Source organism: Pinus tabuliformis, chromosome 7 (genome assembly GCF_031772625.1).
Source record: "Pinus tabuliformis cultivar Carrire ecotype Pingquan chromosome 7, CPIR1, whole genome shotgun sequence".
Lineage (NCBI taxonomy): Eukaryota > Viridiplantae > Streptophyta > Pinopsida > Pinales > Pinaceae > Pinus > Pinus tabuliformis.
The window spans coordinates 257,820,631-258,068,786 of NC_142293.1; the positions used below are offsets into that span (position 1 = coordinate 257,820,631).

The window sequence follows — 248,156 nt, forward strand, 5'->3', positions numbered from 1 at the left end:
TTTGATGACAGAGGCATCATTCTGATTCAAGTTGGATATTTTTTGTGTTCCTAGAGTTGTTGGAGCAACAACACTTGAGAGAAGTGTTAAATGCAAAACATTCCAAAGGTTCAGGATCAGGTTCGAGTTGAATGCCTTTCTTGTTGAGAGGGAGTGTTGAAAATAGCAACAAGAAATGCTAAAAATAGAAATGCTAAAAATAACATTGCTATAAATAACATTTCAGGATATACTCCAACTCTGCTGGAAATAGAGAAAAATAGAAATGCTAAAAATATCATTTCAGGATATATTCCAATTTTTATTTGTCCTTGAATCAAAATTGAGAATTAAAATTAGAATTTAGTCTCACTAGCTGTTTTAAAAATAATTAATTAATTCATCTTGAGTTAATTAGTTGGAGAAAATAAAACATGAAGTCTTTGTGAAGAAATGCAATAGTTATCCCTTTGATTGAGGAAGTTATCCCTTAATTAAGGATATAAGGATGAGTTGTATTTGAGTTGTAATTAGTTAGCTCAATTAACTAAGTTAAGTCCAATTAAACTAGTTCCAAATAGTTGGAGGAACTAATTGTGAGTTCAGTCAGTTAATGCGTGCATGCATGCAACTAGTGTTCTCCAGATAACTGAATATTATCTCATAAATAGCTCATGCATGTCAGTTTAGAGAAAGAACCAATTGAGATTAAAGGAAGGGACAATGTACTATCAGTTGGAGGAATTTTCCTATAAAGGAAACTCATCCATGCAGAAGGAATTATCTCCTTCAGGATTGCGCAGTTACTTCAGAGGTTAGTGTTGTGTGTGAGGTGAGAATCACACAGGTTGTAGCTGGAGGACCCAAGAGCAATTGCGCAAGGAAATAGGAGGCTTGGAGGACTGAAGGAAGGCACATGTGTTGTCTATTCTATCTATGAGCAGTAGTGAGGGATTGTACTGAGAACTGGATAGCTTGAGAGCTAAAGCTTTTTGTAATCCTAAGATATTTTCAGTTGTATGATAATACAGATAGCAGGGTTTTTGGTTGAGGCTTTCCCCTGAGTATTCTTCTGTGTTTCATGTGTATGATTTCTTCTTCTCTGTTATATGTGTTCCGATTAATCTTGCTCAAATTGATTAAGCTTCCACAAGGTTTGATAGTAGAAGTAGATCAAGTATTTTTCTTTAGTTACATTGCATTATCAAGTGATCTACAGTGAGAATTTCCACATGGTATCAGAGGTAGCTGATCCATAGAGAAATTTCTACAAGTGCAAGATATTTTTCATGCGGAAGAAGGATGAGACATTCTTCAGATTCATAGAATTCAAAGCACTGGTTGAGAAAGAAACGGGAAAGAAGGTGAAGGCTCTCAGGAGTGATAATGGAGGTGAGTACGTGTCGAATGAATTTAAAAATTTATGTGCAAAAGAAGGCATTTTACGAGAGTTGACAACACCCCACAACCCACAGTAGAATGGAGTGGCTGAGAGGAAGAATTGTAGCATTGTGGGAGCAGCAAGGGTGATGTTGCATGACCAAAGCTTACCTCTACACTTGTGGGTTGAAGCATGCAACACGACTGTCTATTTGCAGAACAATATTCCTCATCAGATTCTTTACATGATTACATTGGAGGAGGATTTCTCGGGGAGGAATTCGGATGTGTTTCACTTCGAGATTTTTGGAGCCTTTGTTTACTGCCATGTCTCCAAAGAATCGAGGAAGAAGCTAGACTCGATAGCAGAATTGGGGTATTTTTGGGTTACACAGAAACTCCCCACAACTACCGTGTGTACTTTCCATCCCTCAGAATAATAGTTGTACGAAGGGATGTAAAATTTGATGAAGACAAAGCCATGAGGTGATCTCTTGAGAGGGAGCTTCAGATCCCACCAAAAGAAGAGATTTTAGCTCCAAAGGAGGAACCTCAAGAAGTTGTGGAGTAGCCACAAATTGAGGAGCAGGAAGTGGAGACAACCACTCAAGCAGAACCATCCAAAGAAGGCAGGGAAAGAACCAGGGACGCTATGATACTTTTGCAAGATGTGAGGGATAATGTGGGTGCTCCTTCAAATCAACGCAGATAGAGAAGGTCACCAAATTGGTACACTAGCTACATGGCTCTAATGACTGAGCTAGTAGATACTGAGCCATCCTCTTTCGAGGATGCATTAGAGAAACCTGTATGGGTTGATGCAATGTTTGAGGATTACAAATCCATTGTAAACAACAGTTTTTGGGAAGCAGTCCCAAGACCAGAAAACAAATTAGTTGTGGGTTCGAGATGGATCTTCAAAATGAATCATGCATCAAATGGAAGCATAGAAAAGTATAAGGCTAGATTTGTGGCCAAGGGGTACTCTCATGTTGAGGGGATTGACTATGAGGATACTTTGCTCATGTAGCCAAGTACTCATCCATCAGATCAATCCTTGCTCTAGCTACACAGATGAGGTGGAAGATCCACCAGATGGATGTTAAAACAACATTCCTTAATGGAGTTATTGAGGAGGAGATGTTATATCGAGTAATCAGAATGCTTTGAGACTTTTGATCAAGAGTCTCATGTTTTCAGACTCAAGTGAGCGTTGTATGATCTCAAGCATGAAACTCGTGCTTAGTACACCAAGAATTATAGCTATCTCACTAGTTTGGGCTTCACCAAAAGTGAAGCGGATGCAAAACTCTATCTTATTTTGGTAGAAGGTAAATTGTTGATTATTGACTTATATGTTGATAACTTTATTTTTATTGGTGATGAGAAACTAATCAGATCTTGCAATGAGGACCTTGAAAGAGAGTTTGAAATGAAGGACATGGGTCTCATGCACTACTTTCTTAGATTCGAAGTATGGCAAGGTGATGGGGAATTATTTGTCTCTCAAGGAAATTATGCCAATGAGATACTTCAGAGATTCTGCATGGACAAATGCAAACCCATGGAGACACCTATAACGACCAGTTGGAGGAAAGAGGATGCAACTTCAGGTGAGGAAGTGGATGCTACTGTTTACCGGAAGTTGGTGGGTTCACTCATGTATATTGTGAACACATGACCAGATATGTGTTATGAAGTCAACTAGCTAATCCAAGTTATGGTTAGGCTAACCAAATTATTTTGGAGGGTAGCTAAGAATGTTCTACAGTACCTTAGAGGCACTACTCTGTTTGGACTATGGTAAAGACAGATAGAGGGAGAGAAGTTGTGTGGCTTCACAAATACATATTGGGTGGGGAGTCCATCAGACTGAAAGAGTACATCAGGCAGAATTTTCAGTGTTGGTTCTGCGTCGGTTTCTTGGTACAACAGGAAGCAAATATCTGCGGCACTCAGCTCGATAGAAGAAGAATACATGGTTGCAAGTCAAGCAGCATGTGAGGCGATCTTGATGAGGAAGATACTTGTTGGATTGTTGGGTCAGATGATGGATCCAACTGTTATCTACTGTGATAATAATATTTTCATAAATCTCTCTGAAAATCCTATTGTCACGATCGATCCAAGCATATAGATATTTGGTATCACCGTTTACGGGATTTTCTGCAAAGGCGGATAATGTTGTTGCAGTACATTCTGACAAAGGAAGAAGATATTTACATTTTGACAAAGGCCTTGTCAAGAGGGAAGTTTGAGTTCCACAGGTGTAGGATAGGGGTGGTTGATAATCCCTTTCTTGCTGAGAGGGAGTGTTGAAAATGCAATAAGAAAATCTCAGTTTGACTTTTCCTTGGTCAAACTAGAGAAAATTCAAATTTCTATTTCAACAGAAATCTTGGAGGTAGTTATCTAAGGTGACATGGAACTTGTCACTCGGTTAACTCAGTTAATTCAAGTTGGAGAATCTTGAGTTCAATTCAGAATGATTGATTTCTAATTTGTAGCAATCTATTTTAGTTAAATTGAGTTACTGACAGTTAAACTAGTTCTAACTGTTAGAAGAACTAGTGGAGGTCAAGTTGTGGAAGTGGAACTTCAACCACACTCAGTGATCAACCAGTTAATTGATCAATCAACCCAAAATAATGGTTTCATGAAGAGAATTCAAGTTACCCAGTTGATATGGAGATTCCAAGGCAGTGTACTACCAATTGTAGACTATTCTTATATGTACAGGTGGTGCATGCAGTCAGAGGAAGGACCTAGAGGAATTGTGCAACCCAATTGAGGGAATTTCCTAAATAATAGGGGCTAATTTCCTCAAGGAACAACGCAAGGAAATAGGAGTTGGGAGGGATTGAATTGGCTAAGTGTTGGCCAGATTCAGTCAATCAGGTAGAGGGATAGACTATACACTTGCCAGGTGTGCTCAAGCTTGAGTAAGCATGTGTATTTCATCTGTATTCTTTGATTAATGAAATATATATAGGAAGGGGTTTTGAGCAGTTGTTTTCCCGTAGATAAATATTTGTGCATGTGTGATGTTTCCTTTCGCATGTCTATTATTTATGTTCTAGATGGTGAATTAACTTTCGCAGATCAGTAGAGTAGCTTCAAGTCTTGTGATTTAGTAAATTTCATGAGCATTTTCGAATCTACACATTAATTACTAGAAGGTATGCAGGGTGCGTTAGGGCTAAAAACATGGTTTTTTAGCTTATTGACCCAAAAAATTTGACTTTTTGGACAGGTGATGCTTAGGGATTTGCAAAGGGCTAGTGACAAAGTGTTTAAGGATGTTGATTGATCTAATTTTCAGGCCTTTTGAGCAGATGTGGCAAAATTACATGTAACACTTCTCTCTACAACTTGCATTCAAGACTAGCTTCAAAAGAATTGAGATGAAGGATTCACCTAAACTAGGCATCTAATTAAACTTAACCAAGATCTTTCATCACACATTATATTTAGGTCTTGCACTTCATTTAGGATAGAATTTGTATTTTGCAACAACTTTTCATTTGGTAACTTGGTGCATTAATATTTATTGTGCAAGTAATTAATCTTGAACTCGCTAGTCTCCCACTTATATCTCAAGGAATCTAATCTAATTGTGCTTAATAATTATTCTTTCCACTTAGTTTTAACCCAAGTTTCTAGGTAATTCAATTGCATCTCCTAAATTTGCTAGTTCCCGATAAGTTTCTCATCATCTCATCCATAGGGACTACCCCCCTAAGTCTGCACTTAGGAGATAACTTAAATGGAGAGGGAAAGGATCAAAGTGACAACCCCTGCCCTGAGAATTGTTGAATAAAGGTGTACAATTTGAGCGACAACATTTTATGGCGTTGTTTTTGGGGACAAATCTTGTGGTCCTCGGTTTTCACAACATCTTTTCACTCCATCAATCAACACATTTTCTGGCATTTGATCATCACCTTTTTCTTAATCATCACCATCACATCATTTTCTAGCACCTATGTGTTTGGATTAGTTTTTTGTTTGTGTGGAGACTCCACTTATTCATCCTTTCACAATAGAGTATACTAGAAGAAATTAAGGGAGTTTGGTTAATCCCAATCTGGATCCTTAAAAGGCCCTTAAATCTCGATTAAACAAACTCCATTCTAGTAAACATCTTGTTTTTCTCAAACAAGAAGCCCTCCCTGATATCCATTTTCTCTTCCCTGACCCCATCGAGAAAGAAATTGTGGACTTGTTCACTCCTTGTAACTTCATTAATGTGCAAGGTCATCCTCATGATATTATCAAGAATGGTTTGAACAAAATGCCCTATTTTCAGGGCAACAATGCAATTAATGTTCAACCTCATCTCAGGGCCTTTTCAACTTTCTTGGTTAAACATACTAGCATACCTGCTTACAATCATGAAGATGTCAAGATAAAGCTATTTTTTTTTTATCTCTATAGAGGAAGATGCACTAGAATGGTTCTTAAACAAGCCTAATAATTCTTTTGACTCTCTATAAGCCATCATCAATGCCTTCAAAGATAAATACAGGGGCAAGAGTGAAGGAAAATATTTACTCAAAGCCATCAATGATATCAAGAAAAGGGAAAATGAGATTATGGATGAATTTAATAAGAAATTTAATGGTGTGGTTACAGGGATGCATCAAGATTATAAGCCCAATGATAAATATTTGTTGGAATACTATCTAGAAGCATTAGCATTGACACTTCTTATGAGTTGAGATGCACTAAGCTAATTGATTTAAAGATTGCTCAGACATTAGCTAAATAGTTGAAAAAGGATAAGAAAGCATCTTGGAAATCTGAGATTCCTGGATTTGAGAGAGGTTCAACTAAGTCTCGTGAGCCTAAAGGAAAAGAGGTCAAATAATTTGACCATGATACCATCAAGGAGTTAACTCCGTTGATTAAAGATATGAAGATTGAAAAATTAAAGAAATGAATAGTATGCAAGCTAGGTTGATTCATAATAATGCATGGCTAAAGAAGACTCCTCCAAATGAGTAGAGACTGCCAAATTCGCTGGAATCTGCAAACATTGTTGATCAACCTTTTTCATTCTACATACCATGTGAAAGTTTTCACAAAGAGATCTCTTGTGCTTTTGCCAGAAGAATCTTGGATGAAGGAACTAGTGAGAAAATTAATGTGATCAATCAAAATTCCCACTTGCTTGATGAAGATGTAGAGCATGAAATGTAAATGATTCCTTCATCATTCACCTTCAATAATTTCAATGATGAAAAAGATCCAATTACATAATTATATGGAGAAAAGTTGATTCAAGGGAAAATCCTAGAGATTGCAAGAAGTAAGGAAAAAATTGCTTCTAAAACTTATCAGTCAGGTCTAAATACTGATTTTGTCACATGGATAAATAATGCAAAGATTTATGTTCATGTCCTTGAGCTTTTAAAGATTCCATATCGAAGAGCATCATTTCTAAAAGCTATAGGCATATCTCAACGGGATAAGATTGATGCCCACCATAAGGATAAACAAATCAAATTAAAGGACCTAAATTGTTATATGATGAATGAAGATCGTCAACTTTTCTTCTTAACTTTGATGGTTAACAATCATTTGTTGCTCAATTGTATGTTGGATTACAAGGCTTCAACTAATGCCAGGGCTAAGAAAGCCATGGACCAATTTAATTTAAGAATATCAAGGTTGTATCATTATAAATGCTCGATGGATTCAGAAAATATTAAGGTGCTTGGTGTGAATAAAGACATAAGTATGCTTATTAGCATTTCCATACAGGATAATTAGCATGGGCATTGTTGTCATAGATGTGCCTGATGTATGGGGAATGCTTTTGTCTCGAAAGTTTGTAGTGGATCTTGAAGGGTGCATTCAATTGGACTTATCCTATGCTACTATTCCTGTAGTTGAGGTCAGTTATAGTTAGAGTTTACAAGGAAGTCGAAAGAAGACATCATGTTGAAGATCCAAGGAAGCCTAACAATGCAGAGGTGGAGGGACACCCTACAAAATATAATGTGATATTGACTTATTTATTTGAACTTGTGCAAGAACAAGACCAAGGTTTCACGTCATTACATCTTATGCGAAAGGAAAGGAAAATATTTGATTGGTCTACACAATGCAGCATTATAAATCTTCAACATCCTAAAAGGGTCAAGTTCCAACAGTGTACATAAGAAAAGCAAGCAATGGATCCACTAGTGAGAAAATATATTCTTTGAATTAGACTTCATGGATGATATCTGATGCTTTTGGGCGTCCTTTGTATAGTATCTCTAACCCTACTCTCTCAAACAAGTTTTATTTCTATAATTAGGGTAGTTTTCAATTCATCATTTACATTTCATGTTTTTAGATTTCATTATTAGAATAGGATTTATATTCCAATATATATATATATATATATATATATATATATATATATATATATATATATATATCTATTATGATGTTCATAATGATTTTGATGTGTATTAGAATGGATATCTACTTGATGTTTCTTTGTTTTCTTGGATAAATGATTCTAGATTCTCACATTCTTTCAGTGAAGCAACATGTCCTCAAGTAGAGCCAGATGGTGACCATTAAATGTCAACAGTTCCAGAAGACATAGTACAAAGTAGTGGAATAAATTTTGTGTGTCATTATCATGATTGTAATCCCAAATTATGCTTTTGTGTTGTAAAAATTATTCTAGTATGATTATTAAGCAATATAACAACATCTAGGTAAGCCTATGATTATTCTCAAAGGGCTTCACTCTAGGGAGTTCTATAACCTCACCAAATTATTTGTCTTTGTAAACATGAATAATTAGTAAAGCTTTTCTCCTAGATATACCCCAAATCTAGTGTGGAACTCATTGACAAGGGATTAGATGAGTCGTAGTGTTATCGAGTCTATGTATTTTTATCATACTACATCATTTGTCTTGAGTCGCGGAATTTGGTTGACTTTTAAGAAGTCCATTTATATTGTAAAATTCACCTTCGAAGGGTTGAATTATTGTAATATCTTGATGTAAAAGTTTGTTTAGGAATATTTTTGGTGAATGGTTCCTCATAATTAGAACACCATTACCAAAATATTTTTTAGATACACTTAGAGGGTGGAAAAGTATTCAATACCCTCTTGAGTGTATTAATTAAATTTTTGGAAATAAAAATAAAATTAGCGAGAAATTATCAAAAAAATAAAATGAAGGAAAAATTAATTACCTTGCAAGTGGAAAAATTATCCAAAAAATTATTAAGGCTATTTCCAAAGGAAAATATTCAAGTAAAAAATAAAAGCCTCATTTCCATGGCACGATGGACGATTCAAGAAATTCGTTGGGCCAGAGAAGACAATTTTCTCGGCAAATCGAATTTTTTGGGCTAAGAAGTGAATTATTTTGCATAAGTAACGATAATTCTATTTTGAAGGTTATCTAGTGGTCCAAAAGTAAAGGTTTGACCACTCCAACATAGTGAACAAGGAATATTGAATTATTTTGGAGATTTGTGCCAACTAATCAAGGGTTCGAATTTTTTAGATGAAGATCATGCCATGGATCGAGCTAATAGTTGTTATTTTCCACTTTGAGGGGTTGATCCCTCTCATTTTCTATATAATGAAGCTTTCAAGCTCCATATTTCAACGGAACTTGATCATATGTACTAAGCTAAGCTTTGCTAGATATTTTTCTACATTAATAGAAGTCTTTGTGGTTTCAATTCAAGGTTTCTCTCTCTTGATGGTTCATGGTATGTGTTGAATAATTTTAATTCTCTAATTGTGTTTATCATTGAAAATTATTGTTTCATAGCTAGTGTTTGGATTATCTATTATCACAGGTATCTTGCTTTAGGTATTGGGCTAGAGTAAACACATTGAAGTTGGTAGATCTAGTAGGTTTCTCTAGATCTCTAGTCTATTTGTGTGAATCAATCTCCTTTGAAACTAATAATCTATCCTTCGAGTGTGTAGAGATCTTCAGGTGATTCATCCCTTGGGAAAGTCCTAATTTTATGGACTTTGATGTGACCACAACTTATTTGGACTCTAATCTTATCTAACAATTTATTGTGCAGGGTTATGCCTCGTACATTAAGTAAAAATTATTCTTATCAATTATTTTCAAATTTTACTTGGGCTATAAAATATTTATTTGTTGATTTGAGCTTGGATTTAATTGTAAATAGTGTGAATAATTTGTAAATATTTCCCTAGTAACCCTTCTAATTATTTTCTATTTTGTATATAATTATTTGGTGTTTTGGGGTTTTATTTTTCAAATTTCTTCTATATCTCGTGGATGGCTATATCTATTTGAGTTGTAGGTGCCATTAGCTCAAGGATTTAAAGACAAATCTAAAGCTAGAAGCTTAAGACCCTCACCTAGCCTAGACAACCAGGGTTTGTGCCTAGATTCACCCGAGGAGGAGTCATCAAACCCAACGAAGGAGAGTGTTCAACATTTGAGGGTTTATCTGAGATCGAAAGACCTTGATCTACAAGACCCATCTCTTAAAATTCCAATGCCCAGCCTATAAGAGGGAGTCGTTATCCCTAGAGTACCTTTCCACTGTTGCAACTGGGGTTTCTCACTAGAAGGCTTGGTAAGCAAATTTTCGTGGATAAAACAATATTTTTGTGTCTCATACTCATCCATTTGCTTCATCAAGGGTGGACGCAGGCCTAGGAGGCCTTTTTCACCTAGTCGCTAGGGTTTTGGGGCCTTTTTTTGTTGTCGTAGCAATTTCTAGGGCCTTTAGCCTTAGCCGTAGTCCCTAATAGACCTCTTGGATTAAGCCAGAGGCTTATTTGGGCTTGAATTTCATATTTCAATTGATTTTGGAACTAACAGTTTATGGTTGCAAGACTAAAGTGATTTTTGGCAAGGATTTGGAGTGGTTTCTCATTGTATTTTGTAACTTATCCATGAAATTTTGAGTTTATTGGCTAATTATTGGTTTTTGCAGTGTCAATATCAAACTTTGAGGCAGTTTTGTGGGCCAAATCAACCCTCTAGTCCTAGCCGCATTCATGTTAAGGTCTGGTCTGTTGGTTTTCAAGATATCTTTGTGCTTGCAGGTGTTTGAGAATCCCTCATTTTGTTTTGAAGCCAAATCACTCACCTGTGTTGCCTCAACTAGCCAAACTTGTCATTGGAATTGTTAGATGATCCAAAAATACATAAACTATAGTTTAATTATTTAGAATATAATATTCAATTCTCTAGAATATTTAATTAGATATTGGAGACATTTTGGAATAGTTGACATCTAAAAAGGTGGTGTTTCTTAGGAACTAATTTAGGAAAATAGTTAAGAATGTTGTTATGAGAGCATTAATGTAAATGGACACTTGTAAATGAAATTAGTAATCCATGAAAAAATTAGTTTTGGACTAACTTATTTAAATCTTGTTTCTCTTTTCACGCAAGAGTGTTGAGTGATTGTGTATAAACTCTTACAGATTTTATGTAATTTTATTTCCCTTATTAATAAAATCTAAGTGTCTGAGGACACTTTTGTTATTATTGTGGTATCAGAACTAACAATGATGCATACTATGTGAAGATGAGATTCCATCTCTGCAGGTTTTTTGAAAGCTCCACCAAGCAGTTAAATGGTATGCGAATCGTTCAGCCTTTCATAAATGAAAAGAAAAATGATTCTTATTGTTGATTTCAGATTTTGAGTCTGGAAATAAATAAAAAAAATCAAAAATTTATTATTTTTTAAAATTTGTGGCTTCTGAAAGGGCATATGCAAAGGCATTATGAATTCGAGCAACTGAAAGAAAATTGAGTCCTTCGTCGTTTACAAATGAGCAATAATCCAGGTTCAAGTACTCCAAACCCTTGAAATTCGACAAAGCTTTCATATCATTAACCCCCTCACACTTCACCGAGGTTAACTATTGAAGGGAAGTCGTGTTGTTGGCTATAACTGCTAAGCTTCTATTATCAACACCAGTGAAACTCAGATCCAGACGCCGCAAATTCAAACAAAGAGCAATAGCAAAGAACGTCCTTAAAGAAGGCCTCAATGATTCAGATTTATCTTCTCTAACGGTTGGTTCGATTGGATCAATGATTCAAGTGTTGGCTCTCTTCCCCACGTCCCATGCAGACTGCCAAAAAGGAGAGGTAGCAGTGATTATTAGCTCATGTATTCATAAAATGTAGCATGGAAAAGGTGGACTCCGCTGATAGGATTGGAGTTATTATAGTTGAGAACAACTTTGTCTCCATCTGGATCAAAGACCCGTAGAGAAAACCAGCATTGTGTACGGACCAAACCAACGTTTTCATGAGAGTGAAAGCGTGGCAGGCCATTGATGACAACCTGCGTGAAAGATAAATTTTTCGTGAACATTGTGTGTGAAAGATAAATATTGCGTGAAATTTTTTTTGTTGTGTTGATTTCATGAATTCCTTTTCAATGGGAGTTTAAAAATATTGAAAGGTAACGTTTATTGGAGAGGGAAGATATTTTTTTTTAATTTGTATTTTTTGGAGAGATAAGAAGTGTTGGATTTTTTTTTTTTTAATTTTGTAATTTCAATGGAGTGATAAATTGAATTTTGGGGAATATTTTGTAATTTGGAGTAATAGGGTGTGAGTTTTGTGACTTTGGAGTGATAAGGAGTCACTATGTAATTTGTAATTTTTGGAGTAGTTATTTTTGTAAAATTTTGTAATATTTGGAGTAATAATGTGTAAAATTTTGTAATAAGGTGTATTTTTTATTTTTGGGGTGATAAATTGTAACTCGAAGTAATGTATTTATTTTGAAGGGGGTGTTTGAAAAGATAACTAACTACAGTCATATAAGTCAATTTGCAAGAGCATTGTAAAAAGTCAATTTTTTAAAGTTTTATTGTAAAATTCTAGAGAAGTTGACTAGAGCCAAATGAAAAGCTAAGTCACTTTTCTCCTCTAACGACTATATGAGAGTGAAGGCCAAGCCCCGATAGATCATTTTTTGTGTGTGTTTTGTGCATGGTGTGTTGTCCATCTTCTTTTTGTGGTGTGTGATCCATGTTGGTGCATACATTTACTTTTACAATGTCCAAGCTGGTAAATTTATTTTTTTGAATCTGACAAACTTGAAGGCAGAAAGAATTAGAAGACATGGAAAAGGCAAATAGAAAGAACTTTGATTTACAATGAACTTTGGTGAGATGTATGTGATGGCGATGTTAAACCAAATAAACCTACAGATGCAGCTTTACTAGCTAAATGGGAAATCAAAAATGCCAAAGCATTAGCATTAATCAAATCTTCAGTTAATGATGAAATGTATGTTCACATTGAAAATGCTTCTGATGCATGGTCTGCCTTGAGAACATTTAAATATTTATTTGATACACAACCTGAATCTAAGAAATTTTATCTTCAATTGAAGTTTCTCCAACAGAAATTGATAGAAGGGGGAGATGTACTTGAATACATTTCCAAACTTAAGAACATTAAGCAGGAAATAGTAAATGTTGGATTTCAACCAATGGATGATAGTTTCATGACTACTATTTTGATTGTTGGTTTTCCTTATTCATATACACATTTCTCGGAAAAATTACAGGGAACTAGAAAGATAGAGAAGTTAAAATTTGATGCACTAAGTGAAATGCTAGCTCAACATGACAAAACTTTTGGAAAGAAGAAACAGGTTGGAGAAGATATCTTCTTTACATAATCTAGCACTAGTAAATCTTCAACTGATAGTTCTGGAGGTAGAGGAAGAGGGCACATCAATCAAAATCAAGGAGCACATAGAGGACAAGGTTGTGGTAGAAGTCAAGGCAAAGGGAACAACTTTAGTAGAGGCAACAGTTCTGGTAGAGGCAACATTCAAGGTAGAGGAAACAGTCAAGGTAGAGGCAACAATCAAGGAAGAGGACAAAGTCAAGGCAAAGGACAAAATCAAGGTAGAGGAAAAAATAGAGGCAGAGGACAAAGTCAAGGCAGAGGTAAAGATTTCAATCAAATTGTTTGTAGAAGGTGTAACAAAGTTGGTCATTATGCTAAAGATTGTCGAACTTCTATTGAAAAAATTCCAAAGTTTCAACAACACATGGCACAATTTGCTAATGATCAAGAAGATGATGGCTCAGAATATGTCTTCACTACACTTCAAAGTTCAGAATCAATAGCATTACAGGTCTCCACATATCTTAAAAGTGATTATGAAGATGCTTGGATTTTAGATACAGGGGAAACACAACATATGACTTTTTGACGTGACTTCTTTTGGACTTTTCAACAGTGCCAACTCAATTCAATATTTCTTGTAGATGATACAAGACAGAATCCTTGTGGAAAAGGTGTAGTAAAAGTTTCTCTTCTTGGGATTGGAGAAAAACTAATTTCAAATGTCTGGTATGTACCAACTTTCAAGAAAAAAAAATTGTCATTAGTCATGATTCAACAAGAAGAACATCAAGTTGTTATGGAGGATGGATTAGTAAAAATCAACTCCATCAAACAAAATATGAAGACAGTCATGATAGGATATGAAGATGGAAAACTTCTAAGGATGAAAGGAACAGTCATTCCATGAAATTATGATTTAGAGGGAGTAACAAGTACAAATGTTTCACCAATAAGGTTGTGGCATGTTAGATATAGGAATTTAAAATTTGAAAGTCTCTCTCAACTTCAAAAGTAGGGAATGGCTAAAGGACTTCCAACTTTTAAGAAAGAAAATGCAAAATGTGAAGCTTGCATTTATAGAAAACAAAGTCGAGAGACTTTTCCAACAAGTTCATGGTGTACAAATAGGTGTTTGTAATTAGTTCATAATGACATTTGTGGACCTCTACAAAATTCTCTAGGAGGTTCTAGATACTTTTTACTCTTCATTGATGATTTTAGTAGAATGAATTGGGTTTTTTTTTGAAGAAAAAGTCAAAAGCATTCGAAAAGCTTAATAATTTTCGGCAACTTGTTGAGAATGAAGTCAAAGAGAATATGGGCACTCTCTGGACAGACAATGGACGGGAATTCACTTCCAATGAATTCCAAACTTATTGCAGGGACAATGGTATCAAAAGACAACTTACAAATGTCTACACTCCATAGCAAAATGGAGTATCAAAGAGAATGAATCATACCTTGTTAGGGATGACAAGATCCATGCTAACTTTCCAAAATTGAAGTCCTTTATATTGGGCAGAAGAAATACATACAACAGTCTACTTAAGAAACATGTCTCCTACTTCTTCTTTGGATGGAATTACACCATATGAAGCATGGTTTGGTTTCAAACCTCGAGTCATGCATCTTAGAGTTTTCGGGTCAGCGTGTTATTCCTTAGTTCCAAAAGAAAAATGAACTAAGCTTGATTCACAAAGTTTGAAGTGTACATTGATTGGGTATTCTAATGAAAACAAGGGATATCGTCTTCTGTCCAATGGAAAGTTTATTGTCAGTAGGGATGTTATATTTGATGAAACAGAAAGAAAGAGTGCCACAAAGATAGAAATTCTTCTACAGAAATTGGAAACTAAGGGAGATAAAAAGAAAAGAAAAATGCAAAATCAACCAAGTACACAACATTGGTATGAAATTGAATTGCCTTCATCAGAAAATGGTTCATCCAGCTCATCTACTTCATCTACACCATCTGGATCTTTTGGAAGTTCATCTGAATCTCCTAGCAGTAGCTCATCTGACAGTGACTCTCCACCCCTTGAATCTTCAGATGATCGAAGAACATATGTTTATATCAATCCACTTTATAATGATGGTGATTACACCAACGTTTCAAATCCCAAATGGGATCCATCATCAGGGTAAAGAGAAAGATGATAAAAGAAGAGCTAGATGGAGGAAATAAATACTCATGAGGGATGAATATTAAAGGCAAAGCACAGGTCAGCCAGAAAGATTTATAATGAAACCTAATTTTAATTTTAATTTTTATAAATTAATATTATTTATTTAATATCTTTAAAACAAAATCTTAAACTAAAATCTAAATTAATATTAATATCTAAAAAACTAATATATATATTAATATTAATATCAAAAAAAACTTTATATAACCTAAAATCTATATTGATATTAATATCTAAAAACTAATATATATATTAATATTAATATCATAAATCTTAATATATAACATTAATATTTATATAACCTAATGACTATATAACTTAATATTTATATAACCTAAAGTCTATACAACTTAATATATATATTAGTATTAATATCAATAAAGCCTAATACCTATATCAATATCTAAAAACTAATATATATATTAATATCATAAATCTTTATATAACCTAAAATCTATATAAATTTAATATCTAAAAACTAATATATATATTAATATTAATATCATAAATCCTAATATCTATATAACATTAATATTTATATAACTTAATGACTATATAACTTAAAATTTTTATAAAACTTGATCACTATATAACTTAATATTTATATAACCTAAAATCTATATAACTTAATATATGAAATAGTAATAATATCAATAAAACCTAATATCTATATCAATATCTAAATAAATTAATATTAATATAACCTAAATTCTATATTAATTCAATATTAAAATCTAGACTATATTAGAACATACATTAATGTCTAAATTATATTAAAATCCAAGCTTGTAGTTATATTAATAATTAGAGCTTTAATTAGAAATTATAAAGAAGATGTGTGGAATTAATTTGAATAACAATCAGTGTATGAATGGAATTTTGCATCAGGAAAGATGCAAACTATTCCTAGGAGTGGACACTAAAGGACACTTATTTGAATTATGATATGAGGCAAGGAAGTACCTTCATCCATTGAAAGAATCTTAAGGATAATTACAAGGGGATGCAAGGCTAGAGGAGGAATCAGATGGACATCCTCGAGAAAATCATCAGTCGAACATGCACAGTAAGGGAAACCATGAAAGTGTGGAAATAAGCCATACTACAACAATTAAAGTAATTTGAAATAATGGGTAAGCATTCCTTTAGGGTTAAGTTGTACTTGTAATGATATGAATCAGTGCACATGAGTTATGAATTCCCAAGAAGCATTTGGTTAATGTCGATAGCTTTTGGTGAAAATAAGATTTGATAAAATATTAGAAATATCTATGAGCTATCCTGATGGACAACGATCAGATAGGTGAGTAGTACACTCGCCAATAAAATATAATAATGGTGGATTATGCAATGAAAATGTCGACTTGTGACATTGTGAAGCCCATGAGAATTAAATATAGACCATTGGGGAGGTTATGAGTGTGAATTTGAAAAGGAGATGGCACGTTAAGTCACAGTAACTCAAGTGGGATTATGAATTTAACCTTGTTTATTAAGGAGATCAATGAATAATCCTTCAACCTAGTCAAGGGCCTAAATTAAGTTTTAAAATGTTGGTAACTAAGGCACATAAAGCACTTGAAGAAGGAGATGTGCTGAGTGATTGTGAGATCAATGAATGGATCACTTTTGTGCTATGTTGGCATTGTGTGGACATGTTTTTCCATGTTAACAGACCTTGACTCAAACTTGAAGTGTGGAATCCTAAATCATGTACATAAAGGAGAGAGTGATAATGGAACTATCAAACTTGAGTTAATATGAATTATTAGCATGAAAAATATGAGTGGCATAAGTTTTCTAAAATAGTTGCAACATGATATAGAATAAATTTCACAATTCATTAATGTTTTATTTCAATTTTCTCAGCATGTAGTTGAACATAATTAAAAAATTCATGATGTGATGGTTTTGAAATAGATTCAGTAACTATTGTAAATGAGATATAGAAAGAATGTTATGTCAGAGAAACTAACACATTGTAGTTGAGCATGACAATGTAGATTGTAGATAGAATGCCTTAGGTATGGCATGGAATGTAAGAATTTGATGAAGGATGAAATGTTATCACCTGCAAAGATCCCAACATTATGAAAAGATTATCCTGATTGTGAGACTTGGCTTCTACATGAAGCAAGTTCGGAAAATAATTTTTTTGGTTGAAAAAATTCATAGTAAAACTCATGGGCATTGTATGTATGTGATATAGGTTAGATGATGTATCTATCTAGGGAGGATAGATGATGATTGTAAAATATAATGGCATAGTGAAAGACTTGGATGTATTCCATGTAATTCCTCCTTACAGGGATATGGTAAATTCCGTTGTTGGAATAGTTAAAGGTTGAAAATAAGAGAGCAAAATAACAAGGCCATTGAAGTGATATTGGACCCCAGGACAAGAGAATCTCAATTAGGTAGATCGCTCGAGGAAGGGGATTGCCTAGACACTAAAATGGGAGAAAGTTGACAAAATTCCTTGGTTGTAAGACTATAATGGTCTCTTCAATATCCCTACATGGGAAAACCTTGCTCGGGTATATCACCCAAGGAAGTGGATTTCATGGACACCAAAATGGTGAGTTTCTGTCAAGAATGAGAGACTTGTCACACCCTCATTGGATCGAAACTACAAATGGATATGCCCGATGCAAGCAGAGAGTTGAAATTGTTACTTGTGGAAGATCAGTGAAGTGAATAACAACCATACATATAATTATTGTGGTTATTAAAATATTTTATCAAAATTTGTGAAATTCAGGAAATGGCTTATGCTTAGAAAAAAATATTAATATAGTTGTTTGTTGATAGGTGTTGTAGGAATGTCAAAGGTATGAAATTGACCAAACCATGAAAAAATGCCATTGTTGAAGCGATGGAAAGGAAAAAAAAAATGAATGACACATATGAAGAAGCATGTTGGTGTAGCTAAAAGGCAGTCATCCATAGACTATTTCAATGAACAAAAAGCACTTGAAATAGTGAAATGTTGTTGAATATCATACTTGAAAGGGGTATGAACACCAAGGATTGTGTTCCTTTAAGGGCGAGGGAATTGTAATACTCCTAGCATTTAACCTCATCGACATTTTAATTGTCATAAATTATGTCATTGATCCTAGTATGGGAATGTAAATGTAAATGGGAAAAATACATGGAATAATTATGATTATAATTTAAATACCAAATAATAAAATGGTGAAGCCTTGATGCAATAAGGACCATGAGAAATCATGAGGAGGAGGGGAGCCAACAAAGGGTAATTGGATGATTAATAGTTTCCAATGGATTATTGGTTGAGCCAAATGTTCATAAGGATTAAGATTTTCAACCTTTCCCAAGAAAATATCTAATGGGAAGGTGCAGAAATAATTGCCAGCAACTATGAGAAGAATGGGCAGTAATACCATAACTATTCGTGGATATGGAAAGTGTACCACTAAACAACATGGGTCTACCTAACAAAAATACCATCAAGGAAGAAATACAAGGAAGTTGACCAGTGAAGGACAAAGAAAAAAGAGGAGGGGGAAATAGGGAGTCACTCATGCACAAGGACAAATAAGAGTCATTGGAGAGATGATGTCTGTGTGAACTATTGATTTGTGGTAGCATCAGATGTGCTCCAGGCCTCAAAATTTGCAGGAATGATTAGACACATGAATTCTCCAATACGCAAAAAAAAATTTGGGAAATTCCACCCAGAGACATTTTTATTAAAATACTTAATTATTTTTAATGGGACCCTAATTCTAAACTTAGGAAATTAAAATAATTAATGGGTATTAGTTTAAATTGTGGGTGAAACTTCTAGAAGAAGGTGAAGATCAAGTCAAATGATCCTAGCCATTGATTGACGTAGAGCCTGCATAGGAAACTTGATGATGTGTTAAATTTTCCAACTAGGGCCAAACTGCATGTGGGTCACCTTATTTATGGCAGTTGATATTTTTCTTGGATTCCTCTCATCGAGAGGTGTAGGATTGATCTAGTTATCATCCGATTATGACAAGTATTTATGGAGATATGAATTTAATTGTAATTACTTGACAAATTGTCAAGGTCATCCGTTGACTGTAAATGAAAAAAAGCGATCAATGGCTCACTTGGACCCACACATCTCATATAAATTCAAGATAGGTGGAGGCATTATTCCATCATATCATATCATCTCATCTTATCTTCTTCTCTCTCACTCTTTTTACTTGATTGGGTTAACAAGGAGCAGCTCTCGCGTGGGAGAAGAAGGACGCAACAAGGAAGCAAGGAAGACGCAGCAAGGAGGAGGACGTAGGTCTATTCTGCGTTGACTTTCATTGATCTGGGTGCAGCAAGCAAGGGATGACTACATTGACCAGCAAGGGAGGCATTTTGTCTACAACCTAGTTTGGGGAGTCTTCTTCAAGCAAGCTGTAATCCTGATCTGCCATCTGAGGACCTGATTTGACCAACAACGTGACCAGCGCTGACTAGTTAGGGAAAACCGCAGGGTTGCCCATACTTTTACCTTTTTTTACCATTTCTTTTGGGTTGTTTTGGGCTGCCCTTCATTGATTTTCAAGGCTGAGTTAACCAAGGTTGACGCATGGTCATTTGTGGACCATTTGATCTACTTTACAAGTGTTGGTTATGGTTTCTATTACTGTTGTCATAAAATTACAGATATGTACAATTATACTATTTCTCTCTTTGTTGAACTATTGAAGATTAAAGAAGAATTGATCAAAGGGTTCCCCACATTGGGGTTTGTCCCTGGCTAGCCTCCACATCTAGTGTCTCTTGTCTTGGCTTTTTTTTGTCAATCTATTAATGTTCTATCTGCATTTTACTACATGTTAATGTGATTGCTAATCAGTGGCTAATAAGAAGAAATTGAAGTAAACTGCACTAAGCATAGAACATACCATAAATTAACATGGTATTAGAGCTGATGTGAAGACAAAGCCCAAGCAAGAGCAAGAGAAAGAGCAATCATTGAAGGTTGTTGAAGCAATCTTAAAGACTCCATGGGGTCCTCATCGCACTTCCCCATTGAAGACAAGCTTCATGAGAAGTCTGACTATCACGGATGGAAGATGTCTCTCAATCTGACATTGGAAGAGCAGGAAGTGTTGGACCATGTGAGAGGCAGAATCATTGAGCCTCCATCAAATGCATCAGTTGCTGCTAGGAACAAGTGGACCAGGGGAGAAGTCAAAGAAAATAAGATCATTCGAGACTCTATTGACAAGCGCCTAGTGGCCTATGTTTCTGAGCCAGCCACCTCCAAGCAAATCTACAACAGATTGGTAAGCTTCTTTAAATTTAATGATGCAAATCAAGTTTTGTTCCTCAAGTATAAGTTGAACGAAATCAAGAAGGGCAAAGATGAGAGTATGCAAGCCTACTTCTTAAGGATCACCGAGATCAAGAATGATCTCGTATCAATTGGGGAAGTCATTCCTGACAAGGCACTGACCATCACAAATCTTAGAGGGCTCCCATCTGAATGGTATGTATTCAGAACCACTCTTCTCAACAATAATGTAATTCCAAGATTTGAGGAATTGATGGAGAGATGCATTCAAGAAGATACAAGGATGGAAGAGCAGGAAATGCTTGCATTTAGAGGCAATCATGCTGCTTTCTCCTCCCATGCTAAAAGGAGAAATAATTCCGAGGCCAAATCTAAGGGAAAGGTCAGACCGAAAGGTGGAAGGAAAGGAAGATGTTTCATTTGCAACAAAATTGGCCACTATGCGAGGGAATGTCCTGATAGAAAAGACACGTCTCATGACGATGGTCAAAATAACTCCAAGGGAAATTCCAACAATAATCAAAGGAAGGGCAAGTTCAATGGAAAAGCAAAGAGGAATGTCGGAAATCAAGGAAGTGGCCAACCCTCCAAGAAGGCAAGAAACTCTAGGTATGAATCTAATGTTGTTAACAATAAGCAAGATGGATATTATCTGATATCGTCCCTCTCTACTACTTCTCCTCCAGACTTGTTGGGCAATTAGCTTATTGATAGTGGTGCCTCAAGAAACTTCAATGGTTACAAAGAATCTCTCTCTAATCTGATAAAGAAGGAGACCAACCTGGAAATTATTCTTGGAGACAACTCCAAATATCCCATGAAAGGCATAGGGAATGTCTCTCTTCAATTGAATCAGGTCAATACAATTCCTTTGCAATAAGTCCTATATGTACCTGATCTCAAAAAGAACCTGGTGTCCATTTTGGTAATGGAAAAAAAAGGCTACAAGGTGGCCTTCATCGATGGCAAGGTACATGTATGGAAAAAGAATTTTAAAGATTCTTTCACTCTTGGGTTTTGGGTGGACTCTCTATATCAAGTCGGAGGAAGTCCGTTGGGTTTCATGTCTTGTGACACATCTCTTCAGTCCGAACTATGGCACCAAAGGTTTAACCACCTTCATTATAAAGCTCTACCCGATGTGAGACAAATGGTGATAGGGATGCCCGAATTTAAAGTAGAGAAAGAAGGTGTATGTTTTGGATGTGCCGAAGGAAAGCTCAAAAGGGGACCATTCCCCTCAACCTATAGCAAGACCTCCAATATATTACAATTGGTTCACTCAAACATATCTGGTATGATGCCTATGAACTCCTTGGGAGGATATTTATATTACCTCACCTTTACAGATGATTATTCTCGCAAGACTTGGATATACTTCTTGAAAAATAAGGATGAAGTGTTATCTTGGTTCCATCACTTTAAAGTCCTGATCGAGAATAAAACTGAGAAGAAGATCAAGATCTTAAGGACTGATAATGGGACTGAGTATGAATCCAATGAGTTCCATGACTTTTATAAGTAAGCTGGCATTAAGAGGGAGACCACAACACCATATACTCCTGAGTAGAATGGTGTGGTGGAAAGGAAGAATCGTAAGATTATGGAAGTTGTTCGTTCCATGCTCCATGATCAAAGGCTTCCGAAGTTTCTATGGTTAAAGCTGCAAATCTACTGTATATGTTCAAAACAGATGCCTTCATCAAGCATTGGATTCCAAGAATCCTGAAGAGATGTTCACTGGTAAGAAACCTGATGTATCTCATTTTAGAATTTTTCGAAGTCCTATTTATTTTCATGTGCCAAAAGAGAAACGAAATAAATTGGGTGCATCTAGAAAGAAGGGAATCTTCGTGGGATATAGAAAAAATACTAAGGGCTATAAAATCTATGTGGCTGGTCAAAGGGAAGTTGATATTAGCCATGATGTCACCTTTGACGAAGATATGCCTCTTAGCAAAGTTGACAATCTTCCTATACTACAGAAATATGGAGAAGTTGACACCAGCAAACTGGAGGAAAAGAAAGATGAAACGATGCCCGAAGTGGAAGAACCCATGGACCCTATTGATCCCCTTCTGCAAGAGCCTTCCTCTTCTAGGAAGAGGCCCTCATGGCTTAGGGGGTCACTTGATGATGCTGAAGGACACATTGCACCCAAAGGGACTTTTCGGGAAAGCAAGAAGCCAGCCAAGTATCATGGATACTTGATCATTATGAGCATGATCATTCAAAATGAGCCCTCATCATTCGTCAAAGCTCTGAAGCATCAAGTATGGAAGGATTCTATGACTGAGGAATATGAATCCATCATGAAGAATGATGTCTGGGATGTGGTCCCCAGACCCCAAGACAAAACGGTTGTCACTTCAAAATGGATTTACAAGATAAAGCATGGAGCTGATGGAAGTGTTGAAAAGTATAAGGCTCGTTTTTTTTCTTGTGGCTTCTATCAAAAGGAAGGTATAGACTATGACGAGATATTTCCACCTGTTTCCCAATATACCACCATCTGCTTGATCATAGCCCTTGCTGCCTCACAAGGATGGAACCTACATCAGATGGACATCAAGACCGCACTCTTGCATGGTTCAATCAAAGAGGAAGTCTATGTGGAACAACCTGAAGGATTTGAGATTCATGATCGAGAATCTCACGTATTCAAGTTGAGGAAATCCTCTATGGGCTGAAGCAAGAACCCCGAGCTTGGTATGAGAGAATTGATAGCTACTTGATGAAGTTGGGATTCACTAGGAGAGAAGCCGACCCTAACCTTTACTTTAAGGTTGAAGATGATAAACCTCTCATACTATTGATGTATGTTGACGACCTCTTTCTGACAGGTGCAGACCCTCTCATTCAAAAATGTAAGAGGGAGTTGGCTTCCAAGTTTGAGATGAAGGACCTAGGACTGATGCACTATTTCCTAGGACTGGAAGTCTGGCAAAAGCCAGGGGAGATTTTCCTATCTCAAGGAAAATATGTTGTGAAGATATTGGAGAGATTTAGTATGGTGGACTACAAGCCTATAACTACCTCGATGGAGCTTGACTTTAAGAAATTAAGCAGTAGCGCTGCCGGAGCTATTTTTCAAAATGCTACTAAGTATCATCAACTCATCGTAGCATTGATGTTCTTGGTGAACTCCCATCCAAATATATGTTTTACAGTCAACATGTTGAGTCAACATATGGTTGAGCCTCACCACACACATTGGATTGGTGCAAAGAATATTTTGAGATACCTTCGTGGCACAATCACTCATGGGTTAAGATACACTGTCGGATATCTGAGACTACATGGATATATCGATGTTCATTGGGCAGGCAGTGTGGTGGACTGAAAGAGCACTTTCAGGTGCTGTTTCTCTTTGGGATCTACCTCAATATCCTGGATGAGCAGGAAGTAGAAGTCGGTGGCTTTGAGCACCGTTGAGGCAGAGTACATTGCTGCGAGTATGGCCTCCTGTGAGGCTTTCTGGTTGGGGAAGCTCTTCAGTGAGTTGTTTGGATTAACATTGGATACTACCGTGATCCTGTGTGACAACCAGAGCGGGATTCGTTTATCAGAGAATCCTGTATTTCATGATCACTCCAAGTATATCGATATCAGGTACCACTATATCTGGGATATGGTGCAGCGGGGAGCAATAAGGCTCCAACATATTGGTACATATGAGCAAGTCGTAAACATTCTGACGAAGCCCCTGGGAAAGGTCAAATTCTTGGCTTTCCAAGAAAAACTTGGATTCGTTCAGAGACCCTCTTATGAGGGTCCTGCATGATGGATGCACTAAGCTTTGGGAGCTCTGGGGGGCGTGGGGTACTTCTTAGAGTGACATGCGACCATAGGGTGACTCACCTTCCCCTAGTGGTGCGCTATGTACAGGGTGAAAGGTTTAGCCTTCCCCTGTGATACCCCATGGCGACTTAGGGATGGGATGATTGGTTCTCCTGTCGAGGCATCCTACCCATGCAATCTGGGACTCATGGAAAGTACCTCTCATCTGATCAATGAGTAGGGAAAAGGGGTTAGGGACCATAGTAGTACTATCGATGGACGCATCATTGTATCTACCTTACTCCCTATGCTAAGATGACCTCCACTAATCTGGGATCAATGAAACTAATCTGGGATCAGTCAGAGTGGTTTGGCACACTCTATGGGACTAACTTCGGGTCAGTGGAGGATGGTATGATACATCCTCGATCATTTCTTCTTCTTCATAGTTCAGCGGAGCATAGCAGATCTGAGCAGTGCAGGGTAGTGCATTTGATGGCAAAGATAGTACTAACGGTCAGATGGATTAGCAGATGGATTTCTCCCTAGTTGAGAGTGTAAGGACCAACCCTGTATAAAAAAAAATTAAAAAATTAAAAAATTAAAAAAATTAAATTAAATTAAAAAATTAAAAATTAAATACTAAAAATACAACCATAAGAAAATAGCGTTGGGAACTCAAAAATCATTAAGCATTGTATAAAACTTTCCTAAATTTCACTTTATTGAACATATCATCTAATTTACATGTTATTAGCTAAAACCATAATGAATGCATACAAAAGAATACTATAACAACATAGGTATTGTTCACCGGGAGACGAGATTCAAACTTCGCTTGCCGCTATTTGTCCTCTTTCATTGTTGGTCGCCTCCAAGTGTGAATGTCAACATGCTTAATCTCAATGCAATGACCCACCGGTTGACCTCCCAACCTATTCCTTGGGTACTCCCCTTCCCCGCGGACCCCCGAGCTGCAATGGGGTTGTACAATGAAGGAATGTAATTAGCTAGTAGAGGAGAGCACTCCTTGGCTCAAGAGTCCCCTCTCTAAAGTCCTCTACCTCATCAAACTCACTATAGCTCGTAGTCACTACTCTGGCATAGCCTCCTCCATCTAACAATAGGGTAAAAAATGTCCTTTCTCCCATGGCTTTCTCCTTCTTTTATAAGAGTCCTCATAGGTGACACTTGGCATTTCATGCATAATTAATTACTTTTTGTAATTCAATATTTTGATTATTCACCCACCCATGTGTCACTCTTTCATCAAGGGTCTCCAAAATTATTTACTTTATTTAAAACTAATATTTTTCCTCACTTCAACAAGATTCTTATTTCTTCTCCTAGTTGTATCTTGATCCCCCTTTTTACTCCTTAATTTGTGTTCATTACTAAAGTAAATTGAGAAGTCAAGATTTGATCCCCTATATACTCCCTAATTTAACTCAAGTTATCTATACCCATGTGTCACTCTCCCATCAAGGGTCTCCAAAATTATTTACTTAAATTTTTATTTAAAACTAATATTTTTCCTCACCTCAACAAGATTCCTATTTCTTCTCCAAGTTGTCTCTTGATCCCCCTTTTTACTCCTCAATTTGTGTTCATTACTAAATTCAATTGATAAGTCAAGATTTTATCCCCTATCTACTCCTTAATTTAACTCCTCAAGTTATCTCTTAGATGGATATTCTTATGTTGGTTGTTGCCACATGGATGTTTTCTAAATTTCTCTAAAATTTAATTTATTAATCTTATTTTAATTCACCACCCTCTTCTCTTGATTAGGTTTAACTATTTTAGGATTAATATTTATTCTGATATTTATGTCCCTCTTTCTCCTTTTTACCTAATTAAACTACATTATCTACCTAATATTTTCCAACATGGGAAAGGTAGAGTTTCTAAGGTAAAATATTTTATTTCTTCCTATGATCCTCTTAACCCAAGTTTTATTTTTGATTTAATTACCTTGGTTTCTAACAAAATTTACCCTTGATGTAAATTTTACCTGGTTTTCATATCTTGATTATATTTATTAATTAATTAATTTTTTTATTTTTTTATGATTCCAAGGGTGCCAAGTTTGGTCGTGCCCTTCAAGAACTTCCCTTGAAGTTCCAAGGGTGCCACGCCTAACAGTTTATTTTTGACGCCAAGGGTGCCAAGTTGGTCATGCCCTTCAATAAATTCCTTTGAAGTTCCAAGGGTGCCACACCACTTGCCCTTCAAGCATTCAGTGGTTACGAGGGGAAAGTATAGGTGCAACGACAGAGACCATTATCATCTCTTATGTTGCCTTCTATAGTGAGACTAATGGTGTCGGGGATCAAGGAATCCGCCTTGATGCGCACCCCCGGTAAAATCCTCATGCGCGACCCAACTTTGGGACCTACCCTCATGACATCGTGATCTTCAAGGCAAAGGTGTTTCAACCTTTCAGCCCAAGTCATGGCGAGAGTGCTAGTGGGTGAGATCAAGGACACTGTCCCACCCCTCCCATGCAGTTTCGTCCAATTGTACAACCCCATCACCCATATGTGAGTCATTCGGCCAAGCAACTAATTTGTGCCTGCAACCACTAAAATATCATCAGAATATAGATAAACATATATAATAGGTTTTTCAAAATTGGCTTAGAATTTCAAAGACAAAATATAAATTTTCATCAAACCAGGTGTTGTCAACTCGTCATATGTGAGTGCCTCTAGTGATTTCCTACCATACTCAATAATCATCAGTAACAAGGTTTCTCGGTGTTAGTCATTATCATAATAGCATCATCAACATCACCTAGTCATTCACATCATTGTTCATTGGGAACCAGAACTAATGCAAGTAGGTAACATAGGAGACACATCCATCATGGTTATCATCATCATAACATCAATGGAAACATACATATTCATCAAAGTTATCAACATCATAACATCAATAGAAACATACCTATCCATCAAAGCTATCATCATCATGATATCAATAGAGAACATGCATAACCATTAATTCTACAATCATCATAATACCAATCGAGAACATGCATAACCATTAATGCTACAATCATAATAATACCAACAGATAACATACATAACCATTAATGTTATATTCATCATAATGTCAATGGAGAACATACATAAACATCACAACCACTAATAATAGAGTCATGTGCCCAGATCCTCAACCTGAGGTCCTCAAAGAATAATGTGTGTGTCCTAGGGCTAAATAAATGTTAATGTCATATCATTGTCAGTCAACTAGAGTGGGGCCCTACATACACCCCCTCTTAATAATAGACTTCGTCTCGAAGTCCTTGGAATAGGTAAGGAAAACGGTGACGCATCTCCTCAAAGTCCTCCTAAGTAGCTGAACTGGGATGATAATTGTCCCGTTGGACCTTAACTTGGTCCAATAACCATCATCTAAGCTGCAAAGTTCGTTGGTCCAGTATGCGAACTGGTTTGGCCATTACTGTTCCCTCATTCGAAACCTGCAAATGACCAAAGTCAATAACATGCGAAGGATTTGAAATATAATGACGCAAAAAGACATATGAAACACATCATGCATACATGCTAAAGATGGAGGTAAGGCAAGCCTATATGCCACTAGCCCTTTCCTTTTTAAGATTTCAAAAGGTCCCACAACCCGTGGATACAATTTTTCGCTCTTTCCAAATCTTATAGAGCTTTGTTTGGAGCCTTACTCTCAGGAAGACCCTATCTCCCAATTCATAACTTCGGTCTACCCGATGAGCATCAGCATAGCTCTTTTGTCGATCTTGTGCTTCTTTTAGCCTCCTCCTCATCATAGTCATTTGTTCTTCCATCTCTTGCACCACTTCTGTTCCTATTAATACTTGGTCTTCTAGTCGGTCCCAATTGAGAGGTGTTCTACAAGGTCTTCCGTATAAGAACTCAAATGGCGCCATCTTGATGGAACTTTGATAACTATTATTGTAAGAAAAATCCATGAGGGGTAAAAACTCCTCTCATCTCTTTTGTTGGTCCATCACATACATCCAAAGCATGTCTTCGAGGATTTGATTAGTCTTCTCTATCTGCCCATCTATCTCAGGGTGATAAGCAGTGCTAGAGTTCAACTAGGTTCCCAAAGCTACTTGGAAACTGGTCCAAAACCTTCCTATAAACATTGCTCCCTTATCATATATGATCTTCCTAGGCGCTCCATGCAATCTCATAATCTCATCAATAAAAACTCTGGCTATTTCTGGTGCCTTATATGTAGTCTTAACTAGTATGAAATGGGCGCTCTTGGTCAACATGTCCACCACTAAAAATATGGATTCATGTCTTCTTGAGGTCATTGGTAGTCCCACGATGAATTCCATTGGTATAACTTCCTATTTTGATTTTGGTATCTCATGGGGTTGCAATAATCCTGCTGGATGACTATGTTCAGCTTTTACTCATTAACACTTTAAGCATCTTGCTACCAAGTTTATGATGTCCTTCTTCATCCCTTACCAAAAGAAAAGTGGTTTTGGGTCCACACTCATCTTCTTAACACTAGGGTGTGCCATGTATACTGCGCAATGTGCTTCATTCAAGATTAATTGTTGTATATCTTCATTCGGTGATACATATATCCTTCCCCAAAATCGTATTAGTCCATCGTTATCCAGGGAGTATTCTTCATATTTTGGGACCCTCATTTCATCCTCCCTCAAACTTTTGGTAATCCTTGATACCATGTGTCTTTAAATTGTAAATCAAGAAGTTTCTCCCTCAAATTTGTCTTTAAGAGGATGACTGTGTGTCATCTCTTCATGATGAAACCTGGGGCAATTTCACCTTCAGAATACACAGGCAACACCTAGAAAGATGACTGCCAACACTTGAAACCAAATCTTTAAATAAAACAAATCCGCATAGGTGATTCTTCGTATTTTCTCATGCATCTTTTATCTGGAGTCATACTTGAAGCTTATGCATCCATTTTTTGACCTCGCGTTCCTTCTCTCGGTCCTCGCCTGCAGTGATAACCAACATCAATCATACTTATACAATTATGATAAAATGCTTAAAAAACACAAATCTTGCCTTCATGAAGCACTTATAACATCAAAAGGAACAATCGTGAAAGAATCGCCCCTTGGTTTTTAACCCATGCATTGATTAAGTCCCGCAAGCAAAAATCCAATTTACATTGAAAATCATTGCATAACACCGAACTGGATGGTATTTCGGAAAGGGTCTGAGTGGTAATCGGTATTGCGAGGAAGGCCCCCGATTCCATTCTTCAAGTGACACATAGTAGCCGGGGAGAAAGAGGATACCGCTTTTCGGGCGGGTATTCCTTGAGCTACTCGTTCACCCGAAATATGCATGGACCGTTGGATCCACGAAGGGTAGATCAACGGTGGAGGGACTTGACACAAGAAAACACAGAAAACCCCATGGCCAAATTGTATAGCCGGACTTCAAAAATTATATACCGGAACCTATACCCTATCGGGTCCGCCATGTGGGGTTTTCCATTAAAAATCGCAACCACAATGTTTTATCAAATACACAGGAATATACGTGAAAACCCGCAGCTGGGCCGTACAACCGGACTTCAAAAATTATATACCAGAGCCTATAATCATCAGCGGATCCGTGGTATAACACTCTCCTTTGAAAATCGGGTCTGGAACGTTTTATCGAAAATACAAAGGAATACATGGGAAAACCTGTGGTCGGGCCGTATAGCCGAACTTCAAAATTTATGCACCCGAATTGATAGTTTTCAGCGAGTCCGGAATATCATAGCACACCTTATATAAAGCTCTTGGGTTCCGCCGATTGCGATATACGATTGGGGCTCTGGACTCGATAATATATATATACTGCCCTTAGTAGTCATGGCGAGTCCGCAATGTAAGCCTTCCCTTTGAAAAACCCCGACTTCAATGTTTTTCGATAAATACAAGAATATACAGGAAAACCTGTGTCTGGCCATTAGGCCGAACTTGAAATGTTATATGCCCAGATCTATAATCATCGGGGCGTCCCGGTGATAGCGATGTGCCTTATATATAGGCCCTGGACCTCGCCGATTACAATATGCGATGGGGCTTCCGGACCTGATAATATATATTTTGCAGTTAATAAATCCATCGAGTCTGGTAAACAATGGCACACTATATATATAAGCTTTGGACCCGACTATAGCGATATGTGATATAGCTCCGAACCCGATATATATGAAATATGATTAATAATGCCATCGGGTCCGGAGTATAGTGGTGCGCCTTTTATATAAGCCTCGGACCCACCGATAGCGATGTGCGATATGGCTCCAGACCCGAAATATATAAATTTGGGTTGATAATGCCGTCGGGTCCGGAAGAGAGCAGTGCGTAGTGTTGATTGCGATAGGCCAAAAAGGGGTGATTTATGCATATTTGTGAAGCGTTTCCATTGTAAAGGGTTATAATGGGAATAAGGTGCGATAGAAGGTTTTGAGGGTTGGAAAGGTCCCGATGGAGGAAATGAATGGACGGTTAGGAAGGGCTAGAGATGAATCATGCGACAGATATTCAAAGAGGGGGCTCAACCATTAGGAATTGAAGATTTGACTCGACAACGAGTTAAAGTCTTTGGGACAAAACAAATCATTCGGAGAGGTGAAAGATCACCTTTAGGGGACCCATTCAAAATTTCTACCAAGGCAGGTTTTGATAGGGTGGTGGTTGTGGCCACAACAGACTCTTGGACTACCCTCATGATCATTCAACTTACATGACTTTTCAACTTCATGTCTGCGTCCATTGGAATTTCACTTTACATTACATTTCGTTACAACAGATATGGCCCATAGTGGTGATGTGGCCTTGACAACTCATGACACAACTTCAAATGACATTGTTGACATGGAATGGATGGTTGTGGTGGCAATGTCAAGTTGTTGTACTACTAAGTGATGGATGTACTCTCAGGTGTGCTTTGTCTTCTCCTCCGCATGGCATGATGTTGTGGGGTCTTCAATGTCCTTAGTCTTGCAAGATGGTTACATGTATGTGTTCCTTTCACTTATTGTTTGATGGGCTTCTTTTGTTCATCCAGCTTCAAGTAAGTCTTCTATCATGTGTACTCCTTCATCCCTTTCGTCGTCTTCACCATGATCTATTAGAGTACATGTTCCTGCACTTCACTCATGATGGGACAACATCAAATCCAAAACCTCCTAGTCTATCATGTTGCATTGTTTTCCATGGTCTAGGCCCAAGACAGATGATAAGATGGGAAGAGGGCCCAGTAAATTTGCATTGCGTAGTTCCAAGTGACCAGGAGGGAGACTAGTCACTGAGACTACGTAGAGCGTATCTCAGTCTTGGATGAGGAACTCTGGAACACAATCTTCACTGTCGGGGAAAACTACGTAGAGGCCATTAGGAGGCAGGATTACACAGTTGAGGACACCAGTGGCAACTGCAAGATGGGACCCTGAGGGGAACCTATGTGCAGTTTCCTGAGGGAAGACAAGGCAGGATAGCAGAGGGACCATAGGACAGTTATGCGCAGTTTTTGACAACAGTGAGTCTTGGATGAGGGAGGTCACTGGGAGGTCACCTCTTCATAGTTTCTAGGAACAGTGTAGGCTTAGGTCTCTGTGCAATGCGGGGTTCCGGTAAACAGGAAGGAGGTTTGATAACTGATCCTGCAAAGTGCGCAGTTCAGGTCGGGCTTTGAGGCAGTTTATGCATAATTCTGGGAAGGAAGACAAGCTACTCACCACTGGGATTGTAGTGCAATTGACCCGGAGGACAGCCTTAAGAATTATGTAGCTCCAAGTAGCAGAGCAGCACCACTGAGGGCTGAGACTATGCAGTGCAGCTTAGTCGAGTTCCAGTGAGGTGGATTTATTTCGTCGAGAGATTTTTAAGAAAATAGCTAAGTGTGAGAGGCAATTAAACTTTTGATGACTCGACATTGTGATCACACACTTAGCATAATTCGACAACATGACAACATTGACCACCGGGAAAACATAACAAAGCATGACCCTTAGTGGGACTTTCTAGAGATGAAAGTGACGAGTGCGACACTTGGGATAGACCTTTGGATGACCATGACGACACTTGCACGAAAATTCTTACAACTTTGCGTGTGAGTTTGATCGATGTTCACATAGCTAGGACAACCCAAACATGCAAATAAAAACCTTCGAAATCACCAAAACAAGGCTGCAACCATGATAAATCAATCAACATGCCGAAAGACGACAGTTGGTTAAACAAGAAAAAAAATGAAAAGACTCCAAAGGAGCTAAAGGAATGAACTTGAGTGTTTGCAAACATCAAAGGAAAAACTAAGGAAGGTTCCAAAATTTGAGTGCAAGCCAAAATTTTGGAGGGTGTTGCAGCCGCTACAACACTTAGCCACACACTGGTTGAATACCATCTTCTCTATATTGGTTCGTTTTTTAGTGCAAGGCCTTGGTCCTTCGGGGAGTATTGATTCATCGTGCAAATTACTTCGGCTTAATCACTTACCCCCATGGACATACATGGTTTTCCTTGTACCAACTTAGTTGAACACAACATAAGATTCATCCAAACCCACAGTGTTTCAAATCGGGAAGGGTAGTTGCTCAATATCCAGCAAGTAAGCCTGGACAGTACCCTGGTGGAGTCACGTAGGAACACAAGCATTGCTCCACTGCCAGAGAGCCTGGTAGTACCCCAATGGAGTTGTTTGTTTCACCTCTCTACATAGGAATCCTTTCTCTTATTTCGCCTTTGTTATTTTTTTAAAGAGAATTGTGCATAGGCACTTATTTATTTTTAGGGTGGAAGAGGGATCCTGACTTATTGAGAGCAGGAGAAGTTGTTCCTTCAGAGAAGCATGTAAATACATCTGATTCAAGTTTTCTCATTTAGATTTTCCCCTTATCCACTTCTACGTGTTAGATAAGATTGAACACACCAAAGAAGAAAATTGAGTGTGGGCATGAGGTTTCCCAGTTTGGACACAGGTTCATGGTTTGACCAAAACTCTCCTTAAAGATGGATCGTATTTTCCATCAAGACTTCGCTGGTCAAAAGTTACAACCAAACACAAGGAAGACGGACACAGGACTTAGAAAAACACTATAGTGTCACAAGAATCTTTGAATCTCATCCACATACACATTCAAAAGCCAGAACACAGTGAGGTACAACACTTATTTACAAAAGCAAAAAAAAAAATAGATAGCAAAGCAAGGAAAACAAAACAACAAATGAAAACGACACAACAAGCATTGAAAAGACTATGTACATAGCGCGGGGCACAGCCACAGATCTCATTGAAAATAACATTTTAAGTCTTGGACATTGACAGGGAGAGTGTCAATCTTCCCATCAAGTGATTGAATACGACATATGTGATGCCCAAGCTTCTCGTGGACTTTGAATGGACCAATCCATAGGGATTGAAACTTTGTGTGGTTGCCTTTTTTCCTTGTGGGGTTTGTCCGACTTTAAGACTAAGTCACCCACACTGAAGATATTACTCCCTACAGACTTTCTGTCAAACCATCTCTTGATACGGTTCTAGTGGAGTGTACTTTTTTCGTAGGAAAGTAGATGTTTGGTGGGAGTATGGCTTCCTTTCCATATACCAGGAAGTAGGGGAGGTATTCAGAGAAGGCTTAGGTGTGACTCGGTCAGCCCATAAAGCATTCACCATAGTAGAGTATTAGTTTCATTGTTCAGAGTAAATGGTATTTTTGATGATGTAGATGAGGTTCTTGTTTGTAGACTCAGCAAGACCATTTCCCTATGAGTAGTAATAAGCAAAATGCTTCAAAACAATACCATTTTGCATTGTCAAAAAAAAGTGATGTGGGAACACCAAACCCAGAGATGATGTTTTATTGTAGGACGTTGATGACTTCCTAATCATTCACTTGTTTCAACGAAACTTCTTCTATCCACCGTGTGAAGTAATCTGTGGCGATCAAAATACAGCGGTGTTGCTTTGATGAATGTGGAAAAATCTCCCCAATGATATCCAAGCCCTACTGTTGGAATGGTTCTTCCACTGCAACAAGTTGTAGCGCGGTTGCTGACCTTCAGTTTCTGTTGGCGCATCTCTAACAAACCAAACACTTGCGGGCATATTTATGTGCATCGTTGAATAATGTAGTCCAATAGAAATCACCGCACATGACCTTGTGCATTGTTGGTTTACCCGCGAAGTATCCCGCAGCTGGTCCGTCATGGATATCACGTAAAACCTTTTCTAAATCTTGTGCCTCCAAGAACCTGAGCAAGATATCATTATGGTGCTTTCTGTAAATCACTCCATCTACCAACTGATAAGACAGAGCTTTGATTCAAAGTGCCCTCCTCTACTGCGTAGAAAAATGAGAGGGCACAGTGCCATGCTCCAAGTACTAGTGCACTTTTGTGTACCAATTGGTTTCGTGTGAAGTGGGAGGGGCTCACTCGACATTATACATGTCTATTTCTTTCTCCCAGACTACGAGCTCTTATTCTTCCTCTTGTGCATTCATTTCTTCCATTTCTAGTCTACAAATATCGTGACCCTTTATGGTGTGAACTGGGTTGATGTCAAGATCATACTTTTGCAGTCCTATCATCCAATTCGCCCTCCTTTCACCCAGCTCTTGTTGAACAAGCAGTGATCTGACTGTTGGGTTTGGCACAAAGATAATGCAATGGTTTTTCAATAGGTAGGCTCTGAAATGCTTCACCACCTTGTAAACTGCATATGCTTATTTTTTCACGGCGAGATAGTTGAGTTCGGGTCCTTGCAGGATGGCACTCATGAAGGATATGGGTCGCTCATTTTTCAACTCATCCTTCTGAGTGAGCACCACAACAAGTTAAGTGTCAAAAGAAAAAGTATAGAGAAAGAAATATTTGTTGAAGTTTGGGTTGTACAATGAAAGGTACCTCTGCTTTCACACATGCTAGGCATTTCTCCACAACAATCGCCTCTTCACAATTTTCTGTCAGTGTTGATTTCGCAATACTGGTGGGAAATGCAGACGTGTAGTATTCAACAGTGATGGAGTCATGATGTTTGGTGTCTATTGAGAAATTGTTCATAACATGGTTAAACCTTTAATTAAAACCTTTGACTTTTTCTTTCTGCTCCATCTTGACACTACCCAACTCCTTTAGCAACATGGCAGGGATTTTGTCTTCAGCAAACTTCTCAAGGAAAATTCTCTTGAACACCCCCCAGTTCTGGATGGAATTTGGTGGAATTTTGTTGTACCATACAACTGCTCTTCCAGCCAAGGTACATGGGAACATTCTTCATGCAACACCAGCATGACATAGCTTGATTGTCTGCAGATGTAGGTAGAACATGTCTAAGTGGTCTTCTGCCTTCACCGTCTTGTCAGGGTCATATTTCATTAAGAGCTTCTTCGCATGTCTCGGCATCTTGTACAGGACACCCAGGAGTGCCAATGGTTTCTGAGTCATGCATTCCAGATTTTGCTCTGCCATGTTGTCCTCTTCTTTGTCCTCCTCCTCTTCTTCTAAATCTAATGGTTCTTCCTTTGTTTCCTTCCCCTCTGCCTCCTGCATTGAAACTCGAGCCCAAGAGTAAGAGGTTAACTTCTTCTTCCTTTCGAAAGATTGGAGGTTCCTCTTCTTTTTCCATAGCTTATGCCAGCTCTTCAAGAGTGGTGAAGATCACTTCTTCCACATATGAAACTACCACTCCTATGGGGGTATTCTTTTGCTTCCTCTGAGAATACGGAAGAGCGCACACTCCCAAAATTAGTCCAACAGCTTTAGAAAATTGACGAGTGATAGCATGGACAACTCAGATATGCTGATACAGGATTTCACATTCGGGTCTGGGAGATGAGAAATGACCAACTTTAGAGTTATGTGTAGCAGAGAGGGAGTGAGTGTTACTGCCTTGCCCAGATGATGGAGGAGTGGGGTCGATGGGACAATCAGCCATAAACTATTGGAAACCCTCACTTCTAGTGCCAAAAATGTTGACAGTGTTGGACCCACCAACATTCAGGGGATCTCCCCGGTATGAAGTCCCAACTAGACCTCACACCATTTGGTGTAGGAGTCCCATCTGATACGATGGCCTGGTTGCCATTCTCTTAGAGATTTTCCTTAGCTCTTGTTTTTCATCACATGAGAGTGTTATGCTTGTATCTTCAAGAAGCAAGGTGAGTATGCCTAGTGAGTGCGTGAAGTAACTTATGTCTAGGTTCTCTTACTACAAAGGGGGAGAGTAAAGTAAGCCTCTAACTGAGAGGTAGTAGTACCACCCAAGAAGAGACACACGCGAAGCAAAATGGTTTTTCCGGCATCCAGCGGAGTAGTCCACAGCAGATGCAGTAGTCGTTAAAACCGAAGTGCAAGGGAAAACATGTACACCATCCAACAGAGTAGTCCACACAGATGTGACGGTCGTTATAACCAGTAAACAAGACAAGTTTGTCTAATGTCCTACAAAGTAGTCCACAAGGACGAGACAACAATGATAAGCAATGCAGCACATTCTCAACAATGTAAGTACTAAAACAATCACAATAGTTCACCTATCTTAGTACAAGTTAAGAAACACATGCATTGCAGATGTTTAAAGAGTAGTCTTACAAACATCTACAAAACATGTGTGAAAACGTGTTGGCCTTAACAGGCTTCTGAATTAAGCAAAAGTTCCATGACACATCTGTACACCATACATCACTATGTTAATTTTTTCAACTAGGGTCAAATTCCACATTGGATAACTCAGCTGATCAAGATAATATGTCCATTAAATTCCTCTTTTCGAGAGGACCGAAATCAACATAAATATCACCTAATTTAGTTAAACAAAAGTTAAGATTTTAATTATTTTATTCATGCATACATTATGGAATGGGTTGGCCCTAACCACATGAGTAACTTCTTGGGTCAATCTTAACCCCAACTTAACCCTCAGGAAAACCTATAAAAGGAAGCGACCTCAAGTTCATTTGATCACATCATCATCATCTTTCTATTCTTCTATTTTGTTTTGGCTCACATAGGTTCATCGGCAGAAGTTTGCATTGGGTCCAAAATTACAAGCGAAAGGTTCGCTCTGGGTTAGGGTTTTCTGGATCTCGGTCGCTAGCATAGATCTGAAGTTTTTCATCCTTAATCGCAGGCTCAGAGTAGGCCAGAGAGTGAGTTTGGCTCTTTGGTCGCTCAGAGATAGTTCAGTGAGATAGACTCTAGGTTCAGAGGAAGATCAAAAGGATCTGGTCCCTAGTTGCTCGCATCAGGTAGACCTGAGAGTGACCCTATCATCACAGTCGCTTGCACAGCTCATCCAAGGTGTGACTTTGGATGGTCACTTGCACAACTTGATAAGGGAGTGACTTTGGGTCTTTGTAGTTCGATGCCAAAGTACCAGGCATAGAGAACTCCTAAGTGTGACTTTGCAGTTATAGTCACTCTCACACTGTATTCGTGAGAGCGACCCAAAAGCTTCAGTCGCTCGCAGACAGTGTAGATGAGAGCGACCCAGTTCAGATCTAAGGTTTTGACATCTTGACATCAACTGGCTTCAGTGATATGGTAGATCTGGGTTTCTCTGTTGTTATAACAGATATGTAGATTTGTAGATCTGGTTCATTGTTATCCGCTGCAAATCATATGTATTGAGCTCATTGTACTCTCTGCTGAAATATTTTTATGATGATCTACTAAAGAAGAAGATTTGAAAGGGTTTCCCCCTAGTGGGGTTTTTCCCTGGTCTTGGACCAATCTGTTGTCTCTTATGGTTGTGTTGTTGTCTTCTCTATCACTGCATATATTGTTCTTTCTTCAGTTACATTTATGATTGATTATACTACTAACAAATTGGATGCATTGTTAATGAAAAGATAAATTGGGCTAAAGTAACTGATACATCATAGAACAATCAAAAAATTTAACACACTAGTCCCAGTAGTGGGACATTGGAGCCAATCCTCGCTCTGCAAGGAACAAACTGAAAACTCTCAAGGCTATGTGGGAGGATCCAAGGTGAAAAGTCCTTGCTCATACAATGGGAGGGGTATATATATATCCAAGGGTGATGCTTGACCCTTGTGACTCTTGGACTACCCTCATGACTGTTCAACTTCCTATGACTCTTCAACCTTATGTGTGCATCCATTGGAATTTCACTTTGCATTACATTCAGTTACAACAAATATGGGCCATAGTGGTGATGTGGCCTTGACAACTCATGACACAACTTGACATGGCACTGCTAACATGCACTGGTTGGTTGTGGTGGCAATGTCAAGTTGTTGTGCTACTAAGTGATGGATGTAATCTCGTTGTGCTTTGTCTTCTTCTCTGCATGGCTTGATGCTACGGGGTCTACAATGGTCTTAGTCTCACAAGATGGTTACATGCATGTGTTCCTTTCGCTTGTTGTTTGATAGGCTTCTTTCATCCGTCCAGCTACAAGTAAGTCTTCTAGCATGTGCACTCCTTCTTCATCTCGTTTGATGTCTTCCCCATGATCTATTAGAGTACCTATTCCTTCAATTTTTGTTTTCCATGGTCCAGGCTTGGGACAGATGATATGCTGGGAAGGGGGTCGAGTAACTGCGCACTGCGCAGTTCCAAGTGACAGGGAGGGAGACTGGTCATTGAGATTGCGCAGAGTGTAGCTCAGGCTTGGATGAGGAACTCCAAGGCACAACCTTCATTGTCAGGGAAAACTACATAGAGGCCATTAGGAGGAAAGATTGCACAGTTGAGGAAACCAGTGGCAATTGCAAGGTGGGACCCTAAGCAGCACCTCTCTGCAATTTCTTGAGGGAAGACAAGGCAGGACAACAGAGGGACCAGACGACAGTTCTATGCAGTTTTTGAGAGCAGTGAGTCCCGGCTGAGGAAGGTCACCTTTGCATAGTTTCTAGGAACAGTGCAGGTGCAGTTCTTTATGCAATGCAGGGTTCCGACAGGTAGGAAAGAGGCTTGATAACTAATCTTGCGAAGTGTGCAGTTCAGGTTGGGCTTTGAGGCAGTTTCTATGTAGTTCTAAGAAGGAAGACAGGTTGCTCACCGTTGGGATCATGCAATGCAACTGACTCGGAGAACAACCTTAATCACTTCGCAGTTCTAGGCAGCAGAGAAGCACCACCAATGGTTGAGATTGCGCAGTGCAGCTAAGTTGAGCTCCGGTGAGGTGGAGTTGTTCCGTCAAGAGATTTTCAGGAAAATGGCTAAGTGTGAAAGGCAATGGAACTTGTGATGACTCAACGTTGTGATCACACACTTAGCATACTTCAACAACATGACAACACTGACCACCAAGAGAACATAACAAAGCATGACCCTCCGTGGGATTGTCTAGAGCTGAACGCGACAAGTGTGACACTTGGGATAGACCTTTGGACGACCGTGACGACACTTGCATGACAGTGCTTACAACTTTGTGTGTGAGTGTGATCGATGTTCACATAGCTAGGACAACCCAAACACGTAAAGACAAACCTTCAAAATCACTAGAAGAAGATCGAAAGCATGACAAATCAATCAACATGACGAATGTTGACAGTTGGTTAAGCAAGCAAAAGAGTGAAAAGACTCTAAAAGAGCTTAAGGAATGAGCTTGAGTGTTTGCAACCATCAAAGGAAAAACCAAGGAAGGCTTCGAAATTTGAGTGCAAGCCAAAATTTTGGAGGGTGTTGCAGCCGCTACAACACCTTCAAATATTTAATCAAGCCATAAACTTGGATAGACTTTGAATCGAAACCACACACATTTCTTAAGGTCTTGTAATTTGCAACTCTAATCGGTTCATGGCCTCATAATTAGTCAAGGATGATTATCACCTCACTCCCAAAAGTCTAGTTAGCCATGGAGTGCACTAACTTTGTTAAGTTCAGTAACTACCTCAGAGGCTATCCATGTTGTAAACTAACCAACTTTAATCACCCATGGTGTCAAGTGTGTTTCCTCTCTCAACAATGACATGGCCTTGATATGCCATTGTAACTTATCATCAAATTGGCACAACGTGTTGATTGTCACTAGTGGTCTAGCATAGAAATAAGATGAGATAAAATAAGTATATTAATGTGAAATAAATTATCAAAAAGTGCTCCAATAGAACTAAAAAATTACATTACTTAAAAAGTACAATGAGGGAGTGAAAAAGAATCTCCCATAGAAGAAATAAAGAAAGAAACATTACTAAGGTCTCTACAAGAGCATGCAAAGTAAAATACAGTGCAACACAATAAGGTAGGGTAAGGAATAAGATACATGGTGTACATTAAGAACCACCAACCCATAATGAGTGATGCAAAAATAGATTTAAAGGAGATGTCAAAGTGTTTCGACACTAGTAGAAAAATATGATGAGAAGGGTTAAGGAACCATCTCTTCATCGAGATCATCAATAACAAAGAAATCATCAATTCCACATGCAATGATGTACTCTAATATGTCCAGTGATGGGTTAGCCGTATGACCTTTTGGGGTGGGGGGGGGCGACAAAGAGTGAGGGAGATCCATTCTCCTAACATCCAAGGGAAAGGAGAAGAAGATATGAATGGATCACTAGTCGCCTTGGACATAGGGCATCTCACCCGAAGAAAAATTGATTCTAGTATGGATCTAAGGTTATCTAGATCTATAATTATATTTCCCATTGGTATGTCTAGAGGGTTGATATTGCACACCATTGTGAAATTTTCAAATCCGAAATCATATTGTAGCAACTGGAAATTATTTTTCTAATTGTTAATTAATTTAACAATTTATCTGCTATGACAAATACCAAATAATTCACACTGGAACCTTCACAAATATAACTACAAAAAATAATAGCGTTGGAAACTGAGAAATGCTAGCACACAAAAAAAAATTGACAGGGTTATTTTTGAACAAATGTCCCCATAAAAACGCAACTTGGGAAAATCGGTGCAGCAACTGAGGGTTTTATTATTATTCAGCAGTGAAATTCTGAGTACAATTTGGATTCCTGAAGACTGGCAATCCACAGAAAGAAAATCTAGCCAAAATTATCTAAGGGAAATTCCCCTCCTCCACAAGCAACCCCCACACAACTTTGCCTCAAAAAACTTGTCCTCCTGGACCTTCTGCACAGGCTTATGCGCAATGCTTGCACAAACCCTTAGACGTGTAGACTAGAACTACCTCTAATCAAGTCATTATGCCTGTCTCTATTGAGGAAAATGATTGTCTAATCTTCTAGAAGACTTTCCAGACCTCTAGAAGTTGAATCGATTTTTCCCACGACCAAATTGAATTGCCCTCTGAAGTTGATTGCATAGTCCTCTGCACTACCTTATTGGGAATAACTCAGCCTCTTGTTGTTGCCTCTCCGGATTAGAAAAATTTCATATAGATCATTGTCTATGCCCCTCTCTTTCTTTGCTTCCCTATTGAAGCTCGAACTCTTCTATCACTACTGGCTTTCTGGAAAATCAAACTCTCCAAGGAAATCAAACTCTTTGTAGTTCTCACAAGTGTATCCTCCATCTACCCATCAACTTATTCTTATAATATTCTGTTGGACCTCCAACAACCAAGATTAAAACTTAATCAAGGGTCAATATCACATTAGAGTCGATATGTGTGAGTTTCTAGATGATTCTTACCTTATCTCAATTAATATTGATTAATTAACCATATTTCCTAAGTTTAGACTTGGGAAATATTAAAAAATGGGCTAATAATATAATTGAGACACTTCTGGGTGGAATTTCCATAATTGAGTTCTGGGTTATGGAGATCTCGTGTGTTTTAGCCTCTCTACAAATTTTCAAGACTAGAACACCTCTGATGCTACAAAAAGTAACACCATGAGGTCCCTGAGGTCTAGAGAAACAACTCCTAAAGGGCCTAAAGGAGGTTGATTTGGAGCTAGAAAGTTGAGGTTTCACATAACCAATCATCAAATTATCTACAAGTGGATGATGGGTATCCATTCATGTCTCATTGCCTTGATTCATCAGGACAACCTATAAATAGGAGGTGATATGTATAGGATTTGGTGTAGACAACAAATGGAGAGTCATGGATCAATGCTCAACGTCAAGGAACCACCTACCTCACAAAAAAGACAATGGAACCACCCTTTGATCTCATAATATAAGAGATCTAGAGAGTGAGCTCGATGCAAAAATAATGTCAACATTTTAGAGCAGCATTGGCCTTATATAAATAAGGTGACCTGAGTGAGTGCTTAAACATAGATGATCTTGCATGGGTGCATTAAATTTAGCATTGTCACAAGTCACTCTTGCACTAACATAAAGAGTGAACATTACTATGTTGGTGCAACCTTCAATAGTTACATCACCAATTTATTTGTATATAGTGTTCTCACTTATCACACTAAAAATACAAACAGACATTATATAATTATACATACATGAGCCTTCACCATTAAGCATATTAAATTTAAACACTCAAATTACATTGATGTTTCAAATATTCTTTACCTTTTCCAAAATAATTACATCAATTATAAAATATAACACAAAATATGTAACAATTAATTAATTTTTTAATAAACTAACTTGTAAAGTGAAACTAAATTTGCTAAAAATCAATACATGCGAATTACATTTATTTTTCACATATGAAATTTTTGTATTCAACTATTTGAGACATGAAAATTTATATATATAGATATAGATATATATTACACTTTGAAAAAGGTCATTTCTTTTCATGTCAATAATGTTGTTTGTTGCTAAATAGGGTTAGACTATATTGCTTTGTATGTTTCTAAACAATTGGAAAAATAAAAGTAAAAGGTTCTATTATTACTCTAGAAAGGTCATTTATTTTTCATAGTAAGTAAAACTTCATTATTTGGTAAAATACAGTTAAATTGTAACATTATTTCATGTTTCCAAAACACATTTGTTTTCCCTTTCTAAATACAAAATTCTAATAATTTGGGTTTTAACGTAATAGATTTGTTTCATATGTAACCATAGACTTATGATACTCTATAATAAAATTTTATATATAATTAAAAAATGGTAAGAGTATAATAACATGTTTAAAACGATTAAATATCTCTCTAAACAATAAGGATGTTTTCTTTCAACCCTAATATAGCATTTCACAATGGAGTCCAATAGAGTGTAGGATCTCAAAGAGCTCAATACATATTATTTCTTTGTGCTCAATACATATTGTTTCTTTGTGGTTCAAACTTAATGTTTGGCTTAAAGAATTTTTCATGGTATTATGGTACATGAGTTTATTTATGCACATTTTTTTTATTTTATTGTGTTGTGTTTACAACTTAGCAATACATACACTCAAACATATACCAAGTGAAAAAAACCAAAAAATTATATTCAAAAAACTCTCGAAGGGGAAATTATCTTCAATCAATTCATTCCCATGTGTGTTTCTGTTGTAGAATAGTTTGTTTTATATTAAATAGGTGACCATAAAAAATATCTCATACTTACAATAATCACCTCAACCATCTCCATCAACATCTTAACTCATTCCATGAAATCTTCATCCCTTCCTTTTTAATTTCTTCTCATTCTTAGTTTTGCATGTAGACATTTAAGCTTGGTCTATTATATTACATTAATAATGCAACCACATATTTTAGACATTTCATTCACAAGTATGATTTATTCCCTTAGACTAACCTTTATTGAATACTTGTGATTTCAATAGCCAATCATCATCCTCTTCAACTAGTATTTTAAACTAGTCGAATACTCTTCTTTATCTTCAACCTTGTACATCATCTATCCTCTACAATCGTCATCTTTAGTATTCCTCATTTTGCATCTTCAATCTTTTTAAGTTTTCATCTTGCACCCACAAAATATAAACATTGTATTGTTAAAGTACATATAAAACAAGTCACTATGCACTGGAATATAAAGGTTTTCATCCATTGCCTCTACCAATTCTCTAGGAAACCTTTTCTAATACATGATTCATCAAAAATTCTTGAATCACAAACCTTTTCACTCCCCCTACATCATCAATCAATCACCATCAAGTGTTTTTTTGGCTCGCCCATAATAACTACATCCTAGGTTCCTATAGATTGCCCTCAACCATTACATTTCTCAAGTGTTTTCAATGTGCCACAAACCTTCATTTGTCATGACAAGTGTTTTTAGTTCACCACAAACCATTAACAATCAATATGTGGGAGTATACTTTTCTTGTCACAACATACATTCATCATCACTTGTCACATATACAGACAATTTCAAATACATTTTCATTTGAGGTTAAAATTCTTAGTGAATTCATTTTATATGGTGTTATCAAGAAATACCATCAACAATTTTAGGGATTTTATCTTCTATGAATTTAGTTGTTGTTTCATCTCAATTATTAAACACATTATTATTTTCACTATGTATTTACCTTACATTCGTTCTTCTTTTGCTTATTTTGTTGCTTCATGTTTCTTGCATTGTCACTTGTCACTACATCTATTTTTCATGCCCAAGTTTTTGTTCCCATTCTCATGTCATCTTCTTTTCGTTTTTTTCAAAATTCTCTATTAGATTGTGCCCCTATATAATCACAAAGTCTGAGACCATGAGTTGTTATCCTTATCTTGATGAGGTGTCATCATGATCCACTGATGAGTTGTCAGTTAGATCTAGAACATCTAGAAGGTCATATTGATGTATTATAAATTCACATGTTGAGATCAATACAATATAGTGAATGGGCTTGAGGCCTTTTCCACCAATTCACTTGTTTTTTCTCACCCTTGCCAATTCTGAATGTTCTTTATGTTTTTTGTCATATTGTTTCACTTCTCTCATGTTCTTCTATCAACCTCTTGATTCAGTTCAATAGGGGCAAGACTTCTTTTGCTTCATTCTATCACCCTTGTCATCTACTCCAATAATACATAAAGTTAACTAATTCCTACACTAAAATTCTTAGATGTCTCCATCCAACAAAACACCTATAACACTATATTCGCAAACTCAATTGACACATTAAAGTCATAAATTTACATTATTTGAACTCAACCTAACCTTTAACTTCAACAATTTCAATGACTTTAACTCTCTTGACTTTGCATTGACTTTAATGAACTTTCAATTTGAATTTTATTGAATTCTATTTTGAAGAATGAGATAAAGTAAATCATAGCATAAACTTTACATGACTCTCTTTGCCACTAACAAGTGGACCTGCACACCTTATATCAACACTAACTTGAGTGTAAATATTCAAATAATAAATTTCCCTTTCATTGTTTACAAATAGTAATCATTCCTTCTAAAGGATCCATTTATTGATCACCCACAAAAATCACAAAGGATTAAAAGAAAAAAAAAATACAAATAATATCACTTGTTGAGAAATCTAGGGGCAACAAGTTAGGTGATTTCTCTTACTTTGATAAACTATTTGTGATGTATTTTGACTTATCTTTATTAGTTTCTTCTTCAACTTGATTATTATTGTGTTATTATCATTAAACAACTACCAAACAATAAAACAAGGGAACAAAAGACATAGGCGGTCAGCCAGGGTCAAAACCTCTCCAGTTGAGAGGAAAACCCACAAGAATTCTTCTCTTCTTATATAACTTCAATTGACGAATTCCAAGACCTATGACCCTTAACCAAGTCCCTCCAACACCAAGTCAAATCTTTCCTTCTTGGCGAGTTTTCCTTCCAGCAATTCCTCAACAATTTTTGCAATTTCAACATCTATCAAATTCTTTTGCAACTTCAACCCCCTGCAGAATCTTCTACAACTTTGACCCCCCAGCAGAATCTTTTGCAACTTTGACCCTAGTAGATTCTTCTATAGAAGCCCTAGCCTTGGCATGTGTGGAGATTATGATAGTTTCTTACTCCTTCCTCTTCGCTTGTGTTGATTCTCTCTCCTAGATAACTCGGCTTGCAAGGTGTATTTCTTGATGCCCTAACTTGACTTTTGCAACTCGACATTTACTGCTACAGTAGGTGCCCTAATTCCTTCACGAGTAATAGCCCAAAGCAAATCAATAAATCTCGCTTTTCTTTCCTTCTCTTCATCCTTCCTTTCTTTGCACCTCTTTCTCTTTCTTGATTGAACTTGTGAGAAGTGAGTGAGTGTCTTAAGCGAGGTCGAAGTCTCCCTTATATATAGGTATCCCACTAGGTCAAATTGCTCCTTTTAGGTCGACTTGTCCATTTGAGAAGGTTGACTTGATATTTGCATCATGACAAAGTCTTGGCGGGTCTTTTGACTATATTTTGACTCAAATAAATTTTCTTTACAATATGTAATATGCCCAAATGGGTCTTTCATACACGACAATTACTCATTTGACTTGTAGACTCAATGACAAGCATTAGAAGCACTCAATAGGTAATTGAACTAAAAATAAATTTCCCTTGAGCATGCAACCCATGCCTCGAGAATAACAATAATAAATTTATTTTTCTCTTTAAGTCAAATACATAAAAGCATGACTACATGTTCCATTATGAAGACCAAACCTAGTTACATATTTCAACCCTCTTAACTAGGGAGGTATTCAAAATCCATACAAGGTACTTGGACATTCTCAATCTAAAAAATTCTCATAAGAAGAGTTAGATTGGTAAGCCATATATTTTCATCATACCAACTAGCATTGTCACATAGCAAGGTCTTGACTAACAACTCTATCTCTCCACAAGATTAGAGAACAATGTTGGCGAGACCAGTGACTGATAGACACCATCATCATTGTCTCTCAAGGCACATACACCACCTGCGCTTTCACAAGGTATGTTCTTCCAGGACAATTCTTATCTTGGATTCCTAGTCTTCAAAGAATATTGATCATTTTCGAATAGTCTTATCTTGGATGCCCTACCACATATTCAAAGAGTATTGGATGCCATATGATTACCCAATCCTCCATTATTTCTTCTCAATATGAAGACAAGAATGATGTGTCTATCTCTCCCTCTTAACTAGGGAATATTTACCCATTCCTATGAAGGAATGTACCCATTCCCATAAAAGGAATGTACCCAAGCTACCTCTTATCCAGGGACATTTCCAAGCTCCCTCTTAATCAAAGACTTGTTACCAACAACAACTCTTAACATATCTGGTGGAGATCATGGTACTGTTAGTTTCTTGTAGGACTCCTTTCGATGTCATGAAGTACATTATCTTCATTATGGAATCTTCATCTTGTGTAGGGCATCATCCATCCATCACTTTCCTTCACAGACCATATCAGTCATGTCATCCCTCTCTTCATTGGAAAGTGATCTTCTAGTCCACATTTGGCTTTTCTTTATATAGCTACCTCCTCCAAGTCATGTTTTCTTTTAGGATCTCCCATCCAACCACATGAGTGCTAGTTGTAGCTGACATCTACAACCCTGTTTTTGGTAGCCCCATATCAACCCATCCAGATGTTGTTCAAAAATAAAAAAAATAAACATCAAATCAAAGTTACCTTTTGTGATGACCTTTCATCATGACATCTTGCTTGCTTGCAACATCAACATCCTACACATTCATAAACACATCTCCAAGACTTCATATGTCAAGGGTCTCCTTTCTTTACAAACCTTATCATGGTCTTTTTCTCTATAGAGATGTCATGATCAATTCGTTTAGTCATCGAATGTTGACTTCCTTTTTCTTATGTGATTGTAGTTGCATCTTTCATTATCTCTTCTTTATTTCTTCACATATTACTTCCCGAAACTTTCTATCCATAGTTCCTTCATCATTGTCAACTACCTCTTATTCCATATGAGTACATATTATGTTGATTTCATCTTGTCAATATGTGAACCATGCTTTCATTCATCTTTCCAAAGAAAGAGATCTTTTCTTTGATCATGCTCGTGAGGTGGATCATTTACCCATGTTATTTGCAACTATATGATGACATGACTTAATCTATCAAATATATAATACTTCTTTTCTCCTTTTGTTCATCTTTACTTTCTTCGGTAGCTTCCTTTCCTTGATTGAATTACTTCAACCATCTTGACATGTTGCACTCCTTTGTCACCATATCATTATCCTTCTAAACAATGGATTCCACATAAGGTGAAATGATTAGTGAGACACTTACTTCTTCTAAGAGAGGTGAACCTTCTAATGAAGGTTCCAATAGAGGATCTTGATTATCCTCATCCTGCAAATTCTCCTTCCTAATGATGATGATGCATGATAAGCTCTATGCTAGATGACTTTCTTCTACCGATAAGTACTACTTATGCTTTAAATGAGGTTACTAAGAGCTACTTCCTTTCTATGATGATTGCTACAACCATGTAGACTTCTATTTCAGCTATCCTTTCAATGATGTTATGAGTTCTTGTTTCAATTGTATGATACCATCTCCTATTATGATGCATACTATCATAATTCCTGTTATCACTCAAGGAAAACCCTGGCTGTAGGGAAAAAATCTAAGGTAACTTCAAACCTCTTTTAGGTTGAAGTTGGCCCTTCAACTTGGAGAAGGGTCTCTCTATAAAAACACAACTACCCTATGGTCACTGTACTAGAAGGTTTTGTGAATTGAGTTCAGGTGGCCAAATTTAGGTCTAGGGAAATTAATTGGGTGATATTCAAAACCATTGGGCATGGAGTCCAGCTATTAAACAAATGAGATAACAACTCCAATGAGCCGGTTGTACAAAGCATGAAAGTCACAAGTCCTTTGACTGTTTAGGAGATTTGGAAGAAATAGGATTGAAGGAAAACAAATTTTATAGATGACTTAGAATAACAAATATTAATGATTGATAATTTTAAGAAAGGAGAGCATCAAATAAATCCAATCTCATAAACCAACATTCTCATACATTGAAGAAGACAATTATATAACAAAGAAAAACTGATAGGGAGAAGTAACACATGAATTTCCTACTAACTGCTCATTAAACACTGTGAATACATTCAATATTGCTCAAATATATTTAGACTACAAGTGTTTTTCCAATAAAATCCAACCTCGTTTCAATATTCATAAATTGTTTATATAGTGCTTACATAACAGTTTTCAAAATAATAGTCATCACATAATTACAGAAACTGAGATATTTTAAATATCTTTCAAGTTCATGTATGCAAAAGATAAACTTAAAAATATTATGTCTTTCCTAGAATAACTATAGGAAAATATGCTTGTATTTAGGCAAAAAGAAATATTTGGTCAATTGCCTCCCTTGAAAGTAGAACAGGTCCCTAAATTGTAGTTTAGCATCTCTACTAGCATAACAGGTCCCTCTACAACAATCCATCAAAATTGCTCCTTTGTTTTTCTCGTTCTTCTTCAATTCTGCTGGAAAATATTTAGCCTTCAAATATGGAAATTGGTTCATTAATGTTGATCCTTTGCCTTGGAATCTGGAGTGGTTGAAGTTGTTTTCACAAAACCTGTTAGCTTCCCTTTCAAACTACCAACTCCTTTGTTCCTGCACTCAATCTCGCAGCATCCGACCCATATGTCTTTAACTCTTTGTACTATCTTATCGGAAAAATTCCACAACGTTCCAATGCTTTGATACTTCTCAGTCCCTTGGCGCTTAGCTCCTTTGGAATTTTCTTTCTGATATGACTGGGCCGGTGGCCATCGGCTTAATGCCATATCGAAGCCCCCTTTGTATCGTAACTTCTGCGAGTTTCTGATTTCATCTTGGTTCCTTTTGCTTATCCCTCCCTGCATTTCTCATCATAGGACTGAGAGTTGTGACCTATCGCTTAGCTTTTAAGGTGCTAGGGTGTTTTGCTCCTGTCGGGGGCCATTTTCCTTTGTTAAGTGCTTAGCGCCCTTAGTTCTTTAATTTCTTCTTGATCATGTGCCATCCCAATATCGAAGCCCCCTCTAACATCCTCAACCTCCGATATGCCATCCTCTAATATGATGTCATCACTCCACATGGCACCTCATGAGTGGTGACACGTGTCACCCAGATTTGTCCCCTTAGGCCCCTCAAAATGCCAAAATTTTCTACCCCATGTCCTATCATCCCGCCACATCATGCTGACGCCATATGCCACTCTAGCTTTATCGGAACCAATCATATGCTGCCATGTGTCTTAATTGGAGCCAACCATATGTTGCCATGTGTCCTACTAGAGGAGAGAGAAAATGGCACATCCACCTTTAGTTTTGTGATGAAATACTTTGTTAACCTTTATCGGAGTTCCTTGACGGTTTTTAACACTATCGGCACATTATGCATATCACAACTTTTTAAAGGTTGTCACCTTAAGAAGTTTTGATTCTTTGATTCACCGACCTTCCGATGTGTCAATGCTCTGATATGTAGGACCTCTAATATGTGATGCTCTGATATGTTGGACCTCTGATATGCGATCGTCGATATCTCTAGAACTCCGATATGCGATCACTGATATCCCTGGATCTCCGATATGCGATCGTCGATATACTGGACTCCGATATGCGATCATCTTTATCTTTGTCCTTCATAAGGCTTCAATCCTTGAAACTTCAACAGACCATATCTTTTGATCCAGGAGTCCATTTTTGGACTTCCACATATCATTGGAAAGCTTGTTAAGAGCACTTTCCAAAGGAGAGGGTTTGATGTAGGCTTTGAATCCTTCTATTGCTTGGAAGATGACTACAAAATTTTCTATTTATTTACTCGGATTTCCAAAAAATGTTAGCAGCCCTGCTATCAAGAAATTTTCCTTGTTTACTACAATTTAAATTTTGACACCACAACCATCAACATTTTATAAAAAAAAATAAAAAACTAAGTTTATTGTGATAACACTTCATGTGCTTTCTATTATGATAGTTATCTTACACAAATTGAAAAGAACTTGGTGGAGGAGATTATCTCAATCATAGTAGAGATCTTTCACTTCATCCTCCTTTGATTTCTTCTTTTCAACTTCTTCCACTTCTTTAGTGACATGGGCTTCATCCCTTCCTCTTTTTTTATTATCCTTATTGATTTTAGGAAAATTTCTCTTGTAGTGCCCATATTCATGACAATCATAGCATTGGATTTTTGACATATTGATCTTCTTCTTTTTCCGAAATTTTCTTTTTCTCTTCGCCATGGCAGAAAACGCTTGAACTTGTTCGCTTGGTCCCACATCATTCTTTGTTTTTAACTTGGTCTCTTCAATCTTACACAATGACCAAAGTTCATTGAAAGGGGAGGCTTCCTTCTTTCCATAGATGCTTCATACAAATTTGCCCCATTCATCAAGTAGTGCATTGAGAACCACAGTGGTCATTTCTTTATCAAACATTATTTCTCCCAACTCTTGCAATTGATCTCTTATTTCTGACACTCTCATGAGATATGTTCATCAGTAAACTGTCGTGGATATTCCACTGGATAGTTCGACACAACAGATCTGATAATATTATATTAAAAATCTAAGATTCTACACTATTACAGTTTTAATAAACTTTGAGATTTGTAGATTTAACTATAATTAGTGCATGCATGTGAATGGAAATTATGCAGAAAAATAGAGAACGGCAATATAAGCTTACACACACATAAGACACAAAATATGCTCTCGGAAACCCTTTTGGGAGAAAACCCAATTGGAAGGTCAGGTCGCTTTGCTTTCTTTATCTGTCTAGAAAATAAGGTTGTGGGTAAAAAGAAGTAATACTTGTGGCCCATGGGCTGCTACAGTGCATAGATCCTCTTTTTGTTCTCTACCTCCTATCTCTCTTGGCTATCTTTGCTCAACTATGGAACAAAATGTTCTCGAAAGAATGGAATGTCTCTTCCTCATACTGGCCCAGTTATAACACAACCTGATAGCCTACTAGTGGTTAAGTTTGACTACATCAACTCTTAACTAGAGTTACAATATAGACTCTTCTAGAGTCTTTTACTTCACAAACACGTGGCTAGACCCTTTTCCATGAATAATGGGGGTTGGTGTGGCATCCTCCCGAATTATAAGTGTCAAAACAGGAAGGTCAACTTCTGAGTGGCATAACTTTTGCATATGAACTCTAATTGACGTGCTTCTTGCTATGTTGGAAAGATCTCTGTGTGTAGAAAAGCATGAAAATTTGTGGGACAAAATCAGAAAATTTTTACCCCCAAAAAATGTTGTTTGATGCCTCAAAATGCTCTCGGAAGGTTTTAGACTCTGTTTTGCCAAACTGGATACCACCGGTAAAAACAGTCTAGTGAGCTAATTCCTCTACTTTTTCCACTTTGAATGCATCGAGATGGATGGAAAATAATATAATGATCCAATCCGGATCACACCTCCCCATTTTTGGAGGCTTTTGGTCCCCAAAAGCTTGTACTGAATGAGGTGAGGAAATTTTCCTCCACCTTCTCTCTTGTGTACCATTTAGCTTTGCCTGGAAGTTGTCCCTTCAACCCAATCTACCAAACATCATGCTACTCGTGTCTTGTAGTTTTGGACCTCTTCTGAAAAATTGTATCTTCTGTCAACTCTGCTTAAGCATCTGGTGTCAAATCCTCCACAGAAGGTAGGACATGTTCCCCTTCCTGATCTAGCATAGAAGGCTCATAACATTTCAAATTATCCACATTCACAACTGAGTAAATGTGCATATATAGTGGTAAACTGAGTTGATAGGCATTATCACCCACCTATTCCAGTATCTCAAAGGAATCTTACCTCAAAGCCTTGATTTTCTTACCAAGCCGCTGCAGTCTCTCCTTGTTAAACTATAACCATACTCTATCTCCCACCTTGAATGATTTGTTTGTTTTGTCTTGATCATGCATGGCCTTATACTTCTGCAGTGTTTCTTGTATCGGTAGATGGCTTTGTATGATCTTCTATATAGAAATTTCAGCCCTAAAAGAATCTCATGTAAGATCTTCCCTCACTCCTCCTTGCTACCCATATGCAATGTCCAATGTGAAGGCGACAAAGATCCAAAACAAATTTCAAATGGGGACTTTCCTATATAAGTGTGGGTTGCTTTATTGTAAGAATGTTGCATATAAACCATATTTTCATCCCAGGTCTCTGGATGCTTCTGGTTGTAACCCCTTAGAAGCTGCACCAAAGTCTTGTTGACTACTTTTGTCAGCCCATTTGTCTGTGGATGGAATGTTGTAGATCTCTTCAACTTGTGTCCATCTTCTCCCACAATGTAGTCCAAAATTCACTGAGAAACCTTGTATCCCTATTTGAAATGATGCTCCTTGGTATCCCAAAGTGCACCCAAACTTGTCCAAAGAACAAGTTTGTTGCTTCTTTCCCGCTCATGGTCTTTTTATAAGGCATCAAAACGCACATCTTGATGAACATGTCAACTACCATGAATAGGTAGTCATGTCCTTTCTTGGTTGTCGGTAAACCTCCCACAAAGAACATGGAAATGGTTTCCCAAGGACGAGTAGGTATAGGTAAGGGATGATATAGACCATGTTTCCTATTGCTAGGCTTGTTGGTACAACAAAGCATGCATCCTCTTATGAACCTAGCTATTTTCTCTTGCATTGTGGGCCAATACACATAGCTCTGTAAGTTAGCCAGGGTCTTCCCTACACCAAATTGCTCTACAACCTTATAGGTGTGAGCCTCTCTAATCGGCTACAATTGCTCACCTTTAGGAACACACAGCTTATCCATCCTATAGAGTAACCCATCCTAGATATGGTAGTCAACGATGTTGTCGTCATCGTGCGCGACTCTGACTCTGCAACTACTGATACACCTCCTTGAAGTCCTCATCCTCTGAATATGCTTCCCTGTATTCTTCATGGGTGAATGGCTCCATGTGCATAAGAGTCCCCAAAGTTGTAATTTTTGATGTGGGTGGCCTTGAAAGCATGTCGGCCAACTTCTTTGTTTTGCCCTTCTTATACTTGATCACAAAATGAAATTGTTGTAAAAACCCCATCCACTTGTAATGCTTGGTCTGGTGTAGCTTACTCTGGGCCTGCAAGTATAGTAACAGGAGGTCATCTATGTGGATTATTGTCTCATGTCCCATCAGATAGTGCTTCCACTTCTTCATATTTTCACCATGGCATAGAGCTCGTTGTCATACGTAGAGTAGTTAAGAACTACCCCGGGAAATACTTCAAAATGGTAGCATACAGGCCTTCCTCCTGCTGAAAAATGTGTAACTAGGTTCGATATTCATAAGTATGAAATGTATTATTGTATATTATAAAATGAAAAGAAATTATTATTGGAGCATGGGTTTCATGCTCAAGTTATTTTATTTTATAGGTCAAGCACGCATTGAGTGCTTCTAGGGTTTTCCCTAGGTTTAGAAGTCATTGTCATATACTGAAGACCCCATGGGCACATTGTATCTTGTAAAGAAAAATTGCTTGTGTCTTTAAAGTGTCGAAATGCCCTCCAAGATCAAGTCGGCCTAGAAGCTATCAAGTGGGCCTACATGAAGAGTCATGTACACCCTTGAAGAAGCCTATATATAGAGAGGAACTTGTCCTCCATTAGACACACTCACTCACATATCTTTCTATGCGAAGAAGAGGACAAGGAGAGGTCGAAGAAGAAATTGAAGGAATTCGAAGTGCTTGGGCTAGCTCTCTCTCCCACAAGCAAGTCGAAGTTAAGGTTTCTGTGTTGGGGTTATCTTTGGTTTGATCTTGGAGGAAAGAGAGAAATGAAGTCAGGCGAAGGTCACGTAGGGTATCTTACTAGCCCTAAGTCTCAAGGAAAGTAAAGCAAAGGGGAAAGAAGGCCATACGAAGAAGATCGAAGTCTTCTTGAGGAGGACGAGCAGTTGCAGCAGTTGTCGGGAGATAGAATTTTGGACCTGAAGTAGGAGGTCGAAAATCTTGCAATAGGAGGTCGAGTTGATCTTGATCTTGGAGGGTATTTGTCTAAGTCACTAGGTCATGGTATTTGTCAACTGAAGGATCTATAAGAAGAGAAGAGATTTAAGGGATTTCCCCTCAAGAGGAGGGGTTTTGGCCCTGGCTTGCAGCCTATATACTGTGTCATTGTTCTTATTGTTTTGGTAGTTGTTTGATGTATCTCACACTATAATAATAAGGAACAAATATAATAAGGTAATTGGTAACACAAACAGTTATCAAGTTATAGAGAATTAACATATTCACTACCCTATTGAATTCTCAACATGGTATCAGAACTAAGGTTATCTAAGGGAATCATGAGGATCTCCTCTATAGTGAAGAAGTTCATCAAGAAGATCGCAAGCCATCTCAATAAAGGTATCAAGGAAGCATGGAGTTTCTTATCTGCTTCAAGGAAGGTATCAATCAAAGAAAAAGACGAAAGTCTCTTCTTGACTCTCTCTGGCACATTCCAAGATGAAGACATTTGGGTAACTAATAGTGGTGCATCAAGGTACATGACTGGCCATTCCAATCGATTGAAGGCCTTATCAAAAGGAAAATTCACTTATTGAGTGGAACTTGGAGATAACAAGAGATATCATGTGAAAGGAATTGGATCAACCTCCATAAAGCTAGAAGATGGAAGCAACATTCACCTCAACAACATTCTATTTGTTCTAGGTTTTCACAAGAACTTAGTTTCCATTTCATGTGTAGAAGATAAGGGTGACAGAGTAGCCTTCATTGATGGAAAGGTCGTTGTATGGAGTAAAGACTCAAGTATAGATCAAGCTAAAGTCATTGGTATTTGAGAAGGACGACTCCACAAGCTGATATCCCATGTGGCCCAAGCCCTAGTTCACATTGAAATTAGCCCATGTGAACTTTGGCATAGAATATTTGTTCATCTACATTTCAAAATCCTTCCGAATCTAAGTTCCATAGTATATTGAATTCCTAATTTGAAGGATGATCATGAAGGAGTTTGTAAGGGATGTGCATTGGGTAAGAATACCAGGAGACCATTTGGATGTAGTGCTTCACGGTCAAAAGAAATCTTGGATCTCATTCAATCCGATGTATGTGGCCCTATGACTCCTAAATCACTTGGAGGTCATTTATATTATGTCACATTTATACATGATCATTCAATAAAAACCTGGGTTTACTTAATGAAAACCAAGGACGAAGTTGAAGTAGAAAACCTTACAGAAAGGAAAATGAAGATACTAAGATCTGATAATGGAGGATAATATACATCCAAAGAGATTATAGCATTATGTAAGGAGTTTGGGATTAAGAGGGAGTTGATAGTCCCATATAATCCCGATCAAAATGGAGTTGTAGAACAGAATAATAGATCCATTGAAGAAAGTGTAAAAGAAATCTTACACGATAAGGATCTACCTAAGTTTTTGTGGGAAGAAGTCACAAAGACAGTTGTCTACATTCAGAATCGAAGTCCCCACACATCTTTAGACAAAAAAACTCTGGAAGAAGTGTTCACTGGAAAGAAACCAACTGTAGATCATCTGCGGATCTTTGGGTGTCCTGTATATATCCACATACCAAAAGACAAAAGAAAGAAGTTGGATCCTTCAGGCATGAAGGGAACATTTGTTGGGTACAGCAACTCATCGAAAGCTTATAGGATCTACATGAAAGATGGACATCATATAGAAGTCAGTCGTGATGTCTTATTTGATTAAAGCATAACATTCAAGAAATCAAAGGAACTTTCCATAGACTCTAATGATGAAGAAATTTTGGTATTTGAGGAGGAAGTTGACAAGGGGGAAGAAGAATCACACCATGAAGAAGAAGGTCCTAGTGAGCCTGTTCAACCTGTGGTCATCCCTAAAACAAGAAAAAGACCTAACTAGTTAAAATCTACTCTACTTGATGCAGAAAGTCATGAGGCGGCGAAAGGATCATTTAGAGAAAGCAAGAAACCCAAAAGATATTTTATGTATGTTGCATACATGAAAAAAATGATAGAAGAAGAACCATCCACTTTTGAAGAGGTTGTAAATAATTAGGAATGGAAAGATGCCATGAATGAAGAGTATCAATCTATAATGAAAAATGGAGTATGGGAGATCGTACCTAGGCCCGAAGACAAATATGTGGTTACTTCCAAATGGATCTATAAGATCAAACATGCAACAGATGGAAGTATAGATAAATATAAGGAAAGATTTGTGACTAGGGGTTTCTCTCAACTTGAAGGCATCGACTATGAAGAGACATTTGCTCCATCAACAAGATATACAACAATTCGATCATTAGTCTCTCTGGTAGCATCGATGGGATGGAACATCCACCAAATGGATGTCAAGACTACATTTCTAAATGGCACAATAGATGAATAAGTCTATATACATCAACCCTTGGGATTCAAAGTTAAAGATAAGAAAGCATATGTTTGCATATTGTGTAGAAATTTTCATTTCCCACCCCAGTTTTCAGTTTCTCCTTATTTCTCCCATATAGTTAAATGTCCTTTCCCATAACCATACATTTAACAAGCTGGAAAAAATAATTTGCTGAAAACACAAATTCTGAAAATTTTACAGAATGTTGGAAATTGCAGAAATAAAAATAAGCAGCAATAAACAACCATTAAAACACATTTAAACACTGAGATTTTTGGTCAATGTCACCCTGAAAAAACCCCCTACAACTCTTGGGGAAAACCAGTTTGAGAGCTCTTCTTTATTTCTGGAAAATGTCTTTTTATAGTAAGAGAAATATTCAGCAAAAATCAGCAAGCAAACTTTTACAACTTATCTCAGCCTTGCTGAAGCTCCGCTTGCTGAAACTCCGCCCTGCTGAAACTCCATTGTACAGACTTGCTGAAACTCCGCCCTGCTGAAACTCCGCTGCTGAAACTCCACTCTGCTGAAACTCCGCTGCTGAAACTCCGCTCCGCTGAAACTCCGCTGCTGAAACTTCGCAGCTCACTATCCAGAAATCTCCCTTGCTCTCTTGCTCTCCTTCTCTCAATCTGCTCATGAAAGAATGAATGACCTTTTCCTCCTTTTCCTCCTTTAATCTAACCCCAAGTGACTTTTGGGTGATCCCTAAATCCAATGGCTGAAATAGATTGAGATCTAAGGCTGAGATTAAATGCTTATTTAAATCTCACTTTTTATTTTTTAATTCACCCCACTTTAATAAAGACCCACTTAGTCATTTATTTCCAAAGTCACTTTTCCTTTCTAATTTTTCATTGACTTTATAAAAGTCACTTTAAAATTAGACTTAGTAACTTTATCACTTAAAGTCACTTTTAAATTAGATTTAACTTTATAAAATTATAAAGTCACTTTAGGAGAAAAATTAAATTCTTTTGGACACTTTTCCCTAGGCCAAAGATCAAAGCCTAAGGAAACCACCTATCCCGCGGTACCAAATTTCAACACTCCCTCTTACCGAGGAAGGTGTTCATCACCACACCCATCTTGTCTCTGAAGTAGACATGCTTGCCCCATGGTAAGGCTTTGGTAAGAATATCTGCAACCTGCTCATCAGTGGAAATATACTCAAGCTTCACAGCTCCCTTCTGAACATAGTCTCTGATGAAATGATATATGATACCGATATGCTTTGACCTGTCATGGAATACTGGATTCTCCGTGAGTTTAATGCAACTCTGATTATCACAGTAAATCATTGAAGGTCTCAACGGCTGACCAAATAAGTCAAACAACATCTTGCGAAGTCAGATAGCCTCACAACTAGCTAGACTGGCTGCCATATACTCTGCTTCCGCTGAACTCAGTGCTACTGACTGCTGCTTCCGGCTGAACCATGACACTACTGCTGAACTCAACCCAAAACAACACCCTGAAGTGCTCTTCCTATCAGAAGCACAACCTGCCCAATCAGAATTAGTGTATCCTGCCAATCTCACTCCATCTCCCTGCCTGTAGTCCAGACCATAATCCACTGTCCCCTGCAAGTACCGCAAATTGTGTGTTGCAGCCACCCAGTGAACCTTCCTAGGCTCACACATAAACTGAATCATCGTGTTGACTGCAAAACAGATATCTGGTCTAGTGTTGACCAAATACATCAAGGAACCAATCAGTTGCCTGTACAATGTGGGATCCACCAACTCGGAATCTGAAGCATGAAGCTTCTTCCAGTTGGTGATCATCGGTGTCGACATGGGTCTACAATCCTCCATGTGGAATCTGCTAAGGATGTCCACAATATACTTCCCCTACCCCAGGAAGAAATGTCCCTCCTCCTGCCACACCTCCAAGCCCAAAAAGTAATGCATCAATCCGATGTCCTTCATCTCAAACTTCGTCGCAAGATCTCTCTTGCAGTGCTCTATGAGTCTCTCTGCACCTGTAATGACCAAGTCATCCACATACAGCACCAGAATGAGAAGCTCCTCACCAATCACAATAAAGTAAAGGTTCGGATCTGCCTCACTCTTTGTGAAACCCATCCCCTGCAAATATGTATCTATCCTAGAGTACCAAGCTCTGGGAGCTTGCTTCAGGCCATAAAGGGCCTTCTTCAGTCTGCACACATGGGACTCCTTCCATGCACCTCAAAGCCTTGTGGCTGCTCAATGTACACCTCCTCCTGTATGAAGCCATTGAGAAATGCAGTCTTCACATCCATCTGGTGGATCTTCCAACCCATCTCTACTGCTATCGATATAATAGAGCGGATCGAAGTATATCAAGCCACGGGAGCAAAGGTCTCCTCATAATCAACTCCCTCTACCTGGGAGAACCCTCTAGCCACAAACCTTGCTTTGAATTTCTCAATGCTGCCATCTGCAGCATGCTTTACCTTGTAAAGCCATCTGGATTTTCCCTCAAGCCTCGGCACCACCTCCCAAACATCATTCTTCATGATAGAAGAATACTCCTCCTGCATGGCCTCTCTCCAGACCTGCTGGCTAGCTGCCTCCTCATAGCTAGAAGGCTCAGAGTCAAGGATGCTGGTAACCATCGCCATATAGCTACAAAACCTCTCAGGTGGTCTACTCTCTCTGACCGGCCTCTTCGGCTCAGCAACAGATGAGGCATCTCTCAAGGTGTCCTGAAGCCACTTAGGCTTCCTCTTCCCTGAGCGCACTTCTCCCACCAGAGAATGAAACTCCTCCTCCTCATCATCATCAAGAGCCTGAACTCCTGACTGTCTGTCTCTTGTCCTCCTGCCTGCACTTGAACCTGTAGAAGCTGAGGTACCATGTGAACTGTCCATCAGTGGACTCCCTAGTGAACTGCTCTGTGAACTGCTCTGAGCACCACCCCTCTGGCTCAGTGAGCCACTGCTCACTGACAGACCTAACATCCTCATAGATGTACCTCCTGATCCTCCTGATCCCTGCCCACTAGATCCCTACGACTGACTCAACTGCTGCTGAGGGTCTGGCTGATCCAGATACTCTAACTCCCGTGACCTCCTAAAGGCCCTGTCCTCCTCGAACTTCACATCCCGTCTGACAACAACTCTCCTCTGTGCAGGAATGTAAATCCGAAAGGCCTTTGAGGTCTCACTGTAGCCCACAAAGATACCCTTCTCTGTGGTGGGCTCTAGTTTGGTCCTCTTCTCCTTGGGTATATAGGAGTATGTAATGCATCCAAAGATATGAAGATGACCAATATCAGGCTTCTTCCCAGAGAAAGCCTCCTCCGGAGTCATGTGCCCCAAGGCACGATGTGGACTCCTGTTCTGCAAGTAAACAGCTGTGTTGCGGGCCTCTGCCCACAAGAACAATGGCAACCCTTGATCATGTAACATGGCTTTGGCAGCCCCTATGATGGATCTGTTCTTCCTCTCTGCAACCCTGTTCTGCTGGGGGTTGTAAGGAACAGTGAACTCCCTCCTAATGCCTGCCTCCGCACAATAGTCAACAAACTCTTCAAGGGTGTACTCTCCTCCATTGTCCTACCTCAGGGACTTGATCTTTCGACCTGTCTGTGTCTCCACAAGAGCTCTGAACTCCTGAAACCGCTTGAAGACCTCACTCTTGGTCTTCAAAAAACAAATCCAGGTCCTCCTGGAGTGATCATCAATGAATAAAACATAGTACTCATATCCACTCAAGGAAACATGAGACATCTGACCGCTCACATCAGAATGAATCAAATCAAGTATCCCAGTCGCTCTGTTGTCACTGCTGGGAAAAGGGGATTTGGCAAACTTGCGCATCGCACAACCTCTGCAAGTATCAAAGTGATCAGTACTGAAATCTGGCACGCCTGTAGTGATCTCTCGCAATGTCCTCAAGGCTCCATGATACATATGTCCCATCCGGTGGTGCCAAATCTCACACAGCTCAGAACTGCTAGCTCTGCTGTCGGTACTAATGCTCAATGCCAAAAGGGGTTGGAATGCAAACTTGTACACCTTTGCATGGCGTACACCTATCACTCTAGCTGAATCAGGAGTGCCCCTGGGATACATCAACACCTGTCCTCCCCTGAACAGTACCTCATATCCTCTGTCCTCCAAAGCTGAGACGGATATGAGGTTCTTCCTCATCCCTGGCACATAAAGAACATCTGACACTTTCAAGGGAGGTTTGGACTCCCTCTGAAATGTCAGTGTCCCCACCCCGACTGCTCTAACAACTCTGTCATCACGGAGTACTACCTCTATATCAGTGCACTCTCTGAAAGCTCTGAGAAGTACTCACGGACTCCTGTCATGTGACGTGAAGCCCCACTGTCCACATACCAGATACCTGAAGATACTCCGCTAATCGAGGGAAAAGCATGCTCCCTCTGAACCTGTGTGACAGGTGATCCTGCACTAGAGGACTCACACATAATGAACGCAAACTCCCGGTCAAAACGACCTGCAAAGTCCTCAATCTCTGCTGAAGCTGCCACGTCCTGGTTCTTCCCCTTCTTCTTCTTCTTCTCCGGACACACAACTGCATAGTGTCCCATCTTTTGACAATTCCAACACTTCACCTTGGAATAGTCCTTCTGTGTGTTCCCCTGTTTATCTTTACCTTTGCCTTTGCCCCCACCACTGCTTGTGGAAGCCTGCTTCTTCCCTTTGCCTTTCTTGCCTCCTGCCACTAGTGCTACATCCTCATCCTGCTCAACTGGCTTGGCTGCCCCAAGATGACCTTTCATGATCTCTGTTTGAATGCAATCATCCCAAAACCTCTCCCATGTGGGAAGGGTCTCACGTGCACAAACCTCATCAGCAAAGTTCAACCATGAACGGGGGAGGCCATTCACTGCAATCTGCACCAACTCAGTGGGTGGAATGGCCTCTCCAATCGCTGCCAACTCATCTCTCACATTAGTAATCTTTGTGAGATATCCAGCTGCACTATCATTACCCATCTTAATGTTCTTCAGCTTCTCCTTCAGGACCATCTTCCAGTTCTCATTGGTACTCTGGTAGAGATTGGACAACGCTGTCCACATCTCATGGGCATTGCTTTTTCCTCTCACATGAGGAATGCAATGGTCTTTGATTCTGTCTAGAATCAGCCTCTTACCCTTGTTGTTCTTTTTGTTACAAGCTGTCAACTGAGTAGCATCAGTAGGCACAACAACAGGGTTCTGTGTGGTATGCACCATGATATCCCAGACTTCTGTCTCCTCAAAGATACTCTGCATTCTCTCCTTCCAAACGCTGTAATTTGTATGCCCATCCAGCCTATCCTCCACCCTCAATCCCAATGACATCCTGTTGTCCTAAAACTGAAAAATAACACTACTGTAGTAAAGATAAAACTGTTGTTTATAAAAAAAATCAGCTTGCTGGAATTTTCTGAGTGAAAAATTAGCAGTTGTAATTTTTCCTTTTGCTGTCCCAAACTGTCCTTCAGCACTCAAGCTCTAATACCATGTAGAAATTTCTCATTTCCCACCCCGGTTTTCAGTTTCTCCTTATTTCTCCCATATAGTTAAATGCCCTTTCCCATAACCATACATTTAACAAGCTGGAAAAAATAAATTTGCTGAAAACACAAATTCTGGAAATTTTACAAAATGCTGGAAATTGCAGAAATAAAAATTAGCAGCAATAAACAACCATTAAAACACATTTAAACACTAAGATTTTTGGTCATTGTGACCCTGGAAAAACCCCCTACAAATCTTGGGGAAAACCAGTTTGAGAGCTCTTCTTTATTTCTGGAAAATGTCTTTTTACAGTAAGAGAAATATTCAGCAAAAATCAGCAAGCAAACTTTTACAACTTATCTCAGCCTTGCTGAAACTCAGCGTTGTTGAAACTCCGCCTTGCTGAAACTCCGCCCTGCTGAAACTCCGCTGTACAGACTTGCTGAAACTCCGCCCTGCTGAAACTCTGCTCTACTGAAACTCTGCTGCTGAAACTCCGCTGCTGAAACTCAGGTCTGCTGAAATTCCGCTGCTGAAACTCCGCTCCGCTGAAACTCTGCTGCTGAAACTCCGCTGCTGAAACTCCGCAGCTCACTATCTAGAAATCTCCCTTGCTCTCTTGCTCTCCTTCTCTCAATCTGCTCATGAAAGAATGAATGACATTTTCCTCCTTTAATCTAACCCCAAGTGACTTTTGGGTGATCCAAGTGACTTTTGGGTGATCCGTAAATCCAATGGCTGAAATAGATTGAGATCTAAGGTTGAGATTAAATGCTCATTTAAATCTCACTTTTTATTTTTTAATTCACCCCACTTTAATAAAGACCCACTTAGTCATTTATTTCCAAAGTCACTTTTCCTTTCTAATTTTTCAATGACTTTATAAAAATCACTTTAAAATTAGACTTAGTAACTTTATCACTTAAAGTCACTTTTAAATTAGATTTAACTTTATAAAATTATAAAGTCACTTTAGGATAAAAATTAAATTCTTTTGGACACTTTTCCCTAGGCCAAAGATCAAAGCCTAAGGGAACCACCTGTCCTTCGGTACCAAATTTCAATAGATTGAAGAATGCATTATATGGCCTCAAGTAAGCACCAAGGGCATGGTATGCTAGAATGGATGTATACCTACAAAGAATAGGCTTCGCAATAAAATTTGTTTATCTGAATCTCTATATTAAAGTTGTAGATGGAGACCCTGTAATCATTCTTTTGTATGTAGATGATCTTCTCTTGACAGGTGTAGAAGGTTGAATTGAAGAATATAAGAAGCAACTAGCAGCAGAATTTGACATGAAGGATCTAGGGTTGATGCATTACTATTTGGGACTAGAAGTCTGGCAAGGACCTGATGAAGTTTATTTGGGTCAAGGAAAGTACGTGATCAAGATGTTGAAGAGGTTTGACATGATGGATTGCAAACCTATGACCACTCTGATGATCACAAACTTGAAAAGACTAAGGAGCTCCGAATCTAGCCATGTGGATCCTTCCAAGTATAGGCAACTTATTGGCTCATTGATGTACTTAGTGAATACTCGACCAGACATATGCTTTGCAGTAAATGTTCTTTGTCAATTCCAAGTAGAGTCGAAGCATGATCATTGGGTAGAAGCAAAACATATTCCGAGATATCTATGAGGAACCATCCACTATTATCTAAAGTATGATAGAAGGAATGATGTCCAATTGATTGGATATACAGATTATGACTGGGGAGGTAGTGAGCAATATGGAAGGAGCACTACGAGAGGATGTTTCAATTTAGGATCCTCCATGGTCTCATGGTTGAGCAGAAAGCAAGACACAGCTGCTTTGTGTAGTGTTGAGGTTGAATATGTTGCAGCCTATGAAGTAACCAGAGAAGTTGTATGGTTGAGGAAGCTACTATCTGACCTGTTTGAAGGACTTATGAACCCTACAGTGATACTTTGTGATAACACTAGTTGTATACATTTGTCTAAAGATCCAGTGTTTTGTTGAAAGACAAGGCATATAAACAACAAGTATCACTATATTCAAGAGCTTGTGCAAAATGGTGTTTTGCAGCTACAGTATATCTCCACTAATGAGCAGGAGTTGACATATTGACAAAGTCACTTTCGAACAAGAAGCTTGTGTACTTGAGAGACAAGCTTGGTTTGGTTGATGTATCCTCCCTAATTGAGAGGGAGGGATAGACACTACATTCTTGTATTCACTTGGGAAGAAAGAATGGAGGATTGGGTAACCATCTGGCATTCGATACTCTTTGAGAATTTGGTAGGGCATTCATGACAAGGGTAGTAGTGGACCAATATTCATTGAGGACTAGCTATCCAAGATAATAATAGTCCAAAGAAGGTCATACTACATGAACACCTCAATGGAGTATGTGCCTTGAGAGTGATTATGGTGTCTATAAACCATTGGCCTTGTCAGCAATGTGTTATGGTCTTGTGGAGAGATAGAGTTGTTAGTCAAGGCATTGCTATGTGACAGTGTTGGTTAAATATGATGCTAGACAGATGGGTTACCAATCCAACTCTTTTTATGAGATCTCTTCATATTGAGAATGACCATGTACCTCTTATGAATACCTTTCGAGTTAAGAGGGAGTGTTGAAAAATGTGTAACAAAGTTTGGTCTTCATAAGTATGAAATGTATTCTTGTATATTATAAAATGAAAAGAAATTATTATTGGAACATGGGTTTCATGCTCAAGTTCTTTTATTTTATGGGTCAAGCACCCATTGAGTGCTTCTAGGGTTTGTCCTAGGTTTATGAGTCATTGTCATATATTGAAGACACCATGGGCACATTGTATCTTGTGAAGAAAATTTTTCTTTTGTCTTTAAAGTGTCAAAATGCCCTCCAAAATCAAGTGGGCCTAGAAGCTATCAAGTGGGCCTACATGAAGAGCCACGTCCACCCTTGAAGAAGCCTATATAGAGAGAGGAACTCGTCCTCCATTAGACACACTCACTCACATCTCTTTCTATGTGAAGAAGAGGACAAGGAGAGGTCGAAGAAAAAGGACAAAGAAAAAATTGAAGGAAGTCGAAGTGCTTAGGCTAGTTCTCTCTCTCCCATGAGTAAGTCGAAGTTAAGGTTTCTACACTGGGGTTGTCTTTGATTTGATCTTGGAGGAAAGAGAGAAAAGAAGTCAAGCAAAGGTCACTTAGGGTATCTCACTAGCCCTAAGTCTCAAGGAAAGGCAAGCGAAGGGGAAAGAAGGCCATATGAAGAAGATTGAAGTCTTCTTGAGGAGCAGCAGCAGTTGCAGAAGTTGTTGGGAGATAGAATTTTCGATCTAAAGTAGGAGGTCGAAGATCTTGTAGTAGGAGATCGATTTATCTTGATCTTGGAGGGTATTTGTCTGAGTCACTAGTTCATGGTATTCGTCAATTGAAGGATCTATAAGAAGAGGAGATTTAAGGGTTTTCCCCTCAAAGAGGAGGGGTTTTGGCCCTAACTTGCAACCTATATATTGTGTCATTATTCTTATTGTTTTGGTAGTTTTTCGATGTATCTCACACTATAATAATAAGGAACAAAGCTAACAAGGTAATAAGTAACACAAACAATTATCAAGTTAAAGAGAATTAACATATTCATTGCCCTATTGAATTTTCAACACCTTCATCCATCAAGAGAACTCCCATACCATACCCAATCGCATTTGTCTCCACTTCAAAGGGTCTCTGCGAGTTTGGTAATGCCAGAATTGGTGCTTGAATAATCTTCTTCTTTAACTCCTCGAAAGCCCTCTGCTGACCTTTTCCCCACTTGGAAACTCTTTCCACTCGCTGTTATGGTGTGGAGCGATGTTTCTACTACTGAAAATGAGGCTATGAATATCCTCGGGTACCATGCTACCCCAATGAAACTCCTGACCTCATAAACTTTAGTAGGCATCGGCCATTTCATGATGGTCTCCATCTTGGAAGAATCTATCTTCAACTCTCGTCCATTGATCACATACCCCAGATACACCAAGGATTGTTGCGCAAACTCGCACTTCTTGAGATTTGCTAACAGCTTGGGTTGCTTCAATGTTTCCAACACCTGCGTCAAATTAAAATATGCTCCTCCCAGGTAGCACTATATACCAATATATCATCCAAATAGACAATAAAAAATGAATCTATGAAAGGGTGCAGTACATCATTCATTAATCTCATAAATGTAGCTGATGCATTACATAGGCCAAATGGCATGACTAACCACTCATACAAACCTTCTCTAGTTTTGAAGGTGGTCTTCTAGGTATCTTCTTCTTTGACTCGAAACTGGTGATATCCAGACTTCAAGTCCAGCATGGTGAAGTATTTTTCTTGTTGCAACTGATCCAACAAATCATCTAACTTGGACAGGGGATATTTGTTCTTGAGCATGATTTTGTTCAAAGCCTTTTAATCTATACACATCCGCCAAATCCCATCCTTTTTCGGCACAATAATGATCGGTGACCCACATGGTGATATACTCAGTCGAATGACACCATGTTCCAGCGGCTGCTACAACTGTTTCTTCACCTTGCTTCTATAATAGACTGCTTGTACATCCCAATATTCGATAATGGGGATTCTAGAAATAGCTAAATCTCGTGCTCCACTTCTCTCTTAGGTGGTAATCCTTTAGGTTCTTGGAACACATCCTTGCATGCTTGTAACAACTCCTCCAATTGTTGTTTTTGTTTCTTAATACACCCCCCCAGGGATGTCTTGCCTCTTATTGACTCCTCTTCGGACTGACTTTCTCTTAAAAAGAATAAAACATACTTCTTGTTGAAACTGATCAATTTCTTGGCTTGGTGGGCACTTACCAGTGAAATTTCGGACTTTCCTTTCTGTGTGTTGATGGTGAATGATTTTCCATCATTGATGAGCCGATATTGGTTGGCTCTCCTCATGAATATTGCATCACACATGTACATGTATGGACTCCCAAACGCGACTCCACATACATAAAGGGGAACCACATCTAGATCTACTTCATCAATAAAATCAGCACTAATAGCAAATCTAATTTTGCATTGTCTAGTTACCTTTAGCTCTGCATCCTTATTTACCCATCCCAGTGGATATGGGTTTGGATGATCACAAACTTCCAGCCCCAACTTCTTGACCAGCTCTGCTGCAATGAGATTCGCCTACGATCCTGAGTCAAACAAAGCACCAATCTTTGTCATCTTGACATGTATCTTTATATGAAAGAGTTTGGTCATTTATTTTTCTTCTTGCTGCTAAAGGCTACCCAGATTCACCTCCTTCTGCATTGATGTGCAAAGGATCTTCTAATCCATGTTTGCGCTGCTTTCAACTTGGTTGCTCGAATATGTGGCCATGAGATTCTTCTTCTTATTATATTTCTTCTTGTTCTTCAGGTTTAGCTCTAGATACAACTTCCAACACATCTCCTTTATATGGCCATCAATGTTGCAGTGGTTGCTAAGATATTTGCACTAGTGTGTTGTGGTTGTCATCTTTTTATCCTTTCCCCCTTTTTGCTTCTTATTTCCCTTTTAGAAGCATCATGTTTCTCATTGTGCTTTGATCCACTTGATTGCACTCTCTCCAGGCCTATGTTCTGCAGGGATTGTGCCTCTACACAAGCCTCATCCACTGATTTGGGCTTGAATAGCATCACCTTGCTCATGTGGATGGCGTTGCAGACCCCCCAAATACTTGAGGATTACATCTGGGTTCTTTGGAGAGATATGCAATATTATATCCATTTTTCTAAATTTCGTGGTGTACTCTTGCACGCTTTGGCCCGACTTTTGCCTGAAGTAATGCCACTGAATCCACTGATCCTCCATGTACACAATGGGATAAAAATGTGACTTAATGAGGGATTTGAAATCCTCCCACTTAGTCACTAGATGTTCTCCCTCCAACCTCAAGGTTTTCATGTGGCTTTCCCACCAAGTCAGTCCATGGCCCTCTAATTTCAATCGTGCAGATGAAATCTGTTGTCCTTCCTCAATCCGATGGACGCTGAAATAAATTCCAGTTGCTACAACCATTGATTCAGCTTCAAAGTGTTGATATCTTTGTGGTACGACTTGATATCAATTTTTGCTTCCATTTTAAACAGGGATTGATTCACGGCACTTTAACTAGGTTGATCTTTTTCAAGTTCCTTTTTCCACTGGTTCTTCGTTTCTCCCTGATCTTCTGATCCCCATTCTGATTTGTCCTCTACATTCGAACCCCCATCTTCTCCAAATATCCCCAGCTTGTTATTCAAGGCCTCCATGAGGAGGTTTACATTATGGTTGATATCTATGACTTGTTCCAACTGCATAAACCTCACCTCTACTGCGTCATGAGGTTCGTTTACAAATTTGTTGACTATGATTAGGGTTTTACTATTTTCGGCCCAACCGATCTAGATCCATGCTATCTCCACAAAATACCCAAAGAAACCCGCTCTGATACCAAATAATCTGTAAACTATCATGGATATTCCACTGGACAGTTCGTCACAATGATCTGATAATATTATATTAAAATTTTGAGATTCTACACTATTATAGTTTTATTAAACTTTAAGATATGTAGATTTAACTATAATTAGTGCATGAATGCGAAAGGAAATTATGCAAAAAAATAGAGAACGACAAAATAAGCTCACACACACACATAAGACACCAAATATGCTCTGGGAAACCCTTTCGGGAGAAAACCCAGCTGGAAGGTGAAGATGCTTTGCTCTCTTTCTCTGTCTAGAAAATAAGGTTGTAGGTACAAAGAAGTAATGTGTGGGCCCGTGGGATGCTATAGTGCATATATCCTCTCTGTGTGCCATACCTCCTATATTTCTTGGCTATTTTTGTTCCGCTATGGAACAAAATTCTCTCGAAAGAATGGAATGTCTCTTTGTCCTAGTCGTTTGATTATAACACAGCCTAATAGCCTACTAGTGGTTAATTTTGACTATATCAACTCTTAACTAAAGTTACAATATAGACTATTCTAATTTATTTTACATCACAAACATGTGGCTAGCCCATTTTCCATGAATAATGGGGGTTGACGTGGCATCCTCTCAAATTATAGGTGTCAAAACAGGAAGGTCAACTTCTGAGTGGCATAACTTTTGCATACAAACTCTGATTGACATGATTCTTGCGTCGTTGGAAAGATCTGTGTGTAGAACAACATGAAAAGATGTGGGACCAAAGTGGCAAAGTTTTACCCCCAAAAAACGCTTTTTGATGCTTCAAACGCTCTCGGAAGGTTTCAAACCTTGTTTTGCCAAACTGGGTCCCGCCGGTAAAAATATGAACTGATTCCTCCACTTTTTCCACTCTAAAGGCATTGATATGGATGACAAACAATATAACGATCCAATCTGGATCATATGTGGCTATCCCTTCTTCTTTTGATATTTTCATCTTATATAGCTCAGTTCTCAAAGATATGACTTCTCCAGCGATGCTTACGGAGAACAATTCTACTAATTTCTCATAGATTTATTTTGATGTTTCCAACTTTGATACATAAGGTATGAGGGGATCCTTGATGGATTCTATAAGAATCCTTTGAGTCCTTACCTCCCCTTTCATATACTTTGTTAAAGCTTGAGCTTCTTCCTTTAAAGGTTTAGTGATTGAGCCCTTAACATGTCCAATGACTTCATTTTCTACGAGGATCAAATTTGTCCTCTTCTTCCATGCAAGAAAGTTTGATGCCCCAACCAATTTGTTGCTTTCCTTGCAAAATGAAGTCATTTTGATAGATTCAGATATATATATATATATATATATATATCAAGTGAAGAAGATACTCCTTGATGATGAAATCTTCAACTTGATGCCTTTCTTGATGATTTTGATAATAGAAGATGTCTTCAAAAGTGATCCTTGACTCAAGAAGAGGGAGATCACCTTGATTCTTTTGATGACAATGACAATGCTTTCTCCTTGCTTCCTTGGATGATGGAGTGGGATGTAGTGGCTTTTCAGGGTGCTTGAAAGTAGAGTCTTCCTTTAATTGAGTGTATGCCGGATCCATGAGGTCTTCTTTTCCTTGTTCAATATGTAAGCTTCCCAAGAATGCTTCAACTGAAGAGCCCTTTTTTGATGCTCCTTAGTTACTGTTGTAGCTCCTAGAGACAGCCTCAGATTGCTAACAAGACTAGTGCCTGGGCACATCTAGATTTGGAGTGTCTCAAATGATTCTCAGTAAAAGGGAGACCTCATATAGTTTCTATATATATATATATATATATATAGAGAGAGAGAGAGAGAGAGAGAGAGAGAGAGAGAGAATGGGTTGGTTCACTCATCTAAAGGGGTAAGACATGGATTTCGAGTATTTCTTCACATGTACAAATCGCAAAATATATGCATGAAACAGTGGAGGCCGAGTGGTTCAAGGACTTACAGTTTAATAAGCTTTTGTAGAGCAAATGAGAGAGGATAAGGAGAAAGAGTAACTCATCACATAGAGCTTAAAGAATCAAGAATTATACACTTAACACACAGAACTTGAGGCATTAAGAATTTCTATATTTATTTGAGTTACAGGTAGATGTAATGGATAAGAGAGAGATTGAATGCTATGATTCATGTAGCGCAGATTTAAATATATAATTTCAATAATCCATACAGGCACGTGCATTAACAATGTCGATACAAATGAATCTGTGAGAAACTTATAGGCACATGCATTAACATATTGATGCAAATGAATCTATGAGGAAGCTTCAAATATTTCTAGCATCTTTGATTGCATGAATTCAGATAAGAAACATGAACATAATGGGTTTTAACAAAGGGATAACATACTGTAATTCTTGAAGGGGGAATCACTGCCATTTCTTCATATTCTGAAAGATTTGTATTACAAAGTTATACAGTCTGAAAATAACATGTAGTGTTTTCTTTAGAATTTCTAAACCCTTGTTAAGTGTTGTTCCCCCTATTTATTTGGAGAGGGGGGGTGTTGAACATTCATTACATCTTAAATATCTTCGACCAAGTCTCAGCTGTTAGATTGACTAGCTGTCTCGGTTGGGGATGGCTCTGTGGCCCAAAAAAACATTACAGAATCAATTGCCTCATTGAAGGGAGGCACATTACGAGACAACAAACAAGTCAAAATCAAATGAACATGATAAGAAGATATCTTTGCGCCCATCCCTGTGATCGTTGTTGCTTCAGGTTGGATTGTGCTCAAGGCCTGGCCTCCTATGTTACTCAGCTGACTCCCCTCACTTCAATATTTACTGCAGTGGGTGCCATCAGTTTCATGCAGCAATACTGAAGCAAGAGACCAAAGGGCGGTACTTCGTCTTCCCTCTGTTTGGGACGCCATCCCTGATAATTAAATCTTCCCTAGCTACTAAGTCCCTTTTCACTCCTGTCAGCGCCAACCCTGATTTCGTGTCACAATGGGCCTTTCTAGATCAGCCCATGTCGGTTTGAATACACCACATGTTTTCTTAAAAGCCACAATTGTCGACCCATCACGCCTTTAAAGCTCTGCCAAATACTATTGGCGCCCTGATATGCCTGATAATGCACTCATGATGTTAATATGGAGGACTTTCCTATGCTAGGCCTTCTCGCTATAACCTCACAAAACAGGCATGTTCTGATCCCCCTTTGCCCCTTATGATTCAACCCCTTTTCCTTCATGTGACCGGGAGCTATGACCAGGTGCTTAGTCCTTGGGCATTAGGGTCATTGAGCTCACTCCCGGGGGCCTTTTTCCTTTATTACCTGAAATCCCACATACCGAAAATTTACGATGTTTTCCCTTTATATTTCCTCTTGACCCTTGCGATCGTTGATCTGCAGGATCTGGCCCACCTGGGGTCTCGCAATCACAATATGGGAGAAATGGACCCCTTCACCTTTTTCATAGCACAGGCTGACTGTCCGGACGCGAAATCCTCATAAGGTATAACACATAATATATCACATCCGGGAGGGTCTTCGCATACCGCAATCGCACGCTGGGAGAGATAGACCCCTTCACCTTTTTTCATAGCACAAGTTCACTGTCCGGACCGAAAGTCTTCATAAGGTATAACAAATGAAATATCGCATCTGGGAGGATCCCCGCATATCGCAATCGCAAGCCTAGAGGGACTACAGTCGAGGAGGGCCTTGAATTGTGTGATCGCCAATATGCGAATTGTGATGGGTGATGCCATCGCTGCCACGTGTCACCCTATGAGTGGTGACACATGTCACCCGAAAATGCACTCATAGGACCCCTGAAAATGTTGAATTTGCATGTCACATGTCCTCCGTACTGCCACGTCAGGGTGACGTCAGCAGCCATGTCGATTCAAAAGGACCAATGATATTCCACCACGTGGCCCCTTGGATGAGAGAGAAAAAGGCTCGCCTGTCCCTGTTTTTGCGTTAATTCCTTTTTAAATAGATTCGACCCCTCCCAATGTTTTAACACTAAAGCCCAAATTCTTGACGATTTTGCGCTATCAGCCTATCTCGCCCCCGCAATTCCTTACAAATGGTCCTTTGAGCCCATCGATTGTCGATTTGTCGATATTGCGGGACTGTGGATTGCGGGATGCAGGACTTGCCCACCACCGATCATCGATCTACGAGAAGTCTGAAATGCAGGACCAACCATATTCTGCGATGTGCCCCTCCCTGAAGGAGAGAGAAAGGGGTTGCTTGCCCTAGGTTTTTCCTTGCTTTTCTTTGTTAACCTTTTTCTTGGCCCTTTCGACATTTTACACTATTATCGCAAAATCGCGATATTGCAAGGTTTTTAGAGTGGTATCCTCGTTGATCTGTCGATTACTATGAACTCTCGGGGCCCGCCGATCACCGAGAAGCCTAGTCCCGCCGATATTCCCGATAAGTCGATGGACAAGTCCCACCGATATATGATTTACGATATTGGTGATCAGCCAATCGCAACTTTTGATATCTTCCTCTTTGGCACTGCTTCAGTAAGCCCCGATTTGCGATTTGCGATGAGCCCAAACCTTAGCCATTTCTCATTTGTTTTGTGGCTTTGAAAGGGGTATCTTTAATCTGCTCTAACTTCTGATCCAAGAGTTCATTTTCAGCCTTCCATATACTGTTGGAAAGCTCATTCTGAGTACTATGCAATGGGGAGGGTCCGATCAGGCTTTGAGCGCTTTTGTGGCCTAGAAGATGGCTTCAAACTTCACTTCTCTTTGGCAAATTTAATCAACTCAAAACTCATAATGCAGTGAGTGACGACAGTTACTTTCTTCAAGATGATGAGAGGGTTAGTCCTTATTAATGATTAATGCTCTTGATGCTTCTCAGATGATCTTATTGTGCTTCGACCCTTGAGTAACTTTCTTTAAGCTTCATTTCATTGATGTACTCACCTTAGCTCTGATACCATGTTGAGATATCTTGGGGCAGCAAATTAGGTGATTTCTCTTACGTTGATAACTGCTTCTGATGTCTTTTGACTTATCTTGATTAGTTTCTTCTTCAACTTGATTATTATTGTGTTTTTATCATCAAGCAACTACCAAATAATAAAACAAGAGGACACAAGATATAGGCGATCAACGAAGGCCAAAACCTCTCTAATTGAGAGGAAAACCCACAAGAATTATTTGCTTCTTATAGAATTTCAATTGACGAATTCCAAGACCTATGACCCTTGACCAAGACCCTCCAAGACCAAGTCAAATATTTCCTTCTTGACAAGCTTTCCTTCCAACAATTCCTCAACAACTTCTACAATTTCAACCTCCAACAAATTCTTTTGCAACTTCGACCCCCAACTGAATCTTCTGCAACTTTGACCCCCCAGCGGAATCTTTTGCGACTTCGACCTCTAGTAGATTCTTCTACAGAAACCCTAGCGTTGGCACGTGTGGAGATCATAATAGTTTCTTCCTCCTTTCCTCTTCGCTTTAGTTGATTCTCTCTCCTAGAGAACTCGGCTTGCAAGGAGTACTTCTTGATGCCCTAACTTGACTTCTGCAACTCGGCCTTTACTACTACAATAGGTGCCCTAATTCCTTCGCAAGTGTGGAGAGTAATAGCCCAAAACAAATCCAGAAATCTCAATTTTCTTTCTTCTCTTTGTCCTTCCTTTCTTCGCACTTCTCTCTTTCTCGATTGCACTTGTTTAAGTGAGGTCGAAGTCTCCCTTATATATAGGTCTCCAATTAGGTTGAATTGCTCCTTTTAGGCCGACTTGTCCACTTGAGAATGCCAACTTGATCTTTGCATCATGACTAGGTCTTGGAGGGTCTTTTGACTTTATTTTGAATCAAATAAATTTTCTTTACAATATGTAATATGCCCAAATGGGTCTTTCATACATGACAATGACTCATTTGACTTGTAGACTCAATGGCAAGCCCTAGAAGCACTCAATGGGTACTTAACCTAAAAATAAATTTCCCTTGAGTATGAAATCCATGCATCAAGAATAACAATAATAAATTTATTTATTTGTTTACGTCAAATACATAAAAACATGTTTGCATATGTCATTATGAAGACCAAACCTAGTTACATAATGCAATATCACTCATGTTTGTCACTATTTCATAAGATAGTGAAAAATAAGGTTTCAAAATGCCTCCATTTGAATGTTCTGCCTCTTTTTATATCGCGGACACTTGTGCTTTTAGGCCTTTAACTACTAGCCTACCAACTTTCCTACTTGGATTGCTTGAATACCTTTTATTGCATAGATGATTTCATTGATTTCAAGTGCTCTAGATTCTCCAATCTGCTAAAAATTTGTTTACATTTATGAGCAGGTTCCATTTACCATTAACTTTAGAAAAACATTTGACCCACTCATTAGGGAAATTTTGAAATCTAAAATGGGTCTCCTAAAGAAAATAACAAAATAATAGTTAAAATAATAAAAATTATGAATTCTAAATGAAAAGAAAGAAAGAAAAAGAATTGATTGTACTCTCAACTTATCTCCTTATAAGTTTACTTAAATGTCAAGCATAGACACTTGTTGAATGATTCTTGATTAAAATGTCGAGAAACACATTTATTTCATGTATTTTTATTTTTTTCTGTGTGGTCCTACTCAAAAATATGTGGAGTGGGCACTCATTGGATGTAGAATTAAATTATGCATCCAATGGGTGCCTACACTTGACATTTGAGTCCTAGAAACCAAAAAAAAAAAAAAATCAGTAGTTTTTCTTCTTTTCCCTCAAAATATCTACCTCTTGTAATGACATTATCATCTTGAATCTTATTGGTTCTTTTAAAGTTGATTTTGTCAATGCATTTTGTTGTTTCGAGGCTCATTTTTTACCTCAAAATTCTCATAATGTGTATTTTTTCTTCCGGTCACACACTCAATTTCAAAACATCAAATTCTCTTAATGTGTATTTGTCCTTCCTTTTAGACTCAATTTCAAAACATCCAACAAAATTTGGCACATTCCTGGTCTTGGCCAGGTCTTTGCAGGCGGTGAAATTATAGGAATTTCAGCTACAGAATCAGATTTCCAACAATATATAGAGAATAAACCACAACACATTAAACCTGCACCAATGCCAATAGAAGTTTTGTAAACAATACTGTTATTTCCAAATGCTTGTATTACAAGAAAGACCACAGCATTGAAGCTTGTTTCTCTTATTAGAAGTTATATATATATATATATACACACTTACTTTTGGTTGGGGATTAGAATCCAACCGTCCTAGAAGTTGGACAGCAACCACCACGCTTAACACATTAAACCTGCACCAATGTCAATAGAAGTTTTGTAAACAATACTGTTATTTCCAAATGCTTGTATTACAAGAAAGACCACAGCATTTAAGCATGTTTCTCTTATTAGAAGTTATATAGATATATATACTTTTGGTTGGGGATTAGAATCCAACCGTCCTAGAAGTTGGACAGCAACCACCACGCTTATTTGGCTTCCTGTAATGACATTGTGGCTCATGTTCTGCGGTGATCTTCTAGCCTTTATAACATTGGATTGATAAAGTTCGGTGTAGCTCTGAGAGCAGGATCAAGTTAAAAAAGGATGAAGAACTTTCAAATCATGTGTGGAAAGCTTCGGAAGCTTTACCTTGAAAAGGAGACTGCTAGTAAGCAGGTACCGCAGGTTTGGATGGGACTGAAGCAAGGAATAGAAGAGCCATTCCACTATATCGTTACAGAAGTCTGAGTTCTCAATGTGGTGTAGTGAATCCACACCCCCAAGACCCCCACATGTTCAGATGAAGCTCTTCTGATTCCCGTAACTGTATCCTCACCTCCCCAACACCAGTTGTGAACTTCCTCTTCCTTATCATTCGATTGGGATCTTAGTCAACTCTAAAACATTGCATTGTTGGTCATCAACTCTTCCCGAAACATTGTCGTTTTCCACAACCTCACAACCTTGCACTTGCAGCCTCGATCAGCTGCACAACCTTACATTGTAGACTTCATCTGCACAACAACTTTATGTTCTGGTATTTCTTGGCACTGCAATTTGACGTTGCGACCTTTGGCAATACAGCAATACTTCCATGGGTCCTTGTGATCATTCAATCAGACTTCCTCCTCAACCCAAATCAGACAAAGTGGGTGAACTTTTAATAAGATTTGTCTCATTTTAATATATATGAATGTGTTCAGTGAGTGAAAAAAATAAGAATTATGTGTTGCAAAGCCTGTTCCAGTTCAAGGGCAATATAATTTCCCAATTAGATGCAGTAGAACACTTGCAAAAAAGCAAGAAGAATTATCACTCAAAATGCCAAACAACGTCATACTTTGGCAAAAAAATAGTAAAATACTCTAAATCGTAAGCTTCGTTGCAATATGCAAGAAACAAGACCAATATTTACGATTTTTCATCTGGCATTCCAGATAATTCAAATAGATGAAAATTAAGATATGGAAAAAATAAAACAATATGACATGTAAATTGCATGTAATATAACAAGTAGTAGTATCTCTCACTCAATAGTTATAAACAAATTTCCAACCATGCCTGTGCCCAACTAGAGGACAGATCACAGGAGGACACCAGATACATTAGCAAGGGCCTTCTTGGCAACCTTAATTTTATTAATAATTAATGAAGTAGTCTCGGTAGGGCCAATCTGAGAACCTGTGAGATCATTTTTGGTTAAATGTTGATGGATAAATAGTTCTAGCCCATTTCGTAAGTTCTCCAGCTCAGGAGGACTAGCAATACGTGTAAAAATGTTCCAAATATCATTATCTGAATGCTGAGTGAATAAGGTTTCAAATAGTATACGAAAGTGCATCATAACTTTGGAGGTCAATACTGCAGAATCAGAGAAATCCACTGCTTTCAGGGCAGCAAGAGATAGGGAAAATGACCCAATCAAATCAGCAAGGAACCGGGCAAGATTGGCCAATCTCCGCATTTCCATTGAATCAAGTTGCTTGAAATGGTCCCATAAGCAATACTACAAGAAAGACAATTGAAAAAATCAATCTCTTCCAAAGACAAACCACAAAATATGTACATCTAAGTAGGGTGCCATTTTAAACCACGGATTTGTAATTTTGTACCAATAAATTTACGTAGGCCAACCAAGCAACTTGAGCACAGATGCACATTAGAATACGGTAATTTCACACACAGTGGACATACCTGCAATGTGAACTTATGGTTCTTGTCATGGTGACAAAGCTTAGCTGCAAGAAGAGAATAGTATTTATTAAAGACCTTCTCTTGCAAGCAGCATTCCACAAGGACTCGCACAATTTCTCTATCCTGCAGCCATCTCAGCATACCAATAAAGTATTTTATTCAATAGTAAGTTCGATATAAAAAATACATTTATTCAAACATGCATTCTTACCTGAGCTCTGAAATAGAGGAAAATTTAAGTATAACAGTAAATTACAGTGTACCTATATGGAAGAGGCAAATATTCTATAATTAGCAATATATGCAAATATGTGATACTAACCTGTTTGCCAGGTAAATTCAATCTAAGAATCTTCTCAAAGGCATCAAGGTAATCTTCACCACTCATAATAATACAAAAAATTGACCGGCGAGCTTCTGTGTTCATCCTTTGTGCAGATGCTAGATGAAGCATTTTTTGTGCTTCTGCGACTTCTGCATCAATCACATCAGCAATCTCAGCAGTACTGTCTTTGACAATTGTCTCTATATCTCCAGAATGCCACCACTGCCCTTTTTTGTTAGGATCTAATAGTTTGTCCCATTTTATTCCACGAAGTTGAACCTCCTCCACTCTAAGCTGCAGTTGTTACAGTAATATTTCAGTCCAACATAACCATAACGCCATCTCTATGAAAACAATAGTATCAAACAGTTTCAGATCTAGTATGATCATGCATGCACTCCTACAGGGTAAAACACACCAATGAAGAAAACAGAATAAAGTGGCTGGAGCATAGAAGCTCAGTAATTGATATATATATATATATATATATATATATATATACACTTGAATGATGATTACAAGGGTGGAAGGCCCTGGCTTAAATACAGCCCAGGAGGCATTACATGAGGGGGCATGATCTTTGATCGTGCCATGCCCCTTAGTTAAGAAATTAAGTCTAATAAATTTATACAATAAATTATTACATAACATTGCCTTCCTCTCGAAAGAATGTTTTTTTCTCAAAGCATAGGTAACAAAAGATGTTGCTGACAGAATGTTTCAGTCTCCCAAGAAGCTTTTTCTTCTGGTAGCTTCTTCCGCTTAATTAGGTACTCTTTGATTACTCATGATCGCAACTTCTTTTCCCTGACGGTGATGACTCCTGGTTCTAAAATGATCTTCCCTCCGTCATCTAATGCCGAAAGTGTTGTCTATGCTGCTTAGTGTTTGTCAAGTGCCTTTTTAAGGCAAGATACATGGAAGACATTGTGAACACGATTTTTATCAGAAACGCTTAAATTGTATGCTACTTGGCTGATCTTTTTGTTAATCTGGTACGGTCCATAGAACTTTGGTGTCAATTTGTTTTTTCTCTTCTCTTTTAAGGACAATTGTTGTAAGGTTTAATTTTAACAAATACCCATTCTCCAACTTCAAATTCTCTTTTTGTTATGTTTGTTGGAAACACTGAGAGGGGGGTGAATCAGTGTTTCTTTTCAATTGTTATTTTTACCAATTAAGATCACTTATAATTAGAACACAAAATGAACAATGATAGAATAAATGACTTTATTAATTAGAAATAATGAGTACTCCAATCCTCTTCTTTACAATAAATCAGGTACAATATAGTGTAGGGCTCCAACCCTATATGAAGACACCAATCTTCAATCCACTAAGCTCCAACCTGTACTTCGCCAAGCACCAACTTGGACTTTACAAGGCTCGAACCTCTAGGGCTCCAACCCTATCTTCCCCAAGGCTCCAACTTTGTCTTTATGACGCACCAATCTCCAGGGCTCCAACCCTATCACTGGTATAGGCTCCAACATGATCTTCTTGAGGACTCCTATCCTCTAGGGCTCCAACCCATGGCTTCAATTCTTCAAGATAAATTCAATGGTACTTCAAGGCTCCCAATCTCTTCTGCAATAAGCCCTAACAATATCTTCACCACACTGCCTCAATCAATCTCCAAAGCACTTAGCTCATCAATGACAACTTTGTCTTCTCATAGGGTGTCACCACTGCTCTTCATGTTACTTAAACAAACTTCTTCAGGGTCACATCATGAGGGCCTTCAACAATGCATCATGATCTCCAAGGATCTCCACGAATCTTCAATATGTTGCTTTACAAAGTTCTCCAATGCTCTAGTTATTTAGCTTGCATTAAAGAACTGCCAACCTCAATAGATTTGCCCTCCAAACTTCAAGGGATCTTCAACAATGCTTTGGTAATGCTTCTCTTCAAGATGTATATAGCCCAAACTGTCCTCAAAGGCTGCTCCAAGTACTACTCAAAAAATATTCCCAAGGCAGCTCCAAATGTCTCCAAGAATCAGCTTCTACAGATCCTCAATAGTGCCTCCAAATGTCTACAATGAGCTGCTCCAAGATATTATGTTCTTCAAGATTCCCTTTAGTTTGTTCCAAGATTGCTCCTATAACCTAGGCTTCAAAACTGCTTTCAAAGTGTTGCTCCAATGCCTAGTCCAAGATCAATCTTCAAATTACACTTCAAGGAGGTCTTATGTCTTAGGTCTGAGCTATCTCCAAAACCCGAGGGTATAAGTTTGAGTGATTGTCCATGGAACTGTTCTTGATATATACCACTGGACTGCAATCCTTCTTCAGATCCAAGAATGTGAGTGACTATTCTCACACCTATCCGAGCTCCAATATGAGATTGCCCACTTCTTGTTATTAATCTGAGCCTCAAAAAAGGGTGACTGACCGAGCCCTAACGTTATCACAGTTTCCACAGATTGGAGCTTCACAACAGGTTCCGAGGTAGAGAAAGATTCGAGCTCCTCAAACTGACTTATATGTCCACTGTCCAAGGATGAATGCAATCATAGGTCAACTCCGAGCTTTACAAACAGTAATCCAAAGTCAGAGTTCTAAATCATAAGTTCGAGTCCTCCAGGTCTGTGCTTCTATAGACACTGTCCAAGCCCTGAAACTATCACTCAGATCGAGATATGTGACTACTATTCACTCATTTTACAATATGGTTCGAGCTATTATATAGGTCCAAAGATTATTGTTGAGGTTATGACTGTTATATAGTCTGAGATGTAGTCTCTTGCAAACGAGTTCCAAGAAGACTGTCCCACAAGTTAGCCTTTCACTGTCAAATATCCCAAGCTCCTTCCACAAGTAGACTGTCTACACCTGTCACTGGTCTGAGGTCTATACTCCTTCTCCAAGTGACTGTTCCAAGCTTGACCACTCAACAATCCGAGTTTTTAATGCACAGAACTGATCTTGTATTCCATAGGTCCGAAGTGTTACTGTTTTACTGGTCCGAGCCCTAAACAGAAGATTAACCATAGATTAATGAGCTTCTTCACACAGGTCCGATATGTTTTGACTATCCTTAATCCGAGCTTGAAAGATTGCCTAAGCATTAATCACTGGTCCAAGGTATATAGAACTGTTCTCACTGATCTGAGGTGTGTAACTCCAGGTCCCAGCTCCAAAAGGATACCTTAACAAAAAATTGTGCAAACAGTGATGTTCCTTGATCTCCTCAGCTTCCTTCCTTTTTCTATGTTGCTTCTTTGTATTCTTCACCGAAGTGATGGTTGAAATGAGGTGTTGGGACGTCAATATATAATGGATTAGAGTTATAATGAATAGACACGTCAGTTTCCCAAGGAACATGAACCTACACAAGTCGGCTTACCAAAAATTATGATTTTTCTATCTTATAAATTCAATTTCTCCCAGCCTATGAGGAGTTAGAGGGTAAGGACTCGTTGGAAAGGGGAAAATGTCCTCTACAAGCCTATGCCAATTCCACCTTTAAATGAGATCATTTTTCCATCCAAAAAATTATATTTTGTGAACTGTCATTAATATTTTATCCATGGAAGCCTTTAGGATTTTATCATTTGGACAATGTTAGGGCTTCTTCTTCATAGACTTAGGCCTTCAACCTCAATAGGATTAGGGCATCTTCAATAAGGCATTTAGGGTATGCAAGGACATCTAGATTAGGGTTCCTTTGGCTTCTTCATTAAATAAGGAACAAGGGCTACATGATGTACATTAGGCCTTCAACAAGAGCAATAACATGCAGGGTGTCTTAGGATGTATATGAGATATATAGCTAGGGTTTCATGAGCAAAGGACTTCTTCATCCATCATTAGATCATGCATCAACAATTCAACTATGATGTCATAATGACAACATTGCTAGGGGTTTGTCATTATATTTCAATCTTCATGCTTAGGGTATCATGGACATATGCACATAGGAATTTCTCCTAGGGTTTGCATGAGGTTAGGGCAACATCACAAAGGGTTAGGACATTTTCCATTTTCAACAATGCCATAGTGACATCAATGACAACCTTGACCAACAGTCTCCTCCTTTGTCATTGATGGCAATATTCTCGCCCTTTCAAAATTTTCTCCCCCCTTTGACATCAATGGTAAATGGGGTGCCTAAGTACCCCCCCTATCAAGCTGCTTCTTGACATGCTGCTCCATCGTATTTTATTCATCAATGATAATTCTCCATGATAGATATGTTGCTCCCCCTGTCATGGTCCTCCTTTTTGTTATGTTTCTCTTCTTTAATGAACTTGTTCCTCCTAAGCCTTTGCATGCATTCATGGAAATGGATGAGGTAGTTGATACACCAACTCCCCATGCCTGCATAAACTCCTCTAGCTCTTCTTTTTACTCAAGACAATTGCCTTGTGATCAAGTGGAAGACATCTTCAACAATGGATGTGTAGTGAACACACAATATTATGATTCTCTTCAATGGAATTACTCCTAAGAGATGATTTATCAAGAGATGATTGTCCACGTGTGACTTATCAAGAGTTTCATCAGGCTCTTCACGGATAGCTTCTACAAGAATGGTCAAGAATTACAAGCTCCCCCTAACAGTATGCATGGTCTCCTTTTTGGCAGAATTTTATCATCAAAAACTTGGAATATCATATATGCCAAAGATGTACTCATTAGATCAATAACATGAGTTGATGTCTTGAGTGTTCAAGAGGCTTTCTGATCCAATTTGCTTTCTTCTCCATACTTGTGTAGCTTTCTTTTCTTGCTTGGTAGTCATGTTTTTAGCTTGTTTAGGGACCCAAGTCAAGTTACAATCACGATCCATATGTCCAATGTTATGATATTTGAGGCATTCCCTTTTGTACATAGATGAAGAGACATGATTTCTTCTTGCAAAGTTGCTTCTAGGAGACTGATGGGGACCATTATATTTGTCCTTGTGGTATGCCCTACAATCCTTTGCCATGTGCCCAAAATTTGTACAAGAATAGCAATAGCCAAAAAAATATACTTTGGTACCTAGAGGATGGAGATTGCCTTGATGTACTTCTAAAGTCATTTTGCCTTGGGATCCTTTGATCAAATTTATTGCCTCTTGCATTCTTGACACCATCTACATATCTTCTTGGAGTAGGGTTTCTTCCAACGTCATCTTGACTCTTCTCCTTGCTTTTGTTGGAACTGGGGGCATCAATATTTCTTCCAAGCTTCTCCAGATCCTTGTTGCTGAAGCATTAGGGTTTGCATAATTTCTATTTGAGGGTTCTCCTACATAACCAAGACCTGATTTATCAAGAGGGGATCTTTGATCACTTAGGATGTCATCTAGGGTTTGAGAGCTCTTAAGACTATTGTTCAGATGATCAACTTTTTTCTTTAGGAGATCAATTTCTTCTTTCATTTTCTTTCATTCTTCATCCTTCTTTGCTAGACTGATCTCCATTTCTTCCTTCATCCTTGTTGCTTCACATGTTTTGGCCTTGGGAGACGATATCTGATTTTGGTTTGAAGATTTCTTCATCCTTTTCTTCTAGTTGGCATGTCATGGTATTTATTTCCTTTTCTACTTCATCAACTTGTCCTTCAAGAAGGATGAAAGCTTCCATCACCCTTTCAACTCCTTGTGCTTGTTTCTTTGCTTCTTCTAGTTGAGATTTAAGGGAGGAGACCTCTTCCTTGTATTGACCAATTTTCACTTCAAGTTTGTTCAAGTCCTTGTGACTTTGTTCAAGATGGCTTGATAAAGTGTCTTCCCTTTTCTTTGCTTTATCCAATTGATTTGTCATGGATATGACTTCTTCATGATGCCTTTTGTTGTTTTGATGGAATTCCTCCTTAAGCTTGGTGAGCTCCTCATCTCTTTTGTGTACTTAAAGCTTGAATAGGTCAACTTCCGTCCTTGTCTTGTCAAGGTCATGATCATCATCTTGTGATTTCTTTTTGAGCTCCTCATTTTCCTTTTTCAAACTGATTATCTCTTTTAGGGCAGCTACAAGTTTTGCATTGAGATTTTCTTCATTTTCTTCATCTAGGTCCTTGGTCTTAATGTCTTCATTCTTGCTTTCAGCTTCCTTTATGGGTTCTAGATTTCCTTCTGGCTTTTCATCATCTTCTTGATTACAGGGCATGGTCAAATGCTCCTCTTGAGTGAAGATCTTGAAGTTTGTCCCACATATCTTTTGTTGAAGAACATTGTTCCACTTTAGTCTTTATAGGCTAGCAGCCCACTTTAGATTGCCTTCATCGCTCTTGCATTGTATTCTTCCTTGGATTCTTCTTCCGTCGTGCTTTCAGTAAATCATTAATTCCCAAACTTCAAAGCCTTGAACCATTAAAAAAAATCTTCATTCTTGCCTTCCATATATCAAAGTTTCCATTGAACAATGGAGCTTTCCCAATTTGATTAACTTTTGTTTTGACGGTTGAAGAAAAGACATCTTTAGAAGGATTGGAGGCTTTCTTCCTTGGCTTTTCCATTTGTGTTCTAAGGATCTACCTTCAAGCTGTTAGGCTTTGAGTGAAGGTACTAGCTCTGATTCCAATTGTTGGAAATAATTAGAGGGGGTGAATCGGTATTTCTTCTCAATTATTATTTTTACCGTTTAAGATCACTTATAATTAGAGCACAAAATGAACAATGATAGAATAAATGATTTTATTAATTAGAAATAACGAGGACTCCAATCCTCTTCTTTACAATAAATCAGGTACAATATAATGTAGGTCTCCAACCCTATACGAAGACACCAATCTTCAATCCACCAAGCTCCAACTTGTACTTCGCCAAGCATCGACTTCGACTTCACGAGGCTCCAACCTCTAGGGCTCCAACCCTATCTTCCCCAAGGCTCCAATCTTGTCTTTATGAGGCACCAACCTCTAGGTCTCCAACCTGGTCTTCTTGAGGGCTCCAACCCATGGCTTCAATTCTTCAAGATAAGTACAATGGTACTTCAAGGCTCCCAATCTCTTATGCAATAAGCCCTGACAATATGTTCACCTTCAACACTGCCCTCAATCGATCTCCAAAGCACTTAGCTCATCAATGGCAACTTTGTCTTCTCAGAAGGTGTCATCACTACTCTTCATGTTACATAAACAAACTCCTTCAAGGTCACATCATGAGGGCCTTCAACAATTCATCATGATCTCCAAGGATTTCTACGAATATTCAATATGCTGCTTCACAAAGTTCTCCAATGCTCCAGTTATCTAGCCTGCATTAAAGAACTGCCAACCTCAATAGATCTGCCCTCCAAACTTCAAGGGATCTTCAACAATGCTTTGGTAATGCTTCTCTTCAAGATGTATATAGCCCAAACTGTCCTCAAAGGCTGCTCCAAATACTACTCAAAATATATTCCCAAGGCAGCTCCAGATGTCTCCAAGAATCAGCTTCTACAGATCCTCAATAGTGCTTCCAGATGTTTACAGTGTAATGCTCCAAGATATTATCCAAGGTGTTCTTCAAGATTCCCTTTAGTTTGTTCCAAGACTGCTCCTATAACCTAGGCTTCAAAACGGCTTTCAAAGTGTTGCTCCAATGCCTAGTCCAAGATCAATCTTCAAAAAACACTTCAAGGAGGTCTTATGCCTTAGGTCTGAGCTATCTCCAAAAGCTCGAGGGTATAAGTTTGAGTGACTGTCCATGGAACTGTTCTTGAGATATACCACTAGATTGCAATCCTTCTTCAGATCCAAGAATGTGAGTGACTATTCTCACACCTATCCGAGCTCCAATATGAGACTGTCCACTTGTTATTAATCCAAGCCTCAAAAAAGGGTGACTAACCGAGCCCTAACGCTATCACAGTTTCCACAGATTGGAGCTTCACAACAGGTGTAATCTGAGGTAGAGAGAGATCCGAGCTCCTCAAACTGAGATATTTGTCCACTGTCCAAGGATGAATGCAGTCATCGGTCAAGTCCGAGCTTTACAAACAGTAATCCAAAGTCTGAGTTCTAAATCATAAGTTCGAGTCCTCCAGGTCTATGCTTCTATAGACATTGTCCAAGCCCTGAAACTGTCACTCAAATCGAGATATGTGACTACAGTTCACTCATTTTATAATATGGTCTGAGCTATTATACATGTCCGAAGATTATTGCCGAGGTTATGACTGTTATATAGTCTGAGATGTAGTCTCTTGCAAATGAGTTCCAGGCAGACTGTCCCACAGGTTAGCCTTTCACTGTCAACTATCCCGAGCTCCTTCCGCAAGTAGACTGTCTACACCTGTCACTGGTCCGAGGTCTATACTCCTTCTCCAGGTGACTGTTCCGAGCTTGACCACTCAACAATCCGAGTTTTTAATGCACAGAACTGATCTTGTATTCCATAGGTCCAAAGTGTTACTGTTTTACTGGTCCGAGCCCTAAACAGAAGATTAACCACAGATTATTGAGCTTCTTCAGACAGGTCCAATCTGTTTCGACTATCCTTGATCTGAGCTTGAAAGATTGCCTGAGCATTAATCATAGGTCCAAGGTATATAGGATTGTTCTCACTGATTTGAGGTGTGTAACTCCAGGTCCCAGCTCCAAAAGGGTACCTTAACAGAAAATTGCCCAAACAGTGATGTTCCTTGATCTCCTCAGCTTCCTTCCTTTTTTCTGTGTTGCTTATTTGTATTCTTCACCAAAATGATGGGACGTCAATATATATTGGATTAGAGTCATAATGAATAGACACGTCAGCTGCCCAAGGAACATGAGCCTACACAAGTCAGCTTTCCAAAAATTATGATTTTTCTATCTTATAAATTCAATTTCTCCCAGCCGATGAGGCATTAGAGGGTAAGGGCTCGTTGGAAAGGGGAAAATGTCCTCTACAAACCTATGCCAATTCCACCTTTAAATGAGGTCATTTTTCCATCCATAAAATTATATTTTGTGAATTGTCATTATTATTTTATCCATGGCAGCCTTTAGGATTTTACCATTTGGACAATGTTAGGGCTTCTTCTTCATAGACTTAGGCCTTCAACCTAAATAGGATTAGGGCATCTTCAATAAGGCATTTAAGGTATGCAAGGGCATCTAGATTAGGGTTCCTTTGGCTTCTTCACTAAATAAGGAACAAGGGCTACATGATGTACATTAGGCCTTCAACAAGAGCAATAACATGCAGGGTGTCTTAGGATGTATATGAGATATATAGCTAGGGTTTCACAAGCAAAGGGCTTCTTCATCCATTATTAGATCATGCATCAACAATTCAACTATGATGTCATAATGACAACATTGGTAGGGGTTTGTCATTATATTTTGTTAATTTTAGGTATGTTCTATGCTGATAACAAATTTACTTCAATTTTCCATATTAGCTCAATATCAATTCTAGATTAGCAATCACATTTAGCACGATAGTAAAATGTAGATAGAACATAAACATAAATCGCAGAAGACAAGCCAAGACAAGAGGACACAAGATGTGGCGCTAGCCAGGGACAAACCCCAATGTGGGGAAACCCTTGATCAATTCTTCTTATATGTTCTTCGAGAGAGAGATAGTACATATACATCAGAAGTCAATCTTTTGACTTATCTAAAGAAGAGTAGAGATCTTCTCGAAGAAGATAGCATATGAGGTAGCTAAGCTGAGTTGAAGGCATACTGCTTCCACTGATCCAAGGTGACTCCATCACCATGTTGCACCTCACTGTGCTACACCCAATCATCATGTTGGACCTCATTACCATGTTGCGCCCATCATAATGCAGCACCTTATCATCATGCTGCACCTCCCTGTGTTGCATCATCAAGTTGCACCTTACTGTGCCCATCATGATGCATCTCATTGCAGCATTCATTATCACAGTGCTGCACTTTGATACACTTGTGCTGCACACAGCATGATACCCTATACTTCATCAATATGCCCATCATCATGCTGCACCTTATCATGCACTACATTAGTTCACTGTTAGGATCTCCATTTGCTGCATTGGATAGCATGCTAACAGTAGATAGGGCAGCCTTCATCATGGACTAGTTAGGCCATCAAGACAGTCCTACCAACCCTCACACCTATGCAGCAACATCAAACTGATCCATGCTGCTCCAACCTTGTTTGTTATGACTGTTTGTGACTGTCTGGTTAGGGAATATTGTTGTAGCTTTAGACTTCAACAGTCTCCCAAGAAGCCCTTGAAAGACTGCGTCATACTTTAGGATAGCCCTTCCTTTGCTACGTTGTTGCCTTTGGGGATATGACAGTCCTTTGTTGCCCTACGCAAGCCCAGCTGTGGTGCTATGGCCTGCAGCCTAGCACAACAGCAACTTGTGGCTTTCGGTGACATGTCCAAAACAACAGCATTTAGCATTCCTACTACAGCTCTCCTCCTCTACTTACAGCCCACACAAACACATAGATAACCCACCTTAAAACTGCCCCACAGACCTGCATTATCCTCTGTTGAAACTCGACCCTCAAGCCAGCTCTTCGGCCATCTAACAACAGCTCAAATATCCTTCAATGAGCCCTAAAATAATCCCCAAACTGCCTCATTGTCTATGCCTCTTTGCTGTGTCTAAGGGTTGTCCTCCATGAAAGAGTAGAGTATTAAGAACCCTTACATAACAGCATATAGGATGAGGGCATTCCTTCCATGACTGCGTTTTAGGTGGCATCTCCATAACTGCGTTTTAGGGCATCATCTCCAAGATTGCGTTTTGCTAGGGAATCCTCTCCATAGCTGTGTTTTAGGGCATCATCTCCATGACTGTGTTTTGCTAGAGCATCCTCTCCATAGCTTCTTTTTAGGGCATCATCTCCATGATTGTGTTCTTCTATGGCATCCTCTCAATGGGGCTACATAGTCTCTTAGAATCTCTTCCCTTCCACTAAAACCCAAAACAATGGAGAAAAGATATCACAAGAGGGGAGTGCTAAATGACTTTCAAGGCACCTTTATTTAAACTAAAACGTGGAGGACAAGTGGGGGTTATTTGGTTGTTGGCCAACCTTGACGAATTGTTCCATGACACAAATAAATTCATATCTCCAAGAATACTTATCGGAATCGGATGATCTTTATAGATCAATCCTACACCTCTCAATGAGAGGAATCCAAGAAAAATATCAGCTACCATAAATAAGATGACCCACATGGAATTTGGCCCTAGTTGCCAATTTTAACACTCCCTCTCAACTAGGAAGAACTCCATCCGCTGATCCATCTACCAGACTGTGCTATCTCTGCCATCAGTGCCCTGCATTGCTCTGCTTTGCTGAACCATGAAGAAGAAGAATTGATCGAGAATGTCTCATACCATTCTCTATTGACCCGACGTCAATCCCATATGAAGAGAGTGTCTCATACCACTCTCATTGATCCAAAATTAGTTCCAAATAAAGAGTGTATCATACCACTCTTATTGATCCAAAATCAATTCCAAAAGAGAGTGAGTTATATCACTCTTACTGACACTAAGTCAGTTCCAAAAATGAGTGTCTTAAACCACTCATACTGACCCGAAGTCAGTTTCATTGATCTCAGATCAATATCAGCCTAGCATAGGGAGTACGGTATAACACGATGCATCCATCAATACTACTATGGTCCCTATCCTCATTTCCCTACTCATTGTCCAGATGAGAGGTACTTCCCATGAGTCCCAAACTGCATGGGTAGGATGTCTCAGCAGGAGAAGGATGAACCACTCACCCTATACACAACAAATCACTAGGGGAAGGTTGAACCACTCACCGTATGATTGTGTCTATATGCTTGGATCGATCATAGAATACGAGATTCCTCAACAATCGAATCCCCCTTTCATTTTCACAGAAGATTATGGTGGTATCAGCATGTGTCCAAACAACTCACTGAAGAGCTTCCTCAACCAGGCAGCTTCACACGAGGTCATACTCATAGCTATGTATTCGGTCTCAGTGGTGCTCAAACCAACCGACTTCTACTTCCTACTCATTCAGGATATCAAAGCAGAACCCAAAGAGAACCAGCACCCATAAGTGCTCTTGCAATCCTCCACACTGCCTACCTAATCAGCATCAGAATAATCATGCAGCTTCACATTTCCGACAGTGTATCTCAATCCATGAAATATTATGCCCTGAAGATATCTCAAATGGTCTAGTGAGGCTCAACCATATATGAGCTCAACATGCTAACTGCAAAACATATATCCAAACAGAAGTTCACCAAGAACATCAATGCTAGTATGAGTTTATGAATCTCACATGCATTTCCCAAATCAAGTCTAGCATCACTACTGCATAACTTCTTAAAGTTAGGCTTCATCAAGGTAGTCATGGGCTTACAGTTCGCCATCCGAAATCAAACTCCTTCTTACTATTGTAAATGAGAGGGTCTGCACCTGTTAGAAGGAGGTCTTCCTCATAAGGTGCCAGTATGATAGGTCTATCATCCACAACCTTCAAGCAATGGTTTGGATCGGCTTCACTCCTAGTGAATCTCAGCTTCATCAGACAACTATCAATCCTCTCATATCAAGTCCGAGATGTTAGCTCTAAATCATAGAGAGCTTTCTTCAACCTGCATACATGAGATTCCTGATCATGAATCTCAAACTCCTCGGGTTGTTCCAAACCTGTGGACTTGCTACATGAGGGGAATGGTCCCCTTGTAAGATTTTCTTTCGGTACATCTCAAACATGTACCTTCATGATTTTCTTGAATTCAGGCATCCCTGTCACCATCTAACTCACATCTAGGAGGACCCCATAATAAGCAGACCTTTAGTGTTATAGAAGAGATGTGTCAACTGAAATGGTCTCCAATGGACTTCCTGCAACTTGATACAAATTTCCAACCCTGAACTCAAAAGCATGTAAGCAAATTCCATTTTCAAACACGTACCTTTCCATCGATGAATGCCACCTTGAAACCTTTGACTTCCATTACTGAAATGGACACTAGGTTCTTCTTGAGATTAGGTAAATATGTCATAAAGAACTTCTTGTAAATGAATCGTATTACCCTCATTCAATTGAGGGGTAACATTCCCTTCACCCTTTCCGGGATAGGTGGCATTGACTCCAAGTATAATCCCCACGATTGTTTCCATCTCTACCAAAATTAGAAAGAGCTTCCTTCTATCCGATGAAGTGCCTTGAAGCACTACTATCAATAAGCCAGATTCCCAAATAGGGAGAGGGCCAATATAAGATAACACTTGTTTATCAAAAACAATATTTGATTCTTCATACCTGGGGTTCCTTGCTTTCTTTGAAGAGTCGACCATTTCCTTGATGACCTACATTCCTTTTTTCCTTGCCATTGTACCTGTCATTCCTTCAATCACTGAAGATGCCCCTGGAATGATTGTTATCATCATCAAGTGATGTGTCCCTACCATTCGGACACTCCTTCGCATAATGGTTGAACTTATTGCAAGCAAGGCATCTGCCTTTCCTTCCACCCTTAGATTCGGACTTCCCATGGAAGTGATCTTTAGGTAGGCCATCAGATGCTTCCACTGCGCCACTCAAATAATATTCTCTTCTTCGATTTCACCCTTGGTGAATTTGATGAAGAACCCATTGAGCCTTTTTGTCCTTTCCAACTGTCTTCAGTGGTTGCTCTTTCACTCTTGCTTGGGCTTTGTCTTTACCTCAGTTCTGATACCATGTTAATTTTAGGTATGTTCTATGCTGATAGCAAATTTACTTCATTTTTCCATATTAGCTCAATATCAATTCGAAATTAGCAATCACATTTAGCATGATAGTAAAACGCAGATAGAACATAAACATAAATCGCAGAAGACAAGCCAAGACAAGAGGAAACAAGATGTGGCGCCAGCGAGGGACAAACCCCAATGTGGGGAAACCCTTGATCAATTCTTCTTATATGTTCTTCAATAGTTCAGCAAAGAGAGAGATAGTACATATACATCAGAAGTCAACCTTTTGACTTATCTAAATAAGAGCAGAGATCTTCTCTAAGAAGATAGCATATGAGGTAGCTGAGCTGAGTTGAAGGCATAATGCTTCCACTGATCCAAGGTGACTCCATCACCATGCTGCACCTCACTGTCCTACACCCAATCATCATGTTGGACCTCATTACCATGTTGCACCCATCATACTGTAGCACCTTATCATCATGTTACACCTCAATGTGTTGCATCATCAAGTTGTACCTTACTATGCCCATCATGCCGCATCTCATTGCAGCATTCATTATCACAGAGCTACACTTTGATACACTTGTGTTGCACATATCATGCTACCCTACACTTCATAAATATGCCCATCATCATGCAACAACATTCAACATCATGCTTCACCTTATCATGCACTACATTAGTTCACTGTTAGGATCTCTATTTGCTGCATTGGATAGCATTCTAACAGTAGATAGGGCAGCCTTCATCATGGATTGGTTAGGCCATCAAGACAGTCCTACCAACCCTCACACCTACGCAGCAACATCAAACTAATCCATGTTGCTCCAACCTTGTTTGTTATGACTGTTTGTGACTGTCTGGTTAGGGCATATTGTTGTAGCCTTAGACTTCTCCAACAGACTCCCAAAAAGCCCTTGAAAGACTGCGGCATACTTTAGGATAGCCCCTCCTTTGCTACGTTGTTGCCTTTGGGCATATGACAGTCCTTTGCTTCCCTACGCAAGCCCAGTTGTGGTGCTATGGCCTGCGGCCTAGCACAACAGCAACTTGTGGCTTTCGGTGACATGTCCAAAACAACAACGTCTAGCATTCCTACTACAGCTCTCCTCCTGTACCTACGGCCCACACAAACACATAGATAGCCCACCTTAAAACTGCCCCACAGACATGCATTATCCTCTGTTGAAACTCGGCCCTCAAGCCAACTCTCCCTCTATCTAACAACAGCTCGGATATCCTTCAATGAGCCCTAAAACAGTGCCCAAACTGCCTCGTTGTCTTTGCCTCTTTGCTGTGTCTAAGGGTTGTCCTCCATGACAGTGTAGAGTATTAGGAACCCTTCCATAACAGTGTATAGGAATAGGGCATTCCTTCCATGACTGCGTTTTAGGTGGCATCTTCATGACTGCGTTTTAGGGTATCATCTCCAAGACTGTGTTTTGCTAGGGAATCCTCTCCATAGCTGTGTTTTAGGGCATCATCTCCATGACTGTGTTTTGCTAGGGCATCCTCCCCATAGCTGCGTTTTAGGGCATCATCTCCATGATTGTGTTTTTCTAGGGCATCCTCTCCATAGGGCTGGCGTAGTCTCTGAGGATCTCTTCCCTTCCACTAAAACCCAAAACAATGGAGAGAAGATATCACAAGAGGTGAGTGCTAAATGACTTTCAAGGCACCTCTATTTATACTAAGATGTGGAGGGCAAATGGGGGTTATTTGGTTGTTGGCCGACCTTGATGAATTGTCCCATAACATAAATAAATTCATATCTCCATGAATACTTATCGGAATCGAATGATCTTTAGATCAATCCTACACCTCTCGATGAGAGGAATCCAAGAAAAACATCAACTGCCATAAATAAAGATGACCCACATGTAGTTTGGCCCAATTTGCCAATTTTAACATATTTCAATCTTCATGCTTAGGGTATCATGGACATATGCACATAGGAATTTCCCCTAGGGTTTGCATGAGGTTAGGGAAACATCAAAAAGGGGCTAAGACATTTGCCATTTTCAACAATGCCAATATTAACATCAATGACAACCCTGACCAACAAATGGAAGCCACTCGTTCCATGCTTCATGATCTAGGTCTACCGAAGTTCTTATGGGGATAAGCTGCAAATATTGTTGTATATGTTCAAAACAGGTGTCCACATCAAGCATTAAATTTCAAGACACACAAAGAAGCTTTCACTGGTAAGAAACTTGATGTTTCTCATTTTATAATATTTGGTTGTCCCATGTATTTTCATATGCCTAAAGAGAAGAGAAACAAGTTGGGAGCATGCGGGAAGAAAGGAACATTTGTGGACTACAGTGAAAACTCAAAGGCATATAGAATCTATGTGCCTATTCAACGAGATGTGGAAGTAAGCCATGATGTTACATTCAATGAAGACACTGGTCTTGGGAAAGTCAAAGATCTCCCCATTTCAAGAAAAGAGAATGATGATACTATAGGAAAATAGGATGAACCTTTGTCCGATGAACCTATGCCCAATGTTGAAGGTTTGATGGATCCCATTGATCCACCTACTAGTGATCCCTCTACCTCAAGGGAAAGACCGTTGTGGCTCAAAGACACTCTCAAAGATGCTAAAAAGCATATTTCTCCTAGAGGGATATTTCGTGAAAGTAAGAAGCCCACCAGGTATCAAGGGTACCTTGCTGCTATGAGTACTATTGTTCAATTTGAGTCTTTTACGTTTGAAGAAGCCGTGAAACACCAAGTATGGAAGGATGTGATGAATGAAGTGTACGAATCCATCATGAAGAATGATGTTTGGGATGTGGTTCCTAGACCCAAGGACAAGTCTATGGTCACTTCTAAATGGATTTACAAAATCAAACATTAAGCTGATGGGAGTGCTCGTGGCTTCTCTCAAAAGGAAGGAGTGGACTATGATGAGATATTTGCATCAGTGGCACGATACACCACTATCTGTTCGATTATAGCTCTTGTTGCCTCCCAAGGATGGAGCCTACACCAAATGGATGTTAAGACTGCTTTATTGCATGGCTCGCTTAAGGAGAAAGTCTACTTGGAACAACCTGAGGGGTTCGAAGTACAGGATCGAAGGACACATGTATGCAGATTGAAGAAAGCCCTCTATGGGTTGAAGCAAGCCCCTAGGGCTTGGTATGAGAGGATTGATAACTATCTTATGAAGTTGGGATTTACAAGGAGTGAAGCTGACCCTAACCTATATTTCAAGGTTGAAAATGACAGGCCTCTCATTCTGGTCCTTTATGTGGATGATCTCTTTCTGATAGGTGTAGACCCTCTCATTTATCAAGGCAAGAGGGAGTTGGCTTCCGAGTTCAAGATGAAGGAAATAGGACTGATGCATTACTTCCTAGGCCAAGAGGTCTGGCAAAAGCCAGATGAGAATTTCCTTTCTCAAGGAAAATACATTGTGAAGTTGCTCGAGAGATGTGGGTTTGTGTCTACTCCAATGGAACTCAACTTCAAGAAGCTATGTGGAAGTGTTGTTGGGCCCAAATTGGCAAATCCTTCCGAATATAGACAACTTGTGGGGGCCCTGATGTTCTTGGTAAACTCTCGTCCTGACATATGCTTCATCGTGAACACGTTGAGTCAATTTATGCTCAAGCCTCATCACATACATTGGATTGTTGCTAAGAATCTCTTGAGATATCTCTGAGGCACAATCTATTATGGACTAAGATACACTACTGGGAATTTGAGGCTGCATGGATATACAGAGGTTGACTGGGCCGACAGTGTTGGGGATCGTAAGAGAACATCTAGATGTTGCTTCTCATTAGGGTTTGCTTCAATTTCTTGGATGAGCAGGAAGAAGAAATTGGTTTCACTAAGCACTGTCAAGGCCGAATACATTGTAGCTAGTATGGCTTGTTGTGAAGTTGTTTGGTTGAGGAAGCTCTTTAGTGAGCTATTTGAGCACGTGTTGGATACCACTGTGATCTTCTGCGACAACCAGAGTGGGATTTGCCTTTCAAAGAATCTCGTGTTCCACGACCGCACCAAGCACATTGATATCAGGTACCACTTTATCTGGGATATGGTACAACAAGGAGCAATAAGGATCCAACACATCAAGACTGATGAGCAGGTCGCATATATCCTCACGAACCCTTTGGGGAAGGTCAATTTCTTAGCCTTCCGAGAGAGACTTGGAGTCGTGGAAAAACCCAACCATGAGGGTCATGCTTGAGTTGGACACTAAGCTCTTGGAGCTCCTGGGGGATTTGGGTACTTCTTGGAGCTATGAGCGACCATAGGATGAGTGGTTCACCTTACCTTATGTGGTGCGTTGTGTATGGGGTGAGTGGTTCACCTTCCCCTGTGATACCCCATGATGACGTGTGTAAGGTGAGTGGTTCACCTTCCCCTACGATTGACATATGCATAGGATGACTGGTTCACCTTCTCCTATGGCATATGAGCAGGATGAGTGGTTCACCTTCTCCTATTGATGCCCCAACATACATCCTACCCATGTAGTCTAGGACTCATGGGAAGTACCTCTCATCTGGCCAATGAGTTGGGACACGTGGATAGGGACCATAGCACTACCGATGTACCCACCTTGTGTTGTCGTGCTCCCTATGTCTAGGATGTATGGTGCTCAACAACTTGATCTAGGGTTAATTGAGGTTCTACCTCTAGACTGACTTCTATCAGTGGAGAGTGGTAAGGTCTTGTGACTCACTCTCGATTGATTCTTCTTTATTATTACTTCATGGTTCAGCAAATTAGAGATGAGCTAACAGAGATGGTACATGACGATAGGATGCCATGATAATCGATGATGAATTGGCAGGTGGAATTCTCCCTAGTTGACAGAGCGTGTTAAAATTGGCAACTAGGGCCAAATTCCACCTTGGGGCAACTCATTTGATGGAGATGATGATTGCATTAGATTCCTCTTTTCAAGAGGTCCAAGATTGATATAAAGATCATCGCATTCAAACAAGCAGAAGTGTGATTTTGAATTTATGCCCTCACATGTGCAAATTGTTCAAGTCGACCTCTTCATCATGTAGACTCAAGAAGCCCAATGGATGTGTCTCTTCACCCACAACAAATTGTATAAATACAAGAGGCCTCACACTTCATTTGGCACATTCGTCACTCACACATTCTTCTCTTTCTTCATCAAATTTGTTCGTACAGCTATTGGGCAACCTCTATCTCTCTCACTTGTGGCAAGGACGGATTTTCTGAGTAGAATTGCAAGCCGAAATTTCAGACTTCAAGGACAGGTTTGACCAATGTTGACCAAGGGGTTGTTGACTGAGTTTGACTATGTTTTGAGGGTCAAAGGTTTGATTTCTCTAGGCCGCATTGTTGCGCACAAAAACCGAGAAATTTTGGGTTGTTTGACCTGTGTTGACTTCAGGGTTGATTGATGTTTCACTGCAGAAAAATTACAGCAGTTTTCTCTCTCCTTTGACTGAGTTTGACCGGCTGTTTTAGGTTGAATTTGACCTGATCAGGCCGAGTTTGACCAAGGAAGACCGAGCTGCTTTAAGGAAGATTTGTTGTTGTTTTGACCAACATTGACTTTCTGGTTAGGGCTGAAGTTTGACTGCAGTTGACTGCAGAAATTTACAAGGTTGTTTTGACTTTGTATTGGGCAAGTCAATTTGACTTTTGTACTCTCTCTCTCTGCTGAACTTTTGATTTAATAATAAGAAGAATTGATCAAAGGGTTTTCCCCACATTGGGGTTTTTCCCTGGCATCTGCCAAATCTAGTGTCCTCTTGTCTTGGCTTGTGTTTTGCATTTTGTTTCATGTTCTATCTACCTTTACTATCAATGTGATTATTGTGATTTGTTAATTTTAGGTATGTTCTATGCTTAGAGAAATTTATTTTTTTCACAGTAAGCTCAATATCTTCTCCAGATTAGCAATCACATCAGCATTAAAGTAAGCTGCAAATAGAACATAAACATAAATTCCAGAAGACAAGCCAAGACAAGAGTACACAAGATGTGGCGCTAGCCAAGGACAAACCCCAATGTAGGGAAACCCTTGATCAATTCTTCTTATATGTTCTTCAATAGTTCAGCAGGCAGAGAGAGAGAGAAAGAGATAGTACGTTTACAACAGAAGTCAACACTTTGACTTATCTAGATAAGAGCATAGATCATCCCTAAGAAGATGATACATGAGATCAGTTGAAGACATGCGACTTCAAATGATTCTCGAAGGTGACTTCTTCACCTATCGTTGTGTTGCATTTCGTCATCATGTTGAACCTCACCGCGTTGCACCATGTTGCACCCATCATCACTATGTTGCATCTCATCATGCTTCATTAATCATGACTGTACATGTTGACCACTGGAGTGGCACCTGATGATTATATGAAGACACCATGCCCAAGGATGATCCAGAGGACACTTGTACCATCAGATATCGTCAATCAACAGAGTTTTTTGACTCTACTTCTATCTTCTCATCATCTTTCTTATACCCAGATTCCACACCCTACGGGGAATTGTAATAAGTGATACTAGTAATGATGAGTTTTGAGTCTATAACAGGCCTAGGATGTTGGGACTCGATCAGCAAATGAGTACACCTTGGAGTGTTTTTTTTATCTGGTTAATTATCCCTTCTTTTTCAGAGGCGGATAATTTTCTAGGTTTTTTCACTCACGTTTTACCCCAAAGTCGGGGTGACGGTTTGAAGGTTATCCCCTGGCACATCTTAGTGTCTAAAGTCAATGCATATTACCATACTAGATCACACAAAAAATTTCGTGGAATATGGTTAGGTCTAGGTAGTCATTTTTTAATTCTTTAGATTTACCGCAGGTCAAAAATTGCAAATAAAATTGCATTTAGATTGTAATTAGTCTAGAGAAGTTGTATGGGGTATGAGTAATCAAAATTACACCTCACCCTCAACTTTCTACTATGACACACTTTGAGGGGTTAATAATGTGTTTTGGACCCTCAAAACCCACTTTTCCTAAGTTTAGTGGAAAATCTGGCAATTAATTAAGCCAGAAATTAAATAAATGGAGAAAAATAAATATCCACACATGCTAAATGTTGTGGAAATGAAGTGGAAAATTATAGGAGAGTTAAAGTGAAGTCCCAAGGTGATGTGGACTCCTAAAATCAAGGAAAAGACGTGCTCAAATAAAATCGAATTTCTGGCATTAAATGAAAAAACTGCTTGGAAATTCGAATTTGTGAAGTTATTGCACGTTTGGGAGGATTTGGGAGAATATTTGGTGGAGATTTTTGTGGGAAATTGTCCCCACATGGGTTACCACCCATATACACTTGTCATTCCACCATAAAATTCAAATTTGGCACATAAGGAAAAAAAAAAATCTCTAGAGTTTCTTATCATTGTTTATTGCTAAATCTATATGGAACTAATTCTTGATTGAAGTTTTGTAGAGGGAACTTCTTGTTGAGATTACAGAATCAAGCGTGAGGAGAAGTCTTTGGAGAAACCAACCCACTCTTGATACATTCTTAAAAGGGCTCTCATTTGTTCTTTGAACCTTCATAATCTTATCTTACAAAGTGGTTTTGCAGGGATTTCGACACATAGCTTGTACACAAGTCGAGAACTTCTAAATTTAAATCTCTTTTAAAAAAAATTGTACTTCATTTCTTTCATTTGCTATCTAAGAGCTTGAAGATGGCTAAGCAAAGACGAGAGTTTACTTTCACTCTTTAGCTTAGCCTTTTGTAAATTATAATTGTACATATACATTTTATCTTGCTAATTTTTCCACTAATACTTAACTCATTTTGCAGCCATTGTTTGGATTGTTTGCTAACTCTTGTGTGGCAGATTTTGAAGAGCAACTTCCCGCAACATCTAACAAGTGTTTGCAGGACCTTTGGCAAGTGTTGGTGGTTCGATTTCCAAGGATGTCGTGAGCCCTTTTGAGGCTTATTTTGGCCAAGTCAAGTTCACTAGAGGTCTGCCCATTTTTCTCTTTAAGCCATGGGCATTTGGCGAAAACTCACACCTTGTTTCCCTTGCATATGTTTTGTGAGATCTTGTCACTACTTTCTTAAGAAAGGAGGTCTAGTGTCCAAGTTTCAAGCAATTATTGTGAGGACTCTCCTTCAAGTATAGTTGAGAACTTTGAAGGGACCTCTTCTCTTTGTAATATTAATAAAAGATCTAACTTGCTTGTGGGAGCTTGGGATTTCTCCATGGTATCCTATCTCCCCATTTAGAGGGAGGCTTCTCTTGGGTGGATTGACATTTGCATGGTTTAAGCTTTCATACTTCATTCACTTACATGCATGCATTAATTGGGAATCAACACAACCTCACTATCACATTTCATTAAATTAAAGTTTGTTACAATTTCGTTTGAGCTTTGCATTTTCTTTCTCATTGTTGCTTGGAGCTACAAGCTTAAACTTTACTTTAGGCAATTCATCATTTACACGCAAGCATTTTATATTCGTAACAAACTTTGATTCGTTTCCACTTACATTGGTAAATTGTTTCATAAGCACTTGAATACATGCTTCAATTTTATGCTACATTGTTATCTTGAATATTGGAGCAATTTATTGTCATTGTCTATTTGAAACAAATTTTACTTTCAAGCAAATTACTTGTATCATTTTAATTCATTGATGAAAAACATGCAACACTTGTAAGCTAATTTTATTCTTCAAATTGAAGTTATAATTGCAACTTATGTTGAACACTATTTCATTTTCAAGCATTGCAAATCAATCTCGTTGAAGCATTTGCATGTATCATTATTTTAATTTGGGTAATTAACACAATTCGCATTTCATCTAGGCATTTTAGTGTAGGAAGGCCCCAAGCCTCATTAAAATTTTACCTCCAACATAAGTTGGTTGAAGTAAATATCTTAGGGATCCTCTACTCTTCTATTGACTCCTCACTGTGAGATCCATATCATTGGGCAAGGGTGAGGTCTGAGGATTGAAGAGTTAAATTGTAATATTGTTGTAGAGCTAATTAATAAAATTAACCAATAGCACTTTCCATTACATTTACTTTACTTGTCTCTTGATGGTTTGAGTTTTCATATGGAAATTCTATTCCAAAAACAAGTATTGTAATCATTTCAAACAAGTGTTTTGTTTTCATGTTTCAAGTCTAATTGCATATTGATTTCTTGGTTTAGCACTTCCTTTCTTTTACATTTCCAAGTTAATTACTAATTTTTGGGTTTTGGCAAGATATGTTTCACATGTTTTGATTTATAAAGTTGATTATTTCAAAAGCATTTTGTATCTTACATATCTTGTGCTAACAATTCTTATTTACATTTCAAGGTTACTTTGTTTTCTCTTTTGAGAGCATTGCATTTTACTTTGAGCAAATATATCTTTAAATTGTTGAGAAAATTCCTTATAAGGCACTGGTTTTATGGTTTTTAATCATATTAATGATTGGCATTGTTATTTCAAGTTGCTCACTTCATATTTGCCCATAAATCCTTAAAAGTAATCCATTTTCACTATAACACTCTCCTAGAAACTCACATATTTTAACTTAACTTTTCATTAGGGACCACCCCCCTTAGCTAACATAGGAGATAGCTCAAACGGAGAGAGTCGGGATTAGTGTGACAGCCCCTTCTCTGAGTTACCTATCAGCAACCACACCTTGTGGGGTTGAAGGTTTTTCTCACTAACTTGTAGGTAGGTGTAGGAGGCAGGGTCAACATCTTTGGCACCGTTGCTGGGGACAAGTCTTCTTGTACCTGAGAAAAATCGACTAACCTTTTGGTTTTAGCATTTTGAACTTTAGATTTAGATTCTTGCTCAAGTGGCGACTCCACTCAATCCAAAGCTTGCAAGAGTCTCTACTAAGAAAAATTCAAGTGGTCTAGTTAGCCCCTCTGTTGATCCTGAAAGGGTTTTTAGAGAGAGGTTGAATAGACTTTCTCGTAGTGGAGCTCTTGCTAGTCTTGGGCAAGAGGCTATTTATAACATTCATTTGCTTTTTCAAGAACAAGTAGAGCCTAGCATCATGAATGATCTTTTTGCTCCTTGTGACTTCACTAACATAAATGACTATCCTCACAATATCCCTGACAAGGCTATTGAAAAGTTGCCTTCCTTTCAAGGTTACAATGCCATTAGTCCTACATCACATGTGAAAAACTTTAATGTTTGTATCTTTAAATGGTGTACACTGCTAATTATGAGGATGTGAAAATGAGGCTTTTTGTTTTATCTTTAGAAGAGGATGCTCTTGATTGGCTCACTGAGAAACCTGCTAACTCATATAACTCTTTACAAGCCATTTTGACTGCATTTTTAGATATGTTTGGAGAGAAGAAGGAAAATAGGCATTTGATCAATGCCATTAGCAACATGAAGTAAAATGAGAATGAGACTATGGAGGAGTTTAACAAGAGATTCAATGAATTAGTAAAAAGCATGCCTGCTACTGTTAAACCTCCTGATGAATTTCTTTTATGCTCATATCTAGATGCTTTTGGAGTTGACACTGCCTATGAGTTGAGGAGGAAGGAGCCTATGAATCTAAATGTAGCTCAATTTGAAGCCTTGAAGATAGAAAGTGCTAGAAAGCAGTCAGCAAAATCTGAAATTCCTAGTTTCAATAGAGGGCCATCAAAATCAAATGATTACAAAGGCAATGCCAAGGAAGAGATTACACATGATCCTATTAAAGAATTAATTCAATTCATCAAGAGCATGGAAGTAAATCACATCAAAAAAATGCAAACCATGCAAAATAGGTTGGTGACCATGGAGAAATCACAAGTGCAAAGATTCCAAACTAGGCCAAATGATAGATGCCAAAATAATAGAGGCCCTCAACAGGAGCATAGGCCTCCAAATCCATTGGAATCCACCAACATGGTAGATCAGATTCCCCCTTTTTGTAGGTCATGTAATGAGTTCCATGAAGAAGCCACATGCCCATATGTGAAGAGAATCATGGAAAGTGACATGTTAGGAGGGACAAGCAGTCAAATCAATATGTTCTCCATGGAAGATCAAATATACACCTTTGAGAGAAATCAAGAGATTGACCATAGGCCTAATAATCTTGGGGTTTACAATATGATTGCAGATTTTGACGAGGTCACTAAGATTTTTGGGGAAAAACCTACATCTGGACAGATTCTTGCTATGGCAAAACACAAAGGGATGACTTATCAGAGAAGGGATATCCAAGACCAGAATAATCACAGAAATTTTTCTCCTCCTACTTTAGAATTGAATTTTGACTTAGGAAATTGGTTGAATAATGCAAAGGTTTCTATTCCAGTGACAGAACTTTAAAGATACCATCTCAAAGGGCCAAGTTACTAAGTTCCATTGAAGTTACTCAAAGGGAAGAAAAACCTAGTGACAAACTAGAAGATGAAGAAATTGTATTGAAAAGTATGAACCGTTATGTGGGGCATGAAGATCATCTACCATTTTATGTTTCTTTGATAGTGAATGATAGTCTTTTACACAACTGCATGCTTGATTCATGGGCTTCATCAAATGTCATGACCAAGAAAGTCATGGAGCACCTGAATTTAAGGGTTTCTAGGCCCTATCACAACCTATGTTCAAAGGATTCTAAAAGAATTGAAGTGTGTGGGATAATTAAAGATTTAAAGGTTTTCCTAGCTGCATACATAGATAGAATAATGACTATGGATATTGTTGTGATAGATGTTCCAGATTCATGGGGAATGCTCCTATCAAGAAAATGGGCATCAGATCTAGGTGGCAGCCTTCAAATGGACTTATCATATGCCACCATCCCCATGCCTGATAATACCTTTGTCAGACTTGATCAAGAGTTAGAGAAAAGATATCATGTTGAAGATCCAAGGAAACCCAACAATGAGATTATCGATAGATCATGCCAGACAGGGAGTGATGAAATGTTGACAAATTTCCTTCCCCCCTTAACAGAACAGATTCAAAATGAAGAAATTACGCATAGCTCAAAAAGAATGGATACTTCAAATTTTCCATCAGAGAATTTTCAAGACAAAGCAGTAGGAATGGAAATAAATGCATCATCATCACCATCGCAACTAACCAAGAAGAAAAGAAAAAAGTGAAAAAAGAAAAAAGATATAAAAATTGAACCACCAATTTTGAGCAGGATCAAGTCTCAACACATCAATAATCGGAAAAGGAAAAGGAGGAGGTTTGGTATATCTGATTGTTGGACACCTAATCCTAATGGGTTAGCGTGGAAGTTGAATGGACAAAGCAGTCCAAGAGACCTTGGGATCTGAATCCCAAGAGTCACAATATGTACTATAAATGTAAATCAGTTGTTAATAAAAATTGTACTGAATGATTTATCTCTCCATCTGTCTCGCTGTCCATGTGAGTTTAACATGGTATCAGAGCCATGATGAGTGGCCTGTTTTCCCTGAGCAACTGGCCTGAGTTGCCTTGAATAGTGCTGGCCTAGTCTTCATTACCTGTAACGCTCCATTAATTGTGCCTGCCTGTTCTTCTGAATATAGAGCGTCATTACACCTGCGCCTCTACTGTCTGACAATTCTCTGTGTTTTTTCAGTAACTGTTCTGACGCCTCTGTCATCAACGCCTCTATCCTCTGCGTTTTTTCAGTGAATTGGTATGCGTTTTCTGTATTCTCCCATGCAAAAATGCTTCTGCCATTATTCTGTCCTCAAACGCCTCTCTCGTTCATGCTGCCTCTGCCTCTGATTTCTGAAATATATTATCTATTGAATGCAAGGTCTTGCCCCTTTCCTCTAAATTCGAAGTAGACGCATCAGTGGATTTCTAATCTATATTTTCTATCGATTGCAAGGGCTCGTTATCTTGATTTTAATAGGCGGCTTAACAGTAGACCAGCGTTCAGACAGTATGGTTTCATAAAATTCAGATTTTATCAGAACTTGAGAATGAAGACAAAGAGGATTCCGTTCGTACTCTGTCCCGTCTGAAGCGATTAACTTCAACTCTACGTCTGCGGTGCTCTGGTCCCCGAATTGCAACAGGTTTTTGGCCTTTGCTATTCCAAATGTTACACTGTTTTGACCATTGTTTTGGATGGATAACATGCGCACTACTTCATTTTATTGTGTTGTGTTGAATGCGTGGGAATTGGAGCTGCGCAAGATGTACTTTATTTTGGGCAGTTGGCAGGTGTGACCCCAATATCAACCATCGTTCGAAAGTTGCATGACCAGCGTCTCCAGTTCCGGTGCGTTGTATTGAATGCATATCTATTGAATTGGTTATGCGGTGAATGTTGTGTGACCACTCTATTATCTGTGTACATTAGTCAAAGGAATCCAAAACATTTGAAACGGTGAATAAAATTGAATGTTGTAACGGTGAAGTTGATGTATGCGTTGAACTCTTTCCAAAAAATAAAAAACAGTTCAACACGTGTATCGAGGTCAGGTGCTTCATAAATCTGGCAATCTGCCGTGCACCTTCAAGATCATCAAAAATGGCAGTTGTACTGTAACTAAAAGAGAAAGAGAAGGCAGTCTTCGCACCTGATAGCTCGTATTGTTGCCGCAGGAACGCCTGTCGCCTATCTGACTGGTCATATGGTGGTTACCGCCTTTTTTTGTAGGTATTTGCAAATGTAATAGACTGTGGGTGTGGGTGTCGTGTCTTCCAACTGTATTCGAAGGATTTTGTTGGAAAGGTTAGGTATAACCTCGGCTCTAGTAAGTTAGATTTCTTGGAAATCATAAACATAGTCTGCAGCTTGTCTGCACTATTGTAAAGATTAGTGAGGCAATCAAGTCTCTTTGTTTGTTTCAACACTGAAAGCAATTTGAGAATAGAACCAGTTGGTAACGTGAGAACGCTGAAGAGAATATCGACAAAACGGTTGCGGCTCTTGCAATTTACCTGACCGCGTTATGTTTTTTCTATTGTCCTATGTCCAATGCACTAATTTTGACTGAATTTGAAGGTATCCTCACAGCTAGTTTTGCAAAGAGTTCGGTGAAACAGTACCGAAATTTAATGTTGAGACAACTTGCTATTCGAAACCTAAAGCTAATTCTTGGACCATTTCGTGCCCGAATGAGTTTGGAGTTTCATGCAGGGCCATTGCGGTTTGTTTTATCCATTTTGTGCCGAAGGATGCAATGATTCATCTCAACGTGGAGAGATCTCCGAGTCTGCGCCTTCTATCTTGCTGTTTCTGCCACTTTTCTGCATGGCCTGTTATTTTGCTATTGCAGTAGTCATTGTGGGTAGTGAAATGCTGTTTTAAGTATTGAATTTTAGTTTCATCAGAGTTCCTTCTGTTATTCTTTTTTGGATCAGAAAAAGGATTGCTGATGTTTGGCTGATCATCCGTATTTCTAAGCTAAATTGTGGAGTTTATGGGTTTTGGTCTATAAGTGCCAGGAGATCCACTGGACAAGTCTGTTGTTTTGCGACCATTAGAGCCTGCACCTGTTCAGCATCTTGCACGTGAGTTCATGGTGAAAACCAGGCGCAGAAAGGGTATGAGTGAGGATGTGAGTATCAACAAATTTTTCGATGATCCTATGTTACTTGAGATGGCAAGGCAAGACGCCGATTTCCAGCAGATCTTGTAGGTTACTCTGCTGCAGAACTTGGGCAGAGTCTCTGTATTGGTAAACACATCCACTATAGATCATCCATAATACTGATAAACTGCTGCTTTGATCATCTGTGATAAGTTTGCATGCGCAGCTCGGAGCATTGAAAGGAGACTTAACGAAACCAGCCATAGAAACGCCATTTCCAGAGAAAACAATAAAAACCGCACTCCCATAATAGACATATGGTAAATCCTTTTTGAAGCCATCACTCATATGGATTAAGTTCCCTTAAAGACGGTGGTAGTCTATTAAAGTTTGTTGAAATGTTTTGAATGGTGGCATATAATGCTCATATAATGAGATTTTTGGATGGTGGTAAAAGAAAAAAAAAAAAAAAAAAAAAAAATCCATGTTCTATCTTAATGAAAAATTATCAATTCATTTTATGGACAGAATAGCATGTGGGGTTTTTGATATTTGAACTAATTTGGAGATTGGAGATTATTGAGAGCTTCTTTGTCTTAGCATTGTATTAGAGTTTGGAGTGCGTTGAGATCTTCATTTTTTGAGGATGGCTCTAATTGGTGCAATATTAGAGTCATTGGACAATCTAATACTTTCTACTATGGATAATACAATCAAAATCAGCAAGGATTTTCTCACTGATATTCACAGTTGTTTACAAAATGCACAAGAGAAGATAGAATTTTTGCAGCTCGAAACTCAGCTACAGCAGGAAGAATTACAACAGTGGAGTCACCATTCTGAACCTGTTTTTGTTCAGAACATTGAGACAACCACCCATCAGCAGCATGTTAATAATGTTACCGTTCATTCAAACAAAGCAGCAATTGTACATGCAGATGCAGAAACTCAGTCTGCACTTCCCAAGCCCATCATCAGACCTTGGGAACAGCTTGTCCACAACAAGCACAGAACTGGTCTTGGATATGACAAGGACTTGTCCTTTCATATTCCAGACTACGCAAAGCCCATTCAGTTTCAGAGTGCTGGATTCATTGATGATAGTTCACCTGCTCCTCATGACAGCTCACCTCCAGCTGTTCCAGACTCTGCCCCTCTTCTACAGCAACAACAACAACAACAACAACAAAAACAACAGATCGTGAAATGCCAACACTGTGATCGAGTTGGCCATCTGAAAGATCACTGTTTTGATCTTCATCCATGTGAGCACTGTCATAAAACCAGCCATTCTTCACACAGATGCTTCAGAAACAAACGTCCTGCAAGAACAAAGATTCATCTTGGATGGATCGCTTCTTGGCAATGGGCATCAAAAGCCAAGAAGATATTCCAAACACATGTCAAAACTTGTTCCAGAGTATTGAACAGTCTTGCAGTTGAGTTTTCTCCATCTTCTCACCTTGTATCTGACAGGGGGGGAAATGATGGTCATCTACAAGCTTCAAAGTCACATCAAGCGAGCCTGAGCTACAACCTGCCACACCAGTTTCAGAGTTGCAGCCAGAGACAAAGATGCCCGTGAACACAGATTGAGAACACTTCCTCTAGCAGAAGACTCCAGCTTCTTGCCAGTTTTGGAAGAGTTCCAGAGTTGTTGGTCATCCTTAAACCATCACAGATTGAGAACACTTCCTCTAGCAGAAGACATCAGCTTCTTGCCAGTTTTGGAAGAGTTCCAGGAATTGCATTAAGCATTCCAGAGTTGTTGGTTATCCTTAAACCATCACAGGTTGAGACTTCCCTTTTCAGGTTGAAGTTTTACCTTTTATGCGGGGTGAGACCTCCCTTTTATGGTTGAAGGTTTCCCTCTTTAAAACAATAGGATCACTTCCTCTAGCAGAAAACTTCAGTTTCTTGCCAGTTTTGGAAGAGTTCCGGGAACTGCACTAAGCGTTCCAGTGTTGGTGGTCATCCTTAAACCACTGCCCTTTATACCAACATTTCATAGAGCACAATCAGCCTAGTGCTGCCATGCATTCTTTGCACATTTTGTATTACAGCTCTTTTCTTGGACTCATACATAACCCTTCGGATTAAGGAGGGGAATGTTGGACACCTAATCCTAATGGGTTAGCGTGGAAGTTGAATGGACAAAGCAGTCCAAGAGACCTTGGGATCTGAATCCCAAGAGTCACAATATGTACTATAAATGTAAATCAGTTGTTAATAAAAATTGTACTGAATGATTTATCTCTCCATCTGTCTCGCTGTCCATGTGAGTTTAACACTGATGGCCACAAACATGTTAATATTGGGGCAAGTCATAGTCCCAAGATAGTCAGAATTGGGGCAGTTCTGGCTTTTTCCCAGCAGTTCCGGCTTTTCCCGGCAGTTCCGACTTCTGCCCTCTGCGTCAACTTTCCTGGCTATTCCGACAGTTCTGGTTGTTCCCGGCAGTTCCGACTATTCCCAACAATTCCGACAACTCCGGCAATTCCGTCTATTCCCGGCAGTTCCGACAGTTTGCGACAATTCCTACAGTTCCAGCTATTCCCGGCAGTTTCGGCTTTTCCCGGCAATTCCGGCTATTCCCGGCAGTTTCGGAAGTTCCGACAATTCTGGCTATTCCCAGCAGTTCTAGCTTCTGCCCTCTAGATTAGGGCAACGTTATCCCTTAGGATCTCTCCTCCTACTAAAACCCAAAAAAGTAGAGAGGAAGAGATCCCAAGTATGTTGAAATGACTTGAAGGCCACCTCTATTTATACTAAAACGTTGAGCACAAGTGGGGTTTATTTGGTTGTTGGCCGACCTTAACGAATTGTCCCATAACACAAATAAATTCATATCTCCATGAATACTTATCGGAATCAGATGATCTTTAGATCAATCCTACACCTCTCAATGAAAGAGATCCAAGAAAAATATCAACTTCCATTAATAAGATGACCCACATGGAGTTTGGCCCTAGTTGCCAATTTTAACACTCCCTCTCAACTAGGGAGAACTCCACCCACTGATCCATATGTCCGACTGTACTATCTTTGCCATCAGTGCTCTGCATTGCTTTGCTCTGCTCTGCTCTGCTGAACCATGAAGAAGAAGAATTGATCGAGAATGTCTCATACCATTCTCTACTGAACCAAAGTCAATTTCATCTGAAGAGACTGTCACATCACTCTTACTGACCCGAAGTTAGTTTTATTGATCCCAGATCAATATCACAAGAGAGTGTCTCAAACCACTCATACTGATCCCAGATCAATGGAGATCATCCTAGCATAGGGAGTATGGTAGATACAATGATGCGTCCATCGATAGTACTACTATGGTCCCTAACCCCATTTCCCTGCTCATTTGATCAGATGAGAGGTACTTCCCATGAGTCCCAAAGTGCATGGGTAGGATGCCTCGACGGGAGAACTAATCATCCTGTCCACAAGAAAATGAATCATCCTGCCCCACAGTCACCACGGAAGAACTAATCATCCCGGCCCACAAGAGAACTAATCATCCTGTTTCACAGTTGCCATGGGGTATCACACGGGAAGGTTGAACCTATCATCCTGTACATAGTTATTAGCGCACCACCAGGGGAGAGTGAGTCGCCCTGTGATCGTATGTTGCTCCAGTGAGTACCCCAAGCCCCCCAAAGCTCCCAGAGCTCAATGCATGCAACATGCAGAACCCTTATAAGAAGGTCTCTCAACGTCTCCAAGTCGTTCAGGAAAGTCACAGATTTGACTTTTCCCCGGGGCTTTGACAAAATGTCTGCGACCTGTACATCAGTCTCAATGCGATGGAGCCTCCTCACTCATCGACTTACCAAATCCCAGATAAGGCAGTATCTGATGTCTATCTGCTGGAGCAATCATTGAATACGGGATTCTTCAATAATCGAATCTCCCCTCTGGTTGTCACAGAGAATCACAGTGGTATTCATCATGTGTACACATAGCTCACTTAAGAGCTTCTGGAACCATGCAGCTTCACACGAGATCATACTCGTAGCTATGTATTCGGTCTCGGCGGTGCTTATAGCAACTGACTTTTGCTTCCTGCTCATCCATGATATCAAAGAAAAATCCAAAGAGAACCAGCACTGAGAAGTGCTCTAGTGATACTCCACACTGCCTACCCAGTCAGCATTCGAATAATCATGCAGTTTCATATTTCCGGGAGCGTATCTCAATCCATGAGAGATTGTGCCCCGAAGATATCTCAAAAGATTCTTGGCACCAATCCAGTGAGGCTCAACCAAATATGAGCTCACCATGCTCACTGCAAAACATATGCCCGGACGGAAGTTCACCAAGAACATCAATGCGAATGAGTTTATGAAACTCAGAGGCATTTCCCAAATCTGGTCCGACATCACTACCATATAACTTCTGAAAGTTAAGATCCTCGAGGTAGTCACAGGCTTGCAGTTTATCATTCCACATCCGGAATCCAACTCCCTCTTACTTCTGCAAATGAGAGGGTCTGCACCTGTCAGAAATAGGTCGTCCTCATAAGGTGCTGGTATGAGAGGTCTATCATCCACAACCTTCGGGTAATGGTTTGGATCAGTTTCACTCCTAGTGAATCTCAACTTCATCAGACAGCTATCAATCCTCTCATACTACGCCCGGCGTGTTTTGCTTCAAGCCATAGAGGGCTTTCTTCCCCCTGTATACATGAGATTCCCGATCATGAATCTCAAACTCCTCAGGTTGTTCCAAACCTGTGGACCTGCTACATGAGGAGAATGGTCCCCTTATAAGATTTTCCTTCGGTACATCTTAGACAGGTACCTTCATGCTCTTCTTGAATTTAGGCATCCCTATCACCATCTGACTCACATCAGGTAGGTCCCCATAGGTAGACCTCCGGTGTTATAGATGTGATATGTCAATTGACATGATCCCCAATGGACAATCCTGCAACTTGATACAAATTGCCAACCCTGAACCCATGAGAAAAAGCATCTTTGAAAATTCTATTTTTTTAACACGTACCTTTCCATCGATGAATGCCACCCTGAAACCTTTGACTTCCATTTTCGAGATGGACAGCAGGTTCTTGCGATTAGGTACATAAAAGAGATCCTTGTAAATGAATAGAGTTACCCTCATTCAATTGAAGGGTAACATTCCCTACACCCTTTTCGGGATAGGTGGCATCAACTCCAAGTATAATCCCATGGTTGTTTCCATCTCTACCAAATTCGAGAGAGAACCCTTCTATCCAATGAGGTGCCTTGAAGCACTACGATCAATAAGCTAGATTCCGAAAGAATCTGAAAGAGAGGGCCAATACAAGATAACGCTTCTTTATCTTATAAAAAACAACATTTGATTCTGCATACCTGGGGTTCCTTGCTTTCTCTGAAGAGTCGGTCGTTTCCTTAATGACCTGCATTACCTGTCATTCCTCTGATCATTGAAGATGTCCCTGGAATGATTGTTATCATCATCAAGTGATGTGTCCCTACCTCAAACACTCCTTCACATAATGGCGGAACTTATTACAACCAAGGCATCTACCTTTCCTTCCACCCTTAGATCCGGGCTTCCCATTGAAGTGATCTTTAGGTAGGCCATCAAAAACTTTTGTTGCGCCATTCTAATAATATTCTCTACTTCGACTTCACCCTTGGTGAATTTGAAGAAGGATGAGGAATCCATTGATCATTTTGTCCTTTCCCAACTGTCTTCGGTGATTGCTCTTTCACTCTTGCTTGGGCATTGTCTTCACCTCAGCTCTGATACCATGTTAATTTTAGGTATGTTCTATGCTTAGAGAAATTTATTTCAATTTTCACAGTAAGCTCAATATCTTTTCCAAATTAGCAATCACATCAGCATTAAAGTAAACTGCAGATAGAACATAAACATAAATTCTAGAAGACAAGCCAAGACAAGAGGACACAAGATGTGGCGCTAGCCAAGGACAAACCCCAATGTGGGGAAACCCTTGATCAATTCTTCTTATATGTTCTTCAATAGTTTAGCAGAGAGAGAGAGAGATAGTACGTTTACAATAGAAGTCAACACTTTGACTTATCTAGATAAGAGCATAGATCATCTCTAAGAAGATGATACATGAGATCAGTTGAAGACATGCAGCTTCAAATGATTCTCCAAGGTGACTCCTTCACCTATAGTTGTGTTGCATTTCGTCATCATGTTGCACCTCACCACGCTGCACCCATCATCACTATGTTGCATCTAATCATGCTTCATTAATCATGACTATACCCATCATTGTACTGCATTATGTGCCATTGCTACACCATGTTGCCATACTGACCTATATGTTGGTTGCATCTTGCTTGCTTGTTGTCCCTAGCTTGCTTGTTGTCCCTAGCATGCTTGTGGTCCTTTGCATGCTTGCTGTTGCATGCTAGTTGTCCCTTGCATGTTAACTGTAACATTGCATGCTTGGTGTATTTGCTGCTAAGTACCATACAACTGTCCCAATGTTAGTTAGTTGTCCCTTGCATGCTTCTCTCCTTCGGAGACAGATGCTCTGGCTGTTCCGGCAGTTTCGGCAATTTCAGCTGTTACCGGCAGTTCCAGCAATTCCGGCAATTTCGGCTATTCCCAGCAGTTCCGACAGTTCCACCTTCTGCCCTTTGTGTCAGCTTTCCCAGTTGTTCCGACAATTCCGACTGTTCACAGCAATTCCGGCTATTTCCAACAGTTCCAACAGTTCTGGCAATTCCGTCTATTCCCGGCAGTTCGCAACAGTTCCAGTAGTTCTGGCAATTCCAGCTATTCCCGGTAGTTTCTGCTTTTCCCAGCAGTTTTGGCAGTTCCGGCAATTCTGAAAATTCCAGCTATTCCCAGAAATTCTGACAATTTCGGCTATTTCTGGCAGTTCTGACTTCTGCCCTCTAGATTAGGGCAGCGTTATCCCTTAGGATCTCTCCTCCTACTAAAACCCAAAGACAAGTAGAGAGGAAGAGATCCCAAGTGTGTTGATATGACTTGAAGGCCACCTCTATTTATACTAAAACGTTGAGCACAAGTGGGGTTTATTTGGTTGTTGGAAGACCTTGACGAATTGTCCCATAACACAAATAAATTCATATCTCCATGAATACTTATCGGAATCGGATGATCTTTAGATCAATCCTACACCTCTCAATGACAGGGATCCAAGAAAAATATCAGCTTCCATTAATAAGATGACCCACATGGAGTTTGGCCCTAGTTGCCAATTTTAACGTGATTGCTATTGGAAATTGTTATTGGGCTACTAAGGAACATTGAAGTAAATTGTGCTAAGCATAGAACATATCATTGTTAACTAGAAATTAATAGTGAGGCCTCAAGTGCCTTCATTAGCCCCTTTATTTCCTTGAACTGCTTGTTTACATGCCAGATAACCAGTTAAATGTGCATCATTTTTCTTCTCTGCCTCGAAACTCTATAATGTTGACAAAGTGGTTCTTAGGGCACACTTCCGCATGCTTAAGATCATGATATACCTGCGGGAGAAAATTTCGAACCCATACACATGCACAAAAGGGCCATTCTTTTTCTTTGCACCGAAGAGACCAGTTATTGCAATTATTTTCCAATTATTGCATTTGAAAAAAACTCTTGTAGCAAAATTGGTTATGTTGTGGACGCAATTTTTACTTCGAAAGTTCGAAGTATATGAGAGAGAGAACCACAAGATATGGTAGCAATGTTTATTTCCAAGTATATGAAACAGAGAACTAGCAATTCTTAAAGAAATGATCCAATCTCAAAGTTACAATGGCTTCTCATTTAGGCAACAACAATCTCTTAATGACATTTTTAGCTTCAATGTTCAAATATAACTTACCACTCAATCTGCCTGTCAAAAAATCGATGGAGATGGCAGTTAAAACGATTTTCTTCTTAATGACATTACTTTGTGATATTTCCATTATTAGTATTCGATTTCTTAATTATCTTTTCTTATCATCAAGATTAATGCCAAGCAACAAAAAGAAAGAACACAAGATATAGGCACGTTGCCAGGGCAAAACCCCCCTCGAGGGGAAAACCCAGTCACAAATTCTTCCTTCAGTGGATTCAAGATGAGATGACCAAGACCATTACATCTTATACATGAGACTACCTCCATCCATCAAGTCAACCTCACCTCCAAGCTTACATCAAATTCTTATCACTGTGTTTGCATCAAGACTTCATCACTGAACTTCTTTGCTGTGACAATCCCGAGTTTTTCTTCACTGTAACAATATAGAATTTCCTCACTGTGATATGTACGAATTCTGTGGTCACTGTAATACGAGTTCATCTGTACTCCACATGCTTGTGATACCTTCTTACAGCAACAGCACCAAAAATACTCTTCTGAGATGGCACCAAAATACATTTACCAAAACTGTGATAGCACCGAAGTTGGTTTTCTGTGATAGCAGCGAAATTTGTCTAGCAATCAACCCAAGCTCCTTTCACTGTAATAACACCAAAACAGTTTGAACTTCTTCACTGTGATTGCACCAAAATTACTTCTATGTGATCACCGAAATTTATCTCTAAAATTGTGAGTTCTGAGTTAGTGTAATGCGAAGATCCCAAGCTGGTATATATAGTGGTTGCCCCATGTAAATAGGCCAACATATGTTCATAAAGAGTTGTGTCTTTGTTATAGGCCGACATGAGTTCTTCTTATGACAGTTTCTTTTAGGCCGACTTAAAGGAGTCATTGAGGATGCTGACTTGATGATGGAGGAGTCTTTAACCAATAAAAATTGACTTTGCCAAATACCCTAAAGCCTACAATGGAGGCTTGACCTACAATTGACCCAAGCATGAAACCCATGCTTTAATAAGTCAATTCAATTTAATAATAAAATTCTTTTCACTTTCTTTTGACAAATAAATTACATTTTGACTTCAAGTACAATAATGAGGACCGAACCTAGTTACATTTTCCAACACTGCCAACTGGTCCTACTCATCCAAAGCCACTACCACCTCCAGAACAATCTACCTACATTCTAGGTTGCACGAAACGGGGAAACGGGTACGAGTTTCCGAAACAGGAAGCGATACGAAACGCGACCTCCCCAAATTTTGGAAACGGGGAAATGCGAATATATATATATATATATATTAGGACATTTAAGAAATATGTGCAATCATAAAGCATATATGATACATTCTAATTTATTACATTATGATAAAATTGTCAATTGTCAATGCATAAACTATAAGTCTCTAAATTTACATCACATTTACTCATGAATGATCACATAATGAAAATAGAAATATCCAAAATCAACCACGAGAAATTTCTAATTTCTTGTCTCGTGCTTGATTGGGAGTCTCCTCCTACATAGTCGAACGACCTTAGTGCTCTTGATTAAATACAAGTTTCATACCCTAGTACCCTACATGCTCTTCATTATTGGGAGTCTCCCCTGCATAGAGGGCTTGGTTCTCTTGATTAAATACAAGTTCCATACCCTAGTACATGATAAAATCCAATGGAAACATTGCAATCCCCCCAATCCTGAAATCCTGAAAAATAGATAAGTCTGTTGGATTTTGAGTGAGATCTAAAATTCTACTTTCTCCATATGAAATCCAATGAGGGCGAAACCACTCTCAAACATCCTGAGTCATTTCATGGTAATGTTAAAAATTTAAGTAAAAGGATAAAAATGAAAAATAAAAGAGAATATCACTTTTACTTTAAGAATTTAACATTACCATGAACTGCATATCAACACTAGGGCAAAAGTTCACTTTTATAACTTTAGACAGGCATCTAGAAGCAACTAGAAGTCACTAGGATAACCTAAAAATAAATTAGAAAACAAATTAAAAAAAACACAAGTAAAAAGTTGAAACGTGAATCGTACGGCTCTGAAACGCGTTTCAGGCCGTACTGGCCACGTTTTAGTTTCCTAAAACGTGGCAGTACGGCCTGAAACACATTTCAGGGCCGTACCATACGCGTTTCAGCGTTTCGTACCCGTTTCCGTACGGAAACGCCCCCTTGACCTACGTTTCCTGCAACATAGCCTACATTCCTTTCCTTACATTTGGGCAACCACCATCTCCAGCAATTTGAAATTGCTTGCCCTGAACAGAGTTTTCAACCACAGCTTTCCTCATGGTCCTTCTCCACTGCCCCAATGTTGGATGAGCAGTGTGTAATGGAGCCCTCAAAAAACCTACACCTCTTATCTCCCTTACCTTTCCTCATGGCAAGCCTACAACCTACAAGAGATTCCAAATAGACACCCAAAAGAAATCAAAACAATCTCATTCCGTAAAGCCCTGCTAGTACCTACTCGTCCTCTTATGATTCTCCATCGTGAATCAACTCAAGCTTGTGGCACTAAAGCAATCCAATGGTGCCCACGCCATTACTAATATGGGTTGGTCCCTCATCTTCCACCATTCCAATAATGTAACTTATCCCTTCATTTCCCTCCATCCCAATCTCTGACATTTTTAGCTTCTAATAGTTCAATGATGAATCCATTATAACACTTCTGACATTTTAGCTTTTAATGGTTCAATAATGAATCCATTGTGCATTGTTCCAATTGTAGAAAATTCCAGCCCTAAGTGATTCTTTCCCTTATGATCTCAATTAAACAAATCAATTATTGAATTTAATTAATGTAGAAATTAATTTCAGACCATAGCATCAATCATACAATAGCTGGAAAAGTAGATAGTGGAAGCATAAAATAGTTTTTCAGATACACAGGTAATTTCTCTTTCAGAATCAGCTTATAATTCCTTATTCAAAGCTTACAACAAAACCTCCAGAGTCTACCAAACTATCAGCTGCACAATTAATCAAACTCACCTTAGAAACAAATCTGCACAAAAAGAAAGAAGAAACAACCTACAAGGAAGACTGTATAGCCTGCTATATGGTCTATTGAACTACATACTGCTATACGGATCTGTACAATTATACAGATTGCTATTGTATGGCCTCCTCCTTCCCTCTGATCTGGCTCATCTCCTGCTTCTCAGCTTTGCTCAAATGGCTGCTATCCCTATCCAACAAAAAAATTGTGCTTCAACATTCTATCTTGACATCTCTTTATATTTTTAGTTGAAACCCTAATCTCTCAGTGAGTTACTTTTCACATTATATCGAACCACCTCGAGCACATTCACAGTAAACCTGCGTGGAAGTTCCTGACCGAGGTAAATTTCTCAACACCAATAAAACCGTATTCCTTCTTTTCTTGAACACAATCACACCAAAATTGCATATCCAACAGCTCTTGTCCATATTGGGATTCAAACTTATTGATGCCTCATTGGATTTATCGATACATTCTTTCTACAAAGGCAATGATCACTACATTGAGAATTAATATCAACACAACAATGTGTTGCCAGTAGACATTTTTTCCACAAGTAGTCTGTGTAAAATGGATCTTAACATGTCAATTAAGGCTCTTACACCATTTTCCAAAAAACATGGGCATTCATCACTACATTGAGAATTAATATCTAAGTTGCTTGAAACAGATACGGAAACGAATACGGATACCGGGTTTGAAACGAATGGAACGAACAAAGTTTGTTCTTTAGTTTAATTACTCCAAAAGACTTGGAATATAAAGATCTCCATTGAGATACATGAATATATATTAGAACGTATGAATAAGAATGATGATTCAAATGAAAGTGAGGGGCCTGCTTATATACTAGGCAGTGCCTTTTCATGGAAGGTCATGTCCCATTTAGACATGCCTCTTCAGTACTAATTACTAATTAACTAATCATTATTACAATTATCCTCATTATTCATATTTATATTATTTGTACATATTTTATTCATAACATTGCCTTCCTCCTCAAAAAAACTGTCTTCAAAGCTTGTTGATGCAAAAAGCTTGGTCTCTTTTTCGGTTTCGAACGTTTTCTCATCTCGAAACTGTCATCTTCGTCGATACAAGTTGATATGATCTTCTAAGTGACGAACAAAACGATCGAATTGAGAAGGGATCAAACCATCCTAGATTAATCTTCTGTGGAATATTCTGATCACTAGAATTTTGTAACAAATTGTCATTATAGGACTGGATTAAGGTTACATCAATATTCTTTGGAACACCAGTTTGTTGTTTATGTTCTGAACGGTCCTGATACTTAGCTTGGTTGAGTTGTCCACTCTCATGATTCAGATGTCGATAGGGAACTTTTTTGGATTGACTTTCCCTTATTAGGTGTGTGGAAATTTTTTGATTTTCTTGTTGTGAGGATGTTGTTGAGTTGGTTACGAAACCTTCCCTTGGGATGTTCATCGTCTGAACTGCAGTATCTAAGTGTGTATTTTCTTCAAGTTGTTTCTCTTCTTCTTGAGTTGTGACATTCATTAGATTGGTATCTACTCCCTTATCTTCAACCTGGAATGTTACGACTGGAGACTTTGATACTTCTTGAGCAAGTTGTTCTAACTTGTCTGTTAATGACTTTTTGTCCTTTTTAAGCTTCTTGATTTGTGTTAATAATTTTTCACTATGGTCTTTCAGTTGAGAAACTTCTTCATTTTTGTCAGTAGTGATCTTATCAACTTCTCTTTGCTTATTATGTAGTACTTTTTTACCTTATTGAAAAATTATTTTTGAAATATCTTTTATGTCTTCTAGTATTATTGAATTCAACTTCACCGTAAGATCTTGTAGCATTATTTTTTTCTTTTTGTAAGAAAATGTCAAAACTTCTTTTTCGTATTCAGGATGAAGGAACCTATGGTTTCCATCCATGGTGATCCCAGAATAATGTCACTTGGGTCATTCCACAGTGATTGAACAGAGAACTACGATATAGATGTATAATCGCCAATGTTTAACTATAAATCTGTTATTTTGTATTGTTTTTTTTAAACAGTCTAATTTTTCGATTATATTTGACTCTGGAACTACTAATTGGTTTGCAATTTTAGGCATTATATAATTTTTATCTTCAGCAGGTGAGATAGCAATAGTGACATCTTTTCCTGTGAGAGTTCCTTTAATTTTAAATAGTACTTTAGCATAACCGGGTAAGGTTTCTGGAAATCTTCCTTCCTTCAGTTTTGTCTTGGAATCCATGTTGTATTCGTTAATAAATTTGTCAAATGACACTTGTATATATATATATATATTCCAAATAATAATACTTTTTTTCCTTTTTTGGATATATGTATATATAATTATTTTTATTTATACCCTTTTTTGTTTTATTAAGTTCCAAGTATACTTGTTATACTTTATAGGGTCTTTTTTTTATATAACCTTTTCCTCCCTTTTTTATCATATTTTCCTTTTCCTTATATTTATTTATTTAAATTGATTATATCATTATAACTGTATATAATTAATAATTATAAAACTTATAATTATAAATTATATAATATAATTATAACTATATAATTTAATAATTGCGACCCTTACAACTATGTAATTATATGACTATATAGAGAATTATATAATTGAAAGGAATTATATAATCGAAAGGCACAAATAGGTTGGAGGTCAATGATGGAAGACGTTGATTCCTAAAAGGAACGCAATGGTTGGCAGATCACAATGCGACCAGCAATCAAAGAAATGTCGGTTGGTCAAAGGGTCAAGGTTTTTAATTCAAAAATTTGTAACTGCGTCCAAATTTTCTGGAATTTCAGTGGATGAAACTGTACAGACGGAGATGGTTGTGGGTACCAATGGCAGTTTAAGTGGATATTGCAGTCAATGACTTATAATGATCATACTAATTTCACAACCAATTTAATTATATTTCTTCTGACTCGGTAATCGTATGACCGTCAATACGCACTCACAGTTTAAAGGAATATGAGATTGTTTTCAAAGTCACGTCATACTTAATCAAATTACATATTTTTCTAATGAATTTGACAGCACTAACACAGAGGCAACATAGTGAATTTGACTTTGTAAATAGAATGTTGCATGGTATCTTGGTCTAGACTCTAAAGGAGTCATGACATAGAAATATTGTTTAGCATCACCAAATATAATGTAAATTTAATCATTGTAAACAACAGCATCTACACATTATAAATTGGATTGTATTCCAGTAGCTACAATAGGAGATGCTTTGAAATTCATAGAAAGAAGTAAGCTGGATTTATTTATTCACAACCTAAGATCATATGACAAAGAAACAAGATGCCACAATTTAAGTAATTAAGTATTGTGAAGTATGATACTAGTAAAGAAATGCAGAGAAATTTAGCGTAATGCAAAGAAACTGCTTCCACCAGCCAACTTTGTAGGTAACAACTTTCCTTCTTGATTTCATAGATATCTTATGAGTTTCATTCCAAATTCCAGGTTTCCATCCTTTAGATCTTGCATTGTTGAAAACTTGTTGGCAAATACCTCTATCATGTCATGAATCTTTTTTCAAGATAAATGTTCACTTTCAGATGAGTTGTAATCAATGGATATAAGGTCTGCAAAGAATTCAGCTGGATTTACATCATCTGGACAAAAAAACCTGGAATATATTCTTGCAATAAAGTGCCTGGAACATCGGAAACCTAGAAACCCAGAAACTTGGAAATGTATCCATATTTTCTAGAAATGTACCCATATTTTCTGGAAATAGATCAATTTTTCTTGAAACTCTTTTCAAACATTTCCAATCTCAGGTTAGCCGTTTCCGAAAAAGTGAAACGTGGCGGAAACATTTCCTTCTTGTTTCCAAGCCGTTCGTACGTGTTTTCATATCTGAAACACCAAACAGCATTTCTGGGAGTTGGGGGCAGCATTTCCGGTATCCTACATTAATATCAACACAACAATGTGTCACCAGGACACATTTTGTCCACAAGGGGCAATTTGTGTAAAATGGATCTTAAGATGTCATTTAAGGCTTTTGCACCTTTTCCACAAAATATTTTATTGCCCCCTTCAAAGGATTGTGCAAATATTGGGCTGCTTGTTGAGGCCTCTATTATATTTTGTAATGGCTTTTTACTTGCTATATTGGATTTTGTATTAAAGTGTATTCAAGTCACATTCAAACACATTTTATCCAGCTCCTCCCTGACTCCAATGTATCCAAACCTGATTTGCTTCAGCATTCCCTTCCCCAGTTTTAGGTCTATGCTTGTAATAAACAGACCACGGAAGAGAGGCTAGTGTATCCTTTTCACTGGTCTGAGCATGAGTATATAATCACCAAATTATTTAACTTGTGTGTGTTGAGATGAGTGTTGAAAAAATCAGCAAGGATCCAGAAAATATATTTTCGGGAACATCAATGAAAAAATCGGCACAAATCAGTAAACTAAGGCACATATTAAAAAATACAAAATATATTCATTTTTTCAAAAATGGAAAAAATTGGAAAAAATCAGGAAAAATCGAAAAAGAATCGCCAAGGAAAAAATCTTGATTTTTACCCAGCGATTTTTCAGCAGCTGGAAAAAATCGTGATGTTGCTGATTTTTTGCAATTTTTCACTGACATTTGCAACACATTGATATTGAACAGAATGGTCTGTTGCAGATATGCTCTCTCATGTCGATAATATCCCAAAGTCATTTAAGACATGTTCAAAAATTCATCTGTACATGTTAGAAGTGGTGAATATGTTGTATTCCTAGGAAATTTTGCAAACTGAATTTACTATTCCTCAGACAACCTTGCTCTATACTTGCATACTAACAAAGAAGCCATGAACTTCACATTCCAAGATGATCTTGATTCCAAAGAATGATTAAATACATACAAGATTGCACACAAAACATCTTTTTGCTGAGAACAGACAAAACAAAACCAGAAAGCAAAACTGAAAAAACATGTTGGGGTTGATAATAGGGGAAAATTCAGTATAAAATATAACGAGCCAGAACATAATGAAACATGTATTTTAATATCTAAAACTAGTACCGACACTAAATAAAAAAGTGACTCACATGAGCACATCGTATGACAGTAATAAACTAGTCATGAGTAACTTTCTTTGTGCCATAAAATACTTCGGCCATATGGATTCTAACACTGCAAAATATTAAAATTAAAGCACTGAAAAGCAAATGTTGGGTCCTCTATCTAAATGAAAAGCACCTTTTGTAGCCATTTCCTTAGGCGATTGTGAGGTGTAGACTCCTCTTTTGGCCTCTTCTTGTTATTTTTTATCTCACAGATAGTTTCTAGCATAAACTCCATCTGCCAAAAATGCAAAACAAAAACTTAGGGTTAGTTAATTTCACTTGCTGAAACAACCATACAGTGTTACTATGTAACTCAGCACCATACCCTCTTTCCACTATTTTTTGGCTTTCCATCTTGTGTCCCTGCAGGTGAAGTTTTCAATTTCTGCACCTGCTGTTGAACACCAACAACAAAATCTTTCATAGCAGCTGGATCATCACGCCTTAAGCCCATGCCACAACCTGCTCAAATCACCCAAAAATGTTAGTGTCCTATTTGACAACTGTCAAATGATTTCAGAAATCATAACATTGCGCCTGTGTGTGTATACACACACAAAAGAGATGTAAAAGAGAAAACATCAGGCAAAAAACTGCATACATTGTAAGATTGTCAATATTGTAGAAACATCCAATTCTTCCAAGCGTTGACTTAACCGAGTAAGAAGGTCATAAATTAAGTCACTGCAAACAACCCAGCAAAGCCACAGATAGTCATCAGCATTGTTAGGATAACTAAATAATAATGTCTATAGATATCTAAAAAGCATAAAGGATGAGATCATTTCCTTTCCAGGGAGATGTAAAGCATAGAATACATGGCGTCTACAGGGAGATTTAAGGAAGCTACAGTTTACAATTACAGGATCAGAATGGTTGTTTAACCAAAAGAATCCATAGGTTCTCAATAATAAATCCATTTAATGGGACATTCCAAGCTGAAATGGACTTATTAGCCCCTGCAACCATATTTGCAATTGGATCAACAGTGACTAAGGTACAATCCCATCATTGCAATTGGGTCAACACTGACCAACATAAAATCCCATAATTGCAATTGGGCCAACAGCGACCAACGTAAAATCCACTTTCGCTAAGGAAATGGATAAAAACACCAAAAATCATCTGTTAGGAGTCAGGACCATGGAGCTACTAATATCAATGACTGTCAAAAAAGAATAAATTAGATGTCACAAGATTAAAGCTAAAGATAAGACAGAGAAGAGTACTATATGGAATTTCAACAAAGGGATATGCCATTTTGGAAACATACCATATAACATCACATAGGTGACAACCGAAAGCTGAAGATGGTCCATGAGGCATTGTTGCCTCAAAATCTAGCAGGTCTTGTGAAGGGAGCTCACAAGACAAGAACTAGACCAAGGGGCAACAATATGAGATGTGGCCCACTGTCACCACATCAGCTACCTCCTACTCTTTAGTGGACTTTCACCACAAGGGAGGCTTCCCTATATTAGGTCACCTAAAGGATAGATCTAGTCCATGGGGAAAGGTGAGAAAATACTTTAAGGAGGGATACCCTTCTTAGGAACCAGGCTCAGCTAGCACAATTAGGGCAATGTGCACCCTCCAAAAGGCCTAGATAAGGCACAACGCGACCTAGGGTTATAGAATAAGCAAGGTTAACAAGCTTATCTAGGATTACAAGGCCAAGATAAGGCTTACAATAAATGTACACATTCAATTTATGACACAAGAAGCCTTGAACAAGCCTCAAGTTGATGCATAGGGCAAACTAGGGCTTTTCTAGGGCACAATTTACCTAGGCAAAAGGACGTCAACCCTAAAATGAAGAAATTAGCCATGGGAAGAGGTTGATTTTGAGGAAAATACCTTACAACCAAGTGTTGAATCCCTTCACAAGGCCATGCTCTCTACCTTAGTCGAAATGTATGCCTTAACCCTCGCTAGTGGGTTTCCTTGAGAGGTCAAAATTAAGGTTTGGGGTAGAAAAGAGTGAGTTTATAAAAGTTTTTGGAGTGATCAACAATATGATCAAAGCCAGTGCCTTGACCTTGGGTGATAAAGTCTATGGGATTTCTAACTTGTTAGAAAATCAGAAAGGCGGAAGATTTTCTTATATTGATAATTACTTATGATGTTATTATGTTCTTATTAACTTTTTTTATGTTATTTCATTATCTTCTTCTCATCAAGCAATTATCGAAGCAAAAACATGAAGATCATGGACACTAGATGTAGGCACTCAGCCAAGGCTAAAACCCATATATAGGGGAAAACCCAATCAAAGAACTCTTCCTTCAGTAATTCAAAATGAGATGGACCAAGACCTTAGACAAATAGACCTTCCTCCTCCACCAAGTCAGCCTTCCCAAATGATTCAGCAACCTCCAATAGTCTCTTCTTGTCGAGTAGTTCCAACCCCACAACAATCCAGAAATTCGACTTCCTAGCTTCAGAACCTTGACCCCAGTAGTAGAATTTCGGCACAGCAACAAAATAGAAATTTCGACCCTTCCGACAGCTTCACACGTGAGAGAGAGAGAGAGAGAGAGAATTTCGAGACCTCCTTCTTCTTCGCTAGCCCTTTCCTCTTATTTCCTTGAAATTTGCACTTTTTCTAGCCCCAAAAATTGCAGATCGAACTTGATGAGTGAGTGACAAATGAGGTCGATTTGTTGCCTTTATATAGGAGTTTATGCCCCTCAGTTTAGGTCGACTTATCCAATTTAAGGCCGACTTGGTGGAGGAAGCCCAAAAGACCTAATTTACGTAAATAAAAATTTAATTCTTGACAATAAATCCCAAGAAGGGTTCTTTACATTATGACATGGACAAGGATACTTGACATAAACCCTGGAAGCCTTCAATGGAGGCTTTGACCTAAAAACAATTGACCCAAGAATGAAATCCATGCTTTAATTGTTGCTTTCTGGTAGCAACGGATGTGCTCTAAGTCTCAAATTTTGCAGAGAGGCTTAGACACATGCAGTCTCCAATACCCAAAAATCGTTTTGGGAAATTCCACTCAGAGACAGTTTTATTAAAATAATTCATTATTTTTAATGGGACCCTAAGTCTAAACTTAGGAAATTAAAATAATTAATGGGTATTAATCTAAACTGTGGGTGAAACTTCTAGAAGAAGGCGGAGATCAAGTCAATATGATCCTAACCATTGATTAGGATCTAATTTGGGTCGTTAATTGATCAACGAGAGGATTATAAGAGGAGGCTTGATGGACACTTGGGGAACACACCAGAGGCAGATAGCCAGTTGCCCGAGTAAGATCGATTTTCTCACTGTTCGAAGTTCAGCAAGAGAAAATTGAATCAGAGGTAGAGTTGCAGGTGGAAAAGAGAGTAAGGGTAATAAGCATCAGATAGGAGTGCAAGGGAAGAAGACGCAGAGCAGAGGGAGGACAGCGCAAAAGTTGTGACGCATGGAGAGACAGCGCAAGGACAGTATGACGTTGGGATTGCGTGGGGCATTTTTGACGTTGGGACATAGTGAGATGCAAAGGAAAGAGGAGCACTTCTCCTGGATCAAAAACTTGTCAGGAAACGTCTGTAAATTTTCTCACAGAGAATCCTATTCTATTCTATTGGTTGTAACTTGTACATGAGATTTTTGCTGAAGAATAATAAAGAAACCCTCATCTGCTGCACCAGTTTTCCCACATTGGGTTTTTCCAGGGACGATTGTCCAAAAATAATTGTGTCATTGTGATTGTATTTGTGCCAGTATTTTTCTTTGCATTTACTTTCCGTAGTATTTTAATTGTGAAGGTTGCAGTAGAATTTATTTCGATATTTGTTGTAAGAACACTGTGAATAACTTATTTCTGAGTTAATAAGTAGAAGAAATAATATTAATCACTGCAGTTGGATTTCTATTTAAAAATTTTCACATGGTATCGGAGTTGAGGTAAAGTAAGAAGAAAAGAGTCGAAAGACCCGGCGTTGAAGGAATAAAGGAATTCAAAACTCATGCTGGGGCGGTAATTTGAATCCCCGGGGGGTTTGCATAGTTCAAGCCAAGAGGACTAGATTTTCGTCGTCAAGCTCTCTCTGAGTGAATCAACAGACAGGTAAGATTTCCGGATCGAAATCTGTCAACGGCAGAAGGAACAGCATAGCAGAAGATTCAGCGAAGAGGGGTTTCTCAGGTGGGACGTAGTTTTTCCTGCAGCAGTTGTTGGGGCAAGGTAGCTTCAGAAATCGGTTGAAAATAGCAAAGATGGATACTCAAAGTGTCTCAAAATTGTCTACCAGATTAGAATAAGAATTTGCATGCCTAGCAAATTCAGCGTCAAAAAATGTTTGGTACATTGATAGCGGGGCTTTAGCGCATATGACAAGAGTACGAGAACATTTCTCGAGCTATCAAGAAGAACAAATGGACTTCCTCATTACTATGGGAAACAGAACGAAATGTACTCCAGTAGGGAGAGTCACCATAGCATTTCAGACGGAAGCAAGGCCCAGCATCTCAGCCACCAATGTTCTGCATGTGCCAGGATTAGGAATGAATTTGATTTCAATGTCCCCGTTACAAGACAAGGGATACGATGTCTACTTCATAGGAAAGAAAGTATACGTCAAGCATCCAAGCTGGAAGAAGAAGAGACAAATTGGGACTCGAAGCAACAAATTGTATAGGTTGCAGCTTGAGTCTCCAATGGCACTGATAGGCAACAACTATAATGGTGAAAAGGAACAAAATGAATTATGGCACAAGCGAATGGGACACTTACACCATGGAGCACTGAGGATGCTCAGAGAGACTGTTACAGGAGTACCAGCCCTTAGTAGTGAGCATGATGACTTATGCTAAGGATGCGTGCTAGGGAAGTACGCTAAAGCAACTTTTTCCAGAAGTAACAATAGAACAGAATGTGTATTGGGATTGATACACTCAAATACCTGTGGTCTAATGTCCACAAGAGCTCTTAGTGGTGGCAAATACTTTGTCACTTTTATTTATGATCACTCTAGAAAAACCTGGATCTATTTCTTAAAGACCAAGGATGAGATATTTGATCGATTCAGAGAGTTTAAGGCTCTCATTGAAAATATGACAGGGAAAAAGATAAAGATATTGCGTTCAAATAATGGTGGAGAATATACAGACAGAGACTTCACAGGTTTCTGCGCAAACGAGGGCATCAAAAGAGAGTGGACAGCTCCATATAATCCGAAGCAGAATGGAGTAGCAAAGTGGAAAAATGGAACTATCGTTGGGGCAGCCAAAGCTATGTTGTATGATCAGTATCTACCTAACTTTTTATGGGAAGAAACTTGCAACACAACGGTGTATATCCAAAATAGAACTCCTCATAGAGCACTGGGGAAGAAAACACCCGAAGGAGTCTTCACAGGATATTCAGTCATCTCAGGATATTCAGAAGCGTGGCATATTGTCACATTCCAGACGAGAAGCGCAGCAAACTAGATCAAACTGCAAAAAAGAGGTATCTCGTAAGATATAGCGAAACCTCAAAGGCATACAAAATCTACACTCCTAGCAATGAGAAGATTGTAGTGAGACAGGATGCAAATTTCATGGAGGATAGAGCCTTCAGGAAATCTCAAGAGATGCCAGCAAAAGGTCAATCAGTAGAGGTTCCACTAGTCCATGAACAACAGGGGGCAAGCAAGGAGGATGTGAAAATTCCTTAACCAGAATCCCTACCGCAGCAACTGATGATATTACTCCTATTTGTTAAATTTATTTAAACAAATTACTTGCAATTTCCTACGGCAAGTATTATAATACATACACTGCAACCTTCATTTAATTAAATATTATGCGGAAACAAGAGACTGAGCAAGAAAGAAAATACAACGCAATAGACACCATTATTTTTGGACAAATGTCCCTGGAAAAACCCAATGCGGGAAAACCGGTGTAGCATCTCTAAGGGTTTATTATTATTAAGCAGTAGTTTCTGAATACAACTCAGAAGGCCCTCTTGGCAATCCAATTACAGAGAAATACAATTGGCAGAGAAGAATTGTGAGATTACTCACTCTACCTGAAAAATCTCGGCTATTCCGGCTTCTAAATGAACTGTCCCTGACTACAACTATGTTGCCCCTCCGCAGTAACTGTGTGGGCTTGCATGGAGCTCTCTGAGGCTCTACGTCAGCTCAACTGGGAAACATCTTGCCTTCTGGAGCAGTTTCCAGCCCTCATGGCTCAGAAATGTCAGCTCCTCTGCAAAACTCAGACTTCTACGTGGGTGACTGAGTTGCCTCTACGTGAGCCCTTCTGACTCAGCGTCAAGCTTTGCGTGGGCCCTTTGGCTCAGCGTCAACCCCTCTAGTGTCTCGCTGCCTCTCTCTGTTATGTATCCTAGGCTCTGAAGAAGATACTCCAACCCAACTATACTTGCCCCTCAACTGCAAGAAATCTACTCGATCAGAATTTCCTCTTGAGAACTTCTCACTTCAGAAATTCGATCTCTTGATATCTTGGTGTGTTTTCCAAATGACCCTCAAGCCCCTTCTTATATTTTCATGTTGGACAACCAATGGCCTAGATTAACTCCTGATCAAAGGCTCAAATCTTTTTGACTTGATATTTGTCTTTTTCTAGAAGTTACACCCACAGTTTGATTAATACCCATTAACATTTTAATTTTCCTAAGTTTAGAATTAAGACCTCCATTAAAAATATAAATTATTTTAATAAAATCATCTTTGGGTGGAATTTCCCAAAACGGTTTCTGGGTTCTTTGGAATACATGTGTCTAAGCCTTCCTGCAAATTTTGAGGCCTAGAGTACATTCGACGCTACCCCAAATCAACACTCCCTCTTAGCGAGGAATGTGCTCTAGCAATATAATGTTGTTGCATACTACTCTGACTCTGAAGCACCGTCCTCTGCGTCGTTGATGTCTAACATGTTGTCCACCAATTACTGCATTCTTGCTGCAACTGTACTGTTGTCTTTGACACCACCACTGCCAATGCTATATCTGTACTACAACTCCCTCTCAAATGTTGCATCCGTTATGCTGCTAGCACTGCCAATGCTAACACTACATTCGTACTGCAACTCAGTTGCTAATAGAAGCAACTGAAAAGCATCCAAAATTACTGAACTAACAGTGTTCAATATGATACCACGCGAACGTTGGAGCCTGACTGTTGCTAGTCTCAACACTGACCCTCTGAATCTACTGCACTGTTGTTGACCTTTGCTCTGTGCCATCTGCACTGCTGCCAACTCTGCTCCACGTTGTTTAGTCTCTGGCGCTCCTAGCCACTGCAACTGTCTCCCCGACACTCTTCGGCACCATCCGACACTAGTCCATCCTGCTACTCCTGATCTGGGCTCCCGTAGCAAGGTGTTGATCCGAGAGGTCGACTCCTCAAGGATCTTGCCCATCTATAGCTCTTTCGAACTATAGCTCCAAATCAACCCACCTCCCTCCTCGAGATGTGGTTGCCATCTCTACCAAATAGAAATGTCGAATAGCCTCCTCTCTCCTCTGTGCAGCACTGGACTGGCCTATGCACTCCCTTCTAGAGCTAGTAAAATTGTTGCCCCTTGTTGTTGCTTAGCTCTAGAGAATTTGAATGCCCTGGTTAGGAATTCTCTAAGGAATAAATTCCCTCAACCGTGCTTCTCCTCTCTTCTGACGATCTTCTGCCCAACGAACTGCCTGCAGAAAAATCTGCGTCCCACCAGCGCTCCTCACGCTAAGACTTCAGCGCTGCTCCCTCTACCCCACCAAGAAATCGAACTGGGAGTCCTTCTCTCCATCAACTCACTCGGAGATAGACTGCCTCGAAATTTCAGCCCTCTGGCTAAGAACTGCGCAAACACTCTAGGGTTTCGAACCACTGCCTCCTACAACTTTTCGATTTCCCACTTCTGCACAGCGTTGGGTTCTCTGGCACTGCTCTTCTTGCTCCACCTGCAGCTCTGATACCACGTGAAAATTCCTTAACCGGAATCCCTACTGTAGCAACTAATGATATTACTCCTATTTGTTAAGTTCCTTTAAACAAATTACTTGCAATTTCCTACGGCAAGTATCATAATGCATACACTGTAGCCTTCACTTAATTAAATATTATGCAGAGACAAGAGATTGAGCAAGAAAGAAAATACAACACAATAGACACCGTTGTTTTTGGACAAATGTCCCCGGAAAAACCCAATGCAGGAAAACCGGTGCAGCAGCTCTGAGGGTTTATTATTATTAAGCAGTAGTTTCTGAATACACCGCTGGAGGCCCTCACGGCAATCCAGATACAGAGAAATACAAATGGCAGAGAAGAATTGTGAGATTACCTCACTCTACCCAACAAATCTCGGCTATTCCGGCAACTGAATCAACTGTCCTCGGCTACAACTACGCTGCACCTGCGCAGTAACTGCGGGGGCTTGCGTGGAGCTCTCTAAGGCTCTACATCAGTTCAACTAGGACACGTCTTGCCTTTTGGACCAGTTTTTAACCCTCCCGGCTCAAAAATATCAGCTCCTCTGCAAAACTCAGAGTTCTACGTGGGTGACTGAGCTGCCTCTACATGAGCCCTTCTAGCTCAACGTCAAGCTCTGCGTGGGCCCTTCTGGCTCAGCGTCAACCCCTCTGGTGTCTCTTTGCCTCTCTCTAATGCATATCCTGGGCTTTGAGGAAGATACTCCAACCCAACTATCCCTGCCCCTCAACTGCAAGAAATCTACTCGATCAGAATTTCCTCTTGAGAACTTCTCACTTTAGAAATTCGATCTCTTGATATCTCGGTGTGTTTTCCAAATGACCCTCAAGCCCCTTCTTATATCTTCCTCTTGGACAACCAATGGCCTAGATTAACTCATGATCAAAGGCTCAAATTGTTTTGACTTGATCTCTATCTTTTTCTAGAAGTTACACCCACAATTTGATTAATACCTATTAATATTTTAATTTTCCTAAGTTTAGACTTAGGAACTCCATTAAAAATATTAATTATTTTAATAAAATCTTCTCTGGGTGGAATTTCCCAAAACGGTTTTTGAGTTCTTTGGAATGCATGTGCCTAAGACTTCCTACAAACTTTGAGGCCTAGAGCACATCTGATGCTACCCCAAATCAATAGAGGACAGGCAAGAGGTCAAACACATGGATCGAGTATAGTGACCAGTACTAGTATTTCCTCAGAAGGAGGAAATCCAGATAGTTCTCAGCAGATGGAACAACGAGAACAGGAGGAGGAGTTGATTGAGCCTCCCACCACCAATGGTAGAACCAATAGAGAAGTACAGCAAACACTGAGGGACGCAGAGGAGTTTGTTTGAGCTCCTAGAACCGAGAAAAGGCAGCGTAGACAACCTGACAGATACCAGGCATTAGTAGGTTAGGTTGAATAACCCTCTAGCTTTCAAGACGTCGTTCAACACCAAGTTTAGGTGGATTCCATGGTAGAAGAGTACAACTCTATCATAACGAATGAGGTCAAGGAAGTAGTACCTAGACCAGAGGATAGATCAGTTGTAGGATCAAGATGGATCTACAAGATCAAGTATGTTGCAGATGGTAGTATAGAGAAGTACAAGGCTAGGTTCGTGGCAAAGGGGTACGCGCAGAAAGAAGGAATAGACTATGAAGAGACCTTCGCCCCAGTTGCCCGTTACACCACTATTAGATCCGTTATATCCCTAGCAAGCTTAAATGGGATGGAAGATTCACCAAATGGATGTCAAGGCAACATTCTTGAATGGGTTGATAAAAGAGGAGATGTATATAGAACAACCTGAAGGCTCCGAAACTCATGAGAAGAGAACTAATGTTTGCAGAATAAAGAAAGCCCTATATGGGCTCAAGCAGGCACCCAGAGCATGGTACGGTCGAAAGTGACGTTGATCCCAATCTCTACTATTTGATGGTAGAGAATGAGCCACTTATTCTGGTATTATATGTGGATCACTTGTTTTTAACAGGGTCATCCAGGTTCATACAGGATTGCAAGAAGAATCTTGAAGCTGAATTCAACATGAAGGACATGAGGTTGATGCATTATTTTCTAGGGTTGGAAGTTTGGCAAAAGAATGGGGAGATCTTTCTTGGGCAAGGAAGATATGCTACAGAGATTCTGAAGAGATTTAGAATGCAAGATTGTCGACCCATGGCTACTCCCATGATCACCAACTGGTATAAAATAGATGCATCTGGAGACAAGGAAGTGGACCCCACCTTGTACAGACAACTCATTAGGTCACTCATGTATCTGGTCAACACTAGGCCAGACATTTGTTTTGTTGTCAACATTCTTAGTCAGTTCATGGTGGAACCAAAAAGGGTGCATTCGGCGGCAGCTAGACACATTCTTAGGTATATGCATGGAACAGTCGGATATGGGTTGAAATACTCCCAAGGGGATGACATCAGATTGAATGGGTTTACAGATGCAGATTAGGCAGGTAGTTCAGTAGACTGAAAAGGTACCTAGGGGTCTTGCTTCAATGTTGGATCAAGGATGATATCTTGGTGCAGCAGGAAGCAGAAGTCGGCAGCTCTAAGCTCAACAGAAGCAAAATATATGGCAGCCAGCACAGCTACGTGCGAAGCTATATGGCTTAGAAAATTGCTTGTGAGCTTGTTCAAAAAAAGGTTGGAAGTGACCAGGGTTTACTGTGATAATCAAAGTTGTATCAAACTCTCTAAGAATCCAGTATTTCAGGATCAGTCGAAACACATTGATATCAGATGTCACGTTATCAGAGACTGTTTTCAGCGTAGGGCAGTACAGCTATAGTATGTCCCTACAGCAAATCAGGTAGCAGACATACTCACAAAGGCTCTAGGAAGAGCTACGTTCGTTCAATTCAGAGAGCAGATGGGTATGGTAGAGAATCTATTTCAGTATCAGAAACAGGTGATTTCTGAGCGTCAGAGGGAGTTGCAGTATGGTTGCAGTGTTGGCAAGTGGCAGGGTCAGTAGCAATACAAATGTAGCATTTGCACAGTGGTTGGTGGGTAGGATGTCAGACATCAGCAAGCACAGAGGGAGATGTTACAGAACAGGGTGATGCTTCAGCCAGTTGAATTACTATAGAACAGTCCTCGCTAAGAGGGAGTGTTGATTTGTGGTTGCATCGAATGTGCTCTAAGTCTCAAATTTTGCAGAGAGGCTTAGACACATGTAGTCTCGAATACCCAGAAATCGTTTTGGGAAATTCCACTCAGAGACAATTTTATTAAAATAATTCATTATTTTTAATGGGACCCTAAGTCTAAACTTAGGAAACTAAAATAGTTAATGGGTATTAATCTAAACTGTGGGTGAAACTTCTAAAAGAAGGCGAAGATCAAGTCAATATGATCCAAGCCATTGATTAGGATCTAATCTGGGGTGTTAATTGATCAACGATAGGATTATAAGAGGAGGCTTGATGGGCACTTGGAGAGCACACTAGAGGCAAATACTCAATTGCCCGAGTAAGATTGATTTTCTCACTGGTCGAAGTTCGGTAAGAGAAAATCGAATTAGATGGAGAGTTGCAGGTTGAAAAGAGAGTAAGGGTAATCAGCATCGATCGGGAGTGCAAGGGAAGAAGACACAGAGCAGAGGAAGGACAGCGCAGAAGTTGTGATGCAGGGAGAGACAGCGCAGGGGCAGTTTGACGCTGGGACCGCGTGGGGCAGTTTTGACGCTGGGACCGCATGGGGCAGTTTTGACGCTGGGACAGCGTGGGAAAGTTGACGCTGGGACATAGTGAGACGCAGAGGGAAGAGGAGCACTTCTCCTGGATCAAAAACTTGTCAGAAAACGTCTGTAAATTTTCTCACAGAGAATCCTATTCTATTCTGTTGGTTGTAACTTGTACATGAGATTTTTGCTGAAGAATAATAAAGAAACCCTCATCTGCTGCACCGGTTTTCCCACATTGGGTTTTTCCGGGGACGATTGTCCAAAAATAACTGTCATTGTGATTGTATTTGTGCCAGTATTTTTCTTTGCATTTACTTTCCGCAGTATTTTAATTGTGAAGGCTGCAGTAGAATTTATTTCGATATTTGTTGTAAGAACATTGTGAATAACTTATTTTTGAGTTAATAAGTAGAAGAAATAATATTAATCCCTACAGTTGGATTTCTATTTAGAAATTTTCAAATTAATAAGTCAATTTCTTTAATAAAAAATTTCTTTTTCTTTCTTTTGATAAATACATTACATCATGACTCAAATACAATTATGAAGACCAACACTAGTTACATTCTTCAACAAAGCTTAGGAGAAAACAACTAAACTCTAGCAAGGAGTAAGGGAACTATGAAACCTTAGGTTTCAAACCTACGTTGCATGAATTTCTGGAACGTGGGAAAGTTGCGAACTTGGGTACGGGTGTCTGGAACGGCTATAGGTTTCCCCAAAATTTACAGGAAACGACTAATCGGCAACAATAATATTATATAATAAAAAAATACAAATATAAAAATAAAAAATATTTTTTTAATTATATAATTTATATAATAATCAAAATTGATATTGAATCAAAACATTCAAATATTAAAATCAATTTTAATATATAAATATATAATATATCTCTTATATATAAATATATTCTCTGGGTGTCTCTCTCGCTGAGTCTCTCCCTTTTATATATATAAAATGTCAAGTTCATTATCAGTTCTCTAACACATGACCAGTCTTTGAAACAATCTGGCTTAAAAATACAAAGGAACAATTTTACATATGTTTCTCTAGTTATTCTCAAGAGAAAAAGCAATTCTAATGTTTAAGCATTGACTGCCACATACAATATGCACACACAATCTTCTGCGATACATATACAATAACAACGAAAGAAATACTCATCAGCATGACACCCAGAGATTGCCCTTACGTCTAAGTGCCATACGCTTCCTTAACCCAAATAAATATATAATCTCTCTTATATATAAATATATTCTCTGGGTGTCTCTCTCCCTAAGTCTCTCCCTTCTATATATATAAAATGCCAAGTTCATTATCAGTTCTTTGACACATGACCAGTGTTTGAAATAATCTGGCTTAAAAATATAAAAGAACAATTTTACATATGTTTCTCTAGTTATTCTTAAGAGAAAAAGCAACTCTAATGTTTAAGCATTGACTACCACATACAATATGCACACACAATCTTTTGCGATATATATACAATAACAGCAAAAGAAATACTCATCAGCATAACATCCCAAATATCACCCTTACGTCGAGGTGCCATAGGCTTCCTTAACCCATCAAGAGATTGCTCCAATTTCTCAATTAAGGATATCGATGTTAAGGATGTCTTTGGCCTTTCTTCCTGCAAAGGTTTCAACATAGGCTCATGTTTTGTGGGCAATTCAACATATTTCTCTACAGGCTTTGTATTCCCCAACCCCAGGGAATGTCGAACTCCAAAAAAAACAGTGTTCAAAGCTCTCGGAACTTTCCCCAACTCCCATTGAAGCTCCCGCTAAAAAGGTAACGTTCCCATACAGTTCCAAATTTCAAACCTTAGCTATCAGTTTTGTGAGGGAACAAAGTCAATGAGGAGAACTAGTTTAAAGATTCACTCATGGAATTGTCATAAATTCTATAGTTTGTAATGCATGCAATATTATTGCTATGATTCCATAAAATATTTTTCACCAATAATAAGCACATAGAAGCCCTAGCCAATTAAACATTCCATACAATAGCCACAAAATATAAAGATTTATCAAATACAACAAAAACCTACAAGAGATAATGCATGAATCAATCCTGAATTGCTCCAAAATGACATCCCCAATACCAAAGAATAACTTCATAAGCAAAAATCCTCAATAGATCACATCTCCACAAGATACAAGCTACATTTTAGCTAGGTTGTGTTACCCACCAAAATGGGTAACCACATAATAGAAAACGTTTCTCCTATTCTTGATAGCCAGTCAATCAATCATGCAACAAGTAGCCCGTGACAGCCACCACTAGCTGATGATATGCCATTTATCTTTGCCACTTCCATCAGCGATTTGCTTCTCACCATTTGGCATGAGCACATGGATGAAGGTGGGCTTCTACTCAAGAGGTACTTGGGTCATTTTGTAATCGAGTGCTTATGCTTGTTTGTTCTTGGGAATTTGATTTCAATTATGGGATGATATGGAAGAAGGATATACCTTGACCATGATCTCATTCTCTCACCTTAAATGGGGGGTTAATCTACGATCATAGTCTAGTGGGACCTCCCTTAATGGCCTAATAGGTATAAGAGGAGCACTACTTGGGAAGCCCTGATTGAGATAGTGTAATTCCATCTTCCCTTATATCATAATTAACACCATCCATCACACATTACAAGCCCCATATTCCACCTCCATTCTTCAGGTTCAACAGGTGATGAGTTCTTTGGGATTTGGCACCCATATGTCCACATGCCTGGGTAGGCCCTGGAAACTTTGCCCTAGGAGGTTTATGCAGCTAAAAGACACAAAAAGAGCATATCATGGCCACAACAAAACAAAAGGAAAAAAAATCAAAATGCAACAAATGGCCAGGGACATACAAATTAGCATGTGGGCAAAAGCCTAGCATGAGCTCTACCTCACTCATATGGCCATCACCCAGTTCCTGAGCACATGTTGTTCCATTATATCAAAAGAAGAAACCCTTGCATGTCCCAACCTCGATGAACAATGAACTGACTCATCTTAAGGGGTAATATAACTGTCACATCACTCAAAGCAAGCTCTAACCCTTGAGCTATGAGCAGTAATACAAAGAAAAATTAAGGAAAGGTAAAAGGCGCACAAGAAGGGTGGAAAAACAAAGTCGTGTTAGTAACCCATGCATCCATGAATGCTCCCTCCTCACGTCTATACACTCAAGATGCGGATACCACCATTAGTTGATCCCTTTGACCATGGCACTTGGCCATGAAGTCTTATCCACTTTGTTACCATCATAATTATTCACTAACACCTATCAATTAAAGGGTGGACTGAGGAAATGTTACTTCCCCTTATGGGCTAGAAATATTTAATATGGTTGTCCTTTAGCCACTCCTACTTAGGGAGAAAACACCATTGCGAGATCAAGGTCCTAATTTTGGTAGGGGTCCTTATTTGAAGTATTAAATACCCCATGACACTCAAGCTTGGTTCACTTAGATGCAATAATGATCTTTGTCCCTAATGCTAGGTTGCTTTCACTAGAATCTTTGTTGTGATTTGTTACGAACAAAGTTCGGATATGCAGCGGAATATTTAGAATATGTGAAATATAAAAGTATCCATTATAGGGCAAGTAATAGTTATATAAAAATGTTTGAATACAAGAGATATGAGATGTGATATTGTGGCCACAAATGAGGGCTCGCTTATATACCTAGGCAGGTGCCCATTCATGAACGATCATGTCTTTTGAGACATGCCTCCTCAGTACAATAATCATTGTTTAACTATTTATTATTAATTATTTGCATTCATAACATTGCCTTCCCCTTTAGAAAAGTTTTGTCCACAAAGCTTATTAATGAAAAGGCTTGATCTCTTTTTTTGTCTCGAATGTCTTCCCGTCTCATAACAATCATCTTCGAAGACACAAGACGATATGAACTTGTAAGTGTGGTAAAAAATTGTCGTATTGTGAAATGATATAACCATCCAAAATCAAACTTCTCTGGAATTTTACAATTACTTGATAGTTGGGATAAATTGTTATCATAAGACTAGATTATGGTGACATCGACGTTCTTGGGAACATAAGTCACTTGTTTCTGGTTTGAATGATAGGGATATGCAGATTGGTTGCGATGTCTGCCTTTATGATTTGTGTGTGGATAAGGAGTTATTGTGATCTGAGTTCCTCTTAACCTATTTGTTGTGATTTCTTGGTTTACTAGAGGTATTTGATTTCCTTCAGGTACAGAAGTCGCTTGGTTAATTGTTGGATCTTCGCTTGAAATTTTTATCGTTTGAGTTGTAACTTCTGAGTACGTCTTCAATTCAGTTGGATTGGGATCCTCTTGAATTGTGGTATTATTTGGATCAGTATTCATTCATTTTCCTTCTACTTGCACTGTTACGTCTGAAGACTTCGATACTTCTTTTGTGATAAGTTCTTCTACTTTGTTTTTCAACAATTTCTTATCATTTTTAAGTTTCTTAATTTGAGTGAGTAGACTCTAATTATGATTTTTGAGTCATAAGAATTCTTCATTTTCTAAGTCAACTTTATTTTGGCATTCAAGATTCTCATATTTTAAACACTTTATTTGTTCTAATGTTCTAATAGGTGTTTCTTCAATTCCTTCTTTGTGACCTTAGCCTTCTTGATTTGCACAAGTAATTTTTCATTGTGATCTCTGAGGCGAGAAATTTCCTCATCTTTTTCTATTATTTCCTTATAATGCATGTCCTCAAGATATATTTCTGTTGTGATGCCTTCATGTTTTGTTGAAGTTCGGCTATTTTGTCTTCTAAATTTTTAATATGTGAATTCTCTTGATCTTCCAACTGCAATTTCTCAGTATACCAGATTACATTGTCTTGTATGAGTGGTGTTGGGTGTTCAACTTGCAAGTTGGATTCTATTTTCCTCAATCCTTTATTAAAATTTGCATGTTGTCACTCAAGAGTCGCCATTAATTCTTTTATCCCTTTACGAAACTCCATATTTCCTTTTAACGATTGTTTTTGTGTCTCACTTCGATATTCAACCAAAGTAAAAGTTTTGCGACATTTTTCACAGACGACATTTTGATTTCTAAACGACTCTTGAAATTAGAATATTCTTTTGAACAAAAAGAGCATTTTGAAAAGAATCCACGGTTCCTTGTGGAATGCATCTTAATAGGTGCACAAAATGTGAAAGTAACACTATAATGTAATAATACTCCCTTTTATCTCCAAATACACATTTGAATTGAAATTCGTGTTTTTTTATTTTGCTTCCCTTGCTTCCACCACGTGTAAACTTTATTTCTTTAACAATTCCATATATATATATATATATATATATATATATTACTTGATAATGATAATAGTTATTAATATTATTTTCTTTGGTTATACTTTGTTTACTTTATAAAACACTTAAATATATTTCCACTTTATACTTTTTCCCAAAAACTTTGAATACCTTTATCCAAATGAATTAATTAATTCCACTTTTAAAAAGTTGGAATCCTTTCTTTCTTTCCAACAGGTGTGACCTAATGGATTGTATAGTACATCGTTTTATTTTTTTGTTGACCAAATGATAGAACAAATTCTACAAACGGTGCATGTAAACGCATGACACTGGTGGTACAATACGAATGGTGGCAGCGATAGCAATGGGACCAAGGCGTTGCGGAACTCATAGTATTGTTTTATTTTTTTAATTTCATTATACTGGCACCAGAGTTAATAAAATGCCCATGGTATATTCCGTATAGGCAACTATGATGTATGCAGTCGGTTGCAAAACTATCGATAATGGTGGCAACATTTTCACCTAGGGTAACTGCAAGCAATTAAAGTGAGAAATGTATGAATTTCTATAGCAAGCAATTCCTTTGGTTCTTGAATGACAACTTTGGAGATTTAATATTCTAACAGGCACCTACAACTTTAAGTTGGAACAGCGATGGCAAGCTGAAAAACTCTGCAACGGTGAGAAAACCTGACGGCAGTTTGGGTTGGTGGTGATGACAAAACGTGGTGGCACAGGTTTTTCTTTTCGATTGTCGGCAGGTCATCAGTCGGCTGCGGCTAACTATGATGCGGAAAACGTCGACTATAGTTGCGGTAGCGGTTTGGAAAGTAGTTGCTACTATGTATGGCAGCTAACAGTTTCAAGAATTTTTTCTTTTTAATCTTTTATTTTTTAACCCTTTTTTTCATTTAATAAATATTTTTGACTTTTCTTCTTTTCTTTTCTATTTTTAAATGGCCAAAGGCCTAAATGACCAAACCAGCAGAATGGAGAACTTGTGTAGTGAAAGTTGAAACGCTTCAATGGCAATGACAACGAAGTTGACGGATAGTTGATGGCTAAAGGCCGACATAAGAGAACGAGGCTCTGATACCAAATGTTACGAACAAAGTTCGTATATGCAGAGGAACATTCAGAATACATGAAATAGAAAAGTATCCAATATAGGACAAGTAGTATTTATACATAAATGTTTGAATGCAAAAGATATGAGATATGACATTGTGGTTATAAATGAGGGCTCGCTTATATACTAGGCAAGTGCCCCTTCATGAACAATCATGTCTTTTTATGAGAGATTTTTTGGCGTAAATCACATAATATTTCATTTGTCGACGCGTTTCGAACCAACCAGTGTGGTTCATCGTCAGGACAAGTTGAAGAATCAGATCTAGATTGCAAGTTAAATAGTCAGAGCAGAACATCCAACGGCAATAATATTTGACCAGGTAACGGCTATATTGACTAACTAACGGCTATATTTGACTAGGAAACGGCTAGTTGGACCGGACCCAGGGAAAAGGGGGGCATAACATAATTAATTAAATAAAAATTAAAATGAGTTAAAGTTAAGGATTTAAATAATTATTAAAATAATAGTTAGTTATACTATTATTGAATTAAAAGTTAAAAGGGGGGGGATATATGAATTTACATAAAAGGTATCTATATTAATTTAGTTTTTATTATAAATATACATATATATATCTAATTATTACAATAAATTAATTTACATATTATATAGTAAGAATAAATCTCTAGTATTTTAAATTTTAAATATATTTAATTGTTAAATTGTTTAATTGTTTTAATTATGAATTAATAAAAACATATCAACTAGGAGATAGCTTTACTGGAGGCTACCTGGCGAAATCACAAACTCAATCTTTGAACACTGAAAACCAACACTCTTATAGATAGACTTTCTAAAGATCTGGCCACTTTAGGTTCTCACCTATGCCGAACACACAGATGCGCAGGCTTCTCAGATCACCTAAGACTTTGAGATTTCTTCGTGATGCAAGCAGATCAGACAGAAGTCCGCAGTTGCAGAGCAGGAAAAACTCTCGACTCTAAGACACCAAAACTTAAAACACTCAAACTCCGAATGCCCGAATGAGCCTTACTCCATCTCTTATATAGGAAAAGGAGGGGACAAGCATCCGACCAACGGGACAACAAACTTGGTACTGAAGGAATCTGTCAGATCACGAGATGTGGCTCAAAGCGCACCAGAAGTCGAAGAAGTGCTCCGAGTCTCATCACTGAAGATTATTACAAATCTAAAAATGTACAAAGTGGATGCTTTTTTTTAGGAAAAGCCCACGGAAAATCTGGTCACAAATTGTCCTTGTGACTGGACATCATTTTTACACTGTGGAGACTTTTACGGACAAGTCCACGAGAACCAAAATAAATTAAAAAACTGTAATTTTGGGAAACCGAAATTTTTTATACAGATTTTCATCCCAAGCCTTGGTAAAAATCCTTCTCACAATCATAGGCTTATTTAATATAATTTGATGCTTAATTTTTGTGAGAATAAGCCATTGGTGATGTCTGTTCATATATTCTTTTAACAACTCGTTATCTCGGAGAGGATATCGATCTAGGAGAGAAAACATGTCTTTAACGGTCTCATAAGGAGAATGGAAGCAATCAGGAATATTGTGTTCAAAACATATATCACAACCCATTCTAACATATGATTCATGGTAAACATGATCTATGCCTGTTCTGTTCATACCATAATCAGTCCACCAATCTCGCATCCAATCACTTTGTTGGTTCCGTTGCATGATTCCTGTGGTCCCAAACTTTATCTTGGTGTAGTGGGTTTCTTCTTTGCTGTCTTTATTTAATATGTCCCACCACAATCTTTTATAGATGCCAAAATCATAGACTGTGTCTGGAAAGATGAGGCTGGGGTCCTTTCCGGGCCATAGTGCTGCATTATGTGTTGGAAAAGGCCAAGAAGTGTTCCTCATTCGATTTATTGAAAAATATCTTTCATAGACCCCACTTCTGCTTCCCCCATGTGACCATATCATAGTCAAATCATGAAAGTCATGTAGAAGAGCATCTTGTGCCTGGCTTGCAACATTCATGCTGTTGGAATAGACCATATCGTGGATCCATCTGCTCCCTTTTGGGTACACTCTTCTTTCAGGTACTAGATGTAATATATCAGTGTGTGCTTGGAGATTAGCATCTAATACTTTTGTATTTCTTAATTGCCAAGTGGGCTTCCAACTTTCTTTGTATTCTGACCAACTGAGATTATCTGGAATTGTTCTAAGTACTTCTTTTTGTTGGCCTTGATCCCATTCTGTTACTATTATCATCACATGTTCAGCTGGCTGAATAAATTCTCTACTGAGAAAATCTGGCAGATAATTTTCTTTCCCTTTAATATGCTCCACTTCGAAATCAAAGTTGGCGAACAAAGCCTGCCACCGAGCAAACTTGGCTTCTCTCGGCTTTTTAATATCTTTGGTTAAGACTTTTTTCATAGCCGAGGCATCAGTCCTTAGCAGGAATTTTTTATTTACAAGATTTACCTCAAATTTATTTATACAATTCCAGGCAGCTTTAACTTCCTTCTCTATAGTAGAATAATTTTGTTCCACTGGATTCCAAGTTCCTGAAGCAAACTGTACAATTTGTTCTGCACCTTCCTTTTTCTGTTTGAGAATGCCTCCCCAACCAATATTGCTTGCATCTGATTCTACGATCTTGAAAGCATTGTCATCAGCTACATAAAGGATAGGCAGTGTCTTGACTTTACCTTTGATTCGTTGAACAACTTTGGTATGGGCCTCAGTCCATGGAGGTGGATTTTTCTTGAGCCTTTGATTTAACAAACTTCTATCCTTTGCACAATCTTGATAGAAGTTACTCACATAATTTAGACATCCTAGAAATCTCTGAAGCTGGGTTTTATCAATAATAATGTCAGGGAACTTTTCAGAGAATTCTAATGCATGTTTCTGCAAGGATATTTGGCCATTGAATATGGTATGGCCAAGAAACTTTACAGAGGTTTGGAATACCTCTATTTTCTTTTTGCTTAAAACCAAACCATTTCTTTTTACCAACTGTACAAATGTCTGCACATGCTTGAAATGATCTTGAATATTTTTCGAAAAAATTAAGATGTCATCAATATAGACCAGGAGCCAATCAAAGTAAGGTTTGAAGATGGAATCCATCACCTTCTGGAACTTAGAGGGAGCATGCTTCAATCCAAAAGGCATTACATTCCATTCGTAATGTCCTGCAGGCACGCTGAAGGCTGTTTTGAACTTATCTTTTTCAGAAATGGCGACCTGCCAAAAGCCTGACTTTAAATCAAATTTTGAAAATATTTTTGCTCCCGCTATCCTCCCTATCAAATCACCTTTGTGGGGGATAGGATATGTATTATCTGCAAGAACAGAGTTCAGAGGTTTGTAATTGATTACAAGCCTTGGGATGCCTCTAACCTGTTCTGATCTTTTATTTACATAGAATCTGTAACAGTTCCAAGGACTGTCAAATTCCCTGATGAGTCTTCTGTTCAGGAGTTGCTTTATCTCTTTTTCACACAACTCCCTATACTCTTTGTTCATTGGGATTGCTCTGCTTTTGCATGGCTTCCCAGCATACTCTGTTTTGTATGGTAATTCAACTGTGTGCTATTTCCGATGCCAAAAGGCATTTGGTTCTTCTGAACAACATTCATCCTCTATTGTCTTTTTGAGCTCAACAATTTTCTTTTTGTTTAGAGGACTTTTCAATTGTTCTTCAATTTGTATTGAAGACTTCAGATCTTTTAGATCTGTTAACTTTGCTTCGGCTCTGTCTAAGTCCCTGATTGTCTGGACCATGGTTGAAATCCTTGGGCTTGTGATGTAAGGCATTTCAATCCTTTTTGACTTTCCATCTGAAGTTGGGACTGTAATGAAGTAGCCAGCTTTATTATTCTTTAATCGTATTGAACCATGGGGTTCAACTGCGGCTAGAAAGATATTACCCAAAATGCAATCAACGGATATCTCTGAGACTGCAAACATAAGGTTTATACATTGTTGGTCAAAACATACAGAAGCTTTTGGTAATTCATATCTGAGTGTTTTATTCCCCAGACCAACAACTTTCCTTTCTGCACCAATCCAGTATTTTGTTGGAATAACTTTTGAATTTAAGATATTTACATCTGCACCAGAATCTAATAGTGCAGTTAGTGAAAACATTTCTCCTTGTATACAAAGATTTATTTTTACATGGTGTTGCTGATATTCAATAGCCATGATCCTCATCTCTCTGAATCCTAGAATAGGATCTTTCTGCCCTTCAATGATTTCTACATTCGGGTTTTGGTAGGAGGTTGTAGTGTTCCAATCTGGAACACTTTCAAGCTGTTTTCCCTTTTCTAATTCTGCAATTCTAGATTTTAAACTAGAAATTTCAGATTTAAGATGGTGTATTTCTCTACTTACCTCCCCCAAGGTGAGTGAGCGAACCTTGTCATGCGGTTGATGTTTCTGGAAGGATTTGGTATTTCTCTCAAACGAGGCATCAACAAATAATGGCTTTTTGGCAGTATTTTTGGAAGAACTAGATAAACGTAGCTGGTCCATGAAAGCTACAGTAAGTCTTTCCTTCATATCACCTTCTTCCATTGCTCGGATTTGAGAAAGAATCTTGAATTCTTCTTCTTCAGCTGCGGCCATCAACACCTTCTCCTTTGGTGGTGCTATGTGTGTTTCCTCAATAGAGGATTCACTGTAAAAATCAGAATCATAATCATAAGGACATGCACAGTTTTTTGAGTCTGAGCATGCACAAGCTTGCGTATGTGCATGTAAATCTTCACCAGATGAGTCTGATGAAGAGCTGAAAGAGTCACCAGATGACTCTTCTAGTTGTTGCTGTTGTAGATGTTCTGTGATTGAAATATTTGGGCAGCGATTTGTGTCATGATTTTTAGACCCACACTTTCTACATTGTGTTTGGGTCTCTATTTTGACAGCTTTGTCCTGTCTGCTTAGAGGCTGATTTTTCTTGCCTCTGTTCTTCTTTGATTCTTCGCCTACTGGACATCGATTAGATGTATGTCCCGACTTACCACAAAGCCAACAGGTAAGCTTATTCCATTTTTCTTGTTTGGAAGTATGCAGGTGTATATCTGAAGGCTTATAGTAATGTGTCTTAGGCACATACCTATAGTGTCCTTTTCTGGTCCTTGGTGTGACTTTTCTTCCTGATGATTTGCCTTTATAGAATTTGGCAGTCTGCTTATATTCTTTTTTGGCTCGCTTTTTGGCTTTCCTTTTTCTAACCAAAGGATCATCAATGGTTAGACCATATTTGCTGCAGATAGATTTACTATCTGGAAGCCTTGACAACTTTTCTAAAGATCTATTTACTTTAGAACTGGTGCACAAACTGACCAATGTTTTTGTAATGAGAGAATAAATCTCTCCCCAGGTATATGATTCGAATGGTAATTGAAACACTTCTTGCAGTTTGATATAATCAACAAATTTGGATGGTAGAGCTGCAAGATATACCTGTTTCCATAATAAATTTTTGGAATCTTTCACTTCATATATTCTTTGCACCCAATCTCTGTGAAAGTCTTCAAATTGTGACATTTTGTTACATTTGAGGTTCATCAATATAACCTCATGTTTGTCAGCCAATTCTTCTTCAAAGCCACACCAGTGCTCTAAGATCATCGAAGTCAAAGCTTCGATCATATTACTTTGAACTGACCCATCTGCAGTATGGATGATATTTCCATCTGTATCTTTAAGGCATTCTTCTTCCATCTTAGCTATTAAGGTCGGGGATGATTCTGTTTCCCACCATCTGAGAAGTGTTCCAGTGAAACACTGTATGATGGTCTTGCATGCTTCAATCTCACTCTTACCCCTGAGACACATTAGCTTATATTCAGAAAACATTACATCAATTAGTTGTCTGATTTGGCCAATGCTAAGATTATCAATATTCCATTCCTTGTGGGATTTTGGGAAGAATGTATGTGTCTCTGGAAGTTTGCCTTTTCCAGCTAGATCAGGAGTCGGATATTTATTGAACCGATTTTCTAAAGGCTCATAGATGGGAAAAACCTTGGCCGGTTTCTCTTCTTCTTCCTAAAATAATGATGCCAGAGAAACATGTTCTGAAGATTCTTCCTTTTGTGATACTATCGTTTCTTTAGGAAATAGGGATGGAAATCTGTCCACTGGTCTAACTGGGTCCTGTATCTTTATGCTTCTTTTGTGTAAAAAGGAATCTGGAACTGGTTTGTCTATCTTTGATAGTGATATCTTTTCTACTTTCCCCGCCAGTTCACTTATTATTCCTTTAGTGGAATCGAATTGTTCTACCATTTTTTCTCCTACTTCTTCTATCTTGTTCAAAGATTCTCTAGTATATCCTCTAACAACTGAAAATGTAAACTGTACATCATTGAAATTTTTGTTTACATCATTCAAAGAAACTTGCATGGCATCAAATTGATTTTTAACCTCTGCAGATTTTATCACATTCATCTCCAGACCTTTAATGGTTGTGTTTGTCCAGTTTAGCTGTTCATTGGCCTTCTGAATTCTGCCATCTATTCCCAAGGCGTTATCATCCTTTAATACAATAGGAATGGCCTTTGCAGAATTTTGACCTTCTCCTAAGACAATACCTTTATAGGGAGGGAAGGTAGTTACTGTCTCAACCTTACTACCATCTAAGGCTGACCAAGAGTGAAGTGATGAAGTAGAGGCTCTATCATCGGCCATCATAACATCTTTTGTCTGTCTCATATTTTTCCAGGAATAAAAAGATATCCAGGAATTTGTTTCTTTCATATACTGTTTCCATTCATGAGACAACTTAACTTTATCTTCAATAGTATGAGCAGAACCAAAAGATTCAGCGTCTGAATGAGTGAGAAGATCCAATTTAACATGGCTTTCATCCATGCACCTCCAATTTTATGTTTGGGACAACCATCCATTAATGTAAAAAACTTCTGCATTTCCATTACAGCAGGTTTTTTATAATCATCTAGAATTGGGCCGAATCTTGAATCAGGGATTAGTCCATTTGCTTGTTCTAGAAATCCAAGCCCATATCTAGGCTTTACTGGCCTCAATGTACTGAAGATTGTTGTTAACCTTGGATCCTCTTTTTCCAAAGTAGTAATCTCATGCATCATCATGATATGTTCAGCTTCATGGGGAAAAGGTATATCTGAACATTTAGGATTAGGACAAGGATTTATAGAAGTGGTAGGTGGAGCATCTCCTGTCCTAGGGTTATGGTTTTCATGCATGACAATATCAGCGAGATGACTGAGGTTAACAGGGCAATGACACTCTGGACATTTTACTTCAAGAGGAAAAATTTACTAATTGTGCAAATTCGAATAATGAGATGTTGAGGTAGTATCTGCTTAAGTTATTATGTATTGAGGTTCACTAAAGGTTTGCCAACGCATAGAAGGGATGCCAAATCGTGTAAGGCGACAATGCCATTGAAGAGGTCAACAGAGCGAGAAATGTGCTAGTAGGTTCGTGTAAATCAGAATAAGTGGCAAAAGCAGAAAAGAGACTCAGCTGTGTTGCTGTTGCAAGCTTTGTTGAACCCCCTGCGTAAATTAAACAGCATAATTAAGTTATAATTATTAGTGTATAACTAATAGCATAAAGTAAATGCTATTAAAATACCTCATACTATATAAACAACCCACCAACGAACAAAGGCAAAAGAGAGAAGGTTACGGGATAACAAGGGGAAACTAGAACCTGCTATAAAAAGAAGGAGGGGAGGAAGTGAAGAAAACAACTAGGAAGTGAGGGCTGGGACCCAGCAACCACTGATCTTCCAGCCGTCCTCTCTATTGAGATTGTTCGGCCTTTTTTCAATCTCAAGGGCTTCCCTTAATTTACGATGATGGAACTGCGACACTCTAGCAATAACACTGGCCTCCTCGATACACACATGATGTTTGGTTTTCTCTGCATGCTCTGCTAAAGCGGAAGACTTGGTTCTCCTATGTTTAAGGTCAGTTGCATGCTCACTAATCCTTTGATTAATGGAGTGTCCAGTTTCACCAATATAGGGGGTCCCACAGGAACAAGGAATAATATATACCCCCTTCATGTCCTTAGGGTCGATAGGATCCTTCACTGATCTGAGGGACTTACGAATGGTGTTAAGGGGTCTAAAGGTTGAGGGAACATTATGTTTCCTAAGAATCCTCGCAATCTTATCAGTGGTCCCCTGCACAAACGGAAGATGGACACCAGGGACCCGCTCTTTCGGTTCTCTTTTAGTTAACGAATTCTTGGCAGCCTTGAGGAAAGCTTTTTGACCTAGGTATCTACTGTAACCATTTTCAACAAAGACATTAAGGAGATGGGATTTCTCCTTCTCGAAGCTCTTTTCATCAGAGATCCTCAGGGCATGAGTAGCAAGGGTGTTGAGAACACCCAACTTTTGAGCCGGGAAATGGTGGGAACTGGCATGAAGATACTGTTCTGTATGCATTTTCGTTCGAAACACTTGGTGGGAGAGGGAACCATCACTATTCTTAGAAATAAGAATACCAAGGAAAGGGAGGCGACCATCGACTTCCTATTCCATGGTGAACTTAATAGCCGAGGATTGACCGTTGGGATGGTCGAAGAAGAGATCTAACTCCTCTTGGCCATGAGACCAGATGACATTAGTGTCATCTACATATCTTTTCCAGAGCTTAGGCAGGAGGCGGGTCGAGTTTAGAGTCTTGGATTCAAAATCTTCCATAAAAAGATTCGCGACGACAGGGGATAGGGGTGAGCCCATGGCAACCCCACAGGTTTGCTCAAAGAACTCCCCTTCAAAATTGAAAAAGGTGGAAGTGAGGCAGATCTTAACTAATTGAGCAGTATCAAGATCTGTTAGGCGATTGATCACCTCCATGGCCTCATTTATAGGGATGCAAGTGAACAGGGAAACTACATCAAAACTAACAAGAATGTCCCCAGGGTCAAGCTTAATGTCCTTGAGCTCCTCAATAAAGGAAGCAGAGTCTTTGACGAAGGACTCTATACGGCCAACTAAGGGCTTAAGCTTTAAGGCAAGGAACTTAGCAAGAAGGTAGGTAGGACCTCCAATGGTGTTGACAATGGGCCTTAGGGGAGCTCCTTCCTTGTGAATTTTAGGGAGCCCATAGATCCTAGGAGTGATGGGATTGCTCTCAATGAGTTTATGGTGCAAGGAACTCACTGAGCTACTGGATTTAATGGCAAGAGCCACAATCCTAGAAATCTTCTTTAACGGGTTTTTGGGAAGCTTCTTATAGCTTCCACTATTATGAAGATGATCCAACATCTTATTGCGGTAATCTACTTTGTTAAGAATGACAGCTGCCCCACCTTTGTCAGCTTTCAGAACAACGATATCTTTGTTCTGGTTTAAGGATCTGAGGGCTACAAATTCTTCCCTGCTAAGGTTGCTCTTAGGGGTTTTTCCTTCCTCAGGACAATAGCACAATCCTGCCTAATAGTGTTCTTAATACTGTCGGGTAAACCTCTAATCCCAAACTCTATGTCACAAATAATGTCATCTACTGGGATCTTCTTAGGGGCTAAGGCAAAATTTAATCCTTTACCCAAAACCTTAAAAACCAAAGGGGAAAGGAGAAACTAGATAAATTGATAACCTTATTATTAATATGGGATGGAGGGGGAAGATTAATATTATTATTGATATTATGATTCTTTATAAAATTATTGTTTCTATCAAAGTCGTTTATATGCATGTTAAGAACCATTAACTTAATATTATTATTAATATTCTTATTATCATTAATAATTACATTATTACTACTACTTTTTATGTTATTATTCCTAGAACTATAATTGTTTGTATTATTATTAATAAATAATGTATCATTATTATTATTATTATTATTATTATCAACCCTAGTACTCCTACTACTACTATATTATTATTATTATTATTATTATCACTAATACGACTATTATTATTATTATTATTACTACTACTACTACTACTATTATTATTATTATTATTATTATTAACATCACTAATACTATTATTAATATTATTACTATCAACAATATTATTATTATTATTATTATTATTATTACTACTACTTTTATGTTATTATTCCTAGAACTATAATAGTTTGTATTATTATTAATAAATAATGTATCATAATCATTATTATTATTATTATTATTATTATTATTAACATCACTAATACTATTATTATTGTTATTAGTATTATGATTACTATTAATAGTATTATTACTATTATTATGACCAACATCATCATCATTATTATTATTATATACAAATTTTAAAATATTAATATTAAAAACAAAACGCTGGGGGAGGTTTGTGCCTTCACAGTCTACGCAAATTGTGCTAGACATACCTGCGACCGGAACTAAGTCACAGTTCCGCACCAGTGAGATAGAGATCTGGTCAATCGTTGGTTTTGATAAACCGTTTGAACAAGAAACGTTAAGGGGAGAACCCGGGGTTGGACCAGGGGACATTCTTATTAGTTTTGATGTAGTTTCCCTGTTCACTTGCATCCCTATAAATGAGGCCATGGAGGTGATCAATTGCCTAACAGATCCTGATATCGCTCAGTTAGTTAAGATCTGCCTCACTTCCACCTTTTTCAGTTTTGAAGGGGAGTTCTTTGAGCAAACCCGTGGGGTTGCCATGGGCTCACCACTATCCCTTGTCGTTGCGAATCTTTTTATGGAAGATTTTGAATCCAAGGCTCTAAACTCAGCCCACCTCCTGCCTAAGCTTTGGAAAAGATATGTAGATGACACTAATGTCATCTGGTCTCATGGCCAAGAGGAGTTAGATCTCTTCTTCAACCATCTCAACAGTCAATCCTCAGCTATTAAGTTCACCATGGAACAGGAAGTCGATGGTCGCCTCCCTTTCCTTGATATTCTTATTTCTAAGAATAGTGACAGTTCCCTCTCCCACCAAGTGTTTCGAAAGAAAATGCATACGGAACAGTATCTTCATGCCAGTTCCCACCATTTCCCGGCTCAAAAGTTGGGTGTTCTCAACACCCTCGCTACTCATGCCCTGAGGATCTCTGATGAAAAGAGCTTCAAGAAAGAGAAATACCATCTCCTTAATGTCTTTGTTGAAAATGGTTACAGTAGATACTTGGGTCAGAAAGCTTTCCTCAAGACTGCCAAGAATTCGTTAACTAAAAGAGAACCGAAGGAGCGGGTCCCTGGTGTCCATCTTCCGTTTGTGCAAGGGACCACTGATAAGATTGCGAGGATTCTTAGGAAACATAATGTTCCCTCAACCATTAGACCCTTTAACACCATTCGTAAGTCCCTCAGATCAGTGAAGGATCCTATCAACCCTAAGGACATGAAGGGGGTATATATTATTCCTTGTTCTTATGGGACCCCCTATATTGGTGAAACTGGACGCTCCATTAATCAAAGGATTAGTGAGCATGCAGCGGACATTAAACATAGGAGAACCAAGTCTTCCGCTTTAACAGAGCATGCAGAGAAAACCAAACATCATGTGTGTATCGAGGAGGCTAGTGTTATTGCTAGAGTGTCGCAGTTCCATCACTGTAAATTTAGGGAAGCCCTTGAGATTGAAAAAAGGCCGAACAATCTCAATAGAGAGGACGACTGGAAGATCAGTAGTTGTTGGGTCCCAGCCCTCACTTCCTAGTTGTTTTCTTCACTTCCTCCCCTCCCTCTTTTTATAGTTGGTTCTAGTTTCCCCTTGTTATCCCGTCACCTTCTCTCTTTTGCCTTTGTTCATTGGTGGGTTGTTTATATAGTATGAGGTATTTTAATAGCATTTAGTTTATGCTATTAGTTATACACTAATAATTATAACTTAATTAATAAAAGAAAAATAATTACTTTAATATTGAAATCGATCTTATGTTTTTATTAATTTATAATTAAAATAATTAAATAATTTAACAATTAAAAATATTTAAAATTTAAAATACTAGAGATTTATTCTTACTATATAATACGTAAATTAATTTATTTTAATAATTAGATATATATATATATATATATATATATATATAAAATAAAAAATAAATTAATATAAATACCTTTTATGTAAATTCATATATCCCCCCCCTTTTAACTTTTAATTCAATAATAGTATAACTAACTATTATTTTAATAATTATTTAAATCCTTAACTTTAACTCATTTTAATTTTTATTTAATTAATTATGTTATGCCCCCCTTTTCCCTAGGTCCGGTCCAACTAGCCGTTTCCTAGTCAAATATAGCCGTTAGTTAGTCAATATAGCCATTGCCTGGTCAAATATTATTGTCGTTGGATGTTCTGCTCTGACTATTTAACTTGCAATCTAGATCTGATTCTTCAACTTGTCCTGACGATGAACCACACTGGTTGGTTCGAAACACATCGACAAATGAAATATCATGTGATTTACGCCGAAAAATCTCTCATAAACTTGATATGGATCACAGAAGCCTCAATTCAACGATCATGTCTTTTCAGACATCCCTCCTCAATACACTAATCATTGTTTAAGTATCAATTATTAATTATTTGCATTCATAATATGATTGTCAAGTGGTTCAGCCCATGTCTTGGGCACCTTCTCCACAGGTACTCAGGGTATTAGAGAAGTATATTGGCACAAACAGGTGAAGCGTGTTGGAATTCCAATGAAAATGTGAATTCTTAAACATGGTAATTACTTGTGAACATTATTATAGTTGTTTTCCATTAGTTAGTTAATCTTCTTCATCAAACAATTATCATTAGATACAATACATTAAAGATCATAGTGTATAAGAGACAAGACACAAGAAATTAGGCTCTAAGACAGGGCAAAACCCCACTCAAGGGAAAACCCATCAATCCTTTCCTTATAGAGTCAACAAAAATCCAAGTCAAATACAGTTCAGCATCTAGTTCCTTCCATTGCCAAGTCAACAAGCCATTTTGCTCATTAGATGCCATCAAATTATCCTCCAAATATATGTCTTCATAAGCCTAAATTTTGGCCATTGTTTCAACCTACTATAGAGATAAAACCATAGTCCTTTTTCTTATCAACAAAGCTTAGAAGAACGAACTGTGTCACCTTAGAAGACTCAATTGTGTCACCTCAAAAGCTCGAACTACGTCACTTCAGAAGCCCGAATTGTATCACTCTAGAAGTCTGCGTTGTGTCACTTTAGAAGCCCGAATTGTATCACTCTAGAAATCTGCATTGTGTCACTTTAGAAGCCTGAACTATATCACTTAAGAAGTGCAAACTGTATTACCTCAGAAGCTTGCCGAATTGCATTGCCAATATATACTTGTTTCCACAAACAAATGGACATGTCCTTTAAGGAGGCCGACATGATCTCTAGGAGGGATGACTTGGCGACTAGGAGGATAAATATCACTTTATATATATATATATATCTTCCAATTGTCCAAATGTGACATAATACAATTTAAATTTTTCTTTACAACAAATAAATCATGTCTACATGTAATTATGAAGACCGAACCTAGTTACAATTTCCAACACTCCCTCTTAACTGGGGAGTTATTCATAATGACTCGTCCTAATATTCTCATCTATAAGAAAGGATCTAGATTGATAAGCATCAATGATGATAGCATCATCATAGTCAGCATTGTCACACTACCAAGGCTTTGACAGGTACACTCTACCACTCACAAGACCAAAGCACAACAATGGGAGGCATTCCATGGGACACCACACTGCCTCACCGAGGTTCATATTCCACCTAGGATACCCTGACCATTTCCCTCAAGGAAATGTTCGTCCACTAGACCATTCTTTATCCAAGTCCATGTACTTGGATTAGGATCTCCATCCTAATCCATCACAATAAATGACTCGAGAATGTCTATCCAAGATGCTTATCCAATCCACCATTCTCCTTATCCATGTCCATGTACTTCACTTAGGACATCAGTCCTAATCCATCACAATCCCTGACACAAGGAGAACCATACTTATTCAATCCATTCTCCCTATCCGTGATGCATGCACTAGAGTTATGGCTTAGTCCTTGCCTAGTACATGACACAGGGAAAACCAGTGTCCAACCTTACCCCCTCTCAACCTGACAGGAGAAATCCATGTTCACTTCCTCTTAAACAGGGAGTTCATCAACAAGCCTCAACTTGTGTCAGAACCAGTCATACTTCCCTTACATCAGCTACATGTTATTGTTGTAGCTTCCTCAACCAGCACTCTTATCACTGAGTTTGCTCATCTTGCAACTTCTTGAACTAGGGCTCCTCCATGATTTTTTACTTAAGGTCTTCACCAACCGCATCTTGAACTATGTCCAACACTAGTTCCAGCACTACTTCCAGCCTTGAAGATAGTCCATCACACAGTTCCTTCAACTAACTGATTATCATAGTACAAGGTTAGCCAATCTATTGTTCAGTCAACCTTGAACACAACTTGGCTAACCTTTCCAATCAGTCTCTATCAGTCAACACAACTCCATAGACTCAAATAATTTTGCCCCCTAGTTGTTATTCTCATCTTTCCAAAATAGTCAACTCTCAAGGTCTTCAAACTTACTTGTCAGTCCTCTAGCTGCCTTTTAGACGATTGCCCTTACGGTTTTCACAAATCTTCCCACTTGTCATTCTTCGAGTCATGTTAGAAGACTGCTCCTAGTGCTACTGAAACTGCCCTAACTTTGTGACAAATCAATTGTTCTTGTCACTCTGCTTAGGGCTTTCGGATTTTCCCATGTTGTCAACACTTTCAATTCTCCAAAACACTCTTCCTAGGGCAAATTAATAGCCCACAGATCTACACTTTTGCTGCTCCAAAAGTCAATTCATGAACTACTATACAAAGCCCACTTGTCGCAGACTTCATTAAACAAGGACATCCAACCATCCCTTACATAGTCTACCAATTTAGGGCTTAATGACCAACCTACTCAACTTTGATTTGTCATGTCTAGTATTGTACTTTAGAGCACACATAAGATAGCCCTCACAACAATATGTTGACTGTGAAAATTTCACTAATGAATTTTTTATTGCAACAACGAATTAATCACACTACAATCTTCACAAATAAAAATATTGCGGAAGATAAACTGGAAAGTGAGAAGATATAGGCAGACACACACAAAAATATAACACCATTATTTTTTGACAAACGTCCCCAGAAAAACCCAATGTGCGAAAACCAGTGCAGCAACTAAGGGTTTTTATTATTAAGCAGCAGTGAGAAATTTTGAGTACAATAAATATTGCCAAATTAATGAATCTATCCATGAGAAATACTGGCAAAAATTTTTTGAGGGATTTTACCCTCTCTCGGAGCAATCCCGGCATTGTCTGACCTCTGAAAAGCTAGTTGTCCAAGTGGTCTGCGCAAGCTCTGTGTCACCCTACGTTGCCTGCCACACGCACTGCCTGAAACAACTACCAATCTATCCCTCCTACCTATTGCTGACTGGGAAAATGCTTCTCCGACCTTCTGGAACTCAAAACGTCTTCCCCATCAGCGAAATCAAATTGCCTACTTGAGGCTCTGCACTGCCTCTGCGCAACCTCTCGGAGAAATTTTTTGCCCTCCTCTTTCTGACTCTCCAGATCTAGAAAACTTCATCCGGACTGATTGTCTTTGCCCCTCTCTGTCATTGCGTCCCCTCTCTGGCTCGAACTCTTCCAGCGAAATCTTGTTGCTCTCTAGAAAGTCAAACTGCCCAAGGAAATCAATATCAAGTGTGTTCCTCCATCTCCCATCGACGACTCCTTATAATCTCACTGTGGGACTCCAACAACCAAGATTAAATCTTAATCAATGGTTGAGATTATTTCCTAGTCGATCTGTATGAGTTTCTAGAGAAATCTCACCTTCCTCAATTAATTACTATTAATTAATCATTTTCCCCAAGTTAGACTTAGGAAAAAAAATAATTATTGATTAATTAACTTAATTAAGGCATTTCTAGGTGGATTTTACTGAATCCTTTTCTAGGTTTTGGAGTCTTAGTGTTTCTTAGCCTCTCTAACAACTGTCGAGACTAAAACGCCATCTGATACTACAAAAACTAACACTCCTTTTTAGTGAGGAAGGTGTTCTAGTGTTGAACTACTTCCAATGCCCTGTCTCTACATCATCATCTATATGTTGTTGATGTTTGGCCACTGTGACTGCCCACCAGCCACTGCACAACTCTGATGTTGAATCTATGTTGCTACTGACATTGTTATGTTGTTTCCAATTCTGCATCTGCACTGCGAATCCCTCTCTATTGTTGAGCCTCCTGCTCTGTTGTCAAAACTGCTTTGCGCTCCTCAGCGCCTAACTGCAACTAGTCTACAACCGTCACTCTAGAATCTGACTGCATCCACTGACACTGATCCATCCTACTACTAAATACTATGGGCCATGTTACCGCTCAAACTAGCAGGGGTCCTAGGAGGGGATCCTAAAAGGGAAACTACTAGGTCAAGGGCAACAATGGAGCAATAGTCCACTATCACCTCAGCTAAAGCTCCTTGCTCTTTATGGACTTTCACCGATGGGAGGATACCTGGTATAAAGGGAATCACTAGAATAATGAATCAATGAAGAGATAAAGAGTGATTCCTAAGGCCTATTCATGAGTGAGACTCAATTGTATGGTTTGCTTGCTTGGGAAGCAGGGTGTAAGGCTCTCTAATAAGGGCCAAGGGAGTTTCAAGCGCCAGCATTTGCACATAAGCTTTGTAAAGGAGGGACCTAGTCCTATAAACCCTTGTGAAAACTTGGTTTGCAAATGGACTTTGTGAGATTATCTTCGAAAAGTTGTGGGACCACACAACACCAAATGGACCCAAAATTAGGTTAATAGGATTTGGTCACTCAAGAAGGGGCATGACCTAATTGTGGAAGAGAAGAGGATCAATGGGAAAATCTTCTTGGAATAGAATGCAACGATCCAAATGAGGCCACTAGCCAAGGGAAGCCTAGGGCAAGAAAAGGTCCTCGAGTTAGGGATTGCAATATCTCGAGATCCAACCGTCGAATTTGCTTCAAATTTGGAGGGCCTGTAGAGGAAACTCCAGTGCAGTTGTGGCTCAAAAATCTAAGTGTTTGGATGGCTAGATTGTGATATAATTGATGCCCTAGGTGACCTATTTAGGTTAAGCCTAGAAAGAAAGAGAGAAAGGTGAGAAAAATATGCTTTAAGGTGATCACCTATGGAGGACCAGTGTCTAATCCTTTGGAGAAATGGAGTCAAGGAGAATTTATGGTTTAGAAAGAGCTCTCTCAATCAAGGAGGCCTTAAAACAACTTTGCATGGTATAAGGGCATGAGGGCAGCTGCTTCAAGGACTTTATACTTCGATTTGCAAGAATTGATGACTTATCGAGATGTATTTATCACAAATTATCTCTAGGAACATTCACCCATTCATACATGGCCCATGACATGATGCAACGCTATAAAAGTTCACAATTTCCACTAATTCGTATAGAAAAGCAGTAAATTTTAGACTTGTAAAGCGAAAATCAACAACATTCATGTGACAAAGTAAATAACAAGAAAAGCATGAAAAGAGCACTTACATGTACAAAAAAGTATATCCAATCATCAAAATATGCCAATGATGAAGCTCCAAGACAAGAGAGAGATATCCAAATAACATCCAAATTCATCTTCCAAAAGGGATAGCAAAAATCTCACAAAAGAAAATAACCCAATCCAAGTGATGATGTTCAAAATGATTCATCACACTTGTATTTATACACTTCCTAATGAATTTGATTTAGCTAATTAGGCCTAATTTAGCCCCTAAAATAAAATAATGTGCATAATAACAAAAAAAATGGTAACAAGCCCACCAAATAGCTCAATAATATAAAGAGAAGCCTCTCAAGAGGGTCGAATGATCAACAAAGTGAGTTGTTGGGCCTTTGAGGAGGCCTAATGAAGTCCAACGGGTGCCACGATAAAGAAATGGACTCCAAACATAGTCGACAAGGAGATGGCCCCTTGATATCCAATCAAGAACCTATGGTGTGTGGAAATTCAGCAAACCCCGAATACTATTGCAGCAACTGATGTTAATTCTTCTAATTGTTAATTCAATTAAACAATTTACTTGTGTGCTACGGAAAATATCAAATTAAACAAATTGCAACCTTCACAAAATAAATACTGCAAAAGAAATAAAAATATTGGAAGAACAGATGCACACATACACAAATACACAGTTATTTTTGGACTAAAGTCCCCGAAAAACCCAACTTGGGAAAGTCGGTGCAGCAGTTGAGGGTTTTAATATTATGCCGTAGTGAAAATTTGAGTACAAACTATGGATGCCCAAATTGGTTATCCAAACATAGGAAAACTGGCAAAAATAACTAGTCAGGAAATTCCTCACTCCACAGGCAATCCAACACTGACCTCAGCTCGAATTGAGTTGCTCCTTGTTCTCTTTACGCAGTCACTGCGTCAGCCTACGCAGTTATTGCGTCCCACAAGCTCTGAATTGTGTCTCCTCTCACTGTCTCATCAACTTACCTCTGGAACCTCTATCCAACTTTTGGCACTGAGTCTCGACTTCTCTCCAGCAAAACAGAAATCTCCTCTAGAGGGTTTTTCACTGCCTCTCCGTGGCAATCACTGCCTCTCTGTAATGTACTTTGCCGGAACTGGAAAAGCTCCCTCTTGCCTCACTATCTCTGCCCGTCTCTCACTGCTTTGATCTCATTGAATCACCTCCGGCAACTGAATGTTGTTACTTTGGAGATCAATTTTCTAGCGAAATCGAATGCTCAACTAATTTGGTGTGTCTTCTCCAAGCCCCATTGGCTTCTTCGTATAATCCTCCGTTGAGACTTCAACAGCCACAATTAAATCTTAATCAATGGCTAAGATTAACTAGAACTCGATCCATGTCTTTTTCTAGAAGATTCTCACCATGACTTAATTTATACCCTTTAATTAATCATATTCCCTATGTTTAGAGCTAAGAAACATTAAAATGTTGATTAATTATTTTAATTAAGTCATCTCTAGGTGGAATTTCCAGAAACGATTTATGGGTTTTTGAGAATACATGTATTCTAGCCTCTTCACCAAATTTCGTGGCTAGAACACAGCCAATGCTATAAAAACTAACACTCCCTCTTAGCGAGAAATGTGTTATAACGCTGCAACCCATTGAAGCAACACCATGTATGTGCACCAACTCCTGTCACGTTGTTGATGTTTCGCTGTTGTTGCCCACCAACTACTGCACAACTCTGATATGTGCTGTTGCTGACTGAACTTCTACCTGCACTGCATCTACACTGCGACTCCCTCTCCATCTATTGTTGCTGCAACTGCAACATTTGCAACTGAAAAGCATCCAAAATACTGAATCAATTGTGATCAGTATGATACATTTGTCACCTGCGTTTCTGACTGCTGCTAGTATCTGCATTATCACTAAGGCATTTGCGCTGCTACTGACTTTGCACTGTGCCAACTACATTGTTGCCAACTTTGCACTATGCTCCCCAACATCTGACATGCAACTGGACTCTGCATCTGTCACTCTAACATCTGATTTGTAATACCCATAAATTGGAAAATAGGAAACATGTAAATACTCATAAACTGGAAAACAGGAAGCTTAAAAACTTAATTTTTGCACTTACCTGAACTGCTAGCTGATCCCGTGCAGTTGACGATACTGTTGATGTTGAGCTCCAATTACCCAGGGAGACCAATTCCGCCCAGCCTGATTGAGTAGAAGCTGGCTACTCAATCCAGCAAGCTTCTCACAGAAGCCCACTGTCCCCCGTGCCCAGAACCTCAGACGGACTAAAGTTCTTCCAATAGCAAATCTCTCTCACTGCTCCATTCCTCCTCTGGTTTCACTGCTGAATTTCCCCCCCCAGTTCTCGGTTCATAAGTTCGGTTTTAACCACGGGCCTGGCGGTGGCCGCCCTCCCGCATGCAACCACCGCCTTCCCCTGTCCCGACACGCCTTCTACGCATACGGCTCTCAGATATTTCCCGGCAAGGTGTGCTCTGTTATAAATTTTCAGCAGGTTGGACGCGCCCCTTTAATGATCTTTGGTATATATATATATTTTTAGCACAGTTTAGTTTTACGCTTTAGTTTAGATACGTTTATAAAGTTCAATTATCTGTTTTATAACATTTCATTTATATATGTTATAAAGTTCAATTATATGTTTTATAACATTTCATTTATATATATTATAAAGTTCCATGATATATTTTATAAATTTATATTATAAAGTCCAATTATATATTTTATAAAATTTAATATATATATATATATATATATAAAGTTTAAAATTTTATATAATGGATCAATTTAGATGGGTCGTTACATGATTGCATCTACTATCATTGATCCATCCTGCTACAAAATACTGTGGGCCCCGTAGCAAGGTATTGATTCAAGAGGTGGACCTCCTCAAGAATCTTGCCCATCTGTAGCTCTCTGGGGCTACAAAACCAAATCACCCCACCTCATTCCTAGAGGTATATCGATGATCATGGCAAACTCTTCCTCCAATCTAGACAGTCTGTCGATCTCGGCATGAGTTGTTGCCTGGTCTTGCTTCTCCTCCTTGTCCTTCCTTTGGAAAGGACATTGAGTGTTGTAGTGGCAAAGCTCACCACATCTAAAGCCTTTGACCTTGGAAAGGTCCTTCCTCCTGCGCTACTCTTACTGCCCCTTTGATGCAAGGGCCACATTCTCCTCTTCTTTCACTAACTTCGTTCCACCACTGTTGCTGCTGCCACTAATGGTGCTCTTCACCAAATCTCGCCTCATATCTCGCTGTTGTAGATCAGCCCACATTCGATCCCAATCAGGCAACTTGTCTCTGCCCAGAATACTCTGGACAAAGACCTGCCAGTCTTCGGAAACGTTGGTTAGAGCTAACTGCACCAATTTTGTAGGCTGGGGCATTGACCCTACTACAGACAACTTATCTCGAACATCCTGAATTATAGTGAGGATGGGGTCTATGCGCTCCCCTTTCTACATCCTTGTACATCTCAGCTTCTCCTCAAGATACATCTTTTATTGCTCGAAAAATCCCTAGTATAGCGTAGCAAGAGCTTCCTACATTTGCCTGGCAGTATCTTTGTCAGCTATGTGAGACACCACGTGATCTAGAACCCCATCGAGAATTAACCTCTTTTCTTTCACCATCTCCTTCTTGTAGGTCTTCATGTGATCTGCATCCATGGGGATAGCTACCACTGCATCAATGTAGGCTTTGAGATCGTATTCATCTAGAAGACAAGAAATTCTTGCCTTCCAAATCACGTACTTGGAGGCTCCGTCCAACCAATCCTGATCTCTTAGCCCTACTGATGCCATCTCTGCAAAAAGTCGAATTCATCTTCTACTCTGCGCAACTGCTGACTGGCTCTATGCACTCCTTGCTGGAGTGGGCAAATCTGCTCACAACTACTGCTGCTCTCTAGTAAAAAATCGAACTGCTGGACTAGAAGTACCCTGAGGAAAGAATTCCCTCAATGTGTGCTCTTTCTTCCTCCTCACGCTATTTTGCACTAGCAAACTACTGCAAAATAATGCGTCCCAGTTGAACATCTGCTCTGCAAGGAAAATACTGCTTCTCCCTCTACCTCTGGTAATCTTTGATTTGGAAAATTTATTCTTTGTCGACTCTCTCAGAGAAATAATCTTTTCCTCAAAAATTGACCCTCCTGGCCAAGGAACTACGCTACCTCTGAGGGTCTCAAACTGTTGCTTACGTAGAGCTACAAAATTCCTCTTCCCTTCTGCTACTGAGCTCTCCGACTTACAATCTACACTCTGATACCATGTGAAAAATCGGCAAACCTCGAATCCTATTGCAACAACTCATGTTAATTCTTCTAATTGTTAATTCGATTACACAGTTTACTTGTCGTGTGCTACGGCAAATATCAAATTAAATACATTGCAACCTTCACAAAATAAATACTGCGAAAGAAATAAAAATGTTGAAAGAATAGATGCACACGCACAAATACACAGTGATTTTTTAACTAAAGTCCCCAGAAAAACCCAACTTCAGAAAACCAGTGCAGCAGCTAAGGGTTTTAATATTATGCAGTACTGAAAATCTGAGTACAAACTATGGATGCCCAAACTAGATATCCAAACAGAGGAAAACTAGCAAAAATAACTAGTGAGGAAAATTCTTCACTCCACAGGCAATCCAACACTAACCTCAGCTCGAATTGAGTTGCTCCTTGCTCCCTCTCGTAGTCCCTGCGTCAACCTATGCAGTTACTGCATCCTACAAGCTCGAAACTGCATCTCCTCTCACTGTCTCATCAGTTTTGTCTAGGAAACTACTTCTCGCGGCCTCCGGAACCTCTATCTAGCTTCTGGCACTGAGTCTCGACTTCTCCCTAGCAAAATGGAAATCTCCTCTAGAGAGCCCTGCACTGCCTTTGCGCTGCCTCTCTATGGCAATCACTACCTCTTTGCAATGTACTCGCCGGAACTAGAAAAGCTTCCTCCGGCCTCACTATCTCTGCCTCTCTCTCACTACTTCAATCTCATTGAATCACCTCCGACAACTGAATGTTGCTACTCTAGAGATCAATTTCCCAGCAAAATCAAATGCTCAATTGATTCAGTGTGTCTTCTCCAAGCCCCATTGACTTCTTCTTATAATCCTTCGTTGAGACTTCAACGGCCACAATTAAATCTTAATCGTTGGCTAAGATTAACTAGAATTTGATCCATGTCTTTTTCTAGAAGATTCTCACCATGACTTAATTAATACCCATTAATTAATCATATTCCCTAAGTTTAGACTTAGAAAACATTAAAAAATTGATTAATTATTTTAATTAAGTCATCTCTAGGTGGAATTTCCAAAAACGATTTATGGCTTTAGAAAATACATGTATTCTAGTCTCTCCAGCAAATTTTGTGGCCAGAACACATCCGATGCTACAAAAATTAACATGGTGCTCCCAAGTGGGTGTGGGCACACAAGGACATCATGTAGACCATCTGTAGGGTTGGAGCAATGACACAAGCCCTCTCTCTGCAACAAGAGGCATCCTGGAACATTTGCCAAGTGTATGGTGCAATTGTGGAGTTGGTTGGGCATGGTGTACCAAGTGCATCATCCTAATCCAAAAGGTGGAACACGAGCAATCAATGAACATTGTTGGGGATCCATGAAGTAATATTGGCTATAGTGGAGGCCCATGGCTCTCAACGCTCACCCTACAAGTGTCAATGTGGCCCTCTAGAGGGCTAGGACCCCGTATAGGGAGACCAAGCCCAAATGAAGACCCACCTGCAATCTTGCATAAGATCCAATGCATACCCTTGCCCTCCAATAGAACAAATCATTAGAATAATCAAGTAATAATGCTTACAAGTCAGGGGATCAGTGGGGCACTTCATGGTGGAATGCCCTTCCATAATGGGCTTTGGCAAGTATAAGTGTCTCCAACCTCAATAGGGGGTTAACCAAAGAACCTATTAGGTTGCTTCTGTGAAAATTCCTAGACTGAAGGAACCCCTACTGCAACAAATTTGAATCCACTTCACCTACTTGATTTTTAAATTGCATTCATCAAGTTATTCTTCTGAATAATGAAGCAAATTATTTCTGAAGCCTACACTAATTAAATATTTGATCTCATGAAACAGAAAATGGAGCAAAGAACAAGATACATAGGACACACTTATTTTTCGACACAATAGCCAAAGAAGAGACTACACATGATCCTATTAAGGAGTCAACCCAACTCATCAAGAGTATGGAGGCAAATCACACCAGTCAAATGAATGCTATCCAAAATCAATTGGTGGCCATGGAAAGAAATCAAGTTGGGAGATTCCCAAATAGAGGACATGATAAATGGCAAAAGGGAGGACCTCCCATGACCATAGGCCACCTAATCCACTCGAGTCTACAAACTTAGTTGATGATTCCATGCCTTATTGTAGACCTTGCGATGACATACATGATGAACTCACTTGTCCTTACGCAAGAAGGATCCTAGAAGGAGATATGATGGGAACAAGTGAACAAATCAATGTAGTTGGAAAAGAGCATCATTTGTCCTTGGAAAATTGGATGGGAGTTATGGGGAGTAGTCATAAGGTAAATAAAAAGTCTCCATCCTCCTATAGTATAAATAATTTTGAAGATTTGGATAGGATCACTGAATTATATGGAGAGAAGCCTTCATCAACTCAGATTTTAGAGATAGCCAAGGATAAGGGAAGGGGAAAGAATAAATAAAGAAATCATAGTAAAACTTTCACTCCACCCACATCGAAGTTGAATATTGACTTGGGAGGATGGATTAATAATGCTAAGATTTTAGTTCCTGGTACTGAAATCATGAAGATTCCCTCCCAAAGATATAAATTGTTGAAAGCCATTGATGCTCCCAATGGAAAAGAAATGTCTAATTTTTCTAAGGATAGATATGAGGATGCGCCTATCACTCTGCAAAGTAGAGATATGTGTAGAGATAACAGAGACCACCAACCTTTTTTCATAGCTATGTTGGTCAATGGAATGCTTTTACGCAATTGTATGTTTGACTCTGGGGCATCATCTTGTGTCATGACCAAGAAAGTCATGAACCAATTAGATTTGAGGATTTCTAGACCCTACCACAACATTTGTGCATTGGATTCAAAGATCATTGAAGTGTGTGGTTTGATAAAAGATCTTCAAGTCCACTTAGCTGTACATCCTGACATTATGATCACCATGGATATTGTGGTGATTGATGTTCCTGATGCTTGGGGGATATTATTGTCTAGAAAGTGGGGAGCTGATATTGGGGGTAGTTTGCAAATGGATTTAACTTATGCTACCATCCCTAATAGTGAGGGCATCATGGTTAGATTGGATAGGGAATTGGAGAGAAAGTTTCATATAGAAAATCCCAAGGAGCCTCATAATGAAATTGTGTATGAATCTGATAACTTGGGAAACTATGCTATCCTGGCTAATTCTTTTCCTCCTTTGGCGAAGGACGTTGATTGTAAGAAAGATGGAGTTTGGCACATGAATTTTGATGGTGCCCATTCTAGGTATGGTAAGGGTGCTGGAATTGTCCTTACCTCCCCTCTTGGTCACATATTCAAGTTTGCCTATAGATTGGAATTCGATGCAACCAACAATGTAGTAAAGTATGAGGCTCTATTGTTGGGTCTTGAGTTGGCAAAAGACTTGAGGATAAAGTTGCTTAGTATCAAGGGGGATTCTAATCTAGTCATTCTTCAAACTAAGAATCAATTTGCATGCAAGAATGATAGATTAAAGAAGTATCGAAACGCTGTTTGGGATAATATAGAATATTTTGATGCATTAGACCTTCAAGCAATTCCTAGGGAAGGAAATAAACAAGCTGATGAGCTGGTTGTTGTTGCATCTACATTACAGCTTGGAGAGAACTTGGTGGATGATAAAATTAAGATGGAAATTATCTTTAGGCCATCAGTTCCTGATAATCTAGAGCATTGGCAAATCTTTAATGATGAAAGCCAGGTGGTTCGTTTTTTAAATAACATGGAGGAATTTTCTAAATTTAAGGCTGGCTACAAAGAGGAAGGATGTGATTATGAGGAGTGTAATGTGGTGACAAATCCCACTCCTAGGGAACGTGTAGCCTTGGAGCAAGTGTTTGACAGACATGATGCATCAAAGAGAAAAGATGATAAGAAAATTGGCCCAGGGGAATTCATTGAAGTGAATATTGGTACCCCTCATAACCAAAGGTTCTTAAAATAGGCAAGGGTACCAATGAGCAAGAAAGGAAGAATTTGATAAATTTACTTCATGAATATAGAGATGTTTTGGCTTTTTCATAGGATGAGTTGAAAGGTTATAGGAAAGATGTTATGGAACATACTATCCCTCTTAAGGATGAAAATGCCAAACCCTTTAGGCAGAAACTTAGGCAAATCAATCCTAAGTTAGCCCCCTTGGTACAAAAGGAATTGCAAAAGATGCTTCAGGCTGGTATTATTGCTCACACTAGGCATTCCACATGGTGTTCAAACTTGGTTAATGTGAGGAAGAAGAATGGATCAATCAGACTATGTGTAGACTTTTGAAATCTTAATTTAGCATGTAAAAAAGATAATTACCCTTTACCTAATATGGAAACATTATTGCAAAGGGTAATAGGATATGGAATGATGTCTTTGTTAGATGGATTTTCAGGATACAACCAAGTCTTGGTGAAGGAGGAGGATAGACATAAGACAACATTCACCACACCATGGGGTAATTTTGAATATTTGAGGATGCCTTTTGGATTAACGAATGCTGGAGCAACTTTTCAAAGAGCTATGGACCATGCCTTTAAGGGTTTAATTGGGAAATTTCTTGAGATCTATCAAGATGATTTAACTGCTTTTTCTAAAACAGGAATTTCCCATATAAGCCACCTAAGGCAAATTTTTTATAGGTGTAGAGAGTATGGAATATCCTTAAATCCTGCTAAATCTATTTTTGGAGTGACTGAAGGGAAGTTGCTTGGTCACATCATTTCAAAGGCTGGGATCAAGATTGACCCTAAAAGAGTTGAGGCTATTCAAAAGATTTTGTTGCCTCATAATTTTAAAACCCTTCAATCCTTCTTAGGAAAGATTAATTTTCTTAGAAGGTTCATTCCAAATTATGTTGAGATTGTCAAACCCATCCAAACTCTCTTAAAGAAAGATGTTAAGTTTGTTTGGGGAAATGAGGGTAGAAAAGGTTTTCGGGAAATAAAGGATTCTATTGTCAAGCACCTGTTCTAATAAGCCCTGATTATTCAAAGGAGTTTTTGATTTTCTCTTTTGCATCCGAAGATACTATTGTTGGGGTGTTGCTTCAAAAGAATAATGAAGGACATGAGCAACCTATTGCTTTTATGAGTAGGTCCCTCCAAGGGTCTGAGTTGAAGTATAGCCCCATGGAGAAGCAAGCTTATGCTTTATCCAAGTCTCTTAAACAGTTCAGAGTTTATGTGGGGTATTCTAGGATAATTGCATGTGTTCTCCACTCTGCTGTAAAGGATATTTTAGTCCAAGCTAATTGCTTAGGAACTCGAGCTAGGTGGGTCTCGAAGATTCAGGAGTACGATTTGGATATTAGACCTACCAAGCTTGTGAAAGGCCAGGGATTGACCAAAATCTTGACTGAAGGAAATGAGAAAGCAATAGGAATGATTTGTCAAAATGATTTGGAATTAACTTCATCGGAACTTCAAAAATTAGGTCAACTTGAATGATATAAAGACATTATTTATTATTTGCAAAATTTGTCATGTCCTAACCATTTAGTTGGCCATAAGAGAAGAGCATTAAGGCTTAGAGCAACTAAATATTGCATTATGAAGGATGGTCTGGGTTGGAGAAATCCAGAGGGGGTAATACTTAGGTGTGTTGATGAAGTTGAAGCCAAAAAGCTTCTATTTGAGTTTCATTCAGGATTTTGTGGAGGGCATTATGCTGCTAAGACTACTACCCACAAAATCTTGAGGGCTGGTTATTTTTGGCCTTCTATTTTTGCTGATGTGCACAAGTATGTTAGAGGTTGCCAAGCTTGTCAACTATTCACTGGGAAGCAGAAGTTAGCCTCTTTGCCTCTTCAGCCTGTGGTCGTGGAGGCTCCCTTTCAACATTGGGGGCTAGATTTTATAGGGAAATTTAATGAAAATTCGAGTAATGGCTACTCATGGATTATAACTGCCACTGATTATTTTACTAAATGGGTAGAGGTCATCCCTACAAAACACGCCACCAAAAAAGTAGTGATAGATTTTCTTGAAGATAAGATTATCACTCGTTTTGGTGTCCCTACCAAACTAACCACTGACAATGCCAAGGCTTTTAGCTCTGCTGAATTCTCGTCATTTTGCTTTAAGTATGTCATTGTTTTATCCCATTCATCAAACTACTATCCTCAGGGTAATGGCTTCGCAGAGTCTAGCAATAAGAATTTGATAATCATAATCAAGAAGATAGTAGGGGATAACAAACGGGCATGGGATAGTAAAATTAAATATTCTTTGTCGGCTGATAGGATTACAAAGAAGACTTCTACTGGGAAGAGTCCCTTTGAGTTAGTTTATGGCTTGGATGTTACCCTTCCTGTGCATTTGAGGTTACCAACTTACCAATTGCTACAAAGTTTTACATTTGATAAAAATGTTGTGCAATGTAGGATTGACCAAATTGTAGAATTGGATGAAACCAGAAGAAGAGCCTTTGAGCATTGTTGTAAAAATCAATCTAAGGTAAAAAGAAATTTTGATAAATCATCTAGGAATAGAATTTTTCTAACAATGATATGGTTTTGCTATGGGATCGCAGGAATGAAAAGCCAAGAAATCATGGTAAGTTTGACAGTTTGTGGCTTGGACCATACATTATCAGGGAAGCAACTGGACAGGATTTTCTACCATTTGAGCACTTTGGATGGAGAACCACTCGAGTTACCTGTGAACGGCCAACTGCTCAAATTATTCTACAAAGAAAATATTTGATGACATGGGGCATCTTTCTGTATCATATTTCAAACCCTATCTCGTGTCATTTTTGTTTAGTTAGTTTTATTTCATGAATAAATTGCCATTTATGCTCTTAGAATAAATTTTCATTTCCTCGTTTTTGTACTTGATTTATTTTCATGATATTTTGAATGGATACTGCTAACATATGTCTTTTGTCGATGGATGCAAATTCCAGGTTCTTGCACACTATCACTTTATATCTAGCATGCATCCCCATATGGAGCCAAATGTTGACCACTGGAGTGGCACCTGATGATTATATGAAGACTCCATGCCCAAGGATGATCCAGAGGACACTTGTACCATCAGATATCGTCAGTCAATAGAGTTTTTTAACTCTACTTCTATCTTCTCATCATCTTTCTTGTACCCAGATTCCACACCCTACGGGGAATTGTAATAAGTGATACTAGTAATGATGAGTTTTGAGTCTGTAACATGCCTAGGATGTTGGGACTTGATCAGCAAACAAGTACACCTTGGAGTGTTTTTTTATCTCGTTAATTATCCCTTTTTTTCAGAGGCGAATAATTTTCTAGGTATTTTCACTCACGCTTTACCCCAAAGCCAGGGTGACGGTTTGAAGGTTGAGCCCCTGACACATCATAGTGTCTATAGTTGATGTATATTACCATACTAGATCACACAAAAAATTTCGTGGAATTTAGTTAGGTCTAGGTAGTCATTTTTTAATTTTTTAGATTACCCGCAAATAAAAAATTGCAAATAAAATTGTATTTAAATTGTAATAAGTGTAGTCTAGAGAAGTTGTATGGGGTATGAGTAATCAAAATTACACCTCTCACCCTCAATATTCTACTATGACACACCTGGGTTAATAATGTGTTTTGGACCCTCAAAACCCACTTTTCCTAAGTTTAGTGGGAAATCTGGCAATTAATTAAGCCAAAAATTAAATAAATGGAGAAAAGTAAATATCCGCACATGCTAAATGTTGTGGAAATGAGGTGGAAAATTATGGGGGAGTTAAAGTGAATTCCCAAGGTGATGTGGACTCCTAAAATCAAGGAAAAGATGTGCTCAAATAAAATCGAATTTCTGACATTAAATGAAAAAGTTGCTTGGAAATTCGAATTTGTGAAGTTAATGCACATTTGGGAGGATTTGGGAGAATATTTGGTGGATATTTTTGTGGAAAATTGTCCCCACATGGGTTACCACCCATATACACTTGTCATTCGACCATAAAATTCGAATTTGGCACATAAGAGAAGAAGAAAATGATGTCCACTTGCCAGAATTTGAATTTTACACTTAGCATTGGAGCACCATTCAACAAATTCGAATTTCTCTTTGGGATTGTCACCCAATGCCATTTGTCATTGTCATTTTTCATTGGGATTTGCTCCCAACTCTCTATATAATAGAGCCATGGGCTCTCACATTGTATAATATTGTTACTAGCTATCGTGCTTGTGGAAGTGTTGCTGCCTTGTACACTTTCAGAAATATCAATAAAGTTTTTGGGGTTTCATTCATGAGGTGTTCCTCCTTTTCGAGTGTGATGAATTGTTGAACATTGGTATAATTCCTTTTACTCATTCCTTGATCTAATTTGCTTCCATATGCTCTTGTAGATTTGTTAATGTAGAGCTATCTTGCATTGACATTTGATTTAAAAGTATGCTCTAGGTATAAAATGCTCTAGTTGGTTTTAAATAAATTTCGAGAGTTTTTTATCATTGTTTATTGCTAAATCTATATGGAACTAATTATTGATTGAAGTTTTGTAGAGGGAGTTTTGTAGAGGGAACATTTTGTTGGGATTACAGAATCAAGCGTGAGGGAAGTCTTTGGAGAGACCAACCTGTTAGCGCTCAAATTTGCCTCAGGCTGAGGAATGCGAAACTCAAGGCAACATCAAACCAAGCTCAGCCTCATAGCTAGCCCTACGAAGACAGGAGAGGGCTCTCTCCGGGTCTATCTCGGCAAGAGGTCTTCAAAGGGGCTGAGATGACCGATATGAATACTAATTTTAGGCTAGTAAATTGATAAGATAGTTTGATTTAAGATTTTTAGGGTTTTGTTGGAAAACAGGGAAAAGCAATTTTGGGTGCGGGGATGTGACACAATTTTTGCAGAGGTCTTTTTGGGGCAAGGTAGGGAATCGTCCTGATGTCTTTAGAGGAATTGAATGGATAGAAATGACTGGTGAGGAGCTAAGGAGAGCGAGAAAATTTCAGGAGTTCTCTTTAAACAGATGAAAACATAGATATTAAACAAACTTAAAGGCAGAGCATACAAGATTATGAATTCTACCTTAACACTTCATTTGTTTAATTTGCAGAAGAGAATAGTAGGAAAATGATACACATAACAAACTTACAAGTACATGAGAGAAACACACCATCAACACAAATAACCACAGGAATCCCAAATAGTGCTGCAAAACCCTGGTCTTTCCTTTGCCAAAATTGCTGAGATACAATGTGTAATACAGTCTAAGCTTATCCCCCAAGAGTCCAACCATGAAAATGACTAAGAAAGTTCATAATATAGGCAAGCTAACACATTTCCTTGCCTCTAGGGGTCGAGCTCCTCATCCTAGGAGCTGTTTCAACCAATTCTAAACTGAGCACTACAATCTAGGCAGTCAAAACAACTTGCCTCTATAAGTTAGGAAACCAATTCATTCATTAATTTTTTGTTATTTTATGAATGAATCTTCTAGAATAGGTAAAAAAGTGTCATGTCATCATGAAAATACATTAGTTACATCAAAGAGGGTGAAAAATCCCATGAAAAGTCAAAACTAGTCAAAAGCTGCGTTGTCCTGAGCTGTAGATGAAAAACTGGCAAATTTCCCTGATGCGTAGCGCGCCTTTGAGCCCACTTTTGGGGCACTTCCCGGCATCCAAATGAGGCTCAAGTGGGCTTGTTGGAAATGTCTGGATGTCTACTCTCCAGCCCAAGTGGAATTTCTCAATTTGGTGCCCATTTGCCCCTCCAAAAATGCAATCTCCCAAGACTGCTTCCTGTGTGTCTAAAAAGTGGCAGAAGGTCATTTTTTGCTTGTTTTTTGACCTTTTGGGGGCCCAAACCTCAATGAAATGTCTTGGCAGTGGCTGAGCAAGTGTAATTTGTCATGACAAATCCAAAAATGCAAAGTTTTTGTGAAATGGACCTCCCCATCTTGAGGGTAGCGCGTGGCGCGCTACGCGTTGAGGGCAAAAACCTGTTTTTAGCAAAAAAAAAAAATCAAAATTGACCAAAATTGCTCCAAATTTTCTTAATTTTGAGCTGGAGGTGTATCATTGAGCACCATGCTCCTTCAAGGAGGCTTTGGCCAAAATCTAAAGTGGATCGGGCCTTTTCCTCCGTTTAGTGCCTTGGCCAATCGTCCTTTGAGTACCTTCATTTTCGCTTTGCACACATGCATGCGGGCCCAATAATGATTCTTCATGTGGCGGAGCATATCTTTGTCCCTGTTTGCCTTGGCTAGCAACTTCTCTAAATGAGTGTTCACCCGGATGAGCATAGACCCTTGCTCAATAGGTGTCAAATCACCGGGTCTCTTGCGGGTCAAGTTTCGGTCTTCTCGGATTCGCTGGGGGTGTATCATTGAGCACCATCAAGAGTGTGTTCATCTTCTAGCTGCTTGTTACGCTGCTCCAAGTAGTTGATTGTCCAATTGGTCGTTTCCAATTTCTGTTGCAACAAGCGATTTTCAGCCTTCTGTTGCTGAATGATCTCCTTTAGCTCCGAGCTAGGAGAACTGATGTCAAGGTCAATAATGTCTATGTCCGGATCACCTGATGGTCCCTCATCAATCATGGGCTGCTTGCCTCTCTCCTGTACCTGTGCTGCTGTCGAAAGCGAGGCCCCTTCCACCTGATGTGAAGATAACACTCGCTATGCTGATGAAGAAGGCGAGACCCCTTCCACCTGGTGTGGAGATAATACTCGTCGTGCAGATGCAAATAAGGCCCTGTGGCCTCTCTGATATGTAACACATGCTGGAGTGCTGACATGCTCGGGCTCTGGAATGGGAAACTGATGTGAAGGCCCTCCCTCATCATGGACAATCTCAGGGAGTGGCTGTGGCACCGTGAAGAAGTCGCGAGAGATGAAATCCTCCCAAGCAATACCCTGCTGTGCCAACTGATGCATCACTATGATCTCGATCAGTGCATAATGATATATACTCTTGTGTTGCTGTGCGGGATTTTTCCTTTGCACTAAGGGCACCATCCTCTCTATATTTCGGCACATGAAAAATGGAATGTTCATCATTCGTACCCGGGTGAAATGCATCAACAAACGGGTATGGTACGAATATAAACGTGAAAATCTGCCCTCACAAGTGAAATAGCGCATAATGAGCCTCATCAAGGGTGCATACTCATCCCTTAGGAATCTGAAGGGAAAAACAGCAGTTAGGTGTCTCATACACCCGAGTTTGATATATGGTTCATAATGAAATCTGTCTAGTTGTTGGCGCTTGTTCCACTCCTCCCCAAAATTTGGTATCTCGGTGGCTTGAGCAACAATTTCGGATGATAGGGTGAAGTCCACTCCTGCAAGGTTCACCTGAGCATTGTGCAAATGTAGGACAAACAAGCGGACTAGTTCTCTGTGATGTTGAATTTGCGAGATCCGCTCACAATATCCAAAGCATGATTGATACTGAAAACATGTCATTGCAAGTGGACAAGCTTGCAACTGAGCCAAAGAAGTGGGCTCCTCCCTGACATGCCGACCACCTTTACCACCCTTATGATGCCTCCTTGGCACTTCTATCTCCGGTGTCGAATCACTGTCATAACTCTGCTCATAATCTGATTCGGTTTCTGACATGGTTTTGAAGGCAAGATGGCTGAAATGTATTGTTGACTTTGCACCCAATTAACTGCTGTTTGACTTTTTCAAATGCTGTCACCAAGGGGACATAAATACAAGGGGATTGTTAGGGAAAGGGGAACATGAGGGAATTAGGGACAATAAACATAAATAAGGAATTTAGGGAAGGCAACATGGGAAATCATAATATTGTGGGATTTTAAGGTGAAGTAGGGTTTGGGAATTTAGTAGGTTTTAGGGATTTTAGAGAGGAAGATTATAAAATTTTATGGGAAAATTTGAAGGAGAATGTTGGTGAAGATGAGGGAAAAGAGGGATCAAAAATGGGCAACCTTGGACAGCAAAATACTTTGAAACCCTAGCACAACTAAGTCTTTAAATTTTCCACAGCAATGTAGGGTTTTAATTTCTCATTTTCATGGCATTTTTAACATATTAATTTCTCATTCATCTTGCAAAACCAAAACTAGCCATGGAGGAGAGGCCTACCTGAAATTTGCTTGAGAGAAAAGAGGTTTTGGTAGCTTGCTGGCAGTTTATTGGGCAAAAAACCCAACGCGTAGCGCACCTTGCCCAACGCGTAGTGCCCCTCTGGTGCGTAGCGCCTGAGTAAAAATGCACTGGAAAAGTCGCGCTGATGCGTAGCGCGCCCTGGGTCGGTAGCGCGCCTCAGCTGATGCGTAGCGCGCCACTGAAACTGCCCAATTTGCTCAATGACTCTTGAAATCGCCTTTGCAAGGATTCACTTGGCTTGTGAGAGGCAAATGAGTTGCTAATGAAGAGTGTTGTGCTTTTATAGGCTCCTTTTTTATTTTTATTTGCCCAAAACCCACTTTATAATGTTTGAGTGTTGACACTTTTTGAATTAATTGGCTTTGACTTTAGGTTTCCTTTTTTTGAAAAAAATTGGTTGAAATGATGATTTCTTCTGAAAAATTTTGCAGGGATGGCTTCTGAGATGCTTTGGCAAAGGAGACCAAGTCTGCGCTTCAACGTTTGGAGAATTTGAAATTTTGACAATTTTTTACAAAAACGAGATAATGACCTTTGTTTTTCAAAAACAGAGTTTTGAAAACAAAGTGAAAATTTAGTTGTACAATAATGAGAATTATTGAAATGATGTTTTATGAAGGACATCCCTCTGGCCTGCTGGTCCTTTATGACCTCTCAAGACAAAAATTGACTCAACCCTAGACCTAAGACCTCGAAATTTAAAACAAGATGAATGACCCTTTGAAGATTTTATTTACTTAAACAAACCTGAACCAACAGTGCCAAACAGGAGGGGAATAAAAGCCACAAACTCCTCCACCAGAGTTATGGCATGCCTAACGGAATGCAACATGATCACACTGATGGGACACCTAATCATGAAATGCAAAGAGCTTTGATCTCTAGTGGAGGGCTACTAGACCGACTCTAACACAACCCACTCTTGATACATTCTTAAAGGAGCTCTCATTTGTTCTTTGAACATTCATAGTCTTATCTTACAAAGTGGTTTTGCAGGGATTTCGGCACATAGCTTGTACACAAGCTGAGAACTTCTAAATTTAAATCTCTTTAAAAAAAAAACATTGTACTTCATTTCTTTCATTTGCTATCTAAGAGCTTGAAGATGGCTAAGCAAAGATGAGAGTTTACTCTCACTCTTTAACTTAGACTTTTGTAAATTATAATTGTACATATACATTTTATCTTGCCGATTTTTCCATTAATACTTAACTTATTTTGCAGCCATTGTTTGGATTGTTTGCTAACTCTTGTGTGGCAGATTTTGAAAAGCAACTTCCCGCAACATCTAACAAGTGTTTGCAGGACCTTTGGCAAGTGTTGGGGATTCGATTTCCAAGGATGTCGTGAGCCCTTTTGAGGCTTATTTTGGCCAAGTCGAGTTCACTAGAGGGCTGCCCATTTTCCTCTTTAAGCCTGGGCATTTGGAGGAAACTCACACCTTGTTTCCCTTGCATAAGTTTTGTGAGAACTTGTCACTACTTTCTCAAGAAAGAAGGTCTAGTGTCCAAGTTTCAAGCAATTATTGTGAGGACTCTCCTTGAAGCATAGTTGAGAACTTTGAAGGGCCCTCTTCTCATTGTAATATTAATAAAAGATCTAACTCGCTTATGGAAGCTTGGGATTTCTCCCATGGTATCCTATCTCCCCATTTAGGGCAAGGCTTCTCTTGGGTGGATTGACATTTGCATGGTTTAAGCTTTCATACTTCATTCACTTACATGCATGCTTTAATTGGGAATTAACACAACCTCACTATCACATTTCATTAAGTTAAAGTTTGTTACAATTTCATTTGAGCTTTGCATTTTCTCTCATTGTTGCTTGAAGCTACAAGCTTACACTTTACTTTGGGCAATTCATCCTTTACATGCAAGCATTTTATATTCTTAACAAACTTTGATTCGTTTCCATTTACCTTGGTAAATTGTTTCATGAGCACTTGAATACATGGTTCAATTTTATGCTACATTGTTATCTTGAATATTGAAGCAATTTATTGTCATTGTCTATTTGTAACAAATTTTATTTTCAAGCAAACTATTTGTATCATTTTAATTCATTGATGAAACAGATGCAACACTTGTAAGCTAATTTTATTCCTCCAATTGAAGTTCTAATTGCAACTTATGTTGAACACAATTTCATTTTCAAGCATTGCAAATCAATCTCTTTGAAGCATTTGCATGTATCATTAATTTAATTTGGGGAATTAACCCAATTTGCATCTCATCTAGGCATTTTAGTGTAGGGAGGCCCCAAGCCTCATTAAAATTTTACCTCCAACATAAGTTGGCTGAAGTAGACATCTTAGGGATCCTCTAATCCTCTATTGACTCCTCGTTGTGTGATCCATATCACTGGGCAAGGGTGAGGTCTGAGGATTGAAGAGTTAAATTGTAATCTTGTTGTAAAGCTAATTAACAAAATTAACCAATAACACTTTCCATTACATTTACTTTACTTGTCTCTTGATGGTTTGAGTTTTCATATGCAAAGTCTATTCCAAAAGCAAGTATTGTAATCATTTCAAATAAGTGTTTCCTTTTCATGTTTCAAGTCTAATTGCATATTGATGTCTTGGTTTAGCACTTCCTTTTTTTTACATTTCCAAGTTAATTACTAATTTTTGGGTTTTGGCAAGATATGTTTCACATGTTTTGATTTATAAAGTTGATTATCTCAAAATCATTTTGTATCTTACATATCTTATGCTAATAATTCTTATTTACATTTCAAGGTTACTCTTTTTTCTCTTTTGAGAGCATTGCATTTTACTTTGAGCAAATATATCTTTAAATTGTTTACCAAATTTCTTATAAGGCACTGGTTTTATGGTTTTTAATCATATTAATGATTAGCATTGTTAAATCAAGCTACTCACTTCATATTTGCCCATAAATCTTCAAAAGTAATCCTTTTTCACTATAACACTCTCCTAAAAAATCACATCTTTTAACTTAACTTTTCATTAGGGACCACCCCCCTTAGCTAACCTAAGAGATAGCTCAAACAGAGAGAGTCGGGATTAGTGTGACAGCCCCTTCTCTGACTTCCCTGCCACCAACCACACCTTGTGGGGATGAAGGCTTTTCTCACTGTCTTGTAGGTAGGTGTAGGCGGCAGGGTCAACAGCGTCAGCTCGCTTGGCTATTGCGTTGCCTCTTTGCAAGCTCTCTCTGCCTCTCTGTCAGTATTCTTCGGAATGTCCTCCCGGATTCTCACTGCCCCTCTACTGTTGAATAATCACTTATTTCGAATTTCTTAGCTTCCTAGCCCCAAAAATCAAGATTAAGTCTCTAATCAATGGCTAAGATTAAAACATGATTTGATCTGCCTTCTAGATCATTCTCATCCATATTTTGATTAATACCCATTAATATTTTAATTTCCATAAGTTTAGACTTAGGAACCCCATTAAAAATATTAATTATTTTAATAAAATACAATTCAGGTGGAATTTAACCAAACGGTTTCTGGGTTTTTTAGAACTCATGTGCCTTAGCCTCTCGACCAATTTTCAAGGTTAGAGCTCTTCTGATGCTACCAAAAACTAACAGTTTCAAGCTCTAAAAGGGGTGGTAGGTCCATGGTACATCCCTTAAGAGGTAGGAGGTAAATGATATAAAATGGAATGAAGTGGGGATAAGGGGATTCATCCAGACCACACGTCAAAGTGCAAGGGTAGCTATAATAAGGAAAGCCCACACCTGGGTATATGAGTGTAGGAGGGAGCAAATCATGGTACATGAGTTACCCCAACATTTGTTTTTCCACCCTTCTTCATATGCTTTTTTCCTTTGATTGATTTTTCTTCATAACTATTCGAGGCTCCAGGGGATGGAGAGCATGATGATATGTAGTAGTGGATATCCCCTTGATGTGAGGCAGTTCATCGCCTACCAAGGGTTGGGATAATCATGGGTTCCTTAATGATGGAGGGGGCTCATCTAGGGCCCATAGGAACCAAGGTGATGGCCATAAATAAGGGGTAGAGCTCATGCTTGGCATTTGCCCATGTGCTAAATTCGTATGTCCTGGCCATCTTTTGCATTTTGTGGTACATTTCCTATTGAGAGTGGCCAAATTATGCTTTTATTTTCTTTTTAGCTGCATCAACCTCTGGGCATCGTTCCAGGCCCAACCTAAGGTGTGGACAAGGGGAGGGGGAGGCTAACCCTATGTGGATGTTGGGTGCAGCGCAACTTGGCCTAGATTTTGGCAAAGACTCTGCATTTTGTGGGGCGGAGCGCACAACGGAGCGCGTAGCGAGGCGCATTTTGAATATACCACGCAGTGTCGTAAGGGCTTCGGGGTGGGTTGAAGCCCCTGCTTTTTGTATAAGTGCACGATTTTAAAAGGGATCAAAGGTTCTGAAGCCATAATTGCTTGTTTTAAGGAGTCCATGGTATTTGGACCATGGTATTTTGATAATGTAACCCTACAATGTAATAGTATATATAGGGTAAAATAATAAGAAGAGATATCAATCAGTTTTGATCCAGATCAGTGTTATGGGTGAATTATTGTGATCTGTAATTTGGTAGCAAAGGAAAGGCTCTGCAGCTAAGTGCACAGAGGCTTGGAGAAGAGTCTGCAGTTGAGTGCGCAGATAACCTGCAACTTAGTGCGTAGGCCAAGAACTGGTTGTTTTTCAAAGATTTATTATATTAAGCAACAGTTCTTGTGGACGTAGCCCTACACTGGGGTGAACCACGTTAATTTGGTGTTTTGATGTGTATATTTGCTTATTATCTGTTGTAGAGTAGCAGTTATTACAGTTGCATTTTACTTCAGCACAGTGATGGTTTACAGTTTTATATGGCATGTTTAAGTGATTAGTCTAATGCGGTGAAGCGATTTATAAATACTAAGAATGAGATAACATAATAATACCACATCTCCTAGTCCTTCAAGGCTGCAGAAACCTGGTTTTGCATCCTCCCATAATCACTTCGGGTGAGACTGCGATCTACTTGCAGGTCGTTGCCGAAAGGGCCAATGATCAAGGGTTTTGTTGGTGCGCAGTATATATCGAACTTGGGTCAGCCCAAATCAACCCAACAAATGGTTTCGCTGGCGGGACCGGGATCTATTTGAGAGATATGTGGATGTGGTACCCGTCGAAGAAAGAGATTCAACATTGGATAAACCTAAAAGAGCGAGAATTCACAGATCAAGAGAACAGAAACCCTCATCTGACATCCGAAGCTTGGTTGCACAAGTATATTTTCACAAATCAATACGAGATTTTCTTCGGTTCTTTTCTATTGAGTTGTACGAGTGGATATCGAGGTTGACCAAAAAGAAGAACTGTTTTAAGGGTGAAGAACCTACGGTGTTGACTCCTGAACTGATACAGCGACTCAAGAGCACTTACAATAGGATCTCAAGGGCTATCAATTTCTGGATTGATAGAATCTTGGCAGGATTCATTACTGAGTTCGTCGTAGACTCAACTGTGTCCTACAATGAAGCAGAATGACGATTCTTCAAAGCACCGCGAGGTAAGTATTTAAATCTCTAAAACTTTCGATTAAGATGCTTCTGTTCCCTTTTCACAGATGCAATCAGGTTGCTAGTTTACTTATGTTTGGAAGAAGAGAGAATAAATTTGAGCAAAAGATTGGAGTAACACGAAGTGGAAAGAAATATAGAGTAGATACCAGAAAAAGATCTCGTGGACAAGACCGAAGACCTTTGTAGAGACTGATTATAGTCCTCTTTTGAGTGGATCTGAAAGTGAAAGAGAAGAAAGCCACCCTAATAACCCCCAAGTAACTTCGCTGTATTCACCCGTCCAACCTGAGAGTTCGTAGAAGCCAGCATCCAGTAATAACCAAGGTGTTTTTGGCTTTCCCCCTCCCTCTACCCATCCTACCCCCTATCCCCCTCCCCCTGCCCTTACTCATCCCCCTCCGCCTCCCCCTCCAAAAAGAAGTATGGCTGACGGTATTAAGCTACCCATTGTCAAAGGAATTGGATTAGAGGATCCGGAACAGTTTTGGTTTTTATGTGAAGGTGTATGGGCAAAGAAGCAAATCAACGATGAGAATATAAAAAAAACGCAGCTCGTTACGTCGCTTCAAAATAGCGCATTGACATGGTATAAGTATTCAAATACTTAGAAAAGAACATTTGCAGATATTAAAACAGCACTGATAAGAGAGTTTAAGAAGCCAAATTCTAAGTTGCAGTGCATCACCGAGTTGAAAGAGATCAAACAAAAGCCTACTAAACACTGTTTGGGAGTTTGATCAGAGACTTAAGGTGTTATTGGATCAAGTAAGCTTCGACATAACTCCGCAACAACATCAAGAATGGTTTATAGTTGTGCTGCTACCGCATATCAGATTGTCATTAATGCAACAAAAGATAGAAAGTCAAGTTGAAGCTCTACAAATTGCGATGAAATTGGAAGCTTCGCCTATAGGAGATACTAATGCAGGCATGCAACAGATTCAGAATCAACTGGCAAACCTAACCCTACATATACAAGACATCAAGAAAAGCAAAGAAGTTAGAGAAGAAGTATGGTGTACAAAGTGCAAATCAAAGGGCCATTCTAAAGAAAAGTGCCCTATCTTCAGGGATTACATGGCTGGTGGGGCATCGAATCCCTTGAATGCAGGATCCAGCCTATGGTGCGAAATATGTAAGACTAGAGGTCAACATCGTTCAGAAGATTGTTACTTGTTACAGAAATATGTACAGACTCTGAGGAATCTATATTGTAAATTTTGTAAATCAATAGGACATGATGAGAATAATTCTCGGGCTTACGAACTAATGATGGAGCGTGGTGTTGACGCTTATAGAATGCAAGCAGAAAAGCACAAACATGAGGACAATAGACAGCGTGGTGGTCGGAGAGGTTACCAAGGAAGAGGTCGAGGTGGTGGAGCTGGTCAAGGACGTGGACAGATCATTTGTTATAACTGCGGTCAGCCAAGTCATTTTGCGAGAGACTGCCAAAACCCCACAACGACATGTAAGTATTGTAAATCCTTTGACCATGTAATTGAAGAATGTCTTGTACTTATGGCAAAGATGCAAGAAAAAAGGAATCAGCAGCCGACACAAAATATTCAAATGATGACTACTGAAAGGAGGACTGACGAACCTCGAATTAGTATTGTCACTAGAAGTGGAGTTGTGACTGATAGTGATAAAGCAGATGAAAAGAAAGAATATAAAAGTGCATGGGTCAGAAAGACTGTTGAGAAAGTTCTTGTTTTTGATATTCAAAAAGAAAAAGAAGTATTTATGGAAGCAAAGTGAAGTTTTATGGATGTTGGAGCTTCGACCTCTAGTGCACAGCCAAAGCCCGATGTTATGAACATAAATTATGTAAAAATAAATAAAAATAGATAATAAATAATAATCATAATAATATAAATATAATAATAAATAAAAGTAAATTAACTAATGGTTAGTTAATAATGAAAAGGCATGTCTTAGAGACATGCGTGTTTGTGAAAGGGTACTTACCTAGCTATATATACAAGACCCTCAGTCTCATTTGTACTTATCCTACATCAATTCTTTTATTCAATATACAATTACAATTACTGCCTTACCATGCATGTCTTTATTTACAAAGTATTTTAAATATTTCTGCTGCGTATATGACTTTTGGTCGTTACATTGGTATCAAAGCTACATCTGATCCGACCTTTGGCCATCAACCTATCGTCAACCTTGTTGTCGTCGTCTCAGTCTTGGAGATTCTCCATTCCACCGGTTTCGTCATTCAAGGCTTTGGCCATTAAACAAAAACAAAAAAAGGAGGAAAAAAATACGATAGTCAAAGAAAAAACATAAATTAAAAGAAATACATATAAATATTAAATAAATAAATATAGTCCGATGTAAATTTTGAAGGAGAACATTCATATATATAAAAAGGTTCTACATTATTGATAAAAAGTGCATGATAAAGTTAAGAAGGAATCTTTCCAAATATATTTAAAATTATACATAAGAGAAGGAAGAGTAAATAATATTATCTTGATTCTTCATTAAGTGGTTGACTTACCATTCACATAAAGAGATTTTATATTCCTTTTGCTTTTCTTTTACTTTTAAAAGTTTTAGAAACCCATGGTAATTGCCCATGGTATTTTAAAAGTAAAAGAAAAACAAAAGGAATATAAAATCTCTTTATGTGAATGGTAAGTCAACCACTTAATGAAGAATCAAGATAATATTATTTACTCTTCCTTCTCTTACGTATAGTTTTAGATATATTTGGAAAGATTCCCTCTTAACTTTATCATGCACTTTTTATCAATAATGTAGAACCTTTTTATATATATGAATGTTCTCCTTCAAAATTTACATTGGTAACCACAGGCTTCATCAAGAAAAGTAACTGCGACGCGTCATCAACTTAGATACAAAACTAAGCTCCGGCACGGGATCAAGTTCCGACACAAAACCAGGATTCAACAAATCAAGTAGGTATTTTAAAATCTTTTCTGTAGACTTTATGAAATTGTTAAGAGATCAAAATGTTGTAGAAGGGCTTCAGGAGTTGATAGAATCCTGTACATCCAAAGAAACATTACGAAGTGAGACGCGTGCAGTCAATAATTTACATTGACATAAGAGAACTGGAAGAGAAATGAGACTTAGTGCGTAGATAGGAGAGTATGAGATGGATCAAATTATTATGTATTTGGGATATGATGCTAATGTCTTGACGAAGCAGACATGGGAATTAATGGGTAAGTCGAAGCTACAGTGGTCACTTATTCAGTTAAGGATGGCAAATCAGCAAAAGATATTCCCTCTAGGAAGACTACCAGGTGTCACAGTGGATATTGAAGGAGTTCACACTATTGTTGATTTTGAAGTAATAGAGATCGTCGATGACAGTAACCCTTATCCTACATTTCTTGGAATTGACTGGGCATTTGACAATATGGCCATAATTAATCTGAAGAAGAGACAGATGATATTTGAAGGAAACAATATGAGAGTAATTGTTCCCTTGGATCCATCAGAAGGAGTAAGATATACAGAACCAGTCAAAGAAGAATATTGTGCAGCTAACATAGACAATATCTATCAAATGACAGTGAAGGAACAGGATTGTGTTAACCCTACTGCAGAAGGCAAGTTGAGTTGGGAGCATGATAGTTATTGTACCTCAGACTCAAAAGAAGAGTTGGAGAACTGGCAGAATAGGTTGCATGAAGTATCCACAAGGCGTTGTGTAAGAATTACCAAATCAATTCGGTGTATGATATCTGAGGTATGTAACTTGCCTTCTTATGATGGCTTAGGTGATGTAAATACTTTCCTTAATGATTATGAAGAACAAGTTCCAGAAAAGTTGAGTTAAAAGTGATATGAAGTTCTAGGAGAGATGTTAAAGTGAAAGTGGATTAGTTTTAAAAATTATGAGCAAAACATGATATGAGCAATAAAGTCAATTAACATGATAAAACCATAAAAACCAGTGCCTTAAGATAAATTGCTCAACAAGAATGAAAGATAAATTTGCTCAAAACAAAGGTAGAATGCTTCCAATAATGAAAGCAACGCAATCCTGAAATGGAAACAAAGATGTTAGCACGATAATCAATACAAAATATAGAATGCTTTCAAAATATAATCAATGCCTAATAACAGCATATAGAGATATCTTGCAAAAGGAAAAGTAATTAGTATTCTACTTACAAAAGGAAAATGAAATAATTCTTGCCAATATAAAATATTCAACAATGACAAGTAGAATGGACAATTGCAAGTAAAACCATAAGATGTATTAGCATGAGATGCAGTTATATCAGATTTGGATGCAATTAGTCTTGGTTATTTTTAATCTAAAATGTCTAAGCTAAGTGAGAAGTCCTCATCTTGAGCTTTTACCAAAGGGTAAAAATTGAGGTGATTGTAAAAAAGAGGAGGCGAGGAAACAAAGGTGTCCTTAACGATACTCATCCCTTGAGTCTTATGAGCCAGCGTGTGCCTTTGTTCCTACAAAGAGGCAAGCCACCTTCATAACTGCAAGGTCACAACGCTTTTACCTTACTTTGTACCAGATGGAAGAACTTTCCAAGAAATTATTTTTTCCCTATATTTTCTATCAACCAAGCTTATGCTTGAAAGTTAATTTTACTGAGGCTTTGGAAGCCTTCTTGTACTAAAATGTCTAGATGAGAGTGCAGATTGTGTTAATTCCCCAATTTAAACTATACTTACATGCAAATGCTTGATAAATGGAAAATGAATAGCTTGTAAAACTTTGAGAATTTAGCATGTAAATAAACTCATATGTGCTTGCATGGAAAATAAGCAAACGAAGTAAATTGTTTTAAAGCTAAGATTGTTCCAATAGAAATGCTTCAAAAGTTACCAATGTAAAATAATAAAAAAAGCATGTACTTGAAGGAATAATCAAAACTTGTCACAATGTTGCATGTTTGCACATAAAATAAAATTTACTCAAAATTTACAAGTTAAAGCTTATGCATGTAAGAGATTTAAAATTAAGAAAAAATTGCATGTGGATTGGAATGAGGTAATTCTTAAGCATGAAATTAAGTGTTTAGAAGCTAAGAAAACTAGAAGCAAAAAAACAACCAAACCATAAGAATTCCCTCTTCAAATGAGGAAAGAGGGTGCCATGGGAAAAATCTCAAGCTCCCTCAAAACAGAAATTTTATTTTATTAGAAAATGAGGCTCTCTTATAGAAATAAGGGGCTTGGGAAAAGCTTACAATATGCATTTTAAACTTATTCTTTCCCAAAGTAACAAGTGTAATATTTTAAAGATTTACTTGTGAGACGTTACAAAGTAAAAGCCTAAACCCTTGAGGTGAATAATGGTTACAATTCCTCAAAAGAATCAAGCTTTAGAAAAGAGGTACTTGGACTTGAGATTCCAAATGGAAAAGGGTTCCTTAGCTTATGCTTTAGCTCCCTTTCTTCAAACTTAAATTGCCTCCAAAAACACCTATAGGTAAGCAAGAAAAAGAGTTAGCATGCAAAAGAAATAGTGTTGAAATATGTGAGAGGAAATCACATGCATGAGAAGGAAAGAGTTAAAAACCCAATGCAAGTATAAAATACACTTTATGTTACAAATTCTCTCACTAAGATCATCTTGAAAGAGCTGATTTAGTGAGTGAGAATTAGAATTTAAATCCAACAACTTAGCCCAAAATGGTAGATAAAATCAATATGTGCACAAATGAAAGAAGAAAATATATGATTTTTTAGAGATGAAAATTAAGCAAAGGGCTCATGAAACCCCTTTTTAAATAAATCTCTTGATGTCTTATGAGATTGTTGGCTTGAACAACTTGTGGGATCTTTGATATCCTTGGAGGTGACTATTCCAATCGAATAAGTCCTCATACTCCAATAGACTTGGCAAACTATCCTTTGAACACACAAATGCCCGCAAACCAATTGTTAGTGCAAAAGAGACTTGGCATATAGATGCCAAGTTGAGTTCGTCATTCAACCGAAAATAACAAGCTACAACAAGAGAACAAAATATACCAAGCCCAAAGGAGATTTGAGATAGCTACGGATCTCCCCTTCCTAGACAATAGTGCCCTCAGGCAAACACACAAAAAACCAACTAGATAGCGATGTAAAATCAAATGAATAACAACATCAAATGAAACAGGTATACCTCATCAACCAAAGAATGCACCACAAGAGAAGCTAGTAACCCCAAATACTTTCACTTTGTTTAGCTCAATAACAATTTCGGCATAGTAACAATAAGCACAAGCTTCAAAAACCACGTTCAATAATGAGAGTTGAGTTACATTTATAAGAACCTGGGAGAAAATCCCAATGTAAAAGAGAAATGTCAAGTGCCCAAGAAGCAAATCGAACCCTGATGACTGAATTGAGTGACACCCAACTATTGTGTATGGGTCCAATGAGTTTCTGAGATGATCCCTCTGCAAGCCAGCGTGTTACCTTCTCAACATGTACACATATGTGGTACGCTGCCATGTGGGGTACGAGTGAGTGAAAGAAGCAACAAAATCTCGTTCGTTTCTCAACCAATCAAACCAAAAGATGACACCTATTACAAGTGCCAATTGCCACCATCGAACTATTGTACATGCTCTTCATGGACTACTCTGTAGACTACGTGGAAGCTGCCAGGAGTAATCAATGTACAAGAAAATCAAATCTGCGTGGAGATGGAGTGGAGTTGTTGCATACAAGTGGTAGACTGGGTGGGAACACATCCCATGATTATCTCCTATCATCAAACAGTCGTCAAACCATCTGCTGCGTGTCCTAAGGACTACTTCAAATCTGGGCCAGCGTGGAGATTTTAATTGGCATGTGCATGTTAACTTTTGGTTGTGCATAGAATATGGGGAAATGAAGTGGGGTTCATTCCCCTTTACTAACTTTAATCTCATACTTTAATATTTCATAATATATTTGATTTAAATTAAACCAAAGTTTGAACTTTTTAACCATACGTATTTTTCATGCAACGAACGTTGGTCCCCTTGACTTGCTTTAACATGCATTTGGAACATTGAGAGTTGTGGCTTGCTTGGTGGGTCCCACATGATTGCCACATCACCTTTGACCCTCACTGGAATTGCCATGTCACTTGTTTGACTTATTTTTACCTTGGAAGATTTTATGATTTTTTCCAATTATTGATTTTTTTTTAATTTTTTCCTCATTTTTGACACTAACATTAGAAATATCGACTTTTGAGGGACTATAAGTCGTTTTTTAACCCCCAAAGTGGCTGCTAGGATAATGTTGGGCCTCTAAGGATGAATTTCGAGTAGTCACATGCCCTAGACATTTCCGAAAACCACTTATTTACATCATTACATAGAAATTATTTAAAAAAATTGTTCTGTGGTAAAATTTTAACTATTAAAAAATCCTACTTAGACCTAGCCAAATTCCACGAAAATTTTTGTGTGATCTAGTATGGTAATATACATTGACTCTAGACACTAAGATGTGTTAGGGGCTGAATCTTCAAACCGTCACCCCAATTTTGGGGTAAAAAGTGATTGAAAAAACTTAGAAAATTATCCACCTCTAAAAAAGAAGGAATAATTAACCAGATAAAACTCCATCTCCACGCAAATTTGATTTGTTTGTACGTTGATAACTGCTAGCAATTTCCACGTAGTCTACAGAGCAGTCCATGAAGAGCATGTATAGTAGTTCGATGGCAGCGGTTGGCACTTGTAATAGGTGTCATCTTTCGGTTTGATTGGTTGAGAAACGAGTGGGATTTCGCTACTTCTTTCACACACTCATACCACACATAGAAGCCTACCACAATGTGCACATAGTGAGAAGCTAATACACTGGCCAGCAGAGGGATCATCTCAGAAATTCGTTGGACACATCTACAGCAGTTGGGTGACACTCAATTCAGTGATCTCTACACTTGGAGGGTTCGATTTGCTTCTTGGGCACTTGGCATTTCTCTTCTACATTGGGATTTTCTCCCAGGTTCTTATAAATGTAACTCAGCTCTCATTATTGAGCATGGTTTTTGAAGCTTGTGCTTATTGTTACTATGTCGAAATTGTTATTGAGCTAAATAAAGTGAAGTAGTTAGGGTTACTAGTTTCTCTTGTGGTGCATTCTTGAGTTGATGAGGTATACATGTTTCATTTGATGTTGTTGTTCATTTGATTTTACATCGCTATCTAGTTGGTCTTTTGTGCATTTGCCTGAGGGCATTATTGTCTAGGGAGGGGAGATTTGTAGCTATCTCAAATCTCCTTTGAGCTTGATATATTTTGCGCTCTCGTTGTAGTTTGTTATTTTCGATTGAATGACAAGCTCAACTTGGCCTCTATGTGCCAAGTCTCTTTTGCACTAACAATTGGTTTGCAGGCATTTGTGTGTTCAAAGGATAGGTTGTCAATTATATTTCAACAATATCATAAGACATCAAGAGATTTATTTATAAGGAGGTTTTATGAGCCCTTTGCTTCTTTTCCATCTCTAAAAAATCATATATTTTCTTCTCTCATTTGTGCACATATTGATTTTATCTAGCATTTGAGGCTAAGTTGTTGGATTTAAATCCTAACTCTCACTCACTAAATCAACTCTTTCAAGCTGATCTTAGTGAGGGAATTTGTAATATAAAGTGTATTTTATACTTGCATTGGGTTTCTAACTCTTTCCTTCTCATGCATGTGATTTCCTCTCACATATTTCAGCACTATTTCTTTTGCATGCTAACTTTTTTGTTTGCTTGCCTATAGGTGTTCTTGGAGGCAATTCAAGTTTGAAGAAAGGGAGCTGAAGCATAAGCTAAGGAACCCTTTTCCATTTGGAACCTCAAGTCCAAGTACCTCCTTCTTATCACTTCACCTCTTCTTCTAAAGCCTCATTCTTTTGAGGAATTGTAACCATTATTCACCTCAAGGGTTTAGGCCTTTACTTTGTAACATCTCACAAGTAAATCTTTAAAATATTACACGTGTAACTTTGGAAAGAGTAAATTTACAATGCATATTGTAAGTTCTTCCCAAGCCCCTTATTTCTATAAGAGGACCTCATTTTCTAATAAAATAAAATTTATGTTTTGAGGGAACTTGGGATTTTTCCCATGGCATCCCCCTTCCTCACTTGAGGAGAAAATTCTTATGGTTTGACTAATTTTTTGCTTCTAGTTTTCTTAGCTTTTAAACAAATTTCATGCTTAAGAATTAACTCATTCCAATCCACAAACAATTGTTTCCTAATTTTAAATCTCTTACATGCATAGGCTTTAACTTGTAAATTTTGAGTAGATTTTATCTTATGTGCAAACATGCAACATTGTGGCAAGTTTTGATTATTCCTTCAAATACACGCTTCATTTTTTTATCGTACGCATTGGTAACTTTTGAAGCATTTCTATTGGAACAATAATAGCTTTAAAACAATCTACTTCATTTGCTTATTTTCCATGCAAGCACATATGAATTCATTTACATGCTAAATTCTCAAAGTTTTATGACTTCATTTACATGCTAAATCCTCAAAGTTTTACAAGCTATCTCATTTTCCATTTATTAAGCATTTGCATGTAAGTATATTTTAATTGGGGAACTAACACAATCTGCACTCTCATCTAGGCATTTTAGTATAGAAAGGCTTCCAAGCTAAGCTTCCAAAGCCTCATTAAAATTAACTTTCGAGCATAAGCTTCGTTGATAGAAAGTATAGAGAAAAAGGCTTTCTTGGAAAATTCTTCCATCTGGTACGAACAAGGGTAAAAGCGTTGTGACCATGCAGTTATGAAGGTCGTTTATCCCCTTGTAGGAACGAAGGCACACACTGGCTCGTAAGACTCAGAGGACAGATATCGTTAATGACACATTTGTGCCCTCGCCCCCTCTTTCGTACAATCACCCAAATTTTTACCTTTTGGTAAGAGCTCAAGTGGAGGACTTCTCATTTAGCTTAGGCATTTTAGATTAAAAATAACCAAGACTAATTGCATTCAAATATAGTATAAGTGCATCTCATGCTAATACATGTCGTAATTTTACTTGCAATTGTTCATTCTACTTGTCATTATTGAATATTTTATGTTGGCAAACATTGTTTTATTTTCCTTTTGCAAGTAGAACACTAATTGCTTTTCTTTTTGCAAGATATCTCTATATGCTTTGATTTAGGCACTAATTATATTTTGAAAGCGTTTTATATCTTGTATCAATTATCATGTTAACATCTTTGTTTCTATTTCAGGATTGCTTTGCTTTCATTGTTAGAAGCATTCTACTTTTTTTAGCAGATGTATCTTTCATTCCCGTTGAGCAATTTATCTCAAGGCACTAGTTTATGGTTTTATTAATGATTTTATTGCTCATATCATATTTTGCTCATAATTTTTAGAAAGTAATTCACTTTCACTTTAACATCTCTCCTAGAACCTCACATTTTTTTTAACTTAGTTTTCCATTCACGGACCACCCCTCATAGCTATCCTAGGAGATAGCTTAAACGGAAAGAGAAGGGATTTAGTGTGATAGCCCCTTCTCTTAGTTCCCTGCCACCAACCACATCTTGTGGGGTTGAAGGCTTTTCTCACTGACTTGTAAGGAGGTGTAAGCAGCAGAAGTAACATGTTGCACTCTTGTGCTTGGGTTAATTTCTCTCTCTAGCACACCAGTGCTTGGGATCACTCTCTCTCTAGGGTTGCACCCTTCTTGGCTAATTTGTTTCAAGTGTAAAACTGCCCTACTAGTTTCTTCTTCTCTTTATTCAATTCTATTAGTATTTATTACAATTCTAGTCTATTAATGTAGTGTAGCACATTGATAGGAAGGTGAATGCAAATCACACATACATAAGAGCACATTTTCAATATTTATGAACATAGAAACTAATAAAAAATATATCATAAGAACTCAGTCTGCAATAATATCTGTAGAAATAATCTAACAATGTGAATTCATAATGGGCACCATGGAATGGAAACTCATTGCAAGCCACAGAAAATTAATCTAGATTTAGCGATTTCTTGAAATGAAAAGTACATTGAGATATGCAAGACAGTTTGAAAATCAATAGAGCAAATACCATGTTAAGAATCAGGAAAGAAGTGAATGTACCTTTCAGGATCTTTCCTTCAGCTCAGGGTTATCACATAGCTTAGCATCGCAAAGGTTGGTAAGGTTAATCACATTGAGAAAGCCAATAGTAGGTAAGAGTTACCATTACCTGAGATAACAAAGGCAGTAACTAACCTTCATTAAAAGATAATGGATAACCTTGCCTTTGCCCTGTTCAAGTAACAGGAGCCCCAATATACTGAACAGGCAAAAGGGGCTACAGCAACACAAACCAAGGAATTTGTAACCACCAGCCAAGAAGTATTTCAGATACTCTGTGTACAAATTTGTTGATTATACCAAACAAGGTAATCGGTTTACATCTATAATCCTGGTTTTGAATGCCTGTGCACTTAAGCTCATCGCTAGAGATACTGAGAGAAAAATTCAACTAACTACAATTTCAAAACAGTGTACATATAAGATAGAACTCATTGATGGCAAAGAATAAAAGGAAAGGTGTAAATATGCAATCCAAGGTTATGATAATTAACTTGGATACTGATATCAATGAAAAAAGGACCTATAGTTAATCTTGACTTCATTATCCAATATGAAAACATACAGTTTTAGTTGTCAAAAAGCTCAAAGCTATATGCTTTAACAGTGGTTTATCACAATCCTTCTGACTGGAAAGTAGATGTCAAAATTGTTCCCGAGCCTTCACTAAGTTTATTAAGCATGTATCTCTTTCTATGATATATCATATCATTACTTGTTGAGGGCAGTCAAATACAAGCATACTATTCTGCCAAACATTAAGCTATTCCAGATGCACAAAGATTGGGACAAAACATAAGGAATGAATGTAAGTGTTACAGGGAACACAACATATATTGTATGGCTTTCTAGAAGAAATCAATATGGACTGCATTTAATGATAAAGACTTGCACAGCTTCACATATTGGCTCTCAGATATGTATTAAAACGAAGAACCCCACGTTGAATTTGAGAAATAATGCCAGCTATCATATCCCCCCTCGTTTTCCTACATTTGTGGCCTGTTCTCTGTTGTTGTTTATTTTCAGTATGTAATAAGAAAATCAAAGTAGTCAAGTGGGCCGTAATGGAAACATTCAGAATTTCTTCACTGGGCTTTAGCTTTTCGATAGAATTTAGAATTCCAATCCTAGTCTTCCTTTCAATTTCAATATAGATTTGTGTGTTTTCAATTTTTATGAAGGAAAAGCCCAAATATCCAAACACACAATTTTGACAATTTTTTAAATGGCCTATTGAAGATCTATTTGCAAATTAACACAATAAACTTCCAATATATTCCATGTAACTTATTAGCCATCGCTGTTTGGGTTTTACAGAATAGATATGTAACTTTTGTGTGAAACATCTGAAACCAAATCTAAAATGATCTTGGGTTTGGTTGGTTTCTTAGGACTTTGAAGCATATTTTTCACTTAAAAATAAACATAAGACTGATCTCAAAATACCATTTTCCTTTAGCTGCTTCTGTTTCAAATCAATAAATGAATGTTATGGCAAAATAAATGCCATTGGAATTACATCAACACTAAGATATAGGATATATGGAAGACGTCCTTAATCTCGTATTCACATGTCACACATGTGGATACATGCTCTCACACGTCCAACATGCGTTGGATATGCATCTTGTGCTACACACATATGCGACAAATCCTACATGTCCAACATGCATCCTAATTTGCCACACACATCAGATAAATGTCAGACATGCAATCCATGTGTCTCCAACACATGGGCACTAAAAACAGTGCATTGAAGTGTTGAAGCTTGCGGTAGCTTCAGAAGGTCTTCTGCATAGGCTAGGTGTCTTAGTATGTGTAAGATGATTTATTGCCTCTTTAGGTGCTTGCTTGGTGAAGTAAGTGATTTATGTCTTCTTTCCTAAGTCTAACTTAGGAAAAGTACAATAATTAAAGTCAATTAATTATTGTGGACTATTAAGTCATTTTCTAAGGATAAATAATAAAATTATTTAAGTGACTTAGAAATTAACTCAACCATTGATCTTCAAGTGCTTCTAGAAAGGAGATTAGGGTTAGGGATTTGGGCATAATGAAGATTATAAAATGAAGACTATGGAAGAGTTGAAAACACAAGAGAAGAGACACAACAAGAAAAAGTGATTTTCTCTAGTGCAAGTGGCCCAGTGGACTGAAGCACAGACGAAGAGGAGTGCAGGAGGATTCGAGGGCGTATCCAGGAGGCCGAATTGTTGGAGATTGCAAGGCCAAGTTGCTGGAGTGAAAGAGAGGTCAATTTGATTGAAGAGGACAATTTATTGGGGCCAAATTTCCTGAGGCGCAGAGCCAGCTCAAGGGAAGGCGCAGGTTGATTAGCTGGCAAATTGCTGGGCCAAAATTCTCAAGGCCAAGTTCCTTCAGAGGCTGACTTCCAGTAGACCGACTTCATCCAGTGGGGGCTAAGTTACAGGTTCCAATAATTGTATTTTTCCTTGTCATTCTGTGGGTTGAAAACCCTGATTTTCCAAATTAATGAATGATGGATAATTGTTGTGGGTATTTATCTGTTGCAATGGGCGATTGATATCTCCTAATTTTTATTTTTCAGTGCATATAAATAAGTTAAAATACTAGTGATTTTATTTTTTGGCAATTCAGAATTTATTTTGGCTAATTAAATAAATTGTTGGGAATAAATAATTGTTGTGAGGAAATAAATCTGGACTGGTATTAGGAGATTTAACATAAAGCACATTTTTAGGAGTTAAAAATTGTTATAAAAGAGTGGTTAGGCCTAGAAACCATTCATCATTTCAGTGAGGCAAACACCGTGTGGAGGTTAACTTATCACTTGAGATACTTGGCATTAACTGTATGTCTGTATTTCAGTCTTTAATTTGTTTAAACTAATAACACACACACAATATTTCAGACTTAATTTGTTTAAATTATATATATAGATAGATAAATATCCTGTTCTGGGGAGCTTACGTACCCATGTCAGATAACTCAAATCGTTGTATTCATGTGGCATGCAATTTAGCACCAACATTATATTTTATCATTACAATTCTACTACAATGCAATCGGAGGATAGAAAATTATAAAAGAAATCAAGAAAATTTGTAATGCCGAGGTTTCTCATACAATATGTCAAAATAACCATGATTAAAGATGATGATGACTCTGCCCTGAACCTAACCTAGAATTTAGCATGCTCGTAACACAACTCAAAAGAAGGAAAATGTACCATATGGAATAAAAAGTAAAACATGAAATGTACAATCAAAGGTGGATACGGGGTATCAACTTGTCCAAAAGGAAGAAGCCAATCAGAGAACAGCACAAAATATTCTTGCACATTTCCTATGAAAATACAACCATGGCAACTTTAATAAGAGCATTCAAATATAGTACGAAGCAAACCTGGAACATAGACCGAACATGTAGAGATATGCTAGTAGTAGCATAAGATTTCTCATTGAAAGACCATCACCTTTTCTGTATTCTTCCTGTATCATCAAATGAAAACATAACCAAATAGTTCAGAAGAAAGAATCTCTCTTAGTAACTGCTAGCTGCTTTACCCATTAGGTAGATATGGCTACAAAATAATTTTGAAGTTGTTTTCACAACCATAGTATATTAATAATAACATCCAACTGAAAAGCCCATTAAACTATTCATGTGTTTATTGTTGTCATCTGTTTTCAAGTGTTTTTGGAATGCCTTCTAAAATACAATCAAACTAATTATTAGAATCATAAAGTGATTTACCAGATGCATCTAGTTGATCACTCTGTTATTGTTTCAATCTCTTCAATAACACTTAGTATAACTTGAAGGCATTTCCTCAATTCCTTCATACGTACCTGAGCCAAGATCATTCTACTAGTCTCATATTTTGCTCAGCAAAGTTTAATAATTGTTATACGGAGAACCAAAAATTAAATCCGGATTGTCTTTGATCTAGAAAATTGATCTTTAGGGCAATAAGTAAAGTACTCAGCAAGTTTGTGCACAAGAAGGTTTTGGCATTTGATATAGGCAAATTGTGATCCATATTGATCATAAGAGATCACTAAGAGGGAATATGGTTGACCCGACAGGTAAAACAACCATTAGTAGAGATTGGTAATGTGAAATTTTGCTTCCGCTAATTAAGTTAAGAATCTAGCTGTGCTTTCATTCAATAGATTTGTAAACTGCTAGGTCAATCAATTGTTGGGTGCTAGGTTCCCAAGAAAATTAACAATAACATCTAGGTAAATAAAACTAAAAACAAGAAGATTTTATCATAACCTAACCCTAATTTTCCTTCGAAAACATTTAAAAACAGGGTTTTATTTTTATGGGATTGACACAAGAGCAGACTAGTGCCTTTCTCAATCAACAGCTAATGGGGTCTTAAGGATAAAATCTATGGAAGAGGACTGATGGAAGCGATTCAGGGGATAAAGAGAAAGGTACAATAGGCTTTCTCAACTCCCTAAACCCTAGTGTCTTTCAATCAAATTGGAAACAATATGGAAGGAAGCTATACCCAAGTTCCTCAATAGAAACTTGAGAATAATCTTGCTAAGGAGATGTTAGCGATAGAAGATTCAACCTTAGTTGCAAGAAACCCCCTAGTACCAAGCATATTTTAGTACAAAAACATTAAAACACCCCTGAAACACGTTTCATGAGCTTAAAACACACCTAAAATGCATTTCATGAGTTTGAAACATGATTCACCACCCTAAAATGTGCTTTAGGCCCTATACAACATATGTTAGGTCCCTATACTACTAGTGTAACCCCTTATTGTTATTAGTGCAACCCCTTTATTATATTGTTGTGCCCGTGTAGTCCCCATATTGTTATTATTGTGCCCCATAGAAGCCCACCATTGTTATTGTTGTGCCCTTACATTATTATTGTTATGTCGGCTCTGATTATATTATGACCCCTTATACTCCTATATATAGAAGGGAGCTCTTGTCATTTGTATCATCCAAGAATTGTTCATTTATGTAATGTAAAGGAGGTTTCCCTCTCAAAGAGGCTGATTTTTAAGTCGTTGATCTATCTATTCTATCTTATTGTCAGCTGGTTTCATAACATTTGGTATCAGAACTTTGGATTCTAGGGTTTCGCTGCTCCAAACAAGTCATCGTGGAATTTTTGCTATAACTTTTTCTCTACGACATTTCAGAAGCTAAAAAAAAACCATTTGAGCCGAAATCGTTCTGAACCTCGGGTCTGAATTTCAGATCTTGTCTTGCTATATTTTCGAAGATATGATCTGAGGAAGTTAGGGTTTTTGCAAGCTCCAAAATTCTATCTCAAACAGGTGATCGTGGAATTTCGCTATAATTTTTTATCTATGAAAGTTCAAACTCTGAAATTAAAACCCATTTGAGCCGAAATCTTGGTGAATCTCGAGCCCGAATTTCAGATCTTGTTTCGCTATATTTTCGGACATACGGTCCAAGACATTTAGGGTTTCTGGAGGCTCCCGAATTACATCCCAAATAGGTGACCTTGGGAAATTCATCATAACTTTCTCTCTGAGCATCAGATTGAAATTTCGTAAGAAGCTACAAAAAGAGGGCACACTGTACTTTTTTGTGTATTGTTTTCAAATCTGAAGGTCGAAAAAGTGACACGTGGCACTTCGTACAAGTTCGCTTTGCTGAAAAAGTATATAATCAAGTCATCTTGGGAGATTGGGCATAACTCTTTCTTGGAGAATCCAATTTCGATCATACTGGTGGCATTAGAAGAGGACGCAGAGGACTACTGAAGGTTGCAATTTCAGACCTTGGAGATCCGAAATTTCAAAGATACAACAGATTCAAGATCGAGTTGCTAAAAGCAAGAAAAATAATGACTCGAATCAAGAAAATAGAAACACCTAGTAAGCAAAATTGGATGGATGATTTGAAGAATGTGATCGAAGATAAGATAAATAGTTTTATATGTGCCATGGAAGCTAATATCGATGGTAGGGAAGCAGATTTGAAGAAAGGCATGGAAGATTTGAAGAAAGACATGGAAGGTTTGAAGGAAGGTGGGACAAAGCTGCTACAAGAAAGGCCTCCTAATGACGAAAAGGTAGTAGAGGAAACTCATGATGAGAAAAAAATAAATGTTAATCATGATTTCATAGAATCTAACATTGGATTGAAGACCCACCATATTCCAAAGATCGATATGAGGAAGTTTGATGGCAAGGATCCCATAACATGGATACTACAAATGGAGAAATATTTTGATCTACATGATGTGCAACTGTTACAAAAGGTACGTATTGCATCTTTATATTTAGAACCGAATCAATTTTTATGGTATAAAGGGCTTTGTTCTCGTAAACCACTTGTCATCTAGTCAATTTTCATGGAGCAAATGATGGCACATGATCAGGATACAAAGAGCAACACTTTCTTTAGCCAATTGATAAATCTCAAACAAAAGGGTTCAATGGTAGAGCACATTGAGGACTTCCAAAAATTGAATATAAGGTTAAATGATATTCTAGAGAAGCAAAGGATTGATGCCTTCATAGGGACTCTAAAGGATAACATTCAACATGAAGTTCGCCTTTGGGAACCTGAATCAATGGAAAAGGCATACAAGTTGGCAATGTTGATTTGGGGTAGCATGGAATGTGCTCTAGCCACGAAATTTGGTGGAGAGGTTGGGCACATGAGATCTCCAATACCCAAAAAGGGTTTGGGCAAATTCTAAACAGATCAGGAGATATTAAAATAATTAATATTTTTAATGGAGTCCCTAAGTCTAAACTTAGGGAAAATAAAATATTAATGTGTATTAATATGAATCTGTGTTAGAGTGGTCCAAAAGACATGGATCGAGCCAGATCTAATCTTAGCAATTGATTAGGGACTTAATCTCGTCCATTGAGATGTCAACAGGAAAAGAATAAGAAGAGGCTTAAGGGTCACTTGGAGATCATACCAGATGATCAGTCATCCTATTCTCTAGAGCGGGGTTTGCTAAGAGAGATAGAATCAGTGGTTGGGAGAGAAGCTGAGGTGCATTGAGTACAAAGGAACAGAGAAGGCAAAGATTGTGTCGGAAGAGAAGCGCAGCAGCCAAGGAGGGTAACGTAGAGCCAGCAAGGGCTCACACAGGGCCACGCAAAGGCAGCCAAGTGTTGTGCAGAGCACCAGAGGGGCCAGCGTCGCTGACGCAGAGGCTCCCAGAGCTGATGCAGGGCCTCCTAGGGCTGACACAAGCCAAGAAAGGCTGACACAGGGCCAGCGTGAGACAGAGAGGGGTTGATGCAGTCCAGATTGGGCAAACGCTGGGGTTGCAGGAGCAGTTTTCTGCTGAGGAGCTGCTGGAGTGGTTTTTCGGGGTTTCAGCCAGGAGATTTCTCTCAAACTATGAGGTATAGTTGCTAAGGAAATTCTATGTTGGGTAGGCCAGTTTCAACACCCAGATTGTACTCTAATATTGCTTAATAAAAAAACCCTCAAATAGTTGCACCGGTTTTCCCGCATTGGGTTTTTCCGGGGACATTGGTCCAAAAATAATGGTGTCATGTGGTGTGTTTGTTCTTGTTTCTTTTAGTTGTTGATCTGTAATATGTTGAGCATGCACTGGTGTTTATTTTCAGTATTTACTTTTTAAATAACTTTTTAAATAAAAATAACAAGTAGGTAGGAATAAATCAAAAAAAGTGCATGAAGGGTTTCTAAACTAAGTAAACTTAGAAACTTGAACATGGTATCGAAGCGTGATTGAAGATCACAGGAGGACTAAAGATATCAGTCAAGCGAAGCAATAGCAACAGAAAACAATTGTCCCGAGGTGACAGAAGCTGTTTCTAGCAGCACAGAAGCCAATGAAGTGTGACGCAGAGCCAACCACAGCCACGCAGAAGAAGTCAGGAACTGCGCAGAGCCTCAGAGAGGTCAGCGTTGCTAACGCAAAGGGCCAGAGGGCTGACGCAGGGCATCCCAGGGTTGACGCAGATCTAGCGTAAGGCAGAGAGGGGCTGACGCAATTCACAAAGAGGCAGTTGTTGGGGTCTAGAAGGTTGCAGGAATATTGCAGAGTGGAGTTGGTGAGGTACTGTAGTCAGAACAGTACCTGACAGAGCAAGGCCAGAGGAGTTGTTACCGAGGGTTTCTAGCCGAGGAACCTGTATCAGCAATGCAGTTGCACAAGACGATCAAAGTAGGGGGCATCTCGACAAACGACAGAAGGATTTCCAAGAGAGAAATCAGGACTCAGAGGGAGTCCAAAAGAGAACTTTCAGACGAGAAATAGAGACTCAGAGGAGTCAAACAGAGAACTTCCAGGAGGGAAGTAAAGGAGCATCATGGCACTACACGGGGTAAGAGACCAGGATAGACTAGACGGAGCATTGAACTTCGCAGTCTGGAAGGCCATAATCTTATCAGTGCTTGACATCAATCATGTCAAGAACCTCGCCTTGAAGGTAGTAGCTATCCCAGTCGACCCCAATGATAATGACAGATACGAAGAGGCGATGGCGAGGGCCAAGTGCATTATCCTTGACGGGGTTAAGGATCATGTGGTACCACATATAGCCGAGAAGGAAATGGCAGTTGAAATGTGGGAGGCCCTCAAGAACCTGTACCAGCATACTTCTGTGCAAAGAAGAATGTTGCTCGAAAGCCAAATGAGGTCATATCAGATGAAGGGTCAATCAATTGACACTTTCCTCGAAGGACTGAATGAGATCCGAGACCAATTGACTGCTATAGGAGCGATACCAGATCAGGAGCTTATGGTGAGGACAGCCCTGAATGTTGTCTCAGAAGAGTGGGAAGTGTTTGTCCAGAGCATCTTGGGTAGAGGGACTCTCCTACCTTGGGACGAGAAGTGGGAAGCTCTTCTCCAGGAAAAGATCAGACGGCAGTCGAAGACAAGTAGCAGCAGCAAAGGGATCAAGGTTAAGGAGGAGAAGGAGGATGTGGCCCTAGCATCTGAGGAAAAGCAGGAGAAGCGAAAGAAAAAAGATCTCTCCAAGATCAAGTGCTTCCACTGTGGGGAGATGGGTCATTATGCGACCCAATGCCCAAGGAAGAAGAGTAAGGGAGAGTCTTCCAAGACTAAGGCAGCGCCAGCACGGGCAGAGAAGGAAGTTTTGAGTCTTGACAGATGATGACTATGCCATGAGTGCACATGCACCACTTGAGCGGAAGTGGGGAGACATCAAGCTGTAGTCAGGCGGACTACAGGCGATGAGGGGCAGGATCCTTGAGGTACCCAGCCTCTTGGATTAGACCTTGCTACGGAAGCCCCGACGAGGGGTTGCGGGACTGGCTGGGTGGGTAGAGACGGATGCGGATGGAGCGGCAAAGAGAGCTACAGTGCAGGAGTCCCAAGACAGTGCGAGAGCTAGCAGGTTGCAGCAGTACAAGAAGCAGAGGAGTGTTGCACCAGTGCAGGAAGGCACAAAGAGGTGTGCAACGGTGCGAGATGCAGGGAGTTGTTGCAGCAGCGTAGAGGTCAGACAGAGGGAGCGCTTGTCAGTGGCAGAGGGAGCTTCAGCATCAGTGGGAGTTTCTAGCCCAACAGGGAGGTCAGTTGGAGGATCAGTTACTTACTTCTCAGTAACTGAGTTGCAGTGTAGTAGTGGGCAACACGATGCTCGTAAAACATGATGAGAGGAGGTGCAGTGTGGATGCAATGCTGGGAGAAAGGACCAGCAGTAACACAGATGCAGAGGGAGCTGTCGTACAGATGCAGCAGTGACAGTGGCAGAAACATAGGCAGCAGTACAAGAGGCAGTAGTGCAGAGGATGTTGGGCAGGAAGCCCTAGCATCAGCGCAGGTACCGATGTTGGATGATCAGAGTAATACTCAATGAGTATTGCTAGAGCACAGTCCTCGCTAAAAGGGAGTGTTGATTTGGGGTAGCATCGGATGTGCTCTAGCCACGAAATTTGGTGGAAAGGTTGGGGCACACGAGATCTCCAATACCCAGAAAGGGTTTGGGCGGATTCTAAACAAATCATGAGATATTAAAATAATTAATATTTTTAATGGAGTCCCTAAGTCTAAACTTAGGGAAAATAAAATATTAATGTGTATTAAAATGAATCTGTGTTAGAGTGATCCAAAAGACATGGATCAAGCTAGATCTAATCTTAGCCATTGATTAGGGACTTAATCTCGGTCGTTGAGATGTCAATAGGAAAAGTATAAGAAGAGGCTTGAGAGTCACTTGGAGATCACACCAGATGATCAGTCATTCTATTCTCTAGAGCGGGGTTTGCTAAGAGAGATAAAATCAGTAGTCGGGAGAGCAGCTGAGGGGCATTGAGTACAGAGGAAAGAGAAGGCAGATATTGTGTCGGGAGAGCAGCGCAGCAGCCAAGGATGGTGACGCAGAGCCAGCAAGGGCTCACGCAGGACCACGCAGAGGCAGCCAAGTGCTACGCAGAGCACCAAAGGGGCCAGCGTCACTGACGCAGAGGCTCAAAGAGCTGACGCAAGGCCTCCTGGGGCTGACACGGGCCAAGAAAGGGTGACGCAAGGCCAGCGTGAGACAAAGAAGGGCTGACACAGTCCAAATTGGGCAAATGTTGGGGTTGCAGGAGCAATTTTGTGCTAAGAAGCTGCCGGAGTGGTTTTCTGGGGTTTTAGCCAGGAGATTTCTCTCAAACTGTGAGGTATAGCTGCAAAAGAAATTCTTTGTTGGGTAGGCCAGTTTCGACACCCAGATTGTACTCTGATATTGCTTAATAAGAAAACCCTCAGATAGTTGCACCGGTTTTCCTGCATTAGGTTTTTCCGGGGACATTGGTCCAAAAATAATGGTGTCATGTGGTGTGTTTGTTCTTGTTTCTTTTAGTTACTGATCTGTAATATGTTGAGCATGCACTGGTGTTTATTTTCAGTATTTACTTTGTAAATAACTTGTTAAAGAAAAATAACAAGTAAGTAGGAATAAATCAGAAAAAGTGCATGGAGGGTTTCCAAACTAAGTAAACTTAGAAACTTCAACAGGCAAGAAAAATTGAAAGCAAAATTATGGCAACAAGGAAGCCTACCACTCATAACTATAAAGATGGAAGTGTTGTTACTCCTAGCCTTTCACCACCTACAAGGTTGAGACCATAACAATTGGAAGAAAAAAGAGCAAAAGGGCTTTGTTACAATTGTGATAGAAAATACACTAACAATCATAAGTGTGCTGAGAATAAATTAATTTACATGGATGGGGAAGAGGAGCAAGAAAAGGAACAAGAAACGTCAAAAGAAGAGGATATACAATAAGAACCAATCCCAAAGAAGGAAGAAATGAATCTAACCATATATTGTAATGCATTGATAGGAATTACCACTCCTCAAACTCTCAAGATAGAAGGGCATATCAAGAAGAAAAAGGTAATAGTGTTGATTGATTCGGGTAGTACCCATACTTTTATTCGTTGTAAGATAGCCAAGGAATTAAATTGCTTCCTATATCTAGCACCAGAGTGTCAAGTAATGGTTGCAAATGGAGGAACTATAAATTGCTCTGGAAAGTGCCATAATATCAAGTTATCCATGGGAGAATATGTCTTGAATAGTCCAATGCTTTCCATTCCAATGGGTGGTGCAGATGTTGTACTAGGAGTTCAATGGCTACAATCTTTGGGTAAAATAGCTTTTAATTTTCAAGAACTTTTCTTGAAAATTTTTTGGGAAGGAAAAGAGGTTGAATTAAGGGGTATCGCAGGAAAACCGGGAAATATAATCAGCTCTAACAGCATGACAAAGCTTCTAAAGAAAGAACAATGGGGAGAAATCGCACAATTATGTTCACTAGAGGTACCCACATCGAAATCTTCTATATATCCAGATCTCCAAAAAGTTTTGGACAATCATTCCAACGTATTTGAGACTCCCAAAGGTCTCCCACCTATTCGTGATCATGATCATGCTATTCATTTGATTCTAGAAAGTCTTTCCCCAAACATTAGGCCTTGCATATATCCATATGCCCAAAAGAGTGAAATTGAACGTATGGTTGCAGAAATGCTAGAGGTTGATATAATTCAACCTAGTCAAAGTTCTTTCTCTGCTCCAGTGGTATTGGTACACAAGAAGGATGGATCATAGCACATGTGCCCATATTATAGGGAGCTCAACAAGCTTACTATTAAAGATAAATTTCTCATTCCTGACATTGATGAATTATTTGATGAATTACATCGAGCAATTTACTTCACCAAGTTGGATCTTCATTCAGGATATCATCAAATCAGAATGAAGATTGAAGACATTCCAAAAACAACATTTAGAACTCATGAGAGTCATTATGAATTTTTGGTCATGCCTTTTGGCCTTATCAATGCACCTTCTACATTTCAAGGTTTGATGAATTCCATTTTCAAACCCTTACTTAGAAAATTTGTGTTAGTATTTTTTTATGATATACTAATCTACATCAAGTCTTGGAAGGATCATGTTCAACATGTTGACAAGGTGCTCAAACTATTTGACGAGAAACAATTATATGCAAAAAGCTCCAATTGTTTATTTGGAGTACAAGAAGTGGAATATTTGGGTACTCAGTTAGCTGATAGCTCATCTTATCATCCTGAATCTGATGGGCAAACTGTGATAGTGAACAAACGTTTGGAAGGATATCTTTGTTGCTTTGTATCTGATAAACAGACACAATAGGTCAAGTGGTTTCCTCTGGCTGAATAGTGGTATAACACTTCCTTCCATAGTGCAGCAAAAATGACCCCATTTATGGCACTTTATGGATATCATCCACCATCCATCACATCATCTTTAAAAGAAAATTCTAAGGTTCAAGCAGTGGAGGATCACATCGAGCATCAACGAAAAGTTCTCAAACTCTTAAAAGATAACCTCGCTTTGGTGCAGAATAGAATGAAACAACAAGCAGATCAACATCACAGCGAAAAAAGTTTTGATGTAGGTGACTGGGTATTTCTACGACTAAAACCATACAAACAAATGTCCCTCAAGCAAGCTAAGAACGATAATAAATTATCACCAAAGTATTATGGTCCGTACAAGGTGTTACAAAAGATTGGTACTATGGCATACAAATTGGAGCTTCCTGCATCTTCCCGAGTGCACCCAGTTTTCCATGTTTCATGCTTAAAGAGGGTTATAGGTGAGAAGATCCTAGTTCAAACAATATAGCCAGAAGTTGACAAGGAAGGAAAAATCATATTGGAACCTAAAGCAGTCATAAAAACAAGAAATCGACAGCTATGAAATCGATCAATTTCAGAGTATCTCATCAAGTGGAAGAACTTACCCGCTAAAGATTCCACATGGGAGGACGAGAATTTTATACAGAAGCATCTAGAACTACTCAAGTGTTGAGGACAACACTTTTTGAAGGAGAGGGGCATGTTAGGTCTCTATACTACTAGTGTAACCCTTTATTGTTATTTTTGCAACCCCTTTATTATATTGTTGTGCCCATGTAGTCCCCATATTGTTATTATTGTGCCTCGTAGAAGCCCATCATTGTTATTGTTGTGCCCTTAGATTATTATTGTTATGTCGGCTCTGGTTATATTGTGACCCCTTAGACTCCTATATATAGAAAAGAGGTCATGTCATTTGTATCATCCAAGAATTGTTCATTTGTGTAATGTAAAGCAGGTTTCCCCCTCGAAGAGGTTGATTTTTAAGTCGTTGATTTATCTATTCTATCTTTTTGTGAGTTGGTTTCATAACAACACGTTTCATGCATTGTACCGCACGTTTCAGCACTTGTATAGAGTGTTTTGGGTCGTACAATTTGTCTATATGTGGCCTAAATTTTCCCTGGGAACCACAAAAAATGATTTTTTGTTTCGGATCCTAAATGTCCTGACTTGGTCATCTTTCTTCTTGCATTGAATATTAAAAAACCTAGAAGTGGAATTGGAAATACTTCTACAAATCCACATTCCACTGTTGAATGCCCATTTTCTTCTCTTTGCCATCACAAATATGAAGATGAGAATGATGACTATTTTCCTTTTGGCTTTACTAGCTTCTATGTTCAATGTTCATAGTTCATACATATAGGATAGTAGTCTTAAGGCTTATGTATAGAGGCTAATGAAATATATTTACATTTATAAATAATAAAGCTTGTTTTTGGAGTTTATTGCTTGCATTATGTTATTGTTACATGTATGTGTTGGAAATACTAAGAGGGGGTGAATCGGTATTTCACTTTGATTAGTTAATTCTAATCTTTAGAGCATTAAATAATGTTAGCATCAGATCAAAACATAAATCAGCATCACATCACATAAATAGTTAACAACAACATTCAACAACGCATACGTGCAAACCCTTCCATGAGAAAAAACATTGAACTCTTTTAATATAAGTTTGTATGGATTACACCACCAAGAAGCTCCAACTTCTGATATTCTCCAACAACAACTAGAAGGAGGCTCCACCCCCCTGATTTATCAGCTCCAACTGAAAGGATGCTCCAACACCCTGATTTACCAGCTCGAAGTAGAAGGACACTTCAACCCCCTAGTTTTATTAGCTCTAATAAAAAAACGCTCCAACCCCCTGTTTATCTTAGCTTCAACAAAAAGGATGCTCCAACCCCCTAGTTTTATCAGCTCCAACTGAAAGGATGCTCCAACACCCTGCAAGCTCCAACTTGCCCTAGCACCACCCTACCACCCTGAAGTGTTGTCAAGCTCCAACCTAAGTCTGCCTTGCACCACCCTATTGCCCTGAAGATAGAAGAAATGATAAGATGATTACATTGGATACGCTGCTCAGCCACTGTTATCAATAACACTGATGTACTGCCTATGCACTTATCATATCACTGTGACAACAACACTATCAATATTGCCAATATACCACTACGCTTGTCACAACAATACAATACTTCTCACTGTGAAACCCTAGCAGCAGTCCATCAATAACAACTAGTCATCAAGCAACTACACAATGCAAACCCTAATGGCAATATACTCTCAAGACACATATACAAACTTAACCCAACATCAGTGTAACAACAGACATGAAAATTTCTAGCAACATAACAATCCAAACCTTAGGAGCAATGTCCTCACAATATTGTGCTTATCAACAATATGACCAATAGTAATGACATATGCTTATTAACCGAATACTAGCAATATATTACAGCCTTTGGAGCACTTAAACAAAACAACTAGCAATAGCATCAGTCTCTATCCTTTGTCTCGACATATACATCAAACCCTAATTGGTGCAAACTCTAGAGAAAACCCTAGGTCTACCCAAACATGAAAAGCACATCAAACTCTCTCTCACTAGCAAATTTAACAATACAGCAATGGCATACATGTTTTTTCTTCTAGCATAGGAAAACTGGCCAAATTTTCTATAGTGATAACTAATTCAAATGATTAAATGAAGGTATTTTTCACATAGTATCATCAAGCAGTTATACAAGAAAATTACAACTAATTTAAACATGAAAGAGCAGTAGAAACAACAGTACGAAAAAGAAAAAGAGACACAGAGAATTAGGCTTGAGGTTGGGGCAAAACCCACAAACGGGAAAACCCATAAATACTTTCTTTATGAGAGAGAGTCCATAGTCTATAAAAATATCCAAAAACAGAATGATAAATAAACAAGCTGACTAGAACAGGGTCAAGGAACATAACTACTCTTCCTCCAAGATTTTTGGCCTCCTCTTTTCTTCAATAGCTCACAAAAACAGAGATAACAGATATAAATGAATTGCTCAAATGAGGAGCAATTCCTCACATATAAATAGTCATCATAGGGGGTTGAAAGGGTGCCTTAAAGGGGCCCAACCGACCTGTCAAATTTGGAGGCATAATTAAGTTTGACTTTAATTGATTTCTTTTCAAGATGAAAACACTGACCATGGCTACTTAAATTCCAACACTCCCTCTTAGCAGGGGAGGTACTTTTCATTCTTTCTCTCTCAATATATCTCAACATAAGAAAAGTTGATAGCATCAAACCAAACACCATTGTTCATGAGGCTATACTCATCATTGTCCATCTCTCACAGAGATGACTCATCCTTCCCGACCAAATCATAGGTATCATAGAACATCCAAGGGATCACAGCATCAATCTCCCTGACCATACCACAAGTCTCATGAAGGGAGAGATGAAAACAATACACCATCAATCTCCCCGACCATACCACAAGTCTCACAAGGGGAGAGATGAAAATAATATACCATCAATCTCCTCTCAACGACAGATGAAAATAGTACACCATTAATCTCCTCTCAAGGAAATATGAAAATAGTAAACCATCAATCTCCTTACAAGGAGAGATGAAAATAGTACACCATCAACCTCCTCTCAAGGAAAGATGAAAATAGTATACCATTAATCCTCTCTCAAGGAGAGATGAAAATAGTACCTCATGATAACCTAAAGAGATCACTCAAGGCCTCAAAACAAAACTCCCCAACCACATAGATCTCACAGTAACTCGAAGGGAGTATTTTTATGATGCTACCAAACCAATGCTCCCTCTCAAAGGGATCCTCAACCATTCCAAGCTTCTCGCATAATCATCAATTTGCTCAAAAGCAAAAAAGTAGCCACGGTGGATTCTAGCACTTGATAAAACGGCAGACATCTAACTATTCATTCAGCTTCAACCAGAGCTTTTTATATAAGCAAACATCAGCAACCTGCTCTGCAACAGAAGAGTACACCATGGTCATTCCATCTCTTGATCACACATATCAACAAGCATCTTGAAGCCACACTGCTTCACAAATCAGCGTCATGTGAGAAATGTAACAGCAACATCCATGTGATACAAATCAATACAGCACCTTGCAATGCTCTTTCTTTCCTCAATGGGCCAAATCAACAAATCAGCAGTGGAGTCTCAAAGCTTCTTCTTCATCAAGCAAGTATTCATGGACTCACAGTCCATCATGACACATCCTAACCAAGTACTTCATCAAACTCATACAACACTGATCCAAATGGATCCTAAAACACTCTCTAAGTCTTCAAAATCTCTTAAAAACACCTAAAAGATCAAAACCATCGCATAAGGGGAACCTTCCAAAAGGCAGAAAAACATTGTCGGGAGGCAAAAACACGAAAAAATAGTGAAAAAAACAGAGTATCAGAGGTTGGAACGGTGAATGCACAGTAGTCGTCAGATCTGGCTAATCAACGGTCCAGATCTGATCGGCAAATCGCAATCAGCACAGACAGATGGAGGATATCGGCACATACCATATATATGTTGCGATGGCGATCAACGGAGTCAACGAGGACCGTCGATCAAGCGCGCAGATCGACGGCCCACGTTGCATCGCAACATCGCAATCGGCAACCACAATGAAGCGCTTACAACGGCCCGGGGTTATCGTGATATGCGATTGCGATCAATCGCATCGCGATATCACATCGGAGCAACACCATGGAGCGGGACTTATACATATACAGATCTGCGATGCAACCAGTCGGACACAATAACAAATATAAATGCATCTCACAATATTTGAGATCCGTCAAACACCATTTTTAATGTATTTTCGCAGTTTCATTTATTAAACGAAATGCGAAGGATAAAGCATCGATGCGATAAAACGGACCCAAAAGGGTTCATGAATGGAAAAATATATTGTTCCAAGTCCGGGGGAAGCCATTTTTAGGTTGTTCTCACAGTTTTAACGTATTTTTAAAACTACAAAGGAACAAGGCCTAAGCGACTTGCAATAGCGATTGGGGATGGACCCGATAGGAAAATAGATCGGATTTAAGGACTTTTGAAGTCCGAAATGAACAATGTTTTGGCGGAATTTCAAAGTTTTGCAGTGTTTCTCTGTGTAAATAGAAAATGATCGTTTTTGGCATTCCGAAGGATTTCAAAGGCCCGATAACCTATCTCGTTACGGTAAAGGTGGCCACCATCCTTAGAAGCATTTAGCAATGATTGCTAACACTTAAAAATGGATCTGAGTGGAGAGAGGTCGGGGAGACAAAAAGCCGAGAAGCTGAAACGAACAGGCAGCACAGTTTGGCTTTAAAGCCATATAAAACAGAAGACAGATGTAGGCAGTGCCAAGACAGAGCTAAGACAGAGACAGAGAATGATTGAGAGAGTCTGTTTACTTAGAAAGGCTTGAGAGGTTCAAGCAAACTCTTGTTGATGTATCTATTGTGTATTGAGTCTCAAATTGAGCTCATACTGTTGTAAAACTCTGCTTGAAGACATAATAGAGAGGCCACCATTGAAGGTTGGACTAGGAGATGTAGCCCAGGAGTATTAGGTGAACTCCTCATTAAATTTGTTGTGTTATGTGTTGTTTATTATGTTTTTGCTCACTGCTTCATTGTCTATGTATTCCGCAATCTTATCGATCCATTGCATAAAATAACATAGGCACATCCAAGCACATGAGTCTGTAATACCTTACTAATTGTCTTAAATCTCATCATCAGATCAAGTGGTATTAGAGCTTTAGGTTGTTAAGGTTAGACAAGCTTGTGCTGGATTGATGAATGATAACTAGGTCAAAGCTCAAATCAGGAGAAGGTGAATTGGTTGAGACTAACCCAAAAATAGGAAGAGTCTATCCTAGGAGAAAAATGGCAGAAGAAAACCCCTTGGAATCAAACTCTCAGTTCATGGACAGTTTCATGACCATGAGAGCCATGGTAGAAGAGATGTATAGAGAATTTAAGAAAGGTCGAAGTGAAGATTCTTCAACCTCCAAACAAGACAAAGGAACAGAAGAATCTCTTCTAGATGGCCATTCTCAAGGCAAAGGGAAAGGAAAAGAGGCTCCTCTATCCACACCTCTTGATAGCCCTGAAAATAAAAAAAAGAAAACATCCTTGGTTAAATTAGATGTTAAATTTGATTTTCCAATATATGATGGAGAATTAAATGCAGAGAACCTAGATAACTGGATTAGACAGATTGATGTGTATTGCAGGGTGCAGAATATTGATTCATACAGGAGTAAAATTCAACTGGCCAGCCTACGCCTGGGAGGAACTGCCTTGGTATGGTGGGAAAGCAAGACACAAGCTGACTTGAAGAAACATGGTAAAATTCTTTCTGTCGAGAGTGAATTTGTTTCTGCCATTAAAAAACAGTTCTATCCACTAGCTTATATGCAGCAAGCTATGATAAGTTGGCAAACTCTTCGCCAATTAAAAGGGCAAAGTGTACAAAGCTATACCCAAGAATTTAGAAAAAAAACTTTAACTCTAGGCATTTCTTTAGACTCACTTGAAACTTTGTTGAAGTATATAGGTGGTCTGCACAGCGATTTGAGGCACACCATTCTCATGTTTAACCCTACTAGCATAGATGAGGTATCTGTTCAGACTACCCATCTAGAGGCTAGGGGCAAGAATGTGAACCCAGAGATTGGGGGATCATCAAAACCCACTGCAAGCAAGAACAAGGAAAAGAGGAAGCAAAAATGGAAAGAGAGGAAGGCAAATGTTGTACAGAAAGACAAACCTTCATGCACTCACTGCAAGAAGGATGGACATGATGATGAACATTGCTGGTCTTTACATCCAGAGCTAAAACCCAAGAAGTTCGATGGCAAGAAGAAGAAGGCTGTTGCTGCTATACAGAAAGATTTGGGGTCAGACTCAGGTGATGAAACAACAATCACAGCCACAGGTATAAAAGGTAAAAATTCTGAAGCATCTACTAGTAATTCTGCACAAACTATTGATAGTGAAGAAAATGAGAGGAAAAGACATGAGATTTTTCATATTAGAGTTATTTCCAAGCATCAAAAGATTGATACTTTATTTGATAGTGGCTCACAAGTAAACTTGATTTCTGAAGCAATTGTAAAGAAATTGGAACTACTAACCACACCTCAAAAGAAGCCATATCCATTAGGTTGGGTATGTGATAAAGCAAAGCTACAAGTGACCAGACAATGTAAACTTAGGTCTTCTTTTGGGTCAGCATTTGTAGATGAGGTTGAGTTAGGTATCTTTCCCTTGGATATATGTGGAATTGTTTTAGGAAGTCCTTACTTGTATGATAGAAAAGCCATTTTCTATAGCGCTGAAAATAAGTATCAACTCGTTAAATATGGAGTCAAATATATTGTAAGAGCTCATAAACTCAAGAATAATTATACTCTCATAAACTCAAGGCAGAGGAAAAGAAACCTGATGAAACCAATGTATTTGAAGGTTGTGATGCTAAACAGCAAGCTGATTTAGAAAAAGTTGTTTCAGAATATGATACCCTATTTCAAGAATCTAAAGGTCTGCCACCCAAAAGGGTAATTGTACATGATATTAATTTACAGCGAGATACTCCATTGCCTAACATCGGAATGTACAAGTTATCCGCTTTAGAGAATGCAGAGATCAAGAAGTAGGTACAGGAGCTACTCGAGAAAGGGTACATAAGACCAAGCACATCACCATGTGGATCTCCAATCGTGTTGGTGAGGAAGAAATATGGTTCGTGGAGGATGTGCATTGATTACCGAGCATTGAATAAAATAACGATCAAGAATCATTATCCCCTTCCTCGCATTGATGATCTATTGAATTAGCTAAAAGAAGTTGTTTGCTTTTCCAAATTGGCCTTGCGTAGTGGCTACCATCAGGTCAGAGTAGCAGAGCAAGATGCATGGAAGACTGCTTTCAAAACAAAGCAAGGGTTGTATGAATGGCTAGTTATGCCTTTTGGCTTAACTAATGCTCCTGCCACTTTCATGAGAGTTATGAATGATGTACTCCGACCTTTTATTGATGATTTTGTAATTGTATATTTGGATGACATTCTTGTTTTCAGTAAAACATGGGAAGAACATTTGAAGCATGTAAAGCAGACTCTAGATGTTTTGAAAAAGGAAAATCTCTATGTTAAGTTATCAAAATGTGAATTTGGCAAAACATCTTTGAATTATTTGGGTCATATTGTAGGGGGTGGTGAATTGAAGATAGATCCCTCTAAGGTCGAAGTCATTGTAAACTGGCCTAAACCCAAATCTGCTACAGAAGTTAAAAGCTTACTAGGAGCAGCACAGTATTGGAGAAAGTTTATTGCTAACTTTTCCTTAATTGCAGCGCCCTTACATGCTTTAACAGGATTGAACAAGGTTACATGCTTTAACAGGATTGAACAAGGTGTTTCAATGGGGAGGCAAACAGCAAAAAGCCTTCGACACCTTGAAAGAAAAAATTAACACAGCGCTAGTAATAGCATTGCCAGATCTTCAAAGACCATTTGAGATCGAAATAGATGCCAGTGACTATGCCATGGGAGCAGTGGTCATGCAACATGGTAAACCCATATGCTACCATTCTGAGACATTTAATTTTGTTGTGGTTAATTATTCCACATATGATAAAGAATTGTATGCATTAGTACAGAGTGTAAAAAAGTGGAAACATTACTTAATGGGCAAAGAAACAGTTATACATATTGATCATCAGCCACTTCAGTATTTGCACTCACAAACTAAATTGCAGCAATCAAGACACTATAGGTGGATGGGTTTCCTACAGCAGTTTCATCTAGTCATCAGATATAAAAAGGGCATACACAATAAAGTTGCAGATATGTTGTCTAGACCAATTATAAATGCATCTACTATACTTAAGCATAACTCGGTAATGCATGAAAGCTACATTGAATAGTATGCTCAAGATATAGATTTTAAAGATGTATATGCAACTTTATGTCATGGCAAAAAAGTAGAAGAATTGGACTATTATGTTAAGGACAAACTCTTGTATCATTTTGGAAAGCTATGCATTCCACAAACTGAGAGAGTTAACATAATTAGGGAAGCACATACTTCTCTGATATCAGGTCATTTTGGTATAAGCAAAACGGTTGCACAGCTGCAAAGATTCTGCTATTGGCCAAGAATGCATTAAACATTTTCTAGATATATTAAAGGGTGTACCATGTGTGCTAAAAGCAAGCCTAGCAATAGAAAACTAAGCTTGTACACTCCACTTCCAGTTCCTTCTCATCCTTGGGAAAGTGTTTCCATGGATTTTGTTGGGGGATTACCAAAATCTCGAAAAGGTCATGACTATTTGTATGTTATTGTGGACAGGTTCAGCAAAATGTGTATTTTAATACCCTGTAACAAATAGATTACAGCTGAACAAATAGCGAAATTGTTCTTTCAGCTTGTCTGGGTGCATTTTGGGTTACCCACTTCCATAGTATCTGATCGAGATTCCCGATTTGTTGGGAAGTTTTGGTCGATTCCGTGGGAATCGATGGACACCAGACTGAAGAAGAGCACAGCCTTTCATCCACAAACAGATGGCCAAACAGAGGTGGTCAACAAGATAGTGATCCAGTTGCTCAAGGGTTATTGCAGCAAGCATCCCACGCTTTGGGATGAACATTTATGTTATGTGCAACATGCTTACAACCGTGCTAAGCATTTTAATACACAGAGATCTCCTTTTGAGACCTGTTTTGGTTTTATACCAAGGTTTCCCTTGGATTTTGTCTTTGAAAAAGACATAGCGGTTGATGGACATAGCGATATGGACAAAGCAACTAGGTTCATTGAACAGATCCAAGAAATTCACCAAGCAATGCAGGAACAGCTGGAAAAGAGCCAAGCCAAATACAAGGCAAGGCATGATAAGCATCGGATCGAGCATAGCTTCCAAGTTGGTGATCAAGTCTGGTTGTATATCAACAAAGACAGAATGCAAGGTGAAGGAAAGAAACTGAAGCCAATAAGGTATGGGCCTTCCAAGATACTTGAGAAAATTGGTGAGAATGTTTTCCGCCTTGATTTGCTAGCTTACATGCACATCTATTCAGTGGTAAATGAAGAAAATTTAAGACTTTTGAACCTTCATTAATTGAAGATCCCGAAGAGCAAAGTCAATTGCCTTCTATTGATGATTTGTTGCCTGAATATCTCAATGAGTTGCAGGAAGATACAGTTCTGGATAGGAAGGTGAGAACTACGCGCAGAAGGGATGTTGAGTACCTTAGAATTGGACTCAAAGGTTCAAAACCCAACAGTGCAAAATGGATAGAGATTGGACAAGTGAGGCAGTTGTATCCTCGCTTGAGCGATGCTTGAAAACCAACTTTTGGTGGTCCAAAAGCCCTTTCAGTGGGAAGGCGTGATCCAAACGAATCCTAAAACACTCTCTAAGTCTTCAAAATCTCTTAAAAACGCCTAAAAGATCAAAACCATCGCATAAGGGGAACCTTCCAAAAGGCGGAAAAACACTATCAAGAGGCAAAAACACGAGCAAATAGTGAAAAAAATAGAGTATCAGAGGTCGGAACGGTGAATGCACAGTAGCCGTTAGATCTGGCCGATCAACGGTCCAAATCTGATCGACAAATCGCAATCGGCACAGACAGACGGAGGATATCAGTGCATACCATATATATGTTACGATGGCGATCGACGGAGTCAACAAGGATCGTCGATCAAGCACGCAGATCGACGGCCCACGTTGCATCGCAACATCGCAATCGGCAACCACAATGAAGCGCTTACAACGGCCCAGGGTTATCGTAATATGCGATTACGATCAATCGCATCGCAATATCGCATCGGAGCAACACCATGGAGCAGGACTTATACATATACATATCTGTGATAAGACCAGCCGAACCCAATAACAAATATAAATGCTATCTCACAATATTTGAGATCCATCAAACACCATTTTTAATGTATTTTCGCAGTTTCGTTTATTAAATGAAATGCGAAGGATAAAGCGCCGATGCGATAAACCGGACCCGAAAGGGTTCGTGAATGGAAAAATATATTGTTTCAAGTCTGGGGGGAGCCATTTTTACGTTGTTTTCACAGTTTTAACGTATTTTTAAAAATACAAAGGAACAAGGCTGAAGCAACTTGCGATAGCGATTGGGGATGGACCCGATAGGAAAATAGACCGGATTTAAGGACTTTTGAAGTCCGAAATGAACAGTGTTTTGGCGGAATTTCACAGTTTTGCAGTGTTTCTCTGTGTAAACAGAAAACGATCGTTTTTGGCATTCCGAAGGATTTCAAAGGCCTGATGACCTATCCCGTTACAGTACAGGTGGCCAACATCCTTGGAAGCGTTTAGCGGACAGAGGTCAGGGAGACAAAAAGCCGAGAAGTTGAAACGAACAGGCAGCGCAGTTTGGCTTTAAAGCCATAGAAAACAGAAGACAGAGGCAGGTAGTGCCGAGACAGAGCTAAGACAGAGACAGAGAGTGATTGAGAGAGTCTGTGTACTCAGAGAAGCTTGAGAGGTTCAAGCAAACTCTTGCTGTTGTATCTGTTGTGTATTGAGTCTCAAATTGAGCTCATACTGTTGTAAAACTCTGCTTGAAGACATAATAGAGAGGCCACCACTAAAGGCTGGACCAGGAGATGTAGCCCAGGAGTATTGGGTGAATTCCTCATTAAATTTGTTGTGTTATGTGTTGTCTATTATGTTTTTGTTAACTGCTTCATTGTCTATGTATTCCGCAATCTTATCGATCCATTGCATAAAATAACATAAGCACATCCAAGCACGAGTCTGTAATACCTTACTAATTGTCTTAGATCTCATCATCAGATCAAACACTTTCAATCAGCGCCCTCTTACACTAATCAAGTTCTCAGCCTTCATCAAAAGCATATCATCAACTCATAACAGTGGAGTTCACGAACTCGTCTTCAGTAGATCAGCATCATCCTTCAAGACTTCAAGTCCTCTTCCTATTGAACAGCAAGGGTCAAAACATGTTTCAATCAAGTTGATCTTGTCAGCTACCTCTAAGTCCAAGGCTCATCAAACACTAGTCTTCTTGTCACTTTGTTCTTCCATCCATTCTCAACAATTGCCACACCTTGGCAATCTTCATTACATACCTGCAATCCTCACTAGGAGGCCAAGGAAGAACAAACACAAGATATACAAAGACAAGAGACTCACAAAACAACAATAGAAACAAATAAGAATCTACTTATCTCTTGAGAGTGATTCAGCTCCCTTTCGAACTTACTCTCTTGTACCCAATCAAACTCGTCCACATCAGCGAGGAATAACCATCAGGGAGACAACTTCATCCACATTATCAAGGAGCCAATCTTGTACATATTGTGAGGGAGTTGAACTTGTCCAAGTCATCATCAAATGACTCCATATCATCAAGAAGTTCACATCATCATCATCAAAGAGTAACCATCAAGGAGTCCAATCACATCATCCACGTCATCAATGAGTCATACATCATTGTCAACAAGGAGTACTTATCATCATCAACAAGGAATACACATCGTCAACATCCTAGAGTACGCATCATTCATCATTAAGGACTCCACATCATCAGCAACAAGGAGTCATATATCAATATCATCAGAAGAATCCACATCATCGAGGAGTCCATGACATCAAGGAGTCTAAATTAACAACAACAAGGAGTTCACATCATCATCAACAAGGAGTCCTCATCATCAAGAAGTCATTTTATTATCAACAAGGAATACATCATCAAGAGTCATACATCAACATTAAAGTGTTAGGGTTTCTTCTACCAATTGGACATAATGGTCCATAAGCCTTTCATTTCCTTCTCCAAGCCCTACCTAGGGTTCATGAACAATCCAATGTCAGTAATAATTAAAACAATAAAAGAGATACAAGATACTTATCTTTTTATGATCAAGACAGCGCCCTCTTGATCTTTAGCCCTCTTGATTCCAACCTGCAAATCAACCTTAACATCAAGGTGTCAAATCTTTTAGCAATCAATTCATACGCCCAGGATATTCTCAACCCTTTATATCGAGGTAGGGTTAACAGTTATTGGCTAGGGTTTGCAATTTGAACAGCTAGGGTTATAACTTCAAACCCTAATCACTTTTCAAGTTTACAAACCCTTGAAATGAAATATTTTTTCCTAGGTTTCCTTCTTCAATCCTTTTTGTTATGATAGGATTTACAAGCTTTTAAAATCAAGAGACCCTCTTGTCATTAAACAGTAGCAGAGATTTAGCAATACATTTGACCATCCAGGACTATAGCATATATATTCTAATTTGTATGTAGCTTCTTCTATTTTTAGTCACACCTTTCCATTGCTCCTTTTTCAAGAGCTTCTTCACAAAATTCATGGAAAGTACTCATTTGATGTAAAAGTTGTATACTTCGATCATTTATCGTGGGAGATAAATTGATAATACCTCTAATTAAGAACATAGATCAGACCATAAGCATAATCGCAGCTTCTTTAGCTTTGAATACTAATATATATGAGGTACAACTTCTTGAGCAAACTTACAAAGAGACATCATCTCTTTTGTTATGGATAGAGATTTCTTACTGCCATCAAGGTCACAACCATACATAGGGTTACATAACTATATCAAATTGACTACCATTCATCATGTCACAAGGTTGTATATCACAGGTACTGTCACAACTGTCATAGAGGTACTATCACTTAACATTGTCATATTGTCATATCAAGGTTACTCTGCCATATATAATTGTCTTGAATATCATCGTCAACATTATAAGGACAAGGTCACTGTCATCATTTCTCATCACTACCATAAGAACAGAGTCACTCCCTCAATCTCGCATCAATACATAGAATAAAGTCATAGGGTTCTTCGCTTTAGTACAAAGATTATACTTCGTTGTTTTTCACATTAAACAGAGATTAACCTCACTCGCATCTTCGCATCACAGAGATCAGGGATCTACGTATCACATAGTGTCCTTGTCACAAAGATTAAGGTTTGTCTTTGCATTACAGAAATTAGGGACTTCGGCTTCTTCGCATAATTGATTTTCTTTCATCATGGAGATTTAGGTTACTAACAGAGGTTAGTCTTTTCGCATCACAAATGTTGGACTTCTTCATATCAACAAAGAATATTCTTCTCGCATCTATACAGAGATCGTCTTCTCATCTTCACATCAACAAATATTTAAGCCTTCTCGCATTAACAGAGATCAAGGACTTAGCATCACAAAGAATCGTTCAATCCACAGAGATGTGCGAGCCATAGTGAAATACAATATGAAGCACAAAGAAATATATATATATATATATATACCGCGAGTCTTTGAGATACATGGCTCACAGAGCTTTGCGTTTTTTGACTAGCAATCTTGGATCATCAACGAACTTAGAACAAAAGCTCGGATTAAGTCAGATAAAATTACAAAAGAGAGAAAAAACCTTCCAAAAGAGCACAAATGGGACACAGAGAGCTTGGTCTTCCATAGATAAATTTGTCCTCTACAATTGCTCTTGGATTAACCTTCGCTCTGATACCATGTTGTTCTTTCAGCATAGGTAAACTAGACAAATTTTCTTTAGTGATAACTACTTCAAATGATTAAATAACAGTATTTTCACACAGTATCATCAAGCAATTATACAAGAAAATTACAACTAATTTAAACATGAAAGAGTTATAGAAACAACAGTAAGATAAAGAACGAGACACAAAGAATTAGGCCTGAGGCCAGGGAAAAACCCACAAAAAGAAAACCCAGAAATACTTTCCTTGTGAGAGAGAGTCCATAGTCCATCAAAGTATCCAAAAACGGAATGATAAATATACACGCTAACCAGAACATGATCAAGAAACAGAACTACTCTTGCTCCAAGATTGGACTCCATATCATCAAGAAGTTCACAGAGTAACCATCAAGGAGTCCATATCACCATCAAGGAGTCCACTCACATCATCCACGTCATCAATGAGTCATACATCATTGTCAACAAGGAGTACTCATCATCATCAACAAGGAATACACATCGTCAACATCATAGAGTACACATCATTCATCATTAAGGAGTCCACATCATCAGCAACAAGGAGTCATATATCAATATCATCAAAAGAATCCACATCATCGAGGAGTCCATGACATCAAGGAGTCCAAATTAACAACAACAAGGAGTTCACATCATCATCAACAAGGAGTCCTCATCATCAAGAAGTCATTTTATTATCAACAAGGAATACATCATCAAGAATCATACATCAACATTAAAGTGTTAGGGTTTCTACTACCAAATGGACATAATGGTCCATAAGCCTTTCATTTCCTTCTCCAAGCCCTACCTAGGGTTCATGAACAATCCAATGTCAGTAATAATTAAAACAATAAAAGAGATACAAGATACTTATCTCTTTCTGATCAAGACAGCTCCCTCTTGATCTTTAGCCCTCTTGATTCCAACCTGCAAATCAAGATCTTTTAGCAATCAATTCATACGCCCAAGATATTCTCAACCCTTTATATCGAGGTAGGGTTAACAGTTATTGGCTAGGGTTTGCAATTTGAATAGCTAGGGTTATAACTTCAAACCCTAATCACTTTTCAGGTTTACAAACCCTTGAAATGATATATTTTTTCCTGGGTTTCCTTCTTCAATCCTTTTTGTTATGATAGGATTTACAACCTTTTAAAATCAAGAGACCCTTCTTGTCATTGAACAGTAGCAGAGATTTAGCAATACATTTGACCATCCAGGACTATAGCATATATATTCTAATTTGCATGTAACTTCTTTTATTTTAAGTCACACCTTTCCATGGCTCCTTTTTCAAGAGCTTCTTCACAAAATTCATGGCAAGTACTCATTTGATGTAAAATTTGTATACTTCGATCATTTATCGTGGGAGATAAATTGATAATACCTCTAATTACGAGCATAGATCAGACCATAAGCATAATCTTAGCTTCTTTAGCTTTGAATACTAATATATATGAGGTACAACTTCTTGAGCAAACTTACAAAGAGACATCATCTCTTTTGTTATGGATAGAGATTTCTTACTGCCATCAAGGTCACAGCCATAGGGTTACAGAACTATATCAAATTGACTACCATTCATCATGTCACAAGGTCACTGCATATCACAGGTACTGTCACAAGGTCACTGTATATCACAGGTACTATCACAACTGGCATAGAGGTACTATCACTTAACATCATCGTACTGTCATATCAAGGTTACTCTGCCATATATAATTGTCTTGAATATCATCGTCAACATTATAAGGACAAGGTCACTGTCATCATTTCTCATCACTACCATAAGAACAATGTCACTCCCTCAACCTCGCATCAATACATAGAATAAAGTCACAGGGTTCTTCGCTTTAGTACAAAGATTACACTTACGTCTTTTTTCACATTAAACAGAGATTAACCTCACTGGCATCTTTGCATCACAGAGATCAAGGATCTACGTATCACATAGCGTCCTTGTCACAGAGATTAAGGTTTGTCTTTGCATTATAGAAATTAGGGACTTCGGCTTCATCACGTAATTGATTTTCTTTCATCATGGAGATTGAGGTCACTAACAAAGGTTAGTCTTTTCACATCACAAATGTTGGACTTCTTCATATCAACAAAGAATAGTCTTCTCGCATCTATAAAGAGATTTGTCTTCTCATCTTCACATCAACAAATATTTAAGGCTTCTCACATTAACAGAGATCAAGGACTTAGCATCACAGATAATCGTTCAATCCACAGAGATGTGCGAGCCGTAGTGAAATTTAATATGAGTCACAGAGAAATATATATATATATATATATATATATATATATAGTCTTTGATATACATGGCCCACAGAGCTTTGGGTTTTTCAACTAGCAATCTTGGATCATCAACGAACTTAGAACAAAAGCTCGGATTAACTCAAATAAAATTACAAAAGAGGGATAAAACTTTCCAGAAGAGCACAAATGGGACACAGAGAGCTTGGTCTTCCATAGATAAATTCGTCCTCTACAATTGCTCTTGGGTTAACCTGCGCTCTGATACCATGTTGATCTTTTAGCATAGGCAAACTAGACAAATTTTCTTTAGTGATAACTACTTCAAATGATTAAATAACAGTATTTTCACATAGTATCATCAAGCAGTTATACAAGAAAATTACAACTATTTTAAACATGAAAGAGTTATAGAAACAACAGTAAGATAAAGAACGAGACACAGAGAATTAGGCTTGAGGCCAGGGAAAAAACCACAAAAAGGAAAACCCAGAAATACTTTCATTATGAGAGAAAGTCCATTGTCCATCAAAATATCCAAAAATGGAATGATGAATATACACGCTGACCAGAACAGGATCAAGAAACAGAACTACTCTTGCACCAAGATTTTCAGCCTCCTCTTTTCTTCAATAGCTCGCAGAAAACAAAAATAATAGACGCAAAGACAAATTGCTCAAATGAGGAGCAATTCCTCACAGATAAATAGTCATCATAGGGGGTCGAATGGGTGCCTTAAAGCGATGCAGCCAACTTGTCAAATATTGGAGTCGACCTATCAAATTTGGAGGCAAAATTAATTTCGAATTTAATTGATTTCTTTTCAAGATGAAAACACTGACCATGGCTACGATCTTCCCCTTACTTTGAGAGCGAATCAGAAAGAAAACAAATTTCTCAGTCTGGGAGATGATCTTACTGCATTGCATAGCAAAGATTAAAGAGATGGCAGTAGGCAGGGCTACCTCCAGTATCCTGTATAACTTATTACCCAAAGAAATAATAACAGAGCGAGGTCTAGACTCATATACAACATGTCGCTTCCACAAGTATGGTTGTCCTAATAATACATCACAAACTTTAAAAGGAGCAACATCACACAATACCTCATCCGTGAGGGCTTGAATCTTGATGTTGTAGGCAAGGCGGCACTACTGCCTAACGCGAAGATCTCGTCCTTGGTGAAGCCACCCGATGGTGTACGGTTGTGGATGTGTTGTAGTCGGTAGGCCCAGCCACTTCACGACCTCTGCTGAAATGAGGTTCTTTTGGCTCCCGCTATCGACAATGAACTGCAACGGAGAACCCTTCACCCACATCTATGAGTGGAAGAGGTGTTCCCCCTCTGGATCTTCAGGCTCAATCTTTTGGATCTTGGTGGTGGCCACAATGGCACTAGGCTCCGCGTCAATGATCTACTTCCCTTTATCATTCCCCTTGTTGGGGTTCTGACTCAGAGTCGGAACATGCATCTAATTCGGAAGCCTTCAGCTCGGCCACCAGTGACTGCTTGGCCCAATACTCACTTGTGTTGTGAGTGGAGCTCTTATGGAACTCACACCACTTTCCCATGTCTTTCTTTGTCTTCGTGGTGTTGTTCTTTGCTTGCGGATTTGGCAGGTTATCCTGGGTCGCCCTACCTTGGCTTTGTCCTTTGCTATGCAATTTAGGGGCACCTTTCCCTTGCTTCGGATTCGCAGATCCAAAGTCTCGTTTTTTCTGTTTAAACTTCTACTCAATCTTGACAGTGTATCGGTACGTCGTTCCGAGCGAGGAGATGTCCAGGAACTCCATCTCATCCTGGATGTATCTGTGTAGACAACTGTGGTACTTGAGTACCAAATGCCGCTCAAAATCCTTGATACCCAACTTTGTGCGAAGGGTATGAAAAGCATTGGTAAACTCTAACTCGTCTTGGTCCCTTCCTTGTCGTAGCGTGATCCACTTTATGTATTTATCCTCATAGCTCCCGACAGGGTAGAACTGCTCCTTGATGGTGTCCCGCGAATTCCAGGTGGGTGTGGCTGAAAATAGTGATGATGCTTTCGTCCTTCTTCTCACAGTAGGTTTCCCACCAGTCCTTGACGTGGGGGGTGCTTTGAGAAGTGCAAAAGTAATCTTTTCCCGGCTGGAAAAATCATGAACAGAAAAATATCCTTCTAGCAGATTTAACCATTTATCTACGGCATTCGTATCTATTTGACCCAATGTTGCACTAATCGTTATCGGGATATTATCGACGCAAGGTAAAAATCAGAAAAAATCGGAAAAATCAGGAAAAAATCGGTGAAAATCGGGAAAAAATCGTAACATACAAAAATATTCATTTTTTTCAATTTTTTTAATATCTAAAGCATCTACAACATAAAATAAATACATTGACACATAAATATGATAAAAGAACTAATATATAAGATGTTTAATATCATTTCTAGTGCCACATCACACATAACAGTGAATCATGTCCTGAATAGTAAGTCCTGACTCATGACTCCCAACTCAGCCTCAAAATATCAACAAAAAATATAATAATGTATCTCATATCATGAGTCATAATGTCATATACAATGAAATGAACCAAATAACTAAAGTCTAATACTACTGATTTCCTTTGCCCCTCTAGATGTAGATGTCGGTGGAGTTGGCAGTAGACTCTGTTGTGCTCTAGAAGCTGAAGAACTAGGAGCTACAGGAGGTAGACCACGTCCTCTACTTGTGACAGGGGTAGCTTGGGTCACCTCCTCCTCCTCTTAACGAAAAGGAAAAAAAAAATCCCCCCCACGATTTTTCCCCACTTTTAAGGGTGTGGCGCTTCCAGAGTGGCTGTTGGAAGGAGATGCATCGCCTTTAGGTAGTTGTTAAAGGATCTGGGCAAAGTTGTCCATCATCGCGTTTCTCTGTCGCTCAAGGGCTTCTTCGAGCAAGATTATGAAAGGATCTCCTGCCCCCGCGTCTCTCTTCTCTTCCACCATGGGAGGTCGTCAAGGTTTGTGAGGTTGATCTTGCAAAGATTAGACCAATTCGAGCCCTAACTCCTTATATCCCGACTTCGTTGGGGACATGCAAAGAAAACCCGAGAAAGAGTAGACTGCTCTCATACCACTAATCCAAACTTAAACAAGAATGCAACAAATTACATACATAACCATAAATACAGAGATACAGCAAAAATAACACTTCATTTCATTAATATCAAATACTGAAATAAGCTTACAAACAGAATGGAAATAAACTAGCTCGGGTGATGGTAGCTTATCTCTGAAAAGAGATGTGGCGGTTACATGCCTTTGAACTATGTTACAATGAGGCTTGAAGGCCTATTTATTATTGAGAAACAATGGAAAACCCTGAACATCCAAAACCTTAACTCTAGGAGATGAAGCCCCAAAGCTATATGCCCCGTTTGGGTAAATTGGCACATCAACTTCCTGAGGTCGTAACTTTGGCATGCGATCTTCGTTTGACACGCACAATACCTCGTTAGAAAGATCTATTCAAGGACTACAACTTTTGAGTGGTAAACATGGTCAAAAACCCAAGTTTGCCCCATTTTCCCCAAAAAACGTCGCTTAGGGCCTCAAAACGGCTCTGGAAGTTCAGGACCCGAAAAACTACAAAAATAGTAAACTATGCTACAATTAAGGATACTGAAAAACAGAAAGAGACAGTGGTGGGGGTCCAAGTGGAATAGGCAGGTGGCCACCACCATCCACTTTGATCAATGGAGCAGTGTACTTTGTAGACTAGTTGAAACTCAAGCCATCAGGGTTTGGCACCATTAAGCTCAAACTGCCTCGTCTTCCAGACTTTCTTCTACCTGATGTTCTATACCTCACGGAGTTGAGGAGAAACTTGTTGTCTTTAGTCCACATCCACCAACAATGTTATGAAACCAGCTCACAAAAGATAGAAAAGATAGATGAACGTCTTAGAAATAAGCCTCTTCGAAGGGGCAACCTCCTTTACATTACACAAATGAATAATTCTTGGATGATACAAATGACAAGACCTCCTTTCTATATATAGGAGTCTAAAGGGTCATAACATAATCAAAGCTGACATAACAATAATAATGTAAGTGCACAATAATAACAATAGTGGGCTTCTATGGGGCACAATAATAACAATATGGGGACTACATGGGTACAACAATATAATAAGGGGATTGTACCAATAATAATAAGGGGTTACACTAGTAGTATAGGGATCTAACATGCCCCTCTCCTTCAAAAAGTGTTGTCCTCAACACTTGAGTAGTTCTTGATGCTTCTGTATAAAATTATTGTCTTCCCATGTGGAATCTTGAGCGGGTAAGTTCTTCCACTTGATGAGATACTCTGAAATTGATCGATTTCGTAGGCTGTCAGGTTCTTGTTTCTGTGATTGCTCTAGGCTCCAATATTATTTTTCCTTCCTCGTAAAGTTCTGGCAATATTGTTTGAACTGGGATCTTCTGCAACTTTTGAATGAGTGGTGACACTTCTTCGTCCTTCTTCCATTCATCCCTTACTTCGTTTATCCAATCTGGTTGGATAATAGAAATAGCACAAAACAATGCTTCCACATCCTCACCCTTTCTTAAGGGTGCATCTGCAACAACATTTTTCTTCCCTTTTTTGTAGATGATTTCAATGTCATAACCCAACATATTTGTGACCTATTTTTTCTTTTCTTCTAAAGATAATCTTTGTTCTAAAAAGTATTTAATACTATCATGATCCATTTTACCTTGAAATGTCTTCCCATTAGATAAGGTCACCATTTCTTAAGTGCATGTAGTATTGCCAACATTTCCTTCTCATAAATAGCTTGCATGAGATGTACCCGTAAAAACACCCAATCGCCTACATCAAAACATTTTTCACTGCGATGTTGATCTGCCTATTGTTTCATTCGATTCTGCACCAAAGTGGCGTTATCCTTTAAAAGTTGGAGAACTTGTTGTTGATGCTCGATGTGATCTTTCACTGCTTGAATCTTTTTCTTCTTGATATGTCCTTCTATCTTGAGAGTTTGAGGAGTCATAATTTCTTCCAATGCATTACAAGATATGGCTGGATTCATTTCTTGATGCTTGATGTGATCTTTCACTTCTTGAACATTTTTCTTCTTGATATGTCCTTTTATCTTGATAGTTTGAGGAGTGGTAATTCCGGCCAATGCATTACAAGATATGGTTGGATTCATTTCTTCTTTCTCGATGTGATCTTTCACTTCATGAACCTTTTTCTTCTTGGTATGTCCTTCTATCTTCCGAGTTTGAGGAGTGGTAATTCTGGCCGATGCTTTAAAAAATATGGTCGGATTCATTTCTTCTTTCTCTAGGGTTGGTTCCTGGTGTATATCCTCTTTTTCTGATGTTTCTTGATCCTTTTCTTCCTCCTCTTCATAATCTATGTAAAATAATTTCTTCTCAACACACTTATGACCTTTAGTGTATTTGCTATCACAATTGTAACAAAGCCCGTTTTCTCTCTTTTTTCCAATTGTTGTGGTGTAAACCTTGTAGGTTGTGGAAGGCTAGGAGAAAAAACACTTCCATAATTATAGTCGTGAGTGGTGGGATTCCTTGTTTCCATAATTTCGCTTTCAATTTTTGTTGCCAACCTGAATGCCTTCTCCAATGAATCAGGTTCCCAAAGACGAACCTCGTGCTGAATGTTATCCTTTAAAGTCCCTATGAAGACATCAACCATTTTCTTCTCTAGAATATCATTTACCCTTATATTCAATTATTGGAAGTCCTCAACGTGCTCTGCCATTGAACCCTTTTGTTTGAGATTTATCAATTAGCTAAAGAAGGTGTTCATCTTTGTATCCTCATAATGTGCTATCATTTCCTCCGTCAAAATTGACCACTTGACAAGTGGTTTACGAGAACAAAGCCCTTTATACATAAAAAATGATTCGGTTCTAAATAATTAGATGAAATACTTACTTTTTGTAACAGTGGTACACCATGTAGATCAAAATATTTCTCCATTTGTAGTATCCAATTTACCGAATCCTTGCCATCAAACTTCCTCATCTCGCTTTTTCTTGATTTTAGGAGCTCAATCTTGAAACGACTGTAACTCTGTACTTTCGGATCTTTAAGTTCTGAAATTACAACCTACGGTAGCCCTCTGCATCCTCTTTCCAATGCCACCCGTCTGATCGAAATTGGATTCTCCAAGAAATATTTATGCACAATCTCCCAAGATAACCTGATTATATACCTTTTCAGAAGAGCGAACTTGTACAAAGTGCCACATGTCACTGTTTCGACCTACGGACCTGAAATTGATACACAGAAATCTACAGGACGTCCTCTTTCTATAACTTCTTACGAAACTGCAATCTGATGCTCAGACAGAAAGTTATGACGATTTTCCCAAGGTCACCTATTTGGGATGTAATTCGGGAGCCTGCAGAAACCCTAAATTTCTTGGACTGTATCTCCGCAAATATAGCGAAACAAGATCTGAAATTCGGGCCCGAGCTTCAACAAGTTTTCGGCTCAAATGGGTTTTAATTTCAGAGTCTAAACTTTGTAGAAAAATAATTATAGTGAAAATTCCACAATGACCTATTTGAGATGGAATTCTGGAGCTTGCAAAAAACCCTAACTTCCTCAAAACATATCTCCGAAAATATAGTGAGACAAGATCTGAAATTCGGACGCGAGCTTCAGTGTGATTTCAGCTCAAATGGGTTTTTTTTTTAGCTTCTGAAACATCGCAGAACAAAAGTTATAGTGAAAATGCCACGATGACCTGTTTGGAGCAGCAAAAACCCTAAAATCCAAAGTTCTGATACCAAATGTTATGAAACCAACTCACAAAAGATAGAAAAGATAAATGAACGCCTTAGAAATAATCCTCTTCGAAGGGGCAACCTCCTTTACATTACACAAATGAATAATTCTTGGATGATACAAATGACAAGACCTCCTTTCTATATATAGGAGTCTAAAGAGTCATAATATAATTAAAGTCGACATAACAATAATAATGTAAGGGCACAATAATAACAATAGTGGGCTTCTATGGGGTACAATAATAACAATATGGGGACTACATGGGCACAACAATATAATAAGGGGGTTGTACTAATAACAATAAGGAGTTACACTAGTATAGGGACCTAACAAACAAGGACACTCCATTCATATATTTAATGGCAAGGTTGAGGTCAGAAAAGCATTAGATCACTCATTTGTCATGATTAGGATAGAAAAGAAAGATTACTGACGCTGCAAGGAACCTCTACCCGTGCACAGAACTTTTTATATAGTTTTCATTATGATGAAGGTACACTTCCATCAAGTCTTTTATAGCATGCTAGATTTGGACACTTGAACTATGACTGCCTTCATTTGTTGAAGAAAAATGGTGTTACCGGTTTGCCATCTATTCCTAGGAAACTTGAGCAATGTGATGCTTGTATCTTAGGAAAGAACAGCAAACAATCTTTTCATGATTCTCACTCCAGAGCACATAGAAAACTTGAACTCATGCTTTTTGATTTATGTGGCCCAATGTTTGTTCCTTCTGTAAATGATAATATATATATGATGACATTTATTGATGACTACACCAAAATATGAAGCTTTTGAAACATTCAAGAACTTTCATGCATTGATTGAAAATGATGCACAATCTCATATTGGCTCTATTCTTACTGATAATGGAAAAGAATATGCTTCGAATGAATTTAAAAACTATTTTCGTCACCATGAGATCAAACAATCGTGCTTTATAATCCCCAACAAAACGGAGTAGCTGAAAGAATCAACAGGACAATCTTAAATATGGTTAGTTCTTTTGACCTTGCCGCCTACACCTACCTACAAGTTAGTGCGAATAAACTTTAACCCCACAGGTGTTGATTTGGGGTAGCATCAGATGTGCTTTAGCCATGAAAATTGGTCGAAAGGCTAAAGCACATGAGATCTCCATGTTAATTTTTGGTATGTTCTATGCTAGAGCAATTTATTTAAATTTTCACGGTTAGCAATCACATCAGCATTACGATAAACTGCAGATAGAACATAAATATAATATGCAGAAGACAAGCCAAGAGAAGAGGACACAAGATATGGCGCAAGCCAGGGACAAACCCCACAATGTGTGGGGAAACCCTTTGATCAAATCTTCTTTTATCTTCAAAGTTCAGCAAAGAAAGAGAGAGAGAGAGAGAGAGTACAATTACAATAGAAGTCAACACTTTGACTTGTCTAGATCTAAGCATAGATCATCTTCTATAACAATGAGATCAGTTGAAGACATTCTGCTTCAACTGATTCTCCAAGGTGACTCCTTCACCTATCATCGTGCTGCATCTGGTTCTCTTGTTGTACCACTCATACTGCACCATACTTCACTAATCACGTTGCTAATGTCCATGATCTTATCCATCATCATGCTGCCCTTCATTTCCATGATCTCATGCTGCCCATGTCCATGATCTTATCCATCATCATGCTGCCCTCATACATCAGCATGTAGTCTCATTGCCAATCATGCTGCCCATTACTTATCCATCATGATGCTGTCCATGACTATGATCTGGTTCATTATCATGTTGCCCTTGATCATTATGCACATGATCTCATTCATCATGTTGTAGGATACTGAGATATTCTTTTCAACATTTCATAGCACATCAAGACACATTGTCCAAATATCACTAAAGTCGTTGCCCAAACATTATTGTCATAGGAACATATATTATCTCCATTCATCACTTGTCAAGAGAACAATATCACTGCTATGCATAACTTTCATAAGAGTAAGTGACACTACAATAAGCGCAGAAGATCACTGTCAAAAAGCTTTGTCATATTGTCATATTTCACTGTCATATGTACAGAAGATGGGGTCTACCCTTAAGCTCTTCCATATATCCATTTTTATGATTCCAAATCATCTGCCTCTTAACAGCCCTTGTTGTCCCTCTCAAGGGACTATACTTGGAGCTTTACCAAGCATCTTCATACAACCCATTATACCAGAATTGCAAACTGTTTAATCTGGACCATAATATCTGGCAAATTCATCATTAGAAAAGACAAGCACATACCTGTGATAGACATCATATTTCTGTCCACAAATACATTTCGGCCAGTGCACAGGATCTTGAAATTTCGGCTCTATTATATGACAGCAGCCGAGTGTGCTTTCATGCCTGCGTGCTTCAGCGGGTTCCACTATGTTAATTCACTACGGCTCCCATCACGTTAAGTGCGGATCTGCTAATATCCACACGAAAGAATTTGAGTTGCTGTTAGCGGATACCCTAGCTCATAGTAATGCGTATCGTCTATATGTGCTCAGCGTATATGTGCTTCTGCGTATAGAATCTATATGTGCTCTGCATCGTATAGTATGGCCTTTCCTTTGGCTACGTATGAGTGTGACTGCAGAAAGCGTGAACATTGACTACGTACACGTATCTCCCATGGCTGCATGAATGCGTGCAGCTATCTCCCATGGTAGCATGAAACCAGCATAAACATTAAGACTACGTACAGCTATCTTGTGAACATCCACAACGTATTTACTATGAACAGCATATATCATTCGTTGAGAGCAACGTATATCTGAGACTGTCCAGCGTTTACATTATTTCCCAGTGTCCAGCATTGATATAAGCGTATGACTATCCAGCGCTGACTGTGTATTGAGCTGAGTGTAGAATATAGGGCATTGTTGTGCGTGTAATTGATTCCAGCGTATATACAGGACCATGATTGCAGCGTATATATAAGACCGTCCACCATTTAAGGTTTTTGCGTCCATCCTCATAACCTGTGTATAGATGAGGAGTCTTTATGCCTTGCATATAACTATGGCAGGGTTCCTTCTATCTGCGGCTTCACCATGAACAACGTATAAGCTTATGACTGTGTTGGATTTAGGGCATCATCAAACTTGGGCAAGTGTATCTTTTGGTTCTCTCCTTCCAAAAACCCAGACGTGGAGAGGAGATCACCTCAAGAATACATATCCAAAATGACTTCGAATCCTCACCAATTTATACTAAAAATGTAGAGGTTGAATAGACACGTCGGTTGGGCTTCTAGAGCCTACATAAGTGCTGGTCGGCTTGATAATAATTACATAAACAAAATAAACACCTCTCGACGAGAGGGATCCAATAAAAATATCAGCTGTCATAAATAAGCTGACCCACATGGAGTTTGGCCCTAGTTGCCAATTTAACACTCCAAGACCCAAAAATGGCTTGGACAGATTGTACCTGGTTTGGGAGATATTAAAATAATTAATATTTTTAATGGAGTTCCTAAGTCTAAACTTAGGAAAAATAAAATATTAATGGGTATTAATATAAAACTGGGTTAGAAGGTTCCAAAAGTCATGGATCAAGCCAAATCTAATCTTAGTCATTGATTAGAGATTTAATCTCCATTCGTTGAAGGACCAACAAGAAAAGTATAAGAGGAGGCTTGAGGGTCAGTTGGAGAACACACCAGAGTGATCAATCATTCATTTTGCTAGAGCGAGGTTGCTAAGCAAAGTTGAATCAGTGATCAACAACGAGGGGCAATGAGTATTGGGCAGAGAGGTAGAGACAGTGCCAAGAAACCAGCGCAGAAACAGAGAGCGAGAGGCAGCAGCCAGTTCAAGCCACGCAGAGCCCAGCAAAGACAGCATAGAGGGCCAGAGGGACTGCGTCATCCACGCAAACGCTGCAGCAGTGACACAGAGGGTCCTAGAGGCTGCGCAGTGCCTCAGAGGGCTAACGCAAAGGGTCTTGGGGTTGAGGCAATTCAGCAAGAGGCTGACACAAAGGCCAAAAGGGCCAACGCTGAGCTTCAGAATCGCCGAAGAGGGTTTCATGGGACAGGTTTTCTGAATACCTATTTCCAAATAGAGAGGTATTATTGTTGTCTATTTTTCTCTGTGGGGTGAGCCAGTTAGGCACCCAGTTGTACTCAAGGAAATACTACATAATAATAAACCCTCATAATAGTTGCATCGGTTTTCCCACATTGGGTTTTTCCGTGTACATTTGTCCAAAAATAACGGTGTCACTTGTGTGTTTGTTTTCTTTCAGTTGATGATCTGTAGATGTTCTAATTGTATTGTGTTTATTTCAGTATTTAAATGTTTTAAATAACTTGTTCAGAATTTACAAGTAGAAGAAATAAACCATCAAAATACAAATCAATTTTCTAACAGATAGACTTAGAAAATTCAACATGGTATCAAAGCGTGGTTGCAGATCGCAGGAAAGCTAAACGCATCAACTAAGCAGAGCATTTGCAGCAGATTCCGCTGTCCCAAGTGACAGAGTTGATCCTTGCAAAAAACGACAGAGGAAGGGTTGACGCAGAGGGATTGCGTCATCAGTCCAGGCCTAAGAGAGGCCAGCGCAGAGCCTAAGGAGGGAAAAAACAAGCTCACGCAGAGGCTAGGAGGGTTGACGCAGTTGGCTGAGGGAGTTGTTTTGCCAGTGTCGAGATTGTGCAGAGCCAAGAGGCTCAATCCTTTAGTTGTTGGGGCGAAGGAAGCTGTGGGCAGTTTGAGAGAGCGAAGCTGGTGGGGTACTGTGGTCAAAACAACACCTAACAGGGCAAAACCAAGGTAGAAGGATTTGTTGCTGAGGCGGCTTTCTAGCCAAGGAATCTGGATCAGTGTTGCAGTTGCACAGACGATCGAAGAGCGGCAACTTGAAGGTTGGCAAAAGGATTTCTAGAAGGGAAATCGGGACTCAGAGGGAGTCCAGAACAGAACTTCCAAACAGGAAGTAGAGAGATTCGGAGGAGTCGAACCGAGAACTTCCAAATGAGAAGTAGAGAGACTCAGCAGGAGTCGAACCGAGAACTTCCAAGAAAGAAGTAGAGAGACTCAGAAGAGTCGACAGAGAAGAGCAGAGAGATGGTCATGAATGGGCTGAGGGATCCGGATAGGCTGGACGAAGCATCCAACTTTGTGGTCTGGAAGGCCAAGATCCTGCCCATTCTAAACAGACATCGCATCAAGGGCTTTCCCTGAGAGTAATGACTATCACAGTTGACCCGATAGCTAATGAAAGGTACGAAGAGGCAATGGCCAAGGCAAAGTGCATCATCCTTGATGGGGTCATGGATCATGTGGTCCAACATATTGTCGATAAGGAAACGGCAAAGGAAATGTGGGACACCTTGAAGACATTGTACCAGCATATTTCCATGCATAGGAAGATGTTATTGGAGAATCAGCTAAGGTCATACTAGATGCAGAAGGGAGAGCAGATAGATCTCTTCCTCGGTCGGTTGAAGGAGATCCGGGACCAACTGACTTCCATAGGGGCCACGCCAGATCAGGAGTTGATGGTGAGGACCGCACTAAACGCAGTCTCAGAGGAGTGGGAGACATTTGTCTAGAGCATACTAGGCACGGCAAATCTTCCAGATTGGGAAGAATTGTGGGCGTTCTTCGCGAAGAAGAGATCAAACGGCTAACCAAGACGGGAAGTAGCAACAAAGGCGTCCGGATCAAGAGGAAGAGGAAGAGGATGCAGCTCTGCCATCTGCGAAAAAGCAGGAGAAGAGGAAGAAGGACCTCTCCAAGGTCAAGTGCTTCCATTGTGGGGAACTGGGTCACTATGTAAACCAGTGTCCAAGGAAGAAGAGTAAGGGAGAGGCTTCTGACTCTAAAGCAGCGTCAACGAAGGCGGAGAAAGAAGTTGAGGAGGATGACGATTGTGCCATGAGTGCTCATGTCCCGCTAGAGAAGAAGTGGGGAGACATCGAACTGTAGTCAGGTTGACTACAGGTGATAAGGGGCAAGATCCTTGAGGTATCCAACCTCTTGGATTATACCTTGCTACGGGAGCCCCGCAGAGAAGCAGCAGGACTAGCAGATGTTGGTAGAGACGGATGCGAATGAAGCGGCAGAGAGTGCTACAGTGCAGGTGTCCCCGGGCAACGCGAGGCTAGCAGGTTGCAACACTCTGAGAGGCACAGGAGTGTTGCAACAGTGCATGATGGCACAGAGAGGTGTGCAATGGTGCGAGATGCATGGAGTTGTTGGAGCAGTGCAGAGGTCAATAGAGGGAGCACTTGTTAGCGGCAGAGAGAGCTTCAACATCGAGAGTGTTGCTAGCCTGACAAGGATATTAGAAGTTGGATGGATCAGTTACTTACTTCTCAGAGACTGAGTTGCAGTGCAATAGCAATAAGCAGTAGCACGATGCAGCATGATGAGAGAGGGATGCGGTGCAGATGTAGTGTTGGGAGAAAGGACCAACAACAGCATGGATGCAGCAGTGGCAGTGACAGGGCCATGGGCAATAGTACAGGATGCAGCAGTGCAGAGGATGTTGGGCGGGGAGGCTTAGCATCAGCAAAGGTACCGGTGTCGGATAATTAGTGTGATGCTCAGTGAGGAGTATTACTAGAGCACAGTCCTCGGTAAAAGGGAGTGTTGATTTGGGGTATCATCGGATATGCTCTAACCATGAAAATTGGTGGAGAAGCTAAAGCACATGAGATCTCCAAAACCCATAAATGGTCTGGATAGATTGTATTCGGTTTGGGAGAATTAAAATAATTAATATTTTTAATGGAATTCCTAAGTCTAAACTTAGGAAAAATAAAATATTAATGGGTATTAATATAAAACTGAGTAGCATTGGATGTGCTCTAGCCATGAAAATTGGTGGAGAAGCTAAAGCACATGAGATCTCCAAAACCCAGAAATGGTTTGGACAGATTGTACTCAGTTTGGGAGATATTAAAATAATTAATATTTTTAATGGAGTTCCTAAGTCTAAACTTAGGAAAAATAAAATATTAATGGGTATTAATATAAAACTGGGTTAGAAGGTTCCAAAAGTCATGGATCAAGCCAAATCTAATCTTAGCCGTTGATTAAAGATTTAATTTCAATCGTTGAAGGACCAATGAGAAAAGTATAAGAGGAGGCTTGAGGGTTAGTTGGAGAACACACCAGAGTGATCAGTCATTCATTTTGTTAGAGCGGGGTTGCTAAGCAAAGTTGAATCAGTGATCAGCAGAGAGGGGCAGAGAGGCAAAGACAGTGCCAAGAGACCAGCGCAGAAGCATAGAGCGAGAGGCGGCAGCTAGTGCAGGCCATGCATAACCCAGCAGAGATAGTGCAGAGGGCCAGAAGGACTGCGTCATCCACGCAGAGGCTACAGGAGTGATGCAAAGGGTCCCAGAGGCTGCGCAGTGCCTCAGAGGGCTAACGCAAAGGGTCCTGGGGCTGACGTAGTTTAGCAGAAGGCTGATGCAGAGGCTAGAAGGGCCAGCACTGAGCTTCAAAGTCGCTGGAGAGGGTTTCGTGGGACATGTTTTCTGAATACATGTTTCTGAATAGAGAGGTATTGTTGCCGTGTATTTTTCTCTGTAGGGTGAGCCGGTTAGGCACCCAGTTGTACTCAAGGAAATATTGCATAATAATAAACCCTCATAATAGTTGCACCGGTTTTCCCGCATTGGGATTTTCCAGGGACATTTGTCCAAGAATAACGGTGTCACTTGTGTGTTTGTTTTCTTTCAGCTGATGACCTGTAGATGTTGTGACTGTATTGTGTTTATTTCGGTATTTAAATGTTTTAAATAAGTTGTTCAGAATTTACAAGTAGAAGAAATAAACCTGCAGAATACAGATTAATTTTCTAACGGATAGACTTAGAAAATTCAAGAACAAGGTGTGGTTGGTGGCAAGGAACTAAGAGGAGAGGTTGTCACACTGATCCCAACTCTCTATGTTTAAGTTATCTCTTAGGTTAGCTATGGGGGGTGGCCCCTGAAAGAAAACTAAATTAAGACGTGAGGTTCTAAGAGAATATTATAGTGAAAATGGATTACTTTCAAGGATTTATAAGCAAATATAACGTGAACAACTTGAAATAACAATGACAATCATTAACATGGAAAACCATAAAATCAGTGTCTTAAGGAATTTGATCAACAATTTAAAGATATATTTGCTCAAAGTAAAATGCAATGCTCTCAAAAGATAAAGCAAAGTAACTCTAAAATGTAAACAAAAGATTGTTAGCACAAGATATTGCAAGAGACAAAAATGTTTTTGAGATAATCGAATTTATGAATCAAAACATGTGAAACATATCTTGCCAAAACCCAACAATTTGTAATTAACTTGGAAATGTGAAAAAAGAAATGCTAAACCAAGACATCAATATGAAATTAGACTTGAAACGTGAAAAGAAAACAATTGTTGCAAAATTGAAACAATTACAATACTTGTTTTTGGAATAGACTCTGCATATGAAAACTCAAACCATTAAAAGACAAATAAAGTAAATGTAATGCAATAGTCCTCTTGGTTAATTTTGTTAGTTACCTCTACCAGAAAATTGCAATTAAACTTTTCAATCTTTAGACCTCACCCTCGCCCATAGATATGGATTTCACAGTGAAGAGTCAATAAAAGAGTAGAGGGTCCCTAAAATGTCTATTCAATCAACTTATGTTGGAGGTAAAATTTTAGTGAAGCTTGGGGCTTTTCTATGTTAATATGCCTAAATGAGATGTAAGTTGTGTTAATTTCCCAATTAAATAGTACATGCAATGCCTCAAAGTTAAAAGGAATGAGATAGTGTTCATTGCAATAGCAATTTAAACTTGAAAAACTAAAGTGAAAACAAAGGAATGAGATAGTGTTCATTGCAATAGCAATTTAAACTTGAAAAACTAAAGTGAAAATGAGTTCATATGTGTTGCACCAATTAATAGAAAGTAATCAAGTTAAATGGAATAAATTGTTTTAAAATATAATTGTTTCAAGGGAAAGATAATGCTTCAATAGTTACCAAAACATATAACATAAATTGACCAAATAGTGAAGCATGTGTCCAAGTAGTTATGAAACAATTAAAAACTTGCCAACAAGATAAAGTGTTTACACATGAAATGAAATTGCTCAAGTTTGTCAATGTTGAAACTTATGCATGTTAGAAATTAGATACAAAATTTAGCAAAATGGAATGTGGAGTGAAGTTGTGTTAATTTTAAGCATGCAAAAATGAAATTTAGTATGAGAAAGCTAGAAAAACTAGAAACAAAGTCAATCCACCCACAAAGGTCCTTCCTTTAAATGAGGAAGGGGGATGCCATGGGAAAAATCCCAAGCTCCCACAAGCAAAATTTTATCTTTTATTAATGGTTACAATGAGTAGAAAAGCCTCTAAGAGGGTTGCCCAAGAAATGAAGGAGATCTTTACAAAGATAAGAGCTTAGCAAAGCTAGAGTCTCCCTCTCAAATATGACAACAAAAGCAAATGGAAAACTCTCTAAAACATAAATTTGCAAGCCCCAAAAGGCTCACGGCCTAGGTAAGTTGTTGTTGTCCCTTAGTGCTTGTGGCCTCCCTTAGAAAATCAGTCCTCAAGTGCGTGGAAGGTCCTGCATGCACAATGGTTAGTAGTTTTCCAACACCTCTTCTTCAAGATCTTTATTGTCCAACGCTAGAATCTATGGGCTGCAAAACAAATCAAGGTATTAGTGTAAGAAAAGAGCAAAAGTAAACAAAACTAGATTACAAATTAATATACAAAACACTAGCTCAAGTAATGAGAGTGAACCCCCATACTTGCCCAGCTTAGAAATTGCTCTTGAATAGCTTATATAACTTTGAAAGCTCTAAAATCAGATAAGTATTCACATTTGAGCTGAAATAGATAATCAAGTAGCTAGTGAGTAAGAAAACTCCCTCTTGCTCTTCTTTGGATGAAAAACTTGAGGTGAAAAATCACCGAGTCTTTAATCGTTTTGAATCTAGGAGTAAATTGATCTATGTGAGACTTCCCCCATGCCCAAATGGATTCCTGCACACAAATACAAATAGATCTTCCCTACACACTTGAACAGGTATTAGTTTGCAAAATGATTAGAGCAACATAATAAATAAGATAAACCAAACATTCCTCCGAAAATGAATTGGCGAGATTATTTCTTGAATACTACTCTAAATCAATGATATGTGCAAGGTAGCTTGCACACATCAATCCAAGTTAAATGGAAAATATAAACTAATATCAATCAAATATGCAAAATAATTTAAACATAATGGCAAGATCATAGAAGGACATCACCTCATAACACCAAGAGAACACCAGCCAAATAGCCCCAAAGTCTTGATTATATTAGCAAGTATGCAAATACAAAATCGCGGAGTTTTCTCAAGCCCAATAGCTCATAACATGATACAATATGAGAGCCCATGGCTCTATTATATAGAGAGTTGGGAGCAAATCCCAAGGAAGAATGCATGTGAAAACTGAACTTGGAGCAAATCCCAAGAAAAGATAAGTCAAGTTCAATGTGGAGAAGATAGAGACACCAGAGCAAAATCGAATTCCATATGTGCACCTCAAGAGAAATCAAATTCCATACATGGCATAGTAAACTCATCCATGAGTGAATCCAAGTACCGTGATAAGTCCAGTCAACCAATGCAAACTCGAACTAAGTGATGCCACATCTGTAGATGATCCCAAGGTAGCTCTACGTAGGTCCCCAGAACTGCGTGATTCCTCCATGTGAAACTCGTAGTCTGGCCAAGTGAAACTCGTAATCCTCAAGAGTGGAGTGTTAAGAGTAGCACCCGAGATAACTGTGATAGGAGGCCCCACATAATCTTTAGCCCAAATATTCCATAGAATATTCCTTCAGTGCATGAGCTTCTCTAATTAATTTGATTTTCCACATGCAATTGTTGCTTTATCTCTGGGAAATTTGATTTTATAAAATAATGGTGTATTTATGATGCAGTGTGCTCAGTCATCCTCCACGTCCCTTGACTCAACTCTTTGACTTAGGATAATTTCCAAATCATTTCCACGTTAATTTGCCACATGGAATAATTTATTTCTCTCTATTTTATTTAATTCTAGCCTAATTAAATACCACAATTTCCACTAAATTTAGGAAATGTGGGTTTTGAGGGTCTAGAACACATTATTAACCCCTCATAGTGTGTTATGGTAAAAAGTTGAGGGTGAGAGGTGTAATTTTTATTACTCATACCCCATACAACTTCTCTAGACAACACTTATTATATTACATATACAATTTTTATTGTGATTTTTGACCCACCGGAAATCTAAAAAATTAAAAAATGACTACCTAGCCCTAACCAAATTCCACGAAATTTTTTGTGTGATATAGTATGGTAATATACATCGACTCTAAACACTAGGACTCACTCAAGGCCTCACCATCAAGCTGTACTCCGACTTTGGGGTAAATTTGGAGGAAAAAACTCAATTAATTATCAACTCCTGATAGGGAGATAATAATTAATCAAGTAAAAAAAAAAACCTCCCCAAGTAATACTCACTTGTTGGCAAGGTCTCAGGCTACCTAGGCCTGTTACAGACTCAAAACTCATCATTACTAGCATCACTTATTACAATTCCCGTAGGGTGTGGAATCTGGGTACAAGAGAAAATGATGAGAAGTAGAAGTATAGTTTAAAAACTTTGGTGATCTGATGATATCTGATTGTACAAGTGTCATTTGGTACATCCTTGAGCATGGAGTCTTCATATAATCATCAGGTGCCACTCTAGTGGTCAACACGTTCAATGATGTTTTTCAAGAATGTTAAGTTGATGTTTTGGGTTGATGTAGTTCTATGTGTTGTGTATATAAAGAATAGGTGTCCATCTCATGCTATCAAAAACAAGACTCCTTATGAAATGTGGTATGGCCACATTCCTTTGGTGAGGCATCTCAGGGTTTTTGGTTCCACTTGTTATGCCTTGATACCTAAGGAACAGAGAAACAAACTCGGTGTAAGGAGTCGAAAATGTATCTTCTTGGGGTACTCAGATACCTCCAAAGCATACTATCTCTATGATGAAGTTAATAAAAAGTTATATAGATGTGATCTTTCTTGAATCTTCCAAGATTGACAAGGTTGTTGAGCGGAAGCTTGATCACTTGGATAGATTCGGACATGGAAAGTCATCTCAAGATTCTGATAATGAGATTCCACATCTTGAAGGAGGGATCCCTATACTGGATCAATCTATGGAATCTCCTTCTGAAACACTCTCTCCGCCACTGATGACACTTTAAGTGATGTGATTGACAGAATTGGGAGATTCAGCCCCATCTAAGTCAACTGAGCAGCCTGGGCCATCTCAAAAAGGTCCTCCAAAATGGCTGGCAAAGACACTTGATAGTGTTCATCCTGATGAGGTTGGAAATACAAGAACAAAAAGCTTTGTTAGACAAAATGTAGGTGATGTAGATGATCTCGATTCACTTGTTGATATGGATGTCTCGTATAATTGTGAACTGAATTTGTCTACAGATTTGAAACCAACTTCCTTCAAGGAAGTCGCTTCTCATGATGAATGGAAAGAAGCGATGCAGAAAGAATATGATGCTTTGATAAATAATGGCACCTGGAATTTGGTTGATCCTCCATTGGGAACCAAACCAATAGACTGCAAGTGGGTCTTCAAGAACAAGTATAAAATCGATGGCTCACTTGACAAGCACAAAGCTAGGCTTGCGGCAAAAGGTTTTGCACAAAAGGGGTTTTTTACCGCTCACACTAGCAGGGGTCCTAAAAGGGGACCCTTGAAGGGCTATCACTAGGTCAAGGGCAAAAATGGAGCAATAGCCCACTATCACCTAGGCTAAGGCTCCTACTCTTTACGAACTTTCACCGATGAGAGGAGACTCGTTATAATAAGGATCACGAAATTGAACGGATCAATGATAAGATGAGAGGTGATCCTAAAATCCTATTCACAAGAGAGGCTCAAATATAAGGCTTGCTTACATTGAAATCAAGATGAAAGGCTCTCTAGGAAGGGCATAAGGGAATTCTAGGGGCTAGGGTTTGAGTATATGACTTGTCAAGAAGATTCTTAGCTCCTAAAATCCTTGTCAGAAACTCGGCTTCCAAGTGGTCTTTGTGAAATTGGTTTCAATAAGTTGTGGGGCCACATGAGACCAAGCGGACCTGAGGTTAGGTCAAGGTAATGGGGTTGAGCAACCAATGATGTGCTTTACCTAATCAGGGAGGAGAAGGGGATCAAGTAAGGAATTTTCAATGAAAGGTAATGCAATGATCCCGGTGAGGTTTCTAGCCAAGGGAAACGTAGGGCAAGGAACTGTCTCTGAGCTAGAGCTTGCAATATCTTGAGATCTCATCGTCGAATTTGCTTCAAATTTGGAGGGCCTCTAGAGCAAACTCCAGCACAATTGTGGACCAAAAATCGAAGTATTTGGATGGCTAGATTGTGAGATAAGTGATGCCCTAGGTGACCTAATGGGAGAGGCCTAGAAAAGAAGAGGGAGGAGAAGAAATAAGTTTTAAGGTGATCACCTTATGGTGGACCAATGCCTAATCCTTCGGGGAGATTGGAGTCAGGTAAAATTATGACTATGGACATTGAATTTTCTATGTCAAGGAGGCCTAAAAGATAACTTCGCATAGCATTAGGGCAGCAGCAAAAGCAACTTCAAGAACTTTATACTTCGTTTTGCAAAATTGATGGCTTATCAAGATGAATTTCAATGAAGAAGCATCTCTAGAAATATTCATTCATAAATCATGGCCCATATGTGAAGCATCATTATCTAGAAACCGAATTTCCACAACTTCACATAAATGGATGCAGTAAATTAGCCCTAGTATAGTGAAATCCCAGCAACAATGTATGTGACAAAAATAGAAAAGGGAATAGAATTAAATTGTACTTACATGTATTAGGAGTATACCCAACCATCAAGAATTTTCCAATCAAGAAGCTCCAAGACAAGAGAAAATAATCCAAACATCAAAATTCATTCCATGCTCCAAAATTCATCCTCCAAGAAGGATAGCGAAATTCTCAAGAGAGATACAAGTCCAATCTAAGTGATGATGCTAAAATGAATCCACATCACTTGTATTTATACAATTCTAATGAGTTCGATTTAGCTAATTAGGCCTACATTAGCCCCTAGAATAAAACGATGTGCAAAATAACTAACTTTTGGTGACAAGCCCACTAAACCAGCTCATAAACAAAAGAATAAACCTTTCATGAGGTCGAATGACCAATAGTATATGTCATTGGGCCTTATAAAAGGCATGGTGAAGTCCATAGATGCCATGACTCCCAAAAGTAGTGGACAAGGGGTTGGCCCCTTGTTCTCCAAATAATAAACCTGTGGTGCTCCAAATGGGTGTGGGGGCACACAAGTAACCTCATGGGTCTCCAAATAGATCGAAGATGCATGTAGACCATCTGCAAGGGCTCGGATGATGGTGTAAGTGATGCCACATCATCATATAGGTCCTGGGTCATCTGCCAAGTGCATGGTATAATTGTGGGGTCGACTAGGCATGGTGAACCAGGTGCATCTTCTTCGTCCAATAGGTGAATCTCGAGCAATCTCTGAATGTCTCCGGGGATCCATGGAATGTTGTCTACTACTGTGGAGGCCCATGGCTCTCTACACACACCCTACATGTGCCAATGTAGCCCTCTAAAATGTTAAGACCCCATATAGAGAGACCAAACCCAAAATGGAGACCATCTGCAATCCTGCATAAAATCCAATGCATCCCCTAGCCTTCCAGTACAAGTCATTTAAAGAAATTGAGTTATAGAGCTTACAAACCATGGATAACAGGTGGGCACTTCATAATGGCATGCCCTTCCCTAGTGGGCCTTGGCATGTGCTAATGTCTCCAAGCTCCAAAGTGGTTAACCAAGTACCCTATTAGGTGGTTTCTACCTTTAGAGGGGATAGTACATCCAAGGTACATCCTTCAAATGGTGGTGGCATGTGGTAAAGAGATGAATGGAGTAGGGAATGAAAGGGGCAATCATAGGCCACATGTCGGGGTACAAAGGTAGTTAATAAAAGGAAGCCCACACTTGGGTATATAATGTATAGGAGGGAGCAATCCTGGTGCATGAGATACTTTGGCCTTGATTTTTCCACCCTTCTTTGTATGCCTTTTGTCTTTTATGATTTTTCTTTGATTAATCGCTCGGGGCTCAAGGAATGAGAGCACGATGTGTAGAGTATAACAATGGATACCTCCTTTAAGGTGGGGCGGTTCATTGCCCACCAGGGGTTGGGACAATCATGGGTTCCTGAATGATATAGGAGGCTCATCTAGGGCCTATAGGAACCAGGGTGATGGCCATGGGGATGGGGTAGAGCTCATGCATTGGCTTTTGCCCACGTGCTAAATGTGTTTGTCTCGGCCATCTTTTGCATTTTGTGGTACATTTCCCTATTGAATGTGGCCAATTATGCTTTTACTTTTCTTTTCAGCTGCATCAACCTCTAAGGCATCATTTCAAGCCTGACCCAAGGTATGGGCAAGGGGAAGGGGAGGCCAACCCTATGTGGACCCAGTGGGGAAATGTGGACCCAGGCAGGAAAAATGATGAATGGGGTTATAATGAATGGAAGGGGAGTAATGTATGTGGATGAGGGAGCGGGACCACGCAACCAAAATCGGGGTTTCCCATGTAGTACCACCCTAAAACCCAAAGGTCAGTAAAGGAGATCCCACAGGACTAGGATCTGAGGGTAACATCCAATAGAGGTCTAGGGGACAAGAGCACAGACCTAGCCCACTCTTTCCGTCAAATCACCCCATTAATCCATGCCCATAAGTTTCCATGATAAGTAAAACTATAATACAGAACTCTCAAATGACAATACATACATTTAGGTTCGGAAGGCCCACCTTCAAACATAGATCATGACAGATGGGCGACGGACCACATGGCTGGCTCAGGTGGTGGAGAAATGGCACAATGAGCTAGTGGGTGGCTGCAAGGGGTTGTTGGCTGCAGAATGGTGACCATCTTGGAGAAAAAAAATCTCCTAGGGATATCACCCACAAAATGGTGGGTAACAAGGTCGATTATGAGTAGACTTTTTCCCCCACAGCAAAATGGGCTACCATCCGGACACTCTTTGCCTTGCCAGCTCAGAACGGTTGAAAAGTTCATAAAATGGATGTAAAAAATGTTTTCTTGAATGGAGATCTGAAAGAGAATGCTTTAATGTCCAAACCAGAAGGATTTGTTGTAAAGGGTCAAGAACACAAAGTATGCAAGCTTGTAAAATCCTTGTATGGCCTCATGCAAACACCGCGAGCTTGGTACGAGAAATTAACTGAGCATCTTCTAAAACTCAATTTCAAACATTATGATCTTGATAATGCAACTTTGTTTATCAAGAAAGTTGGCAAAACAGTAGTATATCTTGTGGTGTATGTAGATGATCTTTTGATGACAGGAAACAATGAGAACTACATTGCATCCATAAAGAAAGAACTGAGGAAAGGTTTTGAAATGACAAATTTGGGCTATGTTCACTACTATCTTGGTATTGAAGTAACCCAACATCTGAAGTATATATTTCTCTCATAAGAAGTACATTGGAGATGTGTTGAATAGGTTTGGCATGGTTAAGTGCAATCCTTTCACTACTCCAATGGAACAGAATTTAAAGCTCGCATCGATTGAAGGAAAAGAATTTGAGGATGCAACAAAGTACAGACAGCTCGTAGGAAGTTTCAACTACCAGACATTTCATTTGTTGTTGGAACCCTCTCCAGTTTATGCAAATGCCTTGTGAGGATCATTGGTCTACTGCAAAAAGAGTTTGAAAGTACTTGAAGGGAACTCAAGGCTTTGGACTCAAGTACACACAAGTGGGTGACTTCAGCTTGATTGGATACTCCGATTCAGATTTCAATGGAGATAAAGAAACTGGAGTATCTACTTCAGGTTATGTTATGAGCATAGTTTTAAAAACCGTTTTTAAAAACCAGTTATCAGTCTAACCGGCCGTTAGCAAGCCCGCCGGTCTAAATCAGCCAAAAACCCCGGTTTGAATGCCCATTTCTCCAATTTTTTGCCCTAACCCGTGAAAATCGCCGGTTTAGGACGGAACCGGCCGGTTTGTATCAAACCGGCCAGTTTCGTCCTAAACCCGCTGGTTTTAGGCACGCCATCCATAAAGTTAAAAAAGCATATTTCTGACTGTGTTTTAGGGGTTTTGGGGGTAAACTAAGGGTGTTTCAACCCTAACAATGTTGGCAATTAATGGTAATGTTAAATTCTTAAAGTAAAAGTGACATTTCCTTTAATTTTCATTTTCATCCTTTTACTTAAATTTTTAACATTACCATGAAATGACTCAGGATGTTTGAAAGTGGTTTCGCCCTCATTGGATTTCATATGGAGAAACTAGAATTTTAGATTTCACTCAAAATTCAGCAGACTTAATGGTTTTCAGGATTTCGTGGTTTGGGGGTAAACAATAAATGCAATCGGAGCTCCAAATGATGAGCAAAACTCCTGATCTAGATCCCATTGTGTTGGACGATATTGATCCAACATCAGAATGGGTGGAGGAGGCTAAAAAACCTATGTTTGAGGCTGATTTTGATATCGACATGGCTTTAGCGAGGGATGAAGCAGATTATGTGGTGGCATCAAAAACAGGATTAGTAGCGGCATCAAGGAAAGGCAAAGAACCAATGGAAGGCACTAGTCATGCAGGTCGACAAACTCGTGCTTCCATTAGGTCCACTTCTATTGTCGTTGGTGGCATTGATACTGAGGTTGCAGATCAGGCCGAGGCATCCTCAGACTCTGAACCAGATGATGTCTATGTAGCTCCTGATGATGATCCTGTGTTTAGTAGTGGTGATGAACTTGATGATTGATCATGTGTAAACTGTAGACTTGTAGTAGGCCAATGGCCTCATAGCTTGCAGCATTGTTTTTGGACTTTATAGGCCATTTAGAGCCTCATTTCTTATGTATTTTGCTATTTTGTCGATGATATGTATTGCACTCGGTGCCATTTTGATATATTCACCTTTACATGGTATATAAATGAGCACACTTTGCATATTTTGTCTCTATTGGCTTCGAATCATGGTTTTACATCTTAAAAATAGTTTTGTTTCATTAAAAATTAATTATTTAATGTATTTTTTTAAAACCGGTTCGTTTAGACCAAACCAGTCCCGGTTAGAGACCGGTTCCGGTCGGTAAACCAGTTCATTAGGTGGACCGGTCCGGTCACCGGTTCCGGTTTAAAAAACATTGGTTATGAGTCTTGGATAAGGAGCTATCTCCTGGAGGTCACACAAACAATCAGCTCCAACAGATTCCACAACTGAAGAAGAATATGTGGCAGTAACTGAAGCAACAAAGGAAATTGTATGGCTCAAGAAAATTCTAGAAAATTTGCAGGAGAAACAAACGCATTCAACTCCTTTTTTGATTGATAACACTTATGCAATAAAGTTCGCCAAGAATCCAAAATTCCATGATCGAATGAACTCACATCAATACAAAATACCATCTGATTTGACATCATGTTGAGGCCAAGACAATCCACCTACAGCATTGTTCCACAAATGAGCAGATTGTAAACATCTTCACCAAAGCGCTTGAAAGGAAAAATTTTGAAAGATTCAAAATGATGTTTGGACTCACCAACATCCCTTCAGATTGAGGGGGGGTAATGTTGACACCTAATCTTTGGGATTAGGAAAACCTATATAAATATTGTAAATAGCAAAATAAAGGAAGCTGGAAGACGAAGACACATTGGGAGATAAAACCCAATAGTCTCCCTCTCCTTGTATATATTCATATTCTCTCTTAATGAAAAACACAATTTGATTCAGAGTTACTCCTGGCCTGACACTCTTGTTGAGAAATCTAGGGCATCTAGATTAGGTGATTTCTATTACTTTGATAATTGTTTGTGATATCTTTTTATTTATCTTGATTAGATTCTTCTTCAACTGATTATTATTGTGTTCTTATCATCAAACCAGTGTTTGATAATATCGCCGAAATAACGTAATATTAGCACATATCGCGATATTTTCGGCGAGCCGAAATAACGCCCCCTTAGAAAATCCACGAAATTTTCAAGTTTTGAATTTCGCGCAAAATACGAAATTCAGCGATATTTTAGTAAATATCGCGAGACAAGGGAAATATCGTCGGTTATTGTATCGACGAATAATAAAATGGTTTTTGAGTTTCCGATGCACGTCATTTTGTTTTCGTGAAGAGCTGGAAGAGTGAGTGCGAAGGAGGGTTTCCCGTTTGGCTGCCAAGAAAATTCAAAGGTAATGAAATCCGAGTTCCCGACATCGGTGTCATCGTCTTCACTTTCAGTGCCGCTGCGTTTAGTTATATACAAACGCTGTCTTCACTGTGTTTTAAACTTTTATCATTGATTCATTTAATGCGCTGTTGCATATAGTTCAAACTTCATGAATCAATTTATAATAAAAATCCATAATATTTGAAATAATATATTTCGTTTGTGAGGGAATGGATATATGTATATCGTATATTTATGATAAACTCTTCAGGTTTTCCCGGATTGTAGGGATTTTCCATTGTTAGTAATTTCTGAAATCTTCTAGAAAAAAAATTTAATTATTACTTCACTATAGAGCCTTAGCAATGAACACTATAGATGCCTGATGGACACTGTTGCTGCTTGGGAATGGACACTGTTGATGAGTATCCAAGTTGCCATGGTATTCATTCTGAAAGTGTAAAACAGAACAATGAATTTTATAAAATATTTGATAGACTATTTCTGGTCAATATTATTTCATTCATAATATCTACCTGTCCAAAGCCAGAGAACAATTCTAGTCAATATTCAGAAGCTTCTAAGATTAGTTGTAGAGAAAACAGACGCTTGTTTTGGGAATAGTCTTTTGTATTGGAATCGTTGCTACATTGCTACATCTCCACCCTCTGGGACCCAGCCATGGACTTTCATCCCCACAGCCACCTGCTGCAGAACCATTGACCCTTACCAAAGGAATCAAACCCAGGTCAGCATTAGGAACCAGCATGGTAATTTAAATTTTAAACCAGCAGAGCTTTCCCCTCGGGGCTACAAAGGGATTAATATATCCACAGGCAATTTTTCATAAATCAATGATATTGGAGAAATGTTGTAAGTTTGTAACTATGACCAGAGAATTTACCAACATAATCAAAATGAAGATACACAACAAAATATAATAAACCCTCTGCTGTTGCATTTTTCCCAGTAATGTAGATTAAATAAACTTCTAAACGTACAGGGCAATATTATCTTAGCGATGGGACCACATTGACCTATAGTAATTCCAAATTTCAAACACTTAGCTATACAATGGTTGCACATTAAAACAAATCCAGATGTGTGCATACTGGAAGTGGAGATTACTGCAGCAGGTCATAAACGGTCATCACTCTAACTACTAGTTTCAAATTTCACTTAGTTCATCAGAGGTAAAACTTAGTGTCAGGCACTGATCCATAATCCTGTAAATTGCAGCCATCATACTTTTGATATCCTCGATTGTTTTGAAACATTCTAGCACTCACAAAGTTTGTATTGGTTCTCCACATTTGAGTCCTTGAATGGACAATTATCAGGGATTAGCACGATTAGGTATCGCCTTTGAATTTCATTTCTTATTTGACATCATATATATCAGTGTTTTTCTTTCATATTTATGTGCCAATGTGTTTTATTCA

At 38.7% G+C, this 248,156-nt stretch overlaps 1 protein-coding gene across 1 annotated transcript; it reads right to left on the reverse strand.

The window, feature by feature from the left end:
• Window positions 1-77,687: 77,687 nt before the first annotated feature.
• On the reverse strand, window positions 77,688-230,179 carry LOC149246830 (uncharacterized). The gene is made up of 9 exons (XM_089442591.1): window positions 230,047-230,179; window positions 229,609-229,679; window positions 194,540-194,625; window positions 123,319-123,401; window positions 123,043-123,179; window positions 122,851-122,952; window positions 78,757-79,053; window positions 78,435-78,557; window positions 77,688-78,246 (listed from the first exon to the last, which is right to left on the reverse strand). The coding sequence occupies exons 1-9, from the start codon at window positions 230,177-230,179 to the stop codon at window positions 77,824-77,826; spliced, it is 1,455 nt and encodes a 484-aa protein (XP_089298717.1). The 3' UTR covers window positions 77,688-77,823.
• Window positions 230,180-248,156: the final 17,977 nt, after the last annotated feature.

Excerpts from the sequence above, each read along its gene's own strand:
- LOC149246830 (XM_089442591.1), bottom strand. The coding sequence starts at position 230,179 with ATGATATATGCTGTTCATAGTAAATACGTTGTGGATGTTCACAAGATA. Across the intron at positions 123,402-194,539 it reads ATGTTCGGTCTATGTTCCAG|TGACTTAATTTATGACCTTC; the intron begins GTTTGCTTCGTA and ends GGTTGTTTGCAG. Across the intron at positions 123,180-123,318 it reads AATATTGACAATCTTACAAT|GTTGTGGCATGGGCTTAAGG; the intron begins GTATGCAGTTTT and ends TGATTTGAGCAG.